The sequence below is a fragment of the Oncorhynchus gorbuscha genome, linkage group LG13, assembly GCF_021184085.1.
Source record: "Oncorhynchus gorbuscha isolate QuinsamMale2020 ecotype Even-year linkage group LG13, OgorEven_v1.0, whole genome shotgun sequence".
Taxonomy (NCBI): Eukaryota; Metazoa; Chordata; class Actinopteri; order Salmoniformes; family Salmonidae; genus Oncorhynchus; species Oncorhynchus gorbuscha.
Window position 1 is genome coordinate 23,836,955 of NC_060185.1, and position 288,358 is coordinate 24,125,312.

At 43.1% G+C, this 288,358-nt stretch overlaps 12 protein-coding genes and 1 non-coding gene across 26 annotated transcripts in view; 8 read left to right on the forward strand and 5 right to left on the reverse strand.

The window, feature by feature from the left end:
• LOC123993895 (fatty acid CoA ligase Acsl3-like) overlaps window positions 1-2,661 on the forward strand; it is a 42,521-nt gene extending 39,860 nt beyond the window's left edge. Inside the window, exons 12-16 of the mRNA XM_046296368.1 lie at window positions 227-301; window positions 821-1,009; window positions 1,691-1,805; window positions 1,887-2,044; window positions 2,240-2,661. Of these exons, the coding sequence (XP_046152324.1) occupies window positions 227-301; window positions 821-1,009; window positions 1,691-1,805; window positions 1,887-2,044; window positions 2,240-2,397 (695 nt within the window). The 3' untranslated portion in view covers window positions 2,398-2,661. The remainder of the gene's footprint in view (window positions 1-226; window positions 302-820; window positions 1,010-1,690; window positions 1,806-1,886; window positions 2,045-2,239) is intronic.
• A 6,434-nt stretch (window positions 2,662-9,095) lies between these two features.
• On the forward strand, window positions 9,096-10,644 carry LOC123992592 (potassium voltage-gated channel subfamily E member 4-like). The gene is made up of 2 exons (XM_046293854.1): window positions 9,096-9,375; window positions 9,497-10,644. Exons 1-2 carry the CDS (start codon window positions 9,353-9,355, stop codon window positions 10,065-10,067), a joined length of 594 nt encoding a protein of 197 aa, XP_046149810.1. The 5' UTR covers window positions 9,096-9,352; the 3' UTR covers window positions 10,068-10,644.
• Window positions 10,645-51,464: 40,820 nt separating this feature from the next.
• On the forward strand, window positions 51,465-55,224 carry LOC123993896 (secretogranin-2-like). The gene is made up of 2 exons (XM_046296369.1): window positions 51,465-51,598; window positions 52,762-55,224. The coding sequence occupies exon 2, from the start codon at window positions 52,774-52,776 to the stop codon at window positions 54,853-54,855; it is 2,082 nt and encodes a 693-aa protein (XP_046152325.1). The 5' UTR covers window positions 51,465-51,598; window positions 52,762-52,773; the 3' UTR covers window positions 54,856-55,224.
• Window positions 55,225-64,059: 8,835 nt separating this feature from the next.
• On the reverse strand, window positions 64,060-72,944 carry LOC123992254. The gene is made up of 5 exons (XM_046293431.1): window positions 72,917-72,944; window positions 72,359-72,372; window positions 65,223-65,351; window positions 65,096-65,146; window positions 64,060-64,912 (listed from the first exon to the last, which is right to left on the reverse strand). The coding sequence occupies exons 1-5, from the start codon at window positions 72,942-72,944 to the stop codon at window positions 64,514-64,516; spliced, it is 621 nt and encodes a 206-aa protein (XP_046149387.1). The 3' UTR covers window positions 64,060-64,513.
• LOC123992594 (dnaJ homolog subfamily A member 3, mitochondrial-like) lies at window positions 66,620-69,340 on the reverse strand. The gene is given in 2 exon segments (XM_046293856.1): window positions 66,620-68,960; window positions 68,963-69,340. Coding segments are annotated over 2 exon segments (1,206 nt in total). The 5' UTR covers window positions 69,243-69,340; the 3' UTR covers window positions 66,620-68,034.
• A 1,316-nt stretch (window positions 72,945-74,260) lies between the features above and the next one.
• On the forward strand, window positions 74,261-80,743 carry dhrs12la (dehydrogenase/reductase 12-like a). The gene is made up of 10 exons (XM_046293857.1): window positions 74,261-74,418; window positions 75,961-76,094; window positions 76,288-76,370; window positions 76,509-76,604; window positions 76,798-76,879; window positions 76,975-77,036; window positions 77,158-77,262; window positions 78,085-78,175; window positions 78,425-78,562; window positions 79,470-80,743. Exons 1-10 carry the CDS (start codon window positions 74,348-74,350, stop codon window positions 79,583-79,585), a joined length of 978 nt encoding a protein of 325 aa, XP_046149813.1. The 5' UTR covers window positions 74,261-74,347; the 3' UTR covers window positions 79,586-80,743.
• A 1,787-nt stretch (window positions 80,744-82,530) lies between these two features.
• On the reverse strand, window positions 82,531-98,280 carry LOC123992593 (WD repeat and FYVE domain-containing protein 1-like). Its single transcript, XM_046293855.1, has 12 exons — window positions 98,095-98,280; window positions 91,927-91,994; window positions 91,721-91,794; window positions 91,455-91,509; window positions 90,567-90,717; window positions 90,297-90,409; window positions 85,920-86,046; window positions 85,531-85,636; window positions 85,159-85,260; window positions 84,847-84,977; window positions 84,532-84,640; window positions 82,531-84,056 (listed from the first exon to the last, which is right to left on the reverse strand). The coding sequence occupies exons 1-12, from the start codon at window positions 98,229-98,231 to the stop codon at window positions 83,997-83,999; spliced, it is 1,233 nt and encodes a 410-aa protein (XP_046149811.1). The 5' UTR covers window positions 98,232-98,280; the 3' UTR covers window positions 82,531-83,996.
• Window positions 98,281-101,686: 3,406 nt separating this feature from the next.
• Window positions 101,687-108,689, reverse strand: LOC123992597 (glia-derived nexin-like). The gene is made up of 9 exons (XM_046293858.1): window positions 108,377-108,689; window positions 105,882-106,166; window positions 105,250-105,477; window positions 104,834-105,031; window positions 103,897-104,095; window positions 103,152-103,249; window positions 102,688-102,774; window positions 102,469-102,552; window positions 101,687-102,221 (listed from the first exon to the last, which is right to left on the reverse strand). Exons 2-9 carry the CDS (start codon window positions 106,141-106,143, stop codon window positions 102,184-102,186), a joined length of 1,194 nt encoding a protein of 397 aa, XP_046149814.1. The 5' UTR covers window positions 106,144-106,166; window positions 108,377-108,689; the 3' UTR covers window positions 101,687-102,183.
• Window positions 108,690-114,361: 5,672 nt separating this feature from the next.
• Window positions 114,362-136,346, reverse strand: prss16 (serine protease 16). Its single transcript, XM_046293859.1, has 9 exons — window positions 136,062-136,346; window positions 135,725-135,915; window positions 133,598-133,830; window positions 130,112-130,247; window positions 122,330-122,444; window positions 119,221-119,428; window positions 115,273-115,363; window positions 114,937-115,139; window positions 114,362-114,752 (listed from the first exon to the last, which is right to left on the reverse strand). Exons 1-9 carry the CDS (start codon window positions 136,254-136,256, stop codon window positions 114,640-114,642), a joined length of 1,485 nt encoding a protein of 494 aa, XP_046149815.1. The 5' UTR covers window positions 136,257-136,346; the 3' UTR covers window positions 114,362-114,639.
• Window positions 136,347-136,505: 159 nt separating this feature from the next.
• Window positions 136,506-160,354, forward strand: LOC123992599 (26S proteasome non-ATPase regulatory subunit 2). Its single transcript, XM_046293861.1, has 20 exons — window positions 136,506-136,678; window positions 137,582-137,638; window positions 137,877-138,041; window positions 138,591-138,712; window positions 138,856-139,080; window positions 144,811-144,969; window positions 146,319-146,463; window positions 149,807-149,867; window positions 149,969-150,115; window positions 156,151-156,257; window positions 156,380-156,507; window positions 156,698-156,785; window positions 156,940-157,204; window positions 157,344-157,489; window positions 157,707-157,790; window positions 157,926-158,094; window positions 158,395-158,489; window positions 158,597-158,723; window positions 159,043-159,161; window positions 159,469-160,354. Exons 1-20 carry the CDS (start codon window positions 136,574-136,576, stop codon window positions 159,649-159,651), a joined length of 2,697 nt encoding a protein of 898 aa, XP_046149817.1. The 5' UTR covers window positions 136,506-136,573; the 3' UTR covers window positions 159,652-160,354.
• Window positions 160,355-160,843: 489 nt separating this feature from the next.
• LOC123992600 (eukaryotic translation initiation factor 4 gamma 1-like) lies at window positions 160,844-243,522 on the forward strand. 14 transcript variants are annotated; one of them, XM_046293863.1, is made up of 33 exons: window positions 160,844-160,907; window positions 169,347-169,428; window positions 169,536-169,653; window positions 169,779-169,862; window positions 174,531-174,563; window positions 178,534-178,554; window positions 178,914-179,081; window positions 179,759-179,858; window positions 200,010-200,147; window positions 208,603-208,721; window positions 208,912-208,990; window positions 209,630-210,742; window positions 211,207-211,295; window positions 220,174-220,366; window positions 220,703-220,836; window positions 220,981-221,118; window positions 221,242-221,649; window positions 221,852-221,998; window positions 222,136-222,369; window positions 222,480-222,584; window positions 227,268-227,564; window positions 227,922-228,045; window positions 228,138-228,255; window positions 229,554-229,813; window positions 230,026-230,147; window positions 230,379-230,551; window positions 230,727-230,852; window positions 230,967-231,048; window positions 231,209-231,307; window positions 236,836-236,979; window positions 239,321-239,402; window positions 239,745-239,885; window positions 242,083-243,522. In XM_046293863.1, exons 3-33 carry the CDS (start codon window positions 169,579-169,581, stop codon window positions 242,265-242,267), a joined length of 5,331 nt encoding a protein of 1,776 aa, XP_046149819.1. In that variant the 5' UTR covers window positions 160,844-160,907; window positions 169,347-169,428; window positions 169,536-169,578; the 3' UTR covers window positions 242,268-243,522. The 14 variants fall into 14 exon arrangements, with proteins under 14 accessions (XP_046149819.1, XP_046149818.1, XP_046149822.1 ...); XM_046293862.1 differs by lacking the exon at window positions 160,844-160,907 and adding an exon at window positions 162,940-163,046; XM_046293866.1 differs by lacking the exon at window positions 160,844-160,907 and adding an exon at window positions 162,940-163,046 and having other exon boundaries at window positions 208,603-208,700.
• LOC123994289 lies at window positions 210,917-211,048 on the forward strand. Its single transcript, XR_006831633.1, has one exon. It is a non-coding gene; the product is annotated as a small nucleolar RNA SNORA17 (small nucleolar RNA).
• A 34,826-nt stretch (window positions 243,523-278,348) lies between the features above and the next one.
• Window positions 278,349-288,358, forward strand: part of alp3 (alkaline phosphatase 3) — a 28,155-nt gene continuing 18,145 nt past the window's right edge. The window contains exons 1-4 of the mRNA XM_046296370.1: window positions 278,349-278,506; window positions 285,684-285,800; window positions 285,983-286,098; window positions 286,336-286,510. Of these exons, the coding sequence (XP_046152326.1) occupies window positions 278,437-278,506; window positions 285,684-285,800; window positions 285,983-286,098; window positions 286,336-286,510 (478 nt within the window). The 5' untranslated portion in view covers window positions 278,349-278,436. The remainder of the gene's footprint in view (window positions 278,507-285,683; window positions 285,801-285,982; window positions 286,099-286,335; window positions 286,511-288,358) is intronic.

Below are 288,358 nucleotides of genomic sequence, written 5' to 3' on the forward strand. Positions count from 1 at the left end.
CAGTCAGCAGTGATCCATTGCATAACTATTAGTTCCGCGTTGTCATCCCTTAGAGATAGGAGAGAGTGCAGGGCCCTGGCAGGGCTACTATGGTTTGGTTAGGTTACCACGGTAACAGATGGGGAGGATTCAGCATAACAGTGCCACTGTGTATTATACAGTTGTCAGTCACTGCAGCTTGGGATGACGATGTGTTTGCGTTTTTGTGCGTGTGTGTGCTTTCCAGTGTGGGACTACAGCACAGGGCGAGTTGGAGGACCGCTCATTTGTTCTGAAATCAAGCTCAAGGATTGGGTGGAGGGTGAGTGACACAGAAAGACAGGGAGGAGGACCCCTGGGTCTCTTTATCCACACACACACTTATGAAAACAATGTCATATAGTTTACCGATCCATCCCACGTTATTTACACACACACCCTAGTCAGTGTGAGAGATGGACAGCGTTTTAGGGGAAAAATCCCTCTTTCATATTTCAACTGCACCATGACCTTGTAAGGAAGTCATTCAGAACACAGCTCTTTCCTCTGTATAGTTTTCCATCATACAATGCCTTCAGGAAGTATTCACACGCCTTCACTTACAAGGTGGGATTCAAATGTATTTATCATTGTTTGTCAAAAATCTATGCAAAATACTCTAATGTCAAAGTGGAAATGTAATTACATAGATATTCAAACCCCTGAGTCAATACATGTTAGAATCACCTTTCTACATAAGTCTCTGAGAACTTTGTACACCTGGATTGTACAATATTTGCACATTATTCTTTTAAAAATGTGATCTATTGGTCTTTATTTCCTCCCCTGCTCTGTCCTCAAGGTGGCTACCACAGCACAGACACACCCAACCCACAAGGTGAGATCCTGATTGGCGGGCCCAACGTAACCATGGGTTACTACAAGAATGAGGCCAAGAACCAGGACTTCTTTGTGGACGACAACGGCCAGCGCTGGTTCTGTACGGGAGACATAGGAGAGGTCCATCCTGATGGATGCCTCAAGATCATTGGTGAGCAGCAGGGCTATAACACCTCTTACTGAATGTCCTCATTCTCGCTTTCTGCATAAAGAGACTTCTGCTCTATTCTAAAGTCTTCCCCTTCACCATGGTTATGCACCCAAGTTCATATTTGCTAAGATAAACATTTACTTTTGGGCATGTACATCAAAGGAGGCTGGTGGGAGGAGCTATAAGAGGATGGGCTCATTGTAATGGCTGGAATGGAATCAATGCAACGGAGTCAAACACGTTGTGTTTGATGTGTTTGGCACCATTCCATTGATTCCATTCCAGCCATTACAACGAGCCCATCCTCTTATAGCTCCTCCCACCAGTCTCCTGTGATGTCCATATACAGTGCCATGCAAAGAACCCTCCCTGGTACCACCTACGTCAGCACACCGCATCAACGTCATGCCAAAACCACTGAAACCCATCTAAATAACCTATGCCCCTAGGTTCATCTATCAGTCTAGCAGGACAGCTCCCAAGAACAACTATTTCTCAATTCCACCTCACTTCTGAGAATTCCTCTTGAGTCGTGTTTACTTTAGACTGACAGAAATCCTAATGCTCTCTGTTGTCTATATCTGTCTGTAAAGATTTGCTGTGCAATGGAAAATGTGCTTTTTATCCCCCCCCCCCACAAACACACACATACAGTGTGACAGTGTATCCCTGTGTCTACAGATCGTAAGAAGGACCTGGTTAAGCTCCAGGCAGGAGAGTATGTGTCTCTGGGGAAGGTGGAGGCCATGCTGAAGAACTGCCCCCTTATAGACAACATCTGTGCTTACGCCAACAGGTGTGTGTGTGTGTGTATGAATCAGTCTATGTAAAAAAACAGAGACATGGTGTTGTCTTCTTAACCGTTATCTCTCTTCAGTGAAGAGATGTACGTGATTGGCTTTGTGGTGCCCAATCAGAAGCATCTGCTGTCTCTAGCGGAGCAGTATTGTATCCGGGGCTCGTGGGAGGAGCTGTGTAACAATGCTGCCATGGAGGGGGTGGTCCTGCAGGTCATCACTGAGGCTGCCCTATCAGGTGAGAGGTCAAAGGTCATCACACCTTGGAGAGAGAGGAGAGGGTGGTTATGCAGTAGATGGAAGTGGTCGTAGTAGATACACGTTAAAGTCCGTTTGAAGCTCTACTTTTGTCATCCATTCCTTTTGGTGATTTCTTCGGTTCCACCTCTGACTGGAGTTGTGATGCATTTCTTCTTCTTGTCTGCCTGTGCAGCCCAGCTGGAGCGGTTTGAGATCCCCCGTAAGATCCGTCTGAGCCCCGACCCCTGGACCCCCGAGACGGGCCTGGTGACCGACGCCTTCAAGCTCAAACGCCAGCAGCTGAAGAGTAAGTACCAGGACGACATCGAGAGAATGTACGGCGGGAAGTAGGACCAGACCAGAACCTCTCCATGCACAGATCCAGCATCTGCCTCAAGCCTCCAAGCTTTTAGCTCCATCCTCCTATCCCCACCAGACCCCCATCCCGGACGAGCCCCCAGAATCACTCAATTTACTTGAATCTACTTTGTTCTAATGAGTCCAAAAAAGATAGAGGGAGAGAAATAGATAAACAGATTGAGAAAGATAGAGGGAGAGAAATAGATAAACAGATTGAGAAAGATAGTGAGAGAAATAGATAAACAGATTGAGAAAGATAGATAAACAGATTGAGAAAGATAGAGAAATAGATAAACAGATTGAGAAAGATAGAGGGAGAGAAATAGATAAACAGATTGAGAAAGATAGTGAGAGAAATAGATAAACAGATTGAGAAAGATAGAGGGAGAGAAATAGATAAACAGATTGAGAAAGATAGTGAGAGAGAAATAGATAAACAGATTGAGAAAGATGGTGAGAGAAATAGATAAACAGATTGAGAAAGATAGTGAGAGAAATAGATAAACAGATTGAGAAAGATAGAGGGAGAGAAATAGATAAACAGATTGAGAAAGATAGAGGGAGAGAAATAGATAAACAGATTGAGAAAGATAGTGAGAGAAATAGATAAACAGATTGAGAAAGATAGAGGGAGAGAAATAGATAAACAGATTGAGAAAGATAGAGGGAGAGAAATAGATAAACAGATTGAGAAAGGTAGAGGGAGAGAAATAGATAAACAGATTGAGAAAGATAGTGAGAGAAATAGATAAACAGATTGAGAAAGATAGTGAGAGAAATAGATAAACAGATTGAGAAAGATAGAGGGAGAGAAATAGATAAACAGATTGAGAAAGATAGAGGGAGAGAAATAGATAAACAGATTGAGAAAGATAGTGAGAGAAATAGATAAACAGATTGAGAAAGATAGAGGGAGAGAAATAGATAAACAGATTGAGAAAGATAGAGGGAGAGAAATAGATAAACAGATTGAGAAAGGTAGAGGGAGAGAAATAGATAAACAGATTGAGAAAGATAGTGAGAGAAATAGATAAACAGATTGAGAAAGATAGTTAGAGAAATAGATAAACAGATTGAGAAAGATAGAGGGAGAGAAATAGATAAACAGATTGAGAAAGATAGTGAGAGAAATAGATAAACAGATTGAGAAAGATAGTGAGAGAAATAGATAAACAGATTGAGAAAGATAGTGAGAGAAATAGATAAACAGATTGAGAAAGATAGTGAGAGAAATAGATAAACAGATTGAGAAAGATAGAGGGAGAGAAATAGATAAACAGATTGAGAAAGATAGTGAGAGAAATAGATAAACAGATTGAGAAAGATAGAGGGAGAGAAATAGATAAACAGATTGAGAAAGATAGAGGGAGAGAAATAGATAAACAGATTGAGAAATAGAAAGATAGAGGGAGAGAAATAGATATAGAGGGAGAGAAATAGATAAACAGATTGAGAAAGATAGAGGGAGAGAAATAGATAAACAGATTGAGAAAGATAGAGGGAGAGAAATAGATAAACAGATTGAGAAAGATAGAGGGAGAGAAATAGATAAACAGATTGAGAAAGATAGAGGGAGAGAAATAGATAAACAGATTGAGAAAGATAGAGGGAGAGAAATAGATAAACAGATTGAGAAAGATAGAGGGAGAGAAATAGATAAACAGATTGAGAAAGATAGAGGGAGAGAAATAGATAAACAGATTGAGAAAGATAGTGAGAGAAATAGATAAACAGATTGAGAAAGATAGTGAGAGAAATAGATAAACAGATTGAGAAAGATATAGGGAGAGAAATAGATAAACAGATTGAGAAAGATAGTGAGAGAAATAGATAAACAGATTGAGAAAGATAGTGAGAGAAATAGATAAACAGATTGAGAAAGATAGTGAGAGAAATAGATAAACAGATTGAGAAAGATAGTGAGAGAAATAGATAAACAGATTGAGAAAGATAGTGAGAGAAATAGATAAACAGATTGAGAAAGATAGAAGGAGAGAAATAGATAAACAGATTGAGAAAGATAGAGGGAGAGAAATAGATAAACAGATTGAGAAAGATAGAGGGAGAGAAATAGATAAACAGATTGAGAAAGATAGTGAGAGAAATAGATAAACAGATTGAGAAAGATAGAGGGAGAGAAATAGATAAACAGATTGAGAAAGATAGTGAGAGAAATAGATAAACAGATTGAGAAAGATAGTGAGAGAAATAGATAAACAGATTGAGAAAGATAGAGGGAGAGAAATAGATAAACAGATTGAGAAAGATAGTGAGAGAAATAGATAAACAGATTGAGAAAGATAGTGAGAGAAATAGATAAACAGATTGAGAAAGATAGTGAGAGAAATAGATAAACAGATTGAGAAAGATAGAGGGAGAGAAATAGATAAACAGATTGAGAAAGATAGTGAGAGAAATAGATAAACAGATTGAGAAAGATAGTGAGAGAAATAGATAAACAGATTGAGAAAGATAGTGAGAGAAATAGATAAACAGATTGAGAAAGATAGTGAGAGAAATAGATAAACAGATTGAGAAAGATAGTGAGAGAAATAGATAAACAGATTGAGAAAGATAGTGAGAGAAATAGATAAACAGATTGAGAAAGATAGTGAGAGAAATAGATAAACAGATTGAGAAAGATAGTGAGAGAAATAGATAAACAGATTGAGAAAGATAGTGAGAGAAATAGATAAACAGATTGAGAAAGATAGTGAGAGAAATAGATAAACAGATTGAGAAAGATAGAGGGAGAGAAATAGATAAACAGATTGAGAAAGGTAGAGGGAGAGAAATAGATAAACAGATTGAGAAAGGTAGAGGGAGAGAAATAGATAAACAGATTGAGAAAGATAGAGGGAGAGAAATAGATAAACAGATTGAGAAAGGTAGAGGGAGAGAAATAGCGATATCAAAGAGAGGAGGCTGTGTTGCAATATTTCTACTGTTCCTTCATTCGATTAAATGGCTTTGCTTAAAAATGTGAATCAATAGACAATAAATAAAGCCCTGAAGACTGTTAGAGAGAAGGATTAGTTAGGAAAGAGTAAGTAAAGAGTGTTGTTGGAACACCCTAATATCTCCATGTTCATTCCACTTCTTGCCCATGTTCATTCCACTTCTTGCCCATGTTCATTCCACTTCTTGCCCATGTTCATTCCACTTCTTGCCCATGTTCATTCCACTTCTTGCCCATGTTCATTCCACTTCTTGCCCATGTTCATTCCACTTCTTGCCCATGTTCATTCCACTTCTTGCCCATGTTCATTCCACTTCTTGCCCATTTTCATTCCACTTCTTGCCCATGTTCATTCCACTTCTTGCCCTCTTTGGAGATGGTTTTCCTCCAGATGTGAGTTGTGAAACAGGACAGATAAGGTCATGTTGCCTGTTGATCTCTCTCTCTCTCTCTGTGCGTGCGTGCGTGCGTGCGTGCGTGCGTGCGACAAGGACAAGAACTGGAGGAGAAACAGCACATTTTCCGTTGCCTGTTGAGCTCATGTCTGGTCGTGGTCCCATGTGGCTCAGTTGGTACAGCATGGCATATGCCTGGATTGTTGGTTTGATTCCAACGGGGGACCAGTACCAATGAAATGTATGCACTCACTACTACTAAGTCGCTCTGGATAAAATCGTCTGCTAAATGACTAGTGAGTGTTGTTCACCGTTATTGAAGCACAAGCTCAGGTTGGTTGGAAAACGTTGTTTTAACACCAATGCCCTTCTGTCTGAGGGTGTCAGGAATGCTAAGCCATGAGAGCCTGCAGAGTGTAAGTACCATTAACATTGCAATTAATAGCTGTTATTTAATTATTTGTTTTTCTCCTTTAATTCTGTGATTCTGTCCACATTAGTCTAGAGTCCTCATTGGCTGATTCTCTCTACAAGTTACAAATCCAGGGCTCCTCGTTGGCTATTTCTCAGCCCTGTTCCTGAAGCCAAGTTTTTCAATTGCTTATTCTCTGGTTTATTTCAGAACCTAGTTCTGCCCAGAGACGAGCCTTATTTCCTGCAGGGCAGGAAGCAACTAGCTGTCGTCCTTTTTTTTTTTGTGGTTGTTCTGTTTAGTTGATCCTGTTTCTCCTGCTTAGTGAGGCTTTAGCACTGTGATTTCTATTACATTCCCATCTGCCCATCTGATCCTACAGGCACAAAGTCAACAGAAAGTTCCGAGAGACTAAGACAATGACTTTATTGTGGCCATGGGGAAATTTGTGTTGTGGCTAGGGCAGGGAAATGTGTGTTGTGGCTAGGGCAGGGAAATGTGTGTTGTGGCTAGGGCAGGGAAATGTGTGTTGTGGCTAGGGCAGGGAAATGTGTGTTGTGGCTAGGGCAGGGAAATGTGTGTTGTGGCTAGGGCAGGGAAATGTGTGTTGTGGCTAGGGCAGGGAAATGTGTGTTGTGGCTAGGGCAGGGATATGTGTGTTGTGGCTAGGGCAGGGAAATGTGTGTTGTGGCTAGGGCAGGGATATGTGTGTTGTGGCTAGGGCAGGGAAATGTTGAGTCTCTGCACCTAGAAAAAAAAACTTTCAAGGTGAATATACACGACATGGAGAAAAGTATGTGGACACCTGCTCGTCGAACATCTCTTTCCAAAATCATGGGCATTAATATGGAGTTGGTCCCCCCCTTTGCTGGAAGGCTTCCCACTAGATGTTGGAACATTAATGCTCGGACTTGCTTCCATTCAGCCACAAGAGCATTACTGAGGTCGGAACTGATGTTGGGCGATAGGCCTAGCTAGTAGTCGGCATACACAATGGTGTTCAATGGGCTCTGTGCAGGCCAGTCAAGTTCTTCCACACCATTCTTGACAAACCATTTCTGTATGGACCTCGCCTTGTGCAGGGGGGCAATGTCATGCTGAAACAGGAAAGGGCCTTCCCCAAACTGTTGCCACAAAATTGGAACCACAGAATTGTCTAGAATGTCATTGTATGCTGTAGTGTAAAGATTTCCCTTCACTGGAACTAAGGGGCTTGGCCTGAACCATGAAAAACAGCCCCAGACCATTATTCCTCCCTCCACCATTGGCAACTCTAGCAGGCCAGATATTTGACGAACTGACTTGTTGGAAAGGTGGCATACCTATCACGGTGCCACGTTGAAAATCACTGAGCTGGGCCATTCTACTTCCAATGTTTGTCTATGGAGATTGCATGGCTGTGTGCTCAATTTTATAATTGAATATATATATGTGGCTGAAATAGCCGAATCCACTAATTTGAAGGGGTGACAACATACTTTTGCCCATGTAGTGTATGTATTTCAGAACTATTCCCTTGCCATTTCTGTCATTAATACAATTGTTATTATTTATGATAATGCCAATTAATAATACTCTTGTCTTAATCATAATGTTTGTAAGAAATATGTAGATTGGTGAATACCATTTTCTTTCAGTGGTAGAAAACATATTTGTACTCTGTTATAGGTGTGCACTTACGTGAACCACACATTCACTAATGTCAGAGCTGTCGTTCTAGAACCACTGCCATGCTTGGAGTAAAACAGTATGCCATATGATAATATAACATTTTGATCAAACTAAGGTGGGATTACTTGGCCAACGGCAAGAAGAGATGCACACCAAACACTTCCGTACAACAGTTGAGAATTTAAAGATTTTAGTTAAGAGCACAGCTTCAGCATTTATATGTGTGTGTGTGTGTGTGTGTGTGTGTGTGTGTGTGTGTGTGTGTGTGTGTGTGTGTGTGTGTGTGTGTGTGTGTGTGTGTGTGTGTGTGTGTGTGTGTGTGTGTGTGTGTGTGTGTGTGTGTGTGTGTGTGTGTGTGTGTGTGTGTGTGTGTGTGTGTTTGTGCACGCGCGCCTCACTCTCTCATACCTAAATGGTACAAACATTGCTCTGTAGAACATCATTCCACACATGACACCTGTTGCCTTTTCTTGTGATTTCAAGTGGATAACTACATATAGGAAATATTTTAATAACAATGCTGTACACAGTATTGAAATATATAGTTTCTTGACAGTATGTGTTACTGTAACCAAGAATAACAGGCGTTTCGGATGTTTTCCTGTATACTGTACACACAGTATATGAGGGGCAGTGATCACTGAAAAAGGAATATGTTAAATCTATATAATCTATAATCTATATAATATAGACCCGTTTTGGAAATCCTCTCCCTGTTTGTCTGGGGAATCTGCCTTGTAACATAAGTGCATCAATTGTATTTATAAGTCATTTGGAATTGATTACATGAAGAAATAAATCAAGATTGTGTTTGGTCTATCAGAGCTGTCCTGCGTTATTTGAGTGCAAATTGAGAAATTAGGCTGTTCTCCATTATGTCGTCCATTACAATTAGACCCATAATAAAGCAGTGATTGGTGACACACGTTAGGTGGTTATGATGATGATGACTGCGTGAGAAAGTTGTTTGAGCTGTAAGAACAAACTCTTTGAACTTCATTTATCCAATAAGCTCAAAAGGGACCAGGCTAATCAAATTAAACAATTGTGCCTACCATCATCATTTGTCATTGCCTTGTAATTTGAGGCAAACATTTCCAAACCCTTCCCTTTAGCACTATCCAAGACAATTTGTTGCTTAATTAAGTGGTTAAATTCTGTTTAATTTTCTGTAACATGAACATTTAACATGTAGGTGAATGTGTAGTAATAGCCCACTAAGCACGAATCGACGTATTTTGTTTAGTCATTTAACAGAATTGGAACATAGGGTTTCAAAATCTGATAACCATAGTTTGTCACATTTTTGTCTGGGCAGAGGCCACTCTGAAATTTGCGTCCACTCCGTAATTTGACATTGGGCCAAAACTTGCCTCTCGACTACAGTCCACTCACGTGATTGGTGACGTCCCAAGGTCGCCATATAAATATTCCCACGCACTTGGACATCCTGTTACATTCGATAGGCGCACACTCCCACGAGGACACGGATCACACTGCTGGGTTCGCATGTTCCACCCTTCTGTTGCTCGGTAAGTTGGATAAGTAGTGTTAACGAAGTTATGTCTCATACAAGTTTCATTTGGCTATAATTTGTAAAAGTGTGGGTAAAGAAACAATATCATAACCTCTGTAATGTATCTATTTTTACAGGAAACTTTTCATTCCACCTCAAACTCCACTGAGGATGGAGAAGTCACACAACTTCACAACGCACCAAGTTCTTCCCCTGCAGAGGGCTAATGATGCTTCCCAAACCGACAAAAGCAATGGCAACGCATACGTGTACATTTTCATAGTAATCTCCTTTTATGGAGTTTTCCTCGTTGGTATAATGCTGGGCTATGTTCGCTCCAAAAGGCGGGAGAAGAGAAGGTCGAACGTTTTTACGCGCCTGGTGCACGAGGAGGAGCAGCGGGAATGGGGCGCACTGAAAAAGAAGCACAGCATCACCATGACCTCCTTCCAGGTATCGCTTCCCTTCTCCGCGGGGAGCCAGGATGTCAATGGAGGAAGGGTCCTGAGCTCCCCTCTGGCCTGCGCCCTGTTCTCCATTGAACAAACCAGTGTCAGTTCACTGTGCTCCTCCGCCGACGCGCGCTTTGCCATCGAGGAGGAGTCGGACAGCGGGACCGCGGAGGGACCGGACGAGACCCTGAAGGGCAGTTCTACTGACAACAGCGACGACTCCGCAGAGATACAGATACTCGGAGAGGAACTGTGACGTCCAGAACAGATGATGAGAGGGGAAATAAACGCAAAAAACTGTAGACTTTCCATCCCTCTCTGTCATATAGGAAATACGTGGAGAAGTGAAAGACTGATAAAGTTTAGCTTGACATATGGAACAATTGCTCTCTAACCATCCGGTTCTGAGTATTGAAACGTACCTGGAACCCACTTGAAATATATTTTCTGTAACGAAATCCTCTTAAGATGTAGCCTAATGGTTTCATTGTGCAGTGTTCATAATGTCTATGTAGGTTTACTTGGGGTTGTTGTGCAAATTGAAGAGAAGAAAAAAAAAACAGTTGAAAAATAATGATCTGTTTAAGAGATATGGTTCTTCTTTACTCTTCTTGGGAAATACATGTTTTTATTTTGAAAAAAACTTTGTTGCAATATCTAGTTTTCTCCAAAAGGTGGCAGTGCTGCAGTAGTTTTACCCCACCTGTAGCTGGGGAACACCAGTCATTTCAGTAGAATCAACACAACATAGGGTTTACTGTCCTTGCATTGTCTTATTTGTTCTGAAGTGTTGACATACTAATTTATAAAATAAGAAGCTATTTTTTCAGGCAGTTAGCTGATTATTTATTTTTAATGATTTACAATTACATAATTTAGCACAATTAGGAGACACTCTTATCCAGAGCCACTTAAAGGAGAAAACAGGGTTAAGTACCTTGCTCAAGGGCACATTGCCAGATCTTTCACCTAGTTGGCTCGGAGATTCGAACCAGCACCCTATATCTGAAAAGTCATCATACGGTATGATTAGGCCAAACCATCTTACCCACTGGAGATCTTCCCATGTGATTGGAGTCCTGGGAAACGAGCATGAAGAATGCTGGGATTTCTCCCAATGGCTATGAAGACAACGCTACTACAGCCCATCCCCCTCCAGGCTCCCACCCACACACCATACCATATCAGCCCTGCTGCAGGCCATAATGCTCACAACTCACTCCATTGACAACATGCCAAACCAAAGTGAGGTAGAACAATAGTGTGAAAGAAAAGGAATGTATTTTATGATGCTAATTAGAATGTAATGAACAATAAACAAAATGAACAGTAAACATTACACAAGTTCCAAAATAAAAATACATTTCAAATGTCATATTATGTCTATATACAGTGTTGTAATTATTTTTTTTATTTTTTGTTTCACCTTTATTTAACCAGGTAGGCAAGTTGAGAACAAGTTCTCATTTACAATTGCGACCTGGCCAAGATAAAGCAAAGCAGTTTGACACATACAACAACACAGAGTTACACATGGAGTAAAACAAACATACAGTCAATAATACAGGATAAACAAGTCTATATACAATGTGAGCAAATTAGGTGAGAAGGGAGGTAAAGGCAAAAAAGGCCATGGTGGCAAAATAAATACAATATAGCAAGTAAAACACTGGAATGGTAGATTTGCAATGGAAGAATGTGCAAAGTAGAAATAAAAATAATGGGGTGCAAAGGAGCAAAATTAATTAATTCATTAAATACAGTTGGGAAAGAGGTAGTTGTTTGGGCTAAATTATAGGTGGGCTATGTACAGGTGCAGTGATCTGTAAGATGCTCTGACAGTTGGTGCTTAAAGTTAGTGAGGGAGATAAGTGTTTCCAGTTTCAGAGATTTTTGTAGTTCGTTCCAGTCATTAGCAGCAGAGAACTGGAAGGAGAGGCGGCCAAAGAAAGAATTGGTTTTGGGGGTGACTAGAGAGATATACCTGCTGGAGTGTGTGCTACAGGTGGGAGATGCTATGGTGACCAGCGAGCTGAGATAAGGGGGGACTTTACCTAGCAGGGTCTTGTAGACGACATGGAGCCAGTGGGTTTGGCGACGAGTATGAAGCGAGGGCCAGCCAACGAGAGCGTACAGGTCGCAATGGTGGGTAGTATATGGGGCTTTGGTGACAAAACGGATTGCACTGTGATAGACTGCATCCAATTTGTTGAGTAGGGTATTGGAGGCTATTTTGTAAATGACATCGCCAAAGTCGAGGATTGGTAGGATGGTCAGTTTTACAAGGGTATGTTTGGCAGCATGAGTGAAGGATGCTTTGTTGCGAAATAGGAAGCCAATTCTAGATTTAACTTTAGATTGGAGATGTTTGATATGGGTCTGGAAGGAGAGTTTACAGTCTAACCAGACACCTAAGTATTTGTAGTTGTCAACGTATTCTAAGTCAGAGCCGTCCAGAGTAGTGATGTTGGACAGGCGGGTAGGTGCAGGTAGCGATCGGTTGAAGAGCATGCATTTAGTTTTACTTGTATTTAAGAGCAATTGGAGGCCACGGAAGGAGAGTTGTATGGCATTGATGCTTGCCTGGAGGGTTGTTAACACAGTGTCCAAAGAAGGGCCGGAAGTATACAGAATGGTGTCGTCTGCGTAGAGGTGGATCAGGGACTCACCAGCAGCAAGAGCGACCTCATTGATGTATACAGAGAAGAGAGTCGGCCCAAGAATTGAACCCTGTGGCACCCCCATAGAGACTGCCAGAGGTCCGGACAGCAGACCCTCCGATTTGACACACTGAACTCTATCAGAGAAGTAGTTGGTGAACCAGGCGAGGCAATCATTTGAGAAACCAAGGCTGCCGAGTCTGCCGATGAGGATGTGGTGGTTGACAGAGTCGAAAGCCTTGGCCAGATCAATGAATACGGCTGCACAGTAATGTTTCTTATCGATGGCGGTTAAGATATCGTTTAGGACCTTGAGCGTGGCTGAGGTGCACCCATGACCAGCTCTGAAACCAGATTGCATAGCACAGAAGGTATGGTGAGATTCAAAATGGTCGGTAATCTGTTTGTTGACTTGGCTTTCGAAGACCTTAGAAAGGCAGGGTAGGATAGATATAGGTCTGTAGCAGTTTGGGTCAAGAGTGTCCCCCCCTTTGAAGATAGGGATGACCGCAGCTGCTTTCCAATCATTGGGAATCTCAGACGACACGAAAGAGAGGTTGAACAGGCTAGTAATAGGGGTGGCAACAATTTCGGCAGATAATTTTAGAAAGAAAGGGTCCAGATTGTCTAGCCCGGCTGATTTGTAGGGGTCCATTCAGCTGAATAGATTTGGGAGAAGGAGAAATGGGGAAGGCTTGGGCAAGTTTCTGTTGGGGGTGCAGTGCTGTTGACCGGGGTAGGAGTAGCCAGGTGGAAAGCATGGCCAGCCGTAGAAAAATGCTTGTTGAAATTCTCAATTATGGTGGATTTATCAGTGGTGACAGTGTTTCCTATCTTCAGTGCAGTGGGAAGCTGGGAGGAGGTGTTCTTATTCTCCATGGACTTTACAGTGTCCCAGAACTTTTTTGAGTTAGTGTTGCAGGAAGCTAATTTCTGCTTGAAAAAGCTAGCCTTGGCTTTTCTAACTGCCTGTGTATAACGTTTACTAGCTTCCCTGAACAGCTGCATATCACGGGGGCTGTTCGATGCTAATGCAGAACGCCATAGGATGTTTTTGTGTTGGTTAAGGGTAGTCAGGTCTGGGGAGAACCAAGGGCTATATCTGTTCCTGGTTCTAAATTTCTTGAATGGGGCATGTTTATTTAAGATGGTTAGGAAGGCATTTAAAAAAAATATCCAGGCATCCTCTACTGACGGGATGAGATCAATATCCTTCCAGGATAACCCGGCCAAGTCGATTAGAAAGGCCTGCTCGCTGAAGTGTTTCAGGGAGCGTTTTACAGTGATGAGTGGAGGTCGTTTGACCGCTGACCCATTACGGATGCAGGCAATGAGGCAGTGATCGCTGAGATCTTGGTTGAAGACAGCAGAGGTGTATTTAGAGGGGAAGTTGGTTAGGATGATATCTATGAAGGTGCCCGTGTTTAAGGCTTTGGGGGAGGGGGGGGGTTCCTGGTAGGTTCATTGATAATTTGAGTGAGATTGAGGGCATCAAGTTTAGATTGTAGGATGGCTGGGGTGTTAAGCATGTTCCAGTTTAGGTCGCCTAGCAGCACGAGCTCTGAAGATAGATGGGGGGCAATCAGTTCACATATGGTGTCCAGAGCACAGCTGGGGGCAGAGGGTGGTCTATAACAGGCGGCAACGGTGAGAGACTTGTTTTTAGAGAGGTGGATTTTTAAAAGTAGAAGTTCAAATTGTTTGAGTACAGACCTGGATAGTAGGACAGAACTCTGCAGGCTATCTTTGCAGTAGATTGCAACACCGCTCCCTTTGGCAGTTCTATCTTGTCTGAAAATGTTGTAATTTGGAATTCAAATTTCAGAATTTTTGGTGGTCTTCCTAAGCCAGGATTCAGACACAGCTAGAACATCCGGGTTGGCAGAGTGTGCTAAAGCAGTAAATAGAACAAACTTAGGGAGGAGGCTTCTAATGTTAACATGCATGAAACCAAGGCTATTACGGTTACAGAAGTCATCAAAAGAGAGCGCCTGGGGAATAGGAGTGGAGCTAGGTACTGCAGGGCCTGGATTCACCTCTACATCGCCAGAAGAACATAGGAGGAGAAGAATAAGGGTACGGCTAAAAGCAATAAGAATTGGTCGTCTGGAACATCTGGAACAGAGAGTAAAAGGAGGTTTCCGGGGGCGATAAAATAGCATCAAGGTATAATGTACAGACAAAGGTATGGTAGCATGTGAATACAGTGGAGGTAAACCTAGGTATTGATGTGCAAATAGTTAAAGTACCAAATGAAAAATAAATATATATACAGTTGAAGTCAGAAGTTTACATACACCTTCGCCAAATACATTTAAACTCAGTTTTTCACAATTCCTGACATTTAATCCTAGTAAAAATTCCGTCTTAGGTCAGTTAGGATCACCACTTTAATTTAAGAATGTAAAATGTCAGAATAATAGTAGTGAATGTTTTATTTCAGCTTTTATTTATTTCATCACATTCCCAGTGGGTCAGAATTTTACATACATTCAATTAGTATTTGGTAGCATTGCCTTTAAATTGTTTAACTTGGGTCAAATGTTTCAGGTAGCCTTCCACAAGCTTCCCACAATAAGTTGGGTGAATTTTATCCCATTTCTCCTGAAAAACACGGTGTAACTGAGTCAGGTTTGTATGCCTCCTTGCTCGTATATGCTTTTTCAGTTCTGCCCACAAATTGTCTAAAGGATGGCCACTCCAATACCTTGACTTTGTTGTCTTTAAGCCATTTTTCCACAACTTTGGAAGTTTGCTTGGGGTCATTGTCCATTTGGAAGACCCATTTGCGACCAAGCTTTAACTTCCTGACTGATGTCTTGAGGTGTTGCTTTAATAAATCCACAAAATTGTCCTTCGTCATGATGCCATCTATTTTGTTACGTGCACCAGTGCCTACTGCAGCAATGCACCCCCACAACATGATGCTGCCACCCCCGTGCTTCACTGTTGGGATGGTATTCTTCGGCTTGCAAGCATCCCTGCAAGCATTCCTCCTTTGGCCAAACAGTTCTATTTTTGTTTCATCAGACCAGAGGGCATTTCTCCAAAAAGTACGATCTTTGTCCTCATGTGCAGTTGCAAACCGTAGTCTGGCTTTTTTATGGCGGTTTTGGAGTAGTGGCCTCTTCGTTGCTGAGCGGCCTATCAGCTTATGTCGATATAGGACTTGTTTTACTCTAGATATAGATACTTTTGTACCTGTTTCCTCCAGCATCTTCACAGGGTCCTTTGCTATTGTTCTGGGATTGATTTGCACTTTTCGCACCAAAGTACGTTCATCTCTAGGAGACAGAACGTGTCTCCTTACTGAGCGGTATGACGGCTGTGTGGTCCCATGGTGTTTATACTTGCGTACTACTGTTTGTACAGATGAACGTGGTACCTTCAGGTGTTTGGAAATTGCTCCCAAGGATGAACCAGACTTGTGGAAGTCTGACATTTCTTTTCTGAGTTCTTGGCTGATTTCTTTTGATTTTCTCATGATGTCAAGTAAAGAGGCACTGAATTTGAAAGTAGGTCTTGAAATACATCCACAGGTACACCGCCAATTGATTCAAATGATGTCAATTAGCCTATCAAAAGATTCTGAAGCCATGACACATGGGGTACCGGCACCGAGTCAGTGTGCGGGGGTACAGGCTATGCTCTCTGAGTCTCTACATGGTCAAAGATTTCCTTAATTTTGGGTCAGTCACAGTGGTCAGGTATTCTGCTACTGTGCCCTCTCTGTTAAAGGCCAAATAGCATTCTAGTTTGCTCTGGGGTTGTTTTTTAATTCTTTCCAATGGGTCAAATAATTATGTCTTTGTCTGCTCATGATTTGGTTGGGTCTAATTGTGTTGCTGTCCTGGGGCTCTGTGGGGTCTGTTTGTGTTTGTGAACAGAGCCCCAGGACCAGCTTGCTTAGGTGGTTCTTCTCCAGGTTCACCTCTCTGTAGGTGATAGATTTGTTATGGAAGGTTTGGAAATCGCTTCCTTTTAGGTGGTTGTAGAATTTAATGGCTCTTTTCTAGATTTTGATCATTCGTGGGTATAATTCATGGGTACCTAATTCTGCTCTACATGCATTATTTGGTGTTATACATTGTACACAGGATATTTTAGCAGAATTCTGCATGCACAATCTCAATTTGGTGTTTGTCCCATTTTGTGAATTCTTGGTTGGTGTGCGGACTCCAGACCTCACAACCATAAAGGGCAATTGGTTCTATAACTGATTCCAGCATTTTTAGCCAGATCCTAATTGGGATGTAGAATTTCATGTTCCTTTTGATGGCATAGAAGGTGCTTCTTACTGTACCTTGTCTCTCAGATCGTTCACAGCTTTGTGGAAGTAACCTGTGGTGCTGATGTTTAGGCCGAGGTATGTATTCTTTTTTTGTGTGCTCTAGGGCAACGGTGTCTAGATGGAATTTGTATTTGTGGTCCTGAGAACTGGACCTTTTTTGTAACACCATTATTTTGGTCTTACTGAGATTTACTGTCAGGGCCCATGTCTGACAGAATCTGTGCAGAAGATCTAGGTGCTGCTCTCCTTGGTTGGGGACAGAAGCACCAGATCATCAGCAAACAGGAAACATTTGACTTCAGATTCTAATAGGGTGAGGCCGAGTGTTGCAGACTGTTCTAGTGCCCTCGCCAATTTGATGATATATATACACTACCGTTCAAATGTTTGGGGTCTCTTAGAAATGTCATTGTTTTTGAAAGAAAAGCACATTTCTTGTCCATTAAAATAACATAAAATTGATTAGAAATACAGTGTCGACATTGTTAAAACCTGTTGTGACTGGGGGGCAGTATTTTCATTTTTGGAAAAATAACGTTCCCATAGTAAATGGGATATTTTGTCAGGACAAGATGCTAGAAAATTCATATAATTGACAACTTAGGATAGAAAACACTCTAAAGTTTCCAAAACTGTAAAAATATTGTCTGTGAGTATAACAGAACTCATAATGCAGGCGAAAGCCTGAGAAAAATCCAATACGGAAGTGCCTCATGTTTTGAAAGCGCTGCATTCCAATGCATCCTTATTGAGCAGTGAATGGACTATAAACCAGATTACTTTTTCTATGTATTCCCCAAGGTGTCTACAGCATTGTGACGTAGTTTGACGCATTTATGTTGAAGAATACCCGTAAGCGGCTACATTGTGTAAGTGGTCACCTGATGGCTCTCAGAATGATTCTTGCGTAAAATACAGAGGTAGCCATTTTTCCAATCGGTCCTACTTAAAAACCAATTGTCCCCGTGGATATATTATCAAATAGATATTTGAAAAACACCTTGAAGATTGATTATAAACAACGTTTGCCATGTTTCTGTCGATATTATGGAGCTAATTTGCAATATTTTGGGGGTTTTCATGACCGTAATTTCCGGGTCGATTTCTCAGCCAAACGTGAAGAACAAATGGAGCTATTTCGCCTACAAAATTAATATTTTTGGAAAAAATTGGCACATTGGCTATCTAACTGGGAGTCTCGTGAGTGAAAACATCCGAAGCTCATCAAAGGTAAACGATTTAATTTGATTGCTTGTCTGATTTCCGTGACCAAGTTACCTGCTGCTAGCTGGACAAAATGCTATGCTAGGCTATCGATAAACTTACACAAATGCTTGTCTAGCTTTGGCTGTAAAGCATATTTTGAAAATCTGAGATGACAGGGTGATTAACAAAAGGCTAAGCTGTGTCTCAATATATTTCACTTGTGATTTTCATGAATAGGAATATTTTCTAGTAATATTTATGTCTGTTGTGTTATGCTAATTAGTGTCAGTCGATGATTACGCTCCCGGACCCGGGATGGGGAGTCACTAGAGGTTTTAATGTTGAAAATGACTAGCTGGAAACAGCAGATTCTTTATGGAATATCTACATAGGTGCACAGAGGCCCATTATTAGCAACCATCACTCATGTGTTCCAATGGCACGTTGTGTTAGCTAATCCAAGTTTATAATTTTAATAGGCTAATTGTTCATTGGAAAACCCTTTTGCAATTATGTTAGTACAGCTGGAAACTGTTGTGCTGATTAAAGGAGCAATACAACTGGCCTTCTTTAGACTAGTTGAGTATCTGGAGCATCAGCATTTGTGGGTTCGGTTACAGGCTCAAAATGGACAGAAACAAAGCACTTTCTTCTGAAACTCTTCAGTCTATTCTTGTTCTGAGAAATGAAGGCTATTCCATGCGAGAAATTGCAAAGAAACTGAAGATCTCGTACAACGCTATGTACTACTCCCTTCACAGAACTGCGTAAACTGGCCCTAACCAGAATAGAAAGAGGAGTGGGAGGCCCTGGTGCACAACTAAGCAAGAGGACAAGTACATTAGAATGTCTAGTTTGAGAAACAGACGTCTCACAAGTCCTCAACTGGCTGCTTCATTAAATACTATCCATAAAACACCAGTCTCAACATCAACAGTGAAGAAGCGACTCTGGGATGCTGGCCTTCTAGGCCGAGTTGTTAAGAAAAAGCCATATCCCAGACTGGCCAATAAAAAATAAAAGATTAAGATGGGCAAAATAACACAGACACTGGACAGAGGAACTCAGCCTAGAAGGCCAGCATCCCGGAGTCGCCTCTTCACTGTTAACGTTGAGACTGGTGTTGTTCGGATACTATTTAATGAAGCTGCCAGTTGAAGACTTGTGAGGCGACACTTTAATGTACTTGTCCTCTTGCTCAGTTGTGCACCGGGGCCTCCCACTGAATACAACGTTACAGTGAAATGCTTACTTACGAGCCCCTAACGAACAGTGCAGTTTCAAAAATACGGATAAGAATAAGAGATGAAAGTAACAAGCAATTAAAGAGCAGCCATAAAAAATAACAAAATATACAGGGGGGTGCCAGTACAGAGTCAATGTGCGGGGGCACCGGTTATTTGAGGTAGTATGTACATGTAGGTAGAGTTAATTAAAGTTACTATGCATAGATGACAACAGAGAATGGCAACGGTATGGAGAAGGGACGACTGGGAGGGCGGTGCAAATAGTCTGGGTAGCCCTTTGACTAGATGTTCAGGAGTCTTATGGCTTGGGGGTAGAAGCTGTTTAGAAGCCTCTTGGACCTAGACTTGGCACTCCGGTACCGCTTTCCGTGTGGTAGCAGAGAGAACCTTCTATGACTAGGGTAGCTGTAGCCTTTGACAATTTTTAGGTCCTTCCTCTGACACCACCTGGTATAGAGGTCCTGGATGGGAGGAAGCTTGGCCCCAGTGATATACTGGACCGTTCGCACTACCCTATGTAATGCCTTGCAGTCAGGGCCAAGCAGTTACCATACAAGACAGTGATGCAACCAGTCAGGATGCTCTCGTTGGAGCAGCTGTAGAACCTTTTTAGGATCTGGAGGACCCATGCCAAATCTTTTCAGTCTCCTGAGGGGGAATAGGTTTTGTCGTGCCCACTTTACTACTCTCATGGTGTGCTTGGACCATGTTAGTTTGTTGGTGATGTGGACACCAAGGAGCCTGAAGCTCTCAACCTGCTCCACTGCAGCCCCGTCAATGGGAATGGGGGCTTGCTCAGTCCTCTTTTTCCTGTTGTCCACAATCATCTCCTTTGTCATGGTCACGTTGAGGGAGAGGTTGTTTTCCTGGCACCACGGTATGCAATTTGGAGTGGGTCTAGGGTTTCTGGGGTGATGGTGTTGATGTGAGCCATGACCAGCCTTTCAAAGCATTTCATGGCTACAGACGTGAGTGCTTTGGGTCGGTAGTCAATTAGGCAGGTTACCTTAGTGTTCTTGGGCACAGGCACTATGGTAGTCTGCTTAAAACATGTTTGGTATTACAGGCTCGGACAGGGAGAGGTTGAAAATGTTAGTGAAGACACTTGCTAGTTGGTCAGCGCATGCTCGCAGTACTCGTCCTGGTAATCCATCTGGCCCTGCGGCCTTGTGAATGTTGTGATCAGTCTTCCGGTACAGCTGGTGCTCTCATGCATGTTTCAGTGTTATTTGCCTCGAAGCGAGCATAGAAATAGTTTAGCTCGTCCGGTAGGCTCGTGTCACTGGGCAGCTCTCGGCTGTGCTTCCCTTTGTAGTTTGTAATAGTTTGCAGGCCCTGCCACATCCGACATATAGAAAGTATATGTTATATATGTTGCCTCTCTCTCTCTATCTCTCTCCCTCTCTCTGCCCCCCTTCTCTCTCTCCCCCTCTCTCCATTTCCCCCTTCTCTCTCTCTCTTTATCTCCCCCTCTCCATTCCCCCCTCTCTCTCTTTCTCTCTCCCTCTCCCCCTTCTCTCCCCATCTTTCTCCATTTTCCCCCTCTCACTCTCTTTCTCTTTCTTTCCCCCCTCTTACTCCCCTCCCTCTCTCTCTCTCAGGTTAAGTTGACATATATACAATCACAAAAACTAGTTGAGGCGTACTAAATCCTATTTCCTGAGCATCTTAAACATAACTAAATTATGAATGTGAAATAGTTACATTTCGGGTAAAATTCATACATTATACACAAGGAAGTTGAGGCAGGGTTAATGCTGTTGTCTACCTAATGCTGTTCCACAAATTAACCATTCCTAATTATTGATAGTGTAGACACATCAGTGTGCAGCATAAAGTAGAACTACAGCTGCAGGAATGTTTGGGCTCATGTCTTTTTAATAAGGGACAAGAAGAGAGATAGGGTCAGTGAAAGAACGAGCCGGACATGAGGTGGAACTAGAAGCTGCAGTGGTGAAATTAAAAGTGAGAGCCACTGAGAAAAAGATAGAAAGATACAAAAAAATAAAGAGAAAGAGGAAGAGAGAGAGGGAGAGAGAAATAGTGACACACACACACAGAGCGAGCAAGAGAGCGAGAGAGAGACCATGCGTAGCAGCATGATACAACAGGATGTGTCTAAATAGCTTCCTCCACCACTGGGAGCTGAGAATTTTGAGTCCTACCTACGTCCTCCTGCGCCCTGCGCTCTGCCCACATTTGCAGAATGAATTAAGTTTTAAATGAGTCATTCTGACCTAGCATTGTCGATCCTTCCACTCCTTCTTTCAGTTCAATTCAAAGAACTATATTGGCATGGCAAACAAATGTTTACATTGCCAAATATAATAAACAAAAGTAAAAAATGTTCAGTAAACATTATACTCACAAGATTCAAAGGAATATACATTTCAAATGTCATATTATGTCTATATTGTCACGTTCTGACCATAGTTCTGTTATTTTATTCTTTGTTTTAGTCTGGTCAGGGCGTGAGTTGGGGTGGGCAGTCTATGTTTGTTTTTCTATGATGGTTTTTGTGTTCGGCCTAGTATGGTTCTCAATCAGAGGCAGATGTCCTTAGTTGTCTCTGATTGAGAATCATACTTAGGTAGCCTGGGTTTCACTTTTGGTTTGTGGGTGTTTGTTTTCCGTGTGAGTGTTTGGTCCACACGGTACTGTACTGTTTCGGTCGGTCGGTCGGTCGGTCAGTCGGTCGGTCAGTCGGTCGTCAGTCGGTCGGTTGGTCGTTCGTTCGTTCACTTTATTGTTTTGTATTTCAGTGTTCAGTTCGTTTCATTAAATATTACATCATGAACACTTACCACGCTGCGCTTTGGTCCGATCCTTCTTGCACCTCTGAATGCCGTTACATATATACAGTGTTGTAATGATGTGCAAATAGTTAAAGAACAAAAGGGAAAATGAATAAACATCAATATGGGTTGTATTTACAATGGTATTTGTTCTTCACTGGTTGCCCTTTTCTTGTGGTAACAGGTCACAAATTTTGCTGCTGTGATGGCACACTGTGGAATTTCACCCAATAGATATGGAAGTTGATTTGTTTTTGAATTATTTGTGGGTCTGTGTAATCCGAGGGAAATATGTGTCTCTAATATGGTCATACATTTGGCAGGAGGTTAGGAAGTGCAGCTCAATTTCCACCTTATTTTGTGGGCAGTGTGCACATAGCCTGTTTTCTCGAGAGCCAAGTATGCCTATGGCGGCCTCACTCGATAGCAAGGCTATGCTCACTGGGTCTGTACATAGTCAAAGCTTTCCTTAAAAAAAGCTTTCTACCACTGTGTACTCTCTGTTAAGGGGCAAATAGCATTCCAGTTTGCTTAGTTTTTGGGCAAATTCTATCCAATGGGTCAAGTTATTATCTCTTTGTCCTCTCATGATTTGGTTGGGTCTAATTGTGTTTCTGGGGCTCCGTGGGGCCTGTTTGTGTTTGTGAACAGAGCCCCAGGACCAGCTTGCTTAGGGGACTCTTCTCCAGGTTCATCTCTCTGTAGGTGATATATTTGTTATGGAACCGCTTCCTTTTAGGTGATTGTAGAATTTGACGTCTGTTTTCTAGATTTTGATAATCAGCGTGTATTGGCCTAATTCTGCTCTGCATGCATTATTTGGTGTTTTACGTTGTACACAGAGGATATTTTAGCTGAATTCTGCATGCAGAGTCTCAATTTGGTGTTTATCCCATTTTGTGAATTGTTGGTTGGTGAGAGGAACCCCAGACCTCACAACCATAAAGGGCAATGGGCTCTATAACTGATTCAAGTATTTTTTGCCAGATCCTAAATGGGATGTCGAATTTGATGTTCCTTTTGATGGCATAAAAGGCCCTTCTTGCCTTGTCCGTCAGCTCGTTCACAGCTTTGTGGAAGTTACCTGTGGTGCTGATGTTTAGGCCGAGGCAGGTGTCGTTTTTTGTGTGCTCTTGGGCAACAGTGTCTGGATGGAATTTGTATCTGTGGTCCTGGCAACTGGACCTTTTTTGGAACACCATTATTATTGTCTTACTGAGACTTACTGTCAGGGCCCAGGTCTGACAGAATCTGTGCAGAAGATCTAGGTGCTGCTGTAGGCCCTCCTTGGTTGGTGACAGAAGTACCAGATCATCAGCACAGTAGACATTTGACTTCAGATTCTAGTAGGGTAAGAATGGGTGCTGCAGACTGTTCTATAGTGGCCTCGCCAATTCATATACTGTATGTTGAAGAGGGTGGGGCTCAAGTCTCACCGCACGGCCCTGTGGAAAGAAATGTGTGTTTTTTTGCCAATTTTAACTGCGCACTTGTTGTTTGTGTACATGGATTTGTTTTTACGTCATGTGTTTTCCCCCAACACCACTTTCCATCAATTTGTACTGCAGACACTCATGCCAAATTTAGTCAAAAGCTTATTTGCAATCAACAAATTGGTTTGTTTGTTTGTCAATTAGGGTGTGCAGTGTGCAGTGTGAATGGTCTGTCGTATGGTTATTTGGTAAACCGCCAATTTGACATTTGCTCAATACATTGTTTTCATTGAGCAAATGTACAAGTCTGTTGTTAATGATAATGCAGAGGATTTTGGGGTCAAATTGGTCTCCACTTTTGTGGATTGAGGTGATCAGTCCTCGGTTCCACATATTGGGGAAGATGTTAAATAGTTTAATAGCCAATTGAAAAGTGTATATTTTATAATTTCATTAAGGATACCATCAACATCACAGGCCTTTTTGTGTTGGGGGGTTTGTATTTTGTCCTGTAGTTCATTCAATGTTTTTTTTATTTTTTTATTTTACCTTTATTTAACCAGGCAAGTCAATTAAGAACATATTCTTATTTTCAATGACGGCCTGGGAACAATGGGTTAACTGCCTGTTCAGGGGCAGAACGACAGATTTGTACCTTGTCAGCTCGGGGGTTTGAACTCGCAACCTTCCGGTTACTAATCCAACGCTCTAACCACTAGGCTACACTGCCGCCCCAATGTAATTGGAGAATCCAGTGGGTTCTGGTCATCTTTAATAGTTGATTCTAAGATTTATAATTGATCATGTATATGTTTTTGCTGTTAATTCTATGTCAAAAAGATTGTAGAAGTTGTTTGTCTATACATCTCCATTTTGGATAGGTAACTCTTTGTGTTGTTGTTTGTTTATTGTGTTCCAGTTTTCACAGAAGCCGTTAGATTCTATTGATTCTTCAATTACATTGAGCTGATTTCTGACATGCTGTTCCTTCTTTTTCCATAGTGTATTTGTGTATGGTTTTAGTGATTCGCCATAGTGAAGGCTTAGACTCAGTTTTTCTGGGTCTCTATGTTTTTGGTTGGACAGGTTTCTCAATTTCTTTCTTAGATTTTTGCATTCTTCATCAAACCATGTGTCATTGTTTTTCATTTTCTTAGGTTGTCTGCTTGAAATGTTTTGATTTGATAGGGAAGCGGAGAGGTCAAATATACTGTTTAGGCTTTCTACTGCCAAGTGTACACCTTCACTATTACAGTGAAATGTTTTGTCCAGGAATTTGTCTAAAAGGGTTTGAATTTGTTTTTGCCTAACTGTTTTTTGGTAGGTTTCTAGACTAGTTTCCTTCCATTTATAACATTTCTTAATATTGTGCAGTTCCATTGACTTTGATGATCGTTGTTATTTTAGTTATTCAACTTCTTCCTCCCAAAACATCTCAAATGTGGACTTTCTCATCTAGCATAGTCACTCAGTAAAGTAAGGGTTAAATACAACCCAGTTGGGGTAATTATGAGTCAAACTACTGACACACTCTTATATGTTGTCACGTCCTGACCTTAGTTCCATTTTTATGTCTCTATTTTAGTTTGGTCAGGGCGTCAGTTGGGGTGGGCATTCTATGTTTTGTGTTCTATGTTTTCTATTTCTATGTGTTTGGCCTGGTATGGTTCCCAATCAGAAGCAGCTGGCAATCGTTGTCTCTGATTGAGAACCATACTTAGGCAGCCTGTTCTCCCAATATGGGTGGTGGATAGTTGTTTTCTGTTGCTGCACCTTACAGGACTGTTTCGTTTTACTCTCTTTGTTATTTTATTTAGTGTTTCTGTTCTAATAAATTATAACATTAACACTTACCACGCTGCGCATTGGTCCTATCCATCCTATTCCTCATCAGGAGAGGAAGACAATTGTTACAGATGTGTTGTGAGTCACTTTTTTCCATCATTGACTGTTATTGTGGTTATTTCTTTCCGGCAACAGACTCCCCTCCCTCAGAGTATATGGATCCAGCACTTTCCTTACTTTCCTTATAGTGGAAAGAACGGTGAGAATAATCATTCAGTAATTCTACCATCATAAATAGTGATTGGTCTTCAGCATTGGGCCAAAGAAGGTGGAGCATTTGTTTGCTCTTTTCTTTCTGCTTTTTAAAAGGAAATGTGGTTCATGACCTCTCTGCTTTTTCCCTTGAAGTTGCTGTCAGTGTTGCCAAGACTGCTGAATACATTACTGTAATCATCAAGGTGGTTAGCCAGACTGCTGAATACATTACTGTAATCATCAAGGTGGTTAGCCAGACTGCTGAATACATTACTGTAATCATCAAGGTGGTTAGCCAGACTGCTGAATACATTACTGTAATCATCAAGGTGGTTAGCCAGACTGCTGAATACATTACTGTAATCATCAAGGTGGTTAGCCAGACTGCTGAATACATTACTGTAATCATCAATGTGGTTAGCCAGACTGCTGAATACATTACTGTAATCATCAAGGTGGTTAGCCAGACTGCTGAATACATTACTGTAATCATCAATGTGGTTAGCCAGACTGCTGAATACATTACTGTAATCATCATGGTGGTTAGTCAGACTGCTGAATACATTACTGTAATCATCAAGGTGGTTAGCCAGACTGCTGAATACATTACTGTAATCATCAAGGTGGTTAGCCAGGGCTCGGTAATATAGAAATCCTACATGAATCAAAACAATAGTCCTGTTTCGTTGTATAATCAACACTAGGAAGAGAAGCACTCAGAAACTACGAGAACACAGGCATAGGCTAGATTTATTCTACTGAGGACCAAAGGCCTTTTTGCTGTCAGAGCTGGAAATTATGTGGTGTAAACTGAAATAACCATTAGACTAATGGTCATTAATTGAGGTTTGTGAATAAATCACATTTGTGTTGCATTCAAAGAGGTGGCGTCTGTGTTGCTTCTCAGCAACAATCAACAGATGAGCCAATCTTACCCTTTTCCTAATAACGGTTTCTATGGCGACCAAGGCAGAAGGTAGTGAGTAACGTGAGTCTGTCTCTGGTAGAAAAGGGAAAGCCACCCAACACATGAGAAGTCAGTTTGCTAGTGAATAGTAAAGTCTAAAGGCTAGCCACCTGTGACTAAATTAACTCCACCTGTGTCCACTTGTCCTATGGTAATTATCCTATGTAGAGATGGACTGTGGTCACTCTATTGATGAAGTGTGCTCACTAAATGTCTCATTTCTGACTATGTAGAGAGAACATGTCTTTCCCTTCATACATAACCGTATAGAAAGGAGAGAAAGTGTTTCAAAGTGATTTCCAGAAGCATCTATTTAATCTCTGTTAACATCACAGTGAATGTGGCTTGTCTCTCTCAAGTGAGAACCCACGTATTGATTTTGGAGGTTAATCACCCACTGTGAGATGTTGCATCGGGGAGCTTTGAGCTACAGAGTTTCCCAGAGATGAGGCGGGAGAGCTACAGAGCTGAGGCGGGAGAGCTACAGAGATGAGGCGGGAGAGCTACAGAGATGAGGCGGGAGAGCTACAGAGATGAGGCGGGAGAGCTACAGAGATGAGGCGGGAGAGCTACAGAGATGAGGCGGGAGAGAGCGGGAGAGCTACAGAGCTGAGGCAGAGATGAGGCGGGAGAGCTACAGAGATGAGGCGGGAGAGCTACAGAGATGAGGCGGGAGAGCTACAGAGATGAGGCGGGAGAGCTACAGAGATGAGGCGGGAGAGCTACAGAGATGAGGCGGGAGAGCTACAGAGATGAGGCGGGAGAGCTACAGAGATGAGGCGGGAGAGCTACAGAGATGAGGCGGGAGAGCTACAGAGATGAGGCGGGAGAGCTGAGGCAGAGATGAGGCGGGAGAGCTGAGGCAGAGATGAGGCGGGAGAGCTACAGAGCTGAGGCGGGAGAGCTACAGAGCTGAGGCGGGAGAGAGGCGGGAGAGCTACAGACAGAGATGAGGCGGGAGAGCTACAGAGATGAGGCGGGAGAGCTACAGAGATGAGGCGGGAGAGCTAGGCAGAGATGAGGCGGGAGAGCTACAGAGATGAGGCGGGAGAGAGATGAGGCGGGAGAGCTGAGGCGGGAGAGCTACAGAGCTGAGGCGGGAGAGCTACAGAGCTGAGGCGGGAGAGCTACAGAGCTGAGGCGGGAGAGCTACAGAGATGAGGCGGGAGAGCTACAGAGATGAGGCGGGAGAGCTACAGAGATGAGGCGGGAGAGCTACAGAGCTAAAGCACACAGCTTGCTGAAGGCTTTGTAAGTTAGGGCTTCCTTGAAGCTTCGTTAAGGATGTGGGAGGTGTTGCGTGGCCCTACATGCCTGCCGAATGCACATCTAACAAGCATGTTGATTAGTCAGGGTGAAATGGTGACACGATTCAGCAGAGGTGGAGAAAAGCAGAAGAGAGAATCTCCCTTTATATTATCCCCCCAAACAGATAGGGCCCTGAGACTGGATAGGAACTGGAGTTCAAGTAGAGGTCAAGTAGTAAGTAATCTAGGTTACCCAGAAGTAAAATTCTCACAAGTTGTCACTTCCTGTTTACATATGAATCTGTCCATGAGAGATTAAGTAGTAAGAAAAAACGTAGGGCCTTATGAATATTATTGTTATGATGGGAACTGCTCAGACAGTTATAAAACAGTATAGTTGTCAAAGACGAATTGAGCAGCAATGCAGGTTAATTACCCACAAACCCCTCTGGACCAAACAGCGGTCATGGCAATTGCATCTTTATAAGATAGTTTCTTATGGTGTTTACATTATTACTTTTACTTGTTAGAATAATTGGTTCATGTGTAAATGCTACTGTTTGACTTTCTATCCCTCTTCTACTCTCAGTAGGACCATTCAGCAGGCTGCCTGTCATCATGGTGTCGGATTGAGTCAAATGCCAGAGAATCTCTAATTACTGAGCTCTTCAACGTACTAGAGGCCTGATAAATCTGTTTAATAGTGACAGTTTGGTAATTTAAAATTTGGGCTTGTAAGTAAGCATTTCACTGTAAGGTCTACACCTGCTGTATTCGGTGCATGTGACAAATACCATTTTATTTGAATTAAGGGTTTATAACTGTTTAAAAACTGCATATTGGACCAAACTAGATTTTGCCATTGATCATAATGATCAATCAATTTAGCAACTTGAGTGGCATTGAGTGCCAGGAAAGTCTTTGAAATGCAATGACAAGAATGCTTATAGAATAGTTCATTAGACTTCCACAAATGCAGCCAGGGGAAATCTGCAGTTCAAAAAATAACAGTGGCCACCACGCCACTGTTTTGGTAAAAAGCTGAGGGATGGGGAGAGAAATGTAACCACTCTTAGACAGTGCTATTGTGTCTATAGTGGAGTAAAACTGGCTTTTTTCACATCATGATGTGTGGAGGAAGCAAACACATCACAACCACAAACATCAGTCTGGATATTGGGAGGGTGTGGCAGACAATGTTGAGTTCTTTAAATGAAGGACCTCTAATAATGAGCCGAGCTGGAGTAAGATAGCGAGAGAGGGGGGTTGGGGGGAGAGAGAACAGACGCAGTGTTGGGAGCGAGGGAGGGAGGGCTGGTAGGGCGTACGATGAGTCACCTAGCCAGAATATTTATAGAAAGACCAGGAGAGGAGGGGGCTTTAATTGAGCAAGACAAATTCCTCATAAAACATCTCTACACACACACACACAATATATATGTATACACACACACACGGATAAATACAATGGTATGAAACATTCAAGAGAACCTGCCAGACTTTCTGTTCCTCTGTGCAGTGCATTTGAGTCTTTTGTAAAGTCTGCTCTTGAAATGTCAGCTACTGATTGATGCATTGAACTGCAGGTTAACAAAAAACGAAATAATTCAGTCAACATTCATACCAGTTCTAGATTATGGCGATATGTCTATATGAATGCAGCTGCCACTTTATTGAAGCCATTGGAGGCAGTTTATCAAAACGCACCATCCACTTTATTACGGCGACAGGTTCAGAACACATCACTGCATTCTGTCAGAAAGTAGGCGGGGCCTCTGAACTCTTGTAGATCAATGCATTGCTCTCTTTGTTTATAAAGCACTCTTGCACAAACTTCCACCATACTTCATTATTAACCTGAATGAATTTATTTTATGATTGTATTTTGAATCTCTGTTTTACTTTCGTAATGTATTGATGTGCGTATTTACCAGACCCGGTCTTAGGAATGGCTCAGTGGATATCAAACTCTTGAGATTCCTTCGCTATCCACTGAGTAAGATCAATCTGGTTATAGTCTACAATAATCTACCAAACTCTCTAGTGTATGGATGTGTATATTTACAGCCTTCAGAAAGTATTCATACCCCTTAACACATTTTATTGTGTTACATCCTGAATTCCAAACATTCATTTGCACACTTGGATTGTACAATATTTGCCCATTATTATATTCAAACTCCTTCAGCCTCTGTCAAATTGGTTGTTGATTGCTACAGTACACAACCATGTTCAGGTCTTGCCATAAATTTTCAAGTAGATTTAAGTCAACTGTAACTCGGCCACTCAGGAAAATTCACTGTCTTCTTGGTAATCAACTCCAGTGTAGATTTGGCCTTGTGTTTTAGGTTATTGTCCTGCTGAAAATGGAATTAATCTCCCAGCGTCTGCTGGTGTCGCACCCTGATCTATTTCACATGATCTTTGTGCTTGTCTCCACCCCCCTCCAGGTGTCTCCCATCTTCCCCATTATCCCCTAGTGCATTTATACCTGTGTTATCTGTTTGTCTGTTGTCACGCCTACCAGCGTGTTTTTTCCCCCGTGCTCCTGTTTTTCCTAGTCTCTGTTTTCTAGCCCTCCCGGTTCCGACCTTTTCAGCCTGCCCTGACACTGAGCCCGCCTGCCACCCGGTACCTTTCGGACTCTGACCTATTGGCTGCCCCTTGTGTTTTCATAAATATCAGAGACTCAAATCATCTGCCTCCTGTGTCTGCATCTGGGTCTGGGTTAAGTGAGCTGCCCCTTGTATTTTTTTCATTTAAATATCAGAGACTCAAAAACCCCACCTCATCTGGATAGGTTAAGTAATCCTCCTAAGTTTTAGATGCTGCATCTGCCCCACTGGATGTCATAAGGTGAATGCACCAATTTGTAAGTCCTCTGGATAAGAGCGTCTGTTGACTAAATGGAAATGTAATGTTATATGGAAAGCAGACTGAACCAGATTTTCATCTAGTATTTTGCCTCTGCTTAGCTCCATTCTGTTTCCTTTTTATCCTGAAAAAATCCTGATTACAAGGATAACATGATGCAGCCACCACTGTGCTTGGAAATATGGATAGTGGTGCTCAGTAATGTGTTGTATTCAATTTGCCACAAACATAAAACGTGTTTATTCAGAATGTATTTTTGCAGTATTACTTTAGTGCCAGATTACAAACAGGATGCATGTTTTGGATGATTTTTTTATTCTGTACAGGCTTCCTTTTCACTCTGCCAATTGGGTTAGTATTTTGGAGTAACTACAATGTTGTTGATCCATCGTCAGTTTTCTCCTATCACAACAATTAACATCGGTAACTATTTAAAAATTAATATAAATTAATATCAGTTTTCTCCTCTGTTTTAAAGTCCCCATTGCCCTCATGATGAAATCCCTGAGTGGTTTCCTTCCTCTCCGGCAACTGAGTTAGGAAGGACGCCTGTATCTTTGTAGTGACTGGGTGTATTGATACACCATCCAAAGTGTGATAAATAACTTGACAATGCTCAAAAGGATGTTCAATGTATGTATTTTTTTTTAAATCCATCTACCAATAGGTGCCATTTGCAAGGCATTGGAAAACCTCCCTGCTCTTTGGTTGAATCTGTGTTTGAATATATATAATTATTTTAAATTGTAACCTTTATTTAACTAGGCAAGTCAGTTTTAGAACAAATTCTTATTTACAATGACTGCCTAACCCGGCCAAACAACACTGGACCAATTGTGCACCGCACTATAGGACACCCAATCACGGCCCGGTTGTGATACAGCCTAGATTTGAAACAGGGTGTCGGTAGGGACGCCTGCAGTGCCTTAGAGATGCAGTGCTTTAGACCGCTGCACCACTCGGGAGCCCACTGCTGGACTGAGAGACCTTACAATTATCTGTATGTGTGGGGTTGTCTATCAAAACTCATGTTAAACACGTGCACACAGTGAATCCATGCAACTTATTATGTGACTTGTTAAGCAAAGCTTTACTCCTGAACTTATTTCACCTTGCCATAACAAATGGGTTGAATACTTATTGACTCAAGACATTTCAGCTTTTCATTTTTTATTCATTTGTTCAAATGTCTAAACATAATTCCGCTTTGACATGATGTGGTTTTGTGTGTAGGCCAGTGACAACATCTCAATTGAATCCATTTTAAATGCAGGCTGTAACACAACTGTGGAAAAAGTCATGGGATGTCAATACTTTCTGAAGGTACTGTATGTAATTACAAGACTCGTCTGTAAAATAGGTCTCAGCATGACTCCCTGACAAAACAAAGATCAAATAAACATGTCCTTCAGGGGCAGGGAAGCATATTGCATCATCTGTGTGTATGATTTATGGTATTGTTATAGACTATAAATACCTGCTCGGTTGTTGGTCCTCTCCACCTCTCTCCCAATACTCTACCTCACCTTCTCCTCCATTGACAGAGAAGAGAAAGGAACCCGTGTGTTTCTGATTTTCTATGCTGTTCACAAAAGTACATGTTTATTTTAGTACAATGTATTTATTATGTTAGTGGCGTGTCTGAGTGTACGGCAAGTGATTATAACAGTGACTTTTACTCCTATGTGTCCATCTACGTTGTTGTTGTTGTTGAATGTCGAGAGTTATCAATGTTCTGTGACTTCTCTGCATGTATTCACTGCACTGAGACCCCTGTTGCCGAGGGTAACAATGCCACAATGTCTCACTGTGCTATAAGGTGTAAAAAGCCAATTGAAAGCCACTTCGTATCACCTGCTCCTGAGGGGGCCATCCACCAATGGAGCGACTTCCTTTGTCACCATGGATACTGCCGCTCACAAAAGCCAAGTGGCATTCTCTGCAGAGGAAGTGACAAAGAGCAAATGGATGAGAGAAGAGATTCAATACCAGCAGGTGTGACAAAGTGTACGTGAGAACTTGTGTGCATGTGTTGATGTGTTGGATGGATGTAAGGTGATGTGTGTATGTTGATGTGCAAAGGTCAGTGTGTGTGTATGCGTGTGATTGCTTGTGTGCATGCCTACCTGCACACACACACACACTGAACACCTAGTTCTATATAATTGCAGTCATTTTTCTGCCTTGTAATCAAGTGTTTTGTCTGATCCATTGTGTAGCTGCCTGCATGACAAGGAAATACAGGGATTTCATGGTCAATATGGCACTCGATTGGAACTAATTGAATGTTGAATATACTTCTGTTAACCCAGTTCAGATAAGCCTGTTCTTCTGACACTTCCCAAATCAAACCCTGCCCAAAAGACAGAGAGAGAGAGAGAGGTGTATACTATAGAGAGAGACAGAGAGGTGTGTACTATACACAGAGAGAGACAGAGAGGTGTATACTATAGACAGAGAGAGATGTATACTATAGATAGAGAGTGTATACTATAGATAAAGAGTGTATACTATAGATAGAGAGTGTATACTATAGACAGAGCGAGAGAGGTCTAAAATATAGATAGAGAGAGAGGTGCATACTATAGATAGAGAGAGAGAGATGTATACTATAGACAGAGAGAGAGAGGTGTATACTATAGACAGAGAGAGAGAGGTGTATACTATAGATAGAGAGAGAGGTGTATACTATAGATAGAGAGAGAGGTGTATACTATAGATAGAGAGAGAGGTGTATACTATAGATAGAGAGAGAGAGTGTATACTATAGATAGAGAGAGAGATGTATACTATAGACAGAGAGAGAGATGTATACTATAGACAGAGAGAGAGAGAGATGTATACTATAGACAGAGAGAGAGAGAGATGTATACTATAGATAGAGAGGTAGATAGAGAGAGAGTGTATACTATAGAGAGAGGTGTATACTATAGATAGAGAGAGAGGTGTATACTATAGATAGAGAGAGATGTATACTATAGACAGAGAGAGAGAGATGTATACTATAGACAGAGAGAGAGAGAGATGTATACTATAGACAGAGAGAGAGGTGTATACTATAGATAGAGAGAGAGATGTATACTATAGACAGAGAGAGAGAGAGATGTATACTATAGACAGAGAGAGAGAGAGATGTATACTATAGACAGAGAGAGAGAGAGATGTTACTATAGACAGAGAGAGAGATGTATACTATAGACAGAGAGAGAGAGAGATGTATACTATAGACAGAGAGAGAGAGAGATGTTTACTATAGACAGAGAGAGAGATGTATACTATAGACAGAGAGAGAGAGAGAGAGAGAGATGTATACTATAGACAGAGAGAGAGAGATGTATACTATAGACAGAGAGAGAGATGTATACTATAGATAGACAGAGAGAGAGATGTATACTATAGATAGACAGAGAGAGAGATGTATACTATAGATAGAGACAGAGAGATGTATACTATAGATAGAGACAGAGAGATGTATACTATAGATAGACAGACAGAGAGATGTATACTATAGATAGACAGATAGAGATGTATACTATAGATAGAGACAGAGAGATGTATACTATAGATAGAGACAGAGAGATGTATACTATAGACAGACAGAGAGATGTATACTATAGATAGACAGAGAGATGTATACTATAGATAGACAGAGAGATGTATACTATAGATAGACAGAGAGATGTATACTATAGATATACAGAGAGATGTATACTATAGATAGACAGAGAGATGTATACTATAGATAGACAGAGAGAGATGTATACTATAGATAGACAGAGAGAGAGATGTATACTATAGATAGACAGAGAGAGAGATGTATACTATAGATAGACAGAGAGAGAGATGTATACTATAGATAGACAGAGAGAGAGATGCATACTATAGATAGAGACAGAGAGATGTATACTATAGATAGACAGAGATATGTATGCTATAGATAGACAGAGAGGTGTATGCTATAGATAGACAGAGAGGTGTATGCTATAGATAGACAGAGAGGTGTATGCTATAGATAGACAGAGAGGTGTATACTATAGATAGACAGAGAGGTGTATACTATAGATAGACAGAGAGGTGTATACTATAGATAGACAGAGAGGTGTATACTATAGACAGAGAGAGAGAGATGTATACTATAGACAGAGAGAGAGATGTATACTATAGACAGAGAGAGAGAGATGTATACTATAGACAGAGAGAGAGAGATGTATACTATAGACAGAGAGGTGTATACTATAGATAGACAGACAGAGAGGTGTATACTATAGACAGAGAGAGAGATGTATACTATAGACAGAGAGATGAAGGGACAAATGAAGAGGGAGCATCTTTCACCTCTTTTGCCCCGTCGCGTGTCTTATAGTCGTTGGATGATAAAGAGAGACGGGGGAAGTGGCTCCAGGCTCCAGGCTCCAGGCTCCAGGCTCCAGGCTCCAGGCTCCAGGCTGGAGAAAGGGGCAAATGTTTCTGTTGCGGGCAGTATGTCAGAGCTGCCGGGAGATTGCATCCTGGTAGACAGAAGACAACTTGTTCCTCCTGCCTAGGGAATAATAAAAGACATTACAGCGTTCCTTCAGCCTGTCTGGAAATACCTGCTTTAGAGAAGCCTCTATGGTGATACACAGTGCATTAGTTCTATTGTCTGCCTTCTGCCCAAGCCAGTTTATCAAAAATATTTGTATTTTCTGTCTGTTGTTATGGTTATAGTAGTTAAAATCACAACAAATCAGACGCAGAATGTAGATAGATGTAGCAGAGCAAGAGGACTGAATGAGGAGGGAGATCATGAGATTCTTCCAATAAACATTAAACATACCATTCTACTCTAACCTATAGCCACCCACACAATATACATACTCACACACAAACACACTCACACACACTTACCCACACACACCTCAGTCCATTTCATCTGTCTGAGCTATTTATTGGTGGAGACTTCCCACCACACTAAGTCCCAGTGGTCCCAAGTGACTGTATGTGTTTGCTACTCTAAAGTAGCTGTAGTCTGCCTGTCAGTGTGTAATCTGCTGTCCTCACTCTGCTCTCTCATGCTGAAAATCCTCACTGGCCCAAAAGACAGCCGCCCCCCCCAGGAGACAGACCAAGACGTCACACAGCCATAGGAGACAGACCAACAAGTAAGTCACCCAGCCGTGGTCTCCGAGTGGCGCAGCGGTCTAAGGCATTGCAGTGCTAGCTGTGTCACTACAGATCCTGGTTTGATCCCAGGCTGTGCCGCAACCAGCCACGACCGGGAGATGCATGAGGTGGCACACAATTGGCCCAGTGTTGTTCGGGTTAGGGGAGGGTTTGGTTGGCCGGGTTGTCCTTGTCCCATCACGCTCTAGTGACTTCTGTGGTGTGCCGGATGCAATGCGTGCTGACTCGGTTGCCAGGTGTACGGTTGGTGTGGCTGGCTTCTGGGTTAAGCGAGCATTGTGTCAAGAAGCAGTGCGTCTTGGCGGGGTTGTGTTTTGGAGGACGCATGGCTCTCCTGAGTCCATACGGAATTTGCAGCGACGTGACAAGACTGTAACTACCAATTGGGGAGAAAAGGGGTAAAAAAAAGTCACCCAGCCACAGGGATTTTGGTGGGAAGTGTGGTGGAAAATGGCAAGATTATGTTACAATGCTTGTATTATATTATAATAGTTGTTACATTCGACAGAATAGAGTATTGTGTGTGTGTTCCACTGAGGATGGGCCTCTGAGATAGCACTGACAGGAGATTTACGAAGTTTTAGGGTAATAAAGCCTCGAGAGCATTCCAGATAACATGAGCTAATAGTTCTGTTCTATGCCTTATCAGGGAGAGACGGCTCCCTTCTGGAGTCAGGGGGCCAGACACTGGTCTTTACAATGAGAACTGTTGACACAGCAGTAACAGTCTGCTATGTTTTATAAATATATTTCATACAAATCTTAATCTTTGTGATTTGTTCCTAAGATCTGTGATTCGTCATGTATGTTGAGAGGGGTGTATCTTGGCTATAAAATATCTTTGTACTTTTCTGTTGGGACTTCTCAACTGGTCATTAGAAATAGTGAATTGTTGAAAGTCAAAGGGCTTTTGCAAAGCTCTTATTAAAAAATATGTAGTTTGAGTATAACTCTGACTGGTATGTGAAGTTTGTAACTCTGTCCAAATTTGGTAAAGCAGAAATATGCCACGACAGAAGCCACATGAGAGCAGTATCCCTCTTATCATTTAACTATAGACTGGACTGATTTGACCATCTTCTACACTGTCTCTCAGCCACCCAGGGAGCAGAATGTATTGTCTCGACAGTCAGTCTGCACTTCCGCAGCTGGCACATTTGGTTACGTTTTGAGAATGGAAGTGAAAATGTAACCTGTTCTGGGAAAGCACATTTTTGGGTCCCAAGGAGGTAGGCCACCAGGATGGAGCTATAGCATAGCTTGTTTTCTTACGCATACAAAGCTGTTCATTTCAGTATATTTAAACAGATGCAATTCAAAGGAAACAAGCACTCATTAAGATCAGGTTTGGCCAATTAGTGCGGTCAACACATCTGAACACACTTTATAAGATAGAGTTTTGTTGGTGCTGAGAATGGAATGTATATTTTTAATTCATTAACATTCCTAGAAGGTTCTCTGACCGTTACCAAAGTTTTCTTGTGGTTTCTTTATGGGAAGTTTCTTAACGTTATTAGAGAATTTGAGAAATGACTTTAAATAGAACCATGAGGAAACCTGTAGGAAATGTTATGCTGAAGTACTGAAATTCCCACAGAAAAACAATGTTTGTTAGTGTTCTCTGAACTACTAAAGAACATTCCTAATGTCACACCAGTTGAAGAATGTTCCAAAATTGTAATGAAATTATTTTGACGTGGAATCCACATGAAAATATGTTTTTTTAAAAACATTTTTTGTCAAGTTCCTTAAATGTGCTGAGAACGTTCCAAAGCCAAGCCACTACCCTGCACCATTCACATAAAGTTGTTGGAAGGTTGAATGATAAATAACCATAGGGCAACCAGGCTCTCACCAAGCTCTAAGAAACATAGGGTTCTCAGAATATTATGTGCTAGCTGTGTCAGTATAATAGCAGAAACCACATTTCATGGGAAATAATTACTTTAGGTTTCATGCTTATCTCGAAGCCTTGAGTCTTCTTGCTGTCATATCCGTCACTTATTTTTATAGAGCGATCGTCTTGGGTGTTCAGAGATGATGATTGACACTCTCTAACTGGTGCTGGTGTTTTGGGTATTATGGGTTAGGAGGGAGATAAAATCAGGTGGTTGTTTTTCTCATTTCTCACATATCACCAGAAGCGTAATCACATACATGCGCGCACACACACACACACAAAGACACACACACACACAAAGACATACACACAGGCAAAGACATACACACAGGCAAAGATGTCTGCACATACACACACATACATTTTATAGCTCTCTTGTGCAAATCTGACCTATGAGTCATGTTGGCTGTACTTCCAGACACCCTCTCTCTTCCCCCCTCCCTCTCTCTCTCTCTTCCTCCCCCCCAGGCCATTTCTCTCCTCTCTCAAACTCTAATATCGCTCTCTTTCCTTTCTGTCTCTGCTACTCTCTCCTGTCTTTCTCCCTCTCTCTCTGCCTTTCTGTCCCTCCCTCTCTCTCCTTCCATCCCTCTCTCTCTGGTCTCTGGGATCAGACGCTTTACTAGAGCAGACAGCCGGGGCCTATGCAGCTTCCTGTCTCAATGGTCACTTAGCAATTGCTAGGTGCACGGCATGTTGAACTGTCAATTAGAGCAACCATAGATCACCACTACAGGAAGCCAGGCACGCTGGGACAAAATCAACATAACCTTTAACCTCCTCCTTACACACAAGAGGGTCAATTAAATTAACATGTTAGAGGTCTGGAAATAGATATTGGTGGTCAAATAGCTGTTAGTTGTTATATCAATATTAAGCCTCTTGACACCTGTGGCATGAGAATGTTGGATAAGGTTGGAATGGGATCAAAAGAAACCAGTAGTGTTTTGGAGAAAAGAGGCTGAACATTCATTAGCATATACTGTAGTGCAATGGTGGTTTCCTCCACTATCAGCCTGGTTTCAGTTCAGGTGGAGATTGGGAGGAGGTTGAATTTCCTCCATGTTGATTGTGGACTCAGTGTGCTGAAACGGAGCCAAGTTTCTGATGAGAAGTGTCTTTGCATGTGCTTCACTGGAATGAACACAGACACGCATCGTGAATTTCCCTCTACTTCCGCTGTTCCTCTTTTCTCCTCCTTGTTGTGGGTATGTGCAGTGTTAAAGTGTAATGTGATGTTTCTTTTGGGAAATTCCTGTGTGACTCCTACCCCAATTACAACATGTTTGTGTCCCCGCAGCAAAGGGATGTCTCTACGAAATGCCAGCTGTGGGCGTGGAGAGATTTATTTTTATCTGAGCCACATCTTTCAGACCAACCAAGCTACCATGGGTCTCCTTCTCTGTGCCAATCACAAAGGATCTGCTAATCACAACCCCCCCCCCCATCTCTCAAAATAGAAGCATCAAAGCCCAAGGCAATGTAAGCATAACAAGCCTGGATTCAGCAAGGCCTATGTTGAAGTGCAACAAGAATCTTAACACTCCAAGGGAAGCCACTTCTATACCCCAAACAGAATTGAACGTGTCTTATTGAGTAACGTGGCAGAATGGATTCAGGAAAAAGGGAAGCTGTGACTGGGACTGTCAGGGACATGGGGTAAAGAAAGAGAGAGAAATTAAAATATAATATGAGCCTTTTCTAGGCCGACTTACTTTTTGCTTTGTTTTATAGCTTTTTCTTGACTCTTCTGGTGGTTTGTTAGCTGATTTAGGCAAAGGAGACGGGAGGAACAGAAGAAATATATTGGAGTAATGGAAAGATGTGGCACCACTGTAGCGTGGTTGTGATGAAGTCTTACTGTGGTCTGTTATGACAGCACTGAATGGAGAAGGGGCACAGAATAGACACTACTGTAGTGTTGTAAACATCATCTGTTAGAAGAATTGCCACACATTACCTGCACAAAAATAGTTATTTGGGGTTCTATATAGAACCCTTTTGGTTCTTTGGACGAGATTAAAGAACCCTTCATGAAAAAAGGTATGTGTGTGTGTGTGTGTGTGTGTGTGTGTGTGTGTGTGTGTGTGTGTGTGTGTGTGTGTGTGTGTGTGTGTGTGTGTGTGTGTGTGTGTGTGTGTGTGTGTGTGTGTGTGTGTGTGTGTGTGTGTGTGTGTGTGTGTGTGTGTGTGTGTGTGTGTGTGTGTGTGTGTGTGTGTGGTACCAGTCAAAGGTTTGGACATACCTACTCATTCAAGGATTTATTTGATTATTTTTACTATTTTCTACATTGTAGAATAATAATGACAACATCAAAATGATGAAATAACACATATGGAATCATGTAATAACCACAAAAGTGTTCAATAAATCAAATTATATTTTATATTTGAAATTCTTCAAAGAAGACAGCCTTTGCCTTTGACAGCTTTGCACACCCTTGGTATTCTCTCAACCAGCTTCATGAGGTAGACACCTAGAATGCATTTCAATTAACAGGTGTGCCTTGTTAAAAGTTCATTTGTGGAATTTCTTTCCTTTTCTTATTGCGTTTGAGCTAATCAGTTGTGTTGTGACAAGGTAGGGGTGGTATACAAAATATAGCCCTATTTGGTAAAATACCAAGTCCATATTATGGCAAGAACAGCTCAAACAAGCAAAGAGAAACGAGTCCGGCACCCCCCCACACCCCCTCAACTCAAAAAGTGGCGCACAGAATGCAAAAATATTCTTAGAAATATTTAACCTCCACACATTAACAAGTCCAATAGCTCAAATGAAAGATAAACACCTTGTTCATCTACCCAGCAAGTCAGATTTCTAAAATGTTTTACGGCAAAAACATAGCACATATTTATGTCAAACCACCACCAAAGACACAGCCGATATACAGCCATTTTGTCAAACAAAAGATGCAATCACAAACGCAGGATTAAAAGAAAAATAATTCACTAACCTTTTGAAAATCTTCATCCGATGACAGTAATAGGACATGTTACACAGTACATTTATGTTTTTTTCAATAATATGCAATTTATATTCATAAATCTCTGTTTACATTGACGCCATGTTCAAAAAATGCTACAAAAATGTCCAGAGAATTTTCGATAACTCTGCCAGATAACAGCAATACACATCATAAACTTTGACTAAATATACATGTTCTACATATAGTTAGAAAGATACACTGCTTCTTAATGCAATCGCTTTGTCACATTTCTTTTTAGCGTTACAGAAATTGTTCATTTTTCAATAATCTGAGACGGCGCTCAGACATAAGCAATATTTCTCCGCTATGTTGGAGTCAACAGAAACACAAAATTACAACATAAATATTCCCTTACCTTTGATAGGCCTTCGATCAGAAGTAGTGGGAGGACTCATACTTACCCAAAACAGTGTTTGGTTTCAAGCGATAAATTCCGGCTGAAATGCAGCCAAAATTTGAGGGGTTGCGCATCAAAATGACATATTATATGTCGACTAAACTGGTCAAACTAAGTGCAGAATCAAGCTTTAGGTTGTTCTAAACGTAGAAAACAATTCTCAACTCGAACAGACAAACTGACATCGTCTCGTGCTTCATGGAACAAAGGACACTCGGAGTGCAACGCGCGCAGGAAAGTGCATGTATTTTCTCGCGACACCAAGTATTTTGCCTGCCAAAGGGTCAAATCCCGCGGGATTTTCACAATGAAATGCTCTATTGAAAGAAGACATCTCGCCGAAGACCTAGAAACTGATCCCAGATCCATAGCTGGTTGGGAAAGGTGGGGGCGATGACGTCAAAGTTGGCCCAACTTTCCTGATGAGAGAAATAGTTTGGAAGATTGGCTGCCCTGTGAGTTCTGCTATACTTACAGACATAATTCAAACGGTTTTAGAAGCTTTAGAGTGTTTTCTATCCAATAAGTATTATTCTATGCATATATTAGCAATTTTGGACAGATTGGTTTTCAGTTTACTATGGGCACGCAATTCCTCCAAAGGGGGCAGTATTCTGCTTATCCTTAACAGGTTGAAGGTCAGTCAATCCTGAAAATTTCAAGAACTTTGTAAGTTTCTTCAAATTGTTTGGGTACAGACCTGGATAGCCTGCAGAGTTCTGTCCTACTATCTTTGCAGTAGATTGCAACAGCGCCCCCTTTGGCCATTCTATCTTGTCTGAAAATGTTGTAGTTAGGGGTGAAGATTTCAGAATTTTTGGTGGTCTTCCCCAGCCAGGATTCAGATGATGATGATTTGATGATGAGGACACATGATTCCATGTGTTTTTTTCATAGTTTTGATGTGTTCACTATTATTCCACAATGCAAAAAAATAGTACAAATAAAGAAAAACAATTAGAATGAGTAGATATGTCCAAACATTTGACTGGTACTGTATATATCCAGTGAGGGTTCTATCCCTTCACAGAGTATAATGGGAATTTTCAAAAACAACAGCTATCAACAGCTAACCCAGTCAAATTAAACTCTGGAATGACAGCTAACATTCCCTTTTAATTTGTTTCAGATGTTTTGAATTGGCATTTTATTCCATAATGAATGATGGTGCTCTAAGACTTTGCCTGGTCAGAAAAACGGCTAGTTGACGTCCGACACCGTTAGCCCTCTATGGCAGGGGGAGATCAAATTCATATTCAAACATTGCTGCCGAGGTCAGAGTGGCAGACCGCAAGGTTCATACAATCCTGTGTTGTTCATAGAAACCTGTGCTGTTGCAAACTAAATGCTATCTAGAATGGTCGCCGTGCATCACACAGGTGGGTGCTACACATTGGTGGTAAATGAGGTGAGTTTCCCCCTTAATATGTAAAGTGCTTGAGTACCTCAGTTGGTAGAAAAGCACTACATAGATCCAATCAGTTATTATTCATAATTATTAGAAGCAGGAGGAAATAAGGTTTTTAATAAAAGCATAAAGTCTTAAAGAAAGCGAAGTTTATTATTTAATTCAAATATATGAAGCTAAAGTCATATGATAAACTATATGCTAGATAAATAAAGTTTAAATGTTATTTGAATTTGAGCACTTTTGTAAGCTAACAAAACTTAAGTTAATTTAGCTAGCTAAACAGAAAAAGCTAGGCTACTTTAATTCACCAAGTTAAACTAGCCAGCTAACTCCTTCAAATAAAGATACTTTTTTAATGCCACAGAGCTACAGAACCAGACTAACATTGACAATTAGCTAATTGTTACTTTTATTTCAGTATTTCAGTGTGGGGTCCATTGAGGAGACTGTTTCATGAAGCCATTAGAAGACTGGCTGAGAGGAGGTAGTTAAGTATACATTATTCATAATGAAATATGTATAATAAGTCTCTGTGATTCAATAGTCAAGTTAATCATTACATGGCTTATAACACACTATGTTTTGCTCAGTGTAACGGCTGTCTTCCTCCTCCGAGGAGGAGGAGTAGTAAGGATCGGAGGACCAATGCGCAGCGTGGTACATGTTCATGCTCTTTATTAAAACAAGCGAACGCTGAAACAAAACAATAAACGACACGTGAAATAACCAACCGACACAGAATATAAACACCCACGAAACAGTTCCGTGTGGAACACACAGAATATAAACACCAACCGAAACAGTTCCGTGTGGAACACAGACACAGAATATAAACACCAACCGAAACAGTTCCGTGTGGAACACAGACACAGAATATAAACACCAACCGAAACAGTTCCGTGTGGAACACAGACACAGAATATAAACACCAACCGAAACAGTTCCGTGTGGAACACAGACACAGAATATAAACACCAACCGAAACAGTTCCGTGTGGAACACAGACACAGAATATAAACACCCACGAAACAGTTCCGTGTGGAACACAGACACAGAATATAAACACCAACCGAAACAGTTCCGTGTGGAACACAGACACAGAATATAAACACCAACCGAAACAGTTCCGTGTGGAACACAGACACAGAATATAAACACCAACCGAAACAGTTCCGTGTGGAACACAGACACAGAATATAAACACCAACCGAAACAGTTCCGTGTGGAACACAGACACAGAATATAAACACCAACCGAAACAGTTCCGTGTGGAACACAGACACAGAATATAAACACCAACCGAAACACAAGTGGGAAAAGGCTACCTAAGTATGATTCTCAATCAGAGACAACTAACGACACCTGCCTCTGATTGAGAACCATACCAGGCCAAACGCAAAACACAACATAGAAAACAGAACATAGACAAACCCACCCAACTCACGCCCTGACCAACCTAAAACAAAGACATAACAAAGGAACTAAGGTCAGAACGTGACACTCAGCCTGGCCGTAACCCAGAATTATCAGAGACAGAGGATCTCTTTCGGCTGCTGCTGAGAACAACTGCATGTACGTTGTTCTTCTAATCTACATCATATGTCTGCATAGCATTTTGTCTTTGAAAAATAGGGGTAGGATTGTAGAGAATCAAAGGACCATGAATGTAATAAGAAACCTTAGATGTTGGCTTAGGGCCGATAGCAACCACTACACAATGTCTGGTCAGAACAAGGACGAGGCAGATGTCCAGGTTAAGGGGAGTTTAATGGACAAAGATGTCCACATTTACACACACATCTGACCAATCATGGTTCAGACAACTGAGAATCATGTCCATGTGGTCCTTTAGATGGACACACAATTAAACATCAGACATACAGGGATTCAGTCCACAGGAGGAAAAGTTCAGCAAGAGGGAAAACTGTGGAAGTGCTCATCAGGATGGGAAAAGCACGTTTCTGACCACACAGCGTGCTGTGGTCATAGACTAACTTAAACTGAAGTCCCAGGAATCAAGGCCACTGATGGGCCGAAGGAGATGTGGTGACAATTATTTGCCATTACCTTGACCAATAAGACACGAACAAAAGTGGGGGTCTTCTGAGTAGGAGACTAAGCTGCTCGAATAGAACTAACCAGAAGGGATCGCTAGAATCAGCTGGCTGGCCATTTTAACAGTCTTCATTTTGGCAGATTAACTCGTGTTTTTGCTCCTTTTTTCCTCTTCTCTAGCACCAGTCAGACAACCCATACTGTACTGGCGCTAGGTAACCCAGCGGCAAAGGAGTTTGACCTGTGGCAGGAGGTGTATCTGTGGCCAAAAGGTGTCGAGTACAAATCCCGGGCCGGGCTCTGGAAAAAACGGGAGGAATTGATCTGACAACTGGAGGGCTGCTGGGTTTACATCCTCAAAACATTCCCCTACTGTTGGTCCCTTGAGCAAGGCCCTTAACCACACAACATGCTCTCCTTCCAGGGGCGCTGCATTGCAGTTTGTGCTTGTCTCAACTGTGTGTATGAGGTCTGCTGTTTGGTTGAGAATGGAGCAGAACACACATTTTTGTTATTCACTTTAACTAATGGACAAAGTTGTACTGTATTGTAAAGAAGTCAGCCAGAGTTGATGTGGGCCATGACTCAAACAATGATGCCTCCCTGGCCACGAGTGCATATTTCCAAAATATGTTTGCAATAAATTCTAAAAACTATGCTGATATTCTTTTGTCCATTATTTAATTGTTTATTAAATTATATTCTTAGCTAAAAATATTACAATTTAATAGTAGTAGCCATAATTCCAAAATGGCACCATGCAATGATCTATTTGGAACCATTTTGGTTCAGTGAAGAAGTGCCTCTAGGGTTCTGGTCAAAGAACCCTATAAGAACCCCCCTTGGGTTGTGCTGTGGCGGAGATCTTTGTGGGCTATACTCAGCCTTGTCTCAGGATGGTAAGTTGGTGGTTGAAGATATCCCTCTAGTGGTGTGGGGTCTGTGCTTTGGCAAAGTGGGTGGGGTTATATCCTTCCTGTTTGGCCCTGTCCGGGGGTGTACTTGGATGGGGCCACAGTGTCTCCTGACCCCTCCTGTCTCAGCCTCCAGTATTTATGCTGTAGTAGTTTGTGTCGGGGAGCTAGGGTCAGTTTGTTATATCTGGAGTACTTCTCCTGTCCTATTCGGTGTCCTGTGTGAATCTAAGTGTGCGTTCTCTAATTCTCTCCTTCTTTCTTTCTCTCTCTCGGAGGACCTGAGCCCTAGGACCATGCCCCAGGACTACCTGACATGATGACTCCTTGCTGTCCCCAGTCCACCTGGCCATGCTGCTGCTCCAGTTTCAACTGTTCTGCCTTACTATTATTCGACCATGCTGGTCATTTATGAACATTTGAACATCTTGGCCATGTTCTGTTATAATCTCCACCTGGCACAGCCAGAAGAGGACTGGCCACCCCACATATGCTCTCTCTAATTCTCTCTTTCTTTCTCTCTCTCGGAGGACCTGAGCCCTAGGACCGTGCCCCGGGACTACCTGACATGATGACTCCTTGCTGTCCCCAGTCCACCTGACTGTGCTGCTGCTCCAGTTTCAACTGTTCTGCCTTATTATTATTTGACCATGCTGGTCATTTATGAACATTTGAACATCTTGGCCATGTTCTGTTATAATCTCCACCCGGCACAGCCAGAAGAGGACTGGCCACCCCACATAGCCTGGTTCCTCTCTAGGTTTCTTCCTAGGTTTTGGCCTTTCTAGGGAGTTTTTCCTAGCCACCGTGCTTCTACACCTGCATTGCTTGCTGTTTGGGGCTTTAGGCTGGGTTTCTGTACTGCACTTTGAGATATCAGCTGATGTACGAAGGGCTATATAAATACATTTGATTTTATTTGATTTGAACTGGCACAGAGAGACAGGAAACACAGGGATAAATACACCAGGGATAATAAAGTACACCTGGAGGGGGTGGAGACAATCACAAGACAGGTGAAACAGATCAGGGTGTGACAATAAAATGGTTCTATATATAACTTATATGAAGCAACTGATAAAACCCTTTGTGGTTCTATACTGATTTTTTTTATCTTCTAAGAGTATAGTGAATTTTACCTAGAGGGCTCTTTACCACAGGACACTAAAAGGACATGTGTGCACCATGGTAACCAGTATAATTCTGTCTCACTGTGGATTACATGGCATTTGAACTCAAAGACATCTTCTGAGAAACATGCAAAACCGTTCTGGATCAACATGAATGTGTTTGATGGTTAATACTACAAACAGACTGAAACGGGCTTACCAAGAAAAACTTCCTAGAGGACTAATTCGAGGTAGAAAAGAGTTGGCGCACTCCACAAAAAAAGCTGAGATCTAGATTGTTTAAAGAACATATTTGAATTGGTGGTGTTCTTCAGGGCTCTCTATTTGTACCGTTGCTTTGAACAATATGATGTACTGCACTTCCCTCATTGTCCTCTCCATCGCAGAATCACCCTGGTCAATCCATCATACAAATGAAAAGAAACATCCAAACTAATGCACTTTTTTCTATATTTACAGTGCCTTGCGAAAGTATTCGGCCCCCTTGAACTTTGCGACCTTTTGCCACATTTCAGGCTTCAAACATAAAGATATAAAACTGTATTGTTTTGTGAAGAATCAACAACAAGTGGGACACAATCATGAAGTGGAACAACATTTATTGGTTATTTCAAACTTTTTTAACAAATCAAAAACTGAAAAATTGGGCGTGCAAAATTATTCAGCCCCTTTACTTTCAGTGCAGCAAACTCTCTCCAGAAGTTCAGTGAGGATCTCTGAATGATCCAATGTTGACCTAAATGACTAATGATGATAAATCCAATCCACCTGTGTGTAATCAAGTCTCCGTATAAATGCACCTGCACTGTGATAGTCTCAGAGGTCCGTTAAAAGCGCAGAGAGCATCATCAAGAACAAGGAACACACCAGGCAGGTCCGAGATACTTTTGTGAAGAAGTTTAAAGCCGGATTTGGATACAAAAAGATTTCCCAAGCTTTAAACATCCCAAGGAGCACTGTGCAAGCGATAATATTGAAATGGAAGGAGTATCAGACCACTGCAAATCTACCAAGAACTGGCCGTCCTTCTAAACTTTCAGCTCATACAAGGAGAAGACTGATCAGAGATGCAGCCAAGAGGCCCATGATCACTCTGGATGAACTGCAGAGATCTACAGCTGAGGTGGGAGACTCTGTCCATAGGACAACAATCAGTCGTATATTGCACAAATCTGGCCTTTATGGAAGAGTGGCAAGAAGAAAGCCATTTCTTAAAGATATCCATAAAAAGTGTTGTTTAAAGTTTACCACAAGCCACCTGGGAGACACACCAAACATGTGGAAGAAGGTGCTCTGGTCAGATGAAACCAAAATTGAACTTTTTGGCAACAATGCAAAATGTTATGTTTGGCATAAAAGCAACACAGCTCATCACCCTGAACACACCATCTCCACTGTCAAACATGGTGGTGACAGCATCACGGTTTGGGCCTGCTTTTCTTCAGCAGGGACAGGGAAGATGGTTAAAATTGATGGGAAGATGGATGGAGCCAAATACAGGACCATTCTGGAAGAAAACCTGATGGAGTCTGCAAAAGACCTGAGACTGGGACGGAGGTTTGTCTTCCAACAAGACAATGATCCAAAACATAAAGCAAAATCTACAGTGGAATGGTTCAAAAATAAACATATCCAGGTGTTAGAATGGCCAAGTCAAAGTCCAGACCTGAATCCAATCGAGAATCTGTGGAAAGAACTGAAAACTGCTGTTCACAAATGCTCTCCATCCAACCTCACTGAGCTCGAGCTGTTTTGCAAGGAGGAATGGGAAAACATTTCAGTCTCTCGATGTGCAAAACTGATAGACATACCCCAAGCGACTTACAGCTGTAATCGCAGCAAAAGGTGGCGCTACAAAGTATTAACTTAAGGGGGCTGAATAATTTTGCACGCCCAATTTTTCAGTTCTTGATTTGTTAAAAAAGTTTGAAATATCCAATAAATGTCGTTCCACTTCATGATTGTGTCCCACTTGTTGTTGATTCTTCACAAAAAAAATACAGTTTTATATCTTTATGTTTGAAGCCTGAAATGTGGCAAAAGGTCGCAAAGTTCAAGGGGGGCGAATACTTTCGCAAGGCACTGTACTTCATCATTCTAGTTAGAAAATAATCCAACAGCAGAGGACATGTGTGTTTGTCTTTGCTTTCTCTCTCTCGGCACAATCTGTCTGTGAAAAAAACATCCTCTGACTCGTGCTCTTGTAGTAATGAAAAAAAAGAGTGTTCCTTTTTTTAGGAGAAGATGAAAAGCAAAAAAAGGGCACATTTCTGTAAGAGCAGTGTGTCACGCGACAACAACACACAAATGCCTCAAACTACACAAAGGTTAGACATGTTTACTCCTATACATATCTAATTCTATCAGTCCAGTATTCCTGCATATTGTAAATATGGTACTGGAACTGACTAACCCCTGTATACAGTATGCTTACTTTCTCATGTTCTTACTCCTTGATTTAATCACTCATGTCTCTGACTGCATTGTTGGGTTTTGAGTCGGCAAGAAAGGCATTTCACTGTACGTGACATTAAAACTTCCTTGATAATAATGACACCGTTGTAATCTACCTGTAAATCCCCTCACAGTAAGAAGGTAAGGCCTAGCCACATTGAGTATTAATATGGCATCCTGGGGTTCTGGAGGCTGGAGCATATTGAAATCATTTCAGTCTTCCCACACTCAAGTGCATCACACACACCAAGATGTTTATCTGAAACAAATTGCCATACATGTACAGAATTCTGTGAATCATGTTCATGCCTCCCCCAACACAGACAGAGAGATACGCAGACAATGGCTGAGACAACTAGCCCATATCATACAGACACACAAAGAGGAACATGATCCACTTGTAAATTGAGTCATTGACGTCAAAGCTTCTAGACCAATACAATTTATCCATCTCTCTCTCTCTCTCTCTGGTTTCCCTCTCTTCCTCTCTCGCTCCGCCTCTGCCTCCCTCTCTCCACCACTCTGCTTCTCTCGCTATGCCTCTCTCTCTCTCTCTCTCTCTCTCTCTCTCTCTCTCTCTCTCTCTCTCTCTCTCTCTCTCTCTCTCTCTCTCTCTCTCTCTCTCTCTCTCTCTCTCTCTCTCTCCTCTCTCTCTCTCTCTCTCTCTCTCTCTCTCTCTCTCTCTCTCTCTCTCTCTCTCTCTCTCTCTCTCTCTCTCTCTCTCTCTCTCTCTCTCTCTCTCTCTCTCTCTCTCTCTCTCTGCCTCTCTCCATCCACCCTGCCAGGACATTGACAGCTGTAGTTAAGGATGCAGTTTCCCTATTATATGACATTATCAGGGATATTGATAGTTGCTATGGCATTGGAATCAATTTGGTCCATGAGATTAATTCAAATGGGATTACATACATGTGTCAGATGTCTGTCATTACTGACACTGAACAGAACAATAGCCTAATACAGATCAATGTCTATATGATGCCAAGCAATCATTAAGATCAAATTGGCCTGAAGTTCACTGATGTTATCTTAATGAAATCAGAGAGCATCTTTAGGCTACACCCAGGGTTTAGGATAAAGCAGGTTGAATAGTATCTGAGGCACTTGGAGACAGCATTTTTCTCTCTCTTTAATAGGCTGATACAATTTGATAACACATTGAACCGATGGTGGAACATATACAGATACCACTTACAAAGATATGACACCAATATGTGTATGGCTGTAGTTACATTTGAGACTGCTGCTAATTGCCTGTAAGCAGAGTTTCTATTTGACCCTAAAGGCCTGTGTTATGGGAAGATGGGCTGTAGGAGGAGGGAGAGGGTGGAACAGAGGGGTAATTGGTTTCTGTTTACCCATAGCACAGCCACAACCACAATCAATTAGCCAAGCTGCCTTACATCCTTTACTGCTTGGCGTGTGTGTCTGTGTTTGCACATGCGCGAGTACATGCAGTCATTAGGGAGTTACATGAAAAGTGGAGGCATGTGCTGAATGTAAACAAAATATGGTTGGTCCGTCAAATACATCAACAGACGCATACAGTCACACTGAGAAACCATCCTAATATATTGTTACAATGTCAAAATAGAAGCGATATCTGAAAGCGTATCTGGAATCATGATCCCTAGTAAACAAATCATACTACTGTAATCATGAGTGCCGAGTTACCACGGAAATGCATGAATGAAAGTGACAACGTACCCCTGACCTGGGCCAGACAGGACTTGACAGGCAACCAAAATAAAAGACCAGTGGCTTACGATTCATAGGCAGTTCCCGTAGCACACGATCTCTCTGCAGTCCTCATCACCCGCCTCATTCTTTGGCAGATCTTGGGCGTGAGTGAGTCATCGATGGACTCTACTCTCTTTCCGAGAGGGACGCCCGCAGCGCCGTTTTGTTGATGCATACATAGGTGCAAATCACAATTTACTGCGAACATGAGCAGTTATGGTACCGAGGGGGGGGATACGGGAACAGGAACTGAGCTCTACCAATGTTTTAATCAATAGATGTTGCATTTTTCCTTGACTGGGCAACATCATTATCCAAAATGCTGTGTAGCGTTTCTGTTATAGTCAACACAAATGTTTAGTTTGAAACACAAATATTGCAGCATTATTTAGCATAGGCCTACAAAATGCCTCACGTAGACTTAAGTCTCTGGAGTATATTATTATAACTGGGCTTGTTACCTATAATTAGCCTATACTCTGTCTGGAGAACTCGTAGGCATAGTTGTATAGGTCGATCACCATATAAGTAGACATTGTGCTGTGGGCTAATTAATCACGACCTTACCGTCCAGATATAATATATATTAATTACTTAGTCATCGCTGTTGGTTAACAACCAATATAATCAGACGACATGATAACATGATCACATAAGCCTTTCCAATTGAACGTCGAGGTGAAGAGACGTGAACCAGTTCTAATTATGTTTGTGTGTTTCTTTGGCTCGAGTATTGCGTATGTCGCAGTGACGCACGAGTTAGGTGGCGCCTCATATAACCGGAGGAGCTGTCCCCGGTGCTGAACACAGAGAATCCCTGCTCTTAGAGATGCTAAATTCATTCACGACTATCGATTGAAACTATTTTGTAGAGGTAAGATTTTACATAGGGCCTACATTGAAATTATTATTTGAAGAAAATGGAATTCAGTTGTACTATTTTCAGTCATTTTAATATGTTAATTTCCATTTTAAAATCCGTTTATCTTTAACTAACCTGATGCATTGCAAACAGGGCTACCGCAGTAAAGAGATGCATAATCTGTTTTATAGTGTCTTAGACTAACTACTCAAGTTTATTATAGTTTCGTTTTTAGTGATTTGCTAAAGTAATTTGTAGTTTTTATTATGTAGGATAAGCAGATAATACATAGCCTAAATTAAACAACACTTTGATTTCAAAACCAATTCATCCACTAGTTGATTTATAAATAGCAGTGTTCAATATTTGTATCCAAATTAGGTGCATGATTATAAAGTTCCATTGCATTTTCTCAGTGAAAGGCTTGTGCAACACAACATTGTTTGAGTGTGCTAGAGATGTCTTGGGTGTAGGTAGTAGTGTTTAGACAGCAGCCAGCATCAGCCAACGGGTTACCAAGACAACTGGATTGTGACTCATTCTGGAGAGCAACAATTTGAAAACTAATAAGATTTATAGGCGAGCTGAATGCCCATGCTATTACTGCTCTGCAAACAATCATTTGGGCTTTCAACAGATGTGATTTTCATTCTCTGGGTAAAAACTGCAGCTAGAGTGACAGAACCTCAATACATATCACTAAGAGTCTATAGCAATATAGCTGAAGCATCAAACGGGAATAAAAGGCAGGTCTAAAAATGAAAGATTTCAGAATTGTAATGGTCATTAGAGCTGATCATTACAAAAGCCTTTAAATTGGCCTCATCTTTAAAGGGCCAATGAAGCAGTTATCTCAATATCAAATCATTCCTGACTAGCAATTAAGTACCTTACTGTGATTGTTTTCAATTAAAACTGTTATAAAATAAAATAGCTTCTTAGCAGAGAGTAATTTCTCAAGCAAGAATTTTGCTAGGACTATCAGAGTGGGAAGGGGAAAAACTGAAAATGAGCTGTTATTGGAAGAAAGGTTTGGAACTCTTTCTTATTGGTCTATTAAACTGAAGTGACAGGAGCAGATAAGTACATAATGGTCTGACCAGTGAAAAATATTCATTATCCTAAACCTAAAAGGTCAGCGCTGACTCTTCTCTCCCTGTTGTGTCTGTCTCCAGGCTGAAGACACCATGCCGTCACTCCCCAAGCTCTCCTCTGCAGGGATGGCTTTCCTCCTCTCCCTGCTCCATCTCCTACTCTCCGGCAGTGCCCAGGGGGCCTCTCTCAGAGAACACAGACTGAGGGGGAGTGAGCTAGACCCCCAGCGAGGAGACACCCCCTACCTCCCCCCCAATGCAGACATGCTCAAGGCCCTGGAGTACATTGAGAGCCTCCGCCAGCAGACCGGGGCGTTAGCCCCACAGGAGCAGGCTTCCCTCACCCTAGACTATGACACCACCAACATGGACACAGACTCAGAGAAACTCCTCTCCATGCTGAGGCTACCCTCTCCTGCCCAGACCAGTCAGAGTAATATAGGCCAAGGCCAGGACCAAGATGAGGATGATGAGGAAGGGGAGGGCAACAAGGAGAACAAGACCCAGGAGTGGCTACAGGCGGTACTGAATACCCTCCAGCAGACCAAGAAGGGCCCCAAGCCAGCCCCTGTGAGGCCCAGTGCAGCCCGCCATGCTCTGGGCAAAGGGCGGAGACCGGCGAAGGAGGAGGACAGCCAGGTGGGAGAGGGCGTGGCGTATCCGTGGACGCAGCATGCTAGCCGGCCTCACAGGAAGTACCCGCTGATGTTTGAAGATGAAGAGAACGGTGAGGAAGAAGGTAGAGTCCAGGGCCGCGAGAGCCCCTTCAAACGCACCAATGAGAACATGGAGGGGAAGTACACGCCCCAGAACCTAGCCAATCTGCAGTCTGTGTTTGAGGAACTGGGGAGGATAGCCAATGCCAAGGCTGGACACAAACGCCAGACTGAGGATGATGGTGATGATGACATGTTCAAGGTGAGGAACCTGGCCTATGAGGATGTGACAGGGGGAGAGGATTGGTCGCCCCTAGAGGAGCAGGTGGATAAGGAGGACGAAGAGATAGACAACAGGCAGGAGTTCGACAGAGGCTTCGAGGATGATGAAGATGATGATGATGATGATGATAATGAAGATGATGAGGAGATTGATGAGGTCAAGCGATCAAGTCAGCTCGGTCCAAGAGAATATGACCCAGATGACTACTACCTTCTGAAGGTGCTGGAGAAAACAGAGCAGCAGAAGAGAGAGCTAGAAGAAGAGGAGGAGCAGAAGAGAGAGCTAGAAGAAGAGGAGGAGCAGAAGAGAGAGCTAGAAGAAGAGGAGGAGCAGAAGAGAGAGCTAGAAGAAGAGGAGGAGCAGAAGAGAGAGCTAGAAGAAGAGGAGGAGAGGGAAGAGAGGAGGGCAGCTCAAACTCAGTACAGTGACAAGGTAGATCCACAGGCCATTTACCAGCTCATCCAAATCTCCCAGAAACTACAAATCCCACCAGAAGACCTGATGGACATGCTGAAGAGTGGGGAGATGACAAAACAGGACAGGACACCACTGAGGACAAAGGCACAGTCTTGGACACCTAATGATCTGGCCAGGGTAGAGGACAAACTAACTCAGATCTCCTCTCATCAAAAAACTAAGATCCCTGCAGAGACATTCTTCAACAGACTGCCTGAGACCCAAACAAGCAACATCCCGGAAGAAATAAACACAGAAGACATTCTAAAAATCCTCGGGCTGGGAAGTGTGGCAAATCAGAACGTACCTGCCCTCAAGAAGCAGAAACAGCACACAAGCCCGCCGTCAAGGTTTTACGCGCCAGCTGGAAAGCAGAAAAACTACATGTTCTCTGAGCCAAACATCCCAGAGAAAGGAACGGACGACTACGACAACACTGTCAATGAAGACGAGCTGTCGACTTATCTGGCTGCCCAGATGTTGGCACAGTATCCGCAGACAGCAAACCAAAAAAAGCGCACCTCGCAGTCACCCTCACAAGACCATCAGCTCGTGCTGGGAACGTTCGAGCAGGCGATACAGGACTACTTTGACCAAATGGACTCAGATAAAAGCCCGCCTCAGAAAAGACAGTCAGATCCCAAGGAGGACACGGGCCATATGTCACAAAAACAGGGCTTGGATGACGACACGCTGCTGAAAATTCTAAACTATCTGAACCCAGAGACTGAAGAGGGCGAAGATACAGACTTTTATGCCCAAACTGTCAAAGGGCTGTAGATGGTGGGGATATAGATCCATATTATATTGTTTTGATGAGGGGGAAATCATAATAAAGTATTTTGAAAAGTAAATACATGCAATGGAGTTTAGTCTCTTCACTAGATTTACTACAGCTCGTGCTTTAATAGCCAATTTATACATGAACTTGATCTGATGTAGCTACAAGGTGGTTGTAACTGAGTGTGTGGCATAATATTCAATGTTTTTGATAGGCTAGCTAGAACAACACTAGTTACAATAGACCACTTTATACTAGCCGTACATCAGTGCACATCCACTTGTGTTCCTCCTCGTAAATTATATTTCGTCCATGTGTTTGGTAATGTGTAATGTATGAGGTTAATAAAGCATTGACTTTATTTTTTCCTTACTGTGTAGTGTTTACTAATTGGAGCGCACAGATGGTGAACAGGCTGCAGAATATCAAATTCAAAACACCATCTGTCTCAATGTGTCAACAATAACAATATGTAGCCTCGGCTTGTTGTTGTCAAATCTAAAAACTCTTGATCAATCAAACATCTTTGATTGACTGATAAGCTAGTAGTATGTAACAACGCAATCAATTTGGTAAATTTAAAGTTACAATAATGAGCAAATGTGAAGATGGACATTTCAGCCACACAGAATGAGATACAATTTCTATGATTTCAGCACCTTGGACAGCTCCGGTTGCAACAAACAGGATAACATCACATTTATTTTAAGTTTTTAAGGGGTGGATCAGCTTTAATATTGCGGATAGATTGTTGCTTCCATCACTGAAATTGTCTGCATCATTTCCAACACCCATACATTTTTGGGGGAAACACACAAGGTTAAAGTCGGAAGTTTACATACACCATAGCCAAATATATTTAAACTAAGATTTTCACAATTCCTGACATTTAATCCTAGTAAAAAGTCCCTGTCTTAGGTCAGTTAGGATCACCACTTTATTTTAAGAATGTGAAATGTCAGAATAACAGCAGAGAGAATGATTTATTTCAGCTTTTATTTCTTTCATCACATTCCCAGTGGGTCAGAAGTTTACATACACTCAATTAGTATTTGGTAGCATTGCCTTTAAATTGTTTAACTTGGGTCAAACCTTTCAGGTAGCCTCCCACAAGCTTCCCACAATACGTTGGGTGAATTTTGGACCATTCCTCCTGACAGAGCTGGTGTAACTGAGTCAGGTTTGTAGGCCTCCTTGCTCTGAACACACGCTTTTTCAGTTCTGCCCACAAATTTTCTATAGGATTGAGGTCAGGGCTTTGTGATGGCGACTCCAATACCTTGACTTTGTTGTCTTTAAGCCATTTTTCCACAACTTTGGAAGTATGCTTGGGGTCATTGTCCATTTGCAAGACCCATATGCGACCAAGCTTTAACTTCCTGACTGATGTCTTGAGATGTTGCTTCAATATATCCACATAATTTTCCTCCTCATGACGCCATCTATTTTGTGAGGTGCACCAGTCCCTCCTCCAGCAAATCACCCCCACAACATGATGCTGCCGCCCCCGTGCTTCACGGTTGGGATGGTGTTCTTCGGCTTGCAAGCCTTTCCTTTTTCCTCCAAACATAACGATGGTCATTATGGCCAAACAGTTCTACTTTTGTTTAATCTGACCAGAGGACATTTCTCCAAAAAGTACGCTCTTTGTCCCCATGTGCAATTAAAGACCGTAGTCTGGCTTTTTTATGGTGGTTTTGGAGCAGTGGCTTCTTCCTTGCTGAGCAGAGGCCTTTCAGCTTATGTCGATATAGGACTCGTTTTACTGTGGATATAGATACCTTTGTACCTGTTTCCTCCAGCATCTTCACAAGGTCCTTTGCTGTTGTTCTGGGATTGATTTTCACTTTTCGCACCAAAGTACGTTCATCTCTAGGAGACAGAATGCGTCTCCTTCCTGAGTGGTATGACGGCTGCGTGGTCCCATGGTGTTTATACTTGCGTACTATTGTTTGTACAGATGAACGTGGTACCTTCAGATGTTTGGAAATTGCACCCAAGGATGAACCAGACTAGTCTACAATTTTTTTCTGAGGTCTTGGCTGATTTCTTTTGATTTTCCCATGATGCCAAGAAAAGAGGCACTGAGTTTGAAGGTAGGCCTTGAAATACATCCACAGGTACACCTCCAATTGACTCAAATGATGTCAATTAGCCTATCAGAAGCTTCTAAAGCCATGACATTTTCTGGAATTTTCCAAGCCATTTAAAGGCACAGTCAGCTTAGTGTATGTAAACTTCTGACCCACTGGAATTGTGATACAATGAATTATAAGTGAAATCATCTGGCTGTAAACAATTGTTGGATACATTACTTGTGTCTTGCAGAAAGTAGATGTCATAACAAACTTGCCAAAACTATAGTTTGTTAATTAACAATACATTTGTGGATTGTTTGAAAAACGAGTTTTAATGATTCCAACATAAGTGTTTGTACACTTCTGACTTCAACTGTACATACACACATAATATATATATAAAACGATATTTACACAGGTCACAACAAGACAAAGATGTCTGAACTGCTACACCATCTTCGATATAGATATATATATCCAAGATGGTGTAGCAGTTCAGACGTCTTCGTCTTGTTGTGACCCGTGTATTAATCTTTTTTTTCTTCGTATATATTTTGTATATATATATTTTACCTCAATTTCAACATAGTCTCCTGCAACCCGCCTCACCCAATGTGGTATTTCTATACTTTAGAACCGGAACCCCCAACAGAAGCTAGTCAGCTAACTAGCCACTAGCTAGTAGTCAGCTCGTAGTCAGTTAGCCACTGCTAGCGGTCATCAGCTAACCTTAACCCGGTCAACTCCTGCAGTCTGCACAGCTCGATTCAACCCAGAGCATACCGGACTGCTTTTTCTCCACCAAATCTCCATATCTCTGGATTCCTACCGCAAGCCCTGAACCTTTTCACTTGGATCATCGCAGCGAGATAACTGCTATCCGAGTGGCTACTCCTGGCTATCGTCTCTGTCCCGAAGCAAGCATCAGTTAACCTGGAACTAGCCTCGTGCTAGGCCCATCTCCCGGCTAGCTGAAGAGGTACATCGGCCACTCCTTGGGCTACAATGCCTATTTTGCCAATTGACCTGAACCCCTTTTACTGGCGACATGGAAACCTGCCGATCCATCAAGACTGGTCTGCCGATGTAACCGTCCGAGGGGGCTACAACAGACTCTTCCGTTGCGACGTCCCCCTAAGGCCCTTCTGCTAGCCCCGGCCCGCTATCTGTCTGAATCGCCATGTCTCCAGCTCGCCTAGCTACTCACTGGTCCCTATGATCACTCAGCTATGCATGCCTCTCCCTAATGTCAATATGCCATGTCCATTTCTGTTTTAGTTAGTGATTATTGCCTTATTTCACTGTAGAGCCTCCAGCCCTGCTCAATATGCCTTAGCTGGCCCTGTTGTTCCACCTCGCACACTGGTTCTGGTAACCAGGTGACCTCACCTGGTTTAAATGGTGTCTCCAGAGACAAAACCTCTCTCATCGTCACTCAATGCCTCGATTTACCTCCACTGTATTCACATCCTACCATACCCTTGTCTGTATATTATACCTTGAATCTATTCTTCCACGTCCAGAAACCTGCTCCTTTTACTCTCAGTTCCCGAATGTACCAGACAACCAGTTCTTTTAGCCTTTAGCTGTACCCTTATCCTACTACTCCTCTGGTGATGTAGAGGTTAATCCAGGCCCTGCAATGCCTAGCTCCCCTTCCATTCCCCAGGCACTCTCATTTGTTGACTTCTGTAATGGTAAAAACCTTGGTTTCATGCATGTTAACATTAGAAGCCTCCTCACTAAGTTTGTTTTACTCACTGCTTTAGCACACTCTGCCAATCCGGATGTCCTAGCCATGTCTGAATCCTGGAATAGGAAGGCCACCAAAAATCCTGAAATGTACATCCCTAACTATAACATTTGCCGACAAGATATAACTGCCAAAGGGGGCGGAGTTGCAATCTACTGCAGAGATAGCCTGCGGAGTTCTGTCATACTATCCAGGTCTGTGACCAAACAATTCGATCTTCCACTTCTAAAAATGCACTTTTCCAGAAACAAGACTCTCACAGTTGCCGATTGTTATAGAACACCTTCAGCCCCCAGCTGTGCCCTGGACACCATATGTGAATTTATTGCCCCCCATCTATCTTCAGAGCTCGTACTGTTAGGCGACCTAACCTGGGACATGCTTAACACCCCGGCCATCCTACAATCTAACTAGATGCCCTCAATCTCACACAAACTATCAATGAACCTACCAGGTACAACCCCAAATAGATAACATAACATAAAATAGATGACCAACCTGCCCTCTAAATACACCTCTGCTGTCTTCAACCAGGATATCAGTGATTACTGCCTCATTGCCTGCGTCCGTAATGGGTCTGCGGTTAAACGACCACCCCTGTCAAAAGCTCCCTAAACACTTCAGCAAGCAGTCCTTTCTAATGAACCTGGCCCGTGTATCCTGGAAGGATATTGACCTCATTCTGTCAGTAGAGGATGCCTGGTTATTTTTAAAAGTGCTTTCCTCACCATCTTAAATAAGCATGCCCCATTCAAAAAATGTTGAACCAGGAACAGATATAGCCCTTGGTTCTCTCCAGACCTGACTGCCCTTGACCAGCACAAAAACATCATGTGGCATACTGCATTAGCATCAAATAGCCCCTGCAATATGCAACTTTTCAGGGAAGTTAGGAACCAATATACACAGGCAGTTAAGAAAGCAAAGGCTAGCTTTTTCAAACAGAAATTTGCATCCTGTAGCACAAACTCCAAAAGGTTCTGGGACACTGTAAAGTCCATGGAGAATAAGAGCAGTTGCCCACTGCACTGAGGCTAGGAAACAGTCACCACCGATAAATCCACGATAATTGATAATTTCAATAAGCATTTCTCTACGGCTGGCCATGCTTTCCACCTGGCTACCCCTACCCCGGTCAACAGCCATGCACCCCCCCACAGCAACTTGTCCAAGCCTCCCCCATTTCTTTCACTCAAATCCAGATAGCTGATGTTCTGAAAGAGTTGCAAAATCTGGACCCCTTTAAATCAGCTGGGCTAGACAATCTGGACCTTCGAAAGCCAAGTTAACAAACAGATCACCGACCATTTAGAATCCCACTGTACCTTCTCCCTTATGCAATTTGGTTTCAGAGCTGGTCATGGGTGCACCGCAGCCATGCTCGAGGTCCTAAACGATATCATAACCGCCATCGACAAAAGACAATACTGTACAGCCGTATTCATCGACCTGGCCAAAGCTTTCAACTCTGTCAATCGCCACATTCTTATCGGCAGACTCAACAGCCTTGGTTTCTCAAATGACTGCCTCAACTACTTCTCAGACAGAGTTCAGTGACCAAATCCGAGGGGTTGTTGTCCGGACCTCTGGCAGTCTCTATGGGGGTGCCACAGGGTTCAATTCTCAGGCACACTCTTTTCTCTGTATACATCAATAATGTCGCTCTTGCTGCTGGTGATTCTCTGATCCACCTCTACGCAGACAACACCATTCTGTATACTTCTGGCCCTTCTTTGGACACTTTGTTAACTAATCTCCAGATGAGCTTCAATGCCATACAACATACAACTCTCCTTCCGTGGCCTCCAACTGCTCTTAAATGCAAGGAAAACTAAAAGCATGCACTTCAACCGATCGCTGCCCGCACCTGCCTGCCTGACTTAGAATACGTGGACATCTACAAATACATAGGTGTCTGGATAGACTGTAAACGTTCCTTCCAGACTCACATTAAGAATCTCCAATCCAAAATAAAATCTAGAATCGGCTTCCTATTTCGCAACAAAGCATCCTTCACTCATGCTGCCAAACATACCCTTGTAAAACTGACTATCCTACCGATCCCCGACTTAAGCGATGTCATGTACAAAATTGCCTCCAATACTCTACTCAGCAAATTGGATGCAGTCTATCACAGTGCCATCCATTTTGGCACCAAAGCCCCATATACTACCCACCATTGTGACCTGTATGGTCTTGTTGGCTGGCCCTCGCTTCATATTCGTCGCCAGACCCACTGGCTCCAGGTCATCTATAAGTCTTTGCTTGGTAAAGCCCTGCCTTATCTCAGCTCACTGGTCACCATAGCAGCACCCACCCATAGAACGCACTCCAGCAGGTATATTTCACTGGTCACCCTCAAAGCCAGTTCCTCCTTTGGCCGCTTTCCCTTCCAGTTCTCTGCTGCCAATGACTGGAACAAATTGCAAAATTCACTGAAGCTGGAGACTCATATCGCTCTCATTAACTTTAAGCATCAGCTGTCAGAGCAGTTCACAGATCATTGCACCCGTACATAGCCCATCTGTAAATAGCCGATCCAACTACCTCATCCTCATATTGGTTTAGTTCTCCTTTGCACCTCAGTACCAGAATAATTTTGCACGCCCAATTTTTCAGTTTTTGATTTGTTAAAAAAGTTTGAAATATCCAATAAATGTCGTTCCACTTCATGATTGTGTCCCACTTGTTGTTGATTCTTCACAAAAAAATAGTTTTATACATTTATGTTTGAAGCCTGAAATGTGGCAAAAGGTCGCAAAGTTCAAGGGGGCCGAATACTTTCGCAAGGCACTGTACACAGATGAAGTCGGAAGTTTACATACACTTAGGTTGGAGTCTCTCCACACAGTCACCACTCCACACATTTATTGTTAACAAACTATAGTTTTGGCAAGTTGGTTAGGACATCTACTTTGTGCATGACACAAGTAATATTTCCAACCATTCTTTTTAGAGACGGACCATTTTTTAGAGACAGATTATTTCACTGTATCACAATTCCAGTGGGTCAGAAGTTTACCTACACTAAGTTGACTGTGCCTTTAAATGGCTTGGAAAAGATGGCTTCATCTGAAGGGAAACTTATGTGGATATATTGAAGCAACATCTCAAGACATCAGTCAGGAAGTTAAAGCTAGGTCGCAAATGGGTCTTCCAAATGGTCGTGGAAAAATGGCTTAAGGACAACAAAGTCAAGGTATTGGAGTCGCCATCACAAAGCCCTGACCTCAATCCTATAGAAAATTTGTGGGCAGAACTGAAAAAGCGTGTGCGAGCAAGGAGGCCTACAAAGCTGACTCAGTTACATCAGCTCTGTCTGGAGGAATGGGCCAAAAACTTGTGGAAGGCTCCCCGAAACGTTTGACCCAAGTTAAACAATTTAAAGGCAATGCTACCAAATACTAATTGAGTGTATGGAAACCTCTGACCAACTGGGAATGTGATGAAAGAAATAAAAGCTGAAATAAATCATTCACTACTATTATTCTGACATTTCACATTCTTAAAATAAAGTGGTGATCCTAACTGACCTAAAACTGATTTTTTTACTAGGATTAAATGTCAGGAATTGTGAAAAACTGAGTTTAAATGTATTTGGCTAAGGTGTATGTAAACTTCCGACTTCAACTGTAGGTTAATGAGCCATATCTGTTTATTGTCCAATGACATATTCAAAATAATCCATCTACCTTGATAATCTGTTTGGACAATTTGCACATTTGGGATCAAAATTACTGTTAATATCATCACCCATTTTGAATTTCTTTGCCCATAGGAGAAATACATTTCGCCCCCCCAGTCCTTTTTCCACAAAACTTCATCTAAAATTGTTTCCTGTAAACAAGATATTATTTTCCTTCTCTTTTAGTGAGGTACATACTGATTGTCTTTTCTTATTATCTGCCTAGCCGTTACAATTATAACTGGGTATACTTATTTCACCACTTACCATAATGAGACACAACTTTCAATTCTATGTATCAAAATATATGTTTGAAACGTACCATTAAAAAGTAACATGTTGATTGTCTATATAGCTGTACCATGAAATTTGCATTGCTACTAAGTTAAACTCCAATTGGTCCCCACTATTCCACCCGCTAATAGCCCTCCTCATCCCGAGTTGGGTTGTCATCCCAATGCCCTGCAGACCACCCCCGACCCCCCGGATCCCATAGCACCGGAGAGACACAGTGCCACACACAGAACAGAAGCAGATCAACCACCAGATGCATTTCCATCGCCCTCACCTCGATTTGTACTATATATAGCAGTTATATATTTTTTATTTATTGTATTATTATTTTTAAATCCTGTTTCTTATTTTCCATTATTAGCTATTAATATTTGTAGTAATGTAGGCAATTTATGCAAAGGATTTTTACCTCTCGCCATTACCAAAATTACATTATGGCAAGCAATCATTATATTAGCAAACAATTATTGTGAATCGTCCTATATTGTCCCGAACATCTTTAACTCCCTTGGAACAGTTGTGGGATAAACACACACACACACACAACCCCTTTACCCCACAACAACCATAGACTCAGATTCTCAACAGTTGCACCATCCTAGAGCCCAACTCAAGAAAACCATTCCCTTTCTCACTCAACACCACACTTTCTCAAACACCAAAAAACACACACCACACCATCCAGCCACATATACTGCGCCTTCTGTTTACTGTGTTTTTCTCCACCATGTTGAATTACTGCTTTTATGTTCCAATTAGTTATATCTATATTTTTCTGTTGTATTATTACAATCCATAACTGGGCTAGAATTGTTTCCTTATTTGCCTCCTCGATGAGAACTTTGTCATTTTTAGCCATGGAGTAGTCTTTGTGTCTCTGAACAACTGGTTATCAATACACAGTTTGTCCACGAGAGCTACGTGTTTCCCTTTCAACCTATTTTCCTTGAAAATTGGATACAGAACTTTATGCCGTTCTGAAATTTCCTTTGGGAACTGGTCCTTCACGCCAGCATACCCATCATTTTATCTTTAAAGAAAGTTTGGCAACGATTGGACGTTCATACCTCTGCCCTCTCTGTCCGAAGTGGACACATTCAAGTTGGATTGTATCGATAGCTTCGCGTGGAATCTGAAGCGCTGTAAGGACAAACTCTAACTGTAGATTCAGGAACATCTTCTTACCCTTGGATACCTGTAAGTACTAGATTCTCTCTAATGGATCTAGTCTGTATTTCAAGTAAGGCATCACTCAGAACGATGACTAATTTCTTAGCCTTGGGCGAACAGGGTAGTCCTTGTCTCAATTCCACAAATAAAACCAAGAGATAATCAATTTTCAACAGGTGGAAAAAAAACATACTCTAACATTTAAAATGACAGACTATTCTGGAAACAAAACTATTTATTCAGGCAGTACAGCTTTAACGGCACTGAGTAGGCATCACTTTCCAAAATGTCAACCTTAAGCTTCAATCTTAGAACCCTCTGGCTCTAGATTGCCAACTGAGAAATATTACAATAAGGCAGTGGCTATGTTAGTCAACGTAGAATTAAAATAAGAAATGTGACTTTCGAAGTGGTAAGAAGTTGTGGTTACAATCCTTGGATCAACTCACAACTGAATTAAAACATTTTAAAATGCAGCAGCAATAAGCTAAAATAACATATTTGCTTAAAAATCAGATAAAGCAAAGCAGGCTACAATTACTGTAAAACATATGTGATACTATCAAATTTGTAATTCTAAAATAATTTGAACTAATAACACATTTAAAAATAAATCTCAAAGTTAATATCTGTGTTTTAAAATGAACTCCTAAATGATAAAACTCCTAACGCATCTTTCAGAAAGTGCTTATAGGGGCCTTCCGAGTGGTGCAGCGGTCTAAGGTACTGCATCGCAGTGCTTGAGGCATCACTAAAGACCCGGGTTCAATCCCGAGCTGTGTTGCAGCCGGCCACAACCGGAAGACCCATAAGGCGGCGCAAAATTGGCCCAGCGTCATCCGGGTTAGGGGAGGGTTTGGCCAGCCGGGATGTCCTTTCCTATCGCACTCTAGTGACTCCTTGTGGCGGGCCGGGAGCACACACGCTGACACAGTCGCCAGTTGTACACCGTTTCCTCCGACACATTGGTGATGCCGGGTCAAGAAGCAGTGCAGCTTGGAGGGGTCGTGTTTCAGAGGACACATGGCTCTTGACAGAGTCCGTACAGGAGTTGCAGAAATGGGACAAGATTGGAACTACCAATTCGGGAGAAAAAGGAGTGAAAAGTACAAAGAAAAGACTAATAATATTAGAAAGTGCTTATATAAAACAGACCATGTATTCTGTCTGAATGGAAGAGTAACTTAAGAATAAATCTTCTTTGAAATGTTGTGGCACTTATTGAGAGAAGGATTCTTCGGTCTTAAGATTTGACTCACGTCCCTGTTATTGGTGCAGTAGGTCGGTTTACTCATATACTCCTCCATCTTCTGTTGAGAGAACAGAAGAAACATATTGAAATATTTGGGCAAGTGTCACACTTAAGTGATTGTATGTGTGGGTCACCTCTTGTAGTGTCTCTGCCTCCTCAATAGCGATGCCCACAGCTGTCTTGGAGGTCTCCAGGATCTCTCTTCCCACCAGGAACTCATCCAGGATGAAGTAGACCTTCTCAAAGTTAAAGATGATGTCCGGCTGACACACCTGCAGCACACACACACACACACACAGTTGAAGGATATCAATGAGTCACTCACTCCCAAGATCGGCCAAAGAATGAGGCAGGGTTGTAGGGGACTGCAGAAAGACACGTGCGTATGACTATGTGTAACAGTACTCTTCTTGCGTTGTGTACAATCAATCAGACACAAACTCCAACTTGTAGCACCAGTCATGGAGGTTTATTCTGATCGGAACAGCACAAAATTGCACGTCATGCAATGCACGGCTCACCATCCAACTCTGCACTCATGCACTGTACAAAATATACGGACCCCCCCACCCGACACAGTAAGTTGCTAGCATTAGCGGGAATTCTCTACAACAAAATGCACAAGAAATATTCACCAAAAAACGCTGCATCTTATGTGATGTTCGAATAACATTTACAAATTGATATAAATTGTACATTTAAATCATCACTTGGGAGTATAAAAATCACTTTGCAAACAACAACTTACTGCTGGTTTGGTGCTTTTTCACTGGGACGATTCTAACTGGAACATCCCCCCTCGTAAGCAAGCTACGCAAACCAGCCAATAAGATGCCATGTTGAGTAGGTGAAGGAAAGACAAAACTAAAACCAAAAACATTGGCTTAACAATATAGTGGCAAGGGGAATCACCAATATAACCCTGTTACATGTGCTATCATTTTACCCCATACATTTTCCCAGACACACAGAAGTACTCGTTACTTTTTGAATGCTTTGAGGACAGGAAAACGGTCAAATTCACACACTTATCAAGAGAACATCCCAGGTCATCCCTGCTGCCTCTGATCTGGCGGACTCACTAAACACAAATGCTTAGTATGTAAATTGTGTCTGCGAGTTAGAGTGTATCCCTGCCAATCCGTATGAAATATGTTACATTTAAAAAATATATATTTATAAAAACCCATTTTTGCTTTGTCATTATGGGGTATTGTGTGCAGATTTAGGAGGGATAAGGCTGTAACGTAACAAGATATGCACTGTACCATACCCTTCCGTGCCTTATTGTTTAATCATATGATTTTGATGAAATTCTAGTTTTGCTTCTAGTCGTTCCAATTCCTTCCTAATTCATTCGATAACATTGAAAGATTAGTGGAATCTGTGTGGGTTGCTGGACAGGTAGGATGACTGACAGTGAAGGTGAACAGGTGGTCACGTGTCAGGTGACAGAGGAATGTATGAGACTGAGGCAGGAATTCCTTTAACCATAAAGTGGTATATTTACTGAGTAGTCTGTGCTGCATCACAAAGGAAACAAATAACATGTATACAATCAAATTCATAATCAAAGATCAAATCATATCAGTCATTATTAACAGCTCTGTATTTACAAATATAACGAGGCAGAATGGAGGTACATGAAAGTGTGCTGCTTTGAGTGAATTCTCAGATTCATCGAGAGAGAAGGGGTTGATGAGGGAAGAGGTCCAGCCACATCTGATCCAACTGGTTTGAGTCATGCCCATCCTGGATGACTGGGTTCTTAGACCCAAATGCATCTCCACACACATGACTTTTTTTAATGTAACAAAGGTATATCAGCCAGACAACTTCCTCTATCTCACCATAGCTGTTTGACAGCACGAATGCTGTTACTAGGTTGGTACAACTCATTGCAGTGGCTAGCTAGATAGGAAGCAGAGTTAACTTTACAGAACTTATTACACACTAAGAAATCAGGATCTCAACCAAAACAAAGCTCCTTATTGCAGCACAGACTTTTTAAATTAAATGGATTTTCTATTCTTATACCCTAAGTGTACAAACCATTAGGAATAACTTCTTTCCATGACAGACTGACCAGGTGAAAGCTATGATCCCTTAATGACACTTCAATTTACTTCAATCAGTGTAGATGAAGGGGAGGAGACAGGTTAAAGAAGGAAGTTTAAGCTTTGAGATCAGACTTGTATTGTGTCTGTGTCCATTCAGAGTGAATGGGCAAGACAAAAGATTGAAATGCCTTTGAACAGGGTATGATAGTAGGTATCAGGCGCACTAGTTTGAGTGTCAAACTGCAGTGTTGCTGGGTTTTTCCACAGTTTCCTGTGTGTATCAAGAATGAATGGTCCACCACCCAAAGGACATCCAGCCAACTTGACACAGCTGTGGGAAGCATTGGAGTCAACATGGACCAGCATCCCTGTGGAACGCATGACACATTGTAGAGTCCATTCCCTGATGAATTGAGGCTGTTCTGAGGGAAAAAGGGGGGTGCAACTCAATATTATAGAGGTGTCTAATGTTTAATGTTTTGTATATCCATGTTTTTAGCCATCACTGGCAACAGTGTATTCCTCAAAGACAGCAGACAGACCATACTTTGAGTGACTGCGCTAACCCTAACCCTAAGGGGCAGTCACTTCCTGGTAGTTCCAGAGCATATTTCCTCTTGGATTTGGGTTTTAGGCAGCAGGTATGAGTTAGGACCACATTCTGTTCGAGTCTGTTTCAGTCCATTGTCTTCCACTGCTATGGAACTGATCAAGGATGAAAGGAGATCTGTGAAGGTAGATCTGGGGTAACCGGTCTTGTCCAGTGCCAGAGTAGGATACAGTAGACATCATCCCTCCAACACTCTCCCACCACCTGTCCCCATATCTGGTCTCTCCTTGCGGCTGTCTTCTTAGGGCATCATCTCTCTACCCTCGGACACTCGCCTCAGTTCCCAGTGGACCTTTTACCTGCAGTGGTGCTTGTGACACCATTGACTGTCCCCTCCACTTCAGTCTCATCCTCTGCGTAGCTCATGAGCAGAGCTTTCTGTCTGTCTGTCAGGATCTTGGGGACTCGGACTTTGACGTGGACGTAGTGATCTCCGTAACCATAGCCACTGATCCGTGCGATGCCCTTCCCAGAGAGGAGGATCCTCTGGTCTGTTTGGATCCCAGCAGGGATCGAGAGGTTGACTGTCTCGTAGAGGCCCTGTGCCCGGGCCGTGCCCCCCAGTACAGCCTGAGCCACAGAGATCAGCACGTCAGAGTGGATGTCTGCGCCGTCCCGTCTGAACACTGGGCTCTTCTGGACCCGAAACGTGATGAACACCTCCTTCCCCACAGGCATCCTGACCGTCTGACCGTCCTCAACACCTGCTGGGACAGGGACCATTACTGTCTTTTTCTGTCTGGTCTGTCCGGTCCCGTGACAGGAGTTACATGGGGTGGAGATCACAGTGCCTTTCCCATTACACCGACGGCATGTCGACCGCATCACAAAGGGGCCCGTGTTCACCGTCTCCATGCCGGAGCCGTTGCAGTAGTGGCAGTGCACAACCTTGGTGCCAGGCTCGCTCCCTTTACCATCACATCGCTGGCAGCTGGCCTCAGTGTTGAACGCCATCTCTTTGTTGACCCCCTTGGCAGCTTGGGTGAACGTCAGCTCCATGATAAACTCCTGGGGCTGATCAAATACGGCATTGAAGTCGCCGAAGCCACGGCTTCCAGAGAACTCCCCAAAGATCTTGCGAAACAGTTCCTCTGGGTCCACGCTGTTAGCCTGTCCGCTCCAGTACTGGTGGTGTCCACCACCGCCCGCCTGGCTGGCGTCGAACCCTGCCACCCCGTACGTGTCATACTGCTTCCTCTTCCCTCGTCACTCAGCACCTCATAAGCTTCAGCCAGCTGAGCAAATTTCTCCTTGGCCTTAGGGTCTTCCTTGTTGGTGTCAGGGTGATACTTCTTAGCCATCTGATAATACGCTTTCTTGATCTCTTTCTGTGTGGCACTGCGTGGTACCTCCAAAACCGTGAAGAAGTCCTGTTTGTTGGAGGCTGGGGCACTTGTGTGGAAGGACAGTGTGCAGATGACATGGGGAGATTTAACACCTGACAGCCCTCTCAATGTCAACGCATTCCCTGTGCCCCCACGCATTGCATTGCTTCCCGGCCAGAATTTCTGTGCTCCAAAAGTCGACAGACTTCTTGAGCCTCCATTGGAAGAAGGGGCCACAGCACAACAAGCACGACGGTGACCAGAGGACACAGCAACTGTTATCCAACGTGTGGAGCAGCCTCTCTTGCTTTGGAAAATACAATGGGTTAGTTTTCAGACCTTCTGGGCGGGTTTTGAGTGGTCATTGTTCTAACAATCATTGCTAGAACTGGCATCCCTGCCACAGAGCACGCGAACAGAGGCAGCAGTTGTCTGTGTGTGTAGTGCTTTTTCTTCAAGTTGTAAAAGCAAGCAGAGCAAAAACTGGCTACTCTTTATTTGACTGATGTAGCTGGCAAAGTAACTGCTGTTTGACTTAACAGAAAAAAATGTACTTATTCCCAGTGATGAGCTAGTAGTGAAACTGACATGCAACGTTAGCTAATGTCTCATCCCCCCTCGACTGAATTTCTGTCTGAAGTGAATGAACTAGAGCTAGCTCCTAGCTACCACAGCCAGTTCAGCTCTAGCCTCTGGTAGCAGTATCTAACAGCTGCTGTGAGTATGAAAACATTTGGTAGCCTTTGTTGTTTTCTCCAGTTGATGTATCATTAGAGCTAGTCAAATGTTGGCTAACGTTAGATATTGTTTTTACCCCAATCACAGTCAATATAGCAATGTAACATTATTGATCTGTCAGTTTCCCTAGTTAGTTATACCGACACGGTATAAACAGCTCTACAGCCTTCACTGTCACAGTGCACAGTCAGTACACAACACTATGCTCTTCTTAGCAGAATCAGATGGTGACAGGTGTCCCAGAAAATTCATACAGCCAGGGATGACCAATCTTCAGAGCTCAGGTGAATTCTGCAGTACATTATAACAATCAGTGAATGGATACACAGTTCCATCTTGAGTTGATGGGTAGACTACAGTCTGGGAATAATGGTCACGTCCGTTATTCCGTTACAGAAATTACCACCCATTTGGAAAAGGAAAATGCAATAAATATTTACTCTGAGCTGCGCTTCGGTAGTTTGGTGGTAGATGGAAGTCAGTGTTGCCCAACCGAGTCCTTTGAAGAATGTCTCTGGTTGTCAATTGTATACGTTGTAGTAACGTCTTTGTGTGGTAGACGGGATACTCTGTCTGTTCCTTCCTAACCGGCATTTGCAGTTGCTGTTGCTAACTCAACGGCTAGGAGGTATCACTTCTGTAGTGAATAAGAATTCAAAGTTCATACCATTCACAACCAAAGCTCACGCTGATGTGGTCTTCATTCTGTAGTTATTATCTGAACCATTCTGACATCGGACCGTCGTCCTACATCCTCGGAACAGGAGGTTACATTGTCGTTACAGGAGGTTACATAATGGCTTATATAGGAAGGGAGGAGGGCATGTTTGAAAAGTTTTATAGCCCATGTCCCTTCACAGGGGCGGGCCACTGATTGAGCAGAGCCCTATCTTATAAAACCCAAATCTCACATTTTAGAAGCTAAAATCATATTTCATCCCATCACAAATCATTTCATATTCAAACATTTAAATTGAACAACAATTCCATGTGAATCTGATAACTCTGCTGTGTAAACTTTGTCATCTGATCACTGATGAGAATGTCTCAGATGGCAACCGAACTGACATATTCATTAAGTACCACCGCATCTGTTCCATTGGTTGGATTACCAGAATATAGTTCATTTCCCCCCACCTTCTGATGTTCCCAGAATCTCTATGTTAACCAAGGGTTTTGCAAATGTAACGTCAGTAGGGTAGAGAGAGGAAAAAGGGGGGAAGAAGTATTTATGACTGTCATAAACCTACCCCCAGGCCAACATCATGACACTATGATCCCTTTTTGATGTCACTTGTTAAAGGATTTTTAGGCCTTGAGACAATACCGACATGGATTGTGTATATGTGCCATTCAGAGGGTGAACAAGACAAAAGATTTAAGTGCCTTTGAACGGGGTATGGTAGTAGGTGCCAGGCGCACCGGTTTGAGTGTGTCAGCAAAGGTTTTTCCCTGTCAACAGTTTCCCGTGTGTATCAAGAATGGTTCACCACCCAAAGGACATCTACCCAACTTGACACAAGTACTGTGGGAAGCATCCCTGTGGAATGTATTCCACACCTTGTAGAGTCCATGCTCTGATGAATTGAGGCTGTTTTGAGGGCAAAGGCGGGTGCAACTCAATATTAGGAATGTTTTCCTAATGTGTTGTACAATCAGTGTATATTTCACTTGAGCGTGTGCCGTGTGCCGTGTGCCGTGTGCCGTGTGTGTGTGTGTGTGTGTGTAAGGAGGACTGGTGAGGAGGAAGGGGTTTAGGAGGTTAAACATGAACCACTAAAGGGGCCAAGGATGGTTCCAGTCTACCCAATTCCCTCCTCCTTTCCCTCCCTCTACAGTACAGTACACAGGCACCATAGTCTGTTCCAGCCCAGAGACAATAGTGAGAGGGACTAAACACAGACAGCAATATTGGTCAACAGAGAAACAAAAGGAGGAAAGACCGAAGTCAAAAATAGGAAAACAAATCATCTGCCAAATAAAGAAAATCAGACACAGAGAGAAGGGATATAAGAGAAAGACATCGAAGGTAAACCACAGACAGATCCAGCCCAGACCCAGAGAGAAGGGATATAAGATAAAGACATCGAAGATATAAGAAGGGATATAAGAGAAAGACATCGAAGGTAAACCACAGACAGATCCAGCCCAGACCCAGAGAGAAGGGATATAAGACAGATCCAGCCCAGACCCAGATATAAGATAAAGACATCGAAGGTAAACCACAGGTAAACCACAGACAGATCCAGCCCAGACCCAGAGAGAAGGGATATAAGATAAAGACATCGAAGGTAAACCACAGACAGATCCAGCCCAGACCCAGAGAGAAGGGATATAAGATAAAGACATCGAAGGTAAACCACAGACAGATCCAGCCCAGACCCAGAGAGAAGGGATATAAGAGAAAGACATCGAAGGTAAACCACAGACAGATCCAGCCCAGACCCAGAGAGAAGGGATATAAGAGAAAGACATCGAAGGTAAACCACAGACAGATCCAGCCCAGACCCAGAGAGAGGTTCTGCTTCCTCAGTCACCTTTTGTAAACAATCTTGAGGTCCCTCCAGAGGAGGAAGTTACAGGAGTGGGGAGGGCGAGCCAGCACCATCAGAGTCATTTGCCTCGTCACCACCTTCTTCCCTCTCTGTCACCGGAGTGAACCACTTTTGCAGTCCCAACTTCCCCTGCCGACTTAACAGTAGCAGGAAGTGCATCTGAGGGGGGAGGGGCAGGAAGTTAACCAGCATGGGACCCAAATTGTAAAAATAGAATGACTAGAATGGGTATTATTGTAGGCAACCGATTGAGTGTATTTCTTCAGACATAGTATGCTCATGTAACACATGAATGGACATATTCATGCAGGCTACTCACACATACTCAGACACTTTGAACACACCCCACAATTACACACTTAGGCCTAGTTGATGTGTTGCAATCCAAAACAACACTTCTAACTGATACGTGGTTGTTGGGGTGGATATAATTTGTGGAACGTTCCAACAGGAATCTGTTCCAAAAACTTCGTAAAGTACAAGGTTGCCAACAAACAAAGCATACAAAAAGTTGCACGATCAACTCACCTAGCTAATTACCTGTCGAACAGGCATCAACTCTCCACATCGCTTATTCTTAATGTTTGTCCATACACTACCAGAGAGAGGGCAGACATTTTTCGGGATAAACCTGGTAAGTGAAAAATTGTCCTTACCCTATTCACAAATAGGATGCCATGAAAATGTAAAAGTATTAAAATGTCTCTTATTCTGCCACTATACAACTTTGTATGTGTCGTTTGTTGGCAACCTTTTTATTTACGAAGTTTTTGGAACAGATTCCTGTTGGAACGTCCAAAGTATACCCACCCACGTTGTTGTGCAAGACAAAAACGATATTTCAAAAATCAGCCTAATAAAATGGGCAGTTTTAGCAAAAATATAACTTACACATGACTTTCGAAACGTTCTAGTATGAAAACAACACATTGTGCAACAACCCATCGATAAACAGCTTCTTATGCAAGACAGACGGCACAATTGTTCAAGTGGGAGAGGTGGTTTCAGTGGTGCCAGCCAGCAACGCTTCTTTAAGCTACTGTAGTGTCCGGGCAAACAGGTGGAGACAACCTGCCAAATCAACTGGGTGTGGCATTGACAACACCGTTACTGTAGGCTACTCACCTTTTGGACAGGTGCATGTTCGATAGAGAGAATGTACTTTCCCTGTAAAATGTCAAAACATGGAACCAAAAGCAGACATTTTACTCACCATCGTGAAGCTGCAATGTGAGAGTAAGGCCAACAGTTGAGGGAAAATATGTTAACTACATTCTTGCGTAAAAGCGGTACATAGGGACTGGCAACGTCAAATTCAAACAATGCTGTGGGTTAAATTGCCAAACCATACCTTCTCTAGTCTTGACTGTGCCGCGCCCCGTTTTCTGCTTTGCTTGTTCGGAATTGGTTCACACCTTTCACAGGAGGTTCCTGGGCAAGGTGCATTGTAGTACTTTACTAACTGGTTTATGATCAAATATAGATATTATCCTGTTTGTCAAGAAGCCAAGTTATGTGCGTCTATTATTTCATTTCCAGCGACAGACATATTGCGTGTTGTTTTGGATTTTTCTATTGTAGCCTAAAGGCCTATAAAAACCGACAATTAGTCTCAGTTCCCTGGAGAACAGTAGGCAGAACAGTAGGCATGTAATTTTCTTCTGTTACTGAAATATGCGGTCGTTGAAATTGAATTTGAAATGCTGTGCATGCAACTCCTGAATTTGCCATGGAAACCTATTGGAGATTCAGTAGGATTGTTTTTTAACATGAATTCAAGCCAATAGACATCATGGACAGTGTCGAGCTGACACCAGTTGACACCGAGTTTGATTGTGCTTCAGCTGTTGATCCCAACTCGCCGCTGGGTGGCGGAAGGTGTCATCCAATGTAAATTCACACACGTGGGTTTGGTCCAAGTTAAAACCGGAGGAGAGAGTGCACTAACGGACGACGGGACGAGAGGACTCCATGGGTAATACAACGATGTCTCTTTACCGCAACTCCGCGTGGTTTCTGAAAGGAATGACTGAATTCACCAGGTAAGATTTTCTCCGCTATGGTGTTTCTGTCATCATCATCATCATCATCATCATCATCATCATCATCAGCAGCAGCAGCAGCAGCAGCAGCAGCATCATCACATTGATGCTTATATATTTACTCTGGAGAACAGTAGGCAATTGATCACTGGTCTCCTATCTGTTGGGCACATACGCACACATGTGTTATAGTTGATTTAGATATTTCATGGAATCAAATCCCTGGCTACAAATGTCACAAGTTACAAACTAAATCGATAAAATGTATAAAACTGAATGTTCAAAAATAAATATGTTCTATTCCAGAACAATGTGTATATTTTCTCTCTTTCATTCTCTCTCTCTCTGTGCATGTGTGTACATCATTTGGCAGATATTATTAAATTGATCACAGTGAACATTCTGTGAACATCACAGTGATTCAGGTAGATTCTAGATGTTCACTGGTAAAAAGAAACATCAACCAATTAAACAGATGGAGAATACTGGTTAAGCAGTGTTCCATCCCTGTCTTGATTAATCCTGTCATTTTGCTTTGAATGCCTCAATCAGTGACCTGTAACGTGTATGTACAATACATATGTATTCATGTCTGTATTGCTTACCACTGTCATTTGAGTTATTTTACCCTCAATGATTAAGTATTGCATTAGGATAGCAAAAACCGATCCAAGATCTGTAAAATAGGGCCTGGGCCATTACTGCTGTGTTGTGTCAAAACCACTAAATGGACAAAACTGTTAAAGAACCGTTGACCTTTTGCCATCATATTACTAAACAATTGGGTCATTAATTCTAACTACAAAGGTTTGCAATCTTATTTGGATATCCACCAGCTCAAGTCAATGCCATCATGTGGAACTATTGATAAATGGTTTTCAAATAGCATCGGATCACACACTGCCCTTCCTCATTCTGAACAACAAAGCAATTAAATCCAACTGAAGAGGTGCCTTTGTCATTTATTCCCCACTTCCTTTGTTCAATGTTGTGTTTTCTTGCAGAGACCAGTCTCTTTACCCGCCCTGACCCTTGACTCCGCTAGTGTTTACACTGCAGGACACCACCAAACAGAGCGTGCGTTTAGCCCAAAACAATCCCCAAGTACGGCGCTGCCTTACTCCCTTCATCCCCCATTGGGAACAATGGCTGCCATTGAACCCCTTGACGTGGCACACAGGCCGCTGTAGCTGTCACCAGCGGTGGCCTCAGAACCGCCTCCCCTCTCCTTCTCACATTACCTAAGAGATGATGTGACAGTCTTTCCCTTTGTTAGACCTTTGTCCTGCTCACTGAATATCTGAACTGTTTTGAATTGGTTCCATTTTAGATGCTGTCTCCTCACTCTGACTATATCTGACCCCAGGACATCTATGTGCACTGGCACTGACCTACTTTCTTTTAATCTGTTTTTGATCAATCATTCAACGAATTATTTCAACTGGAAAGGGGTTTATTGTCACCCTCTACCACCCTGTGGAATGGAGCAGTGGATGGATAGCCTCCACCTGACTGTTGTCTGTCTATCTGTGTGTGTTGCAGGAGTGCGTTCCTGTCTGCAGCCAAGCACTTTGTGGAAAAGGACCTGGAGGTGTCCATGGCAGGCAGGGTCTTCATGGTCACTGGAGCCAACAGTGGCATAGGGAGAGCTACAGCCATGGCCATCGCCAAGAGAGGTACGGTGTGCGTCTGTAGAGGAGAGAGTGTGTGTGTGTGTCTGTAGAGGAGAGAGAGCGAGTGTGTGTGTAAGTGTGAGTTAGTGAGTACATGTGTGTCTTTGGAGGAAGAGCATCATCACATTTCACCGCACTGAATACACTCCTGGTGCAGCCACTCTTGCTCTACTGTTATCCCCCATCCCCTTTCCAGGTGGTACAGTCCACATGGTGTGCAGGAACAAGGACAAAGCAGAGGAGGCCAGGGCTGACATTGTCAAGGAGTCAGGAAATAAAGTGAGTGAGTTTGGGCCTCTCTCTTACCCTCAAAATGTGTGTGTGTGGGGGGGGTGTAATCATCATGTAATGTGCCCCTGCTCCCCTCACCTTGTGCTTTGTACCCCTGCAACTAGTGTAATAATCATATAATTTCAGGAAATATATGTCCACATTCTGGACCTATCAGAGACACGGAAGGTTTGGGAATTTGCAGAGGCCTTCAAGAGGAAGTACAAAGCCTTGAATTTACTGGTGAGTGCTGAACACGTTTGAATTAAACTGATAACCATGTAACATATATTTCTACCTCTAGTCATCACCCTGCCTTTTATCATTCTCTCTCTTTCTATAATTGTACACAGAGTTCTTCCCATGTTTTATATAGCTTTACATGTGTACAGCATTCATAATGTAGGATTATTGATTGACTGATTGACGTGGACAGATAAATAATGCAGGCTGCATCATGAGTGAGAGGGATGTGAACGCTGAGGGGCTGGAGAAGAGCTTTGCCAGTAATGTCATGGGTGAGTCAATGACAGAGGTTAATGTGAATACTTCAGGCTCATAACCACTTCCGTTCAAAACCCCTTGAAAGAAACACATCTCTCTCCATCTCTAGGTGTGTATATCCTGACCAGGGGACTGATTCCCTTACTGGAGAAGAGTGCAGAGCCCAGAGTGGTGAGTTTGAAACCCACTGGCAGTTTTTCTCATAGATGTAATTTGACAAAAAACGAATAATACTTCAGTGTGCTTCCTGTTTATGATTATTTAATGTTTCCTGTCTCCCCTCCCTCCTCAGATCACAGTTTCATCTGGAGGGATGCTGGTCCAGAAGCTGAGGACAGGGAACCTGCAAACAGAAATAGGCCGCTATGACGGGACCATGGTCTACGCACAGCACAAGGTGAGGGGAGCAGGGGCACACAGCACCAGGTGAGGGGAGCATGGGCACACGGCACCAGGTGAGGGGAGCAGGGGCACACGGCGCCAGGTGAGGGGAGCAGGGGCACACGGCGCCAGGTGAGGGGAGCAGGGGCACACGGCGCCAGGTGAGGGGAGCACGGGCACACGGCACCAGGTGAGGGGAGCAGGGGCACACAGCACCAGGTGAGGGGAGCACGGGCACACGGCACCAGGTGAGGGGAGCAGGGGCACACGGCGCCAGGTGAGGGGAGCAGGGGCACACAGCACCAGGTGAGGGGAGCACGGGCACACAGCACCAGGTGAGGGGAGCACGGGCACACGGCACCAGGTGAGGGGAGCAGGGGCACACGGCGCCAGGTGAGGGGAGCAGGGGCACACAACGCCAGGTGAGGGGAGCAGGGGCACAAGGCACCAGGTGAGGGGAGCAGGGGCACACGGCACCAGGTGAGGGGAGCAGGGGCACACGGCGCCAGGTGAGGGGAGCAGGGGCACACGGCACCAGGTGAGGGGAGCAGGGGCACACGGCACCAGGTGAGGGGAGCAGGGGCACACGACGCCAGGTGAGGGGAGCAGGGGCACAAGGCACCAGGTGAGGGGAGCAGGGGCACACGGCACCAGGTGAGGGGAGCAGGGGTACACAGACATCCATACAAGGTTGGAGACAATTATAGTAAATGCATGATGTGGTGGTCTCTTGCTGGTCTGTGCTTGTCACATCATCTAGGGCTGATTTTATTTGGTCAGAAATGTTACATTTGAGATTTGTGTTTGAACTGATCCCAGCTACTGGTGTGTGTTTCAGAGGCAACAGGTGGTGATGACAGAGCAGTGGGCCCAAACCCATAGCAACATCCACTTCTCAGTGATGCATCCTGGCTGGGTGGACACACCAGGTACTGTATCAATACACCACAGCTACACAACTACCAGCAGCAAACAGCTTCGGTTCCAAGTATGACAACATTGTAAACACATATCCACATTTGGAGATTGACATTTACTATTGAGATTTACAATTTCAATATAGATATCCGATGCCGTTTTAATACAAATCTAATAGTTTTAAAATGTAATACATTCTGATCAACAATTGTTTATTAAAATAAAATGTGTTACTGATGAGTCTCTCTCTGGAGTTGTAGCGGTGGCCAATGCCATGCCTGACTTCCACCAGTCTATGAAGGACAGCCTGAGGACCCCGGAGCAGGGAGCTGACACCGTGGTGTGGTTGGCCATCTCAGAGGCCGCCGCCACCAAGCCCAGCGGAAGCTTCTTCCAGGGTAGGCAGTAAAAGACACTTCTCCATTAAACAAAGTATCACAAACAAAAGTAAAGCATGGTCTGAAGCATGGGATTGTCCCCGTTTGTTTGCCAATTACAGAGAACGATTTAATGTGTTTTGTGGTAAAGTATCAGAGGTCATGACCAGAAGAGAGAGACAAAACTACAGTAAGACAGCAAAGTGAGGTCTAGTGTAGAGTGTCATGGGTTAAGTGTCAGATCCACGCACGCACTCTCTCTCCTCACAACTCGTTCTCAATCTGTGCTTCTGGAGAAAACAAGAGCTCTTTAAAACAGCCAGGCTTCTCGGGTACAGTGGACCTCAGTCAGAATTGGAGAAGAGAGAGACAGAAGGAGAGGGAAAGAGAAGAATAGAGAGAGGGAAAGAGGATATTTGGAGCATATGGGAGGGCTTTAGAGAGAGGGAAAGGAGAGAGAAAGAAGATGAGTGCTGTCTGAATGAAGTGTTTGTCTGTGTGGGTTTGACTGGGGGCATGAGAATACTGGAGGTTGGGGATAGCGGGGGTGGGTTGGGTTGGGTTTCTGGCGTTGGTCCACTGCAGCTGGAGCTCTTGGTACCAGATACTGCCAGAGTACAGTGGAACCCCCCCCGACACACGCCCTCTTCCTCCATTGTGGCGACCCCAGTAACCTTCCCCAGCACAGCGGGATAGCAAAGAATGACTTCAATAGAGTCACTAACACAGACACCCCCTCTCATAGCTGCGCCTGCATTTACACAATACATATCAGGGGACAACAGCTAGGCCTACATTGTTTTTTTTAACTGTATTTTCTAGATAACTTCATTGACACAACTATAGGATGGATCAATCACAACGTGAATAGTAAATGCTTATCTTTTAACCAACCAGGTTGTAAAACAGATTGTATTGTGTGTGTCAGATCGGAGGATGGTGTCGGCCCACCTGCCCCTGGCCTGGACCCACAGTTCCCAGTTGGAGCAGCAGAAGTTCATGAGTGTGATGGAGGATCTGGCCAAGACCTTCCAGCCCCACTAAGACCACTACCATCCCCCCCACCCACCAGTACTATATATACACTGGAACCAGTGTACTGTATCACAATATTCTGTGACCCAGTTCAGCAAAGCTAACAGTCTACACATACCTGTCAGGGGGGGAGGAGAGAGGAGGCATCCTATTTGATTTGGACTACTTTAACAATTTAGATATTTATTGAACAAGAGCACATTTCATATGTAACCTCTACATGGCTTAAAACACTTTATATTTTTAAGCTCAACTCCAGCACTGAGGACTAAAACAGAACAGTGTTTGATGGTGATGATGCTGATTTAGGGTTCCCTGAAAAGGGTTCTTTATCTTGTTGCCTTTGAGCTGCTGATAGGGAAAGCACTTTTCAGTTATTTATACATTTAACCCAACAAACACAGTATGTTGCTTTTCTACCACTTCACACAGTGACTCAATGAAAGCTGTCAATCAGATGGGAATCTGATGTGACCAAAGTCACTTCCTTATTCATCTACAAATCACATCACAGCCTGTTGCTATGGGCCCAGCCTAACACGTGGTTGGTTGGTTGGTTTACTCTGCTCGTGTTCAAACTAATTTACCCAAAGTGCTTCTTTAGTATTACAACCTTATGAAGTTGTCTATATAAACTGATTAAATGCATGGTGTACATTAACAAAATGACGACAACAGCAGGAGGGCAAACACCAGAGGGATACACTACAAAGCAGGATCAGAGTTAGCCAGCTAACGTTGATTAACAACCAGAAATAACTATTGAAACCTAAACTTTGATATGTGTTTTTGGTTGAGTCAATTAGACCATGCCAATTTCATGCGTATCTTATAAAAATACAAGTTATTTCTGAATATTTTGGCAAGTTAGCTGGCTAAATCATTGATCTTTCTTTGTAGTATAAGCCTTTGTGTGGTTATACTGAGCCCAGGCATGAAGAGACCTCTCACTATCAGCAGGTAGATGGGCCTTTTACCTATTCACACCCAAGAGGTAAGGAAGGAACCACAGCATTACCTGACATGTCCAATACAGCCAAGGTATATTTATTTAATACTATTGATGTTTGAGGAAGTGATAAGATAAATATGCTTAAAGGCGATAATGTAGGCAGTCATGTATGTTGTGATATCATCCTTGAATAAAATAAAATCCACTTAGTAAAACCCAGCTTTATGTCTTTTCTGACTGTTACTGTATTGCAGACAGGAGACATCCAACACAAGAGTTAGACTTATTAACAGGTCTGAATGGATTTCTTTATTAAGATTTCATTTTTCTTCACCGTGACAGAGTGCCACAGGGAGACTAGTCAGTACTGTCAATATTATCAAGAGTTTCTCTTTAAAAATACAATTATTAAAGATATACAACAATGGTCGGAAAAACAAGATTATCAATCACCACCTTCCGGAGACACCTGAAACCCCACCTCTTTAAGGAATACCTAGGATAGGATAAGTAATCCCTCTCACCCCCCCCCTTAAGTTTTAGATGCACTATTGTAAAGTGACTGTTCCACTGGATGTCATGAGGTGAATGCACCAATTTGTAAGTCGCTCTGGATAAGAGCGTCTGCTAAATGACTTAAATGTAAATGTAAAATTTACGAGCAGTATGACATGATAAAATGACAGAGGTTAAAGAGTAATAGAGAACGTAAACTATAGAATTCAGAGGAGGCTGGTGGGAGGAGCTATAGGAGGACAGGTTCAATGTCATGGCTGAAATGGTATAAATGAAACGGTTTTAAACACATCAAACAAATGGAAACCACGTTTGACTCCATTCCATAAATGCCAAGAGCCGGTCCTCCTATAGCTCCTCCCAGTAGTCTCCTCTGCTAGATACGGCTCCAGTTTGAGATATTACAATTTTATACCTGTGTGAAAATGTGGATGTGGTTTAGTCAAATTACATGTATGACCACCATATGATGAAAACAACTAATCTAATCATGTAAAAAGTATATAAATTCTTCTTCATGGGATTGACCCATCAAACAGACTTCTACTTCATTCCAAACCAACATACCTAGAGAATAGTATTGATCACAAATGTGGTGGGAACAATATATGGAGGGAATCACAAATGTTAGCTTCTAAATGTTACTGGCTCTTAGTTACTCCTCATAATGGAATTCATCTAGTTGGGAGCAGAAATCACTGGGACTCCAGTTAACTGTCCCAAGTATCCTCTATAACTCCGGCATCCTCTATAACGCAGAGGGTTAAGGTTAGGGTCATGTTTACAGAGCACCAGAGATTTCTTTTGATCTAACACAATAAATAAAAGCTGGACTTGAGCCTTGATTGTACTGTAGTATAAGTGTCCCCAAGAACACTGCACATCCCTGATGACTGTACTTGACATTTGAGTTATTTAGCAGACGCTCTTATCCAGAGCAACTAGGGTGAAGCGCCTTGCTAAAGTGAACGTCAACCAATTTTTCACCTAATCGACTCGGGGTTCGAACCAGCGACCTTTCAGTTACCGCTAGGATACCTGCCGCTTCTATGACCTCACAATGTCCCTCTGACATCAACACCCCTGTAATCTCTGTGATGTCACAAAATGTCTTTATGTCAACACCTCTGTGACAAACATATCTCCCAAAGCTGTCATCATGTTTCTGACATGACATAGTAAGCATATCTGTGACATATTTCTCAGTGACATCATCATGTCTGTGTGAACTCACCACCATCATCCTATACATGAAGTGTACATGATGTAAACAACTAGAAACACATTGCTAGAAATATAAATATTATACACTCGGTGATCAAACCTGGAATGGGATTACAATTGAAAAAAAATTGGAACCCCCATGTCATGTTCAGTTTTACCTTAAGGCAAGCGTTAGTCTAACCGACCACAAATTAGCCAAATATTTACCAGTGTAAGGACGCCACGTAACTTGAACCGTAAATGAAGCAAATCCCCCGAAATGTAAATTTACAAAAACATTTATTTTTTAAATGCACAGCACATCTGCTCTCTAAACCACATTTAGTGCATTTCAGTGCAGTGGAGAACCTTCTTGGGCTCTGGAAACAAAACAGAGCGGGAGAGTGACAGAGAAACTAGAAGCAAGTTGATAGTGTTGAAAGTATTCATGGGTGACTGTTAAGTGAAAAATGCAGCTATGCTACAGAGCAGAGTGTATGTGCGTACTGTGCGTACGTGTGAGAAGAGTCGTGAACAGTTTGAAGGTTCAAGAACGCTTGGGGCGTCCCGCTCTCTCAAGGCCTTAGAGGAAACGCAAGCAGCTTCTAATTTTACCCACAATTTCACAGTGAGAAGAAACTAGTGCTACATTGACTTTTATACAGTACCATTTCAGTACCTAAGTGCCTGTCTAAATAGAGCAAAAGCAGAACAAAAACCTCTTGATCAAAACCGTACACCGTTTTTCATTATACGCAAATTCATCTTAACTTATCACAAAGGCAATAGAGTATGGGGTCTTGGTTATCAGGACTAGAAGTGATATCTGCACAGAAAATTGACAAGAGATGTTTTAGGTGTGTCTGAGGTGAAGTTGGACAATGTCTGGGGGAGAACAGCTGTGCCTATGGCTCGGCAAGGGTTGTCATGCCGACGGCTCGAGCGTCAATCGGGCACGTACAGCCATGCCGGCTACTGACTCTTCCATCTCCTCCTCCGAGACAAACAGGTGAGTTTAAGGCCAACTAGTGAAGAGAGAACAAGAGAGAGGGAAAGAGAAGGCCTGGCGAGAAAGAGAGAAACTGACCTCATGATCATTGAGGGATATACAGAGGTAAGTAACACTGCATCTCATACTGTACACACTATGCATATATAAAAGCAGTGTCGTAATTAATGGTTAGTATTTGCAATATTTCAAATTTAGAAAGTTGAAGTCACCAGCCAATAGGAGAGCCCTGTGTGTCTGTTGGGCAGGGCATTGTGGATGATGGGTGTTAGCAGTCCAATGTTACAGTGCAAGAGGAATGTGACCCACTTTGTCAAAGAAACCTGACAGAAGTCTAACATACGTCAACATCAAACACCAACACTGCTCCTTCCACGCGTGCGTACACACACACACACCACACACACACACACACACACACACACTGCTTGGAGCTCCACTAAATGGGTACACATTGGAAGTTAGACCTGAGACCTGAGACACATTTGAGACTTCTGTCGTACAAAACTGACACCAAATCAAGCGAAGGGTTACCAACACCAGTACCCACCCATTTACACAGCACGCACATATCTTCATCCAAACATTCAGTGGGATGTGAGAGAACAGAAGCAGCCAGAGAAGAGGAGCCAGAAGGATGAGACAGAGGAGTTGTCATTGCAACAGAGGTCCCAAGGACAGAGACACCTGTCAGTAGTGCAGAGGACAGAGTTTGGGGGCCGATCGGGGGCAGGGGTTAATCAACGTGGGGAAAAGCCTGTTGCTATGCTACAGCCAACCACTTGCGTCATGTCCCATATCTGTCGAAAGAAAGAGCCAATCAGAGAGTCAGTAAAGTCAGAAGAAAAACAGATGTATGAATATGCAAAGAAAGTGGATACACATGGATGCACGTCCCAAAGGTGAAATGTAAACAACAGACACCTTGTAATGTTTGGAGACAAGGCAGAGCTAATGTTGTTAGCAATCTCTTCTACACTATTTTGCTAACTGTAAATAATTTCAGCTGGCTAGCTAATAATCTTGGCTAACTTTGGGGCGAAATAATTAACTTACTTACTGTTAACTAGCCACTCTAAATCTCTTCACTAATAAAAGGCGATGCCATCTCCAAAATTGTAAGATGTCTCTATTAATGTTTACTTTTTGACATTCTAGAACATTTTCACTTTCCAAGCATATTTCAAAAATGTAATAGTATTGAGTTTAATCCCCAATGACCAGGGACTGTCTGTCTGACCACCAGTGAGTGATTGGGCTGATAGTATGTCTGACCTTGATGACACGGTCGCTGCCACAGGTCACCATCAGGCCTCTGGAAGGGTCCATGTCCATAAAGGCTATGTTGTGCTTCCCCTCATGGAACGTTGCTAACGCAGTGCGACTGGAAGATGAGACAACGTGGTACGTGAGGACAACAAGTAGCAAGGCATAAGGGGGTTGGATGAAGACAAAAGTAAATCTGAGTCACACATTTTTGTTAATCTCCATTACAGAATTATTATATTGACAGTACATTTGAGTCAATTAGCTGACACCGTTACCCAGAGCGACTTAGTTGGTTTGTTTTGGCATGTTTTTATTACTCACTCCTCATCCTTGACGGTGTCGTAGCAGGTGTCACACACGCGCACCTGGAACTCAAAGCCCATCACAGGGTATGTAGTGCGCTTGGAACTACACTTCCCACACACCGCCTTGCCACACTTCCTGCAGTGGTGCTGAACCAGGAAACATGAGGGTTAGCCAAGGGTCAAAGAATATGGACTGATCACTCCTAGTTCCTGTATTTCTACCATTACTATTATACAGTTACAAGGCAATTCTTACAACAGTAATGGCTATGTAGTATAGTCTCCATACAAGGCTCTGGACTATACCAGAGGCTGCCTGCTCTCTCACCTGCCGAAGACCAATCGTCTTTGAGTCCCACATCTGTTTGACATTCCAGAAGAAAGGCTGCTCACACTTCTGACACGAGTCACTGTCTAACCACTGAGGAGCCTGTAGAGAGTCAAGCAGGAACAGAGAGAGAGAGCTGCTACTTTGTAGCAGTATTGAACTTTCAACACCAGAGGGCAGTAGGGAGTTGGTGATGCTCCGTAACCAAGGAGATTGGGAGTTCAGCAGCCTCTAAGGCAGAGGTGGGCAAACTACGGCATGTTTTTTGTTCTATTTTTTGGGGCCTGAAAGTTTGCCCACCCTTACTCTAAGGAGAGTAGAAGGTGAAGAGGTATTGAGATGTATTCCTGGTTCCTGACATACTGTACCTACCTCTTCTCTGGGAGTGTCCATGTTCCACACTGTGACACCTCCATCTGCAGAACAGGACACCAGCTGTCTGGTCAGCTGCAGGTAGCGCACCGCCTGCACTCGTTCACTGGAGACGGGGAGGAGAGAGGAAGAGAGAGAGAAGGAATAACAGAAAATATTCAGAGTGATCTTCCAAAGAATATCAGACAGCTGACTCATTTACTGTATTTACATGATGACAGAACGTCAGAGGAACTCCACTGACTTGGTCTGATAGCTACGCCATCTGAGGAGTCCACAGAACATAACACACTATGTGGTGAACAGCTCCCTGTGACAGCTGGTGCTGACCTACAGAGCCCTGCTACTGACAAGCATATGAACTGGATGACACACTCCCTCCTTCTTACTGGTGGCCCTGGAGCAGTAGTGTTCGTCCCTTGCGGCCCCCGATGTCCCACATGATGACACTGTGGTCCGACGCTCCTGAGAACAAAAGCCTCTGAACAGGATCCCACCACAGAGCTCCAATACTACCTGAGAAATGGGGGGGGGAGACAAAAGGACAATAGGAAGTGAGAAATGGGGGAGGAGGGTGTGAACAGGAAGTTATGACACAACAGACTGGTGGTTGGTAGTGTGACTGCTTGGTATGGGAACTGCTTGGTATGGGAACTGCTTGGCACCCAACAGCAAGGTGCTACAGAGGGTACATCACTGGGGCCGAGCTCCCTGCCATCCAGGACCTCTATACCAGGAGGTGTCAGTGGAAAGCCATAAAAAAATTGTCAGACTCCAGCCGCCCAAGTCATACTGTTCTCTCTGCTACCGCACAGCAAGCGGTACCTACGCACCATGTCTGGAACCAACAGGACCCAGAACATTCCAGCCTCTACCTCCAAGCCATAAGACTGTTAAATAGTTACTCCTGGTAGCTATTAATATCTGCATTTACCCTTTGACTCTGAGTCACATACACTACTGCTATGTAAAGGATAATCAACGATGTGTTCAATGGAAAGTAATGAACAACATAGAATGTGTGTTCACATGAGCTAGCAGAGTAGAACTTACCTTCCGCAGAGTTGCATTAGTTACCGTTGAACACATAGCCCCTCGTTGATTATTCGGCCTCAAAACATAGAACATGTAAAAATGAACTATGGCGATTGAATTCTACCGTGAGTTATACGGAAATAATGCATGCTCTAGAATGCCCTTCAAGCCAATCCGAAATGAGTATTCAACAACACCGTGGTATGTTTATTATAAACTGGGGGTTTTGAGCCTAAATGCTGATTGGCCGAGATCCATGGTATATCAGACCGTATACCACAGGTAAGATAAAAAACGTTTATTTTTTCTGTTCTAATTACGTTGGTAACCAGTTTATAATAGCAGTAAGGCACCTCGTGGGTTTGTGGTATATGGCCAGTATACCACGACTAAGGCCTGTATACAGGCACTCCGCACTGCATCATGCATAAGAACAGCCTTTAGCTGTGGTATATTGTTCATATACCACACCCCCTCGGGACTTACTGCTTCATTATCTATCCTGTTGCCTTGTCACTTTATCCATACCTATATGTACAGTGCCCTTCACTAATACTGACACCTTTGGTAAATATGAGCAAAACGGGCTGTGAAAAAATATATTTAATTCCAAATATTCACAAAAATCAAAGCTGTAAAGTAAAATATCAGAAAATGGCACCCCTTCAATCAATACTTTGTGCGACCTCCCTTTGCCAAGATCACTCTGAGTCTTCTCCTATAATAATGCATAATGAGGTTGGAGAACACATGGCAAGGGATCGCAGAACATTCCTCCATACAGAACATCTCCAGATCCCGAGGTCCTCGCTTGTGGACTCTCCTCTTCAGCTCATCACACAGGTTTTCTATGGGGTTTAGGTCAGGGGACTGGGATGGCCGTGGCAAAACCTTGATTCTGTGGTCAGTTAACCATTTTTGTGTTGATTTTGAGGAGTGCTTTGGATCATTGTCCTGCTGGATGTTCCAACCACGGCCCAGTTTAAGCTTCCTAGCAGAGGCAGTGAGGTTTGATTTAAAGAAAAATAGCTCCACAAAGATCCACCACCAGACTTCACAGTGGGGATGAGGTACTTTTCTGCATGACTATCTTTCTGTCTACGACAAACCCACCTCTGGTGTTTTGTTTCCAAAACGCTCTATTGTGGTCTAATCTGACAATAGAACCCGGTCCCATTGAAAGTTCCAGTAACATTTGGAAAACTGTAGGCGCTGGAGTTTGTTGTTTGATGACAGCAAGAGTTTTTTTATGGCAACCCCCCCAAACAACTTGTGGTTATGTAGGTGGCATCTGATCGTGGTTTTGGAGACTTTCTGACCCCAACACATAACTAACATCTGCAATTCTCTAGCTGTGATCCTTGGAGATGTTTTGGTCACTCGAACCATCCTCCTCACTGTGGTTGGGGTCAATATAGACACACGTTCTCTTCCAGGCCGACTGTTAACATCTCCTGTTGCTTTAAAACTTCTTAAAACTTTTGCCGATACTGGAAATGGGCATTTTTCAACCGTTGAGCTATTTTCTTATAGCCATTTCCTAATTTGTGCAGCTCAACAACATTTTGTCGCACATCATTACTGTATTCTCGGGTCTTTCCCATAGTGATGGATGACTATTGGATAATGGCCTGTGTGACACCTCATATTTATACCCCAGTGAAACAGGAAGTCATGACTTACCACAATTGTGTTCCTAATCCCTCAGGTGAATTTAAGAACAGAAAATAGGAATGGGAATATACTTCAGTTAGATTTTACACAATCATTTCTAGGGGTGCCAATAATTGTAGCACACATATGAAATATTTATTTCACATGCATTTTTTTCCAATCATTTTACTACAATTAAAATGTTTGATTTTTGTGAATATATTTAATGAAAGACCAAGAGGATAAACGGCAGACATTTTTTTCACAGCCCATTTCGCTTATATTTACCAAGGGTGCCAATATTAGTGGAGGGCACTGTGTGACCAAAGGTATGTGGACATCTGCTAGTCAAACATCTCATTCCAAAATCATAGGCATTAATATGGAGTTGGTCCCCCCTTTGCTGCTACAACAGCCTCCACTCTTCTGGGAAGGCTTTCCACTAGATGTTGGAACATTGCTTCATTTAGCCACAAGAGCATTAGTGAGGTTGGGCACTGATTTGGGCGATTAAGTCTGGCTCGCAATCGGCATTCCAATTAATCCCAAAGGTGTTCGATGGGGTTTAAGTCAGGGCTCTGGGCAGGCCAGTCAAGTTCATCCACCATTTCTGTATGGATCTTGCTTTGTGCACAGGGGCATTGTCATGCGGAAACAGGAAAGGGCCTTCCCAAACTGTTGCAAGAATCATCTAGAAGAGGACTGACCAACCCTCTTCCTGGAGATCTACTCTCCTGTAACTTTTCAGTCCAACCCTAATTTAGTATATCTGATTCAGCTTGTAAAGGTCTTGTTAAGCAGCTAATTAGTAGAATCAGGTGTGTTAAATTAGGGTTGGACTGAAAACCAACAAGACGGTAGAGCTCCGGGAAAACGGTTGGGTAGCCCTGATCTAGAATGTCACTGATGCTGTAGCATTAAGGATTTCTCTTCACTGGAACTAAGGGGCCCAAAACATTAAAAACAGCCCTAGACCATTATTCCTCCACTAAACTTTACAGTTGGCACTATGCATTGAGGCAAGTAGCGTTCTCCTGGCATTCGCCAAACCCAGATTCATCCATTGGAATGCCAGATGACATCAGTCCAAAGAACACATTTCCACTGCTCCAGAGTCCAATGGCGACGAACTTTACACTACTCGGGCACTGCGCATGGTGATCTTAGGCTTGTGTGCGGCTGCTCGGCCATGAAAACCAATTTCACGAAGCTCCTGACAAACCGTTATTGTGCTGACGTTGCTTCCAGAGACAGTTCTAAACTCGGTAGTGAGTGTTGCAACAGAGGACAGATGATTTTTACGTGCTACACACTTCAGCACTTGGCGGTCCTGTTCTGTGAGAATGTGTGGCCTACCACTTCGAGGCTGAGCCGTTGCTGCTCAAAAACATTTCCACTTCACAATAACAGCACTTACTGTTGATCAGGGAAGCTCTAGCAGGGCAGACATTTCACAAACTGACTTGTTGGAAAGGTGGTATCCTATGACGGTGCCACGTTGAAAGTCACTGACCTCTTCAGTAAAGCCATTCTACTGCCAGTGTCTGTCTATGGAGATTGCATGGCTATTCTATTATTTCTCTTTTTTTTCTCTCTGCATTGTTGGGAAGGGCCCATGGGTAAGTATTTCACTGTTAGTCTACACTTGTTGTTCAGGAAGCACATGACACAAAAATTTATTGGATTTTAGAAGGTTGGGGTGAATCACAGGGAAATTATTAGAGAAACCACAGGCAACCAGAGTGAGAGAAAATCACAACACTGAAAAACTGTTACCACACTGCATGACGGTACAGTATAGCGCCATACATTCTGCTACCAACATTTCCTCTTTTTAAAATGATTGCCAGTTGGCATTTGAGCAGTTTGCAGTGTCCGTTTCCATATTGTGCATAGGCAGATGCAGAGTATACGTGGGTCTACGTGTGTGTAGCACAGGAGGCTGTTGAGGGGAAGATGGCTCATAATAATGGCTGGAACAGAGCGAGTGGAATGGCATCAAACACAATCCACTATCCCGCGCCAGTCAGTCCTCCCCAATTAAGGTGCCACCAACCTCCTGTGATGTATAGGTTTACCTTCGTGGCCCTTCAGTGTGGTCACAGTGGAGTAGGTCTGTCTCTCCAGTTTCAGCAGGGTGATCTGTCCTGAGTGGTCCCCTATAAAGACATGCTGGGTGTCATTGTCATACCTAGACACGGAGTCAAGGAAGATAGAGAAGAAGGGCACATAGGACAGACAGGAAGTGACCTTTGCCCCAAGAAGTAATTCTTATGAATATGAACATCACAATGCAAACGGACACCTGTCCAGCTCTCTCTCTCTCACACACACAGCGAGAAGGATACTGTAGACAGGAGGCCCAGGAGTCGAAGTAGTGGCGCCCCAGCATACTGCCGCTCTGGGTGCACATCCAGCTCACACTCTTGTCGTGTCCGGTGCTCACCACCCACTCGCTCTCCAGAGAAAACACCATGTCTGACACACGGTTCTGATGGGCTAGACACACACACAGACAGCACACACAAATGGGTTAAATACATACACGCACAAATGTTTTAGTCATTCTACATTCAACTTTCTGCAAAAGGTATGAGCGAGTTAAATTACCATCAATCATTTAATGGAGCTTTTCTGTTCTGGGGTCATTTTCTCTGCTGAAAGAGAACTGCTGGAAACTTCCAGTGACATCTGTTTTTGTTGGCATCTAATGCTTAAAACTCAAGTTTCCAAAATAAGGGATTTTCCAGTGATGAGAGTAAAGTCCAGGCTGCATGGCTAGGCTGTTAGTCACAGATATTATATTCACTGAGCCTGGGGGAAGGGGACTGTAATAACCTAATAATAATCAGCCAATATGTGGTGATGGATCATCAAGCTATGATTGCTTGGACAATGATGACTTTCTCCTCTTAGACTGTGGGTCTGGGTCTGTGTGTGTGTGCGTGCGTGCATGCATGTGTTCTAAGCAGCAATGACATCAGCCTCTATTTCCTGTTTGAGTCCACATAGGGACATTTGCCCAGAGGCATGCAGATGATTTCTTATGGGACTGGGCGAGGATGCAGAACACAGCCCAGTAGACACACACATCTGATACACACTAAAGAGAAATTATCACTGAAATAGTAGATCATTGTACCATTACTGAACACTAGAGATCATGTCTAACATCACCACAGCTTTTGTGTTGTCATTTGCTTTGTAAAGGCAGGAAACCCCCTCTCAGATCTCACCAGGATACGTCTTCACGTGGTTCATCTTGTTGAAATCTTCAGACAGAAGGAATTCCTGTTAGGACCACCAAACAAGAATAAACATCTGCTACCAGTACCACTCTTAATCTATGTAACTTCATACTTGTAGCTGGATTCTCATTCAAAGCAGGGAAACATTGGAAAAAGGGTCCGTGTGAACAAGAATTGTATGTTATGAGTCCAGTCAAACATAGCCAGACTAGAGTTTAAGCATGGGGTCATCTTTAAGGCTTTAGCTCACTCACCACAATGGCCCCGTTGTCCTGCCCTATGAAGATGCGCCTGCTATCGTGGTGGTACGACATACAGGAGCACGGCGCTAGTACAGAGAAGAAAAATATGCATTGAAAAACAATTATGTATGGCCAATGTTTTGTTTCAGTACTATACGCTTTAGCATCTACTGGATGTGTCAACTAAAGCCTACTTGTAAATCGGTTGTGGTACTTACAGGAGACCGTGTGGTAGATACTGGGCCAGTACTGTCCACTGTCTCTCTTCAGCCATACCCGGATAGTTCTGGACACAGGAAATGTCATATTCAAACTTCAAGCACACTCTTGGTACCGTTCCTGCAGGTGCAGCATCTCAAATGTGAATAGGGATTACAGTACTAGAACTTGGGCTACTTGGGAGGAAAAGGTCTGTATAAAAACATCAGGTCATCTATTGCAACAATTTTATAACACCATGAAATTCTCAAGCCACAAGATCATTGTGACCCGTGACACAAAAGGAGAGTACAGTGCCATTACGATAGTCCAGTCATGAGATATAAAATAAAGAATACTGAACCAACATCTCATACTATTTGATTCTCCCTTCCTCAAACACTTTCCTTATCTCTTCAACCATGAGAAGCTAATCCTATTGTTGACAGAGAAAGGTGTAGCTCCAGAGCTTTCAATTGTCTCTATACCTTTTGCTCGGGATATTGCTACTCAATGTACAATTGACCAAGCATGACCTCCACCTTTTTATTTCACCTTTATTTAACCAGATAGGCCAGTTGAGAACAAGTTCTCATTTACAACTGTGACCTGGCCAAGATAAAGCAAAGCAGTGCGACAAACAACAACAGAGTTACACATGGAATTAACAAGCAATAACACAATAGAAAAAAGAACATATATGTACAGTGTGTGCAAATGGCGTGAGGAAGTAAGGCAATAAATAGGCCATAGTAGCAAGTGATTTCAATTTAGCAAATGAACACTGGAGTGATAGATGAGTAGATGGTGATGTGCAAGTAGAAATACTGGTGTGCAAAAGAGCATACAAGTAAATACAACAATATGGGGATGAGGTAGGTAGATTGGGTGGGCTATTTGTAGATCGGCTATGTACAGCTGCAGCTGTTCAGATAGCTGATGCTTAAAGTTAGTGAAGGAAATATAAGTCTCCAGCAATTGCAATTTGTTCCAGTCAATGGCAGCAGAGAACTGGAAGGAAAGGCAGCCAAAGGAGGTGTTGGTTTTGGGGATGACCAGTGAGATATACCTGCTGGAGTGCGTGCTACAAGTGAGTGTTGCTATGGTGATCAGTGAGCTGAGATAAGACGGAGCTTTACCTAGCATAGACTTATAGATGACCTGGAGCCAGTGGGTCTGGCAACGAATATGTAGCGAGGGCCAGCTGACTAGAGCATACAGGTCGCAGTGGTGGGTGGTATAAGGGGCTTTGGTGACAAAACAGATGGCACTGTGATAGACTGCATCCAATTTGCTGAGTAGAGTGTTGGAGGCAATTTTGTAAATGACGTCGCCGAAATCGAGGATCGGTAGGATAGTCAGTTTTACGAGGGTATATTTGGCAGCATGAGTGAAGGAGGCTGTTGCGAAATAAGGCGATTCTAGATTTAATTTTGGATTGGAGATGTTTAAATATGAGTCTAGAAGGAGAGTTTACAGTCTAGCCAGACACCTAGGTATTTGTAGTTGTCCACATATTCTAAGTCAGAACCATCCAGAGTAGTGATGCTAATCGGGCAGGCAGTGAACGGTTGAAAAGCATGCATTTCATTTTACTAGCATTTAAGAACAGTTGGAGGCCATGGAAGGAGTGTTGTATGGCATTGAAGCTCGTTTGGAGGTTAGTTAACACAGTGTCCAAAAAAGGGGCCAGATGTATACAGAATGGTGTTGTCTGCATAGTGGTGGATCAGGGAATCACCAGCAGCAAGAGCGACATCACTAATATATACAGAGAAAAGAGTCAGCCCGAGAATTGAACCCTGTGGTACCCCCGTAGAGGCTGCCAGAGGTCCGGACAACAGGCCCTCCGATTTGACACACTGAACTGTCTGAGAAGTAGTTGGTGAACCAGACGGGGTAGTCATTTGAGAAACCAAGGCTGTTGAGTCTGCCGATAAGAATGTGGTGATTGACAAGGTCGAAAGCATTGGCCTGGTCGATGAAGACGGCTGCACAGTACTGTCTTTTATCCATGGCAGTTATGATATCTTTTAGTACCTTGAGCGTGGCTGAGGTGTACCCGTGACCAGCTCGAAAACCGGATTGCACAGCGGAGAAGGTACAGTGGGATTCAAAATGGTCAGTGACCTGTTTATTGACATTAATTTGCTCTGATCTAGGCCTGGTGCCCTAAAGATGACCAGAAGAGATGGCCACCCGCTCCAGAGAAGTGTCCTTGCCACTCACTCTTCCTCACCATTTATGTATTACTTTTTGGAGGAAGGTGTTTAGGCTTACATCTCTCTTTTGTGTCTAAATAGAGTGGTTATGGGTCAGGGGGTGACAAAATGGCTCTAAACAAAACCATTTTCAACTGCAATTGGGGTTGAGGTGGCAGTAACACTTGTCAATTGATTCACAGTGCATACCCCTAATTTAAAGTCTCAAATAATGGTGACCGTTGGGTTGGGTATGTAGTAGTAATATTTTTGACGATATAATCGTATCGTTTTGACAATATCACAATATTATTTTTGTGCTAGTTTGCTCTACCAAACCTCCAGTATTGTTCCTTTGTAGCTTGTTCTACCTCTTTAAATAGGGAGCCCATTGGTTTTCAGCACTTATTTCCTTTGGCTGCCTTTTTATTTTCAAAACACATTTTCTCATGGCTCTCCTCATCCCTCTGCAGCAGACATATGGTGAACAATATGTTTGGAAAATCAAATCGCAATAAAATCAAAGTATCTAATCGCAATTTTATGCCCCGAGGATATGCATTCTATACCTATTAGCTAGCGAACTCGCTAAATCAATAAAGAAACACTATTTGCTATAGCTAACACCTACGAAAGCTGTAAACTGTTTAGGCAGTTGCCTTTTGGAGCGAAGTTGATTCGTCCCGCAACAAGCCATTGTTTACAGCAATAATGTATATAAACTCCTGATTGCTGATGCTATGTATTGGCCAAAGAGTGGCTTTAAAGCCATCGGTCGGCCATATTGGCACTCCCCAGAAGGAGCATGCCTCCATTGGAATGAATGGCATTCTAGTATTTCATTTGAATGTTTTGGAAAAAAATGACATGTATTTAAGTAATTTTTGACTCCTTCAAGGTAGGGGTGGTATACAGAAGATAGCCCTATTTGGTAAAAGACCAAGTCCATATTATGACAAGAACAGCTCAAATAAGCAAAGAGAAACAACAGTCTGTCATTACTTTAAGACAAGAAGGTCAGTTCATCTGGAAAATGTCAAGATCTTTGAAAGTTTCTTCAAGTGCAGTCGCAAAAACCATGAAGCGCTGATGAAGAAAGCGGCTCTCATGAGGACCGCCACAGGAAATGAAGACCCAGAGTTACTTCTGCTGCAGAGGATAAGTTCATTAGAGCTGAATGTGTAGGTGTGTCCAAATATTTGACTAGTACTAATGCACACACACTTTATTTTGTTTCATTTTTGCTAGCTTGTCTAACTATCATAGCTGGCATGCCTGCTGGCAAGGGTTGGTAGACTTTAGAAAAGCAAGAAATTAATTACTAAATGTACTGAATAAGGCTCCCATCGCTTTCAATCCTTTACACAGATTTTAGCAGAGATGCCGAGAAGCATATTTACATTTACATTTAAGTCATTTAGCAGACGCTCTTAACCACCAGTCAGGAGGATACAGACAGTTCAAGAGGTATGTTTAGATTTGGAGAACAATAAACATTTTTTACATTGAATTAGGTAAAATTATTATGGCTGCAGATTGCAGGAAAAGGCTGTTTCGGGTGTTTGAAAAATGCTAAATTATCCAATTTACGGACAGGGGTATTAGCCACCCTCTGGACCAGCACCCACCCATCCTCACATACTTTGTGCCCCCTCCGTTTTTGGGGTGCATGACGTGGGGACAGTAACATTAGTATTATCAAAAAATGTTACTTAAAAAAAGAACATGTTTTGTTTAGCTCACATAACACAATTAAACGAAATATGCATTAAAAGGTATCTGTGATCGAATACAAGTGGCAAAAACATCATTTACATTACATTTAAGTCATTTAGCAGACGCTCTTATCCAGAGCGACTTACAAATTGGTGCATTCACCTTATGACATCCAGTGGGACAGTCACTTAACAATAGTGCATCTAAAACTTAGGGGGGGTGGGGTGAGAGGGATTACTTAACCTATCCTAGGTATTCCTTGGAGGTAGCCTTAACGAGCCTTAACCTTAACGAGCCACATGTAGCCTTATACATTTTGTATAGTTTCCAAAATGTTTTTTACAACTGTGGGGGAGTGCCAAGATGGATCACAGTGGCTTCAGTCATCTAGTGTAAATATAAATAATTGGTTTACAGGCTATTTAGGCAGAGGACAGCAAGCTGTTTGGTCAGTTTGATAATAACCTAGCCACGGAACATGGCGATGTCCTCAAATTATGTAGACAACGCCACGCACATTTACATAGAGAAATCCTAAACGTCCCTTGTCCGTCACAAATGTTGAATAAAATTCTATTTAAACTTACTCTGCCAAAGGTCCGTGGTGTTGGTCCCTCAATAGATCGAAATTTTAGACAAAATCTTCCACCCGAATGTATTATTAAACAGACTTCAAAAACACAGGTCTGTGTGTGTGGTAATCAATGTGTTTTGCTCATGACAGAAGGCACAAGACAAAAGTAAACACATGTAAACCATGCATACTAACCAAAATCTTACACATAGAATTAGAATACTAAAATGGACAGTAACCTAATTATGATGGTCCAAAGGTCAATTACGGTTTGCCAGTGCAGTGATAAGAAAGGTGTAAAACAATGAAATGTTAAGAATTGATCTGCACTGTATCCCAGCTAGCAGTGGATCTGGGCCGATTCCGGCTGATAGTCGGGGCACTCCGCTGAGAGTCAGACTCGGCTGACGTCATGTGGCCCGAGTTTGGGCCGACCTCAGCAGCATTACTTATGACTAGGATGCGGGAATTGAGCTCCGGACGATTCCGGTGTGAGTACATGGGGCTTAGGCCGATTGTGGCTACTCTCAGGCAGATGATTACACAGGCTGCTTTATACAATTAACATTTCACTATTTATTTTTCCATATTTTCTCATTGTTCCTGTGATTGAAAAAAAAAGTAATAGCACTCACAGCTTTCCAATAAAAATAAATCTGAGAAATGTATGGTCAGTTTACATATATTTTTGAGGCTATTTATACAGAAATGTGTATAAAAGATGTATAAACTGTATTTAAAATTATGACAATATTTTAGGTTGACAAAAATTATATTACACAATTTCTGATACACCACACCTCACTTATGCCTCAGCTGCCATTCATTCCAATTAGACTGGTTTTTGGATTTCTCCCCGAGGAGGATGGCTTCCATTTTCGACCCATTAATGGAACTTTGAGGGTTTATGACATAGCTATCACAGATAGAGCAATGAGAATATTTCACAAGATGTATAAATGTGAAGCATCCGGTTGGCGTTTCCACTTACTACCAAATGTGGCTGAGAGTGGGAAAAGATGGAACGAGACGAATTTTGGCCGAACTGTGTTTTGTAGACTTTACCCTTTGCCAAAGGGTAAAAGTCTAAAAAATGCATTGTTTCGCGTGCAAGGGCGAATCGAGTTATTACATATGCGCACTTCAGAGTAACGCATTCCCTGACGGAAATATGCAAATAAAGACTAAAACGGGCCAATAGGATTTCACTAGCTCGTACTTGGCTCTGCCCACCTCCTTGCTCGTTCTGTCCACTACGATTAATTTGCTCCCATTGGAAAGACAGGCTCTGGTCAATCGTGGGTTAGTTATACAAATCTTTGTAGCTAGCCCCTCTAGTAATTTAATAGGATATCTATGGTCTTAGCGGTGTTAGAAATCTCAACGTCAGTACCGGTGTTGTAAAAAGTCGACAAAACAATACATTCCTGTGGATATTTTGTCAAATATTTCGAGCAGCTAAAGGACCAACATCACGGACAATCGGCAGAGGAAGTTCAAATAATTGTATTCCACATTCCTGCTTGTAGAGAACCATTTCCAGAATCAAACACTGTCATGATGTTCCAGACGGTGTATTTAAAAATTCACCGCCTGGTCCCCAGGCAAATGATGACCTAGTAAGTAGGCTGGCAATTGTCAGTCAATTGTCTGGATAACAGTTCGTGCGCTAGCTAACGGGGCGTCAGCCAACCTACCTGTCCTCGCTAACTGTGATCACTCCGTCCTCTTTCGGTATCAAAACTGCAGCATTGACCGCGTCAGAATGTCCTTCGATCTTATTTAGAAGAACGGGTCTTGAGCTTTGAGGCCTGGAATGAATCTCTGCCGCCATGGCTGTTTTCTTTTTCTTCCAACTCGACAATCAGCTGACGGCTAAAAGGATGAGTAGGATTAACGTAATCTCTAGAATAGCAGCGCAAACCCGTATTTTTATTTTACTATAATATTATGGCGGTTCGTAAACAAACGTTAGAGGTAAATACCGCCAACTACTGTACTGGGGTGTGTAGTCAATCACAGATTACAGATTTAATGAATAGAGAAACTAAATGATCTTATCTAATCCTGTACCAATAAGAAAATAAAAAGACCCCTACTAACTTCTATCAAACCCTTCCCCATTGCTGTCCAACCTCAATAACACTACACATTCATATTTCCCTCTTTTCCACATACAGGTACTTACAACAATGCATCAACACATGCGTGCTTCACTGTTTCATCAACCATACAACATTCGTATGCTTTCCAACCAGATTTGATAACGAGTTCAATGTACAACCTCCTGCTGGGACGGCAGGTAGCCTAGTGGTTAGAGCGTTGGACCAGTAACCGAAAGGTTGCTAGATCGAATACCTGAGCGGACAAGGTAAAAAAAAATCTTTCATTCTGTCCCTGAACAAGACAGTTAACCTTCCTCTTCCTACCATACCCACAGTATCATTGAAAATACGAATTTGTTCTTAACTGGCTTGCCTAGTTAAAGAAAGGTAAACAAATTATAATAATACAAAGATGCAACTGAGTAAACACCACCTCTTCCTTCCTAATCTGACTCTTGGTCCACCAACCTTTCTTTGGAGGGCATATAAACGCCGGCCTTTGGGCTCTGAGTCCCACCTCCTCTGCCACACATCTATCATAATGGCTCTACTCTTTCATTCCCCCCCACTCCTAAATGGTCTGGCACCCAACAGAATCACACTACCACACCCTATCACTTGATTCTTCATAATAACATTAATGCCTCCAATAGCAGATCATCCCTACCAGATTTGCCAGATGATAAACTATTAATTACAGACAGGGAATCTGAGCATACTGCAATTCTGGCAGGTTGAATGTCCTCCACCAACTGGAGGGCAGCTACTATTGCCAACAGTTCAACAGAGTATACAGTTCATTTGTTAGTTGTCAACATATCACCACATCAAATTAAGGAATGTAATTCACCTGCTTCTGTATGACCACATCTGTAAAAAAAAACAAAAAAATCGACCAATGTAATTGTTAACCCCCTATATCACTCACTTCTGACATTTTTTTTTGTCTCTACCAAGATTAGATCAATAGCAGGATCCAGAAGGAACCACGGAGGAACACCCCATCACCACAGCAGGGCCAACCACCAACTCCCTCAGAACACACTCATCAGCAAGCTTTTTACTAGGGCGCACCACTCTTTGCTGCTATCACTGTTCTATGGTCACACATAGGGAGATTCTCAATTGGTTTGCTCAACTCCTCCGTCCTCTCCTCAACTCCTTTTGAGAAATGTCAAAGCAAATGTGGAAACAGATACGCTTGTATGAAATGGCTCTTTCTTCACTTCTCCCATCATGCAAATGATGTTTACAGTGGTGGAATCCCACATGAAATGTGTAATGAGGTAAAAAGACATCTGTATGTGGTAGACATTTTATAGATAAAAGTATAAGTAGCATAGTGTTTTTAAATATATGCATGCTTTTCTCCTCTGAGTAAACAACAGCTGATTCAAAGGGGGTGTAGCAGTTCTTAAAACTCTTCTGGGAAGGGCTCAGGTAGGATACTCTTCTTCTTCGTTGGTATTATGGCGTTTGCACATTTTGTTTGTGCATCCCGCCACCTACTGTGCGGTATTGTGTGGTTGATCAAGTTACATTTTGTGATACGAAAACAAAAAGGGACAAATTGCACCACCAACGAGCCCTACATCTATATACCACTATTACATACCACCAACTAACCCTACACCAACATACCACTTTTGATACCACCAACTAACCTTACACCTATATACCACTACATTTAAAAAGAAAATCACCACCCCATGCCAATACCTTGACCCTAAGTAATCCTTCACCAAGCCGACTGCTTGGGAGGACAGAACTCTTTTGTTCAACACACCTTGTCACTCTTCTGCAGTAAAACCTAGTAACCCAAGTACTTATCTGCAACTGCCACCAAAACATCTATTTTCTGTGATTTACATTCCATTTCTGCGGGACAGTTGATAATCATGGCAATGAATGCTAGAAACCTTACTGAAGCACACATTTGTATCTCTCTGTATTGCCCTAGGCCTACTGCTCACCCGTGACTCATCCTCTTCTCTCTTCACTGCCTCAGCATACAACACCTTCTGTTCTACGCTGACCCTGGCAACTACAACCTATCTCTCTTCTGATCCCCAGCAACATGGGCTCCACCACAATTGAGACAGTTTCTTCCACCGATAGTACACAATCCTTTGTAACATGCCCTCCTGCACACTTCTCACATCTTGGAATCTCCATCTACACACTGCTGCAACATGACCATAAGCTTGGCATTTGAAACACCTTAGTAGGTTCGGCACAAAAGCTTTCACGAGTTAACTGATTTTATCAGGTAAAGACTCTGCTTCCAAACTCAAAAGGACAGACAGTGTCTTCTCAGTTTCACCACACTCGCCACCGGGCCTGTGTATCACCAAACGGCAGGTGTAAAACAGACAGGGATTTTTTTTCTTCAGTTGCTCCACCTCAACACTTAACGCCACCCCAGTAATCACTCCTTTCAAAGGCAGCCTGTCTGTAGAGCAAAGCAAGTCACAGATCTTGTCCCTAGGTGCGTGACACTTTGATGACTTCACCACACCTACCACCACAGGTAATTAATCTCATCAGGTTACATTTCTGAGCCATCAGACAGCAGAGTATATTTTGTACTTTCAACACACATCTTCCCACTGCACTGTTTTTCTCCTTCCTCGTTGTCCATAACCATGTCTATCCGTTCACCACGCTCATGCCGTGCCTTCATCCGCTGTACTGCTTGCAGAACACACACGGATAGCCTTTCTTCAATGCCCACCTTTTGCTGAGCCCAATTTACTAGTCTGCCTTTTTCTAACCTCTCCATGCTCACAAAACTTTACCTCACATGTGCTTTGTTGGTGGGAGGCAAGAACACTCCTCCATTCACCTACTAACTAAATGACACTCTCCTCAACCACCAACTTGAGTTGTTCCCAGGTCACAGAGGAGAGAGAGGACGGAGGACGGTCTTTTTCCCAAATGAGAATCTCCCCTGGTCGACTTGCACATCCAAAGGTACTTTTCCCTAATAGAAGGTATCCTTTACATATAGCTATAACTTTATAAATACATTAATTTACTTTATGGAATGTTTTGTATATTTGATTGATACAAGAGAAAGGATGTTTATTTAAGCACACCCCTCAATTCTTTAAAGTACCAACTCATCCACCTCAATAACAGATGGTAATTGTTACATTCCATTTGGAGAAAAAAAACAAAGTACAAGAGTACTCAAACAGAGTTTAATGCAGATGATTGACATATCAAAACATGGGTTTGAGTGGCTAAATGAATTCAGTGACTTGGAGTGTAACTTTATAATCTGAAACTGAACATGTAAAACCACCAATAACAATAATTCAAACTGAAATGTACCCCATATAATATACACGTTTGACATTCAGGGTCATATAAAAAAAAGGTAGCAAGTACTCTAGAAAGTATACAAAGGATAATTAAAACACTACGGAAATGTCTCATTTGCAGAACACTATATTATGGATCATAGAAAAGGTCAAATAAAATGCAAACATTTAAAACAAATAGCATCATAATATGTCCATATTGTACACAAATCTCCAGATGGCAAAAATACAAGTCTGAGTATGTTTGTGTGTGTTTGCATGTGAGCAAGGAAGTGTGTGCAGTGTATATTAATGTATTATTCTGACGCTCAGAAGGCACATTCCAGGGAAAGGGACATCTTCAGCTAGAAAAAGCTCAAGGCTGATTTACCTGGCCCATGAAGAGGATCGTACCTGAGGACCAAAGAAACAATAAGTAATTATACAGCAAATAGAAGGAAATTAACATATTGTGCATGTCAACAAGAAAGAAAACCAAAGACAGAATATGACCTTCCCGATGTATGTCGATTTCAATTACACAACTGCTAGAGAAAACAACTAATGATCTTTGCCAAAGAGGATATCAGTCTTTTGAAATGATTAGAGTACATTCTAAAAGTTACAGAAAAATGAGAGCCAGACAGACAGCATGCTGTACCTGTTGGGTTGTGCCGGATGAGGAAGAGGAAGGGTCGGTCTACGATGACCCAAGGTGGAGAAGACCTGGCCATTAAGATGGCAGCTGGAGGAAAAGGATAAATACAAATCAAAACATGTCTTCAACCTGCCTTATCTTTAATATTCAGAGAGAGTATCCACATAGATGCGCAACTCAATTCAATACAAACACAAAATGACTAAACCAACAAACACTCACTCGTGGCAGCAGCTGCTTTGGTTCCATCCTCATTGACCTCTATCTTAGCTTTCTGTAGCGCTTTAGATACATACACAGGCTCTGTACCTGAGGGAAAAGTTAGATGACAAAATATTCAAGTGCTGTAAAGTTCCATTGATAAAAAACAATGTTCCACTGGGTGGCACTAGAGGACAACAAGTCTGCACACGTTAATTCTGGTCCATAATATTAGAAAGCCTGCAGAAGTCGTTAGAGGAAAATAACATCTTATGCTTCTTCACCACTTCACACTGGACAGCTAGACATGAATCATGGCTATTTGGAGCTCTCATTGCAGTAAACAGTCAACAATGTTTTCATATATTAGCACCAGTCATCATTGTGTCAAGCCAGACAGAGACCAATGGTTGGTTGATACACTGTCAGAAAGAAGACCTTACAGTTCTATGTGATTTTTTATGTATGATCCCAGTTCCACTCACTGAGGTGTCTGAAGTCGGCTTTGCCCTCATCAAATATGTCTGTTATCCCCAGGGCTGAGAGGGAGGCTCGCAGGTCCACTTCGGCTTCAGCAGTAAACCTACACACACAGGCCAATGATGTAATGACCATTTCATTCACCAATTAGTGAAGACTTTTCATACGCATAACAAATAGTACAAATGTTGAAGCTAGGAGTGTTAGCAGGTGTGTTATTTGCTGATAGGAAGTGCTTCCTGGCCACAGGGCTCCCGAGTGGTGCAGCAGTCTAAGGCACTATATCGCAGTGCTAGAGGTGTCACTACAGACCCTGGTTCGATCCCGGGCTGTATCGCAACCGGCCGTGATCGGGAGTCCCAAAGGGCGGCGCACAATTGGCCCAGCATAGTCCAGGTTAGGGGAGGGTTTGGCCGGGGTAGGCCATCATTGTAAAAAATAATTTGTTCTTAACCGACTTGTCTAGTTAAATAAAGGTTAATTAAATATTATTAAAATAAGAGTCAGGAGTGGGTGTGTATTGTCTTTGACCCGTCCCTGCAACAATACTTGGGAGTTACTTGGTCATTGGGGTGCAACATTACAGACACGCTTCTCTGTCATGTAGTGGGCAATAATGTCAGCTCTATACAATATATTTTTACCTGCAATGTGTCCAGGACATTGCGTCCTACTGAACATTGCGTCCTACTGAACAGAATCCTGGGTAAGGGTTTTTGAACCAGTGAGTGGGTTGCGTTTGGGTCTTACTTGGGCAGCAGCAGGCGGACCTTCCTCTGGTGCAACAGCTTGGTCCAGCTCTGTACCGTGGCTGTGCTGATGTGAGCAATGACATCACCTAGGGGCGTGTCCTCCTCCGATGGCAGGGCGATCAGCATGCTTATGCTGTTGCCGTGATACGGTAGCTCAATGACCTTATAATTCAGCCCCTGGGGTGTGCTGGCCAGACCTAGGAGATAAGAGGTCAGGAGTATCCATACCGTAGGCTAAGAAGTGTTTATTGGTCTATCTGAAATTCGGACAATATTCAACACCCTTATGAGGATACTATATCTCTCCTCTATAGTGACATGAATATTGCATGTCAAAGAGTTTAGTCAAGTTTGGCTTTAGTTGCATAATGAGAAGGATGACGTTTGTTGGTTCACAGGACAATCTGTGGTAGGGATGTGGTCCGCAAGACAAAGACGCCAAAACCACAGTGATACCAATCCACCAACATGTACAATCATGCTGTAAAACAGTCATAAAACATGTCATCAAAGCTGAACTCCATATGTAGTCATAAAGCAACAATATGGTTCCCATTATACTCATATCAACCCACAGAAAAGTGATTTAACCTGTCAATTATGTCAGAAATATGCTTGCCAAATGTGTTGCTCTATAGTATTTACCCTGTAAATGGAGGTTGAAATATGACTCCCAAAAGCAATGCTTAATTCATGAGGCTTTCACAATTTATTATCAGAAATAAACTAGGCATGTCAGGAAAATAATCCCAGACAGTCCAGAGTAGCTATTCTGTCCTGAAACTGTAAGGCATGGATAACTACCCCACTCGACTACTCTTAGGCCAACATGACAAACTCTATCCATGTCAATTAACAGGCTAAACTACAGCCAAGATGGAATTATGTGGTCTAAGGGTTCAGAGTGGTGTTTTAGGTTTCAGAGCAGAACTCACCAATGTTGAAGACCGAAAGCTGGGACATCATAGGGACTTTGTATGCATTGCCGTCTCCCGCGTTGAAGGTTCTTATCTTGGTGTTCTCCAGCTGAAAGCGGGACTTCCACAGTCCTTTAAAGTAGATGGCGTTGACGGCCACCAGGCGGGTCAGAGCGCCGTCCAACATGTCTGCCTTGACCAGAGTGGGGATGTGGCCTGTAAATTAGAACAGGAAAATGTATAATTCCAACAAAATGACACACTGACCAAAATAAACAATGAATTTAATAGGACAAGTTAGTTACCCCCATTTAATGTAAAATTACCACAAGACCTAGTGAAATTAATTTAGTCTAATTACATACCATTATAGATCTATGGTAATGTTTAAATTGACTGTCCTACAGTAAGCTTGTCTCCAGTTGGAGTCTCACCTTTGGTCTGGTTGTTGACCCAGTCATTGATGGTGGCTGCAGCCACCTGGGTGTCAGTGAAGTCCAAGGTCCGGCTCTCACACTGGAAGTTGGCCCTGCTGGAAGACATGAAGGCCTCCTCCATAGGGAAGCCCTGCTGGGAGAACATAGCGTTGGCAATAGTCACGATGTCCTGGTTGGACTTGGCTGTCAGCATCTTGTGGAGCTTCCTCAACATCTTATAAGGGCCTGGAAAGAAGAGTTGGACAATTTCAATTGGATATTTTGGGATTTTCTGAAAACTGTTGTTCCTCTGGGTAGGAGTATGACTGGAAGGCATGTCCTTCAAGTCATCATGTTGTTACTCTGGGTAGCGCAATGACTGGAAGTCTACAAGTACAGTAGCATATGCTAGCGTACCTGTAGACTTCCAGTCATTGTGCTAATACTAGTTAGCATTGGCTCGCAAAACTACCTTTTAACTTCCTTCATATTGCAAAAAATGGTATCCATATTGGTTAGAAATGGTATCCATGAGTTCATCTGACTCTGTGTAAGAAGAAAAGTGGCTTAATTGGCAGAATCTTGCAGTATCCATTTAATGAGAGACACTGGATGAGGCTATGAAAGGACTAGTATTGAGGGAGTCTAACCATTCTTCTTGTAACGGAGTGCTGTGAGGAGCTGCCTGCGGGTCTCTCCATGGGTGCCTGGCAGCAGCATGCCCAGGATGGAGGCCACGCCGTGGGGGGAAAGCACCACGTTCTCCTGGGGTCTGGAGCGGGCCACCTGCAGGAATACCTGGAGCCCCAGGTCAGAGCCCCGTTCGCCATAGGAGGGGGCCTGGGAGAGCACCCCCCGGTGGCCACACAGGGTCACCAGCACACACAGGCACAGTAACGAGGGGAGGCCCATCTCAGGTCTCAGGTCTCACACACCTGGAAGAGGAGAGAGTGTCATGGAAGTCATTTGTACGTAGGATTATGACTCAACGTGGTTCACCACAATCCAAACAGATAGAGCAGTCTTGCATGGTCTTGTTCCTTATGGTTTTGACAGGCGCTGAAAGGTCTTGTGCCCCTATGACACTGGCCTTACTATCGCCATTGTCAAGTGAAGTGTTAGTCATGCCGTCTAAACATGACTAATGGATACTGTCAGCACCCAAAACCAGTAACAAGTAGTGCACTAATTACCTTGCTATTGGCATCTCATTGCCAGTCTTTCTATAGTTCATGTTGGGTCTTGTTATTGGCATCTCATTGCCAGTCTTTCTATAGTTCATATTGGGTCTTGTTATTGGCATCTCATTGCCAGTCTTTCTATAGTTCATGTTGGGTCTTGTTATTGGCATCTCATTGCCAGTCTTTCTATAGTTTATATTAAGTCTTGCTATTGGCATCTCATTGCCAGTCTTTCTATAGTTCATGTTGAGTCTTGTTATTGGCATCTCATTGTCAGTCTTTCTATAGTTCATATTAAGTCTTGTTATTGGCATCTCATTGCCAGTCTTTCTATAGTTCATATTAAGTCTTGTTATTGGCATCTCATTGCCAGTCTTTCTATAGTTCATATTAAGTCTTGTTATTGGCACCTCATTGCCAGTCTTTCTATAGTTCATGTTGGGTCTTGTTATTAGCATCTCATTGCCAGTCTTTCTATAGTTCATATTAAGTCTTGCTATTGGCATCTCATTGCCAGTCTTTGTATAGTTCATATTAAGTCTTGTTATTGTCATTGCCAGTCTTTCTATAGTTCATATTAAGTCTTGCTTTGGCATTGCCAGTCATTGTTCATGTTGGGTCTTGTTAGTCTTTCTATAGTTCATATTAAGTCTTGTTATTGGCACCTCATTGCCAGTCTTTTTATAGTTCATATTAAGTCTTACAACAATTTTTAGAAGACTGCAACAGCTCTAGCATCCTTCCTGTGGAAATACTGGCTTTATGCAACAGCTTGCAATAAAACCCAGACAACCATTGTCTAAGTACAGATTGAGAAACAGACGGGTGAATTATGTTAATACAAATATTCAATAATACAAGTAAGGAGTTTGTCTCTACATACATATGGCCTATATCAATGTATTTTTATTTAACTAGGCAAGTCAGTTAAGAACAAATTCTTATTTACAATGACGGCCTTCACCAGCCAAGCCCAGACAACATTGGGCCAATTGTGCACCGCCCTGTGGGACTCCCAATCACGGCCAGTTGTGATACAGCCTGGATTCAAACCTGGGTGTCTGTAGTGACGCCTCTAGCACTGAGATGCAGTGCCTTAGGGCTCCCGAGCGGTCTATCAAGCCAATCATTGGAATTCTCTGACATTCATCGGGATGTTTAATCCTCATCACAGTTACTTTGTTGTGAAACTGTTCGTAAAAGCAAAATCACTGGGAACAGTAGGCTGGCTACTCACTGAGATACAGAACAAGATAACCCAAAACCAAGCCCAATCTTGACCAGGAACTATCAACAACACTCAGTCATAGCCTCCTGCAGCCGAGGTATTTAAGGTTGGTGACAACCCACCCGCCTCTTCCCTACAAGTTAATTAAACTAACTCCAGTTCAGACATGTACAGACAGACTGTAAACAGAGCTCCTTCAGAGCAGTGTGTGTGTTGGCTGGTAAAATGTAGGCTAAAGCCTGCCCTACTGTAGGCTATTCATAATTTTTTTTTGCAAAAGTGAAGGATGCCAGTCTGGAAATTTGAATAAATAAATTAGTTAACAAGCAAACTAAATCACCTTGACATCTACTTTGAGAAACACTATCCATGGATTGAAATGTTTTAAATAAACAGCAGTATAATTCTGCATTTCAGTTCTGGAAATGTGGTAGGCTTTGCTAACAGTACATAACGTTTAACCGTGAAGTCGAGACAAATGAGAATATGACCCAGGTGTTGACCAATGATGATCATTGTTTACAAAGTAGCTAATTAGAATAGATCCACTTTGAAACGACGCACTTGAAAATTAATATTCGTCCTCTCTGGCTGGCAACAATGTAGCTTCACATCACTCATCTCTCGAACTGTACATACGAAGTAGGCTAGCCTGATACATAGTAACATTTCCATATCCTACATACATGTTTAAACTGTATATCGCGTCTCCATGTGGAGATAACTCTATCCTTACCTGAATAGTTTGGATGTAAATAGTCCAAAAACGTTATTTGAACATAAAACAGTTCCGGTTGGTAACGCAATATGAATACGACACCAGTCTCTCTCGAGTTACAAGTAGAGTGAACAGTCAGGCACAAGGTCTCCGTCGATGTTTGTCACAAAGGTAAAGGTGCTGTCTGACACTCAAGATTATAACATGGAGGGTTTTACTGAGTTGAACTCCGCCCTCCCGACAGTCAAATTCGAATCGGAGAACGGTTGTTGAGGGAAGAAAAAATAACGCATAAAGTGATAACTTGCAAGTGTATAGTAGGCTACTGTAAACAGGAAGTGACAACGAACATGTTAACGAACATGAGCGCACCATACCATAGTCCTTGATAGTTCACGGTTAAAAAGAACTGTTTTATAACTGCTAGCCTACCATTTGGGATTCAAAATTGTTCATTTAATTTAGCTTTGTGCATGTGATATGTGTCCTATTTTAAACATTTGCTTAATTTCGTTTACTCATTTTTATTAACCTGATATTATGTTGCGGGTCAATTTGACCCATTTCCACTTTTTAGTTGTCTAAAACACTAATTAATGTATATTTTTCTACATTAAATTAAATTACTTTTACTCATTTAGGGTCATGAACCTAGCTTCAAAATGTGGACACACTGATATGTTTTGGAATGTCTATTTCTATTTTGTATACAAACCTTATGCTGTGGGTCATTTTGACCCGGAGGCTTTCATGTGTATAGATACTTGCACAGATCCCAAAAAAAACAAGTGTCTTTGATGTATTTTGTTTTGACTGTTTCTGGTTGCACTTTTATCATTATATTTGGGTGAAAAGTAGCTTTCCCAAGCTTCTCCTTCTCAGTGTGAGAGCATCAGATCTCTGACACTCCAAAATGAGCTCCAAACAGAAAATACTTGTTTGGGAGAAAGGAAATATGTTTAACAAATAGTTCTTAAATATAGAGTTTAAAAAAAATCAAACATCTTTGTATTTCTTATTTCTGAAAGGTCTGACAAGACAAAATAAAGTTGAGTGTGTTTAAACTGTGTGGGTCAATTTGACCATACCACAATGGATGTATTTTTTTTTGCCGCAAAGCACAAGGGTTAATGTACAGACAAGGGAGTGGCTCACCCGGCAATGACATTTCATACCCAGAAGAGAAAATGTTTGTAACATTAAGTTATAAGTAGCCTACTCAAACTCCACCTCTCCAACACTCACTATGGAGACATTAGAAGACAGCTTGTATTGTAAGTCAGTTTCCCCCAGTGGCCCCTGTATGGGTCCCCCAGATAACTGTTGGCAGGACAAATGGACCACCTGGTGCCTCTGTTTACCTGTGTGCATCCCACCCCCCCAAACACACACACACATATACAGGAGGGGCCAAGCCCTGGCTTAGTTACACCTACTCTGCCATACTAAAAATACAGGATTTTGTAAAGAGTTGTATGTATGTATGTATGGCGTGTTGAGTTACATGAGATTAATTAAGAGTGAGGGTACACAGTGGGGATTTTGGCATGTAAATCTTAGGGGGGGGGGGTGCATGCCAGCAACGCAACTACAGTACACAACACAACAATAAACAATACATTAGTTCCACTATAACGGTGAAAAACAGTGCCCACAAACTTTTAGGGTCTACATAAAGCTGTCCCAACACCTTACCACTGCTACACCTGGCCTTGTCTGGTAGAAAAACAGTTCATTCAGCCTCATTTACTGCCTTTATTGTTTTTAAGCTGATATTGCTGACTTGCTTAAAAAAATGTGGTTTCTACTGACAATTGAGATGTACAAACTATGGCATAAGGGGACGACAAGCAGATAAGAGGCAATCTGTAATTTCGACAAAGACATTAATGAGCGAGCTAGGACGGATGTTGTCAATATAACTATTTGCTCAGCGGTTTTGAAATGTACAGCGAAAGAATCCAGAACATGGGCCATTCTTACATTGTTCTCCCTGTACACCAAGTCAGAACCATAGGATATATTAAGGGGGCATATAAGCAGACAATGAAAGCTCTTACAAAATTCAATTTTTATTTTATTTATTTAACCTTTATTTAACTAGGCATGTCAGTTATTTACAATGACGGCCTAGGAACCGTGGGTTAACTGCCTTGTTCAGGGGTAGAATGACATATTTTTACTTTGTCAGCTCGGGGATTCGATCTAGCAACCTTTTGGGTACTGGCCCAACTCTCTATGATTGCATTTCTCTAAAACAGGTTATAGGCTACATGTGCACCACCAAGTCAGAACAGTAGGCAAAATTAAGAGGGGAAAATAGACCAAATTATTAGGGTGAGGCATGTGGGCTACTAACAGCTTACTACACAACACTTAGTATTACTTTCTTAGCAACAGTATGCATATCTCCCTGCCATATTACATAATTTATGCAGCGGCATACAAGACATTTTTGGCCTCACCTTGTTGTGTTGTGCTCACTTGAACAGGAAGGTGGCGCAGTGGTCCTTCATCAAACTTTATCATCAATGGTGTTATGGTCAATGGTCTAATGTTTTATGTCATCAAACTTTATCAATCAAAGTCTGACATTCTCTAATGATTTATGGTGATTGTTATGAAGACAACTAATTGTCTAATGGAAATGGTCTAATGTTGTTATGATCTAATGGTCTAATGTTGTTATGGTCTAATGTTGTTATGGTCCAATGTTGTTATGGTCTGTTGTTATGGTCTAATGTTGTTATGGTCTAATGGTCTAATGAAAAATGGTCAATGTTGAATCATGATGACATCAGTGATCTTCAGGTTGTGGCTCTTGAAAGAGCCCCGAGTTCCAGATGTACAGTTCCGAGTTGGATGACCGCTCAAAACGCATTTCGCCAGTCGGAGCTCGTTTTTCCCCAGTTCCCAGTTGTCTGAAAATCACTAAAGTCAGATTTCGCAGTTCCAAGTTAACAGTTGTTTTGAGCTTGGCACAAATCATGCTTCATTGACAGCATGGCCAATGTTGAATGTTTATCATTTTAACCTTATTAAAGAGACCCTTAATCCCAGACTTGGTACCACACAGCCACTCCACTGAATAGCAGGCTAGTGATTGCTTTGCAATGCTTGCAGTTAGCCACTGATTCCTTCCAAACCACTCATTGTTGAATTTGCGATTTCCAACTTGTTGTGTAGTTCATGTCCAATGGCCAATGAGCACAGATATGTTTTATCTATAATTTCTCTTCATATGACAAGGATTGTCAACTTGATTCATGATGATGACTGCTAGCTAAGATTTTAAAAGTATGATGTTGTCATGATCAGTCCAATCAAAGCTACTGTAGTGATTTGACCTCATTTTATCTGCGGCCAATGACATTGAGCCTTCTTGGATGGGCACTTCTAATGTAACTCTATGGCAGCGTGTATGTGGATATGTAAGCATGTCCAACTCTCAAGGCTGCTGAAACTAGAAGCAGAGCAGATCCTGCCATTTACACAAATAACATGTTTTTTTAACCTTTATTTAAATAGGCAAGTCAGTTAAGAACAAATTCTTACTTTCAATGACGGCCTAGGAACAGTGGGCCTGTTCAGGGGTAGAACGACAGATTTGTCAGCTCGGGGACTTGAACTTGCAACCTTCCAGTTACTAGTCCAACTCTCTAACCACTAGGCTACCCTGCTCTATTGTAGGCTATATCTACAGGAGATATTGGAGCCATCTCTGCCCTTCCCCGTAATAGACCCTTACTCTATATCTAGAGGAGATATTGGAGCCTTTGCTATCCTTCCCTTTAATAGACCGCGCAGACAGAGCCTTTGCTCCTCTGCCCAGGTTGGAATCTATAGCCGTTGTGTACATTTCACATTACATTTCTGAGTGCACCATTTCTGAAAATTCTGTGCACGCACACAAATATTGTATAAACTTGGCGAAAACAATACATTTCTCGTTATAAATAAGACCTGTCATAAAACTGCGCGTGTGAACGAGCATTAAACCCCTGCCTGGAAAACACCTATGTATACATTTTATGGCGCCAATAACGCTCTTTATTTGCAGTATCATTTTAAAACGATTTGAATTAGGCCAAGGCAGTTTCTTAAAGAGCAATGGCTATTTTGATCCCATTTCTGTAGAGTTGTGCGCAGAACGTTTTGATATTTTGTAGTGACTCTTTCAAACTAAACAAGCATGCTACCAACAGTATATAGCGAGTACCTGTCTATGCATTCAGTAAGATTGATTGTATATTCGAAACAATTTAAAAGTAGGATAAACGCAGCCCACACTATGCAAAAGACAAATTGTTGTTCAATATTTAGTTCAATAGATTATTCGATTTCTATGTCCTGCCTTGGTATAGGCTCTGAGATTAAATAGACAATTATGTCCCACTCTTATCGCACAGCAATACTGTGTATTCTACCCATACGTTCAAATATTTTACATAAACTACCACTGTGTTGGGAGGATGTTTTATTCTTTAACAGTAATTTATGATGTAGCTGGAAAATGATTTGTGTCCGTTTCTATATGATTAAATAATGGCACAGTGTTGACCTGTCAGCAGGACGTTTGAATTCAACAATATTTTGCATCAACTTTTCCCCCAACCTAAATATGATGGACTGCCCATGAATTCTGAAACATTGTAATGAAAATACAATTACAACCACTGGGAAATGTGGAAACATTGATTTAACCAGAATGCCCCAAGCAGGAATAGGGTAGCCTAGTTACAGTAACATACATAGGCCTACTTCAATGTCACATATAAACTGTTCACCTGTTAATTACATTTGACTGTATATTATAAACTGCGCTGCCTAGGGCATTGCAAAACTTGATGTCAAGCCCTGGCCTTAGTTATCTTCGTTTTCTTTATTATTTTGGTTAGGTCAGGGTGTGACATGGGGGATTTATATGCTTTTTCTTGTCTAGGGGTTTTTGTATGTTTATGGGGCTGGGACCTTTCTAGGTAGTTTTGTACGTTTATGGGCTGTGACCAGTCTAGGTAAATTGTATGTCTATGGTTGCCTAGATTGGTTCTCAATTAGAGGCAGCTGTCTGTCGTTTTCTCTGATTGGGAACCATATTTAGGCAGCCATATTCTTTGGGTATTTTGTGGGTGGTTGTTTCTGGTCTTTGTGTTTATTGCACCAGGTAGGGCTGTTTCAGTTTTGCCACGTTTATTGTGTTGTAGTTTGTTCATGTTAAGTGTCTCTTATTAAAAGAACCATGAACTGCAACCACGCTGCGTTTTGGTCCGCCTCTCCTTCGCAGCAAGAAAGCCGTTACACTTTAAATATATATTTAGCCTTTTTATTTAGACTACTAGGTTTAAATAAACGAGAGATGTGCATGGCCATTAGTTGTATGGCTACTTCGGGAATATGAACCCACCACAGCCTGCAATGGTCATGAAAATAAAATATGAAAAGGATTGCTGTGTAATTATTTTAGATTCTAAAAATAAAACGTGTCCACGCACATTTTGTATATATGCGGTTGAGGCCCCAGATGTTTCAGAGTTCACACCCCACCACCTGTGTTGCTGTGGGTTGAATCCAGGGGACTGAGGGAGTAGTGTCCCTGCTGGGATATAGAAAGGGGATTGTGAAAAAACACTGTGTCGAGAGAAAGATTGGAGAGAGAATACAGCTGTGTTAGGATCATGTCCTGGAGAGGGATTTTGCAGTATTACTGAATCTCAAGCTCTTAAAGGACAAACTCTCCCCATATATTCTTGACCAGGGCAAATATGAACTGAAAGATATACTGTAGCACAGCCCCTCTGCTGTAGAGTCAATGTATTTCCAGAATGTTGTTTGTGTTTGACATGTCATCTTCTGGCCTTTTTGTAGGACATAATCATGGTTCTCCTACTGTCATAGTGCAAATAGTGAGAGCATCATTTATGCATGTTCCTGCCGATATTTCACAAGAGTAGACAGTCAGACATTGTGAAGTGCACAGACTGTCTGGAAAAAAAACTTCAGTAATATTGGGAAATACACTTTATTTTGAAAGAATTTACTGGAAGAGGATAGCGTAAATCAAATCTGATTAATCTCTTAAAAGTTGTATTTGTCATGTACAAGGAAACAACATTACATTGATATAATCAATAGTCCTTACATCCTTAAAGCACAGTCACTATTGTACAACTGTGGTCATTTCCTTTCTCCAAACAAACATAAATCCTTATCCTTCAGCCTGATTGGCAACCATGGCTTTCTATCACTTCTCATTCAGCCTGATTGGCCACTGTGGCTGTCTCTCACTTCTCCTTCAGCCACTTCTGTAGGAGCTGGAAGACGTGTTCCCGAGCCAGGGTCAGCTGGGGGAGATCTTCAGCTCTGGCAGGGTACATGTTGGCACAGTGTGCTGTTCCTGGATCAGAGTGAGTGATATATATATGATAGAGAGATTGCTGTTATACAGTGACATGACACAGCTGCTCTCTTGATATCGTCCTGTACAAAGCATTTGTCAGATATTGAAAGGACCTGAATGTAGTCACAAGACACCATAGACATCAGTTGAAGGATAGAACGGACCCATGTTGAGCCCTCACCCTTTATGAAGATGGCAGGGAGGTCATCTGAGCTGCTAGAGGTGATGCCCAGGGCGTGCCAGGGGTCGATGGAACCGTTGGGGAAAACAATTCTCGTGGCACGGATGTTGTAGCTGCCGTAGTTCTCATTGGTCTGGTCTATTCCAGCGTAGAGTGTCTTGGCGCTGATGTTGAAAATGTCCTGACACTGTTCCACATGGTACCTGCCAGAGATGGAAGGGATGGAAAGAGAAAGGAGAGGCACCCATTGATCCAGTTATTCCACAGAGAGACATTCCTTCACTAGTACACACACACCTGGAGGAGAATACTTGTCAGCATTAAATAAGTACTCACTGGAGGCCAAAGCCACCGAAGGGCTGGTTAGGAGAATCAGTGGTCTGGAAGTAACCAAACTCAGTGCAGGTCTGGTATGTCCACTGTCTCCCTGGATACACAGAGATACATACAGTGGGGCAAAAAGTATTGAGTCAGCCACCAATTGTGCAAGTTCTCCCACTTAAAAATATGAGTGAGGCCTGTAATTTTCATCATAGGTACACTTCAACTATGACAGACAAAATTAGAAGAAAAAAAAAATCCAGAAAATCACATTGTAGGATTTTTAATGAATTTATTTGCAAATTATGGTGGAAAATAAGTATTTGGTCACCTACAAACAAGCAAGATTTCTGGCTCTCACAGACCTGTAACTTCTTCAATAAGAGGCTCCTCTGTCCTCCACTCGTTACCTGTATTAATGGCACATGTTTGAATGTGTTATCAGTATAAAAGACACCTGTCCACAACCTTAAACAGTCACACTCCAAACTCCACTATGGCCAAGACCAAAGAGCTGTCCAAAGACACCAGAAACAAAATTGTAGACCTGCACCAGGCTGGGAAGACTGAATCTGCAATAGGTAAGCAGCTTGGTTTGAAGAAAGCAACTGTGGGAGCAATTATTAGGAAATGGAAGACATACAAGACCACTGATAATCTCCCTCGATCTGGGGCTCCACGCAAGATCTCAACCCGTGGGGTCAACATGATCACAAGAACGCTGAGCAAAAATCCCAGAACCACACGGGGGGACCTAGTGAATGACCTGCAGAGAGCTGGGACCAAAGTAACAAAGCCTACCATCAGTAACACACTACGCCGCCAGGGATTCAAATCCTGCAGTGCCAGACGTATCCCCCTGCTTAAGCCAGTACATGTCCAGGCCCGTCTGAAGTTTGCTAGAGAGCATTTGGATGATCCAGAAGAAGATTGGGAGAATGTCATATGGTCAGATGAAACCAAAATATAACCTTTTGGTAAAAACTCAACTCTTCGTGTTTGGAGGACAAAGAATGCTGAGTTGCATCCAAAGAACACCATACCTACTGTGAAGCATGGGGGTGGAAACATCATGCTTTGGGGCTGTTTTTCTGCAAAGGGACCAGGACGACTGATCCGTGTAAAGGAAAGAATGAATGGGGCCATGTATCGTGAGATTTTGAGTGAAAACCTCCTTCCATCAGCAAGGGCATTGAAGATGAAAGGTGGCTGGGTCTTTCAGCCTGACAACAGCCCCAAAACATCACTGCTCTAGAGGAGATTTGCATGGAGGAATGGGCCAAAATACCAGCAACAGTGTGTGAAAACCTTGTGAAGACTTACAGAAAATGTTTGACCTCTGTCATTGCCAACAAAGGGTATATAACAAAGTATTGAGATAAACTTTTGTTATTGACCAAATACTTATTTTCCACCATAATTTGCAAATAAATTCATTAAAAATCCTACGTGATTTTCTGGATTGTTTCTCGTTTTGTCTGTCATAGTTGAAGTGTACCTATGATTAAAATTACAGGCCTCTCATATTTTCAAGTGGGAGAACTTGCACAATTGGTGGCTGACTTAAAATACTTTTTTGCCCCACGGTACATACATATATACACTGCCTATGGAAAGTATTCAGACCCCTTGACTTTTTCCACGTTTTGTTAGGTTACAGACTTATTCTCAAATTGATCAAATTGTTATTTTTCCTCATCAATTCTCACACACACACACACACACACACACAGGCAAAGCAAAAACAGTTTAGACACTAATTTATTTGGAAATATTTCAATGTTAAACATGTAAATATTACATTTACACAAGTATTCAGATCCTTACTCAGTACTTTGTTGAAGCACCTTTGGCAACAATTACAGCTTCATGTATTCTTGGGTATGACGCTACAAGCTTGACACACCTGTATTTGGAGAGTTTCTCCCATTCTTCTCTGCAGATCCTCTCAATCTCTGTCAGGTTGGATGGGGAGCGTTACTGCACAGCTATTTTCAGGTCTCTCCAGAGATGTTCGATCGGGTTCAAGTCCGGGCTCTGGCTGGGAGATTCAGAGACTTGTCCTGAAGCCACTCCTATGTGGTCTTGGCTGTGTGCTTAGGGTCGTTGTCCAGTTGGAAGGAGAACCTGTTAGGAGTGACAATCGGGTTCTTGGTCACCTCCCTGACCAAGGCCCTTGTCCCCTGATTGCTCAGTTTGGCCGGGCAGCCAGCTCTAGGAAGACTCTTGGTGGTTCCAAACTTCTTCCATTTAAGAATGGAGGCCACTGTGTTATTGGGGACCTTCAATGCTACAGAAATGTTTTGGTACCCTTCCTCAGATCTGTGCCTCAACACAATCCTGTCTCGGGGGCTCTATGGACAATTCATTCGACCTCATGGCTTGGTTTTTGATTTGACATGCACTGTCAACTGTGGGACCTTATATAGACAGGTGTGTGCCTTTCCAAATCATGTCCAATCAATTTAATTTACCACAGGTGGACTCCAATCAAGTTGTAGAAACATGTCAAGGATGGTCAATGGAAACAGGATGCACCTGAGCTCAATTTCGAGTCTCATAGCAAAGGGTATGAATATTGAAAATAAGATATTTATGTTTTTTATTGAAAAAATGTCTAAAAACCTGTTTTCGCTTTGTCATTTTTGGGTATTGTGTGTACATTTCTGAGGACATTTTTTAATTTAATCAATTTTAGAATAGGCTGTAACGTAACAAAATGTGGAAAAAGTCAAGAGGTCTGAATATTTTCAGAAGGCACTGTACATATAGTAGGGTCCAATCAACACTGTCAGTTACAGTATATTTAGTTATATAATAATCATTTGTATGTATGTCTCTGGTGACTTCCTCTTGTCTGAATCACTAGAACAAATATGTGTCTCACTAGAACAAATGTTAACGTTTCAACTTCATTGCTTAAATTACATAGTAATACCACAAGACTTGAATGACAGGTTAAGTTGTCAAAAATAATTTGAGGGGAAAACTATTTACTGTTCAAATGCACTGTTTTGTGCCTTTGAGCAAAGACAAAGAAAGGGAAGAAAGAGGGAGCAAAGTTACCAGGAAGAGAGGGAGAGAGAAGGGAAAAGTGGGTGGTTTACAGAAGCTCCAGGCGGCTCTTTAAAAGCTCACTTCCTGTCCCAGTGATCCCCACTAAACCAATAAGCCCTCCCAGCCAAGGAAACTATCCCTGGGAACCACGGCCATAGCCAAAGGCCAGAGCACAACATGGAAACTGGTTGAACATTATTACTAACCGATGACAGGGCTCTAACCAACATTCTAGATCAGAGGATATAGAGAGACAACACTATCCACTGTAAAACTAAAAGGAATATATGTAAAATGCCTGTCTTAGCAAATGCACTCACGCACACGCAGACAAACAAACACACACATGTACGCACACAACCCCACCGTCAAGCAGTATAACAAGGAGGGATCTTTCTTTAATGCTGAATAACACTATTAAAAGTGTATAAAACACACTTTACACGCTGCAGAGGTAACAGGAGCCAAACCTGCTCTAGCTCCAGCCCATCACTTGTACTCTTCATTTTCTTCACAAAACATATAGCATGAGATAGTCCATTGAAATGGTGTGTACGGTGATCACCATTCAAATTTAGCAAAGCAAATAATTGTGCAAATAGCAATGTAAATAAAAGCATTATGGACAAGGATCCTCTGGACCAGTATTAAGTGACGGTCTCAGTGTTAACTGCTGATAAAGCAGGTTTGGCTTCTTCTGTCCCTTGGCATTGTACAGTTTTTTTTTTTTAGGACATTGACATACATCCCCAGAGAGATGCTCTACCCCTTCACCACTCCAACCCCTCTCCCACTATGGGATCCTTTGCCCCTCTCCTCCCGCACCTCCCCCGCAGTGTGGTCCTTTGCCCCTCTCCTCCCGCACCTCCCCCCGCAGTGCGGTCCTTTGCCCCTCTACCCCCTCACCTCCCCCACCGTGGGGTCCGCTATAGGATGTGTTCCTGAGGTCCTGAAGGTTAGCGTTGTAGGTGAGGTCTTTAACACAGGGCTTAAGAAGTTGGGTAATGGTTCTGAGGCGAACAAAAGCTGCGAAGCGGTAGTAGGGGTCTCCCAGAGAGGCATCGGACATCACACCACACACAGTCTTAATGGTGCAGTTCGTGTCCAACACATGCTGCAATGACACAACATCATGGTTACTCACTATAACTGTGGGTGGAAGTCTGTAGATTCTCATTGACTACCGCTGTCTATCTACAGTACCAGTTAAAAGTTTGGACACACCTACTCATTCCAGGTTTTTAAAATTTGTTACTATTTTCTACAATGTAGAACAATAGTGAAGACATCAAAGGCTGTCATCAAGGCAAAGGGTTTAACACTTTTTTGGTTACTACATGATTCCATATGTGTTATTTCGTAGTTTTGATGTCTTCAATATTATTCTACAATGTAGAAAATAGTACAAATTAAAGAAAAACCCTTGAATGAGTAGCTGTGTCCAAACCTTGGACTGGTACTGTACTTCACTGGTATCATACAGAGCTACACATTTCTACTAAGTATGCTAAGCAGCTAAAGTACACGTGAGATCTTTAGTTAGTTACATATTTACTACAACTGGGTTCGACACAGAGCTGAAAAATTAACCCCACCTGTGACCATCACAAGAAGACATGTCTATGTTTGGATCTCTGCTATATTAAGTTAATACATGGAAAAATAATAACCTTATAAACATTGTTTCATAAGATTACATAATTTCCTTCCTATTTTATGAGCCACAAATTGCTCAACTATGCAGGGGTATTAGATTATCGGGTTAGATTACACCCCCCCTATCTGCTTCACTCCCTATACAAATTCCTCAACGGTACCTGAACCCCCAGCCCCTATCCATCCCTCTGGGCGCTGGAGCCAACCAATCACTTTATTAGTGTGTTGTTCTGTGGAGTTCATACAAAACCACTCCTTTTAAAGCAGCTCTCTGCTCTGAGGCCAGGAAACTGGAGCCTGTCTGAATCCAAAGGCTCTTTTGTGCCCTTTTTCCACATTATTGGTAATTGGACTCACATCTCCACCGGCAACAAGCCACAGAGAGAATCGCCATGGTGACCACAAAAGACCCCTGGGAAAATGGTCAGATCTCTAAGCTCAGACCCCCCTCTCTGGCCTCCCTTCCTGAGGTAAAGACAGACACTACTTGGTTATGAGAGGGGTCACGGTTTCGGATAGGGGTGCATTAAAGCCCAGAGAACCGCCAGGAGAGCCTCTTTTCTGGGCCACAACCCTGGGCCTCTCGCTTTGGAAGAATTGCGGTTTTATTTCCTCCCTTGGGCTTCAGCTTTGAGCTACCTGTCCCTTCTTCCTCAACCCCATTTCCAGTGGTGTAAATTACAAAAGTTAAATTACTTGAAAGTATTCCTTAAATAGATTTTTAAAAATGTATCTGTACTTTACTATTTATATTTTGACTACTGTAACTTTACTACATTCCTAAAGATGTATTTTTTTATCTTTATTTTACTAGGTGAGTTAGTTAAGAACAAATTCTTATTTTTAATGACGGCCTAGGAACAGTGTGTTAACTGCCTTGTTCAGGGGCAGAATGACAGATTTTTACCTTGTCAGTTCGGGGATTTGATCTTGCAACCTTTCGGTTACTAGGGTAACCGATGTGAAAATGGCTAGCTAGTTAGCGGTGGTGTGCGCTAATAGTGTTTCAATCGGTGACGTCACTCGCTCTGAGACCTTGAAGTAGTTGTTCCCCTTGCTCTTCAAGGGCCGTGTCTTTTGTGGCGCAATGGGTAACGATGCTTTGAGAGTGGCTGTTGTTGATGTGTACAGAGGGTCCCTGGTTCGAGCCCAGGTAGGGGCGAGGAGAGGGATGGAAGCTATACACTAATCCAATGCTCTAACCACTAGGCTACCTGCCGCCCCGATGTATTTTCAGTGCTGGAAAAAGTACACAATTGTCATACTTAGAAAATAACTTAAGTTAAAGTGAAAATCACCCAGTAAAATACTACTTGAGTCTAAAAGTATTTGGTTTTAAATATACTTAAGTATCAAAGGTAAAACTGTAAATACTTTCAAATCCTTTATATTAAGCAAACCAGACAGCACCATTTTCTTGTGTTTTCAATTTATGGATCGCCAGAGGAACACTCCAACACTCAGACATAACTTACAAATGAAACATTTGCGTTTGTGAGTCTGCCAGATCATAGGCAGTGGGACTGACCAATGATCTTCTCTCGATAAGTGAGTGAATTGGACAATTTTTCTGTCCTGCTAAGTATGAAAAATGTAATACTTTTGGGTGTCAGGGAAAATGTATAAAATCTTTTTTTAAAGTGAAAAGCACATTTTCTTTAAGAATGTAGTGAAGTAAAAGTAGTCAAAAATATAAATAGTAAATTAAAGTACAGATACCCCCCAAAAACTACTTAAGTAGTACTTTAAAGTATTTTTTACTTAAGTACTTTACACCACTGTGTACTTTTTACTCCATACATTTTCACTGACACCCAAAAGTTCAATTTTGAATGAATAGCAGGACAGGAAAATGGTCTAATTCATACACTTATCAAGAGAACATCCCTGGTCACTCCTGCTGCCTCTGATCAGGTGGACTCACTAAGCACATGCTTCATTTTTAAACGATATCTTAGTGTTGGAGCGCGCCCCTGGCTATCCATAAATTTAAAACACAAGAAAACAAGGCTGTCTGGTTTGATTAATATAAGAAATGTTAAATGATTTATACTTTAACTTTTGATACTTAAGTATATTTTAGCAATTACATTTACTTTTAATACTTCAGTATATTTAAAAGTAAATACTTTTAGACTTTTACTCAATTTGTATTTTACTGGGTGACTATCAATTTTACTTGAGTCATGATCTATTAATGCATCTTTACTTTTACTAAAGTATGACAATTGGGTACTTTTTCCACCACTGCCCCTTTGAGCCCCAAACTACCCTAATCCTGACTCAAAATGGTTCCTCTCCTAGGTCAACCAGGCTCCTTATACCCTGAAATGACATACTGTCCACAAACCTCTCTTACCTCAAATTCTCTATTGTCATTGTTGTATTGGACTGTGTTCATAATGTTGTCTGCCAGGGCATCTAGGATGTATGCCCGGTCCTTCTCTGACTGGATCTGCAGTTTTGAACATAAACTGAGAGACAGAGAATGAAAGAGTGAGAGTGAGCGAGAGAGAGAGTGAGCTGTGTTATAGAGACCGAGGGCCACTGCTGATGACAGTATAGAGTATACACATTCATGGAACTAGTCCTCTGTATAAGTAAGCCTGGAACGCAAACAACCTCATCTTATACACTAGGTCACTATTGTTCTGTTTTTGACACTCACATTAGCTCACTCCTTTCTATCTAGTCATTTTTGTACAAGCGGAAAGGAGCCCCAAGGTACTCCTGACGCTTACAGTATATACATCAGTGGAGGCTCTTCAGAGAAGGAAGTGGAAGACCATCCTCCTCAGTGAATTTTTTAAATTTCACCTTTATTTAACCAGGTAGGCTAGTTGAGAACAAGTTCTCATTTGCAACTGTGACCTGGCCAAGATAAAGCAAAGCAGTTTGACACATACAACACAGAGTTACACATGGAATAAACAAACATACAATAATACAGTAGAAAAGTCTATATACAGCATGATCAATAACAACAAAAATAGTTTAAAAAAATAATATTTAAAAATGTATCCTTTTTTAGATAAAACTACGCTAAAAATATTCATGTCACCAAATAATTTATTAAAATACACTGTTTGCAATGAAGGGAAGTTCAGTAACTTCAACAGCACTGTCTGGGCTAGCACCATGGTGTAGCCGGAGGACAGCTAGCTACATTGACTTTAATACTAAACCTAGGAGGCGGGTAGGCCACACCCCCTTCCATAGACATACATGGTAATTATGACCACTTCCGGAGGACGTCCTCCAACCAATAAAAGCTTTTGCAGTATGAACTGACATGTTGTCAGACTGACAGAAGGAAATACTTGACCCAACCCGTCAGTTAGGTTTAAGATAACAGGTTAAAACAACGTAATAATTCTACACAGAAGCGTTCGAAAATAAATTCATTGGACTCTGCGCCTGAGTGAAAATGACGGCGTGAATGGAAGCAGTACAGAAGTTCGCCATCAAAGTGTAAAATGAACACAATCATATTGAATTTCAACGAACTGCTCAGCAAACACATAGCATACACTGTTTTACTGTAATTTTAATCATTTAAACGTTTTTCTAATTCTCAAAAGCCAATTTATTAATTGATTTTCCGAACACTGGTTAACTTTTCAATGCTGACCCTGTAGAATCAGCCACGGCGCTGGTGCAATGAGTGTGTTTATTTTTGAACGTTCCGCATGGATTTATTATGTTGTTTTAGTCTGTATTTTTTCGAACTAGCCTGTCAGCTTAATATAACCAGGATATTACACGGATCCCTCACACCCATAACCATGGGATAATGAAGTCGTTCGTCATGGTGACAGTGATTGGGTTGAAGGGCGCTGCCTAGGGGTTATAGTGTGGCGTAGGGCTGGCACAATTACCGTGTAACCGACGTTTATGGATGAAGACCAGCATGAAAATAAAATAACCACCATAACATTTTTATTTAAAATATGAACACGGGACAGCTGGGCATTAGTGTGGTTAAGTCCGTTTCTGCTGTAACATGGACTCTTAACAATGTGCGTAAACTTTGTTGCTCCTTTCTGAAACAAGCAAGGCGTTGCAGCAAATGAGTCTTCGGTTGCATAAGTCACACCCCCCTACTCCGATTTCAGAGCACTCTCGCCTGAGTGTGCAGAGCGCAGAATAACTGATGAATTTGCGAACGCTCAACACCGGTTATATATTGCCGGTGCCAGTAAACGTCAGCAAAAAAGTGTAATTCAATTGTTGCCACCATCACAGTTAGTCACAAACGCTCGGGATAACATGAAAACAGCCTAACCAGCTCTGCTAGAGCGAGTAAAAAGGTGTTCACTCATTTGTGCCTGGAAGTAGCCAGCCAGTTAGCTTGGGTGCTTGACTGACGTTGTGAGGTAAGAGCGCTCGGATCAACCCTACTCCTCAATCAGAGCGTCCAGTGAGTGCTCTGAACATTCAGAGAGCGAAACGCTCTGAATTTACAAACGGACAATCTGACAGCGCTCTGAATTTACAAACGGACAATCTGACAACGCTCTGAATTTACAAACGGACAATCTGACAACGCTCTGAATTTACAAACGGACAATCTGACAGCGCTCTGAATTTACAAACGGACAATCTGACAACGCTCTGAATTTACAAACGGACAATCTGACAGCACTCTGAATTTACAAACGGACAATCTGACAACGCTCTGAATTTACAAACGGACAATCTGACAGCACTCTGAATTTACAAACGGACAATCTGACAGCACTCTGAATTTACAAACGGATAATCTGACAGCGCTCTGAATTTACAAACGTTCAGAGCGCACTCTGAGCGCCTTCTGGCACTCCAGATTGAATTCACAAACATACCCAGAAATAGAATGAATAGAACGGGCTTGGAACCTCTAACCCTGGCAATTTGACTGGTAAACTCATCATTACACTCAATGGCTGCCTGGTATTGTGATGTAATAATTTCTTTGGCAATGTAGAATGTTCATTCAAATTATGTTAACCAATGTGGCCCATGCAATGGAATGTCATTTTTGTAATGCCAGTTAAATTGAATCAACAAATCATGGCACATATTGATGAGTACACTTCCTGCTTTTACTTCCCCCAATGGCTGCCAGTCCACCCATTCTGCCATCATTGACTTGAATGGGGACGACCGTTCTATTCATTCTATTTAAGGACTCAGGAGCAGAGGAGGTCATGTGTTTTTGGTTGCTATTGTAACATTGGGCTAGCAAATTACCATCATCCAAAAGCCCTAGAGGGTTGTTGTTTGTGTTGTCATTAGTCACCGCCCACAACAGGCCCAGTCCCACCCACTAGTTGAGGTCACATGTTGACTTTGGAAGTGACCCGTGACAGAGCGACCTCAGGACAGAACTGTGACACGGTCTCTCAGAGGTATCTTGTGGTTAGAAAATAGGACAGACGGAGACATGGACTACATGTACATGTGTTTTTGTGTGCGAGCACTTGTACAGTGTGGTCAGGCGGCTGCCCAGACAAATGCATGGTCTGTGTGTGTCAGTCTGACATCAGTAGCAGTTACCAGACTAATAAAGCAGTCTCAGCCCACCGTTCACCATATAAAATGACCATACAGTCACTATGACAACCTGGAACAAGCACACAGAGAGCATGCAGTAATAAGAGACTGCCCCTAAAGCCAAAGACCAATGTGACCAAGGCATGCAGACATGCCACACAAACACTTGACTAAAACCCTTTCACTTTCAAGTCTACAAACACACCAATAAATGATACGATGACGGTTAAGAGGTTACCGGCTAGGGAGAGGTTAACAGGGAGAGGGAGAGGTTAACAGGGAGAGGTTAACAGGGAGAGGTTAACAGGGAGAGGGAGAGGTTAACAGGGAGAGGGAGAGGTTAACAGGGAGAGGGAGAGGTTAACAGGGAGAGGTTAACAGGGAGAGGTTAACAGGGAGAGGGAACAGGGAGAGGGAGAGGTTAACAGGGAGAGGGAGGGGTTAACAGGGAGAGGTTAACAGGGAGAGGGAGGGGTTAACAGGGAGAGTAAGAGGTTAACAGGGAGAGGTTAAGGGAGAGGTTAACAGGGAGAGGGAGAGGTTAACAGGGAGAGGTTAACAGGGAGAGGGAGAGGTTAACAGGGAGAGGGAGAGGTTAACAGGGAGAGGGAGAGGTTAACAGGGAGAGGGAGAGGGAGAGAGTGGTAGAGGATATTATAGTTTAGATGATTAATTATGTATACATTTACATTATTGATTAGAACCATTTATTCTAATACTATTATGTTATGATTTGAAAAGTATGAGTTTTTGGTTGAGCTGTTCCTGAAAATGTAAGCAGAATGAATTAATTGTCTGTGCCTCCTGGGAAGTTTAAGGAGGAGGGATAAGATAGTTTTTCAAACAGATAAGAATGTTTTGGTTGGATTCCATTAGTGGAGAGAAGTATATATTTTAGACAGGTTGGAATGTAGTTTATGAGGGGAGTAAAACTTCTCTAGGACTGAATACTACCTATTGTAAGGATGGGAGAGGGTGTGAAACTGATGACGTCATTTTATGTTCCCTTTCTTTAAAATGTAATGTTCTTTGTATTTTGGGTCAGTACTCATCAAGAATAAATGCTGAACTTGTTTTTAAGACGGGTCTCTTGCTAATTCATGCAAATGATAAACTTACAACTTATCATGAATTAGAAATGAGTGCGAATTGAATTGGTTTTGGCAATAAAACATAAAGGAATTTAGAATTCCTCTATCAGAGAGGTTAACAGGGAGAGGGAGAGGTTAACAGGGAGAGGGAGAGGTTACCGGCTAGGGAGAGATTAACAGGGAGAGGTTAACGGGGAGAGGGAGAGGTTACCAGCTAGGGAGAGGTTAACAGGGAGAGGGAGAGGTTAACAGGGAGAGGGAAAGGTTAAGAGGGAGAGGGAAAGGTTAAGAAGGAGAGGGAAAGGTTAACAGGGAGAGGGAAAGGTTAAGAGGGAGAGGGAAAGGTTAAGAGGGAGAGGGAAAGGTTAACAGGGAGAGGTTAACAGGGAGAGGTTAACAGGGAGAGGTTAACAGGGGAGAGGTTAACAGGGGAGAGGGAAAGGTTAACAGGGGGGAAGGGAAAGGTTAACAGGGAGAGGGAAAGGTTAAGAGGGAAAGGTTAAGAGGGAAAGATAAGAGGGACTGAATGAAGAGATGGAGAGTGATTCCTTTGTCCGCCTGGAGCACCAATGCCTTTCAGAGAGACTATTGCCATGTCTAGACTTGACAGTTCTTGCAGCTTTAGTATTCTGATCGAATTTCGAACCAGTCATGCATCTACACCTACATTTAAATGCCCACAGTGTGCCTGAATACCATTTTCCTGCATTATATGCCTGTATGCATTCTACAAAACGGTAGAATAGGCAAAATAGCATTGCTTGCTGGCTTGCTACAGTATTTAGCAGCTACAGTATTTAGCTACTGCTGATGGCCTCTATAGCAAGCTGGCAAGCAATGCTAAAGGGATTGCATACGGGTGAGCATAACTATAGACCCCAAATGTAAAAAAATAAATAAATAAAAAACTCAGCAAAAAAAGAAACCCCTTTTTCAGGACCCGGTCTTTCAAAGATAATTCGTAAAAATCCAAATAACTTCAGATCTTCATTGTAAAGGGTTTAAACACCATTTCCCATGCTTGTTCAATGAACCATAAACAATTAATGAACATGCACCTGTGGAACGGTGCTTACAGACGGTAGGCAATTAAGGACACAGTTATGAAAACTTAGGACACTAAAGAGGCCTTTCTACTGACTCTGAAAAACACCAAAAGAAAGATGCCTAGGGTCCCTGCACATCTGCGTGAACGTGCCTTAGGCATGCTGCAAGGAGGCATGAGGACTGCAGATGTGGCCAGGGCAATAAATTGCAATGTCCGTACTGTGCGACGCCTAAGACCGCGCTATAGGGAGACAGGACGGACAGCTGATCGTTCTCACAGTGGCAGACCACGTGTAACAACACCTGCACAGTACATCACACCTGCGGGACAGATACAGGATGGCAGCAACAACAACTGCCCGAGTTACACCAGGAACGCACAATCCCTCCATCAGTGCTCAGACTGTCCGCAATAGGCTGAGAGAGGCTGGACTGAGGGCTTGTAGGCTTGTTGTAGTTAGGCAGGTCCTCACCAGACACCACCGGCAACAACGTCCCCTATGGGCACAAACCCACCGCCGCTGGACCAGACAGGACTGGCAAAAAGTGCTCTTCACTGATGAGTCAATGTTTTGTCTCACCAGGGGTGATGATCGGATTCTAGTTTATCGTTGAAGGAATGAACGTTACACCGAAGCCTGTACTCTGGAATGGTCTGGGCCGGTGTGTCACAGCATCATCAGACTGAGCTTGTTGTCATTGCAGGCAATCTCAATGCTGTGCGTTACAGGGAAGACATCCTCCTCCCTTATGTGGTACCCTTCTTGCAGGCTCATCCTGACATGACCCTCCAGCATGACAATGCCACCAGCCGTACTGCTCGTTCTGTGCGTGATTTCCTGCAAGACAGGAATGTCAGTGTTCTGCCATGGCCAGCGAAGCTCACGGATCTCAATCCCATTGAACACGTCTGGGACCTGTTGGATTGGAGGGTGAGGGCTAGGGCCATTCCCCTCAGAAATGTCCTGGAACGTGCAGGTGCCTTGGTGGAAGAGTGGGGTAACACCTCACAGCAAGAACTGGCAAATCTGGTGCAGTACATGAGTAGGAGATGCACTGCAGTACATAATGCAGCTGGTGGCCACACCAGATACTGACTGTTACTTTTGATTTTGACCCCCCCTTTGTTCAGGGACACATTATTCAATTTATGTTAATCACATGTCTGTGGAACTTGTTCAGTTTATGTCTGTTGTTGAATGTTGTTATGTTCATACAAATATTTAACATGTTAAGTTTGCTGAAAATAAACGCAGTTGACAGTGAGAGGACATTTCTTTTTTTGCTGAGTTTATTAGCTAGCTGGTTAGAATTTGAGTCCAGTACATATACTAGGAATGTATTTCCTCCAACGACTTGCCTTGTTAAACAAAGGTTAAATAAACATATGTAAAGAAAAGGTGCCTCTAGGTCCCAAAACACAAGCTTTCTGGAGACTTGTGGGGGAAGTGCTGATGATGTTGCCCACGCGCGTTCCTGTTGACTGATTGCGTCCAGACTGAGAAATCCGCACACAATGCATCCCTGACCACCTCCTGAAGTGGTCAGCCAGATTTGAACACAATCAGACCACAAAGCGACTTTTGTGCGTCTAGACCAGTCTTTTCAATGCGATCTTCGTATTCTGATAGTAGAAGTCGCAAAGTGTGAAGTGTGGACATTACCATAGAGACAGGATCGGATGCCTTGGCATTCCAACAGATTCCAGTGCGTGCCCGACGTTCTGATATCTCAAGCTGCCAGTGCAGACATTGAAGGCCAAGAGAGATGAGCTGCAACCAGACCAATCTCACACCAACACCGTCAACACACACACTTAGGACAGTTAGGAGAGGAGCTGGAGTGACAGGATCATTTCCTGCCACTTGACCCCAATTTATAACACACCTGTTTGTCCTCAGCCACACCACACACCTGTTCTGTGGTATTTGTCATTCTCTACTATGTAGTGATTCTTCTTACTGTAACTATTTTCTACTATTCCAGTAGATGAGAATAACTATTTGAGAGAGTGTATATGCTTGTGGTGTAACGACCCTCCTACTCTGTCTGCCGAATTCTTTCTCTGTAACGACCCTCCTACTCTTGTCTGCTGAATTCTTTCTCTTTGCTCTTGTTTTCCTTAATATGATGTTGGTGGGCGGAGCCGGGAGGGTCGTCAGCGAAATGGGACACACCTGGGCCCGGGTGTGTCCCGGGGATAAATACACCTTTTACCCATTCATTAAGGTGACTCTCTCACTGAGACACTGTTTGAGTTTGGTTGTGGCCAGTTTGTTTGTTTTGGCACATCTATGCATGCAACCACTCACTTACACACCATTGTTTATTGTATAGAGGTTACTTCAGTTATTAAATATGTTTTTAAATATATCTCCACGTTGTCTCCCTTTTTGTGACGGGCTTTGATCCGGTTCGTGACAGTGGGCTATATTGTGAGAGGTGGGAAAAGAGGAGAGGTGTAGTACTTGAAATCTTTGGTGATGTTTTCGAAGTTGTTGGGGTCTTTGATGCGCTCCTGCAGGGTGTCAAAAGCCTTCTTTACCAGCAGGGGGCACTCTGGGTTCTCAGCTGCCAGGGCCCGCCACACCACCTCCAGGTACTCTGGGCAAAATGCGGAGAGAGACAACACACAGTTCAAACACAAGTCACTCTGAACCAACACTATTTAAACAGAGCAAATCATATTTTGAGACAATATAAAGACGTGGTGACTGTTCCAACAGAGCCAGTAAGTTACGTCATAATATATAATGAGTGGATTGTATTTATAGAACCCTTTCTGCCTCCAGTCTCTAAGTACCTCCCAAAGTCATACTTAAACAGTGCGTAGGAGTACTGTTCAAATAACATGAACCTTATTTAGAATATCGTACAGTGTTAAGAGTTAGAGTTTTCAAACATATTGTTGAACTTTCTGCGTCCCAGTATGGACAGGCCAGCTCCATGTGTGGTTACCACAATAATAACCATATTATTTCAATGTTTATGACTTTCTAAAATGATGATCTTTACAGTGGAAAAAGTGAGCCTTGTTCAGACGAACAAGAGAAAGCACTTATGGTTAAAAACACTCACTAAACCACAATGGCCTGCTCATTGTTGGGAAATAGAAACTTGCTTGGACTGGGAGAAATATGCCGGTATCTGACATCAGTGCAGTATTCCCAACTGAGCTTCTGTGCTTGTGTGTGTTGGTTGATCTCTAAATGTTCCCAGTCTCATCAAAAGAGGTCAGTGTGTGTTGTTATAGTTGTCCATATTCCAAGACACTGTTGCCTTGGTGACACCCTTGTCAAATCAAATCAACGTTTATTTATCACGTGAACCGAATACAACAGGTGTGTAGACCTTACAGTGAAATGCTTACTTACAGGCTCTAACTAACAGTGTAAAAAAAGGTATTAGGTGAACAATAGGTAAGTAAAGAAATAAAAACAACAGTAAAAAAAGACAGTGAAAAATAACAGTATCGGGGCTATATACAGTATCGGGGCTATAACAGTAGCGGGGCTATATACAGTAGCGAGGCTATATACAGTAGCGGGGCTATATACAGGCACCGGTTAGTCGGGCTGATTGAGGTAGTATGTACATGTAGATATGGTTAAAGTGACTATGCATATATGATAAACAGAGAGTAGCAGAAGCGTAAAAGAGGGGTTGGTGGGTGGTGGGTGGCGGGACACAATGCAGATAGCCCGGTTAGCCATTTGATTACCTGTTGAGGAGTCTTATGGCTTGGGGGTAAAACTGTTGAGAAGCATTTTTGTCCTAGACTTGGCACTCCGGTACCGCTTGCCATGCGGTAGTAGAGAGAATAGTCTATGACTGGGGTCTTTGACAATTTTTAGGGCCTTCCTCTAACACCGCCTGGTGTAGAGGTCCTGGATGGCAGGCAGCTTAACCCCAGTGATGTACTGGGCCGTATGCACTACCCTCTGTAGTGCCTTGCGGTCGGAGGCCAAGTAATTGCCGTTCCAGGCAGTGATGCAACCAGTCAGGATGCTCTTGATGGTGCAGTTGCAGAACATTTTGAGGATCTGAGGACCCATGCCAAATCTTTTTAGTTTCTTGAGGGGGAATAGGCTTTGTTGTGCCCTATTCATGACTGTCTTGGTGTGTTTGGACCATTCTAGTTGCTGGTGATGTGGACACCAAAGAACTTGAAGCTCTCAACCTTCTCCACTACAGCCCTGTCGATGAGAATGGGGGAGTGCTCGGTCCTCCTTTTCCTGTAGTCCACAATCATCTCCTTAGTCTTGGTTACATTGAGGGATAGGTCGTTATTCTGGCACCACACGGCCAGGTCTCTGACCTCCTCCCTATAGGCTGTCCCGTCGTTTTCTGTGATCAGGCCTGTCACTGTTGTGTCGTCTGCAAACTTAATGATGGTCTTGGAGTCGTGCCTGGCCATGCAGTTGTGGGTGAACAAGGAGTACAGGAGGGGACTGAGCATGCACCACTTAGGGGCTCCAGTGTTGAGGATCAGTGTGGCAGATGTGTTTCTACCTACCCTCATCACCTGGGGGCGGCCCGTCCGGAAGTCCAGGATCCAGTTGCAGAGTGAGGTGTTTTAGTCCCAGGATCCTTAGCTTATTGATGAGCTTTGAGGCTACTATGGTGTTGAACGATGAGCTGTAGCCATGAATGTTGGCCTATTTAAAGGTCTTACTCACGTCGGCTACGGAGAGTGTGATCACACAGTCTCATGCATGCCTCAGTGTTGCTTGCCTCAAAGAGAGCATATAAATTATTTAGCTCATTTATTTTATTATTTCGCCGCTGTGCTTCCCTTTGTAGTCTGTAATAGTTTGCAAGCCCTGCCACATAAGACGAGCGTCGGAGCCGGTGTAGTACGATTCAATCTTAGCCCTGTTTTGATGCTTTGCCTGTTTGATATAGCAGGATTTTTAATAAGCTTCCGTGTTAGAGTCCCGCACCTTGAAAGCGGCAGCTCTACCCTTTAGCTCAGTGCAAATGTTGCCTGTAATCCATGGCTTCTGGTTGGGGTATGTACGTACAGTCACTGTGGAGACGACGTCCTCGATGCACTTATTGATAAAGCCAGTGACTGATGTGGTGTCCTCCTCAATGTCATCGAAAGAATCCCAGAACATGTTCCAGTCTGTGATAGCAAAACAGTCCTGTAGTTTAGCATCTGCTTCACCTGACCACTTTTTTATAGACCAAGTCACTGGTGCTTCCTGTTTTAATTTTAGCTTGTAAGCAGGAATCAGGAGGATATAATTGTGGTCGGATTTACCAAATGGAGGGCGAGGGAGAGCTCTTCCTCAAGAAATCAGTGAGACAATAGAAGAGAGAAAAGAAGAGAAAGACAACAACCTAAAGAGGACCCTTCACTCTTCCCCATCCACCACTATTCCTCTATCTGCCCTCCAGGGTATAACACTGACCATGATCCTCAACTCTAATATACATAGTGACCAGTGGAGGCTGCTGAGGGGGAGGACGGATCATAATAATGGCTGGAATAGAGTCAATGGAATGCTATCAAACATATGGTTTCCATTGCCTCCATTCTAGCCATTACTATGAGCCGTCCTCCCCCCTCAGCAGCCTCCACTGATAGTGACAGGCTCATAGTCAGTGCATGACTATTTCCAGTTCATTATTCCATCAAATGGATCTGGCTGGGGACTATATTCAGCAAGGTGAAACATTCAGAACATTGGGGTCTTCTGAAGTCCAGGCCAATCCAGGCTCAATCTTTTGTTATGCCTCTGCTGATTATTGAGTGATTTGCTTAAGTTTATTTCAGACAAATGTTAAAATGATTGAGACACCCTCCTCCAGGTATTCTGTAACACCCTGAAACTCCTGCAGGCAGAGTGACACTGGTCATGTAGAGGAAGAGATGGGGACTTGGACAAGCCTGAGAGAAAATTGACAGATCACTGAGAGAAAGGAGGATTACTGTGTGTTATTATTACCTGAGAAGTTTACCGTGGCGTGGAGAGGTGCGCTGCTTGCCACAGCAGCTTGAATCAGGTGGGGGTACTTGAGTCGGGACCAGGCTGCCAGCGCACCTGGGTATGACCCGCCGAATGCCACCCACTTGCTGTTGGTCAAGCCCCGTTGTTTAGCGATGACAGTGCGGAAGTGAGCCAGGTCGGCCAGAGCTTGTTGACTGCTGAGGAACCGCAGGTTCTCTGTGCTCAGGTCACTGTGAGGGACAAGAAAGAAAAGGGGCTAATCAAGTCAGGAGGAAAACAGTTTGAGAGCCTCACTCAACACCTGGTTGACTATTTCTATACTCTGTATGAACGACACGTCAATCAATCCCACTAGATTCTTTGAACTAGCAAGATACAAATAATAACAGATATCCATCAGTTAAATGAGATTCATATTGAGAGAGCACAGGACACTGCTGGACAGGGGTGCTCACCTTTCAATTGAACTCCCCTAGAGGTTATTTGATGAAGAACAGCCACCGTAATATAGTGATACAAGCGCATTTAAAATTACAAGAAATATCTAAACATACATAAAACCATCCCATATACAGCACCAGTCAAAAGTTTGGCCACACCTGCTAATTCAAAGGTTTTTCTTTATTTTACTATTTTCTACATTGTAGAATAATATTGAAGACATCAAAACTATGAAATAACACGTATGGGGTCATGTAGTCACCAAAACAATGTTAAACAAATCTAAATATATTTTATATTTGAGATAATTCAAAGTAGCCACACTTTGCCTTGACGACAGCTTTGCACACTCTTGGCATTCTCTCAACCAGCTTCATGAGGTATTCACCTGGAATGCATTTCAATTAACAGGTGTGCCTTCTTAAAAGTTAATTTGTGGAATTTCTTTCCTTCTTAATGCATTTGAGCCAATCAGTTGTGTTGTGACAAGGTAGGGCTGGTATACAGAAGATAGCCCTATTTGATAAAAGACCAAGTCCATATTATGGCAAGAACAACTCAAATAAGCAAAGAGAAACAACAGTCCATCATTACTTTAAGACATGAAGGTCAGTCAATACGGAACATTTCAAGAACTTCTTCAAGTGCAGTCACACTTGTGCTAGCTCTCATGAGCTGGCTCTCCTGATGAAACTGGTTCTCATGAGGACCGCCACAGGAAAGGAAGACCCAGAGTTCCCTCTGCTACAGAGTATACGTTCATTAGAGTTAACAGCCTCAGAAATTGCAGCCCAAATAAATGCTTCACAGAGTTCAAGTAACAGACACATCTAAACATCAACTGTTCCGAGGAGACTGTGTGAATCAGGCCTTCATGGTAAAAAAAAATCACTACTAAACGACACCAATAATAAGAAGAGACTTGCTTGGGCCAAGAAACATGAGCAATGGACATTAGACTGGTGGAAATCTGTCCTTCGGTCTGATGAGTCCAAATGTGAGATTTTTGGTTCCAACAGCTGTTTCTTTGTGAGACGCAGAGTAGGTGAACGGATTATCTCCGCAAGTGTGGTTCCCACCGTGAAGCATGGAGGAGGTATGATAGTGTGGGGTGCTTTGCTGGTGACACAGAGTGATTTATTTAGAATTCAAGGCACACCTAACCAGCATGGCTACCACAGCATTCTGCAGCAATACGCCATCCCATCAGTTTTTTTCCTCATCAATCTACAGGACAATGACCCAACACACCTACAGGCTGTGTAAGGGCTATTTGACAAAGAAGGAGAGTGATGGAGTGCTGCATCAGATAGCCTGGCCTCCATAATCACCCGACCTCAACCCAATTGGTTTGGGATGAGTTGGGCCACAGAGTGAAAGAAAAGCAGATAAGCATATGTGGGAACTGTTGGAAAAGCATTCCAGCTGAAGCTGGTTGAGAGAATGCCAATAGTGTGCAAAGCTGTCATCAAGGCAAAGTGTGGCTACTTTGAAGAATCTAAAATATATTTTGATTGGTTTAACACTTGTTTGGTTACTACATGATTCCATGTGTGTTATTTCATAGTTTTGATGTCTTAACTATTCTATTTTACAATGTGGAAAATAGTAAAAATAAAGAAAAACACTTGAATGAGTAGGTGTCCAAACTTTTGACTGATACTGTATATTTAAAAAACTTACACTGTGGGACGACTGTCGCCGTAGAAACGATGTTCTACCATAAGGCAGAGGGCGCCGAGCTTCTTGGCATAAGTAAGCCAGGCCGACCCAGGGTCCATGGCCATCCATCCGGCGTTGATTGGACCTTCTCCGCCGATCATCAAAAACACCGGTCCTCCAGCTCTGTAGTGCGTCTCAGTTACAAGGAATTTCTGGAAATGTAATTAACGGTATGTTGTGTTATGCATGAACTAACAGACTTGATTACGCCTAGACAGTAGACAGAACAACTAACAGGTAACTGATATCTCCATATACTGCAGTGCGAATACGACTATAATAAAATGACAGAACTTACTTGATTCCACACTCGACTGTCTGCACCGTTGAAGTGGTCCAGTTTTTGCGTAATCCATTGCTCCTGAAAGACAGGTTTGCCTTTTCCCTTCTGAACATCATTAGAAGATGTATCTATTTCTATGAATTTTCTGTTACCGTAACAAGGGACACACAGACATGCTAAAGTAAAAACTATGAGCGCTTGAAAAACCATGTTGACGGGCTGGGAAAAACTAACAAGGAAAGATCATAGAAACTTGAAAGTACTCTTTTGGAAATAGAAAGACACGTGATATTTGTTTACGTGATCATGTGAATGTTTTTTTCTTATTTGTGTACGTGCCAACTTTGAATATACTAAGTGCTGCCATCTATCGTCGTGGGGTTAAGAGTAGGGATTGGTGCAATATTATTCCCGCATAGCAGGTGGCGGTAGAACACTATTGATGTCAGCAAACTTCCACGGTTCTGAAGAGAGGAAGTCTCCTGTTCTTCAGTTTATCCGTAGCCGAATTTCCTAAAACACCAACCATGGAGGACGCAAAAAAGAAAGAGAAAAAGCAGTCCGAAAAGACACAGGAAAAGGAGATTAAGCCGACAGGGAAGGACAAGGATAAAAAAGAAGAGCAAGAACTGGTGATTTGTGCCACTTTTCTAAACACTTTGAACAAGGGAAGCAGAGCAGCGTTTTTGCCTGAGTCACTCACTGCCTGGTTGACATGGTTGAACAGGCCGAAAGCGTTGTCATTCAAAATAATAACCAACTGTTTGAGTCTGCTTTAATGAAAAGTATGTCATGGCTGGCTATGTATCAGGTGCCAACAATTAAGATTGTTGTTTCCGATTGAAAGCGAGCTATAAAACACGTATCCATCTCGTTAACGTTAGCAAAGCCAGTAGTTGGCTGTGCTAGCTAACGTTAGCTAACAATTGCTAATGACAGGCCAGAAATGAACTACCGATAGATGGACTAAAAGTTAGCTAAGTAGTTAGGTAGCCAAGTTACAATAACGTAACGTTAACTAGCTAAATGACGTTAGTGTTGCTTTGTAAACAACTCGCTAATGTTGTTACAATACAGATAGTGACTTTGCAACTGCACTAAATTAACCTGCCTGTCGTTATCAGATGTTCTTGTTGAGAGTAACTAGATACCTATATGTGTTATGATCAGTGATGTTTGATTGCTAGGTGGGTATAGTTATTACGTGTGGTTTGTTTAGCTAGCTATTTACATATGGGTTTGTAAACGTATTAGCGAGTACAGTACATTAGCCAATTTCAGATAGGCAACGTTGGATATAGCTAGTTATCAGGGCAACCCTTCCATCCGTCGACAATGCCAATGGTATAGGACCGGTGTATGACAGAATGCTCCAATATTTATCAGTTAGCAAATTGCAGAGCCTTTCATTGCTTTAGGTTCCTGTTGGAACACACACTGTTCTTTGTTTACTGTGCAGGGTTTGTTTAAAAGTTTTTAATTTCCTATGTTGAATCTGTCATACTGTAATGTCAGTTCCTTTCATTTCTCTCCAGTCTGATGAGGACAAACAGCTGCAAGAAGAGCTGGAGATGATGGTGGAGAGGCTTGGTGTGAGTACCACTACCACAAGGACTGCTAAACCTCGTCTGGTTTTGCTTTGGACATTCTGGGACTATAGCTCTTTATTATTCTTTCTTTTTTAAACTGTACATAAGGTGTTAGTATGGGAGTCAGTCATTTACACACACTGCAAGTCTTTGGTGATTATCCATATAAAATAACATTATTTGTACTTATGCAATGTACACCTCCCCGCCCCCTTTCTCTCTCTCAAACACCCATCCACAGGAGACAGACACGTCTCTATACCGGCCTGCTCTAGAGGAGCTGCGCAGGCAGATCCGCTCTTCCACCACCTCCATGACCTCTGTACCTAAGCCCCTGAAGTTCCTGCGGCCACACTATGGCAAGCTCAAAGAGATCTACGAGGGCATGGCGCCTGGCGAGAACAAGGTGGGAATACCGATGGCTATGTCCTTGCTAAATAGATAACTGTGACAGTCGGGAAAACAGGAGATAGGGATGGCAAGACTTTATTGCTAACTTTCCCTGTCTGCTTTTACTCCCAGTACTTTATTGGGTAAATCACCAACGTTTTGGATTCACTGTTCCTTCAGGGTGGCATCACTGTGCCTTCTTCAGGGACCCTGATGCCAAAACGTTGGTGATTTACCCAATAAATTACTGTGAGTAAAAGCAGACAGGGAAAGGAAGCAATAAAGTCTTGCCATCCCTATAGGCAGCACCTCTACATAAAATAATTTTCTCTCGGTGTGCGCTAGCTCATGTTTTTTGTTGTTGTAGCTTTTACTTTATAACCACAAAATCGTGATGAATTTATTTTACAATGTTACTGGAGATACGGAAAATTTAACAATGATACTTACCTAGTATATTGGACATTTCAGATCTAGATGGCACTAGGGATTCATGTTCAGAAGGACCCATCGTAACTGTCATTATAGAAACATCCAGCTAAATCTTGTCTGTTTTGTTTTGCAGAGTTTCTGTGCGGATGTGGTGTCGGTCTTGGCTATGACAATGAGTGGGGAGCGGGAGTGTCTGAAATACCGTCTGCTGGGCTCCCAGGAGGAGCTGGCGTCCTGGGGTCATGAATACGTCAGGTAGGATACAGGACGCCAATCCAAACGGCTAACAATGCATACAGGGGGGAATCCTACCTTCTACTTAAGGAGAATTTTCACTTAGTCATGCTTTAACAATGGTAGACAAAGTCAAAATTACCCAAACTCTGCTGTGTATTTAGGCACCTGGCAGGTGAGGTGGCCAAAGAGTGGCAGGAGGTTGAGGAGAGTGATAAGACGCAACAGGAGACTCTGCTAAAGCTTGTGAAGGAGATTGTGCCCTACAACATGGCTCACAACGCTGAGCACGAGGCCTGTGACCTGTTGATGGAGATTGAGAGACTAGATATGCTGGAGCTCTATATAGATGACAATGCATATGCCAAGGTCTGCCTCTACCTCACCAGGTGAGTGGACAACACACACTCCTTACCACATGAGGGGCAAACATATGTACAGTTGAAGTCCGACGTTTACATACACCTTAGCCAAATACATTTAAACTCAGTTTTTCACAATTCCTAACATTTAATCCTCGTAAAGATTTCCTATCTTCAGTCAGTTAGGATCACTACTTTATTTTAAGAATGTGAAATGTCAGAATAATAGTAGAGAGAGAATTATTTATTTCATCACATGCCCGGTGGGTCAGAAGTTACACACAGTTGTGGGCAAAATTTTGAGAATGACACAAATATTAATTTCTACAAAGTTTGCTGCTTCAGTGTCTTTAGATGTTACTGAAGTATAATTACAAGCATTTCATAAGTGTCAAAGGCTTTTATTGACAATTACATGAAGTTGATGCAAAGAGTCAAATATTTGTATTGACCCCTTTTCTCTGCAATCCGCCCTGGCATGCTGCTGTAAATTAACTTCTTTATTTATTTTGTTTTTTATTTTACCTTTTTATTCAACCAGGTAGGCTAGTTGAGAACAAGTTCTTATTTACAACTGCGACCTGGCCAAGATAAAGCATAGCAGTGCGAACAGACAACAACACAGAGTTACACAATAAAGTAAACAATAAACAAGTCAATAACACAGTAGAAAAAAAGAAAAGGTCTATATACATTGTGTGCAAAAGGCATGAGGAGGTAGGCGAATAATTACAATTTAGCAGATTAGCACTGGAGTGATAAATGATCAGATGGTCATGTGCAGGTAGAGATACTGGTGTGCAAAAGAGCCGAAAAGTAAATAAATAAAAACCGTATGGGATGAGGTAGGTAAATTGGGTGGGCTATTTGCCGATAGACTATGTACAGCTGCAGCGATCGGTTAGCTGCTCAGATAGCAGATGTTTGAAATTGGTGAGGGAGATAAAAGTCTCCAACTTCAACGATTTTTGCAATTTGTTCCAGTCACAGGCAGCAGAGAACTGGATGGAAAGGCGGCCAAATGAGGTGTTGGCTTTAGGATGATCAGTGAGATACACCTGCTGGAGCGCGTGCTATGGGTGGGTGTTGCCATCATGACCAGTGAACTGAGATCAGGCGGAGCTTTACCTAGCATGGACTTGTAGATGACCTGGAGCCAGTGGGTCTGGCGACGAATATTTAGCGAGGGCCAGCCGACTAGAGCATACAGGTCGCAATGGTGGGTGGTATAAGGTGGGCCACATCCTGACTGATGGCAGCCAAGTCTTGCATAATCAATGCTTGAGTTTGTCAGAATTTGTGGGGTTTTGTTTGTCTACCCCTCTCTTGAGGATTGACCACACGTTCTCAATAGGATTACGGTCTGGAGAGTTTCCTGGCCATGGACCCAAAATGTCGATGTTTTGTTCCCCGAGCCACTTAGTTATCACTTTTGCCTTATGGCAAGGTGCTCCATCATGCTGGAAAAGGCATTGTTCGTCACCAAACTGTTCCTGGATGGTTGGGAGAAGTTGCTCTCGGATGATGTGTTGGTACCCTTCTTTATTCATGGCTGTGTTCTGAGGCAAAGTTGCGAGTGAGCCCACTCCCTTGGCTGAGAAGCAACCCCACACATGAATGGTCTCAGGATGCTTTACTGTTGGCATTACACAAGACTGATGGTAGCTAGTGCATCTAAAACTTAGGGGGTGGGGTGAGAGGGATTACTTAACCTATCCTAGGTATTCCTTAAAGAGGTGGGGTTTCAGGTGTCTCCGGAAGGTGGTGATTGACTCCGCTGTCCTGGCGTCGTGAGGGAGTTTGTTCCACCATTGGGGGCCAGGGCAGCGAACAGTTTTGACTGGGCTGAGCGGGAGCTGTACTTCCTCAGTGGTAGGGAGGCGAGCAGGCCAGAGGTGGATGAACGCAGTGCCCTTGTTTGGGTGTAGGGCCTGATCAGAGCCTGGAGGTACTGAGGTGCCGTTCCCCACAGCTCCGTAGGCAAGCACCATGGTCTTGTAGCGGATGCGAGCTTCAACTGGAAGCCAGTGGAGAGAACGGAGGAGCGGGGTGACGTGAGAGAACTTGGGAAGGTTGAACACCAGACGGGCTGCGGCGTTCTGGATGAGTTGAAGGGGTTTAATGGCACAGGCAGGGAGCCCAGCCAACAGCGAGTTGCAGTAATCCAGACGGGAGATGACAAGTGCCTGGATTAGGACCTGCGCCGCTTCCTGTGTGAGGCAGGGTCGTACTCTGCGGATGTTGTAGAGCATGAACCTACAGGAACGGGCCACCGCCTTGATGTTAGTTGAGAACGACAGGGTGTTGTCCAGGATCACGCCAAGGTTCTTGGCGCTCTGGGAGGAGGACACAATGGAGTTGTCAACCGTGATGGCGAGATCATGGAACGGGCAGTCCTTCCCCGGGAGGAAGAGCAGCTCCGTCTTGCCGAGGTTCAGCTTGAGGTGGTGATCCGTCATCCACACTGATATGTCTGCCAGACATGCAGAGATGCGATTCGCCACCTGGTCATCAGAAGGGGGAAAGGAGAAGATTAATTGTGTGTCGTCTGCATAGCAATGATAAGAGAGACCATGTGAGGTTATGACAGAGCCAAGTGACTTGGTGTATAGCGAGAATAGGAGAGGGCCAAGAACAGAGCCCTGGGGGACACCAGTGGTGAGAGCGCGTGGTGAGGAGACAGATTCTCGCCACGCCACCTGGTAGGAGCGACCTGTCAGGTAGGACGCAATCCAAGCGTGGGCCGCGCCGGAGATGCCCAACTCGGAGAGGGTGGAGAGGAGGATCTGATGGTTCACAGTATCGAAGGCAGCCGATAGATCTAGAAGGATGAGAGCAGAGGAGAGAGAGTTAGCTTTAGCAGTGCGGAGCGCCTCCGTGATACAGAGGAGAGCAGTCTCAGTTGAATGACTAGTCTTGAAACCTGACTGATTTGGATCAAGAAGGTCATTCAGAGAGAGATAGCGGGAGAGCTGGCCAAGGACGGCACGTTCAAGAGTTTTGGAGAGAAAAGAAAGAAGGGATACTGGTCTGTAATTGTTGACATCGGAGGGATCGAGTGTAGGTTTTTTCAGAAGGGGTGCAACTCTCGCTCTCTTGAAGACGGAAGGGACGTAGCCAACGGTCAGGGATGAGTTGATGAGCGAGGTGAGGTAAGGGAGAAGGTCTCCGGAAATGGTCTGGAGAAGAGAGGAGGGGATAGGGTCAAGCGGGCAGGTTGTTGGGCGGCCGGCCGTCACAAGACGCGAGATTTCATCTGGAGAGAGAGGGGAGAAAGAGGTCAGAGCACAGGGTAGGGCAGTGTGAGCAGAACCAGCGGTGTCGTTTGACTTAGCAAACGAGGATCGGATGTCGTCGACCTTCTTTTCAAAATGGTTGACGAAGTCATCTGCAGAGAGGGAGCTTCCTAGGGTTAGAGGCAGATGCTTGGAATTTAGCGTGGTAGAAAGTGGCTTTAGCAGCAGAGACAGAGGAGGAAAATGTAGAGAGGAGGGAGTGAAAGGATGCCAGGTCCGCAGGGAGGCGAGTTTTCCTCCATTTCCGCTCGGCTGCCCGGAGCCCTGTTCTGTGAGCTCGCAATGAGTCATCGAGCCACGGAGCGGGAGGGAGGACCGAGCCGGCCTGGAGGATAGGGGACATAGAGAGTCAAGGGATGCAGAGAGGGAGGAGAGGAGGGTTGAGGAGGCAGAATCAGGAGATAGGTGGGAGAAGGTTTGAGCGGAGGGAAGAGATGATAGGATGGAAGAGGAGAGAGTAGCGGGGGAGAGAGAGCGAAGGTTGGGACGGCGCGATACCATCCGAGTAGGGGCAGTGTGGGAGGTGTTGGATGAGAGCGAGAGGGAAAAGGATACAAGGCAGTGGTCGGAGACTTGGAGGGGAGTTGCAATGAGGTTAGTGGAAGAACAGCATCTAGTAAAGACACCAGGCCATCCTCCAAAAGTCTTTCTCACACTGTGCGTGCAGATGCCCTCACACCTGCTTGCTGCCATTCCTGAGCAAGCTCTGTACTGGTGGTGCCCCGATCCCGCAGCTGAATCAACTTTAGGAGACGGTCCTGGCGCTTGCTGGACTTTATTGGGCGCCCTGAAGCCGCCTTCACAACAATTGAACCACTCTCCTTGAAGTTCTTGATGATCCGATAAATGGTTGATTTAGGTGCAATCTTACTGGCAGCAATATCCTTTGCCTGTGAAGCCCTTTTTGTGCAAAGCGATGACGACGGCATGTGTTTCCTTGCACCATTGTTGACAAAGGAAGAACAATGATTCCAAGCACCACCCTCCTTTTGAAGCTTCCAGTCTGTTATTCAAACTCAATCAGCATGACAGAGTGATCTCCAGCCTTGTCCTCGTCAACACACACCTGTGCTAATGAGAGAATCACTGACATGATGTCAGCTGATCCTTTTCGTGGCAGGGCTGAAATGCAGTGGAAATGTTTTTGGGGGGGATTCAGTTCATTTGCATGGCAAAGAGGGACTTTGCAATTAATTGCAATTCATCTGATCACTCTTCATAATATTCTGGAGTATATGCAAATTGCCATCATATAAACTGAGGCAGCAGACTTTGTGAAAATTAATATTTGCCATCTATTTTGTGAAGTGCACCAGTCCTTCCTGCATGAAGCACCCCCACAATCTGATGCTGCCACCCCTGTGCTTCATGGTTGGAATGGTGTTCTTTGGCTGCAAGCCTCCCCCTTTTTTTCCTCCAAACATAATGATGGTCATTATGGCCAAACAGTTATATTTTTGTTTCTTCAGAACAGATGACATTTCTCCAAAAAGTATGATCTTTGTCCCTAATGTGCAGTTGCAAACCGTAGTCTGGCTTTTTAATGGCAGTTTTGGATCAGTGGCTTCTTCCTTGCTGAGCGGCCTTTCAGGTTGTTGATCGTTTTACTGTGGATATAGATACTTTTGTACCTGTTTCCTCCAGCATCTTCACAAGGTCCTTTGCTGTTGTTCTGGGATTGATTTGCACTTTTTGCAACACAGTACGTTCATCTCTAAGAGACAGAACGTGTCTCCTTCCTGAGTGGTATGATGACTGCATGGTCCCATGGTGTTTATACTTGAGTACTATGGTTTGTACAGATGAACATGGTACCTTCAGGCGTTATGAAATTGCTCCCAAGGATGAACCAGACTTGTGGAGGTATACAAAAAAAAGAATCTGAGGTCTTGGCTGATTTATTTTGATTTTCCCATGATGCCAAGAAAAGAGGCACTGAGTTTGAAGGTAGGCCTTGAAATACATCCACAGGTACACCTCCAATTGACTCAAATGATGTCAATTAGCCTATCAGAAGCTTCTAAAGCCATGACATCATTTTCTGGAATGTTCCAAGCTGTTTAAAAGCACAGTCAACTTAGTGTATGTAAACTTCTGACCCACTAGAATTGTGATAGTGAAATAATCTGTCTGTAAACAATTGTTGTGTAATTTCTTGTGTCATGCACAAAGTAGATGTCCTAACCGACTTGACAAACTATAGTTTAACATTTGTTACATTTGTGGAGTGGTTGATAAACACGTTTTAATGACTCCAACCTAAGTGTATGTAAACTTCTGACTTCAACTGTACCTTCACTCACACACACACACGTTCAAACACCTGTACCACATTCTGCTTCTGCCTCAATACACCTGTAGTGTGCTAACAGCAGCCTGAAGAGACAAAAGGAAGTTCCTCTCTTCAGTAATCCTAAACCCCTCTGCCATTCCTCTCTCCTTCTCTCTCCCTCCATTCCAGCTGTGTGAGCTATGTCCCTGAGCCAGAGAACTCTGCCCTGTTAAAGTGTTCCCTGAACATCTTCAGGAAGTTTAACCGTTACCCAGAGGCCCTGAGGCTGGCCTTGATGCTGAACGATGTGGAACTGGTGGAGAACATCTTCACCTCCTGCAAAGACATGTAATGACGGACTCATTCACTGCATTCTCTCTTGCTGAATTATCTCACACCAACACTTTCACTAAAAGTGCTACTGCTAAAATAAAGGAAACACTTGAGTAAATGAGGGATACAAAGTATATTGAAAGCAGTTGCGGTGCAAGAGTTCATTCATTCTTAAGTCTAAGCTTTTTGGGGGGGGGGGGGTTCTAAGCTTACATGGAGGTGTATTACGTCGGTCATAATATAGATAATTTAGCTTTTTGAGTTTTAGGATCCTAGATAGTGAAAAAAATGTATACAAAAAATAGGTTATTGAATTTTCTCTTTACTCCTTTAGACCAGAGAAACTTGTTGAATAACACATGTATAAATGGTAAAGACTAACAAGGTTTTGAAGTATTTGTCGTATATCTAGGAGATATAAAAAAGCTCAGGAAAGATGATTATTTTTTACACATATTTAACCTTTTTTTGTCTAGGCACAAAACTACCTTCATACATACATGCATACATAAATGTTTTAAAACTGGTACCGGTTACCTTAAAACAACTCCCAAGCCGCTGGTGGAGGTCGTAGAGCAAAACGGACAACACCATCCTGTTTGTGAGATTCTCCACATTCCATAGTGGTTGCAGACCCGTCAAACTGTTCAGATGCTACAGATATTTTTGTGAAGAGGTCGATTTTTTGGGATGTCTCATGGTCTGGCAAACACTGCTCTCGGTCTGCCACCTTTCACCGCAGATGCAGAAGTGCAACATCGGCGGATACAGTGGATTGAGACCCATCTAATGGAGAAGTAATAACACATCTCTTAAACTGACAGATTTTTATGGGGATTTTTAAAATTATGTTGCTTAGATGCCTCAATCGACTCTAGGGGATTAAGCTATTAAAACATCTCATCATGCTTAGAGTTGCCCATAATGTACCATGGCTAGAAGAGATCTGAGACTTTAAAAGATCGGTCTCAAAGTAGCATAGGGAGTTTAAAGGGGTGTGTGTCTTCGTCACCATATCTCAATCTAGTTGAACACTTATGGGAGATTAGCGGTGCCTGAGCGGTGCCTGAGAGCGCTTTCCACCGCCATCAACAAAACACCAAATTATGGAATTTCTCATGGAAGAATGGTGTCTCATCCCTCCAATAGTGTTCCAGATACTTGTAAAATCTATTCCTAGGCACATTGAAGCTGTTCTGGCAGCTCGTGGTGGCTCAACGCCCTATTAAGACACTATGTTGATGTTTCCTTTATTTTGTCAGTTCCATATTTACTCATATTTTCAACTGACAATCATTCAGCAGTGTTTTCCATAGTTAATGATGTGCATGATGAGTTGACCGTTTAGTGGGTGTTTCCTGTAGCGTGATCCAGAAGGAGATGGCCTTCATGTTGGGACGACACGGCATGTTCCTGGAGCTCAACGAGGACGTGGAGGACTACGAGGACCTGACGGAGATAATGTCCAACGTCCAGCTCAACAGCAATTTCCTGGCCCTGGCCCGAGAGGTAAGGGGAGGGTTAGAGGGGTGAGAGAGGGTAGACTACTAGAGAAAGGGGATGGGGTTGGAAGAGTGAAACTGTTTCAAATCAAATATAATTTTATTGGTCACATACACATGGTTAGCAGATGTTAATGCGAGTGAAGCGAAATACTTGTGCTTAGAGTTCCGACAATGCAGTAATATCTAACAATTCCCCAACTATCTAATACACACACATCTAAAGGGGTGAATGAGAATATGTACATATAAATACACTGCTCAAAAAAATAAAGGGAACACTTAAACAACACAATGTAACTCCAAGTCAATCACACTTCTGTGAAATCAAACTATCCACTTAGGAAGCAACACTGACAATAAATTTCACATGCTGTCGTGCAAATGGAATAGACAACAGGTGGAAATTATAGGCAATTAGCAAGACTCCCCCAATAACTCCCCCAATAAAGGAGTGTTTCTCCAAGTGGTGACCACAGACCACTTCTCATTTCCTATGCTTCCTGGCTGATGTTTTGGTCACTTTTGAATGCTGGCGGTGCTTTCACGCTAGTGGTAGTATGAGACGGAGTCTACAACCCACACAAGTGGCTCAGATAGTGCAGCTCATCCAGGATGGCACATCAATGCGAGCTGTGGCAAGAAGGTTTGCTGTGTCTGTCAGCGTAGTGTTCAGAGCATGGAGGCACTACCAGGAGACAGGCCAGTACATCAGGAGACGTGGAGGAGGCCGTAGGAGGGCAACAACCCAGCAGCAGGACCGCTACCTCTGCCTTTGTGCAAGGAGGAGCACTGCCAGAGCCCTGAAAAATGACCTCCAGCAGGCCACAAATGTGCATGTCTGCTCAAACGGTCAGAAACAGACTCCATGAGGGTGGTATGAGGACCCGACGTCCACAGTTGTGGGTTGTGCTTACAGCCCAACACCATGCAGGACGTTTTGCATTTGCCAGAGAACACCAAGATTGGCAAATTCGCCCTGGCGCCCTGTGCTCTTCACAGATGAACGCAGGTTCACACTGAGCACATGTGACAGACGTGACAGAGTCTGGAGACGCCGTGGAGAAAGTTCTGCTGCCTGCAACATCCTCCAGCATGACCGGTTTGGCGGTGGGTCAGTCATGGTGTGGGGTGTCATTTCTTTGGGGGGGCCACACAGCTCTCCATGTGCTCGCCAGAGGTAGCCTGACTGCCATTAGGTACCGAGATGAGATCCTCAGACCCCTTGTGAGACCATATGCTGGTGCGGTTGGCACTGGGTTCCTCCTAATGCAAGACAATGCTAGACCTCATGTGGCTGGAGTGTGTCAGCAGTTCCTGCAAGAGGAAGGCATCGATGCTATGGACTGTCCCGCCCGTTCCCCAGACCTGAATCCAATTGAGCACATCTCGGACATCATGTCTCGCTCCATCCACCAACGCCACGTTGCACCACAGACGGTCCAGGAGTTGGCGGATGCTTTTAGTCCAGGTCTGGGAGGAGATCCCTCAGGAGACCATCCACCAGTGGAGGTGACATGATCCTTGACTTGTCTCTCAAAGCACTTCATGATGACAAGTGAGTGCTACGGGCGGTAGTCATTTAGTTATCTTTGCCTTCTTGGGTACAGGAACAATGGTGGTCATCTTGAAGCATGTGTGGACAGCTGACTGGGATAGGGAGCGATTGAATATGTCCGTAAAGACAAAGTGGTCAAAGGTGTTTAGAAGCGTGACGTCGATGTCTGTGAAGTGGCTGGATTTCTTTTTGCAGTCTGTGATTTCCTGTAGACCCTGCCACATATGTCTCATGTCTGAGCCGTTGAATTGCGACTCCACTTTGTCTCTGTACCGGCATTTCGCTTGTTGGATTGCCTTGCAGAGGAAATAACTACACTGTTTACATTCGGACATATTCCCAGACCTCTTTCCATGGTTAAATTCAGGGATTCGCTCTCAGTTTTGTGCGAATGCCGACCATCCATCCACTGTTTCTGATTAACGTAGGTTTTAATAGTCACAGTGAGTACAACATCTCCAATGCACTTCCTTATAAACTCACTCGGATTCAACGTATAGATCAATGTTGTTCTCGGTGGCGGACCAGAACATATCCCAGTCCACGTGATCGAAACAATCTTGAAGCATGGATTCTGATATGTCAGACCAGCGTTGAGTGGTTCTCGTCACTGGTACATCCTGTTTTGAATTTCTGCCTATAGGACGGTAGGAGCAAGATTGCGTCGTTGTCGGATTTGCCGACGGGAGGGCTTTGTATGCATCGCGGAAGTTAGAGTTGCTGTGGTCGAGTATTACCCCTGCGAGTACTGCGATCAATTTGCTGATAAAATTGAGGTAGTCTTGTTAAAATCCCCAGCTACAATAAATGCAGCCTCCGGATATATGGTTTCCATTTTACATAGAGTCCAGTGAAGTTCCTTGAGGGCCGTCGTGGTGTCTGCTTGAGGGGGAATGTACACAGCTGTGACGATAACTGACGAGAATTCTCTTGAGGTAAATTGGCGGCATTTGATTGTATGGAATTCTAGGTCGGGTGAGCAGAAGGACTTGAGTTCCTTTATGTTGTTATGATTACACCATGAGTCGTTAAACATGAAGCATACACCCCCACCCTTCCACTTCCCAGAGAGGTGGTTCTCTGTCGGCGCGATATATGGAGAAGCCCGGTGGCTGAACCGATTCCGACAACATATCCCGAGAGAGCAATGTTACAATCTCTGATATCTCTCTGGAAGGCAACCCTTGCTCGAATTTCGTCTACCTTGTTGTCAAGCGACTGGACATTGGTGAGTAGTATACTCGAGAGTGGTGGGCGACGTGCACGTCTACGTAGCTTGACCAGGAGGCCGCTCCGTCTGGCCCTTCTGCGGCACTGTTGTTTTTGGTCGGCTTCTGTGATTAGATCCATTGTCCTGGGTGGTGGTCCAAACAGAGGATCCGCTTCGGGAAAGTCAATGTTGGTAAGTTGACGTCACTCTTATATCCAATTGGAGCAGGACTAATGAGTGGGTCACTGTTCAAGTCAGTGGATGGAGTGTGACTGACAGTGGGGACTGTGTGTGTGTTGGAGATGGGGAGGTATTTAGAGTAGGGCCACAGAGAGAGGAATTTGATGTGTAGAGAAGAGTCAGAGGACGGTGCTCCATTGGATGTTGTTGAGAGGGGGAAATGGAGGAGACTTGAAGGTACTAAGAGGAGTGTGAAAGAGGGGTCAGGGTTGGAGAATAATGGTGCATAGAGTGAGAGAAGAGATGAGGCTGGAGGATAATGAACAGCTGGCTGGTCTCGTGAATAAACCAGTTAGTGAAAGAGAAAGCGAGCCAATAACACACTGTTCCCTTTCTTTACAGTTGGACATCATGGAACCCAAAGTCCCAGATGACATCTACAAAACCCACCTAGAGAACAACAGTGAGTTGTCCTTTACTACAACAGCGCACTAATTGTCCTGGTCATGTTATCACACACCTTTCCTCATCCTCCCTCTTATCGCGCCATCTTCTGTCTGTCAGGGTTTGGAGGAAGTGGTTCCCAAGTGGACTCTGCTCGTATGAACCTGGCATCCTCGTTTGTCAACGGCTTCGTCAACGCAGGGTTCGGACAGGACAAGCTGCTCACAGATGATGGCAACAAATGGCTGTACAAAAACAAAGATCATGGTGAGAAACCCCTTTTCCCCCCCACACAGACACAGCCTCACATCCCTTTCTGAGGCTCATGGTTTACATTTTTTAGGGCTTGACTGAAAATGTTTCATGTTCTGTGGTTCGACAGTGAGTACTAGTCTCATGAATCTAGGATTCTTAGCAGCAACTTAATGTACAGTGCCTTGCAAAAGTATTCACCCCTCTTGACGTTTTTCCTATTTTGTTGCTTTAAAACCTGTAATTTAAATGGATTTTTATTTGGATTTCATGTAATGGACATACGCAAAATAGTCCAAATTGGTGAAGTGAAATAAAAAAAATCACTTCCCGTTTCGAAAGAATAAAATAAAAATTTTAAGGAAAAGTGGTGCGTGCATATGTATTCACCCCCTTTGCTATGAAGCCCCTATATAAGATCTGGTGCCACCAATTACCTTCAGAAGTCACATAGTTAGATTGCACACAGGTGGACTTTATTTAACTAAGTGTCACATGATCTCAGTATATATACACCTATTCTGAAAGGCCCCAGAGTCTGCAACATCACCAAGCAAGCGGCACCATGAAGACCAAGGAGCTCTCCAAACAGGTCAGGGACACAGTTGTGAAGAAGTACAGATCAGGGTTGGGTTATAAAAAAATCAGAAACTTTGAACATCCCATGGAGCACCATTTAAAATCCATTATAAGAATATGGCACCACAATAAACCTGCCAAAAGAGGGCCGCCCACCAAAACTCACAGACCAGGCAAGGAGGGTATTAATCAGAGAGGCAACAAAGAGTCCAAAGATAACCCTGAAGGAGCTGCAAAGCTCCACAGCGGAGATTGGCGTATCTGTCCATAGGACCACTTTAAGCCGGACACTCCACAGAGCTGGGCTTTACGGAGGAGTGGCCAAAAAAAAATCAGCAAACATGTTAAGTGTTCTCCAAAAGGCATGTGGGAGACTCTCCAAACATAGGGAAGAAGGTACTCTGGTTAGATGAGACTAAAACTGAGCTTTTTGGCCTTCAAGGAAAACGCTATGTCTGGCACAAACCCAACACCCCACACCATCCCCAAAGTGAAGCATGGTGGAGGCAGCATCATGCTGTGGGTATAATTTTAATCGACAGGGACTGGGAAACTGGTCAGAATTGAATGAATGATGGATGGCGCTAAATACAGGGAAATTCTTGAGGGAAACCTGTTTAAGTCTTCCAGAGATTTGAGGTGGTTCACCTTCCAGCAGGATAATGACCCTAAGCATACTGCTAAAGCAACACTTTAGTGGTTTATGGGGAAACATTTAAATGACTTGGAATGGCCTAGTCAAAGCCCAGACCTCAATCCAATTGAGAATCTGCGGTATGTCTTAAAGATTGCTGTACACCAGCGGAACCCATCCAACTTGAAGGAGCTGGAGCAGTTTTCCTTGAAGAATGGGCAAAAATCCCAGTGGTTAGATGTGCCAAGCTTATAGAGACATACCCCAAGAGACTTGCAGCTGTAATTGCTGCAAAAGGTGGGCTCTACAAAGTGCTGACTTTGGGGGTGTGAATAGTTATGCACACTCAAGTTACCTGTTTTTTTTGTGTTATTTCTTTGTTTCACAAGAAAAAATATTTTGCATCTTCAAAGTGGTAGATTTAAATCAAATGATTACAAGCCCCCCAAAAATCTATTTTCATTCCAGGTTGTAAAGCAACGAAATAGGAAAAATGCCAAGGGAGTGAATATTTTTGCAAGGCACTGTATCACCTTCATTGCTAATCCTTAATTGCAAGCATGAGGATTGTGAAAAAAGTTTTCCGAGCCCCCAACCAATTTTTTTAATTTTTTTTATTTGTGTTTAACTATGTGATAAAAAAATATATTAAAAATGTATTTTGTACATAATGTTGCCTAGTGGTTAGAGCGTTGGACTAGTAACCGAAAGGTTGCAAGTTCGAATCACAGAGCTGACAAGGTACAAATCTGTCGTTCTGCCCCTGAACAGGCAGTTAACCCACTGTTCCTAGGCCATCATTGAAAATAAGAATTTGTTCTTAACTGACTTGCCTAGTAAAATTAAAGTCAAATGTAAATTTAAAAAATGATGACTGAAAATAACTTCTGGACATCAGGACTGCGATTTACTGACCACGGACTGGCAGAATCCTTTTCCTCCTTTAACGAGTGTGATGAGCCCGACGCAAACCAACATGCTGCTTTCTCGGGAACAGGCCCAGATCCCCGTGATTTGCATTTAGAGGAGGCAGAGAAAAGGGGACTGGAGAGCGGGCTGCCTGCTGAGAATTCGTAGGCGATCGAATAAACCCCCACTTCCTTTCCATTCTACTAGCAAACGTGCAATCTTTGGACAATAAAATAGATCTACGCAGAAGATTAAACCTCAACGGGACATTCAAAACTAATAACTTATGCTTCGTGGAGTTGTGGTTGTACGATGACTCTCAACTGGCTGGTTATACACTGCAACAACAGGATAGAACAGCAGGGTCTGGTAAGACGAGGGGCGGCAGACTGTAGTTTTGTAAATAAGAGCTGGTGCATGATATCTAAGGACTTCTCGAGCTACTGCTCGCCTGAGGTAATGTGGTAGTTTTCATCTGTATTTTCCGTAGGTACTTACATACCACCTCAGTCAGAGGCTGGCACTAAGACCGTATTCAATGAGCTGTTTTCCGCCATAAGCAAGCAGAAAAATGCTCACCCAGAGGCGGCGATCCTAGAAGCCGGGGACTTAAATCCAGAGAAACTTAAATCCATTTTTTCCAAATTTATATCGGCATGTTAATTGTGCAACCAGATGAAAAAAACTCTGAACTACCTTACTCCACAGACTCATACAATGCTCGCCCTCCATTTGTCTAATCTGACCATAATTCTATCCTCCCGATTCCTGCTTACAAGCTAAAATAACAGCAGGAAGCACCAGTGACTAGATCAATAAAAGTGGTCAGAGGAAGCAGATGCTAAACTACAGGACTGTTTTGCTAGCACAGACTGGAATATGTTCTGGGATTCCTCCAATGACATTGAGCAGTACACATTAGTTATTGGCTTCATCAATAAGTGCATCGATGACGTCGTCCCAACAGTGACCGTACATACATGCCCCCACAGTAACCGTATGTACATACCCCAACCAGAAACCATGGGTTACAGGCAACATCCACACGGAGCTAAAGGCTAGAGCGGCCGCTTTCAAGGAGCAGGACTAACCCAGCTCATAAGATATTCCGCTATGCCCTCCGACAAACCATCAAACAGGCAAAGCGTCAATACAGGACTAAGATCGAGTCGTACTACACCAGCTCTGACACTCGTTGGATTTGGCAGGGCTTGCGAACCATTTTAGACCACAAAGGGAAGCACTGCCAAGACCTGCCCAGTGACACGAGCCTACCAGAGGAGCTAAACTACTTCTATGTTCGCTTCGTGACAAATAACACTGAAACATGCATGAGAGCACCAGCTGTTCAGGAAGACCGTGTGCTCACGCTCTCCACAGCCGACCTTTTAAACAGGTCAAAATTCACAAGGCCGCAGGACCAGAGGGATTACCAGGGTGTGTACTGCGAGCAATACCAACATGTTTTAAGCAGACCACCATAGTCCCTGTACCCAATGACACTAAGGTAACTTGCCTAAATGACTACCGACCCGTAGTACTCACGTCTGTAGCCATGAAGTGCTTTGAAAGGCTGGTCATGGCTCACATCAACACCGTAATCCCAGAAACCCCAGACCCACTCCAATTTGCATACTGCCCCAACAAATCCACATATTATGCTATATTTATTGCATTCCACACTGCCCTTTCTCACCTGGACAAAAGGAACACCTACGTGAGAATGCTATTTATTGACTACAGCTCAGTGTTAAACACCAGAGTGCCCTCAAAGCTCATCAATAAGCAAAGGACCCTGGAATTAAGAACCTCCCTCTGCAACTGGATCCTGGAGTTCCTGACAGGCCACCCCACGCTGATCCTCAACACGGGGGCCCCTCAGGGGTGTGTGCTCAGCTCCCTCCTGTACCTCCTGTTCACCCACGACTGCACGGCCAGGCACGACTCCAACACCATCATTAAGTTTGCCGATGACACAACATTGGTTGATCACAGACAACGACGAGCCAGCCTATAGGGAGGTCAGAGACATGGCTGCGTTGTGCCAGGATAACAACCTCTCCCTCAACGTGATCAAGACAAAGGAGATGATTGTGGACTTCAGGAAAAATAGTACAGAGTATGGCCACATTCTCATCGATGGGGCTGTAGTGGAGCAGGTTGAGAGCTTCAAATTCCTTGGTGTCCACATCACCAACAAACTAACATGGTCCAATCACACCAAGACAGTTGTGAAGAGGGCACGACAAAACCTATTCCGCCTCAGGAGACTAAAAAGATTTGGCATGGGTCCTTAGATCCTAAAAAGGTTCTACAGCTGCACCATCGAGAGCATCCTGACTGGTTGCATCACTGCCTGGTATGGCAACTGCTTGGTCTCTGACCGCAAGTAACTACAGAGGGTAGTGCGTACAGCCCGGTACAACAAGTCAAAATGAGGCTCAGTAGTGTGTATGACCTCCCTACAACACCTGGGCATGCTCCTGATGAGGTGACGGATGGTCTCCTGAGGGATCTCCTCCCAGACCTGGACTAAAGCATCTGCCAACTCCTGGACCGTCTGTGGTGCAACGTGGCGTTGGAGGATGGAGCGAGACATGATGTCCCAGATGTGCTCAATTGGATTTAGGTCTGGGGAACGGGCGGGCCAGTCCATAGCATCAATGCCTTCCTCTTGCAGGAACTGCTGACACACTCCAGCCACATGAGGTCTAGCATTGTCTTGCATTAGGAGGAACCCAGGGCCAACCCCACCAGCATATGGTCTCATAAAGGGTCTGAGGATCTCATCTCGGTACCTAATGGCAGTCAGGCTACCTCTGGCGAGCACATGGAGAGCTGTGTGGCCCCCCCAAAGAAATGACACCCCACACCATGACTGACCCACTGCCAAACCGGTCATGCTGGAGGATGTTGAAGGCAGCAGAACGTTCTCCACAAGGTCTACAGACTGTCACGTCTGTCACATGTGCTCAGTGTGAAACTGCTTTAATCTGTGAAGAGCACAGGGCGCCAGTGGCGAATTTGCCAATCTTGGTGTTCTCTGGCAAATGCCAAACGTCCTGCACGGTGTTGGGCTGTAAGCACAACCCCCACGTGTGGACGTCAGGCCCTCATACCACCCTCATGGAGTCTGTTTCTGACCGTTTGAGCAGACACATGCACATTTGTGGCCTGCTGGAGGTCATTTTTCAGGGCTCTGGCATTGCTCCTCCTGCTCCTCCTTGCACAAAGGCGGAGGTAGCGGTCCTGCTGCTGGGTTGTTACCCACCTACGGCCTCCTCCATGTTACCCACCTACGGCCTCCACTGCCTGAGCCACTTGTGTGGGTTGTAGACTCAGTCTCATACTACCACTAGAGTGAAAGCACTGCCAGCATTCAAAAGTGACCAAAACATCAGCCAGGAAGCATAGGAGCTGAGAAGTGGTCTGTGGTCACCACCAGGATGCTCTCGATGGTGCAGCTGTGTGTCTTGCTAATTGCCTATAATTTCCACCTGTTGTCTATTCCATTTGCACAAAAGCATGTGAAATTTATTGTCAATCAGTGTTGCTTCCTAAGTGGACAGTTTGATTTCACAGAAGTGTGATTGACTTGGAGTTACATTGTTGTTTAAGTGTTCCCTTTATTTTTTGGAGCAGTGTATTAATGAACCGGTGCCCCCGCACATTGACTCTACCTGTACACCCCTGTATATAGTCTGGCGATTGTTATTTGGCTGCTGCTCTTTAATGACTTGTTACTTTTATTTCTTATCTGTATTTGTTTTAAACTGCATTGTTGGTTTGGGGCTCATAAGTAAGCATTTCACTGTAAGGTCTACTACACCTGTTGTATTCGGCAAGTGATACATATAATTTTATTTCAATAACAAAAATAATATTGCTGTTGTGTAAATGTTGATGCTAATTCTGTGTTTCTCTCCAGGTATGCTGAGTGCTGCAGCCTCTCTGGGGATGATCCTGCTGTGGGATGTGGACGGTGGTCTGACACAGATAGACAAATACCTCTACTCCTCAGAGGACTACATAAAGGTCAGCGCACACACTCACCCTCTTACCAAACACCCTGCATTAAAACCCTCCGTACCACAACCTTCACAGCACCCAGAAAAGCCTTACAAATGCTATTAATGTAGATATTTCTCTCCCTGTAGTCGGGGGCCCTCCTGGCTTGTGGCATAGTGAACTCTGGGGTTAGGAACGAGTGTGACCCGGCCCTGGCTCTGCTGTCAGACTACGTCCTCCACAACAGCAACGTCATGCGGATTGGAGCCATCTTCGGGTAAGGAGAGATGGAAATGGGTGTTCGGTCCCAAATCAACCCCTAGCCGCTACTGCCTGTCACCTCTTACACATTAAAGACCTTTGTTGAGGTCTGTTTAGTCCTTTCTTAGCACTGTATAATCTCTGCCTGTTAAAAGTACTTGTTTCTGGTAGGGTTTGTCCCCCTGACCTTTCCCCTCTATCTTCAGCCTGGGCCTAGCGTACGCTGGCTCGAACCGTGAGGATGTCCTCTCTCTGCTGCTGCCTGTGATGGTAGACTCCAAGTCCAGCATGGAGGTACGGGTGTGTGTGTGTGTGTGTGTGTGTGTGTGTGTGTGTGTGTGTGTGTGTGTGTGTGTGTAGTTACAAAGTTTGTCCGGGTTTAAGTCAAGTACACATCCACACTCATTAAACCCAGCTCACTGTCCCATGTTACTTGTCACACACTCAGGTGGCAGGTGTGACAGCACTGGCTTGCGGTATGATCGCCGTGGGCTCGTGTAACGGTGATGTCACCTCCACCATCGTCCAGACCATCATGGAGAAGAGTGAGCTGGAGCTGAAAGACACATACGCCCGCTGGCTGCCCCTGGGCCTGGGCCTCAACCACCTGGGTAAAGGGGAGGCCATTGAGACCACCCTGGCAGCGCTGCAGGTTGTGCCTGAGCCCTTCCGCAGCTTTGCCAACACCCTGGTGGACGTCTGTGCCTATGCAGGTCAGTCTCATCATAGCTCCATTTTGTCTCCAATTTTTTTTTATGTATATATAATATATTTATACCGGTGATCTCATTGAGATTTACAAGAAATGGCTTGTATATTTATCCTATATTTATCTGTTTCTCTCCATGCCAGGTTCTGGTAACGTACTGAAGGTGCAGCAGCTTCTCCACATCTGCAGTGAGCACTATGAAGCCAAGGAAAAGGAGGAGGAAAAAGACAAGAAGGATAAGAAGGACAAAGACAAGAAAGAGAGTGCAGCCGACATGGGCTCCCACCAGGTATGCCAGGCTTTTGTTAATAAAGGAGTGTCAGGTAGCCTAGCATTTAAGAGCGTTGGGCCAGTAACCCAAAAGGTCGCTGGTTTGAATCCCAGAGCAGACTAGGTGAAAAATGTGTTGGTGGCCTTGAGCAAGGTGCGAAATGACAAAATATAATCTGAGTGGTTTGAATGAGATTTGATATTGAACTAATTTGCTCTCTGCTTCCCCCTCCCAGGGTGTGGCTGTCCTGGGTATTGCACTCATTGCCATGGGAGAAGAGATTGGCTCAGAGATGGCACTACGGGCATTTGGGCACCTGGTCAGTCTAACCTCGGACCTGTTAATATGTTTGGGGTTGATTCAGCCATTTCACTTGATCCAACCATCCCACATCTGTTTTTCTCTTTCTCTCCTTTGTCTTGCCTTCCTTCTCTCACCTCACTCACTCTCCTAGTTGCGGTATGGAGAGCCTACTCTGAGGCGTGCAGTGCCTCTGGCCTTGGCCCTGATCTCTGTGTCGAATCCTCGCCTCAACATCCTGGACACACTCAGCAAGTTCTCCCACGATGCTGACCCAGAGGTTTCCCACAACTCTATCTTTGCCATGGGCATGGTGGGCAGCGGTGAGTGGACCCTGGCATTACTGGGCAATGGGCTCTATTGTGTGCCTACTGTCTGGAACCCAATCAGTCAGTGGCTTCATTATTATATTGAGAAGTTAGATTGATTTGCCTCACTAAGTTATCACAATGTTCCCCTGTAATTATTCCTCATCCTTGAATAGGAAACAACATACCATTATAACTGAATTCACTGTGCCAGATGATATCAAAGTATGAGACTGTCTCCACTGACTGTGTCTCGAGCTGTGGATGGTTGCCATGAGAACTCACTAACTCACGGCTCCATCTCTCTGTCCGCAGGAACAAACAATGCCCGCCTGGCTGCCATGCTGAGGCAGCTGGCTCAGTACCATGCCAAAGACCCCAACAACCTCTTCATGGTCCGACTGGCACAGGTGGGTAGCAAAAAGAGGTGCCGCTCTGGCACTCTAACCTGTGTGTTTAGAGAGAGGGGGAGAGTATGAGTCTGTCTCCTAACCCTTGCTCTGTGCCATGTCCACAGGGTCTGACTCACCTGGGTAAAGGGACATTGACGCTGTGTCCGTACCACAGTGACAGGCAGCTGATGAGTCAGGTGGCTGTGGCAGGACTACTCACTGTCCTAGTCTCCTTCCTCGACGTCAAGAATAGTGAGACCTTTTCCTCATTAATCTACCTTCACCATTCCTTTTATTTGCCTGTCCCTACCCTCCCTTTTTCCATGTCCTTGTGTTTAGGGTTGGGGTGAAGTTGATTTCTGTTGATTCATTTGAGGAAGTGAACTGAATTTCAATGAAAATTCCACATAGAAAACAATTGGCATCTGTTCAACTCCTGAATGGCATTGGCCCTTGCCCAGGTTATTTTATGTTAGGTAGGTAGTAAGTCTGCTGAATGTCTTAACCTGGGTCTGAGTATTTGGCTGTTTGTGTTGACATCGCCCCCTGCTGTTTCCTGTGTGTGCTCCAGTAATCCTGGGGAAGTCTCACTACGTTCTCTACGGCCTGGTGGCTGCCATGCAGCCCCGTATGCTGGTCACCTTCGACGAGGAGCTGAGACCGCTGCCCGTGTCCGTCAGGGTGGGACAGGTAAGCCTGTTGCTCACGCGATGCTCTTAATAAGAGCCTGTGTGATTAGCTTCATATTTAAAATGTAATGTTAGTTAAGGATTAACCAAGATGGTGTGATGAAGGCCGAAATGCCAGCACGATATGACGCGATGCTTTGCAAGTAGAATGTGCTTGATTCTTTTCATTTTAACTATGGTTGAACATCTCTAATGCAAAGTAACGTGTAGATGTGCAAGTGCTTTTTACTCTCAAGATTAGGACGTAATGCCATAAGATGGTAGAGTGGACTTGACCTCATGGTTCATGTAATGTAATTGTTCCATAGGCGGTGGACGTAGTTGGCCAGGCCGGTAAGCCCAAAGCCATCACAGGTTTCCAGACCCACACCACGCCGGTGCTCCTGGCCCATGGAGAGAGGGCAGAGCTGGCCACAGAGGAGTATCTCCCCGTCACCCCCATCCTGGAGGGCTTTGTCATCCTCCGCAAGAACCCCAACTACGATGCCTAGAATGTGCCCTATTGTCCTCCCCTTGTACCCACGCTACTCCTTACCGGTCTCTCGTTGGTAGCCCTCCCTGACTCTTTAAGACCTCATATTTTACTACTTTATTCCATGTCTGAAAAGAGCCAGGAAGGCCTACCCCTCTTTCTATTGTCAACAGCCTCTGTGAAAATATATGGTTGTGTTCTGGGTGGTCAATCTAACCGGCGCAGGGAGTGGAAACTGTCCCCTCATTCACACTATTTAGATTGGATTCCTCTTTGTCCTGATCTAGGATCAGTTCCTCATAAATATATTAAACCAGCTCTTTTAGGCTCCACAAATATATAACTGATCTAGGGTCAACTGTCAGAAGGGAACTGTTCAGCCTCTCCCTGCTTCTCATTCAGCCTCCAAAGCTACATTTTCACAGGCATCTCAATTTTTATTTTTTTTCCACTAATTGGTCTTTTGACCAATCAGATAATTTTCAGAGCAGGTCTGATTGGTCTAAAGACTAATTTAGTGGGGGGAAAATGAATTGGGCTGCCTGTGTAAATGCAGCCCTAGTGATGAACAACATAAGCTCAGTCCACATCAATACTACAACCGGTTTCTCTTTCCCACATGACAACCTCTTTTTTTGTAATTAGAGCATGGAAAATGTGTCCTTCAGTTTTGTTGGTTTTGTTACAGTACTGTAAAGGTTAAAATAAAAGTTTTAAACTCATTTGTTGGAATTGTCTGTTATACCTGAGGGACAAGTTTCTGAAAGATACATTTCATAACACAGCTGGCAGATCTGGATGGCTAATAATGAAACTGAGCAGTGGAGAGGTACTGAAGTGAGATTTGGTCACGAACCCTCACTGCAGCAGAGGTTCTGAATACTAACTTGCTGGATGTTGCAGACAACGGTATGTATTGAACATCTGAAATACACATTTAAGGAAAGTAAATGCATATTAAGCTGATATGTAAAACGTATCTTAAACTTTTCAGACTGCACACTTGACCTCACAGACACCAATCTGTCCATGCCATGCGAGCAAAAGCAACCATCTAGCCGTTAGTGATGAGTGTTCTATTGTGCGTGTATGAATTCGTTTGAATATTACACGAAAACTGTACTGCACATTAGTTTGTGATTCGACGTTTTAGCTAAAACGTGTAGAAGCTACAATCACACCTGCCTCCATGTCACATGACTGATTAAACCGGAATTTGGCTACCGGCTTCCGGGACCGCCCATTTCGTCCGACTGCGGACTGAAGGAGAGAAAGGTAAATGTTATGATTTCCATCTATACTATTTGCTAATTCAGAATTGTGTGACAGAAATTGACAATCGGCATTCATCCGCGCTTTTAAAATTGAAATGAAACCCAGTAGATCGATATATGGGGGCTTGAGCTGTCTCCACTCCCAGACTGTGATTTTTCCTGTTAGCCCAACCAACCCCCACCCCAAAAAGAGAGAGGACACCCCTTCCTACGAGGTGATAAACATTAGCCTACGAAAGAGAATTGACGAAGGCAGGAGATTTGACATACCGAATTAAAAACATCCGTTTGAAAACCTTTATTAACTAGCTAATACTATTCTAAACGTGTATAGCTAATTAATGGTAAGCAGTTTTATACTATGCAGCTAGCTCTAACGTTTATGAGAAGTGTGACTAATAATTGCTTGTTTTCCGTAGCAACTTTTATGACACATCTGTTCTTTACTTTATTCTTGGGAAATGGACATTAAACCCAATCGTTCCTTACAAAAAAAAGATTGCAGTTTTGAACGTGCAGTAACTGCAGCCGACTGTTATTTTGGACGCAGTATTTGCAGCATACTGCACTCTGACTGCTATCTTGTTTCGGAAGGGTGGTAAATGTTATAGTTTAAGTACCGGTAGTTAGTTGGTCGAGGAGGCATCATTTTATCACCTTCCCAGTCTGCACGTCTGTGTTGTAACGAGTTAACACTGGTTATGTGGTGCTTCCAAGACAACTGGGAATTCGGTGAAAAAGAGGTCAAATGATTATCGACATTCAAAACTATTTGTCCAGTCGGTCGTTTTTATCAGGTAGTCAGGAGAAATCTCAGACTTCAGTGTAATCGAGACAACTAGATATTCGGGGAGAAGAACGACCCACTGGACAAATCGAGTAACCAGCTGTTTTGAACGCGGCATATTTATTTTTTCACGTTTTATTTAACTAGGCAAGTCAGCTAAGAACAAATTCTTATTTACAATTACGGACTATCTGGGAACAGTGGGTTAACTGCCTTGTTCAGGGGCAGAACAACATAGTTTTACCTTGTCAGCTCGGGAATTCGAACCAGCAACCTTTCGGTTACTGGCCAAAAGCTCCAACCACAAGGCTACCTGCCGCCCAACATATTTAACTGTGGCGTTTGTAATTTGACAGATGGATATATTGTGGGATCTCCGTTTACTGAGAATACATATTGCTGATGCATGGGACAATGTGGTAGGATCCACATTGGCAAGTTCGTTTATCCTTGGATCCCATGCGTAATGTTCAGAGGATGACACAGCATATCGAGGATGCTACCCTGCGGGTGAAATGGTACAGATGCTGATCAGTTTCCAGGTGGCAATTGCCAGAGACTGGTTACCATCTTTTTGGTATTTGGGAGACCCCTTGCTTGTTAGCTGAATGCTAAAACTCAGTTTTCTTACATATCCACCTCGATGTTAGAGAACGGAGTTGCGCGTTCCTCAGCTACATGGTTGTTAGCCTGCATGTAATTATATGCAGATTGAGCATTGTCCCTTTATGGTTGCTATAAATGTTGACAAATTTGAAAATCAAAACCGATAAGAGAATAGAGGAGTACAAGAAGCCGGCTGCTGTGTGTGCGCATTGGTGTCACACTTGCTGCGCGCGCTAAAGCCGGAGATCCACCCACGTGGTAACTCCAAAGTGGGTTTGGGGGAAAAATGTTTGCCACTAGTTAGCACAGCCTCAAAGTCAGAATTGGCTATATCTTAAAACATTCTAAAATGTTTTATTTTGTTCTTAATTTAAGGTTAGGCATAACGTCGGGGCGGGAGATCTAATGGTTAGAGCATTGGACAAGTAATCGAAAGGTTGTTGATTCGAATCCCCGAGCCGACAGAGTAAACATCTTTCGTTCTGTCCCCGAACAAGGCAGTTAACACACTGTTTCTTAGTAGGCCGTCAATGTAAATATGAATTTGTTCTTAACTGCGTGCCGACTTCAATAAAAATGTAAAAAATTAGTGTGGTTTGGGTAAATTGTAGAAATGGGCGGGTATGACTTTGTGGCTGTGGTAACTAGTGACGACCGAGGAGGCTGTTGGAGCAACATGGCGCCGCACAGCAAAGCAATCCTACACGCCTTATCGTCTCACGTTACCGGAGCTTGTCAGAACTGAGGGTTTGAAAGTTATCCACTATCCGTAGACTGCATGCATGTGGCTAGCAATATTAATGTTTATTGTGTGACAGTCGTCAGGTCTGCCTTGTTTGTTGTCCCGTGAATTTGTATCTATGTATGTTTTTCGGGACTGAAAAATGACCGGTGTATGGCTTCTAATGCTAATGTAGCGTAGGGAATAATACATTTGACATTAGCTCAAATACTTTGTTTGACTGCACAACTATTCTGTCCGCATGGGTGTCTGGTCTTTCTGTTGTAGTAGCATCTGCATTAGAGAAGCGATTACTGATATACGGCGATTACCGACACGTGAACTTGGCTGAGAACCTCCGCTCAAAATGGATGCCGCTTCAGAGCCAGCTCGTGAGCCTTGAGGAAGCAGGCGAGCCATGATCCCAGATTTACCCCATTATTAATTAGTCCTCTACCGAATGCCTTTCTCTGAATAGCTTTGGCTCTCATCTTGAATTACAGCTATTGTAAATAACAACAGTAGTGGTGGAATTGTGGTGATAATCAATAACAAATAACTGATGTAGTTTGCCAAGTGTACGGTCATTGACTAGAACCTGCAATGTTCAGAACGTTGTTGATCATACAAATCTAATATACAGAGGACACTGTCATTCAATTCTGTCCAACAGATGTGAAGTTGTTCTTTATGCTCTCTGGGATGGGATCTGGCAGATGGGTAGTGATTGGAATGGAATTTCTTTTTAGGGTATGACACACCACAATACTTTAGAAACAATTGGCCCCTGATGTCCCCTGTAAGGCTTGTTATATTAAGCTATGGGTTACATATAAACATTATTTGGCAGTAGCTACACGTGCAGTCTTGACAGGTGTTTTTTTCCCTTCCTTTCCACCACAGAAATGCATTACTTTTTTTGGCACTGCCATTGGCCCATTGACCTGGCTGGTACTGTTCAGTTACCTAGCTTTCGAGTTGAACAGATATTTCAGAGGTCATCACATCTAGTGTGTTTGTGCATGGCCATCCAGGCAGTACAGTGCTTTTAAGGCCGACTGTCGGGTAGGCTATGTTATATGTGAACAATGTCTGAGAATCAGAGGCTATCAATTCAAACGTTACGAACATGCCATGTAGATGCCACTGTTTAGTCATTCCCTTCAGCACTCTTTTTTTTGTTTGAGACTGCATAACAAACACTACACTTCCCATGATACTACCATTCACACCGACTAACACCTCAAATAATCCACTACGACATAGGTAAACACAACTTTCTGCTTTGTTATGGCGACAGCCTGTGTCTTAGGCGTCTGTGCTCCCACCCACACTAGTCATGGGGTCCGTTTTGGGATTATGCATCGGCCTCTGTTGCATTGGTGGTTGAACATGAACGTCCCCGCCCCACACATACACATTCATCACCCTCTGCTGCCTGTCAGGCCCGCTGGATGACTGGAACTGGTGGGTGTGGTCTCGGATGGGTTTCACACATCCCCCTCCCTTCAAACCCTTCTCCCTTGGGCTATCCTGCCTGGTCAGTTCTGCACTGCAGCACTATTGCTGCGGGAGTAGGATATATACTGATTTAATTTAGTATGCACACAGGTAATGCTGTTGGAATAGGAGGTGATTGAGATATATGGCCATGACTGTTTGCTCATCAAGGAACTCCACTGAATCCTTCATGTATGTGAAGTGCTCCCTCATCCTTCCAGAGGGAACGATTTAGGCTTCAGCTATAGGGTGTGGCCAAAAACATAGGGTTCTTCCCCTCAGGGTGAATCAGTTTTTCATTCGCTGTCTTGCTGTCAGTTTGAGTGCGTCAGGGTGAGCACAGGGAGACCCTCCAAAAGGCTCTACACAGTCTACGCAAACTAAGGCGATGGAGGTCCGTTTGCATCACTTCGTAGTTCTATGTACATTTGTGCGGCTGAATTTTTGGAACTTGACTCAAACTGACCCTTTTTGTCTTCTTTTGTGTAGACTGGAGAGACCTTTTTAGCTCCGGAGTGTCAACTCAGCACCAACTCACTCTCTGTCTCTGACCTTAACCAACCACAACCTCTCATTGCCATTTCCTTTCTAACTCCCCCACCGGTCTGAGGGTGTAGTAGTTCTAGTGGAAAATGTCTATTTCAACATTTCTTTAAGTTTGCTGTTCCACCTGTCCATTTGAAAGGTGCTGGGTTTGTTTTGTGTGCTTTTCTTCTCTGTCTTGTAGTCAGTGTTTATTTTGGCTTCTTTCACCTGCCAGAAGTGTAATTTCCCTTAGAAAATACTGACTCAGAATGACTCAGGGCTTTTCCCAACTGCTCTTTGTGTGTGGCTGAGACGGAGAGAGGGTGTGTGTCTACTGTTAATTCAAGAGTGAATGGCCGCTAGAATCCAACATATTCTATTGGGACAATAGTAGTGATGCGGCGAAAAAAAATCAAGTTATATATTGCAATATTATTTTGGATGATATTATATTGATACTTTGACACCAAGTATAGATTTTTAAAGCAATTAAATGCTAGGTAGCTAAAACTGCCAGGGGTTTTTATGCACAGAAAAGTCTTGGGTGGGTCTCCTATGTCTAAACCGTTACAAAATAAATAATAATAATCGTGTCCATGCGTATACGGAACATATTCAGACCCCTTCCCCTTTTCCACATTTTGTTACGTTATTGTTATTTCAAAATGTATTAAATAAAAAATCCTCATCAACCCACACACAATAACCCATAAAGGCAAAGTGAAAAATGTTTTTCAGATATTTTTTTTACCGGATACCTTATTTACCGAAGTATTCAGAGCCTTTGCTATGAGACTGGAAATTGAGCTCCTGTTTCCATTGATCATCCATGATGTTTCTACAACTTGGAGTCCACCTGTGGTATATTCAGTTGATGGCACATGATTTGGAAAGGCAAACACCTGTCAAAATACGGTCCCACGGTTGACAGTGCATGTCAGAGCAAAAACCAAGCCATGAGTTCGTAGAGCTCCGAGACAGGGTTGAGAGTCGAGACACAGATCTGGGGAAGGGTACCAAAACATTTCTGCAGCATTGAAGGTTCTGAAGAACACAGTGGCCATCATTCTTAAATGGAAGAAGTTTGGAACCACCAAGTCTCTTCCTAGAGCTGGCCAAACTGAGTAATCTGGGGAGAAGGGCGTTGTTCAGGGAGGTGACCAAGAACCCAATGGTCCCTCAGACAGGGTTCCTCTTTGGAGATGGGATAATCTTCCAGAAGTACAACCATCTCTGCAGCACTCCACCAGTCAGGCCTTTATGGTACAGTGGCCAGACGGAAGTCAGTTCTCAGTAACAGGCACATGACAGCACGCTTGGAGTTTGCCAAAAAGCACCTAAACAAGAAACAAGGTTCTCTGGTCTGATGAAACCAAGATTGAACTCTTTGGCCAGAATGCCAAGCGTCACATCAGAAGGAAACCTGGCACCGTCCCTATGGTGAAGCATGGTGGTGGCAACATCAATAAAACGATTTAATCAACTTTAGACTATAGCTGTAGCGTAACAATGTGATAGTCAAGGAGTCTGAATACTTTCCTGAAGGCACTGTGTTCAGTACCAGTCAAGTTTGGACACACCTGCTCATTCAAGGGTTTTCTTTATTTTTACTATTTTCTACATTTTAGAATAATAGTGAATACATCAAAACAATGAAATGACACATTCAAAATATATTTTAATTAGCCATCCCTTGCCTTGATGACAGCATTGCACACCCGTGGCATTCTTTTCCAACATTCTTGAAGGACATCCCACATATGCTAAGCATTTGTTGGCTGCTTTTCCTTCACTCTGCAGTCCAACTCATCCCAAACAATCTCAATTGGGTTAAAGTCTGGTGATTGTGGAGGTCAGGTCATCTGATGCAGCACTCCATCACTCTTCTTGGCCAAATAGCCCTTAAGCACCCTGGAGGTGTTTTGGGTCATTGTCCTGTTGAAAATGAAAAACAAAACTGTTTTTGTTATGGCGTATTGTGTGTAGATTGATGAGGAAAAATAACAATTTAACACATTTTAGAATAAGGCTGTAATCTAGCAATGTGGAAAAGTACTTTCTTAAGGCACTGTGTGTTTATATACATATCATTTTTCGGGATGGAAAAATGTTTTCAGTTTGAACTTAAATGACTAAAACAAGATTTAAAGTATGTAGAAAAGATAATGGACCTAAAAAAACTCAGCAACAACAAAAAACGTCAATTTTTCAGGACCATGTCTTTCAAAGATAATTCGTTAAAATCCAAATAACTTTGTAAAGGGTCTAAACACTGTTTCCCATGCTTGTTCAATGAATTATAAACAATTAATGAATATGCACCCGTGGAGTGGTCGTTAAGACACTAACAGCTTACAGACGGTAGGCAATTCATGTCAGTTATGAAAACTTAGGACACTAAAGAGGCCTTTCAACTGACTCTGAAAACACCAAAAGAAAGATGTCCAGGTCCCTGCTCATCTGTGTGAATGTGGCTTAGGCATGCTGCAATGAGACATGAGGACTGCAGATGTGGTCAGGGCAATAAATTGCGAGACTGTATTGTGAGGCGCCTAAGCAGCGCTACAGGGACTCACCACGGACAGCTGGCAGACCACGTGTAACAACACCTGCACAGGATCGGTACATCTGAAAATCACACTTGGGGGACAGGTACAGGATGGCAACAACATCTGCCTGAGTTACACCAGGAACGCACAATCCCTCCACTAGTGCTCAGACTGTCTGCAATAGGCTGAGAGAGGCTGGACTGAGGGCTTGTTGGCCTGTTGTAAGGCAGGTCCTCACCAGACATCACCGGCAACAGCGTCGCCTATGGGCACAAACCCACAGTCACTGGACCAGACAGGACTGGCAAAAAGTGCTTTTCGCTGACAAGTCATGTTTTTTTCTCACCTGGGGTGATGGTCGGATTTCCATTTATCGTTGAAAGGAATGAACGTTACAATGAGGCCTGTACTCTGGAGCAGGATCAATTTGGAGGTGGAGAGTCCGTCATGGTCTGGGGCGGTGTGTCACAGCATCATTGGACTGAGCTTGTTGTCATTGCAGGCAATTTCAACGCTGTGCGTTACAGGGAAGACATCCTCCTCCCTCGTGGTACCTGCAGGCACATCCTGACATGACCCTCCAGCATGACAATGCCACCAGCCGTACTGCTCGTTCTGTGCGTGATTTCCTGCAAGACAGGAATGTCAGTGTTCTGCCATGGCCAGCGAAGCTCACGGATCTCAATCCCATTGAGCACGTCTGGGACCTGTTGGATTGGAGGGTAAGGGCTAGGTTCATTCCCCCAAGATATATCTGGGAACTTGCAGGTGCTTTGGTGGAAGAGTGGGGTAACATCTCACAGCAAGAACAGGCAAATTTGGTGCAGTACATGAGTAGGAGATGCACTGCAGAACTTAATGCAGCTGGTGACCACACCAGATACTGACTGTTACTTTTGATTTTGACTCTCCTTTGCTCAGGGACACATTATTCAATTTCTGTTAGTCACATGTCTGTGGAACTTGTTCAGCTCATGTCTCAGTTGTTGAATCTTGTTATGTTCATACAAATATTTACACCATGTGAAGTTTGCTGAAAGTAAACGTAGTTGACCGCAAGAGGACGTTTCTTTTTTTGCTGAGTTTGTTAGTTCTTAAAAATAGTAATCACAAATTAACCACATTCATTAGTATTTTTGTCGTGCCCTGGGGCCTCCATTAATTTAGTTGTGTTTGTGTCACTCGGCTAGGGTACGTTATGGCAAAATGTGTAGAATTGCAGGAAATTGGCTTTATAACTGCACGTTTTTCTCTGACTTGTGGAATTGTAGGAAATTAGGTTTTAAACGGCTGCAGTTTGTCACTGCGGACAGCAGAAGGACCTCAAATGTTCGGGTAGCGACCACTCCAATGGCCACGCGCACCACCTAAGTACCATTTCTGAACCAGAATAAACCCTGTCTAACTCTCGTTGGCTGTACCTGTGCCAACGCCAGTATTTTAGCTTGTTCTGTCTTTTTAAAAATAGTGAGTCAACATGTTTTGAACACTTATTTTCATGACTGATCAAAACTCATTTTCTCATGCTCTGCAGCAGACATATAGTGAGCAATAGGTGTGTTTGGAACATCAAATCGCAGTATTGAATCGCACTAACCTACATATAGGATTATGAAATCGTATTGTGATGTCCCTGACAATATGCCTGTCTCATGGGGAATAGAATTGTATCCCCTGTGTACCAAACCATTGTCTCTGTCATCTCAGTTATGAATCCAATCTGACCTCTCTCTCTCCCTCTCTCTTTGACAGGGCGATCAGAGGACAGACGACCACCACATTGGCACACCACCGAGCCTTGCTCCCATTCCTGGGACTAAACACGGTTCAAAGTGTGAGTGCTGGTCAACAACGCCTAAACACCATTCTCTCTCTCTCTCTCTCTCTCATAGTCTATCCCTGATTCTCTCTTCACCTCCTCCACCCTCTTCCTCCTCTCAGATTTCTGTACAGGTCCGAGTGCGCCCATGCAGAACCACATGAAATGAATAAAGCACCACAGCCTATAACGGGACCCCCCTCTGCCACCCACCCTGCCCCCTCCCCCGGAATCCAACAGGTAATGGGAATCTACTGTTTGTTTTAATTGGGGCTTCAATCTTGTCTCATGGTTGTTTGTCCAATCAGTAACCATATTGTTGATCACTGTCTCTCCCTCTTTTCCTTTTCCTTTCCCTTTCACAGGCCACCTTCCCTCCTGGACAACCCCCTTCTGTTGTCTTTGCCACCCCACCTCCACAAATGAACCCAGCACCACAGCACCGACAGGTTCGCCCTCCGTCACCCCACAGCTTCATTTAGTCCCTAGTACAGTATCTTAATCTATTGGTAGGAATGTAGATCCTGCTTAGGGCTGTTGTGACCGTATTACCTCCACAACGGCGGTCAACAGTCATGAAGGCAGTCAAATTTCAAGTGATTGTTTAGTAATTAGGCTTCTCCAAGCTCTGATGCTCCAGATGGTCATTAGTAGCCTACCAAACTTGCTAACTGCATGGTACTCAGTGCTGTAACACTTCATGTTGCGCAACATTTCTATAGGCTGTCAAATTCCATGAGAAAACAGAATGATGGCCTCTATTAAAAATAGGAGGATCCCATCAGCTTTCAATAGGCTAGGCCTCTCAAAAATGTATTTCTCAACTTTCCTAATATTAAAAGCACATGGCTTTTCTTTAAAATAGAAGTATAGCCTACCTGGCTGGCTTGAAAATGTACCACGGGAAAAGCCTCCTCCATTTGCTATTTAACCTCTTGCTCCTACCTGGCACGCAGGTGTCCCATCTAGACATCTGGAAATGCAAATGCGCTACGCTAAATGCTAATAGTACTAGTTAAAACTAAAACGTTCATTAAAATACACATGCAGGGTATTGGGGCGGCAGCGTAGCCTAGTGGTTAGAGCGTTGGACTAGTAACCGGAAGGTTGCGAGTTCAAACCCCCGAGCTGACAAGGTACAAATCTGTCGTTCTGCCCCTGAACAGGCAGTTAACCCACTCTTCCTAGGCCGTCATTGTAAATAAGAATTTGTTCTTAACTGACTTGCCTAGTTAAATAAAGGTAAAATAAATAAAAATAAAATTGAATTAAAGCTACACTCGTTGTGAATCCAGGCAACAAGTCAGATTTTTAAAATGCTTTTCAGCGAAAGCATGAGAAGCTATTATCTGATAGCATGTAACACCCCAAAAGACCCGCAGGGGACGTAAACAAAATAATTAGCATAGTCGTCGCTACACAAACCGCACAAATAAAATATAAAACATTCATTACCTTTGACCATCTTGTTTGTTGGCACTCCTAGATGTCCCATAATCACTATTGGGTCTTTTTTTCCGATTAAATCGGTCCATATATAGCCTAGATATCGATCTATGAAGACTGTGTGATAAACGGAAAAAAATAGCATCTTATAACGTAACTTCATTTTTTTTAATTAAAAAGTCGACGATAAACTTTCACAAAACACTTCGAAATACTTTTGTAATGCAACTTTAGGTATTATTAAACGTTAATAAGCGATCAAATTGATCACGAGGCGAAGTATATTCTTTAGCTGTCCGTCTGGAAATAATGTCCGGGTAATTCTCAACCAAAATATCCGGTCGACCGGAAGAAATGCGTTGCCTTGCGTCTGTTTGACCAAGAAACAAAGCCTAGGCAAATGACAAGACTCTAGACAACGTGTGGAAGCTGTAGGTATTGCAACCTCAGCCCCATTAAATGTGGTTCACCTTTATCAATGGGTTCAAGTCGCGCATGGATATATTTTTCCATTTTCAGTGATCAGATTTTCCTGCGCTTTTCGATGAAACGCACGTTCTGTTATAGTCACAGCCATGATTTAACCAGTTTTATAAACGTCTGAGTGTTTTCTATCCACACATACTAATCATATGCATATACTATATTCCTGGCATGAGCAGCAGGGAGCTGAAATGTTGCGCGATTTTTAACAGGATGTTCGAAAAAGTAGGGGGTAGGAGTAACAGGTTAAGTGCATCGATTACTGTTACCCCCCCCCTGTTTTGAGACGGGTGCATTATAATGGTACTTTATAAATCAAAACAAACTTCTTATATGTAATTTGGACTTTTTCTTATATGTAATTTGGTCCTGTGTAGCTAAGTTGGTAGAGCATGGCGCTTGTAACCAGGGTAGTGGGTTCGATCCCGGGACCACCCATCAGAATGTATGCACACATGACTGTAAGTCCGTCTGCTAAATGGTTTATTATTATTATATGTTTTAATATGGTTTGTATCACAACTAAAGTGGTCAAATAACTTCTTAAAATTAAGCACATTAATCCCTCTTCACAAGTCGTGTAGAGCCTAACTGGCATAAATAAGCAGCGGTTGAGTTAAAGATTTTGTGAATTTTTACCATAAACATACACCTTTATGTAATAAAAGTATTACATATGTCATCGCATTTGCGGTCACTTTTGATAATGGTGTTTCCCTCCAATGGAACATTGCTGCGCTAATAATGTGAAGAAATAGCCTAATAGTTTATCAACATTTTAAGCTACGTTCTGAAATGTTGTCAGCCTCATTCTGTAAAAAAAAAAAAATTGACGCTAGGGGTTGTATTAATTTGGGATCTATCGCATACCACAACTGTCCCAGACTTATTTATTTTTCGCATAGAATAGGTCAACTTTTGTACTATGGGGGATATTAGATTGACATAGGCTCGTGCTTTTGCTGTTTGTTAGGCCTACTCATCTTGTTGACTGACAAGAAGTAAATGTGGACAGTTCTTCCAATATCTTTAATATGTACCTCGGAATTGCAGAAGGATGCGTGCAGTTGCGTCCCTGATGTGTCTGTCTTCACTTGTAACCTGTGAGAAAGACCCGAGATCACGTGCTGGAGAGCCATGTGAGTGAGAGGTGCTTCGGAGCATGCAGCACTCAGGGAGAAGGGAATTATCATTATTATATTTAGCCCAAGGGCACAATGGCCACTGGCCGCAAAAGGCATAGATTTTTGTAGAGAGCATTACATCCACACAAAGGCCGAGAAATTCGAGACATTATCAATTGCTTGTCAAATTGTGAATGAGAGACTGATGAGGTGTGTACAGCCTGCACAAAAAAAAACAAAGCAGAGCTCATGCCTTTTCACGTGACCTTTTTTCAAATCATCATTAGTCGCATCATGCAGCCAATGTATTAATAATCTAAACATATAGCCCAACATTTGTAGAACTAAAGGTACATAAATAACTCTAAATGAAGCATATAGGAGGACCTATTTCTTTGTTAAACACTCAACACAAATATTTTGGAGAAAATAGACTTTATTTTATTCAGCTTTGTTCAATTGTGTTCTTCATACTATATAATAATGCCATGGAATTCTAAGCAAATCTTGTCTGCTAAATGAACTAGTGATGCCCACAGCCATATGACATATCCAGATCAGGACCTAATATAAGGACAACTCAGAATATGCTATTAGGTTCTTCTGAAATGGACACATTTTCTTCATCATGTTTCTTTAGACCTGTCTTAAATAAATCATGGATGTATTTTGAAGGTGAGGGCTATATTACATGGATTTATTTTGAAGGTGAGGGCTATATTACATGGATTTATTTTGAAGGTGAGGGCTATATTACATGGATTTGTTTTGAAGGTGAGGGCTATATTACATGGATTTGTTTTGAAGGTGAGGGCTATATTACATGGATTTGTTTGTGGTCCTTCTGTAGCTCAGTTGGTAGAGCATGGCGCTTGTAACGCCAAGGTAGTGGGTTCGATCCCCGGGACCACCCATACGTAGAATGTATGCACACATGACTGTAAGTCGCTTTGGATAAAAGCGTCTGCTAAATGGCATATATTACATGGATTTATTTTGAAGGTGAGGGCTATATTACATGGATTTATTTTGAAGGTGAGGGCTATATTACATGGATTTATTTTGAAGGTGAGGGCTATATTACATGGATTTATTTTGAAGGTGAGGGCTATATTACATGGATTTATTTTGAAGGTGAGGGCTATATTACATGGATTTATTTTGAAGGTGAGGGCTATATTACATGGATTTATTTTGAAGGTGAGGGCTATATTACATGGATTTATTTTGAAGGTGAGGGCTATATTACATGGATTTGTTTTTTGCTATATTACATGGATTTGTTTTGAAGGTGAGGGCTATATTACATGGATTTATTTTGAAGGTGAGGGCTATATTACATGGATGTATTTTGAAGGTGAGGGCTATATTACATGGATGTATTTTGAAGGTGAAGGCTATATTACATGGATTTATTTTGAAGGTGAGGGCTATATTACATGGATTTATTTTGAAGGTGAGGGCTATATTACATGGATTTATTTTGAAGGTGAGGGCTTTATATTTATTTTGAAGGTGAGGGCTATATTACATGGATTTATTTTGAAGGTGAGGGCTTATTACATGGATTTATTTTGAAGGTGAGGGCTATATTACATGGATTTATTTTGAAGGTGAGGGCTATATTACATGGATTTATTAGACTTTTTAAAAATGTAAATATTCCAAAGGTCTGCGTCAGTGGCTTTGGAAGCCAGGAGATGCTAAATGTGTTTGTTAATTAATGGTCAACAATCACAGGCTGACGAACTGTCATGACAGCCATAATCGTGCTACGTGTAAACTCTCATTCTTTCCTCTTGATACCATCTCTTACTGTTTAGTGTTCAGTGAGTGTACGTTCCACACTCCAACCTGTCATTGTTACTGCTAGAAGGCAAAATCATTCTCTCAGATGAGACCTGTATAGTGTTCTGAATCCTCTTGTTGAGCCCTGCTCCATGCCTGCCTATCTCTCACTCTGTGTGTTTGTGTGTGTCTATGGAGGAGGGTTGTAATCTGCTGCTCTCCAGCTGGTGTCCTATTAACCTCTGACCTGTGACCTGTCTTGCTCTCCTTTTCTAGTTTGCCCCCGGGCCCCGTGCTTTACACCAACAGGTACTAACAGCCTAACCAGGGACTTGGGTGGGCTGGGTTGAAATAGGGGCAGTGTAGAGTTCTCTCTATACTTGCATTTCCAAACTGTTTTTGAGCACTGAATGTTGTAAAACCTACACATGTTTATTTTGGTAGGCTAAGAGATTGAATCTGCTGTAGAATCCTATTCCAAAAGTATTCTGGGATCCCTTATTCATTGGGAACTTGTCATGTTCACACACCAGGATTTCCCTTAGCGGGTAATTATTGGCTTTTGTCCGATTTACATATTAATTGTAAAAATAAATAAATAAGTGGATAAATTAAATTGGCTCCAGACAAAAAAAATAAGTGCGAAATAATGCTTTTTAGGCTATTCATTGATGGAAATAAATTTGACTGCTCATGCTTATCGGTTTGTAGGCTAATTTGCAAAATTTAGTGGAATTAAATTGGCCTGTGTGTACATTATATTCATTATGTATCTTGTTTATTACACGCATACAGATACAGAGCCTTTGAGTAGAAAATGATCTGTCGAACAGCACAAGAGCTGCTGCAGCATCTTGTGGTGCTTTCAAGACAACTAGGAATTCTGGAAAAATACAAGGCTAAATCATGATGTCAGCGATTTTCAGGTCGGAAAGTCGGAGCTCTAGAAAGAGTTGGATGATTGTTCAAAACTATTTTTTTATCCCCCCAGTTGTCTTGAACACACTGAAGTCAGAGATTTCCGCGCTCCAAGTTGTTTTGAAGGCGGCATCAAACTGCAACATAAGGCAGACTTCATCAGCGCGTCACACACCACTTTGCAATGAGCTGGAGGCAACTTGCTTTTTGAAGACATACTTAATTGTTTGAAACCTAAACGTTTTAATACATACACTGAACAAAAATATAACATGAAACAATTTCAAAGATTTAATTGAGTTAGAGTTCATATAAGGAAATCAGTTAGGCCCTAATCTATGAGTTTGGTCACAGATACCTTAACATTTAAACAATAAATAAAAGTATGGATGGGGATCAGAAAGCCAGTCACTATCTGGTATGGATCTCGACACGGTATCTCTGTGCATTTAAAATTGCCATCAATAAAATGCAATCATGTAAATTGTCCGTAACTTATGCCTGCCCATACCTTAACCCCACCGCCACCATGTTCACAACATTGACATCAGCAAACCACTTGCCCACCCGACGCCATACACGCTGCCTGCCATCTGCCCGGTACATTTGAAACCGCGATTCATCTGTGATGAGCACACTTCTCTAGCATGCAAGTGGCCATCGAAGGTGAGCATTTGCCCACTGAAGTCGGTTACGACGCCAAACTGCAGTCAGGTCAAGACCCTGGTGAGGACAACAAGCACACAGATGAGCTTCCCTGAGATGGTTTCTGACAGTTTGTGCAGAAATGATTTGGTTTGCTCAAAGCCACAGTTTGATCAGCTGTGCGGGTGGTTTATCTCAGACGATCCCGCAGATGAAGAAGCCAGATGCGGAGATGCTGGACTGGCGTGGTTACACGTGGTCTGCGGTTGTGAGGCCGGTTGGACATAATTTCTCTAAAACGAAGTTGGTTGCGGCTTATGGTAGAGAAATTAACATTCAATCCTCTGGCAACAGCTTTGGTGGACATTGCTGCAGTCAGCATGCCAATTGCAGGCTCCCTCAACTCGAGACATCTGTGGTATTGTTGTGTGACAACTGCACATGTTAGTGGCCTTTTATTGTCCCCAGCACAAGATGTACCTGTGTAATGATCATGCTGTTTAATCAGCTTCTTGATATTCCTCACCTGTCTGGTGGATGGATTGTTTTGGTAAAGGGAAAATGCTCACATCTCTTTATTTCAGCTCATTGAAACATGGGACCACACTTGTTCCGTACATTGAGGCATTTCTTACCTTGCTTCAAAGTAGCCTATTAGATCTCCTCTCATTTTGACATGTTCATTTTTGTCACTTGAAAGTGCTCGCATGTGTTGTGCCCTTTTGACAACTATCGTTTCTGGTTCATTCCCGACTGCATTGTGTGCATTGCTGCGCTTATAATGTGATGAAATAATATTTGATCAACATTTTAAACTAGAAGTTCTGATCTGTTGCCTCATACTCTTTGCTTTCTGTTTTTATTATTTTTATGTAGCCTTTTTATATAGCCTACTGGTTGTATGAGTCTGTTTGGATTAGACTATTTCTCAACAAGCTGACCAATAAAATAAGTAGCAAACCTTTCTACTCTTGATTGACAGACTAGTGATTTTGCTGTTTGTTACTCTTCTTGCTGGCTGAGGAAAATACATTTATTCTAACATGTTTAAAGTGCACATCAGAATTCAGTAAGAAGGACCGTACATTGTTCCATTCTCCACTTGCATGTTCTGTCCATATGAATTACCATATACTAAATGTGATTTTTGTCATTCTGAGCATAGTGGGTGGATGTCCTAATCAGGTTATGCACCCAATGCATATTGGTCTGGTAAAAAAAGCCAAATGTCCGGCGCCATATTTTCCTAACGGAAACCCTGACACACACACACACACACACACACACACACACACACACACACACACACACACACACACACACACACACACACACACACACACACACACACACACACACCGACTCAGTGTTCTATGTTAACTTTGCGCATGGACACGGTTACTCACACACCTGCATTTTTAAAGGACTAGGAATGCATTCTGCTTGTTAGTTCACTACTGTGGGGATTGGTTCTCTGCTTTCTATCAACTGACTGCTGCTCTCTCATTCTCTCCCCCTCTCATTCTCTCTCATTCTCATTCTCTCCCCCCTCTCTCATTCTCTCTCATTCTCATTCCCTCTCCCCTTTCTCATTCCCTCTCCCCCTTTCTCATTCCCTCTCCCCTTTCTCATTCCCTCTCCCCCTTTCTCATTCCCTCTCCCCTTTCTCATTCCCTCTCCCCTTTCTCATTCCCTCTCCCCTTTCTCATTCCCTCTCATTCTCATTCCCTCTCCCCTTTCTCATTCCCTCTCTCCCCTCTCATTCTCATTCCCTCTCCCTCTCTCTCATTCCCTCTCTCTCATTCCCTCTCTCCCTGTCTCTCATTCCCTCTCTCTCCCTCTCTCTCATTCCCTCTCCCCCTCTCTCTCATTCCCTCTCCCCCTCTCTCTCATTCCCTCTCCCCCTCTCTCTCATTCCCTCTCTCCCCTCTCTCTCATTCCCTCTCCCCCTCTCTCTCCCCTCTCCCTCTCTCCATTCCCTCTCCCCCTCTTTCTCCCCCTCTTTCATTCTCTCTTTCATTCTCTCCCCTCCTTCATTCTCTCTTTCATTCTCTCCCCTCTTTCATTCTCTCCCCTCTTTCATTCCCTCTCCCCTCTTTCATTCTCCCTCTCCCCATTCTCTTCCCCTCTTTCATTCTCTCCCCTCATTCATTCTCTCCCCCTCTTTCATTCTCTCTCCCCTTTCATTCCCTCTTCTCTCTCCCCACTCTCTTTCTCTCTCCCCACTCTCTTTCTCTCTCCCCTCTCTCTTCTCTCTCCCCACTCATTCCCTCTCCCCACACTCATTCCCTCTTTCTCTCTCCCCCTCTTTTCTCTCTCCCCACTTTCATTCCCTCTTTTCCCACTCCCCTCATTCTCTCTCCCCACTTTCATTCCCTCTCCCCACTCTCATTCCCTCTCCCCACTCTCATTCCCTCTCCCCACTTTCATTTAATCTCCCCCTCTTTCTCTCTCCCCACTCTCATTCCCTCTCCCCACTTTCATTTAATCCCCCCTCTTTCTCTCTCCCCACTCTCATTCCCTCTCCCCACTTTCATTTAATCTCCCCCTCTTTCTCTCTCCCCACTCTCATTCCCTCTCCCCACTTTCATTTAATCTCCCCCTCTTTCTCTCTCCCCACTCTCATTCCCTCTTATTCCCCCTTCTCTCATTCCCCCCACCCCCTCTCTCTTGCGTCCGTGTGCATTCACGTGGTGTCTGGGATGTGCTGCTGAAGGGAGGATTCAGGTCACTGCAGGTAACACTTCTCCTCTTTATTTTTCCAGAGGAGTCAGTCTGTCTGTAGTTGGCAGTGTTCGTGCCTGTGGTCCTGCCATTTTTTGGCTTTAGTTTTGCCTAAAGAGAAGCATCAGAATGTAAATGAAGCAACACAGAACATTCTAGTCTTATTCGGTTTTTACCAGTTTCGATTCTGCCTTTATGAATATGCTGTTAAAGTGTCAGAACAGACTGTTAAAATTGTTGTAGTATCTGCCATAAGGAATGGCAAGGGGAAATATAATAGTCCTCTTAACGTTTTAATTGTTGAATGTTCTTTACTAAAGAGCACTTTTCCATAACTTGCTCCTCTCTCCTCCTTCTCCTTCCTCTCTCCAGCCGTACTACAGCCGGCCCAGCAATGCCCCCCGGGTGCCCCCCAGCAGCACGCCAAGGCCTGTGGCGTCCACACACGTCTACCAGCCGGGCCAACAGATGATGATGATCCCCTCACAGCAGATCCCCTTCCCCAACCAACAGGGCCCCGCCTACTTCATACCCGGACAGGTAACTTCACCCCGCCCCGTCCACCAGGGTGCTCCATCTGTACTAGGCCACTGTCATTCTCTTTACTCAGACATTCACTATACCTTTTGGGACTGTTCCTTTGCACCAGGCAAGCTAAATCAAACGCAGCTATGGTATTTGGAAAGAAAGGAAATGGTTTTTGAAACCAGGTCTGGTAGCAACTAGCAAGGCAGTCCCCCTCCCCGTCTGTGAGGGAGGCCCCACATGGAGTGGTCTGGTGACCCCCTGGCTCAGGGACAGATTCTGCTGAGTCTGGCCTCTGCTCTATGGAGCCAGTGCTGGGAAAAATTCCCCTCTCCCCTTCCACAGGCGATCAGCTGACCCTCCAGTCCCTTCCTGATTGTGCTGTGCTTAAAAGCACCACAGAGAGAGACGGGTGGCTGTTACTGTGTGTTAGAGGGAGGTAGAGGGGTGCAAGTTAAACCTTAAGAGAGGTTTTCCTGCCTTGTGTGTGGGACAAAGAAAGGTATAGGTGTGTGTGTTGAATGAGTTAGATCAAATACTAGTTGGCAGGCTGTCTTAGCACCTTTTCCATCCTACTCATTGTTTTGTAGTTGAATTTTTGCTTGCCTGTAATACTCTGGGCTTGGGGAACATTATACAATGTACCTTTTTAGATAATATCTAAACCATTCTGTCATGTCTCTCTCCCTCAGTACCGGTCAACGTACGTGGCCACCCCTCAGCAGTACCCGGTCCCACCGGGCACTCCAGGCTTCTACCCAGGCACCAGCCCAGCTGAATATGGTACATATGGTAAGAGGCTCTGTTTGGGCCTCGCCTGCCGATACCCACCTTTACCCAAAACCACAGGCCTCAGCTTAACACTGCTCTCTCCTGGACACACCTCAGCTTAACACTGCTCTCTCCTGGACACACTGAAAACAGGGATATCAATTCCTGAGTTTAATTTAAATGTATTTTCAACAGAATTTCAATGGACTAAATTCAAGTGAAATTGAATTCAACCCTGACACACAGGTCAAATTCCAAACCTGTTACTTATTTCGGCACCAATAAGTAATTCCCAACAGTGTTGTTCAAGGACTTCCCTGTTCATTTTGTCGGGTAACGAAGGCTGGTGATGCAGAGTATGAGTGCCCTCTAGTGGTATGTGTTTGCCAGTACAGGGGCTATAGAAAGCTCACTGGTTGTCCTGAAAACAAGCTTGGTGACCCTGCTCACAAGTCTGTGTGCTATGTAGTGGCTTGGTCTGTCTGCACAGTTGAACAGTGAACAGCCATGGGCAGAGCCGTCCGTATATGGAGTCTACTTTAGAAATGTTAAGTCTTGACATGCATTACTCCAACAAGAGAAAGGGGGGAGTTGATGTGTGGTTGTGTGTGTGTGTGTGTGTGTGTGTGTGTGTGTGTGTGTGTGTGTGTGTGTGTGTGTGTGTGTGTGTGTGTGTGTGTGTGTGTGTGTGTGTGTGTGTGTGTGTGTGTGTGTGTGTGTGTGTGTGTGTGTGTAGATATATTTCTGCATATCAATATTTCTGTGTGTGTGTACTTTGTATAGATTTGGTCAGATGTCAATGTAGAGCTGTTTTTCAACTGCAGACGAGAAATCTTTCTTCCTTCTGAGCTAAAACATTTAGAGGAGTGAGCACATTTTCAGAAATTTTCCCTCGTGCTGCCAGTCTAATAGACTTAGCTTGTGTGCTTATGTTAGTCACATGCTCGCTCAATGCCTACAAAGGTACTGACTCATGTTCTCTCATACTGTACTCGCACCTGGCTAACACATGCACTGTCACACACATGCACCAGTCTCCCACTAACATTGACTCCCTTTTTGTTTGGGCCTCTGCAACCATGGAAAGACAGACAAACGTGCACAGAGCCTCTGCCCGTGTGTGTTTTGAGACCGGGGCAGGAATGTATTTGAGTCTGCTCCAGTAGGAAGGGAAGTCAGTGTGACCTCAGGCTCAGCTCACTGGTGGTGATTCCAGTTTTGGCAGCAAATACTAGTCTTGAAGCTGGTGCTCTGGAGGTGTGTGAAACTCAAATATCACCCCCCCCCCCCCAGTCCCTCACAGATTTGTCTTGCTTCAACTCCGACACCGAAGGAGATGGCTTCAGTGGTTTCAGTGCACAGGAGGAAGAAGATAGTGACCAATGACTTTCTTGGTAGGCTACTGTTTTAATTTTTGTTACAAGCCGTGTTTCGTTTAAAGGCTGTGTAAAGTTCATTTGTTTCAATGTGCCGGTAGGCACCTGCGGCTTATAGACATGTGCGGCTTATTTATGTACAAAATACATTTTTTAATAATTCAGTGGGTGCGGTTTATAATCAGGTGCGCTTAATAGTCCAGAAATTACGGTACCTGAAAGGACTGGATATGTGTAAGCAGTATGGTGATGGCTCCTCCGGCCTAGCTCTTCAGTAGGCAAAGTGGAACTTCCACTTGACTGTTTTCACCTACACAATCCTTTTGAGATTTTCACACCTGAGGGAGTGGGAACTAGAGGGGAAGATGGAAGCAGATTGAGTACATGTTAGCTGGTGACGGATTGACATTGAAAGGGGCCTATGTAGTGCGGTAGTGATCATTCCAGAAATGCCTCTTCATTTCATCCCCTCAAGCCATCACACTAGATTTGACATGCCCAGTTTATCAAAACAAATTTTATGTCACATGCGCAGAGTACAACAGAATTCACCTTACCGTGAAATGCTTACTTACAAGCCCTTAACCAACAGTGCAGTTCAAGAAATTGTTAGGAAAATATTGACTAAATAAACAAAAAATACTTTTTAATTGTAACACAATAAAATAACAATAACTAGGCTATATACAGGGGTACCGGTACCAAGTCCATGTGCAGGGGTACCGGTACCAAGTCCATGTGCAGGGGTACCGGTACCAAGTCAATGTGCAGGGGTACCAAGTCAATGTGCAGGGGTACCGGTACTACCAAGTCAATGTGCAGGTTAGTCGAGGTCATTTGTACCGTTGAAGTCAGAAGTTTACATACACTTAGGTTGGAGTCATTTAAACTCGTTTTTCAACCACTCCACAAATGTATTGTTAACAAACTAGTTTTGGCAAGTCGGTTAGGACATCTTCTTTGTGCATGACACAAGTAATTTTTACAACAATTGTTTACAGACAGATTATTTCACTTATAATTCACTATCACAATTCCAGTGGGTCAAACATTTACATACACAAAGTTGACTGTGCCTTTAAACAGCTTGGAAAATTCCAGAAAATGGCTTTAGAAGCTTCTGATAGGCTAATTGACATCATTTGGGTCAATTGGAGGTGTACCTGTGGATGTATTTCCTACCTTCAAACTCCGTGCCTCTTTGCTTGACATCATGGGAAAATCAAAAGAAATCAGCCAAGACCTCAGAAAAAAAATGGTATACCTCCACAAGTCTGGTTCATCCTTGGGAGCAATTTCAAAACGCCTGAAGGTACCACGTTCATCTGTACAAACCATAGTACGCAACTATAAACACCATGGGACCATGCAGCCGTCATACCACTCAGGAAGGAGACGCTTTCTGTCTCTTAGAGATTAACATACTTTGGTGCGAAAAGTGCAAATCAATCCCAGAACAACAGCAAAGAACCTTGTGAAGATGCTGGTGGAAACGGGTACAAAGGTATCTATATCCACAGTAAAACGAGTCCTATATCGACAACCTGAAAGACCGTTCAGCAAATCAAATTTGATTCGTCACATACACTCGCATTAACATCTGCTAAACATGTGTATCGAAATGCTTGTGCTTCGAGTTCCGACCATGCAGTGATATCTAACAATTTCACCACAACTACCTTAAACACACAAGTGTCAAGGAATGAAGAAGAATTTGTACATAAAAATATATGAATGAGCAATGGCCGAATGGCATAGGCAAGATGCAGTAGATGGTATAGAGTACAGTATATACATATGAGATGAGTAATGTAGGGTATGTAAACATTATATAAAGTGGCATTGTTTAAAGTGTGTAGTGATACATTTATTGCATCAATGTTTTCATTATTAAAGTTGGTGTATGTTGGCAGCAGCCACTCAATGTTAGTGGTGGCTGTTTAACAGTCTGATGGCCTTGAGATAGAAGCTGTTTTTCAGTCTCTTGGTTCCCACTTTGATGCACCTGTACTGACCTCGCCTTCTGGATGATAGCGGGGTGAACAGGCAGTGGCTCAGGTGGTTGTTGTCCTTGATGATCTTTTTGGCCTTCCTGTGACATCGGGTGGTGTATGTTCTAGAGGGCAAGTAGTTTGCCCCCGGTGATTCATTGTGCAGACCTCGCTACCCTCTGGAGAGCCTTATGGTTGTGGGCGGAGCAGTTGCCGTACCAGGCGGTGATACAGCCCGACAGGATGCTCTCGGTTGTGCATCTGTAGAACTTTGTGAGTGCTTTTGGTGACACCCTGAATTTCTTCAGCCTCCTGAGGTAAAATAGGTGCAGCTGCGCCTTCTTCACCACGCTATCTGTGTGGGTGGACCAATTCAGTTTGAAGTTCCTCGGCGTAAACATCACGGACAAACTTTCCACCTTGTCCACTACTGTCTCATCGATGTGGATAGGTGGCTGCTCCCTCTGCTGTTTTTGAAGTCTACGATCATCTCCTTTGTTTTGTTGACATTGAGTGTGAGGTTATTTTCCTGACACCACACTCAGAGGGCCCTCACCACCTTCCTGTAGACCGTCTCGTCGTTGTTGGTAATCAAGCCTACCACTGTAGTGTCGTCCGCAAACTTGATGATTGAGTTGGAGTTTGGAAGGTACTATGGTGTTAAATGTTGAGCTGTAGTCGATGAACAGCATTCTTACATAGGTATTCCTCTTGTCCAGATCGGTTAGGGCAGTATGACTGCGATTGTGTTGTCCGTGGACCTATTGGGGCGGTAAGCAAATTGGAGTGGGTCTAGGGTGTCAGGTAGGGTGGAGGTGATATGGTCTTTGACTCGTCTCTCAAAGCACTTCATGATTACGGAAGTGAGTGCTACGGGGCGATAGTCATTTAGCTCAGTTACCTTCGCTTTCTTCGGAACAGGAATATTGGTGGCCCTCTTGAAGCATGTGGGGACAGCAGACTGTCATAAGGGTTGATTGAATATGTCTGTAAACACCAGCTGATCTGCAGGCCATCTGGACCTGCAGCCCTGCGAGGGTTAAAACGTTTAAATGTTTTACTCACGTTAGCTGCCGTGAAGGAGAGCCCGTAGGTTCTGGTAGCGGACCATGTCAGTGGCACTGTGTTGTCCTCAATGTGAGCAAATAAGTTTTGTTTGTGTGGGAGCAAGACATTGTGGTCAGCGACAGGGCTGGTTTTCCTTTTGTAGTCCATGATTGACTGTACACCCTGCCATATATCTCTTGTGTCTGAGCCATTGAATTGAGACTCTACTTTGTCTCTATACTGATGCGTAGCTTGTTCGATTGCCCTGCGGAGGGAATAGCTACACTGTTTGTACTCGGCCATGTTTCCGGTCACCTTGCCCTGATTAAAAGCAGTGGTTCGCACTTTCAGTTTTGTGCGAATGCTGCCATCAATCAACGGTTTCTGGTTGGGGAAGGTTTTAATAGGCGCTGTGGGTACAACATCACCAATGCGCTTGCTAATAAACGCGCTCACCGAATAGGCGTATTCATCAATGTTATTGTCCGACACTATGCGGAACATATCCCAGTCTACGTGATCGAAGCATGGAATCCGATTGTTCGGACCAGCGTTGAACAGACCTGAGCACGGGCGCTTCCTGGTTTAGTTTCTGTCTATAGGCGGGGAGCAACCAAATGGAGTCGTGGTCAGATTTGCCGAAAGGAGGGCAGGGGAGGGATTTATATGCGTCACAGAAGTTATAATAACAATAATCCATGGTTTTGCCAGCCTGGGTCACGTAATCTATATGCTGATACAATTTAGGGAGCCTTGTTTTCAGATTTACTTAATCCCCAGCTACAATAAATGCAGCCTCGGGATATGTGGTTTCCAGTTTACATAGTCAAATTAACTTCTTTCAGGGCCATCAAAGTGTCTGATTGGGGCGGGATATACACGACCGGAATTATGATTGAAGAGAATTCTCTTTGTTGATAGTGCGTTCGGCATTTGATTGTAAGGAATTCTAGGCCAGGTGAACAAAAGGACTTGAGTATGTTATGATCACACCACGTCTCATTAATCATAAGGCATACACCCCCACCCTTCTTACCAGAGAGATGTTTGTTTCTGTTTGGGCGATGCGTGAAGAAGCCGGGTGGCTGTACCGACTCTGATGACGTATCCCGAGCGAGCCATGATTCCGTGAAACAAAGAACATTACAATCACCTCGCTCGAATTCCGTCTACCCAATTGTCAAGAGACTGGACATTGGCGAGTAGTATGCTCGGGAGCAGTGGGCGATGTGCCCATCTATGGAGCCTGATCAGAAGACCGCTCCGTCTGCTCCTCTGCAGTTCCGTTGTTTTGGGTCGCCGGCTGGGATCCGATCCATTGTTCTGGGTGGTGGACCAAACAGAGGATCCGCTTCGGGAAAGTCGTATTCCTGGTCGTAATGTTGGTGAGTTGACGTTGCTCTAATTTTTATTTTTATTTTTTTACCTTTATTTTACTAGGCAAGTCAGTTAAGAACAAATTATTATTTTCAATGACGGCCTAGGAACAGTGGGTTAACTGCCTGTTCAGGGTCAGAACGACAGATTTGTACCTTGTCAGCTCGGGGATTCGAACTTGCTACCTTTCGGTTACTAGTCCAATGCTCTAACCACTAGGCTACCCTGCCGCCCCTGCATCCAATAGTTCCTCCCGACTGTATGTAATCAAACCTAATATTTCCTGGGGTATTCAAGATGCAAGAAATAACACAATAAAAAACAAAATACTGCATAATTTCCTAGGAACGCGAAGCGAGGCGGCCATCTCTGTTGGCGCCGGAAGGAAGAAGCCACATACTTTTTTGGAGAAATGTCCTCTGGTCTGATGAAACAAAAATAGAACTGTTTGGCCATAATGACCATCATTATGTTTGGAGAAAAAAGGGGGCAGGATTGCAAGCTAAAGAACACCATCCGAACCGTGAAACATGGGGGTGGCAGCATCATGTTGTGGGGGTGCTTTGCTGCAGGAGGGACTGATGCACTTCAACAAAATACATGGCATCATGAGGAGGAAAATGATATATATTGGATATATTGAAGCAACATCTCAAGACATCAGCCAGGAAGTTAAAGCTTGGTCACAAATGGGTCTTGCAAATGAACAATGACCCCAAGCATACTTCCAAAGTTGTGGCAAAATGGCTTAATGACAACAAAGTCAAGGTATTGGAGTGGCCATCATAAACTCTGACCTCAATCCTGTAGAAAATTTGTGGGCAGAACTGAAAAAGCGTGTGCGAGCAAGGAGGCATACAAACCTGACTCAGTTACACTGTGTCTGTCAGGAGAAATGGGATAAAATTAACCCAATTTATTGTGGGAAGCTTGTGGAATGATACCTGAAATGTTTGACCCAAGTTTTAACAATTTAAAGGCAATGCTACCAAATACTAATTGAGTGTATGTAAACATCTGACCCATGTGAAATAAATCATTCTCTCTGTTATTATTCTGACATTTCACATTCTTAAAATAAAGTGGTGATCCTAACTGAACCAAGACGGAATCTTTACTTGGATTAAATGTCAGGAATTGTGAAAAACAGATTAAATGTATTTTGCTAAGGTGTATGTAAACTTCTGACTTCAACTGTAGGTGACTATGCATAGATAATAAACAGCAGTGTGGAAACAGGGGTGGGGGGCAATTTAAATTGTCCAGGTGGCCATTTGATTAATTGTTCAGCAGTCTTACGGCTTGAAGGTAGAAGCTGTTAACCTCTCTAGGGTACGTGGGACGCTAGCGTCCCTTCTGGCCAACATCCAGTGAGGTCGCAGAGAGAAATGCTCATTATAAAAATTCAGAAGACAAAACATATTTTACATTAGGTTTAAAGATTAACGTCTTGTTAAGCCAACCGCAGTGTCATATTTCTAAAATGATTTTTGGCGAACGCATACCTAGCCCAGAACATACCTGGCCCAGTTGACAAATTATTACAAACAGTAACCAGCCAAGCAGAAGCGTTACAAAACTCAGAAATAGAGATAAAATGAATCCCTTACCTTTTGATCTTCATATGGTGTTAATCAGAAGACATTCATTTACTCAATAAATGTTCCTTTTGTTCGATGAAGTCTCTTTATGTCCAAAAATCTCCTTTTTTGTTAGCTCTGTTTTCCACAGGCTCAAACTCAGTCAAAACAATCCAAATTGTAGCCGTAAAGTTCATAGAAACATGTCAAACGATGTTTATATTCAACCCTCAGGTTGATTTTTAGCTTAAATTATCTATAAAATTTCAGCCAGACAATAACGTTGTCAATATAAAAGGTAAACAAGAAATGCACATGCGCCTGAAAAAACGTATTAAAATGGTTAAAGTTATGTATAGTAACCCTAGGTGTAAAATAGTAAATAATTGCTAAATCTCAGTTTTAAACAACTTTTAACTATTTGGTAAACTACAGTTTTAAACTATCGCCATGTCTATTTATTATTGCCATCGAAATGTTAGCTGTTAAACTTGAATCCAACAATAATATTAAGGGATTAGAAATCCGTGGCTTAATAACAATGGTGTCATTGTACGCTGATGATTCATGTTTTCTTTTAAAACCACAATTAGATTCCCTCCACAGCCTCATAGAGGATCTAGATACTTTTTTAAAACCAAATTATGATAAGTGTACTATATTATGTATTGGATCACAAAAAATAATTAACTTTTCAATTACCGCGTAGTTTACCAAATAAAATGGTCTGACGGGGATGTGGACATACTTAGTAAACATACCCTGAAAGAAAGACATGATCTCACCCCAATAAATATTTATAGAAAGTTAGCAAAAATAGATAAGATCTTGCTACCATGGAAGGGAAAATACCTGTCTATTTGTGGAAAAATCACCCTGATTAAACTATTTAGTCATATTTACATTTAAGTCATTTAGCAGACGCTCTTATCCAGAGCGACTTACAAACATATCACAGTTAACATGTTTGCTTATGGTTTTGCCTAGAGCTTTTGCTTTTTAAATTATATGAACAAAAAATATTACATTTTATTTGTAATGGCAAGCCAGACACAATTAAATGGGCCTATTTATATAACAAATATTAATTCGGAGGGCATTAAATATTAAAAGCGTTAGACCCCTCACTAAAGGCATCAGTCATACAAAAGTTCTACTTAAATCCGAAATGGTTCTCTAGTAAATTAGTAAGAATTTCTCACCCATGGACTTATTCAGGTTACAACTGCTCACTTTCGGTTATTTGAAAACCAAATCATCTCCAAAATAACCTTATTTTTTTAAACAAGTCTTAGAAAGTTGATTGCAATTTCAGTTTAATCCACCTGAAAAGACAACAAATAATAGATATTGTGGTTAAACTCAAATATACTAATTGGTGATAAACCCTTATTTTTCAATAAAAAATTTTTTTTTTAAATGTATTTTGGTAAATGATATTATAAATAGGACCGGTGGATTTATGTCACACATGCAGCTCACACAGACATGGAAATGTCTGCTCTACCCAAAATTACAGCCAACTAATTGCAGCATTACCACAAAAATGGAAGAGGCAAGTACTAGGGGGAAAGTAAGGAACTTGTCTGTTGGCTCTGCATTAAAGACCATAAATGGTTAAAGAATATTGTGATAAATAAAAACATAAATCAAGTTGGTCTAAGGACCAAAAAATGGACAGCTTTGCCATATAAATGGAAAAATAGTTTGGAAGAGATTTTCGATGTACCGATTCCGTGGCACATGGTTTATGAATTGACACGCAAATACAACGCCGGATTCAAAACTTAATTTTTTTAAATTTAAATTATTATACAAAATTATTGCAACCAATAGAATGTTATTTATATGGGGGATACAATCTTCCCAGCTCTGCAGATAGATATTGTGAAATTTCTCCCACTTAAAAAGATGAGGCCTGTAATTTTCATCATATGTACACTTCAACTATGACAGACAAAATGAGAAGAAAAAAATCTAGAATATCACATTGTAGGATTTTTAATGAATTTATTTGCAAATTATGGTGGAAAATAAAAAACAATTCTCATTTTGTCTGTCATAGTTGAAGTGTACCTATGATGAAAATTACAGGCCTCATCTTTTTAAGTGGGAGAAATTTCACAATTGGTGGCTGACTAAATACTTTTTTGCCCCACTGTATGTATGAATGTTTGTGTGTGTACGAATGTTTATGTGGAGAGAGCCAGAGAGAGAGACCCCCAAAAATACATGGGGGATTGGAAATGATGTAGACAATTACATTGATGGAAGCAACAATCTACCTGCAATATTAAAGCTGATCCACCCCCGAGAGAAAATAAATAACAGCACTTACAGTTGACCGGGGCAGTTTATGCAGGGTAGAAATGTGACGAACTGACTTGTTGGAAAGGTTGCATCCTATGACGGTGCCATTTTAAAAGTCACTGAGCTTTTCATTAAGGCCATTCTCCTGCCAATGTTTGTCTATGGAGATTGTATGGCGGCGTGCTTGATTTTATACACCTGTAAGCAACGGGTGTATAAGCCGAATTCACTCATTTGAAGGGGTGTCCACATGCTTTGTGTATATTAGTTGGCCGTAATGTATGTAAAGACTAGAGGTCGACTTTTTAATTGGAATGGCCAATTAATTAGGGTATTTTTGGGTGCCGATTTGACGATCCCCCCCTTTTCCCTTTCTATTTTTTATTTTTCTTTAGACCTTTTTAAATAGGCAAGTCAGTTAAGAACACATTCTTATTTTCAATGACGGCCTAGGAACTGTGGGTTAACTGCCTCGTTCAGGGGCAGGACGGCAGATTTTCACCTTGTCAGCTCGGGGGATCCAATCTTGCAACCTTACAGTTAACTAGTCCAGTGTGATAACGACCTGCCTCTCTCTCGTGGCACTCCACAAGGAGACTGCCAGTTACGCGAATGCAGTAAGCCAAGGCAAGTTGCTAGCTAGCATTAAACTTATCTTATAAAAAACTATCAATCATAATCACTAGTTAACTACACATGGTTGATGATATTACTAGATATTATCTAGCGTGTCCTGCGTTGCATATAATCTGACTGAGCCTACAAGCATACAAGATTCTAAGTATCTGACTGACCGGTGGTAGGCAGAAGCAAGCACTTAAACATTTATTCAAACAGCACTTTTGTGCGTTTGCCAGCAGCTCTTTGTTGTGCTTCAACCATTGCACTGTTAATGACTTCAAGCCTATCAACTCCCAAGATGAGGCTGGTGTAACCGAAGTGAAATGGCTAGCTAGTTAGCGCGTGCTAATAGCGTTTCAAACGTCACTCGCTCTGAGCCTTCTAGTAGTTGTTCCCCTTGCTATGCATGGGTAACGCTGCTTCGATGGTGGCTGTTGTCGTTGTGTTGCTGCTTCGAGCCCAGGGAGGAGCGAGGAGAGGGACAGAAGCTATACTGTTCCACTGGCAGTACTAAAGTGCCTATAAGAACATCCAATAGTCAAAGGTTAATGAAATACAAATGGTGTAGAGGGAAATAGTCCTATAATAACTACAACCTAAAACTTCTTACCTGGGAATATTGAAGACTCATGTTAAAAGGACCACCAGCTTTCATATGTTCTCATGTTCTGAGCAAGGAACTGAAACGTTAGCTTTCTTACATGGCACATATTGCACTTTTACTTTCTTCTCCAACACTTTGTTTTTGCATTATTTAAACCAAATTGAACATGCTTCATTATTTACTTGAGGCTAAATTGATTTTATTGATGTATTATATTAAGTTAAAATAAGTGTATATACAGTATTTTTGTAATTGTCATTATTACAAATAAATGAATAAAATTGTCCGATTAATCGTTATCTGCTTTTTTGGTCCTCCAATAATCGGTATCGGTGTTGAAAAATCATAGTCGGTCGACCTCTAGTGAAGACCACAGCCCAAGTTGTAAATCTGCAGTGGGGCTATTGAGACTTGCTTCACTCTGCTTTAGGTATGATCATCACCCTATAAAATGTGTGCATGGTCTGTTCATTTTTTAGGATGTCGTATGGTTGTTGCATCTTTATCAGACTCGTCGTAAGGTTGTCATGGTGTGTGTGTCACTCTTTATTCCAGAAGTCACATGTCCCGAGGTCCGCCTGACACACAACCCTCTTCACTGGTCATGTCACAAGGAGACGAGAACTTGGTTTCAGCAACACACACACACACACTAGAGCCCTGATGAGACAGCAACATGTTTTATTTTTTTAATTTAACCAGACTTAATTTGTGAGAAAATTGGGTGGAAATACAGTTGGCTTCTGCTTGCATATTTCAGTGTGAATACAATAAGTGTTTGTTTGGGCCCTCTGTTGGTGAACTAGTAGGTTTACTCTGTGTCGTCAATACAGCCTCCTGGAGGTGGAAGGCATGGTTTGGGTCTGCCAAGTTTTTCCACAGCAGAGCTGTAGTCGTGACAGGAGTAGCAATCAACTGAGCACCGCAGTGGAAAACTGGCATAAGCAGCACATTCTGTAGAGCCGTAGAATACATGCTATATACCTCCGATCCATTAGGTGGTACTGGCAACATGATCACGGCTCATGGCCAGGTGAAAAACAGTTTCCTCCTCCCCTCTCAGGCTTTGTGGCGATGAGATATGGGTGGGAGGGGGTTATTTTTAGCCCACAGCTGAGTGATTTACTAACCCCCCACCCCACCTACGTCCTGGGCCCTGACCTAGCTGGAAGCCCAGATCACTTCCTTAAAAATAAAAGAGGTGTGTCTCTCTCCTCTCTCTCTCTCTCTCATGGTGTACAGCTCTCTCCTCTGCATCTCCACACTGCTGACCCCGGGAGACTTGGGCTACTTGTTGAGAGAGAAATAGGGAAGGAGAGACTGAACAAGAGGGAGCAAGAGGGGGGTGAAACGGAGAGAGGTCAAATGACGGAGGAGAGTAATAAAAATACTTAAGCAGTTGAGGGGATAAGTCTGCTGTAGACAAGAGAGGAGGAGGACTTCAGAGACGATACCCTCTTCTCCCCCTTGTGTTCTCCTCTCTCTCACACTCTCAGGATGCCGTTGAGATTGGGGAACTGTGCCTCTAGGATGAGCTCCCAGCAGGCTGAGGGTAACTATGTGATGCGGTCTGGTTACACCGTCTCCTTTAAGCCCACTCTCTCTCCACCCCCCCCTGCTCCCCATTCCCTCCCTCTCGTCGTGACTCATATTTCAAGCTCTTATTTACTGGGAGGGGAACTCTCCAAGAAAGTCCTGTTCCCTTTGCTTTCTCTTTTTGTGCATGTTCCCCCTCTCCCTCCCCTCTCGGTGTGGGTTTTGACTAAATTTAGTCAGTGCTCTTCCTGGTCAACAATGCGGACTCAATGTGAGTTTGACTGAAATGTGTGCTATTCAGAGGCCACTTCCGTGAGTTTTTGTTCTGTGAGAGAAGAGGTGGTTATGTGTGAGTGGGAGGAGACTGGTTCATACTGTCGCTGACGGCCTTGGAAGTTCAGGTCTGGAAAGACCAGGTAAGACTAATGAATTATGGAGTCATGTATTTCTGAAGATGGAGTGTTGGAATTTGGGATCTCTGTGTGAATGTGGAAAAGACTGGGGTGGGGCATAGGTCGATAGTGGGCAGGCTACTCGAGGAGGGAGTGCTGTCATGGTCCTATGGCCTAACTTAATTGCTTCTGGTCCAGGAACAACCCCTAGCCCATAATCCCTAGGCACTTAATATATACAGTGGGGAGAACAAGTATTTGATACACTGCCGATTTTGCAGGTTTTCCTACTTACAAAGCATGCAGAGGTCTGTAATTTTTATCATAGGTACACTCTCACAACTGTGAGAGACGGAATCTAAAACAAAAATCCAGAAAATCACATTTGTATGCTTTTTAAGAAATTAATTTGCATTTTATTGCATGACATAAGTATTTGATCGCCTACCAACCAGTAAGAATTCCGTCTCTCACATACCTGTTAGTTTTTCTTTAAGAAGCCCTCCTGTTCACCACTCATTACCTGTATTAACTGCACCTGTTTGAACTCGTTACCTGTATAAAAGACACCTGTCTACACACTCAATCAAACAGACTCCAACTTCTCCACAATGGCCAAGACCAGAGAGCTGTGTAAGGACATCAGGGATAAAATTGTAGACCCGTACAAGGCTGGAATGGGCTACAGGACAATAGGCAAGCAGCTTGGTGAGAAGGCAACAACTGTTGGCGCAATTATTAGAAAATGGAATTGGTTCAAGATGACGGTCAATCACCCTCGGTTTGGAGCTCCATGCAAGATTTCACCTCGTAGGGCATCAATGATCATGAGGAGGGATCAGCCCAGAATTACATGGCAGGACCTGGTCAATGACCTGAAGAGAGCTGGGACCACAGTCTCAAAGAAAACCATTAGTAACACACTACGCCGTCATGGATTAAAATCCCCCTGCTCAAGCCAGCGCATGTTCAGGCCCGTCTGAAGTTTGCCAATGACCATCTGGATGATCCAGAGGAGGAATGGGAGAAGGTCATGTGGTCTGATGAGACAAAAATATAGCTTTTTGGTCTAAACTCCAATCGCCGTGTTTGGAGGAAGAAGGATGAGTACAACCCCAAGAACACCATCCCAACCGTGAAGCATGGAGGTGGAAACATCATTCTTTGGGGATGCTTTTCTGCAAACTGGACAGGACGACTGCACCATATTGAGGGGAGGATGGATGGGGCCATGTATCGCGAGATCTTGGCCAACAACCTCCCCTCAGTAAGAGCATTGAAGATGGGTCGTGGCTGGGTCTTCCAGCATGACAACGACCTGAAACACACAGCCAGGGCAACTAAGGAGTGGCTCCGTAAGAAGCATCTCAAGGTCCTGGAGTGGCCTAGCCAGTCTCCAGACCTGAACCCAATAGAAAATCTTTGGAGGGAGATGAACGTCTATATTGCCCAGCGACAGCCCCGAAACCTGAAGGATCTGGAGAAGGTGTCTATGGAGGAGTGGGCCAAAATCCCTGCTGCAGTGTGTGCAAACCTGGTCAAGAACTACAGGAAACGTATGATCTCTGTAATTGCAAACAAAGGTTTCTGTACCAAATATTAAGTTCTGCTTTTCTGATGTATCAATTACTTATGTCATGCAATAAAATGCAAATGAATGACTTAAAAATCATACAATGTGTTTTTCTGGATTTTTGTTTTAGATTCCGTCTCTCACAGTTGAAGTGTACCTATGATAAAAATTACAGACCTCTACATGCTTTGTAAGTAGGAAACACTGCCAATTTTGCAGGTTATCAAAAACTTGTTCCCCCCACTAGATCTGAAGGGATTGGATGGCTAAACATTGCTCTCTGATAGGCTTGGTAGCATTTTAGCTGTATTTATTGATGCCAATACATTCCTCTCAAATCTACCCTAGATGCCTAGGGCCTAAGATTTGTCTGTGGACTGTTTTGTTAGACTTTAGTGCGGCTTTTAACATTATCGATCATAGTCTGGTGCTGGAAAAAAGTTGTATCTCTTTCCACCCCCTGCTATATTGAGGATAAAGCGTTACCGGTCTAACAGAACACAGAGGGTGTTCTTCAATGGAAGCCTCTCCAACATAATCCAGGTAGAATCAGGAAATCCCCAGGGCAGCTGTCTAGACCCCATAATTGTTCAATCTTTACTAATGACATGCCACTGGCTTTGAGTAAAGCCAGTGTGTGTATATGTGGTAAATCTCTTGATAAACTGGCTAACTGAAGGTGTCATAGGCCTCCAGATGCAGGTGAATGCATATTCAAGTGTGTGCATGCATTGAGTTATTGTTTTGGCTGATCAGTGGAGTCCATGATGCTACAGATGACAATCTGTTTTCCTTCCATTTGGGACTTACGGTGCCTTCAGAAAGTATTCATACCCCTTGACTTATTCCACATTTTGTTGTTACAGACTGAATTTAAAATAGATTTTTCTCTCCCATCTACACATAATAATGACAAAGTGAAAACATGTTTTTAGAAATTTTGGGAAATGTATTGAAGATAAAACACTGAAATATCTCATTTACCTAAGTATTCGTCAATACTTTGTAGAAGCACCTTTGGCAGCGATTACAGCTGTGAGTCTTTCTGGATAAGTTTGTAAGAGCTTTCCACACCTGGATTGTGCAACATTTGGTCATTATTTTCTAAATTCTTCAAGCTCTTGTCAATTTGGTTGTTGATCTTGGCAAGACAACCAGGTTTAGGTCTTGCCATATATTTAAGTCAGAAGTGTAACTCAGCCACCCAGGAACATTCACTGTCTTTCTTCTCCAGTGTAGATTTATCCTTGTGTTTTAGGTTATTGTCCCGCTGAAAGGTGAATTCATATCCCAGTGGAAAGCAGACTGAAAAGGGTTTTCTTCTAGAATTTTGCCTTTGCTTAGCTCCATTCTGTTCCCTTTTTATCCTGAAAAACTCCTGATTACAAGCATACCCATAACATGATGCAGCCACTATTATGCTTGAAAATATGGAGAGTGGTTCTCAGTAATGTGTTGTATTGGATTTGCCCCAAACATAACACTTTGTTCAGGACAAAAAGTTCATTTCATTGCCACATTTTTTACAGTATTAACCTTGTTGCAAACAGGATGCATGTTTTTGGAATATTATTTTCTCTAGAAGCATTCCTTTTCACTTTTTTGTCAATTAAGATAGTATTGTGGAGTAACTACAATGTTGATCCATCCTCAGTTTTCTATCACAGCTATTAAACTCCTGGTGAAATCCCTGAGCAGTTTCCTTCCTCTCCGGCTACTGAGGTAGGAAGGACACCAGCATCTTTGTAGTGACTGGGTGTATTGATATACCATCCAAAGTGTGATCAACATGCTCAAAGGGATGTTCAATATATCATATTTTCATTTTGATCTGTCTACTAATATGTGTCCTTCTTTGTGGTTGAATCTGTATTTGAAATTCACTGCTCGACTGAGGGCCCGTACAATTATCTCTGTGTGCGGTACAGAGATGAGGTTATTCATTCAAAAATCATTTTAAGCATATTGCAAACGGGAGTGAGTCCATGCAACTTTATTACGTGACTTGTTAAGCAAACGTTTACCTCTGAACATATTTAGGCTTGCCATAACAAAGGGGTTGAATAAAACAACAAAATAATATATAAAAACCTTTATTTAACTAGGCAAATCAGTTAAGAACAAATTCTTATTTACAATGATGGCCAAAACCGGACAATGCTGCGCCAATTGCTGGGCCAATTGTGCGCCGCCATATGGGACTCCCAATCACGGCCGGATGTGATACAGCCTGGATTCGAACCAGGGACACCTCTTGCACTGAGATGCAGTGCCTTAGACCACTGCGCCACTCGGGAGCCTGACTTCTTATTGATTCAGGCCATTTCAGTTTTACATTTTTTATGAATTTGTAAAAATATATATATATTTTATAGCTAATTTCCACTAACATGGGGTATTGTGTTCAGGCCAGTGTAAAATATATCTCAATTTAATCAATTTTAAATTGAGGGTGTAACACAAAATGTGTAAAAAGTTAATGGGTGTAAATACTTTCTGAAGGCACTGTATATTAGCCTACTGATCAACAACATTTGCATAGAAGCATCACTCCAGCATGTCATGCCTGTATGGAAGGACATCATATAGGCTCTGCTGTTAGTTTGAGAATATAAAATAACATTTACAGAGCCTTCGGAAAGTATTCAGACCCCTTGACCTTTTCCACATTTTATGTTATAGCCTTAATCTAAAATGGATTACATTGTCGTCGTTGTCCCCCCATCCATCTACACACAATACCCACAATGACAAAGCAAAAACTGTTTTTTAGAAATGTTTTAACAATTAAAAACACAGGTGTGCTAAAAACTTGGCACGCCTGTGTTTGGGGACTTCTCTGCAGATCCTCTCAACCTCTGTCAGGATGGATGGGGAGCATCTCTGCACAGCTATTTTCAGATCTCTCCAGTGATGTTTGTTCGGGTTCAAGTCCGGGCACTGGTTGGGCCACTCAAGGACATTCAGTCTTGTCCTGAAGCCACTTCTGTGTTGTCTTGGCTGTGTGCTTAGGGCCGTTGTCCTGTTGGAAGGTGAACCTTCGTCCCAGTCGGAGGTCCTGAGCGCTCTGGAGCAGGTTTTCATTAAGGATCTCTCTGTACTTTGCTCCATTCCATCTTTCCCTCAATCCTGACTTGTCCCCCAATCTCTGCTGCTGAAAAACATCCCACAGCATGATGCTGCAACCACCATGATTCACTGTAGGGATGGTGCCAGGTTACCTCCAGACGTGACACTTGGTCACGCTTCATGCCAAAGAGTTCAATTTTGATTTCATCAGACCAGAGAATCTTGTTTCTCGTGGTCTGAGAGTCTTTAGGTGCATTCGTGCTGTCGTGCCTTTTACTGAGGAGTGGCTGGCCGCTTTACCATAAAGGCCTGATTGGTTGAGTGCTGCAGAGATGGTTGTACTTCTGGAATGTTCTCCAATCTCCACAGAGGAACTCTGGAGCTCTGTCAGAGTGACCATCGGGTTCTTGGTCACCTCCCTGATAAAGACCCTTCTCCCCTAATTGCTCAGTTTGACCAGGCGGACAGCTCTAGGAAGAGTCTTGGTGGTTCCAAACTTCTCCATTTAAGAATGGAGGCCACTCTGTTCTTGGGGACCTTCAATGCTGCATAATTTTTTTTGTAGCCTTCCCCAGATGTGTCTCCACAATCCTGTCTCAGTGCTCTACGGACAATTCCTTTGACCTCATGGCTTGGTTTTTGCTCTGACATGCACTGCCAACTGTGGGACTTTATATAGACAGGTGTGTGCCTTTCCAAATCATGTCCAATCAATTTAATTTACCACAGGTGGACTCCAATTAAGTTGTAGAAACATGTCAAGGGTGATCAATGGAAACCGGATGCACCTGAGCTCAATTTCGAGTCTAATAGCAAAGGGTCTGAATACTTATGTAAATAAGTTATTTTGGTTTTATTTTTAACTTAGCAAACATTTCTAGAACCTGTTTCTGCTTTGTGATCATGGGGCATTTAATCCATTTTAGAATAAGGCTGTATCGTAACAAAATGTGGAAAAAGTCTAGGGATCTGAATATTTCCGAAGGCACTGTATTCAAAGCAGCGTTTGGTTTTCGCCAGGCACAATGGGACCCATGTCGTCCAAAAAGTTGACTCAAGTTTGCCTAAAAGCACCTGAATGATCATGAAGACTCTTGGAAGAATGTTCTATGGACAGATGTTTTAAAAGTGTAACTTTTTGGGTGACATGGGTCCCATTTATACCTGGCGAGAACCAAACACTGCATTCCACAAGCCTGTGACAATTTAGGAATGCTTTGCTGCTACAGGACCTGGATGCCTTTCTTTAGTAGAAGGAACCATGAATTCTTCTGTGTCAGAGAACTCTACAGGAGAATGTCAGGCGCGCCGTCTGTGATCTGAAGTACACCTGGGTCATACGGCAAGACGATGATCGAAAACAAACAATAAAGCCTACATGAAAATGGCTAAAAAACAACAAATTAGACGTTTTGGAATGGCCTAGTCCAGACCTAATCCCTATTGAGATGTTGTGGCAGGACTTGAAACGAGCAGTTCATGCTTGAAAACTCCCAAATATCGCTGAGTTAATGCAGGTCTGCATGCAAGAGTGGGCCAAAAGTCCTCCACAGCAATGTGAGAGACAAATCAACAACTACAGCAAGCATTTGGTTGCAGTCATTGCAACTAAAGGTGGCACCACCAGTTATTGGGTGTAAGGGGGCAATTACTTTTTCACTCAGGGGCATTGGGTGTTGCGTAACTTTGTACATGAAATAAATGAAATAAGAAGGTAATTGTTTGTTCACTCAGGTGCCCTTTATCTAATATTAAGTTTTTGGTTGAAGATCTGATAACATTCAGTGTCATAAATGTAAAAAAGTAGAGAAAATGAGAAAGGGGACAAGTACTTTTTCACGGCTCTGTATTTGGAGATAGTCCATTTTCTCTGTTTTGTAGTAAAAAAAAAACATAGCGAAAGATAAGTGTTTCCGATGCCTATTCGCAATTGGTCAAAATCACACGAAGCGACCCATGTTGTCATTGGAAACACTTATCTTCCGCTATCTTTTTTACTACAAAACAAAGAAACATGACATTTTCTCCATATGTTGATATTGGGGTGGTGCTGGAAATGTAATTGTACCTTCATTTAACTAGGCAAGTCAGTTAAGAACAAATTCTTATTTTCAATGACGGCCAAGGAACAGTGGGTTAACTGCCTGTTCAGGGGCAGAACGACTGATTTGTACCTTGTCAGCTCGGGGATTTGAACTTGCAACCTTTCGGTTACTAGTCCAATGCTCTAACCACTAGGCTACCCTGACCACTAGGCTACCCTGACCACTAGGCTACCCTGACCACTAGGCTACCCTGACCACTAGGCTACCCTGACCACTAGGCTACCCTGACCACTAGGCCACCCTGACCACTAGGCCACCCTGACCACTAGGCCACCCTGACCACTAGGCTACCCTGACCACCAGGCTACCCTGACCACTAGGCTACCCTGATGAATATAAAGTAGAAAAACTGTGACGTTTCCTTTTTAATTGTGAAATTACTCTGACAATCTGCCACAGCTGGTGAATCAGTACGGAGGATGTTTTTAAGTGTTTCTCATAGTGGTTAGTACTGCAGCTGTTCTCACAACACATATGCTTGACACTAAACTTTGGCGTTTTGCTGGTGATTTCCAAAAGTGCTGACATTCATGACTACTTGTGTGCTCATTTAAAGTTTGTGGGACAACTCTCTCTCTGTCTTGTCCACAGCAGGGGCATACTACCCGGCCCAACAGCAGTACACGTCCTCCGTGCCAGCTGCTCCGGTCATTATGAACCCCCCCCCCCAGCAGCAGCAACCACCTCCACAGCAACAGATCCACCCCAAAAGGGAGCGCAAACAGGTACACCTCCCCACAGTTATACACCACAGATCCACACCACACACAGGGAAACTCATCGCCCAAATACAGGTACAGGTAAACTCATCGTCCCACCTCTACTGTTATACACCACACACAGTTAAACTCATCACCCCACCTCTACTGTTATACACCACACACAGGTAAACTCATCGTCCCACCTCTACTGTTATACACCACACACAGGTAAACTCATCGTCCCACCTCTACTGTTATACACCACACACAGTTAAACTCATCACCCACCTCTACTGTTATACACCACACACAGTTAAACTCATCACCCCACCTCTACTGTTATACACCACACACAGTTAAACTCATCGTCCCACCTCTACTGTTATACACCACACACAGTTAAACTCATCACCCCGACTCTACTGTTATACACCACACACAGTTAAACTCATCACCCCAACTCTACTGTTTCATTTTGTTTTTATTTAGCAGATAGGATAGTAGAGAAAAGACAGGAGAGATAGGAGGAGCATATGGTGAGTTGGATTGGAACCCATAGGGCCCGCGACGCTAACTGCTGGACTACAGGCCAGCCCACGTAGCACCTCTCCTAGATTAGACAATCAGGTATCCTGATCCCAGAATGGACAAGTAACACAACTGGAAACACCCACCAAGAAACATTAGGGGTCTGATGTTATGTCAGTCAATGTTCCCCCTCATGCAGAGCAGGGTTTGAAAACTTCAGTGATTCTCATGTTTTAAAGGAAGGTAAAGACTGTGCTAATAAAGCGTGTGAATATTAAAAATAAAAAGTATAGTTTGTCAGCAAGGTGTATCCAGCACTGATTCCTTTCCCCCATCATCCACTGTGAAGGTGCACAGCGTAGTTTTGGTCTACAAAACTGGTCTACTGTGTCTTCCTGTCAGGCCGGCTTACACTCTCGTGGATGTGACATGACACGTTGCCATGGTAATGAGAGGACTTGTGTGATAAACCACACTGTGCTGTGGGATAGTGTTGCATTCTGTCTAGGGAGGATTCTAGATGGGTCTACTCCTCATGATTTACGTTTGTCTTTGATTTGAAATGGATAACTTTTTACGCGATGAACTGTATTACTGAACTGCTGTGGGACTGGAGCATGTTTTTTAGGGCTGTAGTACTAGTGTGCGTCTGCTGGTCTGGATTCATCAGGTATGTCTTAGTGATGTGGAGGGGGGAAATGATAGTTATTATTTTGGACTAATATTATATCAATACTTTGACTCAAAGTATCAATTTGTATAACATCTATATTTTTCACACATTTGCTAGGTAGCATCAGCTAGCGCTAGTCGGCTGTATCTGTGCCAAAACTCCAGTATTTTTCATCATATAGCTTGCCCTTATTTTTAAATAGTGAGCCAACATGTTTTCAGCTATTTTCTATTGTCTCTCTGCAGCAGGCATACACTGAGTGTACAAAACATTAGGAACACCTTCCTAATATTGAGTTGCACCTCCTTTCACCCTCAACAGCCTACAATTTGTCTGGGCATGGACTACAAGGTGTCAAAAGCATTCCACAGGGATGCTGGCCCATTGTTGACTCCAATGCTTCCCACAGTTGTCAAGTTGGCTGCATGTCTTTTGGGTGGTGGACCATTCTTGATACACACAGGAAACTGTTGTGTGGAAAAACCCCAGCAGCATTGCAGTTCTTGACACACACAAACCGTTGTGCCTGGCACCTACTACGATATCCCGTTCAAAGGCACTTAAATCTTTTATCCGAATGGCACACACAAACAATCCATGTCTCGATAGTCTCAAGGCTTAAAAATCCTCCTGTAATTAACCTGTCTCCTCCCCTTCACCTACACCTACACTGATTGAAGTGGCTTTAACAAGTGACATCAATAAGGGATCATAGCTTTCACCTGGTCACACTGTCACTCAGTGTATATTGAGTCTCCAGTGTATCTGTGCTCTGTACGGTGGACTAGTTTGATCTAGTCTCCAGCCAATGGATCTGTGCTCGATATGGTTGGACTAGTCTGATCTAGTCTCCAGTGTACCTGTGCTCTGTATGGTATGATGGGCCTGGTTGCTTTATCACTGGCAGTGGGAGCATGCTGTCGTATCTGGGGTGGACTTTGGCCAGCCAAGCGGCCTCATCCCATGCTGCTGATGGTCCTTCAAGAGAGGCCCCCTGAGCTTCCAGTCCCACTATCTGTTATACTATCCAGGTCTGTGCCCAAACAATACGAGCTTCTACTTTTAAAAATCCATTTTTCTAGAAACAAGTCTCACTGTTGCTGCTTGTTATTGACCCCATTCAGCCATCTTAGATGTCATCCTCACCAACTTGCTCTGTAAATACACCTCTGCTGTCTTAGAACAGGATCTCAGCGATCACTGCCTCATTGCCTGCGTGCGCAATGGGTCCGCAGTCAAACGCTCTCCCCATCACTGTCAAACGCTCCCTAAAACACTTCAGTGAGCAGGCCTTTCTAATCGACTTGGCCCAGGTATCCTGTAAGGATTTTGACCTCATCCCATCAGTAGAGGTTGCTGGTTGCTCTTCAAAAGTGCTTTCATCTCCATCTTAAATAAGCATGCCCCGTTCAAAAATGTAGAACTCAGAACAGATATAGCCCTTGGTTTACCCCAGACTTAACCAGCACAAAAACATCCTGTGGCGTTCTGCATTATCATCGAATAGCCCCAGCAATATGTAACTTTTCAGGGAAGTTAGGAACCAATATACTCAGTCAGTTAGGAAGGCTAAGGCTAGCTTTTTAAAATAGAAATTTGCATCCTGTAGCACTAATTCCCCAAATTTTTGGGACACTGAAGTCCATGGAGAATAAGTGCCTTCCTCCCAGCTGCCCACTGCAATGAGGATAGGAAACACTGTCACCAACGATAAATTTATGATAATTGATAGTTTCAATAAGCATTTTTCTACGTCTGGCCATGCTTTCCACCTGGCTACCCCTACTAGATGTTGACCGATTAATCGGAATCAAGTTTTCTTAACAATCGAAAAATGTGTATTTTTGGACACCAACTAGGCCCATTTTTCTTTTTTCTTTTTTTTTTACACTTTTATTTAACTAGGCAAGTCAGTTAACACATTCTTATTTTCAATGACTGCCTAGGAACGGTGGGTTAACTGCCACGTTCAGGGGCAGAACTACAGATTTTCATCTTGTCTGCTCGGGGGATACAATCTTGAAACCTTACAGTTAACTAGTCCAACGCTCTAACCACCTGCCTCTCATTGCACTCCACGAGGAGCCTGCCTGTTACACGAATGCAGTAAGCCAAGGTAAGTTGCTAGATAGCATTAAACTTATCTTATACAAAAAATCCATCATAATCACTAGTTAACTACACATGGTTGATATTACTAGTTTATCTAGCGTGTCCTGCGTTGCATATAATCTGACTGAGCCTACAAGCATACAAGTATCTGACTGAGCGGTGGTAGGCAGCAGCATGCTCGTAAGCAATAATTCAAACAGCACTTTCGTGTGTTTTGCCAGCAGCTCTTCCTTGTGTGTCAAGCATTGCGCTGTTTATGACTTCAAGCCTATCTACTCCCGAGATGAGGCTTGTGTCACCGAAGTGAAATGGCTAGCTAGTTAGCGGGGTGCGCGCTAATAGCGTTTCAAACGTCACTCGCTCTGAGACTTGGAGTGGTTGTTCCCCTTGCTCTGCATGGGTAACGCTGCTTCGAGGGTGGCTGTTGTCGTTGTGTTCCTGGTTCGAGCCCAGGGAGGAGCGAGGAGAGGGACGGAAGCTATACTGTTACACTGGCAATACTAAAGTGCCTAGAAGAACATCCAATAGTCAAAGGTTAATGAAATACAAATGGAATAGAGGGAAATAGTCCTATAATTCCTATAATAACTACAACCTAAAACTTCTTACCTGGGAATATTGAAGACTCGTTAAAAGGACCACCAGCTTTCATATGTTCTCATGTTCTGAGCAAATTATTTAAACGTTAGCTTTCTTACATGGCACATATTGTACTTTTACTTTCTTCTCCAACACTTTGTTTGTGCATTATTTAAACCAAATTGAACTTGTTTATTTATTTAAGGCTAAATTGATTTTATTGATGTATTATATTAAGTTAAAATAAGACTTCATTCAGTATTGTTGTAATTGTCATAATTACAAATAAAGAAATAAATAAAAACCGTCCGATTAATCGGTATAGGCTTTTTTGGGCCTCCAATAATCGGTATTGGCGTTGAAAAATCATAATCGGTCGACCTCTAACCCCTATCCCGGCCAACATCTCAGCACCCCCTGCAGCAACTTGCCCAAGCCCCCCCCCTGCTTCTCCTTCACACAAATCCAGACAGCTGATGTTCTGAAAGAGTTGCAAAATCTGGATCCATACAAATCAGCTGAGCTAGACAATCTGGACCCTCTCTTTCTAAAATTTTCATCCCCTATTACTAGCCTATTCAACCTCTCTTCGTATCATCTGAGATCCCCAAAGATTGGAAAGCTGTCGCGGTCATCCCCATCTTCAAAGGGGGAGACACTCTAGACCCAAACTGTTATAAACCTATATCCTGCCCTGCCTTTCTAAAATCTTCAAAAACAGATCACCGACCATTTCGAATCCCGCGTACCTTCTCCACTATGCAATCTGGTTTCCGAGCTGTTCATGGGTGCACTTCAGCCACGCTCAAGGTCGTAAACGATATCATAACTGCCATCGATAAAAGACAGTACTGTGCAGCTGTCTTCATCAACCTGGCCAAGACTTTCGACTCTGTCAATCACCACATTCTTATCGGCAGACTCAATAGCCTTGGTTTCTCAAATGATTGTCTCGCCTGGTTCACCAACTACTTCTCTGATAGAGTTCAGTGTGTCAAATCGGCGGGGCTGTTGTCCGGACCTCTGGCAGTTTCTATGGGGGTGGCACAGGGTTCAATTCTCGGGCCGACTCTTTTCTCTGTATATATATCAATGATGTCGCTCTTGCTGCCGGTGATTCTCTGATCCACCTCTACGCAGACGACACCAACGTTTATTTGTCACGTGCGCCGCATACAACAGGTGTGTAGACCTTACAGTGAAATGCTTACTTACCAATAGTGCAAAAAAGGTATTAGGTGAGCAATAGGTAAGTAAATAAATAAAAACAACAGTAAAAAGACAGTGAAATACAGTAGCGAGGCTATATACAGGCACCGGTTAGTCAGGTTGATTTGAGGTAGTATGTACATGTAGATATGGTTAAAGTGACTATGCATATATGATGAACAGAGAGTAGAAGTAGTGTAAAGAGGGGGTGGCGGGACACAATGCAGATAGTCCGGGTAGCCATTTGATTACCTGGTTCAGGAGTGTTATGGCTTGGGGGTAAAAACTGTTGAGAAACCTTTTTGTCCTTGACTTGGCACTCTGGTACCGCTTGCCATGTGGTAGTAGAGTGAACAGTCTATGACTGGGGTGGCTGGGGTCTTTGACAATTTTTAGGGCCTTCCTCTGACACCGCCTGGTATAGAGGTCCTGGATGGCAGGCAGCTTTAACCCCAGTGATGTACTGGGCCGTACGCACTACCCTCTGTAGTGCCTTGCGGTCGGAGGCCGAGCAATTGCCGTACCAGGCAGTGATGCAACCAATCGGGATGCTCTCGTTGTTGCAGCTGTAGAAACTTTTCAGGATCTCAGGACCCTCAGAAACTTTTTAGTTTCCTGAGGAGGAATAGGCTTTGTCGTGCCCTCTTCACGACCGTCTTGGTGTATTTGGAAAATCTGGCCCTTTGGACACTGTGCTAACAAACCTCCAAATGAGCTTCAACGCCATACAACACTCCTTCTGTGGCCTCCAACTTCTTTTAAATGCTAGTAAAACTACGGTAAGTGCATGCTCTTGAACCGATTGCTGCCCGCACCCTCCCGTCTGACTAGCATCACTACTCTGGACGTTTCTGACTTAGAATATGTGGACAACCACAAATACCTAGGTGTCTGGTTAGACAGTAAAATCCCAAATTAAATCTAGAATCGGCTTCCTATTTCACAACAAAGCCTCCTTCACTCATGCTGCCAAAGATAAACTGACTATCCACCGGTCCTTGACTTCGGCGTTGTCATTTACAAAATAGCCTCCAACACTCTACTCAGCAAATTGGATGCAGTCTATCGCAGTGCCATCCGTTTTGTCACCAAAGCCCCATATACTACCCACCACTGCGACCTGTATGCTCTCGTTGGCTGGCCCTCACTACATATTTGTCGCCAATCCCACTGGCTCCGGGTCATCTATAAGTCTTTGCTAGGTAAACTGGAGCGAATTGCAAAAATCACTGAAGCTGGAGTCTTATATATCCCTCACTAACTTTAAGCATCAGCTGTCAGAGCAGCTTACCGATCACTGTACCTGTACACAGTCAATCTGTAAATAGCACACCCACCTACTTCATCCCCATATTATTACTTACCCTCTTGCTCTTTTGCACCCCAGTATTTCTACTTGCACATAATCATCTGCACATCGATCACTCCAGTTTTAATGCTAAATTGAAATTATTTCGCCTCTATGGCCTTTTTATTGCCTTACCTACCTACTCTTCTACATTTGCACACACTGTACATAGATTTTTCTATTGTGTTATTGACTGTACGTTTGTTTGTGTAGCTGTTGTTTTTGTCACACTGCTTTGATTTATCTTGGCCAGGTCGCAGTTGTAAAGGAGAATTGTTCTCAACTGGCCTACCTGGTTAAATCAAGGTGAAATGTAATTAATTAATAGGAGGATGGTAGACCGGGGGGGACAGGGGAGGAAGTGCTGCAGCAGCACACAGCGAGTCCGTCGTGATTCAGACTGTCTGTGTCTGAGCGTCACGTTGTCTTTCTATATGATTTCAATAATGTCTGCCAGCATGCTGGCAAATGAGTATGAAGTGAAAAGCTGTTGTTTTTCAGCAAAGCTAAGCAGGCTGTTTAGTCGTAGCTGTCTTGTAATTTTCTAAATATTTTCCTTTTTACCACACTGCCTTCAAGCAGTGCATTGGCCTGTTTTTCTTCTTCTCTCCACTGCTCACTTTATGAATCTCTCTCTGGTCTCTGGGTTGACTAAGGGGGGTTTAAGGACATGTCAGCACATAGCTCAGCTCCACGTGGCTGCCGGGCTCCTCCCCCTCTGAGCCAGAAGCACAATGGCTGACCTATCTCCTCCCCTTCTCTCTCGCTCCCCCTCTGCTGCTGCTTCTGTTGCATACCCCCTCTCTCCCCCAGGAAGAGGCCGAAATGTTTTGTAGTGCCTGAGTACAGAATGACAGAAGAGCAGCTGAGAGAGAGAGATAAGGGGGGGTACACTGGCCGGAGCTCATTTGTTAAAAGTTTTGAATAGTTTTTTTCTTCTCCTCTTTTTTTTCTGGACTTAACTCCTCCCTCTTTCCCCCTCTATTTGGCCCCTTTTGACTGTGTGGTTCGGTGTTCAGTGGGCGGGGGCGCTTGCATTCCAGTGCTGCAGCTCCACAAGGCCAGTCACTCTGGCTTCTCTCTCGCTCGCTCTCTTTTTGTCTTTTGTCTCTCCCTCTACGTGTGTGTGAGAGCTGGGAACGAGGCTCTGCCCTGCTGGCTCTGCGAGTTGTTGAGGGAGTAGGCTACGTGCGTTTTCCCAACCACGGTTGCAAAAGCAGCCTACTTGCTGGGAGAGGCCTGCAGGCCGACAGCTCAACTCCGGCCCCAGGATGAGAGAGGCCTGCTAAGGGCTCTGGAGCCTGTCCACGTCAGGTAAACGACTCTACCAGCAGGGGAATGTGCTGGCTCAAGCCTGTTGCTGACAACTCTTAGTGTGTGTGACAGACAGAAAGAGAGCGAGGAGAGTTTGTGATAGAAAACATGTGGCTCTGTGTAAGGGCACACCTTGTAAGTGAGTAATCAGTTTTTTTTTCAGAAGTTTGAAGGTGTATTGTACTGTGCATTTCAATAACAGCAAATCTGGCTGATTTTCTAGGTATAGTTTGAGTTCGTATGGAGAGAGCAAAAATAATGTCTGGCTTGCACTGGAATTTATTTGACTAAAGTTTGTCCGTAGTCATATTTTGTTGGGGAAGAATTAGCTAAAACAAGGCAGCAATCTGTCTACAAGTCTGTGTTTGTCAGGCTGCATATCTTTGTGGGGCTGGTGTTTCTTGTGTGAGTGTGAGAAATGTAGCTCTGCTGATTGAGAAGACGCTGCTAGGCCACAGCCCTACAGTGCAACACAGACTTGGCAGAGTTGGAAACAGGGCCTAGCATCATAGGAAGCAGTTAAGTTGTGACAGCTATTCTCTTCAGCTTTCTCCTCACCCTCCCTCTCTCCTTTACTCTCGTTCGTTCTCTTTTTTTGCTCTCCCTCCTTTAGAAAGGGAATGCAACAAGAGCGAGTAACACATTTTTCTCGAAGGCACTCCTGCATTCTCTAAATGTTTCTTCTTGTGTCCCTCACTGTTGTCTTGTGTCCTTTCTTATAGATCATAATACGAGACCCTAACCAGGGTGGTAGAGACATAACTGAGGAGATTATGTCAGGGGGCACCCGCAGTGGCACCACGCCCACACCACCACAGGTGAGCGACGACTCTTCAGAGGTGAGCTACCATACCCTCGTCACCAACCATCATCCCCTTTACACACCTTTATCTACCATACCATCCTGTTATTGGATGTGCAGACATTTTGTTTACATATTGGGCATTGTATCTAACCTGCCACAAGGTTTTCATATGGTTGTGTCCACTCCAGTTACCTAATTTCTGTGTGTTGTATTCGGTCCCTTAGTCGTCGATATCTGGATCAGAGGGCCCAGCCGTTGGCCAGGCCGACGGGGAGAACGTGACAACTGTCGTGGTCAGACCAGGTGAGTTGGCCGAGGGGTCACGTCATCTTGAAGGCCATAGCTGGCCGTTGCTCATTGGTTCACCTTCAGTACCGTAATTTCCGGACTATAAACCACTACTTTATTCCCAGGCTTTGAACCTCCTGATTTATACAATGACGCGGCTAATTTATGGATTTTTCCCGCTTTCAAAAAAACTGAGCACCGTCACATAAAGCCGTGTTTCGTTAAAACCTATTTATTTTTGTTACAAGCCGTGTTTCGTTTAAAGGCTGTGTAAAGTTAATTTGTTTCAATGTACCGGTAGGCACCTGTGGCTTATAGACATGTGCGGCTTATTTATGTACAAAATACATATTTTTTCAATAATTCAGTGGGTGCGATTTATATTCAGGTGCGCTTAATAGTCCAGAAATTACGGTACATAGAAGTACATTTTTGTGAATTTGACTGAATCACATAGACAAAATGCTCATTTGGAAAGGACCTGTGTATTTTTACCATTTAATGTTGAATTGATAATAAGTGGGTAATTTTTAAAATAAGATCAACAGACATGAGGGTCAATTTGAACATTAGTATGATGCTATGGGCCAGTTGAGTCTGTTAACCTTTACCTTTCTAAGGTTTTTTCCTCGTGACATCTCCTTTCTTCCTCAGATGACCGAGGGAATCCTGCAGCCACTCTCATAACTGGCCCCCCAGCCCTGTCTAAAACCCCTGAACTGGTCAAGACTTACCCTGCCCCAACAAAGGTCAAACTCCCAGACACAAACAGTAAATCCCCTTCCTTATCCCAGGACCTACACACCCCCCTGTCGGTAACTACCAGCCACCACACTACTGTCCCTACTACCCCCCAAACCTCAACTAGTTCCATTGCAGACATGATGGACGCTCCAGCCGCTGTTCCAACTCCATCTGCCCCTGAAGTGCCCGCTTACCCTGCACCCCTGCCTGAACCCCGCCCCACTCCTGCAGCTGAGGAGCATCCCTCAGCTGCCAAGGAGGAGCGGGAGGAAGTGAAGATTAAAGAGGAGGTGACTACATCATCCAAACCTGAGCCTTCCCTTGCTCCAGTGATCACCCCTAGCAGCAGCACTAATGGTATCTCTGCCACCCAGCCACCCCCAGCCAAGGAGGAGGAGCCAGCAGCCCTGTCCATCAACATGCCCACCCCCCAGGCAGCAGAACCCCCCCCGGAGTCTCCCATCGCCCAGCCAGAGGAGCTCAGGCTGCCCAATGGCCTGCCGCTCCCCAGCCCCCAGGACCCTGAGAAGATGTCTGCGGAGTTGTCGGAGTGTGACGTCAGCCCCATTGCTGAGCCTGAGGTGGCTCAGTTACAGAGCGAGGCACCCATGCCTAAACTGACGCATGTTGCAGTCACAGCAACGCCCGCCCCCGTTGCCCAGGCCACGCCCGCCCCCGTTGCCCAGGCCACGCCCGCCCCCGTTGCCCAGGCCACGCCCGCCCCCGTTGCCCAGGCCACGCCCGCCCCCGTTGCCCAGGCCACGCCCGCCCCCGTTGCCCAGGCCACGCCCGCCCCCGTTGCCCAGGCCACGCCCACCCCCGTTGCCCAGGCCACGCCCGCCCCTGTTGCCCAGGCCACGCCCGCCCCTGTTGCCCAGGCCACGCCCGCCCCTGTTGCCCAGGCCACGCCTGTCCTAGCTAAGACTGCTACTACTACAGTTGTAACTGCTCCCCGTGTAGAAGACGAGATGGACTCTCCACCACCACAGAGCACCACCCCAGCCGGGGAGAGTTCTATGCAAGGTCAGTGTCAGTCTGACTTGCTTTTTCTCTCTTTACTTCTTTGAAACAGTCTCCTCCTGTCTGTCTTTTTCTCTAACTGGATCCATCTGTCTGTCTATCTCATTCAACCACGTTATTTTTCTCTATTTGAATTCCTAACCCTACCGCTTGGCACTTGGTGAAGATTAAACAGGATCTGCCCCTTGAGGTGTTGCAGTCCGACTGTGTGTGTCGAGCCTGTGTCGTGAGGGGCAGAGAGTTACCGGGTTATGTCTACGCTGAGGACCCAGAACAGTGGGTACATGGAGTGATCACAGCTCCAACAGAAAGCCATAAAAATAAAAAGTTGGAGAGGTGGCAATGTGGTAACTGCTCCACCTTGATTTCTAGGTGGAGTTTGGGTGCTAGGGTTGGACTAGGGATTGGGATTGAGTGTCAATCCATGGAGGTTTATTCTGACTGTGTTGGTGGTGTTCTGCTTGTAGCTGCTGTTTCTGTGCCAAAAAAAAAGAGGAAGATGAAGGATCTGAACAAGAAGGAGGCTGTTGGAGACCTCCTGGATGCCTTTAAGGAGGTCTGTTCACACGAACCACCCACTCAATCCTTTTCAAACACACCACCCACTCAATCCTTTTCAAACACACCACCCACTCAATCCTTTTCAAACACACCACCCACTCAATCCTTTTTCAAACACACCGCCCACTCAATCCTTTTCAAACACACCGCTCACTCAATCCTTTTCAAACACACCACCCACTCAATCCTTTTCAAACACACCACCCACTCAATCCTTTTCAAAAACACCACCCACTCAATCCTTTTCAAACACACCCCCCACTCCATCCTTTTCAAACACCCCACCCTCGCCATCCTTTTCAAAAACACCACCCTCGCCATCCTTTTCAAAAACACCACCCTCGCCATCCATATCAAACACCCCATCCACCCACGCCATCTCATATCACCCACGCCATCTCATATCAAACACACCATCCATATCAAACACACCATCCATGTCAAACACACCATCCATATATCACCCACGCCATCTCATATCAAACACCCCACCCACGCCATCTCATATCAACCACGCCATCTTATATCAAACACCCCACCCACGCCATCCATATCAAACACCCCACCCACGCCATCTCATATCAAACACCCCACCCACGCCATCTCATATCAACCACGCCATCTTATATCAAACACCCCACCCACGCCATCCATATCAAACACCCCACCCACGCCATCCATATCAAACACCCCACCCACGCCATCTCATATCAAACACCCCACCCACGCCATCTCATATCAAACACCCCACCCACGCCATCTCATATCAAACACCCCACCCACGCCATCTCATATCAAACACCCCACCCACGCCATCTCATATCAAACACCCCACCCATATCACCCACGCCATCTCATATCAAACACATCATCCATATCAAACACACCACCCACGCCATCTCAAATCAACCACGCCATCTCATATCAACCACGCAATCTTATATCAAACACCCCACCCACGCCATCTCATATCAAACACACCACCCACGCCATCTCATATCAAACATCCCACCCACGCCATCTCATATCAAACACGCCATATCATATCAAACACCCCACCCACGCCATCTCATATCAAACACGCCATCCATATCAAACACATCACCCACGCCATCTCATATCACCCACGCCATCTCATGTCAAACACGCCATCTCATATCAAACATCCCACCCACGCCATCTCATATCAAACATCCCACCCACGCCATCTCATATCAAACACCCCACCCACGCCATCTCATATCAAACACCCCACCCACGCCATCTCATATCAAAGATCCCACCCACGCCATCTCATATCAAACACGCCATATCATATCAAACTCCCCACCCACGCCATCTCATATCAAACTCCCCACCCACGCCATCTCCTATCAAACACACCACCCACGCCATCCCATATCAAACACGCCATATCATATCAAACACCCCACCCACGCCATCTCATATTAAACACCCCACCCACGCCATCTCATATCAAACACGCCATCTCATATCAAACACACCATCCATATCAAACACACCACCCACACCATCTCATATTAAACACCCCACCCACGCCATCTCATATCAAACACGCCATCTCATATCAAACACCCCACCCACGCCATCTCATATCAAACACGCCATCTCATATCAAACACACCATCCATATCAAACACCCCACCCACGCCATATCATATCAAACACCCCACCCACGCCATCTCATATCAAACACGCCATCCGTATCAAACACATCACCCACGCCATCCATATCAAACACATCACCCACGCCATCCATATCACCCACGACATCTCATCAAACACGCCATATCATATCAAACTCCCCACCCACGCCATCTCCTATAAAACACACCACCCACGACATCCCATATCAAACACGCCATATCATATCAAACTCCCCACCCACGCCATCTCCTATAAAACTCCCCACCCACGCCATCTCCTATCAAACACACCACCCACACCATATCATATCAAACACCCCACCCACGCCATCTCATATCAAACACGCCATCTCATATCAAACATCCCACCCACGCCATCTCATATCAAACACCCCACCCACGCCATCTCATATCAAACACACCATCCATATCAAACACACCATCCATATCAAACACCCCACCCACGCCATCTCATATCAAACACCCCACCCACGCCATCTCATATCAAACACACCATCCATATCAAACACACCACCCACACCATCTCATATTAAACACCCCACCCACGCCATCTCATATTAAACACCCCACCCACGCCATCTCATATTAAACACCCCACCCACGCCATCTCATATCAAACACGCCATCTCATATCAAACACCCCACCCACGCCATCTCATATCAAACACGCCATCTCATATCAAACACACCATCCATATCAAACACCCCACCCACGCCATATCATATCAAACACCCCACCCACGCCATCTCATATCAAACACGCCATCCGTATCAAACACATCACCCACGCCATCCATATCAAACACACCACCCACGCCATCCATATCAAACACATCACCCACGCCATCCATATCACCCACGACATCTCATCAAACACGCCATATCATATCAAACTCCCCACCCACGCCATCTCATATCAAACTCCCCACCCACGCCATCTCCTATAAAACACACCACCCACGCCATCCCATATCAAACACGCCATATCATATCAAACTCCCCACCCACGCCATCTCCTATAAAACTCCCCACCCACGCCATCTCCTATCAAACACACCACCCACACCATCTCATATTAAACACCCCACCCACGCCATCTCATATCAAACACGCCATCTCATATCAAACACCCCACCCACGCCATCTCATATCAAACACCCCACCCACGCCATCTCATATCAAACACCCCACCCACGCAATCTCATATCAAATACACCACCCACGCCATCCATATCAAACACACCACCCACGCCATCCATATCAAACACATCACCCACGCCATCCATATCAAACACATCACCCACGCCATCCATATCACCCACGCCATCCATATCACCCACGACATCTCATATCAAACACGCCATATCATATCAAACTCCCCACCCACGCCATCTCATATCAAACCCCCCACCCACGCCATCTCCTATAAAACACACCACCCACGCCATCCCATATCAAACACGCCATATCATATCAAACTACCCACCCACGCCATCTCCTATAAAACTCCCCACCCACGCCATCTCCTATCAAACACACCACCCACACCATCTCATATTAAACACCCCACCCACGCCATCTCATATCAAACACGCCATCTCATATCAAACACCCCACCCACGCCATCTCATATCAAACACGCCATCTCATATCAAACACACCATCCATATCAAACACACCACCCACGCCATATCATATCAAACACACCATCCATATCAAACTCCCCACCCACGCCATATCATATCAAACACCCCACCCACGCCATCTCATATCAAACACCCCACCCACGCCATCTCATATCAAACACCCCACCCACGCAATCTCATATCAAATACACCACCCACGCCATCCGTATCAAACACATCACCCACGCCATCCATATCAAACACACCACCCACGCCATCCATATCAAACACATCACCCACGCCATCCATATCACCCACGCCATCCATATCACCCACGACATCTCATATCAAACACGCCATATCATATCAAACTCCCCACCCACGCCATCTCATATCAAACTCCCCACCCACGCCATCTCCTATCAAACACACCACCCACGCCATCCCATATCAAACACGCCATATCATATCAAACACCCCACCCACGCCATCTCATATTAAACACCCCACCCACGCCATCTCATATCAAACACGCCATCTCATATCAAACACACCATCCATATCAAACACACCACCCACGCCATCTCATATCAAACACGCCATCTCATATCAAACACCCCACCCACGCCATCTCATATCAAACACGCCATCTCATATCAAACACACCATCCATATCAAACACCCCACCCACGCCATATCATATCAAACACCCCACCCACGCCATCTCATATCACCCACGCCATCCATATCAACCACGACATCTCATCAAACACGACATATCATATCAAACTCCCCACCCACGCCATCTCCTATAAAACACACCACCCACGCCATCCCATATCAAACACGCCATATCATATCAAACTCCCCACCCACGCCATCTCCTATAAAACTCCCCACCCACGCCATCTCCTATCAAACACACCACCCACACCATCTCATATTAAACACCCCACCCACGCCATCTCATATCAAACACGCCATCTCATATCAAACACCCCACCCACGCCATCTCATATCAAACACCCCACCCACGCCATCTCATATCAAACACCCCACCCACGCAATCTCATATCAAATACACCACCCACGCCATCCATATCAAACACACCACCCACGCCATCCATATCAAACACATCACCCACGCCATCCATATCACCCACGCCATCCATATCACCCACGACATCTCATATCAAACACGCCATATCATATCAAACTCCCCACCCACGCCATCTCATATCAAACTCCCCACCCACGCCATCTCCTATAAAACACACCACCCACGCCATCCCATATCAAACACGCCATATCATATCAAACTACCCACCCACGCCATCTCCTATAAAACTCCCCACCCACGCCATCTCCTATCAAACACACCACCCACACCATCTCATATTAAACACCCCACCCACGCCATCTCATATCAAACACGCCATCTCATATCAAACACCCCACCCACGCCATCTCATATCAAACACGCCATCTCATATCAAACACACCATCCATATCAAACACCCCACCCACGCCATATCATAGCAAACACCCCACCCACGCCATCTCATATCAAACACCCCACCCACGCCATCTCATATCAAACACCCCACCCACGCAATCTCATATCAAATACACCACCCACGCCATCCGTATCAAACACATCACCCACGCCATCCATATCAAACACACCACCCACGCCATCCATATCAAACACATCACCCACGCCATCCATATCACCCACGCCATCCATATCACCCACGACATCTCATATCAAACACGCCATATCATATCAAACTCCCCACCCACGCCATCTCATATCAAACTCCACACCCACGCCATCTCCTATCAAACACACCACCCACGACATCTCATATCAAACACGCCATATCATATCAAACTCCCCACCCACGCCATCTCATATCAAACTCCACACCCACGCCATCTCCTATCAAACACACCACCCACGCCATCCCATATCAAACACGCCATATCATATCAAACTCCCCACCCACGCGATCTCCTATCAAACACACCACCCACGCCATCTCATATCAAACACCCCACCCACGCCATCTCATATCAAACACCCCACCCACGCCATCTCATATCAAACACCCCACCCACGCCATCTCATATCAAACACCCCACCCATATCACCCACGCCATCTCATATCAAACACACCATCCATATCAAACACACCACCCACGCCATCTCAAATCAACCACGCCATCTCATATCAACCACGCAATCTTATATCAAACATCCCACCCACGCCATCTCATATCAACCACGCCATCTCATATCAAACACCCCACCCACGCCATCTCATATCAAACACGCCATCCATATCAAACACATCACCCACGCCATCTCATATCAACCACGCCATCTCATATCAAACACGCCATCTCATATCAAACATCCCACCCACGCCATCTCATATCAAACACCCCACCCACGCCATCTCATATCAAACACGCCATCCATATCAAACACATCACCCACGCCATCTCATATCAACCACGCCATCTCATATCAAACACGCCATCTCATATCAAACATCCCACCCACGCCATCTCATATCAAACATCCCACCCACGCCATCTCATATCAAACACACCACCCACGCCATCTCATATCAAACACACCACCCACGCCATCTCATATCAAACACACCACCCACGCCATCTCATATCAAACACGCCATATCATATCAAACACCCCACCCACGCCATCTCATATCAAACACCCCACCCACGCCATCTCATATCAAACACACCATCCATATCAAACACGCCATATCATATCAAACACCCCACCCACGCCATCTCATATCAAACACCACACCCACGCCATCTCATATCAAACATGCCATCTCATATCAAACACACCATCCATATCAAACACACCACCCACACCATCTCATATTAAACACCCCACCCACGCCATCTCATATCAAACACGCCATCTCATATCAAACACCCCACCCACGCCATCTCATATCAAACACCCCACCCACGCCATATCATATCAAACACCCCACCCACGCCATATCATATCAAACACCCCACCCACGCCATCTCATATTAAACACCCCACCCACGCCATCTCATATCAAACACGCCATCTCATATCAAACACACCACCCACACCATCTCATATTAAACACCCCACCCACTCCATCTCATATCAAACACACCATCCATATCAAACACACCACCCACACCATCTCATATTAAACACCCCACCCACGCCATCTCATATCAAACACGCCATCTCATATCAAACACCCCACCCACGCCATCTCATATCAAACACGCCATCTCATATCAAACACACCATCCATATCAAACACCCCACCCACGCCATATCATAGCAAACACCCCACCCACGCCATCTCATATCAAACACCCCACCCACGCCATCTCATATCAAACACCCCACCCACGCAATCTCATATCAAATACACCACCCACGCCATCCGTATCAAACACATCACCCACGCCATCCATATCAAACACACCACCCACGCCATCCATTTCAAACACATCACCCACGCCATCCATATCACCCGCCATCCATATCACCCACGACATCTCATATCAAACACGCCATATCATATCAAACTCCCCATCAAACACGCCATATCATATCAAACTCCCCACCCACGCGATCTCCTATCAAACACACCACCCACGCCATCTCATATCAAACACCCCACCCACGCCATCTCATATCAAACACCCCACCCACGCCATCTCATATCAAACACCCCACCCACGCCATCTCATATCAAACACCCCACCCATATCACCCACGCCATCTCATATCAAACACACCATCCATATCAAACACACCACCCACGCCATCTCATATCACCCACGCCATCTCAAATCAACCACGCCATCTCATATCAACCACGCAATCTTATATCAAACATCCCACCCACGCCATCTCATATCAACCACGCCATCTCATATCAAACACCCCACCCACGCCATCTCATATCAAACACGCCATCCATATCAAACACATCACCCACGCCATCTCATATCAACCACGCCATCTCATATCAAACACGCCATCTCATATCAAACATCCCACCCACGCCATCTCATATCAAACATCCCACCCACGCCATCTCATATCAAACACACCACCCACGCCATCTCATATCAAACACACCACCCACGCCATCTCATATCAAACACACGACCCACGCCATCTCATATCAAACACGCCATATCATATCAAACACCCCACCCACGCCATCTCATATCAAACACCCCACCCACGCCATCTCATATCAAACACACCATCCATATCAAACACGCCATATCATATCAAACACCCCACCCACGCCATCTCATATCAAACACCACACCCACGCCATCTCATATCAAACATGCCATCTCATATCAAACACACCATCCATATCAAACACACCACCCACACCATCTCATATCAAACACCCACCCAAACGCCATATCATATCAAACACCCCACCCACGCCATATCATATCAAACACCCCACCCACGCCATCTCATATTAAACACCCCACCCACGCCATCTCATATCAAACACGCCATCCATCTCATATTAAACATATCAAACACACCATCCATAACACACCACCCACACCATCTCATATTAAACACCCCACCCACTCCATCTCATATCAAACACACCATCCATATCAAACACACCATCAAACACACCACCCACGCCATCTCATATCAAACACGCCATCTCATATCAAACACCCCACCGCCGCCATATCAAACACGCCATCTCATATCAAACACGCCATCTCATATCAAACACCCCACCCACGCCATCTCATATCAAACACGCCATCTCATATCAAACACCCCACCCACGCCATATCATATCAAACACCCCACCCACGCCATCTCATATCAAACACGCCATCTCATATCAAACACCCCACCCACGCCATCTCATATCAAACACCCCATCTCATATCAAACACCCCACCCACGCCATATCATATCAAACACGCCATCTCATATCAAACACCCCACCCACGCCATCTCATATCAAACACGCCATCTCATATCAAACACCCCACCCACGCCATATCATATCAAACACCCCACCCACACCATCTCATATCAAAGCTTTAAGAATGCCTGTTTACAGCTGGCCCATTAAAAACCCAAGAATGAAAACAATGAACACTGACTAATACCCCCCCCTCTCTTCTCTCTCCCTCAACCCTTTCCTTCTCTCTCCCTCAACCCTCTCCTTCTCTCTCCCTCAACCCTCTCCTTCTCTCTCCCTCAACTCTCCCCCTCTCTCATTCTCCCCTCTCCCCCCCCCCTTTTTCCTTCTCTGTCCCTCCCCCTCTCTCCTTCTCTTTCCCTCCCCCTATCTCCTTCTCTTTCCCTCCCCCCTCTCTCCTTCTCTTTCCCTCCCCCTCTCTCTCTCTTTCCCTCCCCCTCTCTCTCGTTCTCTTTCCCTCTCCTCTCTCCCTCCCCCTCTCTCTCCCTCCCCCTCTTTCTCCCTGCCTCTCTCTTTCTCCCTCACCCCCTCTCCAGGAGCAGGTAGTGGAGAGCACTCCTGAGCCAGAGCAGGCCACACCCACTTCTGCCTCTGACGCTAAGGAGCCCCGCCCGGCCAACACCCCTGCAGTCGAAGAGGTGGATGAGACGTGGGAGGAGAAGGAGGACAAACTGGATGCAGAGAATATCGAACCCAAGCCCGAGGATCTGAAGTACCAATACAAAGAGGGTGGGTTCTGAACCTTGGCCCGGAGATGCCTTATAACATTTCTATACTTAGAAATGTTATCCTCTTAACGTTACCCTCTACACCTTATCTCACAAGATCTGCGTGTCAGTCAAGTGAGGATGCAAAGTTTCACTTTATTGGAAATGCTTTGTCAGAGCTTGAGTCATAAAGTCCCATTTGACATCAATCTATGATTTTTAGAAGTGAAACGGAGTAATACTCAGTTCAGATGACAGACTATATACCCCAACTCTACCAACCTAAACCCTGAACACTATACTGATGAAAACTCACATAAATGTGATTCATCTATAATTCCTTGTTCCTCTCCATCAGAACTATGTAGGCCTATAGACCCAGAGGAGAAGAAGAGGTATGACAGGGACTTCCTGCTGGGCTTCCAGTTCATCAGTGCCGCCATGTCCAAGCCTGAGGGCCTGCCTCAGATCAGTGACGTGGTGCTGGACAAGGTACAGTACAACACTCTGTCCCCTGCTGGACTGGAGGAACCACTGCACGGTCCATTCGAGAATATATATTTTTTTCTTCAGATAAACCACTTGTGTCCATTATTCTTTCTCTTCTGTCCTTGTTCGGTCATTCTTTCTCTCCAGGCGAATAAGGCCCCTCTCCGCCAGCTGGACCCCAGCCGTTTGCCAGGGATGAACATGGGCCCTGACTTCACACCGTCGTTTGCCAACCTGGGCAGGCCTGGAATGGGAGGAGGTGGAGGTGGCCACAGAGGAGGACCAGTGAGTTATCATGAAAAACTGTCAATCTTCTCAAAGACTACACTCAGATTCTGAAACTCTGGGATTATATTTAAAAAATGTTGACTGAATTTCTTTCCTTTTCCCTTCCCTCCTCTCCTTCAGCCCTCTGGTATGGGTGGTGGAGGACCGCGTCGCTCCCAACAGGGTCAGCGTAAGGAGCCCAGGAGGATCATCAACATCTCTTCGTCTCTGACGGAAGACGTGAAGCTCAACAAGGCTGAGAAGGCCTGGAAGCCCACTGTCAAGAAGGCTACCAGTGGGCAAGCTGCTCCTGAGGAGGAGAGCGATGACTCGGAACAGGCCAAGACCCAGGAGCTGTTCAAGAGGGTCCGTAGTATCCTGAACAAGCTGACCCCTCAGATGTTCCAACAGCTGATGAAGCAGGTCACAGAGCTGACCATCGATACAGAGGAGAGGCTGAAGGGAGTGATAGATCTGATCTTTGAGAAGGCCATCTCTGAACCCAACTTCTCCGTGGCCTACGCCAACATGTGCCGCTGCCTTATTGGGGTGAGTGACTCTGATGGGTGTGTGTCTGTTTGTGTGTGTACATCTAGTGTGCTGGTCTTGGTTCGGTGCTGTGCCACGTTTCTGAGTGGTGCCATTACACACTCATGATGTCTCCTCTCACGTTCCCTCCTATGCTTTGTGACATCTGCAAAGCTTTCCAACCGTGGCCTAAATGTTTGTGTTTTTCTGTTCCTCTCGTCAGCTCAAAGTCCCCACCACAGACAAGCCGGGAGTCACTGTGAATTTCCGCAAGCTGCTTCTGAACCGCTGTCAGAAGGAGTTTGAGAAGGACAAGGACGATGATGTTATCTTTGAGAAGAAGCAGAAAGAGCTGGACGCTGCAGCCACGGTACGAGCTGTGCTCTCAGTGACCAATTAAAATGTCCTTCACACACACTTGGTTTTTGTTTCTGTATGCGTCAGTTGACCATCTGTCTGATATGCCTCCCTCCCCCTACTTCCTGTTACATCACTTCCTGTCTGAAGGAGGAGAAGGATCGCCTGAAGGCAGAGCTGGAGGAGGCCAAAGACAAGGCGCGGCGGCGGTCGCTAGGCAACATCAAGTTCATTGGTGAGCTATTCAAGCTGAAGATGCTGACGGAGGCCATCATGCATGACTGCATCGTCAAGCTGCTGAAGAACCACGATGAGGAGTCACTAGAGTGCCTCTGTAGACTCTTGTCAACTATAGGCAAGGACCTGGACTTTGAAAAGGCAAAGGTAATGCTGTACCAGTGTCACTAACAGACACGCATCGTTTAGAACACTTATGCCAAATCATTTCTGAGAATCAGATTTACACACAAACCTGCCTGTCTCTTTTTCTGTAGCCACGTATGGACCAGTACTTTGCCCAGATGGACAAGATCATCAAGGAGAAGAAGACATCATCCAGAATCCGTTTCATGCTGCAGGACGTACTGGACCTCAGGAGGGTAATACCTCGTAACACACACACCACCCACCAGTGTCTGGGGAATGCTTTAGCCCCCTCACCTAAACCTTTTGGTAATCTCTAATCTGACTGACCCTTGTCCTCTGGTTGTTGTGTATCCAAGCATATCAGTAAACACTATGGGTCAAAGTACTATAGACAGAATATTCTCCCCTAACCCCACATTACCTCTGAATTTACCCATGACCCAAAATCACCTCTGACCCCTCATGTCCTTTACAAGCCCTCTATATGCATGCAGGTGTAGTGTATAATAGTGGGTTGTGTTGTTTTGTGTGTTGGCGTTTTACTGGCCCATAGACGCCCTCACTAGTCTGTGTGGGTGTCGAGGGTTCTGAAGTGGGCTCAGAGGGAGACACGGTCAGATCTTTAATACAGGGAGGCTCCCGAGCTGGGCCCTTGGTGCCATAAACTGAGACTGGAGTCAGTCTGCACCCTGCAGCCAATCCCTTCCCTCCAAGCCACTGTAAACGACTCCCTCCTCTCCATGTCATTCACCATCTAGATGTTTACCTCCCTTCTAAATGGATGTGTCCCTTGATGTTCACATAAACTACTTATCCATGCCTAGTAGGCTTGGGCAGTATCCAGATTGTCCTACCTTAATAATGACCGAGTGCCATACTGGGATATTCGGTAATACCTACGCTGAACACAAGGGGCACTATTTTCAATCCAAAGGTTAGCAATGCTAACAAGTACATGTAAAATCTAACGAACGCATGCAAACATTTTATACAGTCTCTTGACAAACTTTGCAGGACAGACATCCCACTCATAAAGTTATACAAGTAACTCAAAAATGTTAGTCTGCTGCACACGCAAAATAAATATTGAACGGAAGGGATTCTCTAATTGCAAGAAGCTAACCACTTAGCTAGATAACTTGGTACTAAATTAGCAAACCAAATACACAACTGCAGAGCATTTAGCACATTTTAGACGGTTAACTTAATAGTTCTAAGATATTTAGTTGTGAATTCCATACTATAACAAGATCACCTGGCGCGGGCTGCAGTTAATCCCAAGACTACTGGTAAAGCTTCGTAATGAAATAACAAGATCTGCGTTATCTCCTAAATTGCACGAGTTGACTGCAGGTATTTACTTAAGTAGCTACAAATATTCAAATGAATAAAAAATCATGTCAAATAAATAGTTTGTGGTATTGACAGTGTTGAAAAACCTCCCGTGGGTATTTCCAAGCCTCATGCCTATGACCCATTCACTAAGTTTTCAGTGATTCACAAACTCACATTTCTTACTTTATTTGAAAACGACTAGTTACTAAGCACATACAGGTATGGATCTGTAGCCTAGGCCTCTATGGTTTCCCGTAATGCAGTTTACCAGAAAAAATAAAAGCTGGACTGTTCCACTTTTACTAGTTTAGTATCCAGTGACTTTTCTGAGAAAATGTTTGCAGAGCCTGTGTGTTTGTGTGTCTGTTCGACAGTGACTCGCAGTATGGTGAGAGCAGGGATGTGGTGTTACACTGGATCCTGTATCCTCACTAATGTCTTCTACCTGTACAACACAGATCATGTAGGTGTGTGTGGGGAGGTTTCCTACATGTTCAGACAGGGTTCCAACATGTGCACCACATAACTACCTTATAGGATCTCTATGGTTCCACCCCCATTAAGTGTCTTACCAAAGCAGCAGTTGGGATGTTTTTCACAAGAGCTGATCAGCTGCACTCAGTCAGCACACTGGCTCCTGCTGTTTACTGGGAAAACACTCTAGTTTCAGTTTCCATTCTCTGGAAAAGCTGACAACGGGGTCAAGTTAGGGCAAGGCATCTCTCCCGCTCTTTCTATAGCCTGGTTGTCACCCATTTATGTCTTAGTTTATTGATTAAGTAACCTTTGCCTGGAAAGAGATATGGAGTGTTAAGAGTACGCCACACTTTTCCATCTAACTCCAATCCTCAGTTAAAGTATATTACTGTTCTCACTCTAGGGCTCACCCCATTTAGTCGACTGGTCCATTGTTTGGTCCATAATATTTACATTTACATTTAAGTCATTTAGCAGACGCTCTTATCCAGAGCGACTTACAAATTACTGTTCTCACTCTAGGGCTCACCCCATTTAGTCGACTGTTCTCACTCTAGGGCTCACCCCATTTAGTCGACTGGTCCAATGTTTGGTCCATAATATTACTGTTCTCACTCTAGGGCTCACCCCATTTAGTCGACTGGTCCAATGTTTGGTCCATAATATTACTGTTCTCACTCTAGGGCTCACCCCATTTAGTCGACTGGTCCAATGTTTGGTCCATAATATTACTGTTCTCACTCTAGGGCTCACCCCATTTACTGGTCCAATGTTTGGTCCATAATCCATAATATTACTGACTGGTCCAATGTTTGGTCCATAATATTACTGTTCTCACGACTGGTCCAATGTTTGGTCCATCTAGGGCTCACCCCATTTAGTCGACTGGTCCAATGTTTGGTCCATAATATTACTGTTCTCACTCTAGGGCTCACCCCATTTAGTCGACTGGTCCAATGTTTGGTCCATAATATTACTGTTCTCACTCTAGGGCTCACCCCATTTAGTCGACTGGTCCAATGTTTGGTCCATAATATTACTGTTCTCACTCTAGGGCTCACCCCATTTAGTCGACCGGTCCATTGTTTGGTCGATAGGCTGTTGGTCGACCAAGATTTCTTTAGTCGAGCAGTCACAATACATTTTTTACAGAGTGTGCAAGACACCGGTCTGATTCACTCCGGTCTCAGTGGACTAATCCATTGCAGAGGCCACGGAATGGCACAGTCCATCACTCTGAGACATGTGATACTAACATTGTATATGGTTATAGTATGTTTTTTTTTAACTATATAAAATTGAGTATGTAAAAATGAAATAATATCTATTTTATAACATGAGGTTTATCCTTCGTTGGATACGGTCGCTGCACGCGGTTATGGAACATACTCTTCAGTGCGCCCTAGAATTGGTGCCTTTCCCTATGTTGCTATCTGCATAATAGCAAATTTGAGCGGCATATTGGAATTGAGAACATTGGCGGAGGCAGCAGCAGCAGCAGAAACAGTCCTTGCCTTATTCTAATTGTCTAAGAGAATTCAGCAGAGATAAAACCCCAACTGAATTGGATCTATAATCAATAGCCTAACTGTTAAATGTGCCTGGCTTTATAAATCATCCTTATATATAAATAAGTCCGGTCCTGCTTCTGTTGCCTGTTAGAGAGTGTTTGTTTATAGCCTACTGATTCCATGAGCACCAAGCTTAATGCAACGGCAAAATGATGGATAAAGCCATTTTTAAGCTTTGCTCTGCTGTAATGAAGGCTTTATATTGGTTTTTCTGTTAGAACAGACTGGTATTACTTCTCATTTATTTAGTGTTTACACTGTTCCAAACAGGAGAAAAATAATATTGTGATCTAACAGCACCTGTTTGTCACACATAATATGCACGCTGCTCTCACTCCTATACCCTCATTTTTCTTGATCTCCTTATTGTTATTATGATCATCATTATAATAAGTAGTGTCGTTATCATTAGTAGGCTTTGTATAAGTATCCTTGTGTAACTACCTTCGAGCTGTTGTCCTAAGACCGTGTCCTGTTTTGTCTTAAAACCGTATCTAACTTGGGCTACTGTATCAATCAATTGATCAATTATTCATTCGTTCATGCCATCACATAGCATACGAGACAAGTTTTAATATTAAATAACAAAGGGAGCTTTGAGTAATTAGCCTAAACAATAAATACATCGCAATTCACGAATGCATGCAACTGTTTTTAGTCTGCTGTAATCAAGGCTTTATATATTTTATTTCTCATTAGAACAGACTCTTTGATACACTTATTTATTTGGTTTTTACACTTCCAAATTGTTTTAAAAAATGTCATTTAACAGCAACTGTTTGGCACACAATACTCACACAACGCTTGCTCCTATACCCTCCTTTATCTAGATCTCCAGTAGTTTCCACAACTAAGTCAAATGTCTTCCACAGATCTGACTTCCCCTTTCCCTCCTGAACAACCAGTAAACATTTGCGCGTTGCTTTTTCACATCCTCATCCATTTTGCTGTCACATGTTACTGTGTTTGGAGTTTGTTATAACCAATATATTGATGTGATTATTATGGGCTATAGGTCAGGCCCTATTGGTCACATGCATGCGATGCTTACATGTTTTATGTAAAGCGAGCAAGGGTTGAGGGAATAGGAAATGTTTTTCCTAAACAAATTAGGGATTTCGGTAACAACTTTTCAGTCAGAAACAAGTAAGAAACTAAATGGCTGAAATGATGTAGCAACTTCAGCATGGACAGCCCAATAAACACTTCCTGTGCTGTGGTGCCTTTTCAATACAGTAGGGAGGAGAGCGAGACAACGTGCTCCAGTCACACAGGCACTCACTGTCATTTTGTTGTAACAGTGTGACCATCGGGCTCTTTCTTGTCTCATTTGTCTCTTAATTATTTAATCAAACAGTGTGCTTAAAGCATCAGACAAGCTCAGTGCATATATAGTTGATTTTATTCAAACACATAGGGTGTGTCTACCTATATATTTAAAAATCTATTGGTCGAAAGAACAGGACGTCTCTGTCGACCAAGATTTGTTTTAGCCGTGGACAGCCCTAACTCACTCCCTGCCTCCCCTCCCAGAACACGTGGGTCCCCAGGAGAGGAGAGCAGGGCCCCAAGACCATAGACCAGATCCACAAGGATGCTGAGCTGGAGGAGCACAGGGAGGTTCTCAAGGTGCAGCAGCAACTCCTCAACCAGAACACCCGAGGAGGAGTTGGAGGACGTGGTGGTGGAGGAAGAGATCAGGGGAGCCGCGGGGGCCAACACCCCCAGACGGGCCAAAGGAGTCAGCCCCAGGACGAGGGCTGGAACACAGTTCCCATCTCCACCAAGAGCAGATCCATCGACACCAGCCGACTCAGCAAGATCACTAAGGTCAGTGATACATTATACTGTGAATTCTCAGCCACGTACCGTGGACCCATACTCAGTTTGGACTGAAATACTCCAACCCCCTCTACTTGCAGTCTAGCATCCACCTCCTTAACCTTCAACCCCATTGTAAAGTTCTATCAGCCCTACCATTCCCAACTGAAACACCAAACCCACTCACTCTGTAGTCTGGCACACACCACTTAACCTTTAACCTCCATTTAGAGTTATTCCTGACTCCTCACTTATATAACTCAAAACTTCAGGCCTTTTTCAGATCTCAAGCTGTTTTGCCCCCAACAATCCTGCAAGTCTTCTTTCCTCAACAGTAATGTTTCTAACCTCTCCTTCTCTCTGCAGCCCGGGGCTTTGGACTTCAACAACCAGCTGCTGGCGCCCCAGCTCGGGGGTAAGGGCATGTGGGGCAGCTGGGGCAAGGGCAGCAGTGGAGGCACCACCGGAGCCAAACCCGCTGGTGAAGCCAGTAAGTCCTCTTACCAGTACAACCACTATTGTGAAATATCTACTCTTAGGCTCTTCAAAAATTCAGTGTTTGTGTTCTCTGTGTGTTCATAGCCCCAGAGTCAGGAGGCCGCCCAGCCACCAGCACCCTCAACAGGTTCTCAGCATTGCAGCCACAGCAGCCCTCCTCCTCAGGGCCCTCACATGACTCGGACAGAAGAGTTCCTCAGAGGTCAGCAGCACTGGGACATTACAAAAGACTACATCTGTCCTTTAAATATAGTGCCTTCCGAAAGACTTCAGACCCCTTGTCTTTTTCCACATTTTCTTACAGCCACATTCTAAAATTGATTTAAAATCAATCGTCCTCATAATCTACACAAAATACCCCATAATGACTAAGCGAAAACAGGTTTTAGATTTTTTTTTTTTGCAAATGTATTAAAAATAAAAAGCAGAAATACGCTTTTTACATAAGTACTCAGACTCTTTGCTATGAGAACCTACCAGAAGGACAACCATCTCTGCAGCACGTCACCAATCAGGCCTTTATGGTAGTGGCTAGGCAGAAGCCACTCATCAGTAAAAGGCACATGACAGCCCGCTTGGAGTTTGCCAAAAGACACCTGAAGACTCTCAGACCGTGAGAAACAACATTTTCTGGTCTGATGAAACCAAGATTGAACTCTTTGGGCTGAATGCCAAGTGTCACGTCTGGAGGAAACCTGGCACCATCCCTACGGTGAAGCATGGTAGTGGCAGCATCATGCTGTGGGGATGTTTTTCAGTGGCAGGGACTGGGAGACTAGTCAGGATCGAGGGAAAGATGAACAGAGCAAAGTGCAGAGATCCTTGATGAAAACCTGCTCCAGTGCGTTCAGCACCACAGACTGGGATGAAGGTATACCTTCCAACAGGACAACAACCCTAAGCACACAGCCAAGACAACGCAGGAGTGGCTTCGAGACAAGTCTCTGACTCCTTGAGTGGCCCAGCCAGAGCCCGGACTTGAACCCGATCGAACATCTCTGGGGAGACCTGAAGATAGCTGAGCAGCAACACTCCCCATCGAACCTGAAAGATCTTGAGAAGATCTGAGAGAAGAATGGGAGAAAATCCCAAAATACATGTGTGCAAGCTTGTAGCGTCATACCCAAGTAGACTCGAGGCTGCCAAAGGTGCTTTAACAAAGTACTGAGTAAAGGTTCTGAATACTTGTGTAAATGTGATATTTCAGTTTTCTATTTTTAATACTTTAGCAAACATTTCTGAACTGTTTTTGCTTCATCATTATGGGGTATTGTGTGTAGATTGACGAAAAACAACAATTAAAACCACTTTAGAATAAGGCTGTAATGTAACAAAATGTGGAAAAGGTCAAGGGATCTTAATATTATCCAACGGTACCGGTTTGAATATGGAACATCACTGCTACCACAGGGCAGAATGTTTATGATTGGTTCAGATTAATTAAGGTCATCTTGTGACTCTTTGCATCTACCCCCAACCCCTGCCCATATACACAAACAGGAACAGCTCGAGCCGGGACCGTGGCAGCGACAGATTCGAGCGCCATGACCGTGGCAGCAACGACCGCTTCGACAGGCGGGATGACCGGCGAGACGACCGGGACAGGAACCGGCCCCCGGTCACCAAGCGGAGCTTTAGCAGGGAGACGGTGGAGCACAGCAGAGAGAGGGAGCACAGCGGCCCTGCTGATCCTGTACGCCGTGTAGCCAGCATGACCGATGATCGGAGCAGCAGAGACCGAGCCAGGAGCAAAGACAATGGTACAAAACAAAGAATACACACAGCATACTTTCTGTCAGGCTTACAGTACTGCTGGCAGGAGTGACCAGGAGTTTTAAAGGGATGGGGAAAGGCAGAGAGTTGGTGCTATGTTAACCAATTCAGGGACCTTTACGGGGAATTTGCAATGTTTTTAAAGGCAAGGTTTTCTCAGGGAGACATTTGTATGTGACTTTCTCTGTTTGGGCCACAGTGAAGAGGGAAGCTACTCTGACCCCCCCTCCTGCCCAGAACAAACCTGCCTTGAGTGAAGAAATGCTGGAAAAGAAGTCCACAGCTATCATAGAGGAGTACCTACACATCAACGACATGAAGGTACATCACACTTATACCCATGCAGATCATTGGAGAGACCTACATATCAACCACAGACAGATATGATACATACTGTAGCTAGTTGGCCACATGGTGGTAATTGAAAATGGCTTTCCATGTAAATGATGTACAACAAAACAGGTTATTTTAATGTTTTTATTATTGAAACACTGCCCTACTTTAGAGGAGTAAAACTAACCTTTGAATCCTGTTTCCCCTCCTGCGCTGTAGGAGGCGCTGCAGTGTGTGGTGGAGATGAACAGCACACCGCTGCTCTTTGTATTTGTACGGAGTGGTCTAGAGTCCACTCTGGAGCGCAGCCCCATCGTCAGAGAACGCATGGGCCTGCTGCTACACCAGCTGTACAAGGCAGGGACCCTGCCCAAAGAGCAGTACTACAGAGGGTCAGTCACCTCAGAGAGAGTTTGTGTTTTCTGCCTGTGTAACAGCACTATACACAAATGAGTTGTGAAACATTGAATATGTGGAAAAGGTTATAGTGGATCACTAGTATATTGACCTTTTTCTTTTCTAGATAGTCTATCTGATAAATCTGAGTGATTTGGTGTGTGTCAACAGGCTTCAAGAGATACTGGAGGTGGCGGAGGACATGGCCATAGACGTCCCCCACATCTGGCTCTACCTGGCTGAGCTTATCAACCCTATGCTTCACGAAGGAGGCATCCCCATGGGACAGCTCTTCAAGTCAGCCCCAGGCTTCATTCTAGGCCTCTAATAATAATAACTCTATTTAATCAGTCAGTATCCTCTATATTAAGATGTGACCTACTAACCCTTTTTTGACCTATGACCCTGTAGGGAGATATCCAAGCCCCTGGTTCCTCAGGGGACGGCTGGAATTCTGCTGGTCCAGATCCTCACCTTACTCTGCAAAGGAATGGTATGTTCTCTCTCTACCCAACCTGTGAAGGAGATAGTGCTTTATGTTTTCATATCTGTCCAGACGTCTAGAAGACATTTTGATGTTTGAATTCTATGCAAATGTCATGTTTGTGGATCCAAAGTGTTTTTAATGGAACCACCTGTATCTGCTACTTCAGAGCCATAAAAAGGCAGGCGCCATGTGGAGGGAGGCGGGGCTTAGCTGGAAAGACTTTCTGCCTGAGGACGAGGACGTCAACAAGTTTGTGACAGAAAAGGTAAGAGGTCATGACCCTTTTTTAAATGTTTTATTTCATCTTTATTTAACCAGGTAGGCTAGTTGAGAACAAGTTCTCATTTGCAACTGCGACCTGGCCAAGATAAAGCATAGCAGTGTGATAGCAGATGTTTGAAGTTGGTGAGGGAGATAAAAGTCTCCAACTTCAGCGATTTTTTCAATTCGTTCCAGTCACAGGCAGCAGAGAACTGGAACGAAAGGCGGCCAAATGAGGTGTTGGCTTTAGGGATGATCAGTGAGATACACCTGCTGGAGCGCGTGCTACGGATGGGTGTTGCCATCGTAACTGAGATAAGGCGGAGCTTTACCTAGCATGGACTTGTAGATGACCTGGAGCCAGTGGGTCTGGCGGGGAATATGTAGCGAGGGCCAGCCGACAAGAGCGTACAAGTTCCAGTGGTGGGTGCTTTAGTGACAAAACGGATGGCACTGTGATAAACTGCATCCAGTTTGCTGAGTAGAGTGTTGGAAGCAATTTTGTAGATGACATCGCCGAAGTCGAGGATCGGTAGGATAGTCAGTTTTACTAGGGTGAGTTTGGCAGCGTGAGTGAAGGAGGCTTTGTGGTGGAATAGAAAGCCGACTCTTGATTTGATTTTCGATTGGAGATGTTTGATATGAGTCTGGAAGGAGAGTTTACAGTCTAGCCAGACACCTAGGTACTTATAGATGTCCACATATTCAAGGTTGGAACCATCCATTGTGGTGATGCTGGTCAGGCGTGCGGGTGCAGGCAGCGAACGGTTGAAAAGCATGCATTTGGTTTTACTAGCGTTTAAGAGCAGTTGGAGGCCACGGAAGGAGTGTTGTATGGCATTGAAGCTCGTTTGGAGGTTAGATAGCACAGTGTCCAAGAACGGGCCGGAAGTATATTGATTGGTGGCGTCTGCGTAGAGGTGGATCAGGGAATCGCCCGCAGCAAGAGCAACATCATTGATATATACAGAAAAAAGAGTCGGCCAGAGGATTGAACCCTGTGGCACCCCCATAGAGACTTCCAGAGGACCGGACAGCATGCCCTCCGATTTGACACACTGAACTCTATCTGCAAAGTAATTGGTGAACCAGGCAAGGCAGTCATCCGAAAAACCGAGGCTACTGAGTCTGCCGATAAGAATATGGTGATTGACCGAGTCGAAAGCCTTGGCAAGGTCTATGAAGATGGCTGCACAGTACTGTCTTTTATCGATGGCGGTTATGATATCGTTTAGTACCTTGAGCGTGGCTGAGGTGCACCCGTGACCGGCTCGGAAACCAGATTGCACAGCGGAGAAGGTACGGTGGGATTCGAGATGGTCAATGACCTGTTTGTTGACTTGGCTTTCGAAGACCTTAGATAGACAGGGCAGGATGGATATAGGTCTGTAACAGTTTGGGTCCAGGGTGTCTCCCCCTTTGAAGAGGGGGATGACTGCGGCAGCTTTCCAGTCCTTGGGGATCTCAGATGATATGAAAGAGAGGTTGAACAGGCTGGTAAATAGGGGTTGCGACAATGGTGGCAGATAGTTTCAGAAAAAGAGGGTCCAGATTGTCAAGCCCAGCTGATTTGTACGGGTCCAGGTTTTGCAGCCCTTTCAGAACATCTGCTATCTGGATTTGGGTAAAGGAGAACCTGGAGAGGCTTGGGCGAGTAGCTGCGGGGGGGCGGAGCTGTTGGCCGAGGTTGGAGTAGCCAGGCAGAAAGGCATGGCCAGCCGTTGAGAAATGCTTGTTGAAGTTTTCGATGATCATGGATTTATCGGTGGTGACCGTGTTACCTAGCCTCAGTGCAGTGGGCAGCTGGAAGGAGGTGCTCTTGTTCTCCATGGACTTCACAGTGTCCCAGAACTTTTTGCAGTTGGAGCTACAGGATGCAAACTTCTGCCTGAAGAAGCTGGCCTTAGCTTTCCTGACTGACTGCGTGTATTGGTTCCTGACTTCCCTGAACAGTTGCATATCACGGGGACTGTTTGATGCTATTGCAGTCCACCACAGGATGTTTTTGTGCTGGTCGAGGGCAGTCAGGTCTGGAGTGAACCAAGGGCTATATCTGTTCTTAATTCTGCATTTTTTGAACGGAGCATGCTTATCTAAAATGGTGAGGAAGTTACTTTTAAAGAATGACCAGGCATCCTCAACTGACAGGATGAGGTCAATGTCCTTCCAGGATACCCGGGCCAGGTCGATTAGAAAGGCCTGCTCCGAGAAGTGTTTTAGGGAGCGTTTGACAGTGATGAGGGGTGGTCGTTTGACTGCGGCTCCGTAGCGGATACAGGCAATGAGGCAGTGATCGCTGAGATCCTGGTTGAAGACAGCGGAGGTGTATTTGGAGGGCCAGTTGGTCAGGATGACGTCTATGAGGGTGCCCTTGTTTACAGATTTAGGGTTGTACCTGGTGGGTTCCTTGATGATTTGTGTGAGATTGAGGGCATCTAGCTTAGATTGTAGGACTGCCGGGGTGTTAAGCATATCCCAGTTTAGGTCACCTAACAGAACAAACTCTGAAGCTAGATGGGGGCAATCAATTCAAAAATGGTCTCCAGGGCACAGCTGGGTGCTAAGGGGGAGTCGGTAGCAGGCGGCAGCAGTGAGAGACTTATTTCTGGAGAGAGTAATTTTCAAGATTAGTAGTTCGAACTGTTTGGGTATGGACCTGGAAAGTATGACATTACTTTGCAGGCTATCTCTGCAGTAGACTGCAACTCCTCCCCCTTAGAACTGTCAATCTTGATGGAAGATGTTATAGTTGGGTATGGAAATCTCAGAATTTTTGGTGGCCTTCTTGAACCAGCATTCAGACACGGCAAGGACATCAGTGTTAGCAGAGTGTGCTAAAGCAGTGAGTAAAACAAACTTAGGGAGGAGGCTTCTGATGTTGACATGCATGAAACCAAGGCTTTTTCGATCACAGAAGTCAACAAATGAGGGTGCCTGGGGACATGCAGGGCCTGGGTTTACCTCCACATCACCCGCGGAACAGAGGAGGAGTAGTATGAGGGTGCGGCTAAAGGCTATCAAAACTGGTCGCCTAGAGTGTTGGGGACAGAGAATGAAAGGAGCAGATTTCTGGGCATGGTAGAATATATTCAGGGCATAATGCGCAGACTGGTATGGTGGGGTGCGGGTACAGTGGAGGTAAGCCCAGGCACTGGGTGATGATGAGAGAGGTTGTATCTCTGGACATGCTGGTTGTAATGGGTGAGGTCACCGCATGTGTGGGAGGTGGGACAAAGGAGGTATCAGGGGTATGAAGAGTGGATCTAGGGGCTCCATTGTAAACTAAAACAATGATAACTAACCTGAACAACAGTATACAAGGCATATTGACATTTGAGAGAGACATACAGTAATCACAGGTGTTGAATTGGGAGATCTAGCTAAAACAGTAGCTAAAACAGTAGGTGAGACAACAACAGCTAATCAGCTAGCACAACAACAACAGCAGGTAAAATGGTGTAGGCTAGGCAGGGGGGGTCGGATTAACTACACACAGAGCCTGAGTGCGGCTGGGGCCGACAGATAAAACATAAACAAGCAGAATGGAGTACCGTGATTAATGGACAGTCTAGCATGCATCAGCTATGTAGCCAAGTGATCAGTGTCCAGGGGGGCAGCGGTGGATGGAGCAGGGAAGCTGGACTGGCGAGTGTTATCCAGGTTAAAAACAGTTAGCAGTGGCTAACAATGACTAAATAGCTTGTAGCTAGTTAGCTGGTTAGCTTCTGGAGGTTCTTGAGTGTGTTCTAAAAATAATGGCGATTCCGAATCACATTGGGTGAGGCAGGTTACCGGAAGGTATAAACAAATTACAATTTGAAAAGAGAAAGTAAATATGGGTCCAGTGAGTGTTTGGGACACGGTGATTCAAACGGTTAGCAGGCCTGTGCTAACAAGCTAACATTTACATTACATTTAAGTCATTTAGCAGACGCTCTTATCCAGAGCGACTTACAGTTAGTAGGCCAGGGCTAAACAAGGTAGCAGTTAGCGGACCGGGGCTAAACAAGCTAGCAGTTAGCAGGCCGAATTAGCAAGCAAGGACGTCACGATGGGGTGAGTCTGTTTATTCCTCTTCATGCGGTGACATCGATAGACCGGTCGAGGGTCCGGATATTGTAGGAGTAGGAGCCCAGGAGTATGCTTCGGTGGTAGCACAGGAGCTCTGGCTGGGCTAGCTTCAAGCTAAGTGGGTGGAAACGCTAGCCAGGAGTAATCATCCGGGGTTGCGGTTAGCTAGATAGCTAGTTGTGAAGAATCCAGCTGAAAATGTTCCGTTTGCGGTGGGAATCCGGGGATAAAAAATAATAGGTCCGTTATGCTCTGGTTAGAGTCGCGTTGTTCGAACTGGCGAGAGCTTTCCGAGCTAAAGGTTAGCTGATGACTGGTTAGCTGAAGACCGCTAGCAATGGTTTGCTGCCTGATAGCTGGTAGCTAGCTGGTAGTTAGCTGGCTAGCTTCAGTTGAGGGGTTCCGGATCCAAAGTAGATATAAGTACTTTAGAAGAAAATAGCTACATTGGGTGAGGCGGGTTGCAGGAGAGTATTTAAAAGTTGAGGTTTAACAAAATGTTTTAAAAGATATGCGAAGAAAAATATGTAAAATAAAAATATCTATGTTAAAAAATATATAAAAAACGATATATACAAGGGACACGACAAGACGTTCGACTGCTAAGCCATCTTGGACCCTGTAGGGGTTGAAAGCAGATTCACCATATAGTATTGCCCCTTTTTGAACTAAGAGACAAATATGAAATAATAGTCAATTATTGAAGGTGGACTCAGCTAAATTACTTTGCCACGAGCAGCACTGCAGATATCGAGATAAGCAAGATACAGTCACAGTATTTGTGCATGTGCACGGATTCGCTTCACGCTCTTACAGCCAGAGGACCAAAACAGCTGAAGTTGAGCCTCACACTTTAACACACTTTAGTTGCGGAAATTGACCCACTGCTGTTTACTTTGCATCTACGTCATATTGCTGAGGCTTCCTTTGGATCAATCTATCAAATTGCAATCAAAAGGTGCTTTAACTTCTTAGTGATCTCTTCTCGCGCCAATCCGATTTGACAACACCCAGTGAAATAGCATAACTCATACAAGTGTTATACATCGGTTTTTAAGATGTACTTCTTGTTAATACAGCCACAGTGTCCGATTTCAAAAAGGCTTTACGGCGAAAGCAAACCATGCTATTATCTGAGGACAGCACCCCATCAAACAAACACAGTTTTTATCCGTATGTCAAAATAGTGTCCCCTAGCCTTAAGAAGTTTTAAGGGCTTTCCAGACAGGAAGCGGCAGCAGAGTTGCCCGTTGATTTTCATTTGAGCTAGGCAAGCAACATTATCCTAGGCAGAGCGATCTGCGGTGCTCGTGCACATGAAAGATACTCGGCCGAAGCAGAGAAAATGGGAATCTACTCTATTTTGGCAAACTTTCCGCCCCATCGCCTCCTGTCTGGAAAGACCTTAACAGTAATGATGGGAGGTTTCACTCTCTTGCTGTGTGTTCCCTCTGAATGCAGAATGTGGAGTTCACCCTGGGAGAAGGAGGAGATGAGACAGAGAAGAGCAGTAAGAAAGAGCTGAGCTCAGAGGAGCTGAACAAACAGCTGGACAGACTCATACAGGACAAGGCTGACAACCAGAGGATCTATGATTGGGTCGAGGTATGACGTGTGAGAGGGAGAGTGTGTCCACTCACCCAATTAATATTTCGGTTTGCTTTTGTTAACAGTGCATTCGGAAAGTATTCAGACCCCTGGATTTTTCCCACATTTTGTTACGTTACAACCTTATTCTAAAATGTATTAAATAGTTTGCCCCCTCAATCTACACACAATACCCCATAATGACAAAGAACATAAATATTTGTTGCACATTCAATGTAAAATGTATTCAATATCACTTTTACATACAGTACCAGTCAAAGGTTTGGACACACCGACTCATTCCAGTTTTTTTTTTTTTACTATTTTCTACGTTGTAGAATAATAGTGAAGACATCAAAACTATGAATTAACAGATATGGAATCATGTAGTATGCAAAAAAGTGTTTAACAAATGATAATGTATTTTATTGGTAAACGACCAAGTCCACATTATGGCAAGAACAGCTCAAATAAGCAAAGAGAAACGACAGTCCATCATTACTTTAAGACAAGAAGGTCAGTCAATACGGAAAATGTCAAGAAATTTCTATGTTTCTTCAAGTGCAGTCGCATAAACCATCTTGCTCTCGTGATGACCGCCACAGGAAAGGAAAGCCAGATTTACCTCTGCTGCAGAGAATAAGTTCATTAAATTTACCAGCCTCAGAAATTGCAGCCCAAATAAATGCTTCACAGATTCAAGTAACAGACACATCTCAACATCAACTGTTCAGAGGAGACTGAGTGAAATCAGTCCTTCATGGTCAAATTGCTGCAAAGAAACCACAACTAAATGACACCAATAAGAAGAGACTTGCTTGGGCCAAGAAACACAAGCATTGGACATTAGACCGTTGGAAATCTTTCCTTTGGTCTGATGAGTCTAAATGTGAGATTTATGTTCCAACCGCCATGTTTTTGTGAGACACGGAGTAGGTAAACGGATGATCTCTGCATGTGTGGTTCCCATCGTGAAGCATGGAGGAGGAGGTGTGATGGTGCTTTACTGATGACACACAGTGATTTATTTAGAATTCAAGGCACACTTAACCAGCATGGCTACCACAGGACTCTGCAGCGATACTCAATCCCATCTGGATTCCGCTTTGTGGGACTACCATTTGTTTTTCAACAGGACAATGACCCAAAACACTTCCAGGCTGTGTACGGGCTATTTGACCAAGAAGGAGAGTGATGGAGTGCTGCATCAGATGACCTGGCCTCCACCATCCCCTGACTTTAACCCAATTGAGATGATTTGGGATGAGTTGGACCACGGAGTGAAGGAAAAGCAGCCAACAAGTGCTCAGCATATGTGGGACTCCTTCAAGACTGTTGGAAAAGCATTCCAGATGAAGCTGGTTGAGAGAATGCCTAGCATGTGCAAAGCTGTCAAGGCAATGGGTGGCTACTTTGAAGAATCTCAAATGTAAAATATATTTTGAATTGTTTAACACTTTTTTTGATTACTACATGATTCCACATGTGTTATTTCATAGTTTTAATGTCTTCACTATTATTCAAAAACTATTATTTTCCTTAAAAATATAGAAAAACCCTTGAATGAGTCGGTGTGTCCAAACTTTTGACTGGTACTGTATGTATTAAGCACCTTTGGCAGCGATTACAGCCTCAGGTCTTTTTGGGTATGACGCTACAAGCTTAGCACACATGTATTTGGGAAGTTTCTCCCATTCTTCTCTGCAGATCCTCTCAGTGCTCTGTCAGGTTGGATGGGGAGTGTCGCTGCTCAGCTATTTCGGGTCTATCCAGAGACGTTTGAGTCTTGGTGGTTCCAAACTTCTTCCATTTAAGAATGATGGAGGCCATCGTGTTCTTGGGGAGTAATCAATGCTGCAGATACGTTTTGGTAAACTTCCAGATCTGTGCCTCGACACTATGGACAATTCCTTCGACCTCATGTCTTGGATTTTGCTGTGGGACCTTATATAGACAGGTGTGTGCCTTTCCAAATCATGTCCCATCAATTGAATTTACCACAGTTGGACTCAAATCAAGTTGTAGAAACATCTCAAGGATGATCAATGGAAACGGGATGCACCTGAGTTCAATTTGAGTCTCATAGCAAAGGGTCTGAATACTTATGTAAATAAGGTATTTCTGTTTTTGCTTCGTCATTATGGGGTATTGTGTGTAGATTGCTAAATATATATATATATATATATAAAATCCATTTTAGAATAAGGCTGTAACGTAACAAAATAAGGATAACGGAAAGGGGTCTGAATACTTTCTGAATGCACTGTATATATATCCCCATTAGTCCTATTGGTCCTTGTTGTATATCCCACTGCTCAACCCCACTGATATGTGTTGTGACTGTGCCTCCCCTCTTTAGGCTAACCTGGACGAGACGCAGATGTCCTCCAACATGTTTGTCAGAGCAGTCATGACATCCATCTGCCAGTCAGCCATCATCTGTGAGTTACCCTACCTTTACCTGTCATTCCAACACTGTATCAGGACAAACCTGCACTCTAATACTCTTTTCAGTGAACTTAGCAGCTCTGTACCGATGCATGGTTGCTATAACCGTGCTGGAACGGACAATGTAGAAATAACATATCCGAGCCAACACGTTATGGCTCTGATCACTCCAAAAGTAATCATGATAATGTAGCTGGTGACACTTTGCTTCTTGAAAGTCCAATATCTTGAAAACATGACTGCTGACATGCAAAACATTTTGGGACTGTATCAATAGTGGACTAATGTAAAAAATACCAAAAGGTAGTTTTTGACCCCTCTCCCGCTGCCTGCAGGTGAGAACCCTTACAAGTTGGATGCGAAGGTGATCACCCGGAGGGCCAAGCTGCTCCACAAGTACCTGAAGGATGAGCAGAAGGAGCTGCAGGCTCTCTACGCCTTGCAGGCCCTCATGGTGGAGATGGAGCAGCCTGCCAGTGAGTGAGATACAGAATGACTTCAGTCTCTTTCCTCTCTGTTTCCCTGTGTCAAGTCTGGCAGTTTTTTTGTGATGCACCCTATATGACATTTTTGACTGATACCGATATTTTCCTTGCAACAAAAAAAACAATACAGATATTGAACATTTTACCGGCCTTTTAAGCACTCTAGTACAGTTAAATAGTTAACACACAATGAACGCAGTAGTCTAAGGCACTGCATCTCAGTGCAAGGGCTGTCATTACAGTCCCTGGTTCGAATCCAGGCTGTATCACATCCAGCCGTGATTGGGAGTCCCATAGAGCGGCGCACAATTGGCCCAGCGTCGTCCGGGCCGTCATTGTAATGGCTTAACTGACTTGCCTAGTTAAATAAAGGTTACACACACACACCACACTGGCCAAAAAGTTATTTAGTTGACATTTACCTGTGTCCCCATTGCCAGTAAAACATAATCAAACCTATTTCAGTCACTTACTTGCAGTGCTGTTTCGTTGTTCATTTGGTCAGTCATGTCACTCTCAACCAAGATTTCTATGGAACGCCGTTTGCATGTCAAAAAAGATACACTTCAAATAACACTATTTGACCAATCAGGACCTGAATATGACTGCACATCACATAATAATTTAACTCGTTCATACATTTCATTTCATGTCACAACAATTCATCAATACGTATGCTATGATGCTGGTAAAGTTGCCTCGCGCACCTACAGGGCTGGGTTGTTTTTTTTTTTTAAGCGAAGTAGCTTATGGATGCAAACAATGTTCTTCCCCAAAAATGACACAAACTAGGTGTCATCATCTAAAATAACCCTAATTTATAAGACAGTTATTATTTGATTAATGGTGGCCGGACCCATCTATGTGAACCTAGCCACAATATAGATACGCCCCAATAGTGGACTTTGCGGTTAGCCTTCAAAATAAAAGAATGGCATAATTCTACTATTTGTCTTTTGCATTACTGTCAATGATACACTATTATTTTGAAGGCAAACCGCAAATTCCACTATTGTGCCTAATCCTTATTGTGGCTATCTTCACAACACATACCCCCAGTCCGGTTGAGCCTCACTAGCCAGATGAAGCTAGCTGGCTACTTATAACATTAGCTTTGGGCAACAGGGTTAAGTAGCTGGCTAGCTATTTATTTTCATGAACTGAAGTTCATTTTCAACAGGCAAACAACAAGTGGCAACCTAGCTAATACTTACTCACAAGGATTCCCAAATCATTGCTAAGAATAATGAAAATGACTGCAGTTTCTACAGGTCATTGTTTTCAGGCTGGTTGTATTGGTGCTAGCTAGGTATCAAGCTAAAGCTATCTACCCCAGAAGTTGCAGTCAAACAAATTATGCTTTATTACCGACGCGGTATTGTAAACGCGTCGTTTGTGGCCGTTGTTTGCTTATTTGCAGACTTTTTTGTACAGGTTTGACAGTGCTACTTTCTTTTTTAACACGCAAATACCCAAACAGAGTTCCAAAGTATGTATGTGGTGAAGCTAATAGTGACGCTATTACTGTGTAACTCCGGTAGGGCAACATCTGAAAAATAGCGCACTTGGTAGTGTGTACTGGTCGACCAGTCGACGAAAGCCAACATCACCCACGACAGAGAACGGTTGATTATCAAGGGCAATGAATTCCATTATCTTGGCTTTAATGGATTTATCCTTTGAGTTGTCTCGCTGAAGTTATCTTACTCTTTCAAATGACTGCTGGACTTGTTGACGGCTCGATCCACACAGCAGACATTGTGGGCTAGGTTAGGAATGCTGTGTTGCACGTGCAGTGAAAACATTTAAGTGGAGTCATTACGTCATGTACCTAGGGTATATCGGTATGCACGGAAACTTTGACATAGGTATTTAACATCGGTGTTAATCAAGACATCGAGCCCAAACCGATGTTGGCATTTTCAGCTAATATCGGTCGATTCTGAGATATTCACCGATATATCGTGCATCCCGTTTTTTTTTTAACATGCTGAAGAGACTCTGATTTGTCCTGTGTTTGTCTCATAATGTCAGCCTTTTTCTTTCTCTTTTCCCATAGGGGTCATTTGACCGAGGGGTGTGGTTGACCAATTTGTATCCTAGATGTTATCTTTGTGCACATTGTGTATTGAAATCCTGTCTCCCTCTGCTTACATTGTTGACATGCTCTCTTCCTCCTTTCTTGTAGATCTGCTGCGGATGTTCTTTGACACGCTGTATGATGAGGACGTGATCAACGAAGAGGCCTTCAACAAGTGGGAGTCCAGCAAGGACCCCGCAGAGATGCAGGGTAAGGGTGTGGCCCTGAAGTCCGTCACCGCCTTCTTCACCTGGCTCCGTGAGGCCGAGGACGAGGAGTCTGACAACAGCTAGGACCTGCTCACCAGCGCCCCCTGACCTCTGGGGAGACCTGGAGGAGGAAAAAGAACATCCTGTTGATGATGATTCAGGAACACGGGGCTGTTAGAATCAATCAAATCCTTCAGCGTTAAAAAAAAAAAAGAGGAAAAAATCATCTAGGAGATTCTACTACGGATTGAACATGCAATCGTTTTCTGTTTTCTTTTCTTCATTTTTGTTTATTTTGCTGCCGAATGTCTTTGAACTAAATTGAGAAAGTAATTGCGAGAGCGATAAGCATTACAACAAGCTGTAGGGGTGGCTGTTTCCTTCAGTGTTTTGAGGTTTTATCCCTTGTTTTAAAGGCGTCATGTTGCCGTAGCAACACTATTCATGATGTTTAGCAAAACAACAAATTAAATCCCCAACAGACCGAACTAATAAAGGCTGCTCATATATATATTTTTGATTACATCATATATCCTGTTGAATGAGACATGATGGCCATCATGTTGAATGTATGATTCTACACGACTCTGTCAGTGATTTAGCTCTTTCTTTTTGAGTTCAGGATGATTGAAGTGTTTCTTTTTTTTAGATAAAAGAAAATATGTATAAAGAAAAGTGGACATGCTGGAGCTCGCTTTCTTTGAACATTACAGTGTGGAGTCTTTGAGACTCTTGTGGACTTCCTGTCTGGTGGAGAGGGACAGTGGGGCAATGGACAATGACCTTTTGCTGCTGGGGGTCACAATGCTTCCTTATGGCCATGCTCGCCAACCCCAATTTGTCCCGTGTTACTTTTTTCCTACACTTCCAAAAACTGTGGGTCTGGAAAGGGAGAACGGGCTTGCAACGATGTGGATTTTTAAAAAGAGAAAATCATAATTCAAACTTGAAAGGTCTATATATAAATCATCTTTAAAGAAGCAATTTCAAAAGAGTATAAAATGACATTCACAGTACGTTTCCTAAGGCTTTTTCTGCTTCCGTTTAGTGGAAATGCATTTCAGGAGAGTTCTGTAATATATTGCTTTTTTGTTTTTCAAAAATAAAAATTCTAATGTTATGCCATGTATTTTTTTTCTGAAACAAAGTGGCAGTTCTCTGTATTTATATTTTTCTCTCCTCAGCTTGTAATGATCCACCTGAAGTCATTGATTACAATTTAATTGAATATTTTGTAAATACTTTTTTGCTTTACTTTATGAAGTATTTAATTAAGAAAATGAATGCCTCTTTTCATATCTAAAACTGGAAAAGATAATAAAGAACATTGCAAATAAGACACCATTTTAATATATTGTTTTTTATCCAGAGTGGAGGACTGACAGCCTACATGTAGTTTCACAGTAATGTCAGATTTTAAACTGTTTCCCCCCACCATGTCCTCTCTGTTGTCCCACACAAAGAAACTGAAAGCCTTTACTCAACTTAATTGTCCTGTGGAATGAGGAAGCCGACTGGGCATTGTGTCAGTCTCACCCAACCAGAACATGGCTATGGGGCTCCGCCGCTGAGAAATTGCATTTGTGTGTTTTCATTGTCTCTGCTTCTAAAGTTCTCCCATCTGCAGAGTTATGTTCTGACTGTTCTCTTTTGTGCAGAAGTTCCATCTGTGTAGATCAGGGGTGGAAGAGGTGACTAGACCTTAATCCTACACAACAGATTTGTATAGTCTGACCTCTGTAACAGGTTTGTGATGGTAGTAGCATTGTGTTTCAGGTCCCCTGAACTCTTAACCTATTCACTTTTTGTGTGCATTCTGAGCACTCCTCATCTTAGCCCTCACTACTTATATTGGTTTACCACACTATTTGATCTCCATTTTATCACAAATCAGGCTCCTTTCCACTTTTGTATTCTGTTTGACTGTGAGGAGTACCTGGTAAATGGGATAGGGCTGTAGTTTAGAATATATTGATAGAGGTTTTTGAGATTTAGGTTTACTGAACACAATCATTAGAACAGCGACGATGCAAGCATTCTCATATTTTTTACCTTTATTTAACCAGGCAAGTCAGTTAAGAACATATTCTTATTTTCAATGACGGCCTGGGTTAACAGTGGGTTAACTGCCTGTTCAGGGGCAGAACGACAGATTTGTACCTTGTCAGCTCGGGGGTTTGAACTCGCAACCTTCCGGTTACTAGTCCAACGCTCTAACCACTAGGCTACGCTGCCGCCCCATATCATAGTAATGGGTCTGTCACAGACCAAGTTTCAGGGAGAGCTGAGTGCAAAGGCTGTCTGTAAACAGTGTAACGCCACCAAGGGCAACAAGATCACCTCCATACTGCGCTGGGTCAAAGGTGCAGGTACTGTATAGCCTCTACACACATCCCATCATGACTGTCCTAAGTAACAAGCTCACTCAAACTGCGAGCATATCTTGGATGTAACTATGAGCATATCTGGGATCTAACTATGAACAAATCCTGTATCTATCTATGAGCAAGATTGATAATGCTCAAGTTCTACCCGCTGTGCTTCTGTCGGTCTCTCTTTCTCCCCTTTGCCCACTCATCCTTCTCCCTTCCGGTCTGACCTTATGTCCAGTACTCCCCTCCTCTCAGGTACATTTGAAGTCGGGAAGTTTACATACACTTAGGTTGGAGTCATTAAAACTCATTTTTCAACCACTCCACAAATTTGATAACAAACTATAGTTTTGGCAAGTCGGTTAGGACATCTACCTTGTGCATGACACAAGAAATTTTCCAACAATTTTTCCAGACAGAATATTTAACTTATAATTCAATGTATCACAATTCCAGTGGGTCAAACGTTTACATACACAAAGTTGACTGCCTTTAAACAGCTTGGAGAATTCCAGAAAACGTAATCGCTTTAAAAGCTTATGGTAGGCTAATTGACATTATTTGAGTCAATTTGAGGTCTACCTGTGGATGTATTTCAAGGCCTACCTTCAAACTCCATGCCTCTTTGCTTGACATCATGGGAAATCAAAAGAAATCAGCCAAGACCTCAGAAAAAAAATTGTAGACCTCCACAAGTCTGGTTCATCCTTGGGAACAATTTCCAAACACCTGAAGGTACCATCTGTACAAACAATAGTACCCAAGTATAAACACCATGGGACCACGCAGCCGTCATACCGCTCAGGAAGACAACACGTTCTGTCTCCTAGAGATGAACGTACTTTGGTGCGAGAAGTGTAAATCAATCCCAGAACAAGAGCAAAGAACCTTGTGAAGATGCTGGAGAAAACGGGTACAAAAGTATCTACAGTAAAACAAGTCCTATATCAACATAACCTGAAAGGCAGCTCCGCAAGCAAGAAGCCACTGCTCCAAAACCGCCATAAAAAAGCTAGACTACGGTTTGCAACTGCACATGGGAACAAAGATCATACTTTTTGGAGAAATGTCCTCTGGTCTGATGAAACAAAAATATAACTGTTTGGCCATAAGGACCATAATTATTACTGTTCCTAGGCCGTCACTGAAAATAAGAATTTGTTCTTAACTGACTTGCCTAGTTAAATAAAGGTCAAATGAAAAAATATATTAAAAAATTGTTGGAGTAAAAAGGGGGAGGATTGCAAGCTGAACAACATCATCCCAACCGTGAAGCACAGGGGGTGGCAGCATCATGTTGTGGGGGTGCTTTGCTGCAGGAGGGACTGATGCACTTCACAAAATAGATGGCATCCTGAGGTAGGGAAATGAATCAAATCCAATTTTATTTGTCACATACACATGGTTAGCAGATGTTAATGCGAGTGTAGTGAAATGCTTGTGCTTCAAGTTCCGACAATGCAGTAATAACCAACAAGTAATCTAACTAACAATTACAAAACTACTGTCTTATACACACAAGTGTAAGGGGATAAAGAATATGTACATAATGATATATGAATGAGTGATGGTACAGAGCGGCATAGGCAAGATACAGTAGATGGTATCGAGTACAGTATATACATATGAGATGAGTATGTAAACAAAGTGGCATAGTTAAAGTGGCTAGTGATACATGTATTACATAAAGATGCAGTAGATGATATAGAGTACAGTATATACGTATACATATGAGATGAATAATGTAGGGTATGTAAACATTATATTAGGTAGCATTGTTTAAAGTGGCTAGTGATATATTTTACATCAATTCCCATTATTAAAGTGGCTGGAGTTGAAAATGGCTTAAGGACAACAAAGTCAAGGTATTGGAGTGGCCATCACAAAGCCCGACCTCAATCCTATAGAACATTTGTGGGCAGAACTGAAAAAGCGTGTGCGAGCAAGGAGGCATACAAACCTGACTCAGTTACACCAGCTCTGTCAGGAGGAATGACCCACTGGGAATGTGATATAAGAAATAAAAGCTGAAATAAATCATTCTCTCTATTATTATTCTGACATTTCACATTCTTAAAATAAAGTGGTGATCCTAACTGAACCAAGACAGGGAATTTTTACTCTGATTAAATGTCAGGAATTGTGAAAAACAGATTAAATATATTTGGCTAAAAATGTATGTAATCTTCTGACTTCAACTGTGAATGTGTTGGTTATTTTAAAGCCGACGCAGGTACAACACGCCACGGAGTTATGCCCACTATGTGAGCCGGTATTGGTACAGTGACAATGAGTGACGAGGCCAGACAACAGGGCTGTACTGACCTGGTCTACCAGATGGTCCATAACATCTCTGACATGGAGACTTACACTGCAGCAGCACCTTTTCATCTTCCTACAACGCACTCAGAAAAGTCTTCCTCGTCACTTAAATTTTTACCTTTTAATTTGATGATCAAAGGGTATCCTATTGGAATACTTGAATGTTGTTTTCTGTGTTAAACAGAAATCCTTTCTACCTTGTCTGTCCCCTTTGATAGGAAATGTTCTGAATGGTAATGAAGAGAGAGATCCCCCCCTGGCAGCTCTATATTTAATCCAGTTTATTCTGTTAACCCTTTGACCACTCCAGATAGTTGACAGCAGAGTTGGCAGATCTTAGTGACAGACTCCCTTTCTTTAAAAAACATTCAACCTCACACCCTCTTCAATACACTACCTATAATGGAGATGATATTCAACCTCACACCCTCTTCAATACACTACCTATAATGATGACATTCAACCTCACACCCCCTTCAATACACTACCTATAATGATGACATTCAACCTCACACCCTCTTCAATACACTACCTATAATGATGACATTCAACCTCACACCCTCTTCAATACACTACCTATAATGATGACATTCAACCTCACACCCTCTTCAATACACTACCTATAATGATGACATTCAACCTCACACCCTCTTCAATACACTACCTATAATGATGACATTCAACCTCACACCCTCTTCAATACACTACCTATAATGATGACATTCAACCTCACACCCTCTTCAATACACTACCTATAATGATGACATTCAACCTCACACCCTCTTCAATACACTACCTATAATGAGATGACATTCAACCTCACACCCTCTTCAATACACTACCTATAATGATGACATTCAACCTCACACCCCCTTCAATACACTACCTATAATGATGACATTCAACCTCACACCCCTTCAATACACTACCTATAATGATGACATTCAACCTCACACCCTCTTCAATACACTATAATGATGACCAACCTAATACACTACCTATAATGATGACTTTCAACCTCACACCCTCTTCAATACACTACCTATAATGATGACATTCAACCTCACACCCTCTTCAATACACTACCTATAATGATGACATTCAACCTCACACCCTCTTCAATACACTACCTATAATGATGACTTTCAACCTCACACCCTCTTCAATACACTACCTATAATGATGACATTCAACCTCACACCCTCTTCAATACACTACCTATAATGATGACATTCAACCTCACACCCCCTTCAATACACTACCTATAATGGAGATGACATTCAACCTCACACCCTCTTCAATACACTACCTATAATGATGACATTCAACCTCACACCCTCTTCAATACACTACCTATAATGATGACATTCAACCTCACACCCCTTCAATACACTACCTATAATGGAGATGACATTCAACCTCACACCCCCTTCAATACTCTACCTATAATGGAGATGACATTCAACCTCACACCCTCTTCAATACACTACCTATAATGATGACATTCAACCTCACACCCTCTTCAATACACTACCTATAATGGAGATGACATTCAACCTCACACCCTTCTTCAATACATTACCTATAATGATGACATTCAACCTCACACCCCTTCAATACACTACCTATAATGGAGATGACATTCAACCTCACACCCTCTTCAATACACTACCTATAATGATGACATTCAACCTCACACCCTCTTCAATACACTACCTATAATGATGACATTCAACCTCACACCCTCTTCAATACACTACCTATAATGATGACATTCAACCTCACACCCTGATGACATTCAACCTCATACCCCTTCAATACACTACCTATAATGATGACATTCAACCTCACACCCTCTTCAATACACTACCTATAATGGAGATGACATTCAACCTCACACCCTCTTCAATACATTACCTATAATGATGACATTCAACCTCACACCCCCTTCAATACACTACCTATAATGGAGATGACATTCAACCTCACACCCTCTTCATTACACTACCTATAATGATGACATTCAACCTCACACCCTCTTCAATACATTACCTATAATGATGACATTCAACCTCACACCCTCTTCAATACACTACCTATAATGATGACATTCTTCAATACACTACCTATAATGATGACATTCAACCTCATACCCCTTCAATACACTACCTATAATGATGACACACCCTCTTCAATACACTACCTATAATGATGACATTCAACCTCACACCCTCTTCAATACACTACCTATAATGATGACATTCAACCTCACACCCTCTTCAATACACTACCTATAATGATGACATTCAACCTCACACCCTCTTCAATACACTACCTATAATGATGACATTCAACCTCACACCCTCTTCAATACACTACCTATAATGATGACATTCAACCTCACACCCCCTTCAATACACTACCTATAATGATGACATTCAACCTCACACCCTCTTCAATACACTACCTATAATGATGACATTCAACCTCACACCCTCTTCAATACACTACCTATAATGATGACATTCAACATTCAATACACTACCTATAATGGAGATGACATTCAACCTCACACCCTCGTCAATACACTACCTATAATGATGACATTCAACCTCACACCCCTTCAATACACTACCTATAATGATGACATTCAACCTCACACCCCTTCAATACACTACCTATAATGATGACATTCAACCTCACACCCTCTTCAATACACTACCTATAATGATGACATTCAACCTCACACCCTCTTCAATACACTACCTATAATGATGACATTCAACCTCACACCCTCTTCAATACACTACCTATAATGATGACATTCAACCTCACACCCTTTCAATACACTACCTATAATGATGACATTCAACCTCACACCCTCTTCAATACACTACCTATAATGATGACATTCAACCTCACACCCTCTTCAATACACTACCTATAATGATGACATTCAACCTCACACCCTCTTCAATACACTACCTATAATGATGACATTCAACCTCACACCCTCTTCAATACACTACCTATAATGATGACATTCAACCTCACACCCTCTTCAATACACTACCTATAATGGAGATGACATTCAACCTCACACCCTCTTCAATACACTACCTATAATGATGACATTCAACCTCACACCCTATAATGATGACATTCTTCAATACACTACCTATAATGATGACATTCAACCTCACACCCCTTCAATACACTACCTATAATGGAGATGACATTCAACCTCACACCCCTTCAATACTCTACCTATAATGGAGATGACATTCAACCTCACACCCTCTTCAATACACTACCTATAATGATGACATTCAACCTCACACCCTCTTCAATACACTACCTATAATGATGACATTCAACCTCACACCCCTTCAATACACTACCTATAATGGAGATGACATTCAACCTCACACCCTCTTCAATACACTACCTATAATGGAGATGACATTCAACCTCACACCCTCTTCAATACACTACCTATAATGATGACTTTCAACCTCACACCCTCTTCAATACACTACCTATAATGATGACATTCAACCTCACACCCTCTTCAATACACTACCTATAATGGAGATGACATTCAACCTCACACCCTCGTCAATACACTACCTATAATGATGACTTTCAACCTCACACCCTCTTCAATACACTACCTATAATGATGACATTCAACCTCACACCCTCTTCAATACACTACCTATAATGATGACATTCAACCTCACACCCCCTTCAATACACTACCTATAATGGAGATGACATTCAACCTCACACCCTCGTCAATACACTACCTATAATGATGACATTCAACCTCACACCCCCTTCAATACACTACCTATAATGATGACATTCAACCTCACACCCTCTTCAATACACTACCTATAATGATGACATTCAACCTCACACCCTCTTCAATACACTACCTATAATGATGACATTCAACCTCACACCCCCTTCAATACACTACCTATAATGGAGATGACATTCAACCTCACACCCCCTTCAATACTCTACCTATAATGGAGATGACATTCAACCTCACACCCCCTTCAATACACTACCTATAATGGAGATGACATTCAACCTCACACCCTCTTCAATACACTACCTATAATGATGACATTCAACCTCACACCCTCTTCAATACACTACCTATAATGATGACATTCAACCTCACACCCCCTTCAATACACTACCTATAATGGAGATGACATTCAACCTCACACCCTCTTCAATACACTACCTATAATGATGACATTCAACCTCACACCCTCTTCAATACACTACCTATAATGATGACATTCAACCTCACACCCTCTTCAATACACTACCTATAATGGAGATGACATTCAACCTCACACCCTCTTCAATACACTACCTATAATGATGACATTCAACCTCACACCCTCTTCAATACACTACCTATAATGATGACATTCAACCTCACACCCACTTCAATACACTACCTATAATGATGACATTCAACCTCACACCCCCTTCAATACACTACCTATAATGGAGATGACATTCAACCTCACACCCCCTTCAATACTCTACCTATAATGGAGATGACATTCAACCTCACACCCTCTTCAATACATTACCTATAATGATGACATTCAACCTCACACCCTCTTCAATACACTACCTATAATGATGACATTCAACCTCACACCCTCTTCAATACACTACCTATAATGATGACATTCAACCTCACACCCCCTTCAATACACTACCTATAATGATGACATTCAACCTCACACCCTCTTCAATACACTACCTATAATGATGACATTCAACCTCACACCCTCTTCAATACACTACCTATAATGATGACATTCAACCTCACACCCTCTTCAATACACTACCTATAATGGAGATGACTTTCAACCTCACACCCTCTTCAATACACTACATATAATGATGACATTCAACCTCACACCCTCTTCAATACACTACCTATAATGGAGATGACTTTCAACCTCACACTCTCTTCAATACACTACCTATAATGATGACATTCAACCTCACACCCTCTTCATTACACTACCTATAATGATGACATTCAACCTCACACCCTCTTCAATACACTACCTATAATGATGACATTCAACATCATACTCCCTTCAATACACTACCTATAATGATGACATTCAACCTCACACCCTCTTCAATACACTACCTATAATGATGACATTCAACCTCACACCCTCTTCAATACACTACCTATAATGATGACATTCAACCTCACACCCCTTCAATACACTACCTATAATGGAGATGACATTCAACCTCACACCCTCTTCAATACACTACCTATAATGATGACATTCAACCTCACCCTCTTCAATACACTACCTATAATGATGACATTCAACCTCACACCCTCTTCAATACACTACATATAATGATGACATTCAACCTCACACCCTCTTCAATACATTACCTATAATGATGACATTCAACCTCACACCCTCTTCAATACACTACCTATAATGATGACATTCAACCTCATACCCCCTTCAATACACTACCTATAATGATGACATTCAACCTCACACCCTCTTCAATACACTACCTATAATGATGACATTCAACCTCACACCCTCTTCAATACACTACCTATAATGATGACATTCAACCTCACACCCTCTTCAATACACTACCTATAATGATGACTTTCAACCTCACACCCTCTTCAATACACTACCTATAATGATGACATTCAACCTCACACCCTCTTCAATACACTACCTATAATGATGACATTCAACCTCACACCCCCTTCAATACACTACCTATAATGGAGATGACATTCAACCTCACACCCTCTTCAATACACTACCTATAATGATGACATTCAACCTCACACCCTCTTCAATACATTACCTATAATGATGACATTCAACCTCACACCCCTTCAATACACTACCTATAATGGAGATGACATTCAACCTCACACCCCTTCAATACTCTACCTATAATGGAGATGACATTCAACCTCACACCCTCTTCAATACACTACCTATAATGATGACATTCAACCTCACACCCTCTTCAATACACTACCTATAATGATGACATTCAACCTCACACCCCCTTCAATACACTACCTATAATGGAGATGACATTCAACCTCACACCCTCTTCAATACACTACCTATAATGGAGATGACATTCAACCTCACACCCTCTTCAATACACTACCTATAATGATGACTTTCAACCTCACACCCTCTTCAATACACTACCTATAATGATGACATTCAACCTCACACCCTCTTCAATACACTACCTATAATGGAGATGACATTCAACCTCACACCCCCTTCAATACTCTACCTATAATGGAGATGACATTCAACCTCACACCCTCTTCAATACATTACCTATAATGATGACATTCAACCTCACACCCTCTTCAATACACTACCTATAATGATGACATTCAACCTCACACCCTCTTCAATACACTACCTATAATGATGACATTCAACCTCACACCCCCTTCAATACACTACCTATAATGATGACATTCAACCTCACACCCTCTTCAATACACTACCTATAATGATGACATTCAACCTCACACCCTCTTCAATACACTACCTATAATGATGACATTCAACCTCACACCCTCTTCAATACACTACCTATAATGGAGATGACTTTCAACCTCACACCCTCTTCAATACACTACATATAATGATGACATTCAACCTCACACCCTCTTCAATACACTACCTATAATGGAGATGACTTTCAACCTCACACTCTCTTCAATACACTACCTATAATGATGACATTCAACCTCACACCCTCTTCATTACACTACCTATAATGATGACATTCAACCTCACACCCTCTTCAATACACTACCTATAATGATGACATTCAACATCATACTCCCTTCAATACACTACCTATAATGATGACATTCAACCTCACACCCTCTTCAATACACTACCTATAATGATGACATTCAACCTCACACCCTCTTCAATACACTACCTATAATGATGACATTCAACCTCACACCCCCTTCAATACACTACCTATAATGGAGATGACATTCAACCTCACACCCTCTTCAATACACTACCTATAATGATGACATTCAACCTCACCCTCTTCAATACACTACCTATAATGATGACATTCAACCTCACACCCTCTTCAATACACTACATATAATGATGACATTCAACCTCACACCCTCTTCAATACATTACCTATAATGATGACATTCAACCTCACACCCTCTTCAATACACTACCTATAATGATGACATTCAACCTCATACCCCCTTCAATACACTACCTATAATGATGACATTCAACCTCACACCCTCTTCAATACACTACCTATAATGATGACATTCAACCTCACACCCTCTTCAATACACTACCTATAATGATGACATTCAACCTCACACCCTCTTCAATACACTACCTATAATGATGACTTTCAACCTCACACCCTCTTCAATACACTACCTATAATGATGACATTCAACCTCACACCCTCTTCAATACACTACCTATAATGATGACATTCAACCTCACACCCCCTTCAATACACTACCTATAATGGAGATGACATTCAACCTCACACCCTCTTCAATACACTACCTATAATGATGACATTCAACCTCACACCCTCTTCAATACACTACCTATAATGATGACATTCAACCTCACACCCCCTTCAATACACTACCTATAATGGAGATGACATTCAACCTCACACCCCCTTCAATACTCTACCTATAATGGAGATGACATTCAACCTCACACCCTCTTCAATACACTACCTATAATGATGACATTCAACCTCACACCCTCTTCAATACACTACCTATAATGATGACATTCAACCTCACACCCCTTCAATACACTACCTATAATGGAGATGACATTCAACCTCACACCCTCTTCAATACACTACCTATAATGGAGATGACATTCAACCTCACACCCTCTTCAATACACTACCTATAATGATGACTTTCAACCTCACACCCTCTTCAATACACTACCTATAATGATGACATTCAACCTCACACCCTCTTCAATACACTACCTATAATGGAGATGACATTCAACCTCACACCCTCTCAATACACTACCTATAATGATGACTTTCAACCTCACACCCTCTTCAATACACTACCTATAATGATGACATTCAACCTCACACCCTCTTCAATACACTACCTATAATGATGACATTCAACCTCACACCCCCTTCAATACACTACCTATAATGGAGATGACATTCAACCTCACACCCTCGTCAATACACTACCTATAATGATGACATTCAACCTCACACCCCCTTCAATACACTACCTATAATGATGACATTCAACCTCACACCCTCTTCAATACACTACCTATAATGATGACATTCAACCTCACACCCTCTTCAATACACTACCTATAATGATGACATTCAACCTCACACCCCCTTCAATACACTACCTATAATGGAGATGACATTCAACCTCACACCCCCTTCAATACTCTACCTATAATGGAGATGACATTCAACCTCACACCCCCTTCAATACACTACCTATAATGGAGATGACATTCAACCTCACACCCTCTTCAATACACTACCTATAATGATGACATTCAACCTCACACCCTCTTCAATACACTACCTATAATGATGACATTCAACCTCACACCCCCTTCAATACACTACCTATAATGGAGATGACATTCAACCTCACACCCTCTTCAATACACTACCTATAATGATGACATTCAACCTCACACCCTCTTCAATACACTACCTATAATGATGACATTCAACCTCACACCCTCTTCAATACACTACCTATAATGGAGATGACATTCAACCTCACACCCTCTTCAATACACTACCTATAATGATGACATTCAACCTCACACCCTCTTCAATACACTACCTATAATGATGACATTCAACCTCACACCCACTTCAATACACTACCTATAATGATGACATTCAACCTCACACCCCCTTCAATACACTACCTATAATGGAGATGACATTCAACCTCACACCCCCTTCAATACTCTACCTATAATGGAGATGACATTCAACCTCACACCCTCTTCAATACATTACCTATAATGATGACATTCAACCTCACACCCTCTTCAATACACTACCTATAATGATGACATTCAACCTCACACCCTCTTCAATACACTACCTATAATGATGACATTCAACCTCACACCCCCTTCAATACACTACCTATAATGATGACATTCAACCTCACACCCTCTTCAATACACTACCTATAATGATGACATTCAACCTCACACCCTCTTCAATACACTACCTATAATGATGACATTCAACCTCACACCCTCTTCAATACACTACCTATAATGGAGATGACTTTCAACCTCACACCCTCTTCAATACACTACATATAATGATGACATTCAACCTCACACCCTCTTCAATACACTACCTATAATGGAGATGACTTTCAACCTCACACTCTCTTCAATACACTACCTATAATGATGACATTCAACCTCACACCCTCTTCATTACACTACCTATAATGATGACATTCAACCTCACACCCTCTTCAATACACTACCTATAATGATGACATTCAACATCATACTCCCTTCAATACACTACCTATAATGATGACATTCAACCTCACACCCTCTTCAATACACTACCTATAATGATGACATTCAACCTCACACCCTCTTCAATACACTACCTATAATGGAGATGACATTCAACCTCACACCCTCTTCAATACACTACCTATAATGATGACATTCAACCTCACACCCCTTCAATACACTACCTATAATGATGACATTCAACCTCACACCCCTTCAATACACTACCTATAATGATGACATTCAACCTCACACCCTCTTCAATACACTACCTATAATGATGACTTTCAACCTCACACCCTCTTCAATACACTACCTATAATGATGACATTCAACCTCACACCCTCTTCAATACACTACCTATAATGATGACTTTCAACCTCACACCCTCTTCAATACACTACCTATAATGATGACATTCAACCTCACACCCTCTTCAATACACTACCTATAATGATGACATTCAACCTCACACCCTCTTCAATACACTACCTATAATGATGACTTTCAACCTCACACCCTCTTCAATACACTACCTATAATGATGACATTCAACCTCACACCCTCTTCAATACACTACCTATAATGATGACATTCAACCTCACACCCCCTTCAATACACTACCTATAATGGAGATGACATTCAACCTCACACCCTCTTCAATACACTACCTATAATGATGACATTCAACCTCACACCCTCTTCAATACACTACCTATAATGATGACATTCAACCTCACACCCCCTTCAATACACTACCTATAATGGAGATGACATTCAACCTCACACCCCCTTCAATACTCTACCTATAATGGAGATGACATTCAACCTCACACCCTCTTCAATACACTACCTATAATGATGACATTCAACCTCACACCCTCTTCAATACACTACCTATAATGGAGATGACATTCAACCTCACACCCTCTTCAATACATTACCTATAATGATGACATTCAACCTCACACCCCCTTCAATACACTACCTATAATGGAGATGACATTCAACCTCACACCCTCTTCATTACACTACCTATAATGATGACATTCAACCTCACACCCTCTTCAATACACTACCTATAATGATGACATTCAACCTCACACCCTCTTCAATACACTACCTATAATGATGACATTCAACCTCACACCCTCTTCAATACACTACCTATAATGATGACATTCAACCTCATACCCCCTTCAATACACTACCTATAATGATGACATTCAACCTCACACCCTCTTCAATACACTACCTATAATGGAGATGACATTCAACCTCACACCCTCTTCAATACATTACCTATAATGATGACATTCAACCTCACACCCCCTTCAATACACTACCTATAATGGAGATGACATTCAACCTCACACCCTCTTCATTACACTACCTATAATGATGACATTCAACCTCACACCCTCTTCAATACATTACCTATAATGATGACATTCAACCTCACACCCTCTTCAATACACTACCTATAATGATGACATTCAACCTCATACCCCCTTCAATACACTACCTATAATGATGACATTCAACCTCACACCCTCTTCAATACACTACCTATAATGATGACATTCAACCTCACACCCTCTTCAATACACTACCTATAATGATGACATTCAACCTCACACCCTCTTCAATACACTACCTATAATGATGACATTCAACCTCACACCCTCTTCAATACACTACCTATAATGATGACATTCAACCTCACACCCTCTTCAATACACTACCTATAATGATGACATTCAACCTCACACCCCCTTCAATACACTACCTATAATGATGACATTCAACCTCACACCCTCTTCAATACACTACCTATAATGATGACATTCAACCTCACACCCTCTTCAATACACTACCTATAATGATGACATTCAACCTCACACCCTCTTCAATACACTACCTATAATGGAGATGACATTCAACCTCACACCCTCGTCAATACACTACCTATAATGATGACATTCAACCTCACACCCCCTTCAATACACTACCTATAATGATGACATTCAACCTCACACCCCCTTCAATACACTACCTATAATGATGACATTCAACCTCACACCCTCTTCAATACACTACCTATAATGATGACTTTCAACCTCACACCCTCTTCAATACACTACCTATAATGATGACATTCAACCTCACACCCTCTTCAATACACTACCTATAATGATGACTTTCAACCTCACACCCTCTTCAATACACTACCTATAATGATGACATTCAACCTCACACCCTCTTCAATACACTACCTATAATGATGACATTCAACCTCACACCCTCTTCAATACACTACCTATAATGATGACTTTCAACCTCACACCCTCTTCAATACACTACCTATAATGATGACATTCAACCTCACACCCTCTTCAATACACTACCTATAATGATGACATTCAACCTCACACCCCCTTCAATACACTACCTATAATGGAGATGACATTCAACCTCACACCCTCTTCAATACACTACCTATAATGATGACATTCAACCTCACACCCTCTTCAATACACTACCTATAATGATGACATTCAACCTCACACCCCCTTCAATACACTACCTATAATGGAGATGACATTCAACCTCACACCCCCTTCAATACTCTACCTATAATGGAGATGACATTCAACCTCACACCCTCTTCAATACACTACCTATAATGATGACATTCAACCTCACACCCTCTTCAATACACTACCTATAATGATGACATTCAACCTCACACCCCCTTCAATACACTACCTATAATGGAGATGACATTCAACCTCACACCCTCTTCAATACACTACCTATAATGGAGATGACATTCAACCTCACACCCTCTTCAATACACTACCTATAATGATGACTTTCAACCTCACACCCTCTTCAATACACTACCTATAATGATGACATTCAACCTCACACCCTCTTCAATACACTACCTATAATGGAGATGACATTCAACCTCACACCCTCGTCAATACACTACCTATAATGATGACTTTCAACCTCACACCCTCTTCAATACACTACCTATAATGATGACATTCAACCTCACACCCTCTTCAATACACTACCTATAATGATGACATTCAACCTCACACCCCCTTCAATACACTACCTATAATGGAGATGACATTCAACCTCACACCCTCGTCAATACACTACCTATAATGATGACATTCAACCTCACACCCCTTCAATACACTACCTATAATGATGACATTCAACCTCACACCCTCTTCAATACACTACCTATAATGATGACATTCAACCTCACACCCTCTTCAATACACTACCTATAATGATGACATTCAACCTCACACCCCTTCAATACACTACCTATAATGGAGATGACATTCAACCTCACACCCCTTCAATACTCTACCTATAATGGAGATGACATTCAACCTCACACCCCTTCAATACACTACCTATAATGGAGATGACATTCAACCTCACACCCTCTTCAATACACTACCTATAATGATGACATTCAACCTCACACCCTCTTCAATACACTACCTATAATGATGACATTCAACCTCACACCCCTTCAATACACTACCTATAATGGAGATGACATTCAACCTCACACCCTCTTCAATACACTACCTATAATGATGACATTCAACCTCACACCCTCTTCAATACACTACCTATAATGATGACATTCAACCTCACACCCTCTTCAATACACTACCTATAATGGAGATGACATTCAACCTCACACCCTCTTCAATACACTACCTATAATGATGACATTCAACCTCACACCCTCTTCAATACACTACCTATAATGATGACATTCAACCTCACACCCTCTTCAATACACTACCTATAATGATGACATTCAACCTCACACCCCCTTCAATACACTACCTATAATGGAGATGACATTCAACCTCACACCCCCTTCAATACTCTACCTATAATGGAGATGACATTCAACCTCACACCCTCTTCAATACATTACCTATAATGATGACATTCAACCTCACACCCTCTTCAATACACTACCTATAATGATGACATTCAACCTCACACCCTCTTCAATACACTACCTATAATGATGACATTCAACCTCACACCCCCTTCAATACACTACCTATAATGATGACATTCAACCTCACACCCTCTTCAATACACTACCTATAATGATGACATTCAACCTCACACCCTCTTCAATACACTACCTATAATGATGACATTCAACCTCACACCCTCTTCAATACACTACCTATAATGGAGATGACTTTCAACCTCACACCCTCTTCAATACACTACATATAATGATGACATTCAACCTCACACCCTCTTCAATACACTACCTATAATGGAGATGACTTTCAACCTCACACTCTCTTCAATACACTACCTATAATGATGACATTCAACCTCACACCCTCTTCATTACACTACCTATAATGATGACATTCAACCTCACACCCTCTTCAATACACTACCTATAATGATGACATTCAACATCATACTCCCTTCAATACACTACCTATAATGATGACATTCAACCTCACACCCTCTTCAATACACTACCTATAATGATGACATTCAACCTCACACCCTCTTCAATACACTACCTATAATGATGACATTCAACCTCACACCCCTTCAATACACTACCTATAATGGAGATGACATTCAACCTCACACCCTCTTCAATACACTACCTATAATGATGACATTCAACCTCACCCTCTTCAATACACTACCTATAATGATGACATTCAACCTCACACCCTCTTCAATACACTACCTATAATGATGACATTCAACCTCACACCCTCTTCAATACACTACCTATAATGATGACATTCAACCTCACACCCTTCAATACACTACCTATAATGATGACATTCAACCTCACACCCCTTCAATACACTACCTATAATGATGACATTCAACCTCACACCCTCTTCAATACACTACCTATAATGATGACATTCAACCTCACACCCTCTTCAATACACTACCTATAATGATGACATTCAACCTCACACCCTCTTCAATACACTACCTATAATGATGACTTTCAACCTCACACCCTCTTCAATACACTACCTATAATGATGACATTCAACCTCACACCCTCTTCAATACACTACCTATAATGATGACATTCAACCTCACACCCCTTCAATACACTACCTATAATGGAGATGACATTCAACCTCACACCCTCTTCAATACACTACCTATAATGATGACATTCAACCTCACACCCTCTTCAATACACTACCTATAATGATGACATTCAACCTCACACCCTCTTCAATACACTACCTATAATGGAGATGACATTCAACCTCACACCCCTTCAATACTCTACCTATAATGGAGATGACATTCAACCTCACACCCTCTTCAATACACTACCTATAATGATGACATTCAACCTCACACCCTCTTCAATACACTACCTATAATGATGACATTCAACCTCACACCCCTTCAATACACTACCTATAATGGAGATGACATTCAACCTCACACCCTCTTCAATACACTACCTATAATGGAGATGACATTCAACCTCACACCCTCTTCAATACACTACCTATAATGATGACATTCAACCTCACACCCTCTTCAATACACTACCTATAATGATGACATTCAACCTCACACCCTTCAATACACTACCTATAATGGAGATGACATTCAACCTCACACCCCTTCAATACTCTACCTATAATGGAGATGACATTCAACCTCACACCCTCTTCAATACACTACCTATAATGATGACATTCAACCTCACACCCTCTTCAATACACTACCTATAATGATGACATTCAACCTCACACCCTCTTCAATACACTACCTATAATGATGACATTCAACCTCACACCCTTCAATACACTCAATACACAACCTACCTATAATGATGACATTCAACCTCACACCCTCTTCAATACACTACCTATAATGATGACATTCAACCTCACACCCTCTTCAATACACTACCTATAATGATGACATTCAACCTCACACCCTCTTCAATACACTACCTATAATGGAGATGACATTCAACCTCACACCCTCTTCAATACACTACCTATAATGATGACATTCAACCTCACACCCTCTTCAATACACTACCTATAATGAGATGACATTCAACCTCACACTCTCTTCAATACACTACCTATAATGATGACATTCAACCTCACACCCTCTTCAATTACACTACCTATAATGATGACATTCAACCTCACACCCTCTTCAATACACTACCTATAATGATGACATTCAACATCATACTCCTTCAATACACTACCTATAATGATGACATTCAACCTCACACCCTCTTCAATACACTACCTATAATGATGACATTCAACCTCACACCCTCTTCAATACACTACCTATAATGATGACATTCAACCTCACACCCTATAATGATGACTTCAATACACTACCTATAATGGAGATGACATTCAACCTCACACCCTCTTCAATACACTACCTATAATGATGACATTCAACCTCACCCTCTTCAATACACTACCTATAATGATGACATTCAACCTCACACCCTCTTCAATACACTACATATAATGATGACATTCAACCTCAACCTCACACCCTCTTCAATACATTACCTATAATGATGACATTCAACCTCACACCCTCTTCAATACACTACCTATAATGATGACATTCAACCTCACACCCTTCAATACACTACCTATAATGATGACATTCAACCTCACACCCTCTTCAATACACTACCTATAATGATGACATTCAACCTCACACCCTCTTCAATACACTACCTATAATGATGACATTCAACCTCACACCCTCTTCAATACACTACCTATAATGATGACTTTCAACCTCACACCCTCTTCAATACACTACCTATAATGATGACATTCAACCTCACACCTCTTCAATACACTACCTATAATGATGACATTCAACCTCACACCCCTTCAATACACTACCTATAATGGAGATGACATTCAACCTCACACCCTCTTCAATACACTACCTATAATGATGACATTCAACCTCACACCCTCTTCAATACACTACCTATAATGATGACATTCAACCTCACACCCCTTCAATACACTACCTATAATGGAGATGACATTCAACCTCACACCCCTTCAATACTCTACCTATAATGGAGATGACATTCAACCTCACACCCTCTTCAATACACTACCTATAATGATGACATTCAACCTCACACCCTCTTCAATACACTACCTATAATGATGACATTCAACCTCACACCCCTTCAATACACTACCTATAATGGAGATGACATTCAACCTCACACCCTCTTCAATACACTACCTATAATGGATGACATTCAACCTCACACCCTCTTCAATACACTACCTATAATGATGACTTTCAACCTCACACCCTCTTCAATACACTACCTATAATGATGACATTCAACCTCACACCCTCTTCAATACACTACCTATAATGGAGATGACATTCAACCTCACACCCTCTTCAATACACTACCTATAATGATGACATTCAACCTCAACCTCACACCCTATAATTCAATACACTACCTATAATGATGACATTCAACCTCACACCCTCTTCAATACACTACCTATAATGATGACATTCAACCTCACACCTCTTCAATACACTACCTATAATGGAGATGACATTCAACCTCACACCCTCTTCAATACACTACCTATAATGATGACATTCAACCTCACACCCCCTTCAATACACTACCTATAATGATGACATTCAACCTCACACCCTCTTCAATACACTACCTATAATGATGACATTCAACCTCACACCCTCTTCAATACACTACCTATAATGATGACATTCAACCTCACACCCCTTCAATACACTACCTATAATGGAGATGACATTCAACCTCACACCCTCTTCAATACACTACCTATAATGATGACATTCAACCTCACACCCTCTTCAATACACTACCTATAATGATGACATTCAACCTCACACCCTCTTCAATACACTACCTATAATGATGACATTCAACCTCACACCCTCTTCAATACACTACCTATAATGATGACATTCAACCTCACACCCTCTTCAATACACTACCTATAATGGAGATGACATTCAACCTCACACCCTCTTCAATACACTACCTATAATGATGACATTCAACCTCACACCCTCTTCAATACACTACCTATAATGATGACATTCAACCTCACACCCCTCTTCAATACACTACCTATAATGGAGATGACATTCAACCTCACACCCTATAATGATGACTTCAATACACCCTACCTATAATGATGACATTCAACCTCACACCCTCTTCAATACACTACCTATAATGATGACATTCAACCTCACACCCAACTTCAATACACTACCTATAATGATGACATTCAACCTCACACCCTCTTCAATACACTACCTATAATGGAGATGACATTCAACCTCACACCCTATAATGATGACTTCAATACACATTACCTATAATGATGACATTCAACCTCACACCCTCTTCAATACACTACCTATAATGATGACATTCAACCTCACACCCTCTTCAATACACTACCTATAATGATGACATTCAACCTCACACCCTCTTCAATACACTACCTATAATGATGACATTCAACCTCACACCCTCTTCAATACACTACCTATAATGATGACATTCAACCTCACACCCTCTTCAATACACTACCTATAATGATGACATTCAACCTCACACCCTCTTCAATACACTACCTATAATGATGACATTCAACCTCACACCCTCTTCAATACACTACCTATAATGGAGATGACATTCAACCTCACACCCTCTTCAATACACTACCTATAATGATGACATTCAACCTCACACCCCCTTCAATACACTACCTATAATGGAGATGACATTCAACCTCACACCCTCTTCAATACACTACCTATAATGATGACATTCAACCTCACACCCTCTTCAATACACTACCTATAATGATGACATTCAACCTCACACCCTCTTCAATACACTACCTATAATGATGACATTCAACCTCATCACCCTCTTCAATACACTACCTATAATGATGACATTCAACCTCACACCCTCTTCAATACACTACCTATAATGATGACATTCAACCTCACACCCTCTTCAATACACTACCTATAATGATGACATTCAACCTCACACCCTCTTCAATACACTACCTATAATGATGACATTCAACCTCACACCCTCTTCAATACACTACCTATAATGATGACATTCAACCTCACACCCTCTTCAATACACTACCTATAATGATGACATTCAACAACCCCCTCACACCCTCTTCAATACACTACACTATATAATGATGACATTCAACCTCACACCCTCTTCAATACACTACCTATAATGATGACATTCAACCTCACACCCTCTTCAATACACTACCTATAATGATGACATTCAACCTCACACCCTCTTCAATACACTACCTATAATGATGACATTCAACCTCACACCCTCTTCAATACACTACCTATAATGGAGATGACATTCAACCTCACACCCTCTTCAATACACTACCTATAATGATGACATTCAACCTCACACCCTTTCAATACACTACCTATAATGATGACATTCAACCTCACACCCTCTTCAATACACTACCTATAATGATGACATTCAACCTCACACCCTCTTCAATACACTACCTATAATGATGACATTCAACCTCACACCCTCTTCAATACACTACCTATAATGATGACATTCAACCTCACACCCCTCTTCAATACACTACCTATAATGAGATGACATTCAACCTCACACCCTCTTCAATACACTACCTATAATGATGACATTCAACCTCACACCCTCTTCAATACACTACCTATAATGATGACATTCAACCTCACACCCTCTTCAATACACTACCTATAATGGAGATGACATTCAACCTCACACCCTCTTCAATACACTACCTATAATGATGACATTCAACCTCACACCCTCTTCAATACACTACCTATAATGATGACATTCAACCTCACACCCTTTCAATACACTACCTATAATGGAGATGACATTCAACCTCACACCCTCTTCAATACACTACCTATAATGATGACATTCAACCTCACACACTACCTATTCAACCTCACACCTCTTCAATACACTACCTATAATGATGACATTCAACCTCACCCCCTTCAATACACTACCTATAATGATGACATTCAACCTCACACCCTCTTCAATACACTACCTATAATGATGACATTCAACCTCACACCCTCTTCAATACACTACCTATAATGGAGATGACATTCAACCTCACACCCTCTTCAATACATTACCTATAATGATGACATTCAACCTCACACCCTTTCAATACACTACCTATAATGATGACATTCAACCTCACACCCCTCTTCAATACACTACCTATAATGATGACATTCAACCTCACACCCTTCAATACACTACCTATAATGATGACATTCAACCTCACACCTCTTCAATACACTACCTATAATGATGACATTCAACCTCACACCCTCTTCAATACACTACCTATAATGATGACATTCAACCTCACACCCTCTTCAATACACTACCTATAATGATGACATTCAACCTCACACCCTCTTCAATACACTACCTATAATGATGACATTCAACCTCACACCCTCTTCAATACACTACCTATAATGGAGATGACATTCAACCTCACACCCTCGTCAATACACTACCTATAATGATGACTTTCAACCTCACACCCCTTCAATACACTACCTATAATGATGACATTCAACCTCACACCCTTCAACCTCCTACACCCTCTTTCAATACACTACCTATAATGATGACATTCAACCTCACACCCTCTTCAATACACTACCTATAATGAGATGACATTCAACCTCACACCCTCGTCAATACACTACCTATAATGATGACATTCAACCTCACACCCCCTTCAATACACTACCTATAATGATGACATTCAACCTCACACCCCCTTCAATACACTACCTATAATGATGACATTCAACCTCACACCCTCTTCAATACACTACCTATAATGATGACATTCAACCTCACACCCTCTTCAATACACTACCTATAATGATGACATTCAACCTCACACCCCCTTCAATACACTACCTATAATGATGACATTCAACCTCACACCCTCTTCAATACACTACCTATAATGATGACATTCAACCTCACAATACCCTATAATGATGACATTCAACCTCACACCCTCTTCAATACACTACCTATAATGATGACATTCAACCTCACACCCTCTTCAATACACTACCTAATACATACCTATAATGATGACATTCAACCTCACACCCCCTTCAATACACTACCTATAATGATGACATTCAACCTCACACCCTCTTCAATACACTACCTATAATGATGACATTCAACCTCACACCCTCTTCAATACACTACCTATAATGATGACATTCAACCTCACACCCTCTTCAATACACTACCTATAATGATGACATTCAACCTCACACCCTCTTCAATACACTACCTATAATGATGACATTCAACCTCACACCTCTTCAATACACTACCTATAATGATGACATTCAACCTCACACCCCCTTCAATACACTACCTATAATGATGACATTCAACCTCACACCCTCTTCAATACACTACCTATAATGATGACATTCAACCTCACACCCTCTTCAATACACTACCTATAATGATGACATTCAACCTCACACCCTCTTCAATACACTACCTATAATGATGACATTCAACCTCATTCAACCTACCTATAATGATGACATTCAACCTCACACCCTCTTCAATACACTACCTATAATGATGACATTCAACCTCACACCCTCTTCAATACACTACCTATAATGATGACATTCAACCTCACACCTCTTCAATACACTACCTATAATGATGACATTCAACCTCACACCCTCTTCAATACACTACCTATAATGATGACATTCAACCTCACACCCTCTTCAATACACTACCTATAATGATGACATTCAACCTCACACCCTCTTCAATACACTACCTATAATGATGACATTCAACCTCACACCCTATCTTCAATACACTACCTATAATGATGACATTCAACCTCACACCCTCTTCAATACCTACCTATAATGATGACATTCAACCTCACACCCTCTTCAATACACTACCTATAATGATGACATTCAACCTCTCACACCCTCTTCAATACACTACCTATAATGATGACATTCAACCTCACACCCCTTCAATACACTACCTATAATGGAGATGACATTCAACCTCACACCCTCTTCAATACACTACCTATAATGATGACATTCATTTCAATACTCACACCCTCTTCAATACACTACCTATAATGATGACATTCAACCTCACACCCTCTTCAATACACTACCTATAATGGAGATGACATTCAACCTCACACCCTCTTCAATACACTACCTATAATGATGACATTCAACCTCACACCCTCTTCAATACACTACCTATAATGATGACATTCAACCTCACACCCTCTTCAATACACTACCTATAATGATGACATTCAACCTCACACCCCTTCAATACACTACCTATAATGGAGATGACATTCAACCTCACACCCTCTTCAATACACTACCTATAATGATGACATTCAACCTCACACCCCTTCAATACACTACCTATAATGATGACATTCAACCTCACACCCTCTTCAATACACTACCTATAATGATGACATTCAACCTCACACCCTCTTCAATACACTACCTATAATGATGACATTCAACCTCACACCCCTTCAATACACTACCTATAATGGAGATGACATTCAACCTCACACCCTCTTCAATACACTTCACCTATAATGATGACATTCAACCTCACACCTCTTCAATACACTACCTATAATGATGACATTCAACCTCACACCCTCTTCAATACACTACCTATAATGATGACATTCAACCTCACACCCTCTTCAATACACTACCTATAATGGATGACATTCAACCTCACACTAATACACTACCTATAATGAGATGACATTCAACCTCACACCCTCTTCAATACACTACCTATAATGATGACATTCAACCTCACACCCTCTTCAATACACTACCTATAATGATGACATTCAACCTCACACCCTCTTCAATACACTACCTATAATGGAGATGACATTCAACCTCACACCCTCTTCAATACACTACCTATAATGATGACATTCAACCTCACACCCTCTTCAATACACTACCTATAATGATGACATTCAACCTCACACCCTCTTCAATACACTACCTATAATGATGACATTCAACCTCACACCCTCTTCAATACACTACCTATAATGGAGATGACATTCAACCTCACACCCTCTTCAATACACTACCTATAATGGAGATGACATTCAACCTCACACCCTCTTCAATACACTACCTATAATGATGACATTCAACCTCACACCCTCTTCAATACACTACCTATAATGATGACATTCAACCTCACACCCTCTTCAATACACTACCTATAATGATGACATTCAACCTCACACCCTCTTCAATACACTACCTATAATGATGACATTCAACCTCACACCCTCTTCAATACACTACCTATAATGATGACATTCAACCTCACACCCTCTTCAATACACTACCTATAATGATGACATTCAACCTCACACCCTCTTCAATACACTACCTATAATGGAGATGACATTCAACCTCACACCCTCTTCAATACACTACCTATAATGATGACATTCAACCTCACACCCTCTTCAATACACTACCTATAATGGATGACATTCAACCTCACACCTCTTCAATACACTACCTATAATGACATTCAACCTCACCCCTCTTCATACACTACCTATAATGATGACATTCAACCTCACACCCTCTTCAATACACTACCTATAATGATGACATTCAACCTCACACCCCTTCAATACACTACCTATAATGATGACATTCAACCTCACACCCTCTTCAATACACTACCTATAATGATGACATTCAACCTCACACCCTCTTCAATACACTACCTATAATGATGACATTCAACCTCACACCCCTTCAATACACTACCTATAATGGAGATGACATTCAACCTCACACCCTCTTCAATACACTACCTATAATGATGACATTCAACCTCACACCTCTTCAATACACTACCTATAATGATGACATTCAACCTCACACCCTCTTCAATACACTACCTATAATGATGACATTCAACCTCACACCCTCTTCAATACACTTACCTATAATGATGACATTCAACCTCACACCCTCTTCAATACACTACCTATAATGATGACATTCAACCTCACACCCCTTCAATACACTACCTATAATGATGACATTCAACCTCACACCCTCTTCAATACACTACCTATAATGGAGATGACATTCAACCTCACACCCTCTTCAATACACTACCTATAATGATGACATTCAACCTCACACCCCTTCAATACACTACCTATAATGAGATGACATTCAACCTCACACCCTCTTCAATACACTACCTATAATGATGACATTCAACCTCACACCCTCTTCAATACACTACCTATAATGATGACATTCAACCTCACACCCTCTTCAATACACTACCTATAATGATGACATTCAACCTCACACCCTCTTCAATACACTACCTATAATGATGACATTCAACCTCACACCCTCTTCAATACACTACCTATAATGATGACATTCAACCTCACACCCCTCTTCAATACACTACCTATAATGATGACATTCAACCTCACACCCTCTTCAATACACTACCTATAATGGAGATGACATTCAACCTCACACCTTCAATACACTACCTATCAATACACACTACCTATAATGATGACATTCAACCTCACACCTTCAATCACACTACCTATACACTACCTTCAATGATGACATTCAACCTCACACCCTCTTCAATACACTACCTATAATGATGACATTCAACCTCACACCCTCTTCAATACACTACCTATAATGATGACATTCAACCTCACACCCTCTTCAATACACTACCTATAATGATGACATTCAACCTCACACCCTCTTCAATACACTACCTATAATGATGACATTCAACCTCACACCCTCTTCAATACACTACCTATAATGATGACATTCAACCTCACACCCTCTTCAATACACTACCTATAATGATGACATTCAACCTCACACCCTCTTCAATACACTACCTATAATGATGACATTCAACCTCACACCCTCTTCAATACACTACCTATAATGATGACATTCAACCTCACACCCTCTTCAATACACTACCTATAATGGAGATGACATTCAACCTCACACCCTCTTCAATACACTACCTATAATGATGACATTCAACCTCACACCCTCTTCAATACACTACCTATAATGATGACATTCAACCTCACACCCTCTTCAATACACTACCTATAATGATGACATTCAACCTCACACCCTCTTCAATACACTACCTATAATGATGACATTCAACCTCACACCCTCTTCAATACACTACCTATAATGATGACATTCAACCTCACACCCTCTTCAATACACTACCTATAATGATGACATTCAACCTCACACCCTCTTCAATCAATACACTACCTATAATGATGACATTCAACCTCACACCCTCTTCAATACACTACCTATAATGATGACATTCAACCTCACACCCTCTTCAATACACTACCTATAATGATGACATTCAACCTCACACCCTCTTCAATACACTACCTATAATGGATGACATTCAACCTCACACCCTCTTCAATACACTACCTATAATGATGACATTCAACCTCACACCCTCTTCAATACACTACCTATAATGATGACATTCAACCTCACACCCTCTTCAATACACTACCTATAATGATGACATTCAACCTCACACCCTCTTCAATACACTACCTATAATGATGACATTCAACCTCACACCCTCTTCAATACACTACCTATAATGATGACATTCAACCTCACACCCTCTTCAATACACTACCTATAATGATGACATTCAACCTCACACCCTCTTCAATACACTACCTATAATGATGACATTCAACCTCACACCCTCTTCAATACACTACCTACCTATAATGGAGATGACCCTCTTCAATACACTACCTATAATGATGACATTCAACCTCACACCCTCTTCAATACACTACCTATAATGATGACATTCAACCTCACACCCTCTTCAATACACTACCTATAATGGAGACATTCAACCTCACACCCTCTTCAATACACTACCTATAATGATGACATTCAACCTCACACCCCTTCAATACACTACCTATAATGATGACATTCAACCTCACACCCTCTTCAATACACTACCTATAATGGAGATGACATTCAACCTCACACCCTCTTCAATACACTACCTATAATGATGACATTCAACCTCACACCCTCTTCAATACACTACCTATAATGGAGATGACATTCAACCTCACACCCTCTTCAATACACTACCTATAATGATGACATTCAACCTCACACACCTATAATGATGACTTCAATACACTACCTATAATAATGATGACATTCAACCTCACACCCTCTTCAATACACTACCTATAATGATGACATTCAACCTCACCCTCTTCAATACACTACCTATAATGATGACATTCAACCTCACACCCTCTTCAATACACTACCTATAATGATGACATTCAACCTCACACCCTCTTCAATACACTACCTATAATGATGACATTCAACCTCACACCCTCTTCAATACACTACCTATAATGATGACATTCAACCTCACACCCTCTTCAATACACTACCTATAATGATGACATTCAACCTCACACCCTCTTCAATACACTACCTATAATGATGACATTCAACCTCACACCCTCTTCAATACACTACCTATAATGATGACATTCAACCTCACACCCTCTTCATTACACTACCTATAATGATGACATTCAACCTCACACCCTCTTCAATACACTACCTATAATGATGACATTCAACCTCACACCCTCTTCAATACACTACCTATAATGATGACATTCAACCTCACACCCCCTTCAATACTCTACCTATAATGGAGATGACATTCAACCTCACACACCCTTCAATACACTACCTATAATGATGACATTCAACCTCACACCCCCTTCAATACACTACCTATAATGGAGATGACATTCAACCTCACACCCTTTCAATACACTACCTATAATGATGACATTCAACCTCACACCCTCTTCAATACATTACCTATAATGATGACATTCAACCTCACACCCTCTTCAATACACTACCTATAATGATGACATTCAACCTCATACCCTCGTCAATACACTACCTATAATGATGACATTCAACCTCATACCCCTCTTCAATACACTACCTATAATGAAGACAACAGAGGTCTCTTTCATGTATGTACTCACTGTCATTTTACACCGCTGTAACCTTATCCCGGTGGCCAGTTTGTTTCCCTTTGTTATCGTTTTATCTTGCCTGACTGTTACAGGAAATATTCTTTCCCCTGCTGACATGTTGATCCTTCAATTACTGTCATGGTCTTGTCTTTAGCCCCCTTTTATCCATCACAATCAACAGGTTCCTCAAAGACAGACAGCCAACAGATCGGCTAAAGAGGCCTAATAGGTCAGTACAGTATATGGGGCTCTGGGGAAGACTGCGTCCGAAATGGCACCCTATTCCCTAGGCCAGGGTTTCTCGAACTCTGTCCCGTGGTCCCTCCCTGGGGGCAAGTTTTGATTTTTACCCTAGCACTACACAGCTGATTCAGGTTTGTTCAATGCTTTCATAATCACTAGAGGGAGCCAATCACACCATCTATGTGACTGCACATTTTTGGAGATTTGAGTGTGAGTGCATAACACCTCTGCCTGTGTATTGCAGGGCTGTCTGCTCCCAGGGACATGAGTTTTGAGCTGTACAGGGACTCCAGCATGGAGCCGTCTATTCCAGGCATGAAGGTGGCAGCATCCTCAACAAAAGAAACAAGGGATTGTTCATACTGGTGAAGCATAAGCAGCCTGTCAACCAACCAGCGAGTCAATCACTTAATCAGTCAACCAGCCAACCAGCTCGTCAATCACTCACTCAGTCAACCAGCCTGTCAGCCACGCAATCAGTCAGTCAACCAACCAGCTAGTCAATCACTCAATCAGTCAACCAGCCAACCAGCTAGTCAATCACTCACTCAGTCAACCAGCCTGTCAGTCACGCAATCAGTCAGTCAACCAACCAGCTAGTCAATCACTCAATCAGTCAACCAGCCAACCAGCTAGTCAATCACTCACTCAGTCAACCAGCCTGACAGTCACGCAATCAGTCAGTCAACCAACCAGCTAGTCAATCACTCAATCAGTCAATCAACCAACCAATGATTAAGTCACTCAATCAGTCAGTCAACCAACGATGTAATCAGTCAATCAGTGGCAGTGTATGCCAATGGCCCATGGGCACGCCTCTTCACAGGCACTAAAGATAACACCTAACTTACATTGCCCACGTGATGGCACATGCCTCCTGCCTGGACCCACTCTGTAAATCCCCCCGCAATAACACAGAGCCAACACATCCTGCCTTCACCCTCACCACCGCTGTTATCACTACTCACACTACAGTGTTTGGGGCTGCTTGTTTCTGCGTGTAGGTTCATGAATGTGTGTGTGTGATTTGAGTGTTAAGACGTGTTATGTTGAAAGTCTGTGTAGTGAGAATGTGTGGGAGTATATGTAAAATTCTGTTCATAAAGAAGTTGCCGTATTTATATGCATATGTGATTAACTGGTGTGTGTGTTTGGCACTTGTCCCCCAGATAAGAGCCCTTAATCCATGCAGTCCAGTCCCATTGGACTCTATCATGTAAATCATCCTTTATCCCCCTGTCTACTGTGTTATTAATGATCTACTCATTTAGTGTGTGTGTGTGTGTGTGTGTGTGTGTGTGTGTGTGTGTGTGTGTGTGTGTGTGTGTGTGTGTGTGTGTGTGTGTGTGTGTGTGTGTGTGTGTGTGTGTGTGTGTGTGTGTGTGTGTGTGTGTGTGTGTGTGTGTGTGTTCCCGATTGTATTAGCAGATCCGAGGTCAGTGTTTACAGTGTATTTATTGGAAGCTCAGTCCCCACACACTCCCTGTGCCTTTAATCAACTGCTAGTCTGTTAATCAATAAAGTCATAAACAAAAGCAATGATTCAGAGCTGTTGGCTCTGATAATGTCTGAGTAGGTGTTTTAATCTGTGGGACATCAAGTATTCAAACAGCTGTAGAGAGTCTAAGGTACTTGAGTCCAGTCTTTCTAGTGGAAAGGCCATGAAATCACAGAGAAAAACGTGGCGTGTGTGTGTGTGTGTGTCTCATTGCTTTCTTAATTACTTGCACTTCATGTGTCTGCTTGTGAGAGCACACCGGGGTTGGTTTGTCAGTCACCTCTGATGGTGGTTGTCAGTCACCATATTGGTGTTGGTATGGTTGTCAGTCACCACATTGGTGTTGGTTGTCAGTCACCACATTGGTGTTGGTGTTGGTTGTCAGTCACCACATTGGTGTTGGTATAGTTGTCAGTCACCACACCGGTGTTGGTTGTCAGTCACCATATTGGTGTTGGTATGGTTGTCAGTCACCACACTGGTGTTGGTTGTCAGTCACCATATTGGTCTTGGTATGGTTGTCAGTCACCACATTGGTGTTGGTGTTGGTTGTCAGTCACCACACTGGTGTTGGTATGGTTGTCAGTCACCACATTGGTGTTGGTATGGTTGACAGTCACCACATTGGTGTTGGTATGGTTGTCAGTCACCACATTGGTGTTGGTAGAGTTGTCAGTCACCATATTGGTGTTGGTTGTCAGTCACCACACTGGTGTTGGTATAGTTGTCAGTCACCACACTGGTGTTGGTTGTCAGTCACCATATTGGTGTTGGTATGGTTGTCAGTCACCACATTGGTGTTGGTGTTGGTTGTCAGTCACCACACTGGTGTTGGTATGGTTGTCAGTCACCACATTGGTGTTGGTATGGTTGACAGTCACCACATTGGTGTTGGTATGGTTGTCAGTCACCACATTGATGTTGGTAGAGTTGTCAGTCACCATATTGGTGTTGGTTGTCAGTCACCACACTGGTGTTGGTATAGTTGTCAGTCACCACATTGATGTTGGTATAGTTGTCAGTCACCACACTGGTGTTGGTTGTCAGTCACCATATTGGTGTTGGTATGGTTGTCAGTCACCACACTGGTGTTGGTATGGTTGTCAGTCACCACATTGGTGTTGGTATTGGTTGTCAGTCACCACACTGGTGTTGGTATAGTTGTCAGTCACCATATTGGTGTTGGTGTTGGTTGTCAGTCACTGTATTGGTGGTGGTATAGTTGTCAGTCACCACATTGGTGTTGGTGTTGGTTGTCAGTCACCACATTGGTGTTTGTTGTCAGTCACCATATTGGTGTTGGTGTTGGTTGTCAGTCACCACACTGGTGTTGGTATGGTTGTCAGTCACCACATTGGTGTTGGTATTGGTTGTCAGTCACCACACTGGTGTTGGTATGGTTGGCAGTCACCACATTGGCGTTGGTGTTGGTTGTCAGTCACCGTATTGGTGTTGGTATAGTTGTCAGTCACCACATTGGTGTTGGTGTTGGTTGTCAGTCACCACATTGGTGTTTGTTGTCAGTCACCATATTGGTGTTGGTATAGACATTGGTGTTGGTGTTGGTTGTCAGTCACCACATTGGTGTTGGTTGTAAGTCACAATATTGGTGTTGGTATAGACATTCAAATCAAATCAAATCAAATTTTATTTGTCACATACACATGGTTAGCAGATGTTAAATGCGAGTGTAGCGAAATGCTTGTGCCTCTAGTTCCGACAATGCAGTGATAACCAACAAGTAATCTAACTAACAATTCCAAAACTACTGTCTTATACACAGTGTAAGGGGATAAGGAACATGTACATAAGGATATATAAATGAGTGATGGTACAGAGCAGCATACAGTAGATGGTATCGAGTACAGTATATACATATGAGATGAGTGTGTAGACAAAGTAAACAAAGTGGCATAGTTAAAGTGGCTAGTGATACATGTGTTACATAAGGATGCAGTCGATGATGTAGAGTACAGTATATACATATGCATATGAGATGAATAATGTAGGGTAAGTAACATTATATAAGGTAGCATTGTTTAAAGTGGCTAGTGATATATTTACATCATTTCCCATCAATTCCCATTATTAAAATGGCTGGAGTTGGGTCAGTGTCAATGACAGTGTGTTGGCAGCAGCCACTCAATGTTAGTGGTGGCTGTTTAACAGTCTGATGGCCTTGAGATAGAAGCTGTTTTTCAGTCTCTCGGTCCCAGCTTTGATGCACCTGTACTGACCTCGCCTTCTGGATGATAGCGGGGTGAACAGGCAGTGGTTCGGGTGGTTGATTGGTGTCATTGGTGTTGGTGTTGGTTGTCAGTCACCACATTGGTGTTGGTTGTCAGTCACCACATTGGTGTTGGTATAGTTGTCAGTCACCACATTGGTGTTGGTTGTCAGTCACCATATTGGTGTTGGTATAGTTGTCAGTCACCACATTGGTGTTGGTTGTCAGTCACCATATTGGTGTTGGTATAGTTGTCAGTCACCACATTGGTGTTGGTGTTGGTTGTCAGTTATCACATTGGTGCTGGTTGTCAGTCACCTTATTGGTGTTGGTTGTTGGCCTATGGTCACTATCAGTCAGTTTTATGATCTGCCATTACAAATTATTTATGGCCGGGGAGGGCTGGAATATATTATTCTGTTGAGCTGAGGGAAGATCAGAGAGAATAACTGTCCTCTTTAGACATCATCATGGAAACTCAGAAATGGTCTATCGTGGCCCTGTGTCTGCTGGGGGTTTTGGGTTCAATCACCGCCAAAGGTAAAAGATCTGCCAGACACACATTTACTCTGGATGGTCACCTGACCTGACTTAGCTCATCTCCTGCCCTTCTCATTGACTTACTTCTAGACAATCACTATGACCTTCTTCTGAGTTGTGTTTGCAATTTATATTCACTCTTTTCATTGGTTTCTACGGTCCTTTCCCCTCAAACCTTCTTACTCTCTCCTTTCACAAACTAATCTCCTCTCACTCCATCATCATACTCTCTCTCTCACCTGATCTTACTCTTCGACTACTCTTCTCTCTGCTGGATCTCCTCTCACTTGTCGTAAACTTCTAAACTCTTAATTCTCTGTCTCTCTTCTCTCTCACCTCGCTACACAAGTTCTTCTGAATCTGACAAAACATCAAAGTACGAAGAAACTACTATCTGCAGTCCTAATTGAAACCCATGATAATATGTAATTGAAGCACTGTCTGTAACCTCCTATCGATAGTATATTGCTGTAGCAATCTATCTACAGTATGTTACAATAGCCTCCTATCTACAATATGTTACGGTACTCTCCTATCTACAATATACTACTGTAGCCTTCTATCTACAGTATGTTACTGTAGCCTCCTATCGATAGTATATTGCTGTAGCAATCTATCTACAGTATGTTACAATAGCCTCCTATCTACAATATGTTACGGTACTCTCCTATCTACAATATACTACTGTAGCCTTCTATCTACAGTATGTTACTGTAGCCTCCTATCTACAGTATATTACTGTAGCCTTCTATCTACAATATACTACTGTAGCCTTCTATCTACAGTATCTTACTATAGCCTCCTATCTACAGTATATTACTGCAGCCTTATATCTACAGTATGTTAATGTAGCCTCCTATATACTGTATATTACTGTAGCCTTCTATCTACAGTATGTTACAATAGCCTCCTATCTACAGTATGTTACGGTACTCTCCTATCTACAATATACTACTGTAGCCTTCTATCTACAGTATCTTACTGTAGCCTCCTATCTACAGTATATTACTGCAGCCTTATATCTACAGTATTTTAATAGCCTCCTATATACAGTATATTACTGTAGCCTTCTATCTACAGTATGTTACAATAGCCTCCTATCTACAGTATGTTACGGTACTCTCCTATCTACAATATACTACTGTAGCCTTCTATCTACAGTATCTTACTGTAGCCTCCTATCTACAGTATATTACTGCAGCCTTATATCTACAGTATGTTAATGTAGCCTCCTATATACAGTATGTTACTGTAGCCTCCTATCTATAGTATATTACTGTAGCCTTCTATCTACAGTATGTTACAATAGCCTCCTATCTACAGTATGTTACGGTACTCTCCTATCTACAATATACTACTGTAGCCTTCTATCTACAGTATCTTACTGTAGCCTCCTATCTACAGTATGTTAATGTAGCCTCCTATATACAGTATGTTACTGTAGCCTCCTATCTATAGTATATTACTGTAGCCTTCTATCTACAGTATGTTAATGTAGCCTCCTATATACAGTATGTTACTGTAGCCTCCTATATACATTATATTACTGTAGCCTTTTATCTACAGTATGTTACTGTAGCCTCCTATCTACAGTATATTACTGTAGCCTTCTATCTACAGTATGTTACTGTAGCCTCCTATCTACAGTATATTACTGTAGCCTTCTATCTACACTATGTTACAATAGCCTCCTATCTACAGTATGTTACGGTACTCTCCTATCTACAATATACTACTGTACCCTTCTATCTACAGTATGTTACTGTAGCCTCCTATCTATAGTATGTTACGGTACTCTCCTATCTACAGTATACTACTGTAGCCTTCTATCTACAGTATCTCACTGTAGCCTCCTATCTACAGTATATTACTGTAGCCTTCTATCTACAGTATGTTACTGTAGCCTCCTATCTACAGTATGTTACTGTAGCCTCCTATCTACAGTATACTACTGTAGTCTTCTATCTACAGTATATCACTGTAGCCTCCTATCTACAGTATATTACTGTAGCCTTCTATCTACAGTATGTTACTGTAGCCTCCTATCTACAGTATGTTAATGTAGCCTCCTATATACAGTATGTTACTGTAGCCTCCTATCTATAGTATATTACTGTAGCCTTCTATCTACAGTATGTTAATGTAGCCTCCTATATACAGTATGTTACTGTAGCCTCCTATCTACAGTATATTACTGTAGCCTTCTATCTACAGTATGTTACTGTAGCCTCCTATCTACAGTATATTACTGTAGCCTTCTATCTACACTATGTTACAATAGCCTCCTATCTACAGTATCTCACTGTAGCCTCCTATCTACAGTATATTACTGTAGCCTTCTATCTACAGTATGTTACTGTAGCCTCCTATCTACAGTATGTTACTGTAGCCTCCTATCTACAGTATACTACTGTAGTCTTCTATCTACAGTATATCACTGTAGCCTCCTATCTACAGTATATTACTGTAGCCTTCTATCTACAGTATGTTACTGTAGCCTCCTATCTACAGTATATTACTGTAGCCTTCTATCTACAGTATGTTACAATAGCCTCCTATCTACAGTATGTGACGGTACTCTCCTATCTACAATATACTACTGTACCCTTCTATCTACAGTATGTTACTGTAGCCTCCTATCTATAGTATGTTACGGTACTCTCCTCTCTACAGTATACTACTGTAGCCTTCTATCTACAGTATCTCACTGTAGCCTCCTATCTACAGTATATTACTGTAGCCTTCTATCTACAGTATATCACTGTAGCCTCCTATCTACAGTATATTACTGTAGCCTTCTATCTACAGTATGTTACTGTAGCCTCCTATCTACAGTATGTTACAGTAGCCTCTTATCTACAGTATGTTAAGTAGCCTCCTATCTACAGTATGGTACGGTAGCCTCCTATCTACAGTATTGTACGGTAGCCTCCTAACTACAGTATGTTACCGTTGCCTCCTATCTACAGTATGGTACGGTAGCCTCCTATCTACAGTATGTTACTGTAGCCTCCTAGCTACAGTATGTTACTGTAGCCTTCTATCTACATTATGTTACAGTAGCCTCCTAGCTACAGTATGTTACAGTAGCCTCCTAGCTACAGTATGTTATTGTAGCCCCCTAGCTACAGTATGTTACTGTTGCATCCTATATATAATATGTTACTGTAGCCTCCTGTCTACAATGTGTGGCTCTAGCCTCCTATCTACAGTATGTTACTGTAGCCTCCTATCTACAGTATGTTACAGTAGCCTCGTATGTTAAGTAGCCTCCTATCTACAGTATGGTACGGTAGCCTCTTATCTACAGTATGTTACAGTAGCCTCCTATCTACAGTATTGTACGGTAGCCTCCTAACTACAGTATGTTATCGTTGCCTCCTATCTACAGTATGGTACGGTAGCCTCCTAGCTATAGTATGTTACTGTAGCCTCCTAGCTACAGTATGTTACTGTAGCCTCCTAGCTCTACTGTATGTTACTGTAGCCTCCTATCTACAGTATACTACTGTAGTCTTCTATCTACAGTATATCACTGTAGCCTCCTATCTACAGTATATTACTGTAGCCTTCTATCTACAGTATGTTACTGTAGCCTCCTATCTACAGTATGTTACAGTAGCCTCTTATCTACAGTATGTTAAGTAGCCTCCTATCTACAGTATGGTACGGTAGCCTCCTAACTACAGTATGTTACCATTGCCTCCTATCTACAGTATAGTACGGTAGCCTCCTAGCTGTAGTATGTTACTGTAGCCTCCGAGCTACAGTATGTTACTGTAGCCTCCTAGCTACAGTATGTTACTGTAGCCTCCTAGCTACAGTATGTTACTGTAAATAATAAAAATAATAGCCTTCTATCTACATTATGTTACAGTAGCCTCCTAGCTACAGTATGTTACAGTAGCCTCCTAGCTACAGTATGTTACTGTAGCCTCCTAGCTACAGTATGTTACTGTTGCATCCTATATATAATATGTTACTGTAGCCTCCTGTCTACAATATGTTGCTCTAGCCTCCTGTCTACAGTATGTTAAGGTACCCTCCTATCTACAGTATGTTACTGTAGCCTCCTATCTACAGTATGTTACTGTAGCCTCCTATATACAATATGTTACTGTTGCTCGAGCCTCCTGTCTACAGTGTGTTACTATAGCCTCCTAGCTACAGTATGTTACTGTTGCCTCCTATCTACATTATGTTACTGTAGCCTCATATCTACAGTATGTTACTGTAGCCTCATATCTACAGTATGTTACTGTAGCCTCATATGTACATTGTTACTGTTGCCTCCTATATACAATATGTTACTGTAGTCTCATGTCTATAATATGTTGCTCTAGCCTCCTGTCTACAGTATGTTACGGTGCCCTCCTATCTACAGTATGTTAATGTAGCCTCCTATCTACAGTATGTTACTGTAGCCTCCTATCTACAGTATGTTAATGTAGCCTCCTATCTACAGTATGTTACGGTGCCCTCCTATCTACAGTATGTTACTGTAGCCTCCTATCTACAGTATGTTACAGTACCCTCCTATCTACAGTATGTTACTGTAGCCTCCTATCTACAGTATGTTACTGTAGCCTCCTATCTACAGTATGTTAATGTAGCCTCCTATCTACAGTATGTTACTGTTGCTCGAGCCTCCTGTCTACAATATGTTGCTCTAGCCTCCTATCTACAGTATGTTACTGTACCCTCCTATCTACAGTATGTTAATGTAGCCTCCTATCTACAGTATGTTACTGTAGCCTCCTATCTACAGTATGTTACAGTACCCTCCTATCTACAGTATGTTACTGTAGCCTCCTATCTACAGTATGTTACTGTAGCCTCCTATCTACAGTATGTTATGGTACCCTCCTATCTACAGTATGTTACTGTAGCCTCCTATCTACAGTAATAATATAATATATAATAATAATATATGCCATTTAGCAGACGCTTTTATCCAAAGCGACTTACAGTCATGTGTGCATACATTCTACGTATGGGTGGTCCCGGGGATCGAACCCACTACCCTGGCGTTACAAGCGCCATGCTCTACCAACTGAGCTACAGAAGGACCAGTATATTACGGTAGCCTCCTATCTACAGTATGTTACTGTTGCCTCCTATATACAATATGTTACTGTAGCCTCCTGTCTACAATATGTTGCTCTAGCCTCCTGTCTACAGTATGTTACGGTACCCTCCTATCTACAGTATGTTACTGTAGCCTCCTGTCTACAGTATGTTACTGTAGCCTCCTGTCTACAGTATGTTACTGTAGCCTCCTGCCTCCTGTCTACAGTATGTTACTGTAGCCTCCTATCTACAGTATGTTTAGCTGATGAGAGAATAAAGACCAGGCAAGTGAAGTATGATAGTCGTCACTAAATGTCTCCTGGAGCCTGATCAAAGACCAGTCCATAGGGTGTTCATATCTACCCCCTCTGATCTCTCTCTCTCTCAAAGTCCATAGGGTGTTAATCTCTACCCCCTCTGATCTCTCTCTCTCTCTCATAGTTCATAGGGTGTTCATAACTACCCCCCCCGATCTCTCTCTCTCTCAAAGTCCATAGGGTGTTAATCTCTACCCCCTCTGATCTCTCTCTCTCTCTCTCTCTCTCTCTCTCTCTCTCTCTCTCTCTCTCTCTCTCTCTCTCTCTCTCTCTCTCTCTCTATCTCTCTCTCACAGTCCATAGGGTGTTAATCTCTACCCCCTCTGATCTCTCTCTCTCTCACAGTCCATAGGGTGTTCATCTCTACCCCCTCTGGTCTCTCTCTCTCACAGTCCATAGGGTGTTCATCTCTACCCCCTCTGATCTCTCTCTCTCACATTCCATAGGGTGTCAATATCTACCCCCTCTGATCTCTCTCTCTCACATTCCGTAGGGTGTTCATCTATACCCCCTCTGATCTCTCTCTCTCACAGTCCATAGGGTGTTAATCTCTACCCCCTCTGATCTCTCTCTCTCTCTCTCTCTCTCTCTCTCTCTCTCTCTCTCTCTCTCTCTCTCTCTCTCTCTCTCTCTCTCTCTCTCTCTCTCACAGTCCATAGGGTGTTCATCTCTACCCCCTCTGATCTCTCTCACATTCCATAGGGTGTTCATCTCTACCCCCTCTGATCTCTCTCACATTCCATAGGGTGTTCATATCTACCCCCTCTGATCTCTCTCTCTCTCAGTCCATAGGGTGTTCATAACTACCCCCTCTGATCTCTCTCTCAGTCCATAGGGTGTTCATATCTACCCCCTCTGATCTCTCTCTCTCTCAGTCCATAGGGTGTTCATCTCTACCCCCTCTGATCTCTCTCTCTCTCTCTCTCTCTCTCTCTCTCTCTCTCTCTCTCTCTCTCTCTCTCTCTCTCTCTCTCTCTCTCTCTCACAGTCCATAGGGTGTTCATCTCTACCCCCTCTGATCTCTCTCACATTCCATAGGGTGTTCATCTCTACCCCCTCTGATCTCTCTCACATTCCATAGGGTGTTCATATCTACCCCCTCTGATCTCTCTCTCTCTCAGTCCATAGGGTGTTCATATCTACCCCCTCTGATCTCTCTCTCAGTCCATAGGGTGTTCATATCTACCCCCTCTGATCTCTCTCTCTCTCAGTCCATAGGGTGTTCATCTCTACCCCCTCTGATCTCTCTCACATTCCATAGGGTGTTCATCTCTACCCCCTCTGATCTCTCTATCTCACAGTCCATAGGGTGTTAATCTCTACCCCCTCTGATCTCTCTCACATTCCATAGGGTGTTCATCTCTACCCCCTCTGATCTCTCTATCTCACAGTCCATAGGGTGTTAATCTCTACCCCCTCTGATCTCTCTCACATTCCATAGGGTGTTAATCTCTACCCCCTCTGATCTCTCTCACATTCCATAGGGTGTTCATCTCTACCCCCTCTGATCTCTCTATCTCACAGTCCATAGGGTGTTCATCTCTACCCCCTCTGATCTCTCTATCTCACAGTCCATAGGGTGTTAATCTCTACCCCTCTGATCTTTCTCTCACACACAGACACTCTCTCAAGGTAGATTATATCAAATATTACAGAAGTTAAAACATTTTTATATTCCTGAAAGGTTTTGAGAGCTAGAAGAGTTCAGATAAGTGTGTTTTAGTTAAGCATGTTTTTATTAGTGTGTTTTAGATACGTATGTTTTTGAAACGTCTCTGTCTCTGGTCCAGTTGAGGAGGAGAACCCAGAGTTCTGGAGAGCCCAGGGTGCCAAGGCTTTGCAAGCGGCTCTGAACAGGAAGTTGAACACCAATGTGGCCAAAAACATCATGCTCTTCCTGGGTGACGGTGAGTGACCAATCACTGTCCAAACCTCACATCAGTGGGTTATTAACCGTATCCAAATCTTACATAACAAATACAATGAGCGACACTCATTCGAAACCTCCTTTTCCAGCCTATTCTAATTCACCAGTTACAGTCCAGTACAACCCCAGTGTGCCCTATTTCTCTGTGCCATTCCCCCCAAGGTATGGGCATTACCACCATCACAGCAGCTCGAATCCTCAAGGGCCAGATGCACAACCAGTCTGGAGAGGAGACAGTGATGACCATGGATACTTTCCCCCATGCGGGCCTCCTCAAGGTACACAAACAAACAAACAAAGCTTCAGATACATACATTAACATGCATAGAGATACCCACAGAGATCACACTTTGTTTGATGTGCAGCTGCAACCATGAGTACCTCTTTCAGAGGACCATATTGTGTCTGTTGTGTATAATGATGTATGTATGAGGTACAAGCTCATGTGTACATATTATTCATGTGTATTCCTTTCTATCCCTTAATGTGTGCATGTACTGTCTGTCTGTGTGCAGACATACAGTGTTGACTTCCAGATCCCTGACAGTTCATCCACAGCCACAGCCTACCTGTGTGGTGTTAAGACCAACCTGAACACGGTCGGTGTGAACGCTGCTGCTCGCAACGGAATCTGCAAGACCCAGAAGGGCAACGAGGTCACCTCTATTCTCAAGTGGGCCAAAGATGCTGGTAGGAACCATATCTCTGTCCAACTTCCCATATCACTAGGGCCCCGACTTTGTCCTGATCCAGTTGACTTACCAGGAAAACCTTACAGACTATAACTAGGGTCCAGAGTTTTTCCTGGACACGTTATATAATCAGGTGGGTGTTAGATACCGATACAAAACACTAATAAACACAAGAGAGATAACAGTTGGCTAGATGTTCAGTTGAGTCTATAAGGACCAGCTGTAGCTGTTGGCTGGAGTCTGGGCCCTCTGGCTTCTTTGGTGATCAGGTGTTGTGGCCTGGTGTAGTACTGAGCTGCTGATGGAGGCAGGAGAATGTTACCTTGACTGTTATCATGTTCCCGTATCACCAACCATAAATATTTCATAACTCCCAGCTCCACAGCCCTGACCCCGACACAGGAGGCTGATATCCCTTCAGAGACAGGCCTGACCCCTACACAGGAGGCTGATATCCCTTCAGAGACAGGCCTGACCCCTACACAGGAGGCTGATATCCCTTCAGAGACAGGCCTGACCCCTACACAGGAGGCTGATATCCCTTCAGAGACAGGCCTGACCCTTACACAGGAGGCTGATATCCCTTCAGAGACAGGCCTGACCCCTACACAGGAGGCTGATATCCCTTCAGAGGCAGGCCTGACCCTTACACAGGAGGCTGATATCCCTTCAGAGACAGGCCTGACCCTTACACAGGAGGCTGATAACCCTTCAGAGACAGGCCTGACCCCTACACAGGAGGCTGATATCCCTTCAGAGACAGGCCTGACCCCTACACAGGAGGCTGATATCCCTTCAGAGACAGGCCTGACCCTTACACAGGAGGCTGATATCCCTTCAGAGACAGGCCTGACCCCTACACAGGAGGCTGATATCCCTTCAGAGGCAGGCCTGACCCTTACACAGGAGGCTGATATCCCTTCAGAGACAGGCCTGACCCTTACACAGGAGGCTGATATCCCTTCAGAGACAGGCCTGACCCCTACACAGGAGGCTGATATCCCTTCAGAGACAGGCCTGACCCCTACACAGGAGGCTGATATCCCTTCAGAGACAGGCCTGTCCCTTACACAGGAGGCTGATATCCCTTCAGAGACAGGCCTGACCCCTACACAGGAGGCTGATATCCCTTCAGAGGCAGGCCTGACCCTTACACAGGAGGCTGATATCCCTTCAGAGACAGGCCTGACCCCTACACAGGAGGCTGATATCCCTTCAGAGGCAGGCCTGACCCTGACCCCTACACAGGAGGCTGATATCCCTTCAGAGACAGGCCTGACCCTTACACAGGAGGCTGATATCCCTTCAGAGACAGGCCTGACCCCTACACAGGAGGCTGATATCCCTTCAGAGACAGGCCTGACCCCTACACAGGAGGCTGATATCCATTCAGAGACAGGCCTGTCCCTTACACAGGAGGCTGATATCCCTTCAGAGACAGGCCTGCCCAGGAGGCTGATATCCCTTCAGACCTGACCCTACACAGGAGGCTGATATCCCTTCACACAGGAGGCTGATATCCCTTCAGAGGCAGGCCTGACCCTTACACAGGAGGCTGATATCCCTTCAGAGACAGGCCTGACCCCTACACAGGAGGGTGATATCCCTTCAGAGACAGGCCTGACCCCTACACAGGAGGCTGATATCCCTTCAGAGGCAGGCCTGACCCCTACACAGGAGGCTGATATCCCTTCAGAGGCAGGCCTGACCCCTACACAGGAGGCTGATATCCCTTCAGAGACAGGCCTGACCCCTACACAGGAGGGTGATATCCCTTCAGAGACAGGCCTGACCCCTACACAGGAGGCTGATATCCCTTCAGAGACAGGCCTGACCCTTACACAGG

Excerpts from the sequence above, each read along its gene's own strand:
- LOC123992593 (XM_046293855.1), bottom strand. The coding sequence starts at position 98,231 with ATGGCGGCAGAGATTCATTCCAGGCCTCAAAGCTCAAGACCCGTTCTT. Across the intron at positions 90,718-91,454 it reads CCACGTGAAGACGTATCCTG|CCCATCAGAACCGTGTGTCA; the intron begins GTGAGATCTGAG and ends GTGTGTGTCTAG. Across the intron at positions 85,261-85,530 it reads TGGACACTCCCAGAGAAGAG|GCTCCTCAGTGGTTAGACAG; the intron begins GTAGGTACAGTA and ends GACTCTCTACAG.
- LOC123992254 (XM_046293431.1), bottom strand. The coding sequence starts at position 72,944 with ATGTGGAGAGTTGATGCCTGTTCGACAG. Across the intron at positions 65,147-65,222 it reads AGGCAGAGACACTACAAGAG|AAGATGGAGGAGTATATGAG; the intron begins GTGACCCACACA and ends TTCTCTCAACAG. Across the intron at positions 64,913-65,095 it reads ACTGCACCAATAACAGGGAC|TTCCAATCTTGTCCCATTTC; the intron begins GTGAGTCAAATC and ends CCGAATTGGTAG.
- LOC123992592 (XM_046293854.1), top strand. The coding sequence starts at position 9,353 with ATGTTCCACCCTTCTGTTGCTCG. Across the intron at positions 9,376-9,496 it reads TTCCACCCTTCTGTTGCTCG|GAAACTTTTCATTCCACCTC; the intron begins GTAAGTTGGATA and ends CTATTTTTACAG.
- LOC123992599 (XM_046293861.1), top strand. The coding sequence starts at position 136,574 with ATGGAGGACGCAAAAAAGAAAGAGAAAAAGCAGTCCGAAAAGACACAG. Across the intron at positions 136,679-137,581 it reads AAAAAGAAGAGCAAGAACTG|TCTGATGAGGACAAACAGCT; the intron begins GTGATTTGTGCC and ends ATTTCTCTCCAG. Across the intron at positions 144,970-146,318 it reads TTCACCTCCTGCAAAGACAT|CGTGATCCAGAAGGAGATGG; the intron begins GTAATGACGGAC and ends TGTTTCCTGTAG.
- LOC123992600 (XM_046293863.1), top strand. The coding sequence starts at position 169,579 with ATGAATAAAGCACCACAGCCTATAACGGGACCCCCCTCTGCCACCCAC. Across the intron at positions 169,654-169,778 it reads CCTCCCCCGGAATCCAACAG|GCCACCTTCCCTCCTGGACA; the intron begins GTAATGGGAATC and ends TCCCTTTCACAG. Across the intron at positions 221,119-221,241 it reads GTGGCCACAGAGGAGGACCA|CCCTCTGGTATGGGTGGTGG; the intron begins GTGAGTTATCAT and ends CCTCTCCTTCAG.
- LOC123992597 (XM_046293858.1), bottom strand. The coding sequence starts at position 106,143 with ATGGGCCTCCCCTCGTTACTGTGCCTGTGTGTGCTGGTGACCCTGTGT. Across the intron at positions 103,250-103,896 it reads GTCCGCCTGCTGCTGCCCAA|GTTTACTGCTGAAGCCGAAG; the intron begins GTAAGACCCAAA and ends CTGTGTGTGTAG. Across the intron at positions 102,222-102,468 it reads CATCCGGCACAACCCAACAG|GTACGATCCTCTTCATGGGC; the intron begins GTACAGCATGCT and ends TTTGGTCCTCAG.
- prss16 (XM_046293859.1), bottom strand. The coding sequence starts at position 136,256 with ATGGTTTTTCAAGCGCTCATAGTTTTTACTTTAGCATGTCTGTGTGTC. Across the intron at positions 135,916-136,061 it reads ACAGTCGAGTGTGGAATCAA|AAATTCCTTGTAACTGAGAC; the intron begins GTAAGTTCTGTC and ends TTACATTTCCAG. Across the intron at positions 133,831-135,724 it reads GGCGACAGTCGTCCCACAGT|TGACCTGAGCACAGAGAACC; the intron begins GTAAGTTTTTTA and ends TGTCCCTCACAG.
- LOC123993896 (XM_046296369.1), top strand. The coding sequence starts at position 52,774 with ATGCCGTCACTCCCCAAGCTCTCCTCTGCAGGGATGGCTTTCCTCCTC.
- dhrs12la (XM_046293857.1), top strand. The coding sequence starts at position 74,348 with ATGGGTAATACAACGATGTCTCTTTACCGCAACTCCGCGTGGTTTCTG. Across the intron at positions 76,371-76,508 it reads TCAAGGAGTCAGGAAATAAA|GAAATATATGTCCACATTCT; the intron begins GTGAGTGAGTTT and ends ATATAATTTCAG. Across the intron at positions 78,563-79,469 it reads CAGCGGAAGCTTCTTCCAGG|ATCGGAGGATGGTGTCGGCC; the intron begins GTAGGCAGTAAA and ends TGTGTGTGTCAG.